This window comes from Lagenorhynchus albirostris, chromosome 7 (assembly GCF_949774975.1).
Source record: "Lagenorhynchus albirostris chromosome 7, mLagAlb1.1, whole genome shotgun sequence".
NCBI classification, from domain to species: Eukaryota; Metazoa; Chordata; class Mammalia; order Artiodactyla; family Delphinidae; genus Lagenorhynchus; species Lagenorhynchus albirostris.
In genome coordinates, this window is record NC_083101.1 from 80480886 (window position 1) to 80769243 (window position 288358).

Below are 288358 nucleotides of genomic sequence, written 5' to 3' on the forward strand. Positions count from 1 at the left end.
AGCACACAAAGTAGTCTGGGGTGGATGGAGCATCGTGAGGGAAGGTGTAGGGACCAGGGCCAGGTCCTGGAGGGCCTGACTGCAGGATGGAGGGATTTGAATGGTCGCTGGGTAGCGGTAGAAAGAGGCCCACTTTCAGCGGGGGTTTTCAGAAAGATCCCTCTGGTTGCTGTGTGGACTGATTGGGGCAAACTGGAGTCAGAGAGGCTGCTCAGCGGGCTGTGGCCAAGGTCTAGTTGAAGGTGATAGAGCCCAAACAGCTGCGAGGTGTAGAAGGCAATAACAGGTTCCCGGTCTGATTGGTCTCTTCCAACAACAGGGAGCTCACTATTTCTTGGGTAGCAGTCCTCTTCTTTGGGCAGCTCTGCCTGGGAGAAAGTTCTTCCCTAAGCCAGGCTTCAGCCTGCCTTCCTGGGGTAGTAGGTGGGTGCAGGGGTTGGGAAGATGTGATTCATTGTACTGGGGGATCCCAGGAAGATGGAAACTTGGGGGAGAGTGTGGGACTCTTGTGTTCAAGCTGAGCTGAAGGAGCTCTCTGACCTGTCTGTGTGACTGACCCCTGCCCCTAGGGCAGGTTTGAGTATTACCCTGAGGGTGCCCTGGCTATCTGTGGCCAAACTCACGGAAGCTCTTTTAGCTGGTGCCATGAAAACAGCAGAGCGAGCAGAGAGATATTTACACAATTGGCATATATTTTATTATTTTTTTATAAAAGGCAAAAGAGTACATGAGTTGAGGATTAAAGGAGTGAAGGAAAAAAAAAAAGGAATGAAGAGCCTATTAGAGTCTCCCAACCCCATCCCTAAAACTGTAATATTTTTACATACACACACACACACACACACACACAGACACACACACAAATATATATATATATATACTTTTTTTTTCTTTTTTTAAAGAGCAAACGTGAAACTTATGACCTGGACTTCACCCCACCCACCTCATGCCTCCATCGTGACAGAAACACATCACTCCGCTCTTACTTATGTATGAATAGCTAGAGCTCCTCATCTGGGCTGTGGTCCCCTCCTCCTAGCCCTACTCATATTCCCACCCTACCTCCCCCAAAGCCTATAGAAGCCCCCTGTGTAGAAAAACAGCAGACACACACATACTAAGAAACACAGGTACCTGGACCCTCCTCCACATGGAGCCCCTGAAACATGCAGATCCCTGGTGCTTTCCTCACTCATAGACAGACACAACACCCTCCCTCCCTCCGGGCCTCCCCCACACGCCCACAGATAGAATCCTTTCCACTTGGTCCTTTGTCCTGAATATCTGGAAAACCACACACACGCACACGCACACGCACACATCTGCTGCCCATTCTCTCTCTTTGAGAGACAAAGGACTAGATTGGCCCTACTCCCTGTGCCACCAGCTTACAGGCAGTGGCCAGCGGTCCTATTGGATCCTATTTCCTTCAGGATGGAAAATCCTGAAGGGGGCTTTCTAGAGGGGCGGTGGTAGACAAGGAGCTTCTTAGCCTGGGAGGGGTGTCGTGAAGAGGGCTTCTAGGAAGCAGCCCCTGCACAGTCAAAGGATGCTTATGAGAGGGGTTGAGGGGGAGGCCCCTGCCCATTCACATCTGCCCCTTGTGCTTCACGTGGGACAGCTTCACATTCTCCTCATCGGTGGAGGGTGGAGGTGGTTCCAGGTGCCAGCCGATCATGAGCTGATACACGAGGACACCCGCGATGGAACCCAGGAGTGGGGAGATGATGGGCACCCACCACCAGTGGCGGCCGGTCCTGGGGGCAGACAGATGTGGTCAGGGACGCGTGGGGCAGGGCAGAGGGGAGACGGGCTGGCGCACGCTGGCGGGGACTGCACTCACGTGAAGACTTCTGGGCCCCAGCCGGCAATGGCTGTGAAAAGGCGAGGGCCGAAGTCCCGGGCGGGGTTGACGGCGTAGCCAGAGTTGAAGCCCATGGACGTGCCGATGACCAGGACCACCAGGCCCACAGTGAAGGCCTCCAGGCCAGGCGGGACAGGGTTATTGTAGGGGTCCACAATGGCCAGCACACACACGATGAGGGAGGCTGTGCCAATGAACTGGGGAGTGGGGAGAACAGGGTGAGAAGAGCCCCCGTCCACCTTCCAGCCCCTCCTTCCACCTTCCAGCCTCCCTCCACTCTCAGAGTCTTGGCATCTCCCGTGCTCTGCTCTCCAGAGCAGTGGTACTAAGACTTTTGCTGGTTAACTTTGCAGATTCCTAGGAATCTGCTCTAGACGAGGAGTCCTGTCCCCCAGCCAGCCCATGAGCAACCCAAGGCAGCCTGGTCCTCCTCCCCGAGTTCCCCTCACTCACCCCCAGCCCGTACCTGGTCGAAGAAGCCATTGACCATGTCCAAATGTCCAGAGGGGTAGGTGGCAAAGATGCCGGCTGTGCCATTGGGGCCCGAAACTATAAGCTCGTTGTTGGCGAAGCCCCAGATTGCATCTGGTCACAGATTAGATATCAAGTGGGTGAGGGCAGAGGCCTGAGCCCCATCTCCCCTCTCAGGCTAGGCCCACCCTCCCAGGGGTCACAGGTGAGTGTGATCGCTGCTTTATTACCCTGGAGTCGGGGGTGGGAAGGTGGAGGGGTGGAGGGCCTGACTCCATTGTTACCCGACTCATTTCTTTCCCCTCATGACCCCCATCTGGGGCCTGTGCGTGAATGAGTCATAAGCCCGGGGCCTGGGCAGGCCCCAGCCATCTGTCATCGAAAGGCCTGGTGCCAGCAGGTCCCAAGCAGAGGGAGGGGGTAGTGGAGGAAGGCAGGGTAGGAAGCCTCACCATAATACAGCCCAAAAACGATCCCGGCACCCAGGAAGGCTCCCAGAGTCTGAGCCATGGCGTAGATGGGCAGCTTGATCCAGGGCTCACGCGCCAGCAAGCACATAGCAAAGGTCACGGCAGGGTTCATGTGGGCCCCTGGGCAGAGGGGAGATGGAACCTATTAGCCCCTGCCTGCCACAGTGGGGAGGCCAGGATTCCCCCGCCCCATACTCCCCGTCTCTGGCCTGGTGAGCAGGGACGCAGAGAAGGGTTTCTTGTACAGAATGGTGTGTTGGACTATGTCACAGACCAACTCGACTAATCTCTGATTCCAAGGTCAGAGTCAAAATTTCCAAGTATCAAGTTCCTTCACCACTCTTCTTTTCCAAGGACCCAAAGCTAAGCCCTGGCTATGCCCTGTTCTGAGATGACTTCCACTCCCACCCTATTCTCCAGCGGGACACCTTGTGGGAATGCTGTGGAGGGGTGATGGCTGAGGGTGGGGTAAGGTCTTACCAGAGACCTGGCCAGCGATAAGGATGCCTAGGGTGACGGCGAAGCCAAAGGCCAGGTTGATGGTGAGGAAACCACCGTGGGTGCCCCGGCTGAGCACGACCTGGGCCACAGAGCCACAGCCAAACAGCTGTGTCAGGAAACAGAACAAAGCAGGGAGGGTGAGGACCAGTGAGTCTCACTCCAGAGGGCAGGGATGAAGCCAACAACCTCCCCCTGCCTTCATGGGGAGGACGGGAGGGCGAGAAGCCCTTTCCTGGAATCGAATCCCTCCTCCTCCTGCTGCAGTTATAACCCGTAAAAGAAGCAGACATGGCCTCTTAGCCATGTCCCAATGTCTTACCCAATGTCTTACCCAATGTCCCAACTCTACTAATAACAGGGTCCTATGGAAGGGACTGGAAGCAAAGTTTGCAACCTTGAGCCCAGAAGATGGCTGAACCATCTCCACTGCTTTTTCTTGACTCTCAGTAGGAGTGGGTGGAAGGGGACACTCTCACCTGAGCAGTTCCTCCTCCAGCCCTTCAGGCCTGGCCCATAGGGGTGGGAAGGCTCTCACTCATCCCCTACCTGCAATTGCCTCCCTCTCTGCCTCAAAGAAGAGCTGAGGGGGAGAGGGCACAAAGAAAGGGAGGAAGCCAGAAGTGCTCCTGAATCTGGGGTGTCAGAGCTCCTGCCTCTCCCTGCTCTCCCTCTCAGGATCTTCAGCCTCCTTGACCTTTCCTGACCCAGAGCCTCCTCTCTCCACTTGCCCTGACCTCCCTGCCCTCAGAGGTCCAGGTTCCCCACTCAGATTTGGAGGTCCCAAAGACAGCGATCTGTCTAGTCTCACTAGCCATAGTCCAGGACCCCCAGAGCAGTGGAAGTGGGGAGATTAGTTCTAAGCTTTCTGCTGGAAATTGGGGGGGGGGGCGTATTCAAGAGGACTAAAATCCCTGATGTCCTGCAAGTACAGAATGTGCTATTTGTCCGTTCCCCCCTTGTTCAAATGTAAAAATGTTTCTGTACTAGCTCTTCTGTAAAGAGCCATTGCCCTGAGCCCCCAAAGTGTCCCCCGAAGCTGCTCCAGCCCTGCCCCAGCTCTCCTCTCCCACCTCTCCATAACTAAAGTCTTTATGCCTATCCAGCAGAAATTTTCCAAAACCTGTGCTAAGGGCCCTCGTCACTTCTAAAGGGTCAGTGTCCTGCTGTACTGGGTGGTTAAGCATTTTGATTATCATCCTTCACGAAGACCAAGAGATAGTGGGGAAGCCAGCAGCCATGATGCAGGGCAAAGGTGTGCAGGCAAGTGAGAGCAAAGGTCAGAGAGTGTAAGTATGTATGTGTGTTGGAACAGGCACGTGAGGGTCTGGGGCACCCTGCCCAGCTTGGCCGGCCCTGGCCTCAGCTCCTTGCCTGCCTGAGGCCCAAACCTGGCTCCATCCCAGGGGGCCTTGGAGGGAGAAGCTGTCAGAGCCAGTTCCACCACCTTGAGACTCTTCTTCCTCTTCCTCCGGGCTCACTCTCCCTCTCCTCACCTTACTAGGAGCCTCAGAGAAAGGGGCTTCCCTCGCCCGAAAGCCAGCCTTGCTTCTGCCACTGCAGGCTCTCGATCCCCAACCCACAGAGGTATGCAGGTAAGCCTTCACCGACCACTTGGGCGTCTCCCGGGCCTAGCCTCTCCTCTCCAGGCACTGACACAAAATGCCCCTCAGCCACCTGAGCCTGAACGCCTTCACAGACATAACACCGTCCTTCTGTGGTCAGGGAGAAGCCAAATGATCCTGGGGCTCAGCGGGAGGCCTGACTGCTCCTTTGGGGGAAGGCAAACTGAGACTAGGGAGGAGATAGGAAGACCCCTCTGTGAAGGGAAGACAACTTGCTCTGTGCTGGCTGCTCTCAAACAGGGGGCTGGACTAAAAATCAGACAGGGACGGGGGGACACACGGCTCGGGGGCAGGAGGAAAACAAGCGTCTGCCCCTATTCCCTTCTTGGCACTTGGCACTGGGAGAGAAGAGAGGCAGATGACTGGGAGGTCTACTAGTCTGCGGAGGGGGTATGGATAAAGTGCCCCACCTGGCTTCCCCCCTTCTTGTTCCTGGAAGCCAGAGGTGAGTCCAGCTTTCCTCTCCCTATAGAATCTGCTCCACCACCACCACCCATTTAGGGTGGGCCATCCAGCCCTACTTGCCCCTAGTTAATCTTGCTAGTTCACAGGGGGCCGCCTGGTCTACGTCACCTAGGGTTGGAAGTGGGACACGGAGTACCCCATCCCCTGCAACAGAGCAAATGAACCCAGACGTAACCCAGAGGGAAACAGGTGTAACCACAAGAGTGGCCGAAAATCTGCGAGTAACTGGGACAGGAAATGGAGCCCATAACTGGTGTGTCTGTCAGACCCAAAAGTGCAGAGTCACCCAGGAACAACCCAGACCCAAACTGGCATCACCAGGGCATAACTGGGACTGGGGAGTAACCCAGGCAGGGAAGCGTCCCCCTCAGAGAACCTGTACAGTAACTCAGGCCCCGGGAAGTAAGTCAGAGTGCTTCTGCATGGAAGCTGACAGCATCTGTCTGGGAGTTGCTCAGCACTAGGGGAGGAAGTTTAGTGACACCGCGTCCTTTGTGCCTGGGGCACAGCTGCCTTCCACAGACTCCTCTCTTCAGGATCCTCCCTCCTTCCCGCTTGCTGTTTGCTGTGTAGCCCCCGCCCTCTGCCCCCACCTGTGGCAAACTGTCCTTATGGCAGGGCAACTTTTGGACTTTCTTCTGAGGCTTAATTATTCATTAGGGGCCAGGCATCCAAGACCCAAATAACCCAAGAGGGACCCATTTGCCACTGCCTCCACTGCCTCCCAGGGCTGGGACTCTAGGAACCTGGGGAGCTGTGGAAGCCAGAAAGGGCTGGAGGTCCCAGACTGCAGAGGTGACTGCTGTCCCCAGCCTGTAGGCTGGGTCACTGGTGAGAGGGTAAAGGATCAGAGCTGTCACTGGGGCATAACAGCTGTCATCCTGGCAAGAGTCGAAACTGTCAGTCACTGAGGGGGTTAACGCTATGGGCGAAGAGTGCTCCGGAAGGGGTCAAGTTGGGGGCGAGGGATCAGAGCTGGGAGAGGGGTCAAGGCTGTCTTAAAAACACAGACCCTCCGGTGAACAGAGGGACTGGGGAGTGTGGGGCTGGAGAGAGGCTTCTCCTGCCACTCACCACGAGGATGAGGGTCCCCAGGCACTCAGCCAGCGCCTGGCGAAGCAGCTGGTAGCGGATGTGGAGCATCTCCCCGCAGCGGGACACCAGCTCCTTCTGTCGACCCATGGCTGGGGCAGGCGGCGGTGCTGTCGGGCGGGCGGCGGACGCAGCAGCAGTGGCCGTCAGCGCCGAGTGGCGCCTTTTATAGAAGCCAGAGGCAGCGCCCCGCCCGCCGGCACCGCCGCCTGCCGAGCCGGGTGCCGGTCTCAGGAGTGGGCGGCCACCCCGCACTGCTCGCCTAGGGAGGCTGGAGGGGACGCTGGGTTGGGGGGACGCTGATAAGGAAGGTAGGGGTGTGTGGTGTGAGGAGGCTTTAGGGCTGGTGTTGGCCCGGGGAGGAGGTGTGTGGGGGCTGAGACCAGACTGCGGGATTGTGGAGTCTGAGAGCCGATGGTGGGGTGTAGGCACGTGCAGGACGGGGGCTCACGGGGGAAAAGGAGCCGCCAAAAACACCTCCTTGGGCCACTCTCAGTGAGCCTCGCTGCCATCCTCACCACGGTGGAGGGGAGAGGAGACATGTCAGAAAGGAAAGGAACTCTGCTTAATTCACTGTGGTGTCCTACGTGGGAGGGAAACCCAAAAGGGAGGGGATATATGTATAAGTATGGCTGATTCATTTTGCTGTGCAGTAGAAGCTAATACAGCATTGTAAAGCAGCTGTACTCCAGTAAAAATCAGCTAATACAAAAAGAATTTTTTTTTTTTAAAAGAGAGAAAGGAAAGGAACTAGCCCCAGCTCTACACGATGGCTGGACCTGGCGTGTCCTCAGTCAGGGGCCTGGAGGGAGGAGGCTGTGGGCCCCAAGGGAGAAGAGACCCTCTCAGAGTCCAGACCCAGGTGGACTCAGGAACACAGGTGCTGAGTTCCAGCCAGAGTACACCGGCCTTTGCTTCTTGCACAGTTAGTACATGTCACATGTTGCATGTCTTGACCTGCTCCGTTCTCAGCTGTGTCCACACATGACATCTGTCCTATGTGCCTGATCACACTTTCTGGGCATTTTTTTTTTTTTTTTTTTTTTTTTTGGCGGTTCGTGGGCCTCTCACTGCTGTGGCCTCTCCCGCCGCAGAGCACAGGCTCCGGACGCGCAGGCCCAGCGGCCATGGCTCACGGGCCCAGCTGCTCCGCGGCATGTGGGATCCTCCCAGACCGGGGCACGAACCTGCGTCCCCTGCATCAGCAGGTGGACTCTCAACCACTGCGCCACCAGGGAAGCCCGCCTTTCTGGGCATTTTTCATGGCTTTGCTCATGCCTGTTGAACATGGCTGGGTTAACAGAGCTGTCACACGTGTACCTGCGTGCATCTTGCACATGGCTCCAGAGGCTGAGCTGCAGTTTTCCTGACATGCCATAGGCCACATGCTTGCCAGCAAGGTGAGTTCCAGCTGGTTTGTTTTTTGGTTTTTAATATTTATTTATTTGGCTGCACACTCAGATCTAGTTCCCTGACCAGGGATCAAACCCCGGTCCCCCTGCATTGGGAGGGCAGAGTCTTAACCCCTGGACCACCGGGGAAGTCCCGAGTTCCAGCTGCTTTTAACCCTCGCCTCTCCCACTCTGGCTGATCCCTGGCCAGGGGCAAGTCTGTCCCTTTAAGAGATTAAGCTGGCTGAACTGAGGGTGTGTCAGTCCCATCTCAGGGGAGGCATGGGGCAACCCTGTTCCCTATGCTGCATCTGATAATTGGGAAACGGAGGTCTGGTAGCCTGGGCCTTACTCCCACAGGACTGGGAGCAAATATGCCCTCACCCCAGTCTCTAAAGGCAGCTTTGCCAGGGAAGAGCACATTTTCCAAAGGGACTTAATCCAGGTGGGCTAAGGGCCCAGGGGACTTGTCCCTTGAGGAATGTCTGTCAAAAATGAGGGCTCCAGGGCTTCCCTGGTGGCACAGTGGTTGAGAGTCCGCCTGCCGATGCAGGGGACACGGGTTCATGCCCCGGTCTGGGAAGATCCCACATGCCGCGGAGCAGCTGGGCCCGTGAGCCATGGCCGCTGGGCCTGCGCGTCCGGAGCCTGTGCTCCGCAACCGGAGAGGCCACAACAGTGAGAGGCCCGTGTACCGCAAAAAAAAAAAAAAAAAAAAAAAATGAGGGCTCCAGAGGCGACTCATGCCCAAATAGATAGGGTTTGGCAACACACATAGATAGATTCACAGGTGCACGTGCAGGTGTGTAGCACACACACTACCCCCAAGGCTGGCAGCCATACTTGCCTATAGACCCTGAGCTTTGTTCACATGCTCCCAGGATCCCATTGCCCATGAGAGTCTAGCCATAGGCTCACATACATATGTAATCCCCACACAAGAGGTCCCCCATGACCCTTGGCCCAGGAAGAAGCACCGTACCCCCTGAACCCCACGGGCTGGGAGGGCCCAGAGTGAATCAGGGAGCCATTACTGAATGCCTGTCGGAGGCCCCACTGCCCATCTGTGACTCAGGACAAAACCCTAGACTCCTGGTGCCGGAGCCCAGACTGTGGGAAGGGGGGAAAGCTTGTCACAAGGCTTCACTCTCTTCTCCCCACTCCCTGGTATGCTTCTCAGCCCCTCACAGCCCCAGGTGGGGCTGCACAGGGCAGGAAGTGGCAAAGTGGTTCCTCAACACTGAAAGAAAGTAGGGAGCCCCAGCCCACAGAACCCCATCCTCACTCCTGCTGGTCCTGGGCCTGCCAGCAGCCGAGCCTGGCCTGGAAACCAGAGAAAAACAGGGGCAGCTCCACCATCAGCAGGCAGAGCACACACCTCCCCCCGGCCCCATATACACATGTGTTTGCACTCAGTTCACATAGGTGTTCACATGGGCTGCACCCTGAGGGAGCAGGTCACACACATAACTGTGGATCTGTGTATCTTGCGAGTAGCATCTATTTACACATGTGCACTTACATGTACTCACACATGTGCACATGCGTGTACATGCTCACCTATAATCCTGGGGCTGCAGCTCGCCATAGAGCATCTTTGCAACCTCCCACTTCCCAAGTGGATGCAGCGCCATGCCGAAGCACATGGCTTGGCAAGTGGAACGAGAGCCAGTTCCCAATGCCCCCTCACTCCAAATCAAGGTCCAACCTTCAAGACCATGACCCCATATACTCCCACCAAACTGGTTCTTTTCTGTAACTAGGGTGTACACACATGTTCATACATGTACACACCATGCATATTGGGATGGTTTAGGGTTGGAGCTGAGGAGGTATGGGTAGGGCTTCATGCTTCTTAGTGGGCCTGAGAGGACCCTGCCTGGAGGAGGGGGAAAGATGCAATGCTTTCCAAGGGTCCTTTATTCCTGTCAGCCCGCCTCGGGTCATCTGGGAATAAGAGGGGTCAGGGCCTGAGGATGCTTGTCCAGAAGCGCTGGGCTGGCTGGCCAGAGTCTGGGGGGCTGAAGCAGGACCTCATTGCACAACTGGATGCAGGTGTTGGGGTGAGGGGGCTCATTCTCATTGTAGTCAGTGTGAATGGCGCCCCCAGGAGCAAAAGATAGAAGGAAGCTCAGCTTCACAGGAAGAGCCTGAGCTTGGTGAGGCAGGCCCTGACCCTGAGTCACGCGGCTTACCCAGAGCCATCTGGGCTCCCTCCTGTGCTTAGGGAAGGAAAGCCTGAGTACGGGCTGGAAGCCAGCCTGCCTGCCTGGGAGCTCCAGGACGAGGCACATGTCGAGGCCCTATCTCCTCCCAACACATCTTGAGCAAGGTCTGTGTCTCACCTGTGCAGGAGGGCTGAGGGCAGGAGGGCTGTGCCCAGGAAGGCGACTGACAGTCGATCCACCCCATGGGACGCCGTGACTCCTTGAGGTCAGAAGCTGGGGGAGTGGGTTCCCAGGCAAGGGAAGGGCTGAAGACTCAAGTGCCAGCCTGTTGGACCAGAGGGACTGGCTGGGGCCCTGTAAGGGGTAGGGGTGACACACCCTTCATTTCCTGTCCCCCAAACTCTTTTTGCCTGTATGAGAGCAGCTTGAACCAGCATAGGAGGAGACATGGGCCTTGCTGTCAGCAAGTGGAGTGGAGAAGAGTGTAGACATAGAAAACAAGTCATACTACAGACCCCCGGCCTCGCTGAACCCCTAACCTCTTCCCGAGCATTGGAGTGGGATGGGGGAGGGGCTGACCAAAACAGACATACATACATTTTTCAAGTTTAGAAAGTACTTCCTGGGGCTTCCCTGGTGGCACAGTGGTTAAGAATCTGCCTGCCAATGCAGGGGACACGGGTTCGAGCCCTGGTCCGGGAAGATCCCACATGCCGCGGAGCAGCTAAGCCTGTGTGCCACAACTACTGAGCCTGCACTCTAGAGTTTGCAAGCCACAGCTACTGAGCCCGTGCTCCACAACTACTGAAGCCTGCGTGCCTAGAGCCTGTGCTCCGTAGCAAGAGAAGCCACCGCAATGAGAAGGAGCCTGCGCACCACAACAAAGAGTAGCCCCCGCTCGCTGCAAGTGGAAAAAGCCCATGCACAGCAACAAAGACCCAAGGCAGCCAAAAAAAAATAATAAATTTATACAAAAAAATAAGTAAATAAAATAAAAATAAATAAATTTATTTTTTTAAAAAGTACTTCCTCCCATTTGTGAAACAACCCCCAGAAGTGGGTGTATACTTTACCCTTTCACAAATGATAAAACTAACAGTTGGAGAGAAGTCACTTGCCGTTAAGTGCTTTTTTTTTTTAATAAATTTATTTATTTTAGTTATTTATTATTTTTGGCTGCATTGGGTCTTTGCTGCTGTGTGCGGGCCTTCTCTAGTTGCGGCGAGCGGGGCTACTCTTCCCTACAGTACGTGGGCTTCTCACTGCAGTGGCTTCTCTTTTTGTGGAGCACGGGCTCTAGGCGCGCAGATTTCCGTAGCTGTGGCGCACAGGCTTCAGTAGTTATGGTGCACGGGCTTAGCTGCTCCGTGGCATGTGGGATGTTCCCAGACCAGGGCTCAAACCCATGTCCCCTGCATTGGCAGGTGGATTCTTAACCACTGCACCACCAGGGAAGCCCCCCCATTAAGTGTTGAGCTGGATTCAAACGCCATGCGGATATGGAGGAGACGTGAAGAGGGCAGGGAGGCCAGGGAGCCACAGGTCCCTCCATGCTTCAGCACCCTGTCTAGAGGGTGCCCCACTCTTAGGCCACTGCTGGATGCTATTCCTATTTCTGGGCCTTGAGAGTCGGGGGCTGGCTCTGGACAGGAACGGGGAGTGGAGGGCAGAGATGAATCACCCTCTTATGAGCGTCCCCAGACTTGGGAGTGGGCAAGCAGTTCCTCCTGCTGCACCAACAGTCACCCACTGTCTCCAGGCAGACGAGATGGAGGAGAGCCTGTGAACACAAACCACACCCCGGGGCACCTCCGGCCAGATGTCCAGATGGAACTTGAGAAAATCTACCTTTTGACCCATATCCTGGGGACTCTGTGTTCACCTTCTGGTGTCACCCTGAGCTGCCCTCGGCACCCTTTGAGGACAGCAGAGGGTCACAGAGAGGAGGCAGAGGAATGGGACGGGAGGCCTAGGCCCTGTGCTGAGGAAGAGCCCAGAGCCACAGGGGCTGGGCTGATGGGGGCAGAGCCCTCCTGTAGACCCAGAAGCTCAGCTCCAAGCCTCACTTGGCCACTGACCAGTCAGGTGGCCGAGCCAGCTCCCTTTCCCGGCCCCTCAGTTTCAGTTTCCTCATCAGTCACCTGCAGGTTTCAGGTGGAGTTCCCCCCAACACACACACACCCAGGGCCACTGTAAGAATCAGACAAGATTATGGATGTTTCAGGCTTTGAAAACTGTATTACAGTCAACGTAGAAGGAAAGGTTCATTCCAGAAGCTGCCTCGTTAGAGTCACGTTTCCTCCTGTATGAATGTCGTGCGTATCCATGTGCATTCTTGGCTCTGTGTATGCGTGTACCCATGGAGGTCTGTGTGTACATGTGGGTGACCCTGGGGTTCTGTGTGCCTATCTGTGTGTATCCCTGTCTGGGCTTGGCTGTGGGTCTGGGTTCAGTGTTTATAAAAGCCAGAGATAGGAGGTGGGGAATCTGTTGAGGAGTCTGGAGACAAAGTGACCTGGTACAACATGATGAGAGGGTTTGGATTTGGGATTTAGGAGGCAGAATGGGCAGGGCAGGTCGGCAAGAAGCTGAGGTTGAAGGTAGGCAGAATTGCGTAGACAGGAACCTGAATCTGGGTGGGGCCCAGGACAACTGCTCTCTGAGAGGCCTGCGGTCTGAAGGTGGCCGTAGGAGGACAGGTGGTGGAAGGCTCTGCATCTGGTGTTCCAGAAAGGTGATGGGTATGTATGAGCCCCAGTATACTCTCCCCTCATCCAAGCCCAGTCTGGGTGCTAATTACAGGGCAGCCACCCACTGCTGGCCCCAAGGGAGAGAAGTCTCAGGGGAAGGATCAAGAGGAGAGGACAGCCCGCAGCAGGAGATTCTGCAGTCAGACTTCAGGAATGACTTCCTGAGCGTCTCTAGACCTTGGGGCAGTGGAGAGGGAGACTGGGGAAAGGCCAGGATATCATATCTATCTTTTTCATCCAAACCATTTGGTCATCAGGTGGAACAGGAGATGGGTCTCAATGCCCGTCAATGACCCCTCAGTCAGGGTCCAACCTTGGCCTTGGCAGTGTCTAGGAGACTGCAGCTCTGTTCTGTGGAGGTTTCTAGTCTGGGAGAACAGAGGAGAGCTCCCAGACAGGGAAACAGAGACATAGGTTTGCGGTAGACCAGAATGCTCATGCTCCCACCCGCTACCCCTATCCTTGACCTTGCTCCCCTGGGTCTAATAACAGCTTCATTCTGCTGCCTTGTGCAGAAGGGAAGGGGCAAGACTGGCAGTCAGCCCAGGACAGGGGAGGGGCCCGGCTTTTCACTCCTCCCCGCCTCACTGGAGAGATCCAGAGCTCCGGCCTCTCTACTCTTTTATTCCTCATCACCCAACCCCTTAGCCCCAGGAAAGCCCAGGCTCAGAAGCAAGGCCTGCAGCCAGGATACATAGATTCTCTGTAACTCCCTGTGTGACCCTAGACAAGTTCCAACACCTCTCTGGGCCTGTTGCAAACCAGAAAACTTATCCTCTCCATCCCTCTTCCAGAAACTGAAGTGGGAGAGGGAAGTGAGTCTCCCTCTGGGTTTGGAACACTCTTGTCCCCCTTAGTTCCCCAGGGCAGCCCAAGATGCCTCCTTCTCTCTGCAGCAGAGAGATGGGCAGGCTGGCCTTTCCTGAGGAAGGTGGGGGTGACTCACGTGCCCCAGACTTCTCCTCCCCTTTATCTTTATCGCTCACCTAGATTAATCTGTGACTCGCAAAGCGAGTACCAGATGTTGAGGGGGTTAGGTGCATATTTATTGGGGTGGAAGTGGTGGGCCTCAGACTAGCCCAATCTAACTTACTAGGTCAGGGATGCAGCAGCCCTCAGGATTTCACTGAATGTAACCTGCTGCAGGGACCCCTGGGCTTTGGGGTCTTGCTTTTTTTCTCCAAAGTAAGGAGCTGGGCAGAGGAAAACAGGGTCTTCAGCTAAAAGGATTCTGGTTTAGAGGAGGTTGTCAGATAGCACAGCCCGAAGAGAGGACCCTTTGAGAATTCACTGAATGTGACTACATAGAGAGGCTTGGGAGGTCTGACAGAACTGGGGAAACTGAAGCCCCAAGAAGGGGAAGCCTTTATTTACAGCCATTTAGATTTACAGGAAGGAATCCAGAGTTCCTGCCTCCTGAGAGCTTTTCCTCCTGACTTGCTCTTTAAAAACAGAGCAGATTTTGCCTTTTACAGCAACCCAGAGCTGGAGGCAAAAACCTGCACAAGCACACTAGTATATACAGATGTGCACACACCCGAGTCCAACACACACAGAGCAGACAGATCACACCATACGTCACACACAGCCTCCCGCCCCATCCAAGTCTACCTGCAAACGCAGAGGCCCACAGGGGCAGACGCACGTGTGGCGGCGCTGTAACACACATCCTCCTGCACACCCTCGCTCCAGCAGGAGTTCCTCCTAGGCTCCTGTCCTCTTCCCCTGAGGTTCCAGCTCCTCATGTCCCCTCTCCCCCAAGGTCATGTTAGACCACACCAGCCTCCTCACCTACTTCCCAGAGAAAATCCAAGGAAAACAGGTTGGAGCAAGCATTGAAATTGGAGCCTGGACTTCGTGCTCCCCTCACCCCGCACCCCAAGCTGGAGCAGGGAGTGCAGAAAGCATGGCGGATGTACCTCCTTGGGCTTCTGAGTCATCTGCCCTCTTCCCTTGCCACACTTGGCACCTGACAAAGCCATTATCATGGCTTCTTTCTTTTCTTTTCTTTTTTTTTTTTTTTTGGCCACACTGCATGGCTTGAGGGATCTTAGCTCCCTGACCAGGGATCAAACCCCCCATGCTCCTTGCAGTGGAAGCACAGAGTCCTAAGCACTGGACTGCCAAGGAAGTCCCTATCATGCCCATTTTAAAGATGAGGAGGTTGAGCCCAGCAAGGGAAAGTGACTTGCCCAGGACCACATGGGGAGGTAGCAGGGCCAAGGCTCATTTCCCCTCATTGGGACTGGTATCTGCACTTCTTGGAGCCACGAGCTTACCTGGAGGCAGATCCCATGCGTTGCCTGCACTGGAGTTGTGAAGGAAGCTACGAGCCTGAAGCTGACCCTGGGATGAAACGGGATGGTTTGAAACCAGCCTGTACCCCCTGCCCCTCCCCAGAGTCCACGGAGGGACTGCCACATGTGAGGGACTAAGAAAAAGGAAAGCTGAGAAGCCAGGGACGACCACAGGGCTGGGACTGCATCTCTTGTATCTCACTGAAAATACAGCCTGGCACACTGAGATCTGGAGTACATGAATGAATGGCACAGGGAGAGAGATGGACACAGACCTCAGTTCACACAGCCAATCAGTGTATTCCCTATACTAATTTCAACCCCAGGCCAAGCTGTCCCATGACAGTGACAGGCAGGGACTGGCATAGGTTCACAAAGACTAACAGAATTGGGACAAAATTGGAAACCAGAGTTCCCATGTGTGGCTAAGCATCTTGAGGATAAAGCCAGATAGCCAGACCTCCAAGTCCCTCTACAAACAAGCCCCCACCTGCAGCTGAACTTGACCTCATTCAGAAAATGATAATGAGGAAGAGCAGGTACTTCATAGGGCTGGTATATAATCAATTTCCTTATGTAAGATATGGAAAATAACAAAGGGTATCTTATTAGGCAGGCACTCAATAAACCTTTTTTTTTTTTTTGGCTGCATTGCATGGCTTGAGTGATTTTAGTTCCTCAACCAGGGGTTGAATCTGGGCCCTCAGCTGTGAGAGGGTGGAATCCTAACCATTGGACTGCCAAGCAATTCCCAACATCAACTTTTTAATTCTCAGGCCTTTCACCATCAAAACCCTACCCATTCTAGGCAGAGATCACAAATCATGATTCTCTTTTCCTTGAAGTCTTCTGGTGGCCTGCCCTGTCCTCCATCTGCCTGGGCCAGGTGCCCCTTCTGCACACACCTGTATCCTACTTGGGCAGAGCACTGTACTAGGTGCCATGAAATCTGTTCAAATATGTTTCCTGCCCTCAAAGAGCTGACACGTAGGAGACAAGGTCAAAACCACGCAGAAAAGGCAGACAAGCCAATAACATAGGGAAATTAGATGATTTAATTTTAAATCACAGTTTAAAACAAGGGAGTTCACGCCACTGTACGTGACTGCAAAGAGAAATTAACAGGCAGTAATTGCTCTAATGTTTCAGAGGAGAGAAAGCGCACCTTAGGCTGAGGGCAAGGAAGCGCTTAAGGAGGAGTCACTGTTTGAGCTGAGTCTGGAAAAAGCCAGGATTAGGGAGAGGCTGCTGCAAAGGGGGTGTGGACCAGACTGAAAGGAATCAGCACCCCCTCCCCCAGGGCACTGGGAGCTCCTGGAGAGCAGGTCTTGGGTCCCACTCACCTCTGCACCACCACTGCAGGAGCACAGAGCCTGAGGGGGTCAGACACCAGAGGCCAGGGCAGCAATCAGTGCTTTCTGCATCTCTCCTGGATGGGGGACCACCAGTCCCCCTCACCCCTTCACCCACCCAGCCCCTTCCTGTCCTCTGTGCTTTTCCATGTCCCCACCCCGGGATGCAGTGGAACCAACCCAGGAGGGCATTGTGCCCCTTCAATGCGGTGTATTCATCCCACGTAGCCCCCTCTCCACTGCTCAGTGCTGGTGCTCTGTGACTCTCAGGCAGTGCCACACCTTCTCTGAGCCCCATTTAAAAGGCCTGACGATGCACCGAAGGGCATACTGAGGTCGAGGCACACATCCTGGCAGAGGGGTGGGGACAGAGCCTCAGCCCTGGGCACACAGCCTCTTCTCCGGGCTTCTGGGAGCAGCCTGGGAAGGAAAAAATAAAAAAGGCCCAGGCCAGGCTGACAAGTAGATGGATCTCCTGGGTTCATTCAGGGGGCTCCACAGGACACCATGGCCCCTGCCCCAATGCTGGGGCATCAGACAGGAAACTGGGACAGGGCTTTGTTGGGGATGATTCAGCATGCTCGGGCCAGCAAGCCCTCCTTGGACGGTCCATACGCAGCAAGGGTGGTCACGGCATTGACATCTTGCTCCAGAGGTCTGCAGTCCTGTTGTCCATCTACAGCTTGCTCCTGGGCTGGAGGTCACACGGTCCACCTCTCACTTCGGGCCTCCACAGCCTGGACAAGGCCTTCGCCCAGGATGGCAAAGTCCTCCAGGATGGCTTCTACATTGGGCACCATCACCAGCTCCCCACCTTGAAACACCACCATGCGCCCCTTTGTGTTGGAGGCCTGAGAGCATCAGAGAAATGTAGATGGAGGTGTCACGAGAGGCACACGCAGAGACACCAAAACACGTTTCACACCCGCCACCGGGTCACTCGTGGAACCACACACAGACACACATGCCCATGTGGAACACATGTACACACTCAGGAACAGACAACTGTCCCCAGCCAGCTCACCTTTAACGGCTGGGGCTGGAAGCTGGTGGGCTTCCAGAGGACACCGATCACCTTTCCGCCATGCTGGTCATAGAAGAAAAGGGCCAGGTCCCCAAAGGCCTCCTAGGAAAAGGCAGGACAGAGACAAGATTACAGGTGGACACCTGAGAGCCACCCCCACGGCCCCAGCTCCACCTGGATGTCCCCTCCCCAGGGTCAGTCAGCCCTTGAGGACCTACCCTGAGCTGCGCCAGGTAGAGCTGAGGAGGATCGTAGCCCAGCACGGGCATCAAGGAGGAAGGCCCCGGCTCACTAAGCAGGCCCCGGCAGAAGGAGGCAGCTGGCGAGTCCACAGCCTGGCGGTGCCGGGGGATGTGGCGGGGAGACAGGTGGATCAGCACATCGTACATGTCCAACGGTGGCCGGAACACTGTCTGAGGAGGGGTAGTGCCCACTTGGGAGCTGGGAACTGGACCACAAACCCCTCCACATGCCCACTCTGGCTCCCCCCTTCCCTTTTGTCTGACCCGCCCACTATGGGCCAAAATGCTCATTTGAAGGCAGGAACAACAAGACCCAGTTGGTGGCAGCTTGGGTCCCCAGGAGGAGAGCAGGGTAGAAGTGTGAAGCCAGGGCCCCGATTCTCCTGCAGGCTCCCCCACTGCCAGGCGCCGTGGGCAGCTGCAACGCCTTCTCTGGATTCAGTCTCACCAGACAGGGGCCCCTAGAGCTCCAGACTTCCATGGTTCAAAGGCAGAGTCCCCAGAGCCCCTGGAGTCAGTCTGGGCCCGGGGCTTACCCTGATGTCCCCAGGACCCTGGGGATCCATTAGCTGCTTCTCTAGGACAGGCAAGGCCTCGGCTGCCAGGACCATGAGCTGGTGTAGGATCTGGGGGACACACATACATCAGAAAGGTCACACCTGACCACAGGTCTCTCATAGCTCAGGCTGGGCCTGCTTTTTCCTTGGGGGAGAAAACCACACATTTGGGAGCAGGAATGAAATTAAACCTGGGGCGAGGGTCCACCCTGTGTCCATACAGAGCTTTTGCGATCCTGGGGGGTAATGATGACCATGACGGGAAGTTTTGTCCGGGTTGCCAGGAAGACACTGCGGATCTCCACCTGCTCCTCCGCTGCAGAGGAGAGAGGGTCTTGGGTCAGCCTACTCCTCCCCCCAGACACCCTCTACTGCCCTGGGTCCTCCTACTGTACACTTAGCAGCTGCCCATCACAGGGACGTTCCAACATCCCCCAAATGGCAAAAGCGATGAAAGGGACACCGCATCTGCCTCAACTGGGCAGGGTGTTAAACTCCCAGCCTGGGACCAGAAGCAGAATTTTCCACTGCCTTGCACCCTAGTCTGCTTTCTGGGCCTGCACAAGCTGAGGCCTGCCCCTGGCCCCTTCCTACCCTGGGCTCCCACACACCTGGGGAATTAGAAAGCTGATACCTTCCTCTCTGCTGGGACCAGAAGCTCCTCATATTACAACCAGAAATCATCACTCACCACCCCCCCCGCCACCGATCCCGGACCCAAGAGGTCTGGGCATGTATTCTAGCCTGAACCGTTCCCTGCTCCCCACCGTAAGACTTCTCACCTGGTGTTCAGAGCCCCTCTTCCTCTCTCCTCTTCCCTTCACAGCCCCCCAGGTAGCCTGCTTACCATCCCCAGTCCGCTGTGTTTCTGATCATCACGTGGGCAAACCATATCTCTACAGTCTTGGAGCTCCCTAAAGGCTTGATTTGGTCCTCTTCCTCCTTAATAATTCCCTACCCCCAGGCAGTCAGGGTCAGGAGTGGATATCCGGGATAGGGGAGGCAGACAGAAAACCTAACAGACTGACAGGGAAAACCCTTGCCTGCCCTATTCTACAATCCACAAAGGGTAGTTCTTGCACTAGTCCGACCCTGATCCTACCACTTACCAGTGAGCTCATTATTGAGGTTGACAATTAGGGGGTTGTTCTTCCAATCAAAGGTTGATATCAGGAAAAGGAACCGAAGGAAGCCCACCTGGGGGGAGCTGAGAGGAAGGGGTAAGCAAAGCATCTGGGCCAGTCACACATGCCCAGACCCCCCGCGGCCCAGAGAGCCTAGGCCCCCCTGGTATGGATTGCAGGGGTTAGAACCCCTTCTGTCCCTTGGTTCAGCCACCTCTCCCATGTGGACTGAAGCACGGGGGATGAAAGCTGGCCCCAGTGGAACTTCCTGGCTAGGGGAAAGGTGGAGGGAATCACCTGGGAGGGGTGAAGGGCTCAGGGTGCAGGAAAAGGGCAGCAGCCACCAGGTCCAGGCTCTCATCCGTGAGCTCCTCACCTAGGAGCTGGGCGCGCACCCACCGCTTGGCCAGCCGAGCCACACCCGAGAAGGCTGGGTGCTGCTGCTGGAGTCTGCGGGGAGAGGAGGGTAGTGGCCATGACAGTGAGGCCCTCAGGGCCCAAGAACAGTGTTTCAGCCCCGCTGTTGCTACTTTCTCAACTTTACCCAACACTAGCTTCTGTGCTAATGCATTACACGTATCATCTCACATCTTTCTAATTAGTACCCCAAGAGGTTGGTCCTAGCATGATTCCCATTTTACAGGTGAGAAAGATAAGGTTGAGGGGAGGGGGAATCCTGCCCAAGGGACACAGCCAGTGAAGTGGCAGGGCCAGGGTTCTGGCACTTGCCTGACTCCAGAACTCATCTCTCCAACCGGCCTTCCAGCGAGACAGATGGCCAGGAGAGCAGAATGGGGCCAGGAAAGGGTCTACGGACATAAGAGCCTGTGGGGGTGGCCATACCCATGCAAGGTGCTGGTGAGCAGAGGCAACTGCCTAGTGTCCCTCTCAAGGCAGAGGGAGGCGGGAGTGTCCCTCAAGGAGATGATCCCCTCGGGGCTCCGCATCTCCCTCAGGATCTGGGGCTCCCGCTGATAGGCCACACGAATCCGGAACACAAACCCATCCTGTTGGAAGAGGGGATGGCATGGGAGGCAGGCCACCCTGACACCCCTGTCCCCTCCCTCCCTGGGTATCCCTGCCCTGCACCAGCCGAACCTTGAGGACATCGGTGTGCGTGGCTGTGGCGCGGCACTGCAGCCCATGCTGCTGCGTCAGCAGCTCTGCCAGGCGCAGCTGGAAGGCAGCCCGGACCCTCCGTATGGCCTCAGCATCCTGCGGCCACTGCCCACTGCCCTCCAGGTGACATACCACTGTGGAGAAGAGTGAGAGGCCTCAGCCTGCGGCCTGGGGTGAGAACAGTCCCTCTCACCCCCTCGCAAGAGCTCCCTCACCAGTCATGGGCTCCACGTAGGCTGGACAGGGCTTGTCAGGCCGGGGCAACAGTGAGGCCCGCTCTTGCAGCTGTTCATAGAAGGAGTAGGCTGGCCGGACTGCGGTTGGTGGGAACACCTATGGAAGAAGGGGGGCTGAGGAAGAGGCCTGGGACTGGGAGGGAGTGCCCAGAGTCAAGAAGCTGGAAGGGAGAATACCGGGTGAGTGGAGCAGAGGTGGGTGTCACGAAGCAGAAAGAGCTCCCTGCCCCTTGCGCCTCACCTCAGTGTAGCGCAGCACTGGGTGAGCTCCCTGCACGGCAGACACGGTCAGCGGCAGACCTTCCAGTCCCCACAGCAAGCGACTGAGGTCATCGTAGCAACGCACCGCAGCTGCCAGGGCTTCCTCACCTGTGCTGGAGGTCTGAGAGGGAAAAGAAAGACAGGAGGGCACGACCTTTCAGAAGAGCCCCACCACCTGGGATACAGCCATGGCTCAGGCTGCTGCTGCAGAGCCAGGGAGTCCCCTGCTGGACGCTCTGGGAAGTGCAGCCTGGCTAAGATGGGGCTCTCCACCCCCATCCCCACCCCCAAATCCAGCCACACAGGCTGCTTACTCTACAGTCCCTAGCCTTAACGCAAGCCCTAAATCAGGGCCCTTACCTCTTTCAGGCTTTGAATCAGTGCATCCAGGAGGCCCCCCGTATAGTGGACACAGGTATCTGGGATGTCAGCATGGCTGGAAAAGGGGCACAGGCACAGTGTGGGCACTGGGGGCCATGCCGAGAGCTACTGGATGTGGGCTGCTCACCCCAAAAGCTTGGGCCAGACCCTCCTAAAAGGCTCCCCAGCCCATGGCTGCCTCCTGGCATGCAGATGCTAACACTCACAGCGTTAAGAGATGAGTGACCACCTGGTGGGGAATAAGGCGCTTCTGGGCCATAGAGGCTGCCTCCCAGACCACAGCTTCCCGAATGGCTCCATCCTGGAAACGCCGAAGCTCGGAGCGAGATCCCCAGAACTGGCGGAAGTCAGCAGCCTGGGAAGAGGAAAGGGGTAGTGGTAGAGATCAACAAAGAAGGGCTCTGTCAGAAATCTCCCAACAGGGGACTTCCCTGGTGGTCCAGCGGTAAAGAATCCGCCGTACAAGGCAGGGGATGTGGGTTCAGTCCCTGGTCGGGGAAATAAGATGCCACATGCCGCGGAGCAACTAAGCCCGCGTGCCACAACTACAGAGCTCGCGTACCTCAACGAGACAGCCTGCGTGCCGCAAACTACAGAGCCCATGCGCCCTGGAGCCTGAACGCCACAGCTAGGGAGAAAAATCCCACACGCCACAACTAGAGAGAAGCCCGTGAAACACAATGGAAGATCCTGCATGCCTCAACAAAGATCCCGCGTGCCGCAACTAAGAACCAATGCGGCCAAAAATAAACTAACTAAATAGATAATAAATAAATCTTGCAAAAAAGAGAAAAAAGAAAGAAGTCTCCTGACAGGCCTCAATCCAGGTGGCATGAGGACAGTCCACTCCACTCCTTCCAATGCAAGACAGGACCAAATCACCCCTCAGACTCCAGGGCTCCTCACCTCAGGCTGGTCAGCCTCTGGACCCAGCTCAAGAACACTGGTCAGCCCCTCAGGCCGGAGGAGCAATCCCAGGGTCAGGACCCCGGAGTCTCTGTGTTTCGGTGGATCCTGGCTGATGTCCCACTGTAGGATGTAGAAAGGCTGAGCTCAATCCAAGCATCCCACAGCTTGGTCTGGAAACCCACTTTCTAATGAGAGGGATGGTGTGTCTTTTGTATCTCTTGGGACCCTGGGTCCAACCCCCTCGGTCCCACAAACTCCCCAACCAACACCATCTCACCTCTGAGACTGGGGGCCGAGAGTGGGCCAGCAGGTGCAGCCGGGACCCCAGGCCCTGCTCCAGAAGGGTGGTTAGTGGGCCCAAAGCAGCTGAGACATAGTCCCCACCATGATCCTGCAGCTCTGGCCACAGCTTTAGTCGGTGACACGCTGCCTGCAGGCGACTCAGTGGACGGAGACTGGGGGGGCAGAGAGGGACAATGAGGGGGAATCAGGTACTGCTGGTCCCAAGTATCACCACCCCCACCCCCAGGATGATCTATCTGAGCACTTGCCTGAGGACCTTTGCCCCATCACTAGCCCCAGGGACACAGGACTCACTGGCATATCCTGGCACCCCGAAACTTACTGCAGTATGTGGTCAAAAGCCCGGACCATAGGTTTGGGAGTCATCAACAGCAGCTGGAACCCATCGTCCGCTTTGCTGTCCAGCAACACCATAGACAGCCGTGCCTCGTGCTGCACCTGGGGCCACAGAGTAAGGAGGGAACTCCCGCGTGAGACCACCAGCACTGCACCCCTCCCCTTACGGAACACAGGGCCCAGACCCAGAGACGTGCCTGACCAAAGGTCTCTGGAGAGGAGTTTCTGGGGTTCTGGTGCTGGCAGAAGGGACAGGGTCTGGGCTGGGACATCTGGGGAGGCCAGGAGTGGGTGACACCTGTACCTGGTGGCAAGTGGAGGCAGTGACATCAGCACAGAGGTTGAGACGGCCTGAGGAGTCCAGGAAGACAACAGGGAAGGCCTGGTGGAAGTCAGCCAGGGCCGGCTGGGAGGGGGAGAGAGAAGCCAGTCAGGGCTGGGCCTTAACTTCAGGATGCCTTGCCCAGACTCAGCACTGCCCTACTCACCAGGAATGGATCTGAGCTGAAGCACAAACTGATCCCGTTGACCGTCAGATCTGTACTGGCTGAAATGAGCCAGAGAAGGTGGGTGTGTCAGAAGGTATCCCCCTCCCTAGGGACCCAGCCCTCGTGACACCCACCCTCCGGACAGGTGGCTGCAACTGCCTGCCTCTGGGATTCGGTTTGCTCCTCTGTCTGAGGACCAGAGACCGAATGATCCCTGATGGGTATCAGTGGGGCCCTTGGCCTTTCCGAGTCCAGCCGCCTCACCCAGAAACTGCAAGGTGCTTCTCAGGACCTGGTAGCCGCTCATGGTGGTATGGATCTTGTGTGTAGACACCAGGAAGGCAACCAGCATGGAGACAAGGAACCCACTGAATCCTCCCAGGCCCTGAGGGGGAGACGGAGGGAAAGGCCGGAGCTCAGAGCCAACCCACCACTCAGTGAGGCAGGGAAGCTGGGCCAGTCCCCACTCACCTTGTCCAGTTCCCGCTGCCGCAGCCAGACCTTCAGAAGTGCCACACCATCCTTCAGCCCCGAGGCTGAACCCAGCACGGTAGATAGCAGCTGCGCATGGGACTCAAGGGCTGTGTCCTGCAGGACCCATGTGTTATAGTGGGGGGTGGGGGGCTCTGGGCTACCTGTGGGAGGAAAGGGGAAGTCGTGAGAGGAGAAGTCCCCGCAAGACCCTTCCCTCCAACTCCACCTTGATACTCACCATCCCCTGAAGGACTCTGCCCTTGGTACCAGGCAGTCCGCACATTGTTCTTGGACGGCAGCAGGCGGCACGGGCGGAAGAAGTCAGGTGGAGGGCATGGATGCAGACGGACAGTGACCAGACGCTCATCCTTCCCTGGGGGTAGATGGCAGATGCTGAGACCCTGAGGCCCCCTGGAGCCGGAGGAGCCCCTGTACCACCCACACCGCCCCCACTCCCCATTTGAGGGCCTTACACCTTTCCCCTCCAACTTGAGGCCCAAGCTTCTCACCGTGGACTTGAGGCCCTAGTTCCTCCCCCACTGGATTTGTCAACCCATACGGTGCCCTCCACCCGGTATATGCATCCCACCATGCGGCCGCAGCAGCAGCGAGGGTTTCAGGTGGCAGCCATTGGTGTAGGAAAAGCGAACACTGCCAAAGAGTGGGTCTTGGGACAGGTGGTGAGCCAAGTGGGCCAGGTAGAGGGCACGCTTGCGGAAGTAGCGCTGGTTCAGCCCATCCTTGTCCTGTAGGATCTCCTGGAGGGGGTCAGGAGAAGAGAGAGATGGCCAGTCACTTAAGTCCTCGTTGTTGGAGAACTTGGGGGCCGAGATGAAGCCAAGGTCAAAGCTTGCCAACCCCATCTGCTGGCCAGGATGCTTAAGCCACGGCTAGCAATACCACAACTCAGATGAGGAAGACAAAGTTCCAAATGGCAAATCTAAGCTCCCTCAGGACAACTGCAGTGGTCTGTTCTTTGGATTTAGAATTCAGATTTCAATGCCCCGGCAAGCGAGAGGTGGGAAAAAGAGAGGGATCGAGGGATTTGTAGGTGGTGAAATGGCAGACCTCTCCATTCCCCAGACTCTGAACCTCACCCTGGGCATGGTCAATGCCACATCCACATTGATGTCTGGCCGGATGCAGGTGCCCAGAAGGTAACTGCCCACAACAGTGACCTGGGCTGGGGGCAGGAAGCGGAAACAGCCCTTCACAGTATAGGGCACTTGGTGGAGGGGGACTCGAACCCCATCCCGGAGCCATGCCTGGTTGGTCAGCTGTGGGGACAGAGACAGTGACACGTATTAATTTGACTGCCTTCCTAACATGTCCCCTTGATGTCTAGTAGACATCTCAAATTCAACATGTCAAAATGTTTGAAACCAAACTTCTGATCTTCCTATAAACATGTCTTCCCCATTAAGACAACTCCATACTAGCTGCTCAAGCTAAAAACATTTAAATCATCTTGACTCATCTCTGTTAAGAACACCCATTTCACTTTCAAAAGGTATCCAGACACTGACCACTTCTCTACTCTACCCTAGTCTGAGCCATTTTTCAGTGGATCATTGTACAATAGGTTTCTAACTAGTCTCCTTGATTTCACCTTTGTCCCCCTCCATTCTACTTTTTTTTTTTTTTTTTTGCGGTACGCGGGCCTCTCACTGTTGTGGCCTCTCCCGTTGCAGAGCACAGGCTCTGGACGCGCAGGCTCAGCGGCCGTGGCTCACGGCCCAGCCGCTCTGTGGCATGTGGGATCTTCCCAGACCGGCATGTGGGATCTTCCCGGACCGGGGCACGAACCTGTGTCCCCTGCATCGGCAGGCGGACTCTCAACCACTGCGCTACCAGGGAAGCCCCCTCCATTCTACTTTTAACGCAAAAACCTGGGTGAACTTTTTAATACTGAAGTTAGATCACAAACAAAATGCCTGCAGTTATTCCCCATCTTATCCAGGGCAACAGCCAAAGTCCTTGTTTTGGTGCACAAGGCCCTGCGTGATATGCCCCCTCCTCCATAACCTTTCTGAACTTACCTCCTTCTATCTTCCCCTCATTCTTTCCAAGGAATGTACCAGACCTATTCTTTTTTTTTAATTTTTTAGTTTAACTTTATTTTTTTATACAGCAGGTTCTTTTTAGTTATCCATCTTATGTATATTAGTGTATATATGTCAATCCCAATCTCCCAACTCATCATACCAGACCTATTCTTGCCTTTGAACCTTTGTGTTGGCTGTTTTCCCTTCCTGGAATCCCTTCCCTTCCCTTCCCTTCCTTAGATATCTATATACCTGACTCACTTCCTTCACACAAATGTCACTTCAATAAGGCCTACCTCAACCACGCTACTTAAAGTTGCCAAATACTCTCACCCTCTGATATTCCCATAATCCCCTTACCTTGTTCTTCTTCCTTTTTCCATAGTACTTACCACCATCTAACACTGCCATACAGTTTACTTGTCGTGTTCATTATCTATCGTCCATAAGTCTAATACTAGAACATAGGCTGCTTTGTTCACTGATGTACCCTAAGAACACAACTACTGCAAGGCACGTAAGTGTTTGCTAAATGAATGAACACATAATTGACTGCACTCCTAGCTGAGACTCCTGGCAGTGAGAATGAGCTCCCTAGCACCCCATCCCCTTCAGAGAATAACAAGGCCCCTAAGGACCTCTTCTGGGCTTTCCAGTTCCCTCCACTACCTGCCTTACCTCTGTCTCAGGGGTTGAGGGCACCCTCATGATCCGCTGGTTGACCTTCTGTAGGAAAGCATCAATCCGCTCTTTCTTCTTCTCTGACAGCCTCACTTCCTTCAGTAGCTCCTCTACCTGTAAGAAGCGGCAGGGGTGAGTAGTACTTCAGCCTCAGTGTCTCAGGCCCACCTCTCTAACCCAATTCCCAACCACCCAATGGTACCTGTAAACGAAGCAAGCTGGAATGGAACAGACTCTCAGTCTCCCGAAGGCGATTCAGCTCCTCATTGGTAGGCTCCTTGTACAGTTCTGCCCGGCTGAGCTTCACGGGCTGCAGGAGGCCCTCCACTGGAGAACCAGAACGCTTCTTTGAGGATTCCTTCTTCCTCTCCTTGCCTATGCCTTCCAGAGCTGACACCATCACCTGTGGCCAATGAGAGGGAGAACCCAGGGTGACATCACAGATATCTAGCGTCCACTGCCTGACGTGCCACCATGACAGGATGTGGGTAAAGGCTTTACCTGCTCCTGGGCTCTCTTGAATAGGAGTCAGACTGTGTAAAACTCAGAATAACTTTTACTTAAAAGAACATTACTGAGCTCTATGCTGAAATCTCCCTGAGTTGAGGGTTCCCCATCTACCTGATAGCACAAGTTGCTAGGGGTAGTAGCTGACTGGGCCATGCACCAAGCAATGCCTCAGGTCCTTGTAAGTACCAGGAGCTTCCTCTTCTGCTGGGTTAATCCTGGGACTTTGCAAATGCCATCTCCACTCTTGCTCTATCCAAATCCTGCCAGGTTACACACACACACACACACACCCTGCCCCAGCAAGCCCTGACTATAAACTATATAAGTACACATTAAGTGCTCAATGATGGAAGAGCCTACTGACTCTGAAGGACACACTCAGTGAAATCATCCAATCCTCACAATAATCCTAGCAGAAAACGGACACCCGAACGAAGCCCAGTGAGCTAGAGGTTCCAGTTGGTATGCCTAAACTGTGAGCAGGCTTCGAACCCTGGGCTGCAGGATCCCAAACCTTCTCCCCTACAGCCCTGGGCCCCGCCCCCCTCCACGATCCCACACCCTGGAGAGCCTTACTGTAGCGCTCCAGGAGCGCCACCACGTGGAGAGCACAAAACTAGACACAAGAGGAAAGAAGATCCCGTCCAACCTCCAGGAGGACTTCGTCAAGAAAAAGACCCAAGCCGCAGAAGGGGGTGGGTTTTTTTTCAGTTTCAAGGTGTAGAGCTAGCAAACAGAGAGAAGCTCAATTGTCTTTACTATTTCCATCCGGATAATGCCAAGTTCCATCTCCTTTAGCAAGCTCTGATTGTCTCGGTACCCTGGGCTGGAAGCATCAGGGGAAATGGGGCTCTTCCAGAAGGGACCGTTCTCGTGCCCTCGCTAGAGAACTGTTAGGTTCTGCCATCTCCGACACGTTGCGCATTCCTTCCTCCCAGATGGCTCACCCACCTCCGGCTCCCCGGCAGTTCCGCGATGCTGCGCTCCCTTATGTGCGGGGCCCATCCCTCCCGTACTGCTCCCGCACTCCGGGTTTAAAGTCCACTTGCTCTGCACAACTTCTTCCCACGTTGACAGAAATGCCCAAACCGCGTCAGATATGCAGCCCAGAGCGGCAGCTTTGCTGCGGAGAGCGGAAGCTAGCCTCGTGGCACAGGACTCCACCCAGTTCAAGAGCCATAGGGTGAGTGCCCGACGAGTCGCTTGTCATTGGTTTCTGTCACTCTCCGGGGCCGCCCATTATGGGGGAGGGGCCAAATAGGGTTTTCCGATTTACGGCCTCCTTGCGACGCCAGGCCTGAAGCATGCTCGTAACTTGGCGGTCGCTTCCTTTTCCTCACTTCCTCCGTTTGGGTCGAAAGGGGAAGGGCGGGGCTAGATTGGGCCCTCTGGGGAGGGTTTGCTTACTTAACGCCAGTGAGTCCTTTTCTTTTCTCATCTTATCAATTAACCAATCTCGTCAGTTCCACTTCCAAAGTATATCTTGAGTTTATTCACTGTACTCTGTATTTACTGCCGAGTTTGGTGCGCATCACATCATCTTGTGCCTAGAATAATGTAACAGCTTTTTTCCAGTTTATTACATTTTCCAAGTCTACTGAAGCGTTGCTATAATATTATGATGAACGCCCATATACCCTTCACCTACCCACCATAACTTAGTGTTGATGTTTTACCAAATTTGTTTCCTCTTTATGGTTTTTTTTAGACGCCTGAGATTTATTTGTTTAATATTTATTTATTTATTTGGCTGCATCGGGTCTTAGTTGTGGCAGGCGGGATCTTCCTTGCGGCATGTGGGATCTTTGTGGCGCGCAGGCTATCTAGTTGTGGCGTGCAGGCTCTAGAGCACACGGGCTCAGTAGCTGCGTGGCACGTGGGCTTAGTTGCCCCATGACATGTGGGATCTTAGTTCCCTGACCAGGGGTCGAACCCACGTCCCCTGTATTGGAAGGCAGATTCTTAACTACTGGACCACTGGGGAAGTCCCTGTGTATTTATGTTTTATTATTTATCATAACCATTTGAGAATCAATGGTTCTTAAAAACCATGCCTAAGTACTTTGGCCTGTGTCTACCAAGAATAAGGACTATCTCTTATGTAGTCATAATTCAATTATAAAATTCAGTAAATTTAACCTTGATTCAATGCCATTATATAAAGTCCATAGTCAAATTTTGCAATTATCCCAATAACCTTACATAGCAGCGTTTTATTTCGCAGTGCAAGATCAGGTATCTATTTAGTCATCATGTTTCTTTTCTCTCTCTTAATCTGGAACATTTTCTTAGCTCTCCCTTTTTTGTTTTTTGTGAGGTTTTTTTGTTGTTGTGGGTTTTTGTTTTTGTTTTTGTTGTTGTTTTTGTGGTACACGAGCCTCTCACTGTTGTGGCCTCTCCCGTTGCAGAGCACAGGCTCTGGACGCACAGGCTCATGGCTCATGGACCCAGCCGCTCCGCAGCATGTGGGATCTTCCCGGACCGGGGCACGAACCTGCATCCCCTGCATTGGCAGGCAGACTCTCAACCACTGCGCCACCAGGGAAGCCCTGTTGTTTTTTTGACAACAGTTTTGAGGAATATAGGACAGTTTCATTTAATAACTTTTTCTTTTAATCTTTTTTATTGAAGTACAATACACATATAGAAAAATTCACATATCTCAAGGATACAGCTTGGATATTCACAAACCAAACATACACATGTAATCAGCTTCCAGAAAAAAAAAAAAAAAGCAGAACATTTCCTGCACCTTGCCAATCTCCCTTCATTCTGCCGTCTAGTCACTGCCCCCCAACAGTAACCACTATCCCAACTTCTAATAGCATAGGATATTTTATGCAATGGCTTTTAAAGGAATTTTCACAAAAGTGGTCTTGTCCTTCTTCAATCCATTCCACACGGTTACCAGAATGAGTATTCTGCAACTAAAATCCTATCATGCCACTCTCCTTTTAAAAACTCATCAGTGGGGCTTTAAATGTCACAAATGGTAGGATTTCCTTCTTTATACCTGAAGAGTATTTTGATATTTAAGGAAGGTTTCCTGGAGGAGATGGGGCTGGTGCTAAGTCTTGAAGCATGATTTGACTTTGAATTGATTGAGAGGAGAAAGCACCACTGTGGCAGTCGGAGGAAGACCAAAGGGGCCAGAGATTGGTCAACCATTCATTCCACACTGGATGATACTTAAGAAATGTCAGCCCTGTGCTGTGTCAAGGATAAAGATAAATAAGACATGATGATTACAAGCCAGAAATCTGGAATAATGCTCTTGCCTTCACATTTCACAGGCTAGTCCCTGCTCTTACATTTAAAAGTAACCTCAGCGAGGTTTCTTCTGACCCTGCCTCCATTTATTTAATTTTTTAATTTTTAATTTTTAATTTTTTTGCGGTACGCGGGCCTCTCACTGTTGTGGCCTCTCCCGTTGCGGAGCACAGGCTCCAGACGCGCAGGCTCTGTGGCCACGGCTCACGGGCCCAGCCGCTCTGCGGCATGTGGGATCTTCCTGGACCAGGGCACGAACCCATGTCCCCTGCTTCAGCAGGCGGACTCTCAACCACTGCGCCACCAGGGAAGCCCCTGCCTCCACTTAACATTGCATCCACCCCAACAGTTTCCATCTTAGCCCCCCCAATCACCTTCATTAGTACTCACCAAAACTTGCAATGTTATTTGTCTACTAATTTCTTGTTTTTGTCTGTTTCTGTCTCAATCACTAGAATGTCAGCTCCATGAGGGCAGGACCCAGTCATTTGTGTCTCATTCACTACTGTATCCTTGGCATTTAGCACAGGGCCTGTCACATAGCAGGCCCTCAATAAATATTTGTTGAATGAATGAATGGCTCTTTCTTTTTTTTTTGCGGTATGCGGGCCTCTCCCTGTTGTGGCCTCTCCCATTGCGGAGCACAGGTTCCGGACGCGCAGACTCAGTGGCCATGGCTCACGGGCCCAGCCGCTCCGTGGCATGTGGGATCTTCCCGGACCGGGTGTCCCCTGCATCGGCAGGTGGACTCTCAACCACTGCGCCACCAGGGAAGCCCAAATGGCTCTTTCTTAAGAGCAACTCACAGGCTGGGAGAAAAATGTAAACAAATAGTTGCAGTAGAGCACGGGGGTGATATGATATGTACAGATTGCTGTGGGCACATTAGACTAGGAACATTACAGCATGGTGGTTAAAAGCAGTCACACTAACATTACAGCATGGTGGTTAAAAGCAGTCACACTAAAGTGGGATGGCCAAGGTTCAACTTCAGGTTCTGCCATTCACTCACTGGGTGACCTTGAGTAACTTTCTTAACCTCCCTAAGATTTAGATATTCTAGTAATGACCATGTCGAGGATTTTTGTGAGAATTAAATGAGGTTTACTGCATGTGCAGAGCCTGTCACATACTGATGCATAACAAATGTTAGCTGTTGTTATCAAAGGAAGACTGGGGCTCCTTAAGAGCACTATTCAAAACTTACATGTATTAACATATGCAGAATGAAAAACAAAAACAAAAACGGTGGACTCTTTTAAAAAAGTCATTCTAGGGAGTTCCCTGGAGCCCTAGTGGTTAGGATTCTGGGCTTTTACTGCATGGCCCGGGTTCAATCCCGGTTGGGGAACTGAGATCCTGCAAGCCGAGCAGCATGGCCAAAAAAAAAAAGTCATTCTATAAGGTCAGAATTAACCTTTATAAAGCAAATAACCCTCTCTCTCAGTTATTTCACCAAGATTTCCACATCTTTTCTTTTTGGAAGAAAGGTAATAGATTCTTTATAGGAGCCCTGGTTGGAGAATACTAGGTGATGCCGTACAGATTAGGGGGTGAAGGTCCTGTTTTCTTTGCCACTAGAGGGCACCAGTCAGTCAAGTCAATCTCTACCTGTCGTGAAACTATAAGAAAGCTCTAGGAAGCTATCTCTGCCATTCATTCTTTGTGTTGTAAGTACCCACTATGCACCAAACATTATAGTAGCTTGTATATGGTTATGAGAAAGATCTGTTGTCCTTCTGGAATTTATAACCTTGAGCATGTGTCTGAGAGACCCTATTAGACACGGGGGGAGGGGTGGAGGGTGGGGTTCAATTTGTGATTTGTTGTTGTTACTGATTATCTTCCTGCCCTTGGCCGTGAGCCCATGAGAACAATTACTTAGTGTTTATTTTGTGTCAGACAGTGTGCTGGTTGCTGAGGATCCAGGGATGAATAAGACACAGTTGTAACCTACAAATAAACAATGTCTTACCTGCTGAGATAAAAAGCCATGAGACAAGTTCCATGGAATTTGAGTTCCTCTGATGTGAGCATGGAGTCTTAAGTACGCAACTCATTAACACACTAGGCTGTGAGCTTCCTAGATAGGTATATGTTTATTAGTCACCCATCTTAGGGTCATGGCATTGTGAATATTTAGTATGAGTTTGTGAGTTGATCTGAGTCCAGAGACAGGCTTCTGGTCTGGGTGCCAGGTGTATGTTCCAGTGACTTAGGCTAGGGATCTGCCATCTTCTGGGTCAGGGTGGGGCTATGATGAGTCTATGTGGGTGAAATGCTTTGAAGATGAACTTTCTGCCTATTTGTCTACTCACAGCCTTGCTATTAAAAGAGTCAACATCATCTCCCACGTTTCCAGGTCAGCAATCTCCCTAAATTGAATGGTGGAAGAGGGGAAGTCAGAACCAGTCAAACACCATCCTTTGGGGAGGAGGGGCTGAATTGACTAAAATACGCTCTAATTCCAGTGGAGTTTAGTCTCAAAACTGAGGGAATAGAGTTGGGAGGCTAAGGAATGATTCTTTAAAATACTGAGGCCTCATCTCTGAGAAAAAATAACAACAACAAAATGAAGGGGCTCTTTCATTGTGGATTGTGCAGAGTGACTTCCTTCTAAAGAGTACAGTATAGAAAGGAGGTAAAAGGAGTAACTTTACAGTGGAGAAGAGTGGCTGACATATTCTGTCAGCCAGGTGACTGAGGTCAATATCAACACTACGTCGTGTTGATATTATGTGCTCTTGATATGATGTGATGAAAATATCATTTTACTCCTGTGATCTCCCCTTCAAAACCCCAAAACTCCAGTTTAATCATGAGAAAAACATCACAAATTCTAACTGAGGGACATTCTACAGTATCCTTGACTAGTACTCTTCAAAACTTTTAAGGTCATCAAAAACAAGGAAAGTCTGAGAAACTGTCACAGTCAAGAGGAGTCTAATAAAACATGAAAACTAAATATGGCATCTAGGATAGGATCCTGGAATAGAAAAGCGACTTTAGGTAAGAACTAAGGAAATGTGAGTAAAGACTTTAGTCATTAATAATATATCAGGGCTTCCCTGGTGGCACAGTGGTTAAGAATCCACCTGCCAATGCAGGGGACACGGGTTTGAGCCCTGGTCTGGGAAGATCCCACATGCCACGGACCAGCTAAGCCCGTGTGCCACAACTACTGAGCCTGAGCTCTAGAGCCCGCAAGCCACAACTACTGAGCCCGTGTGCCACAACTACTGAAACCCGTGCACCTAGAGCCCATGCTCTGCAACAAGAGAAGCCACCGCAACGAGAAGCCCGTGCACTGCAATGAAGAGTAGCCCCCCGCTCGCCGCAACTAGGGAGAAGTCCTCGTGCAGCAACGAAGACCCAATGCAGCCAAAAATAAATAAATTTATTTAAAAAATGATATATCAATATTGGTTCATTAATTGTAATAAATGTACTACACTAATGTAAGATGTTAATAAAAATTGGAAATTGGGTACCAGGTATATGGGAACTATCTGTACTATCTTCTCCATTTTTCTATAAATCTAAAACTGTTTAAAAAAAAAGTCTATTTAAAAAATGGAGGGGGTGGTATCCAGAAAATAACTTTGCCATAAATTTTTTTTTTTTCTTGCGGTACGCGGGCCTCTCACTGTTGTGGCCTCTCCCGTTGCGGAGCACAGGCTCCGGACGCGCAGGCTCAGCGGCCATGGCTCACGGGCCCAGCCGCTCCGCGGCATGTGGGATCTTCCCGGACCGGGGCACGAACCCGTGTCCCCTGCATCGGCAGGCGGACTCTCAACCACTGCGCCCCCAGGGAAGCCCTGCCTTAAATTTTTTTAAAAATAAAATTTCCTATTTATGGATCATTTACCATATGCCAGTGATAAACTCTGTACATGGATGATCTCATTTAAATATTTACAATTGTTTATTTATTAGGCACAATTAACCCTCTTTTACAGAAGCTGATGAAAAAGGAAGAGGTCTTATAATGTAAATGGTGGAGCAGGGGTTGGTACCAAGGATCTTTCTGATCCCCAAATTCTAAGTGTACGGAACTCTCACAGTATCCTGGCTTTTCTAGGAAACGTTCATGGAGTTATCATAGGACATGCCTTCCAAAGAGAAAGGGGTATTCTAAATCATGGGGATTGAAGACCTCTACATCTCACTTCTGCCAGGATTATCTTAAAAGTCCCCCAGGTCTAAGTTGGACTTTCAAGCCGGAAAAGATCTGTAGGGGGTCAAAGTTCAACCAAATACGCCATTTGACAAATGGGTAAACTGGGGGATAGCTAGAGCATTTGCCCCAAATCACACAGAAAAGGGCCAAGAACCCAGGTTCAGTCTGTATTATTATTTCTCTCATTTCCTACAACTTCCTCTTTGTAGTTAAGAAGGGAAGTATTAACTGACCTATCTGCCTTCCCCATTTCTCGGATGGGAAACTGCCCCCCAGCCCCCTAAGTTGGTGACACACTGCTCTCCAAGGACACAATGGCATGAGGACTGGACCTGCAGAAGAGATGTCAGGAAGCTTGTTTGCACCGACAAAACCCACATTGTCAGCAGATCCTTGTCAAGCACCTACTGAGTGCGGGGACGACGGACTGTGTGTCATGGCGCGGGGGGCGGGGGGTTAGGCCTGCAGAGGATCTGGGGCTCGTAGGATGACTGCGGGAGGCCAGTGGATACAAGTAGTGGGGAGGAGGGCGATGACAGCTCTAGGACAGAGGTCCCTTCCGGGGCGCGCGTTTGGAACCGCGGCGTCAAGCCGCACAGCCGTCATTTTGGGGCCAAGGGCATCCCCTGCGGCCACCCTCGACCCCCACTGCCACCCTCGACCCCCCCACTGCCGCTTGGCCCTAAGGGCGGGGGACACTCGCCAGGCGTCACAAAGCGCCGCCACTGCGCGGGGCGGTGGAGAGGAGGCAGGGAAGTGGGAGGAGTGGGAGGAGTGGGAGGGGGAGGGGGAGGAGGAGGGAGAGGAGGGCGGGGGAGGGAGGGGCGCGCGCACGCGCGTCGCGTCGGGCCGCCCGCCGCCGAGAGCCGCCCTCCCTCCCGACGTGCGCCCCTCCTCCCACTCTCCCTCCCTCCTTCTTCTCGGCTCCGTCGCTCCCGCGGCGCGAGGCGCTCTTGCTCTTCTCCTCCTCCGCCGCCGTCGCCCCTCCCCCCGCGCAGCCGCCGCCGCCGCCGCGAGACCCCCGCGTGCCGTGCTCCCCCCCCGCCCTTCGGCCCCGCGCGCCCTTCGGCCCCGGCGGCCCCGGAGGAAACGAGAGGGCGAGCGAGCGCGGCGCTCCCGGGCCGGCTCGGCCCCGTCCGCTCACCATCGCCGGCCCTCCGCCGCCTTCCTCCGCTTCCACCTCCTCTCCCCCCCCCCGCCAAGTTGAGGCCCCCTCCGGGGGGGGGAGGCCCGGGACCCGGAGCGAATTTCTCTAACTCTCTCCACCTTTCCCCCACCCGGCCCGAGTGTGAGGAGAAGGGCCCGGCCCGGCCCGCGTCGTGTGTGAGGAGGAACCGGGCCGGCCCACGGGCCGTCTGGGGCCTGGTCCGGGCCGCCGGGCGTGTGAAGACCGGGGCCCGGTGCGGGCCGCCCGAGGGCTAGCGGAGCGGAGGGGAGGGGCCTGGTCCGGCCCGGCCGGTGCGTGAGGACTGGGGCCCCGGCCCGGCGCCGCCGTCGCCGCGATGGCCCAGCAGCAGATGACCAGTTCGCAGAAGGCCCTGATGCTCGAGCTGAAATCCCTTCAGGAGGAGCCGGTGGAGGGCTTCCGGATCACCCTGGTGGATGAATCCGACCTCTACAACTGGGAGGTTGCCATCTTCGGACCCCCTAACACCCTCTACGAAGGCGGCTACTTCAAGGTACCTCCGACCCCATCTCAGACCAGGCTTCCCCAGGTGGAGGCTGCCGCTTTCGGTAGTTTTCCCGGCCGAGAGTGGGAGCGCGGGTGAGCGGAGGGGGCTGCTCACCTCGGCAGCTCCCTCCCCCCATCGGTGGAGGCAGGAAGGCCTCGCTCGCTCACCAAGTCCCTTTTCTTTGTCATGGGGGCGGGGGCGGGAGGCCAGACTGCACCGGGAAATAGAAAAGCCTCTTTGGCTAGGGTAGTGGCTACCGGAGGAGGAGGGCGGTCTTTGTTTTGTTTCACCAGCCGAGGGTGTACGGAAAGAGAGGTGGTCTGGCTTTCCCCTCTCGTCTTCCCATCTCTGCGCCGGCTGGAACTACCCCAGAGGGCAGAGTGACCTGCACTTACGGGATTGGACCTTTTTTGGGGTGGGGTGGGGGAGGGGTACCGGCCTGTCATTCCGGAGGCTGCCTAGTGGCCTGACATTTGGGGGGTTTGATGGGCTTCTTGCATACTGGTGGTTCCAGCTTCGCATTCCAGCGGGCGTTAATGGAGAATAGGAACCCTAGGGGTGCTAAACAAGGGTGCCTGCATTTTCTTGCCATTAGCCACTTGAGGGAACTGTAATTTAGCCCCCTTTGTGTCCTCGTTTTGTATTTACTTCAGTGGTGTTTCAAAATGCCCTTTGTCCTCACCCTGCCACCAACTTTACTGCCCCCGCTCCCCTCACCCCCCGCCTCCCATGTAGAAATATCCACAGAGGGCGGTACATGTTATGTAGAGAGAGAGTTTCCCACTTTAGGGACACAAAATTGAAACCTTTCGCTCAGATGGTTAACTCTAGCAAATGGGGGGGGGGTCTTACGGATGAAAAGTATTATCTGAGGTGGGATGGTTTCGCAGAGTAGGACCGCTCCTTAACAACCATAGACATTGTTTCTGTTGTTTTCCAGGATGTTAGAACAGTGGTTATTATCATTCCTGAATCCAGTAGTTTCTTTATTCCAAGACAGATAACTTGGAGATACTGAGGGGTTTTTCTTTTTGTTTTTGTTTTTATTTTACCATTTTTTAAGGGGCAAATCACAGGTTGAAGGTCGAATGCTTTAAATGATGGGGGAACAGAGAGAGGAAAAGAGTGCTTAGGAATTCATTTAATTTAATTTTTTGTTTCCAAAATTAAGTAAAATAGGGCTGTGAGTCAGTCTTGGTTTGTTTTGAAGGGAGGGGCTATCTTGGCAAAAGTTTTAAATGAGTATCTTAGTCATGTAGTTACGTGTATTTTTAAGGAGTACCCAATTACTTTAGTTTCTACTCCTCTAAAGGTAGAAGCCTCAGTTTCAGGCTTGAAATTGGGTCTATTTTGTAGAAAATGTCAGGAATTGATAGGGGAATGTTTAATATTCATGTCTCTGATAGTCACTAAATACCTAGTTAAAAACATGTATTCAGTGTTTAGAATATCGTGTATACCAACTGTATGCTTCATGTTTTGTGGTCACCATACGCTGTACTCAGATGCAGATACTTGCAAAATCTACTGGCTAACTTTAGTGAAATGAAGTTTAATTTCCAAAAAGTATCATTGTTTGGGACAATCAGTAGTCAAGATAAATGGATACTAGCTAGAATGATCTTATTCCTATGCAGTTTGTTAAAACAACAAAACAACAACAAACTGTACATGGAAGGAAATAATGGGTTAAAAATTGTAATATTTTTGCTTAAGTAATTGGGAAGGGAGTGTGGTGACCCCTCTCAGTTTGGAATAGGTAGTTTGGAAGGAGGATTCCCTGTAGTATACACTGATTTAAACTAACTGCTTTTTAATTTGTCTTATTTAAAAAGAATGGTTTGATCTCCAATTTTGTTGCGTTAGATATCTTAATCTTTTTTTTACCTTTAATTGTGACATGTAAAAAAATATATGAAAATTCTTAAACAGGTTTAATGTTTTAGTCTTGTGTAAGAATTTTGGTCAGTTTTGTTTCTTCTGCTTTTGGCAAAGGACTTTGGCTTTTTATACCAAAGTTCTTCGTTGGAAAAAGGCAAATTTATGGTCATGAGCAGTTGACACTGGTGATAAGTTTAAAACCATTGTTTTTTATTTCACTGCTTTTGTGAAACAAGGCTTTTAGTGTGTTTCACTACAGCTGCAGTTAAAAGTTGGCACAGACTTTTCTGTACTACTGTTCTCCCTTATCAAATGGGGGTCCTTGAACATTTAATATAATTTATCAATATTTTCAAGTTAAACTCTTTTTTCTATTTTGCATTACAGTTTCCGAAGGCAGTGGGCTGCCAGTCATTCTTTAAATTTTTCATAACGTAACTCCTTTACTTTTTACATATTAATAGGCTTCTAACTGATCTTTTTCATCATGAAATAGTTGGTTCCAGTCTGTTTTAACTGTGGCATCTGTTGTAGTAGAGATTTGTGAGACCTGTATTTCACAAATTTGTTTTTTCATCCTATTTTTCTTTTTTAAATATCTTGAATCTGTATGATTCTTAGCTTGGGTGGGCAGGGGGAATCTAGATATATGATGGGCAAAGGTAGTTTCTTGTGTCTGATTTTCTGCATGTTATAAACTCTTCTTTGGCTTCACTATCTTTTTGTCTAATTTCTTGATCTCATTATTCACCCAGTGAATTTCTTCGCTGCTTCGAATTTTTCCTCTGGGGTCAACCATTATAGAACATAAAGTAGGAGATGACTTAGAACACCCAGAACACGTCTGAACTTAATTTTGCGAATGTGGAGCAAGTTGGAATTTTATTATGTTACTGGAAGAATAACTTGTCGATCAAGTGAGCAGTTAGTGATGACTTTTAACACGTTCACCTCCGTTCCTTTAAAAAGAACTGTCTTTTCAAGTAAGTCCTGATAATGATCATAACTTAGTGTGGCTGCTTTAGTATAGAACCTCCTTGGAACGCCTGCATTATTTATCTAAATGCACAATAGCAGTGAGTCTAGATACCAGAAAATGAGAGTGACTCTTTCATGATAGGAATAACGTTGAAGTTTAAGTGATGCAGAATGTTTAAAGTATTGCAGTTTTTGTAGTTTTGGTTTTATTCAGTAATGTAAGGGAATGAAATATAGGCGTGTTTCTTTTTTGGATAACTCCCAACTAATAAAATTTAGGAAGTATTTGTGATATACTCAAAGTTTTCCTTAATAGGATCTTCTTCATCAGACTTACCGCTTTGTTTTGTATTAAAGAAACTCTTCAATAGTTGTTTTTTAAAATAAAGGACATGCATTATTTTCATTTGTTCTAGAGTAAATGAATGTATTCTTTGCATGCCACCCCCCCCAAAAAAAAAAAACACACCAAACTACCAAACTTAACCTCTGTGCCTGGCAATGGTCTTCAGATTATATATAGCACATTCTATTTTATGACTTTAAAATTCTTAACATACAGTTGAAACAATTTTTCTAAGCAACTGTTAGTCTTTTTGGTGTAGGGATCCTTTTGAGAACTTGATAAATTTTCTTCAAAAGACAATGAGGACACAGAAAGTAGTTTGTATGCATTTTCAGATGGTTAACTGACCTGTTAAGAATCCCTCTTTTGGGACTTCCCTGGTGGTCCAGTGGTTAAGACTCCGCCTTCCAATGCAGGGGACAAGGGTCTGGGAACTAAGACCCGACGCAGCCAAATAAATAAATAAATATTTTTTTAAAAAAACAACAAAAAAGAATCTCTGTTTTAAGGGATTGGATTGGCAACTTTAAAAACAAAATTAAACAAACACCTTTGACATTATAAAAGTATTGCTATTTTTTTAGAAAACAATTTTATGATGAATCAGTCAGTTAAAATTTTCTTAGTTTTAAGTTTTTCCTCAGTTGCTTTAAGAACACCTCTTGGGCTTTTAGCTGTTACCTTTTCTGGAAGCTGAACTTGTCTTGAGTGCTGGGTGAACTAAAGCAACATTGTAAATGGAAACGTGGTTAATGTCCAATGGTTTGGGGCACTAAATGCAATTTTAGTCCCCTATCCCCAGCCCCCACCTCTGGCAAATATAACACCTCAGTATTTCATAGAGTATGCTTTTACTGTATTAAGTTGATTCCAAGATGCATATTTTTCTAGTTTCACTTCTCAAATTTCGAATGAGTCCATGAAGTCTTAGAATTGCCATCAGCCAGCTGACACTAGTGACCTAGGTGTAAGAGACCCTTCCATTGAAATCTTCTGATAAAATTTTTTTAAATGCCAGCATCAGTGTCTTAAATTTGATAAAATAAGGATTATTTCTTTTTGAACCAAGGATTTGTGTCCTCAGTACTTTTTGCTGCTTATTGATTCCCCTTTTTCAGAGGTTTGTGTTCGTAAACAATATTTATCGAACACACATCAAAGGCAAGCACTGTAGGAAGTGTTACTACCTTTTAGTTAGTAAGGAAAAGAATTCGGACATTGATAACCTTAGAGCTTTTATGAATGATCTTCATAAAAATCTTTGTGCAGACTTTGAAATACAGAAATGTGAGGTGTAGGTGTTACTGACAGAATTGTAATGGTAATTAAAATCAGAGTTTTAAGGCCAGTTAGCACATTGGTCAACATAACCACAGTTTGTCATGATGAAATGTTCTGTTCCATCTTTGCAACTTAGTATTAGTGGTCCTAGTCTAAGGTTCCAGAAGAATCTGTTGGAGACAGGTGAAATAAAGGAGATCACCTAAGAAATTGGCCTACTTCTGCTAATCTAGTTATGGGAAAATAACAGGAAGAGTTACAAATTCAGGGTTTACGACTATAGAACTCCATCTTGCTGAAAGGTCCTATTTAAAAGTTTTAATTCTTTTATGTTCCTGAAATTCTTTTGGACTGTTTCGTGTACAGCTACATAGATATCCAAATAAGACTGAGCTGAGCCTCTTTGAAAGTGTTTTGTCAACACAGAATTAATTCATTTCAGCTTTATTCAGAGAGAAATTGTTATTCAGAGTTGTATGCTTAATGTTTCTTTAAACTAATTGATTCTGAAGTGAATGGAATGATAGATACTAAATTGAAGAGATAATTTTAGTTTGGATTGCCAAGGTTTGATTTTACATAAATATTCTTCCATATGAGAATTGGAATATTCAGATTTGGGAATATGTATTTAAGATAGAAAATGAATATCCACTTTAAGCACGTTTACTTGATTTGTTTTAATAACAAATATAAAAATGTTTTTGTTACAATCCAATAAATTAAATTTCTGTTGTAAACCTATTGGTAAGGTAAGTAGAATGAGCACTTAGAACATGCTAAAACTCTGAAGGTCATATCTAATTGCAGATACATGCTACTATCCTTATTACAGTAATATAGATATTAGTAGCTAACATTTATTGAGTGCTTACTGTGTGCCACATACTTTAAATAGAATATCTCATATAATCCTCCTGTGAGGTGTGGCTGCTATTATATATATATGGAAACAATCATAGAGTTTGTTTAACTTGCTCGGGGTCCTCAGCTAGAAAGTTGTAATACCAAGCTGGACTACCAGACTGCTTGACTCTAAAGCCTGTGTTATTCTCTTGGTGAGATCTTTTATCTCTCAGGATGTTGTTTGAAGGTATAAAAGTGGAGCTTTAAGAAAATAAAATTTATGGATGAGACTTCCCTGGTGGTCCAGTGGTTAAGACTCTGTGCTTCCACTGCAGGGGGCACAGGTTCGATCCCTAGTCGGGTGACTAAGATCCCATATGCTGCATGGTGCGGTTCAAAAAAAAAAAGGAAAAGAAACTTTATGGAGCATTTGAAAAGGAACTATTTTTATTTTAAATTTTATAAGTTTAAAGGTCACAAGGTAATTGTCCCTTCAAATTATGGGGAGAGATTGTTATGACTTCAGCTTATAACTGTTAAATTCACTGGAAAAATTGGATTTGTTGTTGTTCTTGGACTACTTGGATTAGAGAGTAACAAATCATATTGCAGAAGGATTTTTTTTATTGGCAAATTGATTCCTTTAATAGCAACTTTCTCATTACTTTAAGGGGAGAGTGGGAAGGTGCTAGAGTTGAGAAATATGTCTAAAAAAACTAATCTTGAGGTTAGAAATGATGATAAAACACCTCTGAAGTGATGGTGGGAGATCATAGCGGGAGTTAAATTTCTTAATACAATATTGGTTTATGCTTTTTTTTAATAGATCTTTATTGGAGTATATAATTGTTTCACAATACCGTGTTAGTTCCTGTTGCACAACAAAGCGAATCAGCCATATGCATACACATGTTACCATATCCCCTCCCTCTTGAGCCTCCCTCCCATCCTCCCTATCCCACCCCTCTAGGTCATTGCAGAGCACCAAGCCGATCTCCCTGTGCTATGCTGCTGCTTCCCACCAGCCAACTATTTTACATTCCGTAGTATATATATGTCGATGCTACTCTCCCTTTGCCCCAGCTTCGCCCTCACACCCCATGTCCTCAAGTCCATTCTCTGTGTCTACCTCTTTATTCCTGCCCTGAAACTAGGTTCATCAGTACCATTTTTTTTTTCTTTTTAGATTCCATATATATGCGTTAGCATACGGTATTTGTTTTTCTCTTTCTGACTTACTTCACTCTGTATGACAGACTCTAGGTCCATCCACCTCACTACAGGTAACTCAATTTCGTTTCTTTTTATGGCTGAGTAATATTCTATTGTATATATGTGCCACATCTTTATCCATTCATCTGTCAATGGACATTTATGCTTTTAAAATAATAGTCTTAATGCTTTTCCAAGTATATTTAAGCACCATAGGAAACTTAATCAGTGTAAGATTAAAACTTACTTTGTTGTTCTTTCAGTTGAGTCTGTTAACTGGTATTCCTTTTTTTTTTTTTTAAAGGGAACGCTGTTTATTTATTTATTTATTTTGGCTGTGTTGGGTCTTCGTTTCTGTGCGAGGGCTTTTCTCTAGTTGCGGCGAGCGGGGGCCACTCTTCATCGCGGTGTGCGGGCCTCTCACTATGGCGGCCTCCCTTGTTGCGGAGCACAAGCTCCAGACGCGCAGACTCAGTAGTTGTGGCTTACGGGCCTAGTTGCTCCGTGGCATGTGGGATCTTCCGAGACCAAGGCTCAAACCCGTGTCCCCTGCATTGGCAGGCAGATTCTCAACCACTGCGCCACCAGGGAAGCCCTGGTGTTCCTTATCTCTGTTGACAGCATCTTTATTTACTTTTGGAACTATTGATACATGTAATAATTTGGATGAGCATTACACTGAGTGAAAAAAAGTCAATCTCAAAAGGTTACATATTGTATGGTCCCATTTATATAACATTCTTTTTTTTTCTTTTTTAATAAATTTATTTTATTTATTTATTTTTGGCTGCGTTGGGTCCTCGCCGCTGTGTGCAGGCCCTCTCCAGTAGCGGCGAGCAGGGGCTACTCCTCACTGTGGTGCGCGGGCCTCTCATTGCGGTGGCCTCTCCCATTGCCGAGCATGGGCCCCAGGCGTGTGCGCTTCAGTAGTTGTGGCACATGGGCTTCAATAGTTGTGGCTTGTGGGCTCTAGGACGCAGGCTCAGCAGCTGTGGTGCACAGGCTCGGTTGCTCTGCGGCATGTGGGATCCTCCTGGACCAGGACTTGAATCTGTGTCCCCTACGCCGGCAGGCAGATTCCCAACCACTGTACCACCAGGGAAGCCCTATATAACATTCTTGAAATGTCAGAAGTATAAACAAAAACAAGTCAGTGGTTGCTAGGGGGTTAGAGATGTTGGGGTGGGGGGAAGGAGGTGGATGTGATTATGAAGGAGGAGCATAGGGGAGATCTTTGTGGATGGAGTAGTTCTGTAACTTAATTGTGTTGGTAGTTACACAGATCTACACAGACCATAAAATGACACAGAACTACACTCACATATTGTACCAGTGTCAAATTCCTAGTTCTAATATGAGACTATAATTATGTAAGATGCAACCATTGGGGGAAGTTTAGTGAAAGGTACAGATCTCTCATTACTATCTTTGCAAATATATGTTGTGAATCTATAACTATTCTAAAATAAGATGTTAAAAAATTTAATCATCAGAGGAAGCCATATATTCATGCGTTAATTACAGCATCTTAAGATCATTGCCATAGTTTCAGTCTGTTGTGTATTTGGATTTTCAAATTTCACAGTTATCTGCTTTTCTGTATTTGCTGCATGGGCAGCTGATGCTTAATTTGAGGGATAAATCCCTTGAAATAATTTGGATTATGTGGCTCATTTAGTAGCATACATAGAAATTCAGATTGTAAACATTGAATGTTTACTACCTCATTGAAAATAACCATGGTCCCATTTATAAGATAATATTAAGAATTGGCAAAGTCACAAAACCTTGGACAATATGTAGTAATTCTTTATAGAAACAGAGTGATTTAAAGCTTAGAAAACAGATTTTTAAGTTTACTTGAAACCATACCTGATATATATAAGGCAAAATAAAAAAGTGTCATTATTCAAAGGAATATTCTTATGATTTGAAACTTTACTTTTGAAATTGTTGGTAGAGGCACAGGTAAAATTAGTCTAATACTTCATGTTCACATTTCATTTTTGACTAAAATATACTATTACTCAGATTATTTCCCTCATTTACCAAGTTGAATCTGAATCACCTTTGGATGTTTTAAAAAAAAGTCCACACTGAAGAAGTAACGATTTGCCTCTAATAAGAACATTAAGAAGTGTGTAATAGGTTCTGAAGGCAGTTCTCAAAAAAAGAAGTCTTGAATTGTTTTGAGTAGTGGCAGTCTGGCATTGTTGGAGTGGGTGTATAGCCAGCCTTCTGAGGTGTTTGCTCTGAAGGGGGCAAAGCTCATTTGAGTTCTGGTAGTTGGGTTTAAAACAAACAAACAAAAAAACCTTATTACTTAAGAAGGCTCGTCTTGGTCTTGTCACATAACTGCTGTTTCTCCCATTGGCTAAATAGGGGTAGGAGTAATATATTTAAGCCATTAAGGGCTAACCCCTGTGGGAAAACTTCAGCCCTAAAGGTAAAAAAAGAAAAAAACCACAACAACAACAAGGTCCTACTGGATAACATAGGGAACTATAGCCAATATCCTGTGATAAACCATAATGGAAAAGAATATGAAAAAGAATATATATGTGTATAACTGCGTCCTTTGCTGTACAGCAGAAATTAACACAACATTATGAATCTACTGTACTTCAATAAAACTTAAAAAGAAAAAAATTATAGTAACTGTGTCCTCAGGGTTTCTACTCTGAGTTCTTTGGACTTTGTTAATCATATTTCAACATTTACTCTAAATAAGAATGAGGGAAAAATTACTAGACAAAAAAAGAGAAGTCTTACTGAAGATATGGAAATTCTGTAGAATTTAGATTAAGATCTAAGGAATCTAATATTGAAAGGGTTTTAAGGGGAGAGCACTTACTGAGTTTTGAATTGATGAGTTGCCCCTTTTCTTATATAACCATTTTTTTCTGAAGTTATTATTTTTTTTAATTGGTAAATTGTAGAATAAGTTATCTTTTGAGGGAGGTCACATCCTTTGAGAATGATAGTTGTGCCCCCGAATTCTGCATGCAGTTTCAAGAAATTACTGATACCTGAATTTCTTCCTTAGATCTTAGGTGATTCAGTCCCTCGTCTAGAACATAGTGGTAAGACTAGTGGCTCAATATTTGGATTGCTTAGTTCTTCTAGTTGTGCTTTCCCTTTCTGGAAGAAATTGGATTTTATTTGGGTTTTTCCATCAGTGACATTTTTCTATAGTTGCCAGGTTGCCTCAATTAAATCTAATGTTCTTGGTGACTGAAGGTTTAGCTAAAAATTAAGATTGAGTTCTTGGTTATATAGTAATATAGCAAATTAGGATCTCTGTAAAGGGCTTCTCTTATAATTTAAGTATTATAAAACATTTAGGAGAGGTTAAGAATTTTGGAGCAGTGATAATGAGAGGCATTAGCAAAACCTGCTAGATATAGCAACCTTGACTTCTGTAGTCCCATGAAGATCAAGATTGCTTAACCTCATTTTGGAAAATCTAATGAATAAAACAAAACAATTAAACCCAGTTTTGTTTTAGCCTTACTTTTTAGAATATCAGAAGACATTAGATCTTTTAAAAGCAGACTAGAAGTGCATTTCAGAAGTGCAGAATTTCTTATAAAGTGGAGGATTTTGAAATAAATTATGAATATTTTAATGGTTCTTGATACATTAAAGGAATCAGAATAATTAGAAAAGTATATTTTTATCACTGTACTTGTGCTTTGATAATACTCTGCATGCATGCAGTTTGTTAAAGAATAATTTTGGTGACTTTTAGCCAAATATATATATATATATTTTTTCTCCCCTCTGCAATATATATAAAGTTTCCTAAATATAAGATTAACTACATCTTGATCATTCTGTTTACATATACACCTTGAATGAAATAATTCTTAACAAGGTAGAGTAGAGAGGGAACTTTTAAAATAGGTTACATTTCTGTGGCTTGTGAACTGTAACAAACAAGCTCTCCTGGGTTATTGTTCCAGCTACCAGATATGTCCCGAAGACTTACATGTCTGCATCTCTAATTAGACCTCTCTTGAGTTTTTGCCTGCCTAGTACACATTTACACCAGTGTGTCCTACTTACACTAAACACTAAACTGAACTCTACCTTTCCCATAAGCCTCTTCTATATTAATTCTCCTGGATATTGGACATTGTCTACCTAGTCACACAAGCCTAGAAGCTGGAAATCAGTTCAGATGATTTCTGCTTCCTCTTTCCACATATCCAGTTATTTTTAGTATCTCATGTCTCTGGTATTTAGCCCCTAATCTTTATTCCTACTCTCACCATGTAAATTCCCATTCAGTTGTCACTCACTTGGACTTCGACAGCAGTGTTTTGTGCCCCTTCAGTCTATAATGCCACCAGAGTAACCTATCTAAAGCTCTAATCTGACCTGTCCCCACCAAAAAAACAAAAACAAAAACAACTTATCAGTCCATCTTCCACAAAATTAAATAAAAATTCCTTTGTGTGACATATAAGACCCTTCATGATCTGGTTGTTGCTTACTTTTCCAACTGTATTTTCTGTTCTTGCCCCATAGGTGGTCTTTGACAGTGCCATTGCCTAAGCCGTTACCTGTCTGGAATGCCTTTTTCATTTTTCAATGTTTCTCGCATCCTCTTTAGTCCGTGAACTCCAGCTTGTATCTTAAGACCCAGTTCACTGTGAATGACCTCTTGGATTCTCTCCTGTTAATCCCCACTCTCCCTAATTAGATTGTTTTAAAATAAACCCCAGATATCATATCCTTTCATCCCTAAATATTGGAGTCCGTAAAAGATAAAGAATCTTTCTAAAAACATAATTGTATTATCCTTACACTTATTAAATAAACAATTCCTTAATATTATCTAATATCCAGTCAGTGTTCAGATTTTCCCAATTGTCTCACAGACATAATTTTAAGTTAGTTTGAGTCAAAATCCACAGTAAGGTCCACGATTGCATTTGGTGATGTGCCTCTTAAGACTGTAATAGATTTCCCTTCTTCCTTTTAAAAAAAATAGCAGCTTTATTGAGATATAATTTACATACAATTCATCCATTTAAATGTACAATTCAGTGACTTTTAGTATATTCACAGAGTTGTACAACCATCACCACAATTTTAGAATATTTTCATCACTCCAAAAAGAAACCCCATACCCTTTAGCAGTCACTCCCCATTTCTCCCCATGCTCTAGGCAACCTGTCTGCTTCCTGGGACTATAGGTTTGCCTATTCTGTAAACATATAGATTTGTATTTCATGTAAATGTAATCATATAATATGTGGCCTTTCATTTAGCATATTGTTTACAAGATTCATATATGTTGTGGCATGTATCAATACTTCATTCCTTTTCATTGTTAAATAATGTTCCATTGTATGGACATTTTATTTATCCATTCATCAGTTCATGAACATTTGGGTTGTTTTCCACTGTTTGGCCATTATAAATAATGCTGATACAAACATTTGTGTACAAGTGTTTTCATTTCTCTTGAGTATTTACCTAGGAATAGAATTACTGGGTCATATGATAACTCTATGTGTAACTATTTGAGGAACTGCCAGACTGTTTTCCAATTTTACATTCCCACTGGTAGTATGGTGGTTCTAATTGCTCTACATCTTCAGCAACACTTGTTCTCTCTCTCTTTAAAAAAGAAAAATTGTTTGTTGGCAACTGAATATATTTAATTACTGAACTGCTGTCTTCAGTTTTAAGACATTAAAACTAGACTGAAGATAATTATATTTTATTCCAAACTGAAGATATTATTATAGTACCAAAAGTAAAGTTACAATGTTTCTAGCCCTGGAGGTCACCAGACATTTGTTACAAAGTAATTATGGTAAGTTTTGGCCCCAAATCTGGTTAGCTACCTATTTTTTCCACATTATTTCTTCTCTGCTTTAACTCAGACATCTTTGTGCAGGACTTAGTCTTATCTCAGCTTCAACATGGAGCCACTTAAATTTAGTTTAGTAGATTTGGTGGGGAAAAATACTAAGTTCATGATGGATTAATCTTATCATGTAGCTATTATATAGGAATATATTTTTTCCTAACAAAGATGTAATGAGGAACATTTATTAAGGGTGTTCATTTATTATTTTTCTTAAAATTAGTCTAGGAAAACAATTCAAGCAGTATGAAAGTCTTTCTCTCCCCCGAAAATCACTTAACTGTTTGAATGTAATCCTCCAGAAATATTCTATGTATCTACAAACATATCTATGCATTTTAAAACTATGAATGTGGTTATACTATAAGTATTTTTCTGCGTCTTGCTTTTTTTTTTTAAATTTATTTATTTACTTATTTTTGGCTGCATTGGGTCTGTGTTGCTGTGCGCGGGCTTTTCTCTAGTTGCTTCGAGCGGAGGCTACTCTTCGTTGTGATGCGCGGGCTTCTCATTGCAGTGGCTTCTCGTGGAGCACTGGCTCTAGGCGCACAGGCTTCAGTAGTTGTGGCACGCAGGCTCAGTAGTTGTGGCTCGCAGGCTGTAGAGCACAGGCTCAGTAGTTGTGGTGCATAGGCTTAGTTGCTCCGCGGCATGTGGAGTCTTCCTGGATCAGGGTTGGAACCTGTGTTCCCTTCATTAGCAGGCAGATTCTTAACCACTGCACCACCAGGGAAGTCCATGCATCTTGCTACTTAAAAAACAGTTTATTTTGGAGATCTTTCCATTATTAATATTTATGGGTTATCTCATCATTTGTAACTGTTGCACAATATTCAAGTCGTTAAGGAAGTACTTTATTTATTCCCCTATTCATGAAAAATTGTTTTCAGCTCTTTACTCTGACAAGCAAGGCTGAACAGGAAATTTTTACATACCTCTATACTTTTGTGAGTGGATTTGTTGGATTAAAGGGTATGTGTATTTAATTTTACTAGATAGTCAAATTACCCTTCAAAAATGTTAATATATATTCTGTGATGAAACATGAGTATTGTCAAAGTATAAAATTTGCAGTCCTGATAAATCAGCCTTTATGATGGTTGTTTCTTTTCTTTTTTATTTATTTGTTTATTTTTGGCTGTGTTGGGTCTTCGTTGCTGCGTGAGGGCTTTCTTTAGTTGCGGTGAGCAGGGGCTACTCTTCGTTGCGGTGCGTGGACTTTTCGTTGTGGTGGCTTCTCTTGTTGTGGAGCACAGCCTCTAGGCATGCAGGCTTCAGTAGTTGTGACTTGCGGGCTCTAGAGCACAGGCTCAGTAGTTGTGGCGCACGGGCTTAGTTGCTCCATGGGATGTGGGATCTTCCTGAACCAGGGATTGAACCCGTGTTTCAGCATTGGCAGGCAGATTCTTAATGACTGCACCACCAGGGAAGTCTGGTTGTTTGTTTGTTTGTTTCTTATTTATTTATGGCTGTGTTGGGTCTTAGTTGCTGCATGCGGGCTTTCTTTAGTTGCGCTGAGCAGGGGCTACTCTCGGTTGTGGTTTGTGGGCTTTTCATTGTGGTGTCTTCTCTTGTTGCGGAGCACGGGCTCTAGGCACGTGGGCTCAAGTAGTTGTGGCACAGGGGCTCTAGAGCGCAGGCTCGGCAGTTGTGGCTCACGGGCTTAGTTGCTCCTCAGCATGTGGGATCTTCCTGGACCAGGGCTCGAACCCGTGTCCCCTGCATTGGCAGGCGGATTCTTAACCACTCTGCCACCAGGGAAGCCCCAGTTGTTTCTTTTAATTGTGAATGAAATTTAGCTTACTTTCATGTCATTGGCCATTTGTAACATTTATGCAAGTTAACTATCCTTGTTCTTTGCCCATTTTTCTTTAGGTTTTTTTTTTTTAATAGAATAAAGGCTGCTTGCATAAAGGAAGTTAGTCATTGGTCAGATGTATTGCATGTTGCAAATATCTTTTCTTTGTGTGTCATTTATTAATGATGTAATTTAAAATATTGTGCCTAGAATTCTGTCCAATGTTAAACATGAAGACAAGTGTAAATTGTGTTGTAACTGTTGTAACAGCTGAGAAAAAGAATTTGTAGGGTTTAGAATAAGTTCTCTTAACATTGTCATGTGGGTTACTCATATCTTTTTTTTTTTTCTCATATCTTAATGAACAAGCTTGATACTAATAATGTACAAGCTGATACGGAGGTACCTGCATTTTTTTGTGTACGTGGCAGTAACACTTTTTTTTTTTTTAAACTCAAAATACGGGCTTCTCTGGTGGCGCAGTGGTTAAGAATCCACCTGCCAATGCAGGAGACACGGGTTCGAGCCCTGGTCCGGGAAGATCCCACATGCTGCGGAGCAACTAAGCCCGTGCGCCACAACTGCCGAGCCTGTGCTCTATAGCCCGCGAGCCACAACTACTGAGCCCGCGTGAGCCTAGAGCCTGTGCTCTGCAACAAGAGAAGCCACTGCAATGAGAAGCCCGTGCACTGCAAGGAAGAGTAGCCCCCGCTTGCTGCCACCAGAGAAAGCCCGCCCATAGCAACAAAGACCCAACGCAGCCAAAAATAAATTGAACATAAATAAATTTTTAAAAAACACCTCAAAATATTTATACCCAGTTATAAGTGAACACATGTTTATGGTAGAAAGTTTTTAAAGTTCTTGAAACTACGAAGAAAAAAGTCACTTGTGGGCTTCCCTGTTGGTGCAGTGGTTAAGAATCTGCCTGCCAATGCAGGGGACATGGGTTTGAGCCCTGGTCCGGGAAGATCCCACATGCCGCGGAGCAACTAAGCCCGTGTGCCACAACTACTGAGCCTGCATTTTAAAGCCCGTGAGCCACAACTACTGAAGCCCGCGTTCCTAGAGCCTGTGCTCCGCAGCAAGAGAAGCCACTGCAATGAGAAGCCCGCGCATCGCAATGAAGAGTACACACAACTACAGAAAGCTCACATGCAGCAATGAAGACCCAACAGAGCCAAAAATAAATAAATGAAATAAATTAATTTTAAAAAATCTTTTAAAAAGTCACTTGTAATGATGCTATCCAGAAATAATAAAGTATATTTCTTCTGAAATACACTGTATTTCATCTAAAAAGTTGGATACCGTGTATCCATTTTAAAAAAACTTAACATATTTTGAACATTTTCCCAACTAGTCATTATTTAACCTTTCCCCTTTTGTTGGATCTGGAGATTTATTTTGCTTTCTAAAGAATACTATGTTGAACACATTTTTATATCTATATTTGTGTTTTTCACATAAGTTTCTGGTACTGGATATATTGGGTCAAAAGTTATGAGTGCCTACATATTATCATATTTACAGAACATATTTTGAACTGGTTTTGACAAGATAAAATGCAACAGTAAAAATGACAGTTTTCTTGAGGTCAAGGAAACCACTAAAGAGAGATGACTATTATGGCTTTAGTTTCAAATCATTATGTATCGAAAAGTTAAAGGAACTAGAATAATCAAAACAATTTTGAAAAAGAACGAAGTTGGAAGACTCACAATGTCCAATTTTAAGATGTACTGTAAAGCTACACTAATCAAGACAGTGTGGTGTATTGGCCAAAGGCATGGCATAGGAGGCCCAGAAATAGACTTATTCAGATATAGTCAACCGATTTTTTGACAAAGGTGCAAACATACTTCAATGGAGAAAGGACAGTCTTTTCAAATATACGATGTTGGAAAACTGGGGATCCACATGTAAAGTGAGCCTCAACCTATGTAACATATATCTTATACACAAATTAACTCGAATCATAAACCTAAATGTAAAACATAAAGCAGTAAAACCTTTAGAAGAAAGCATTGGGAAAAGTCTTCTTGACCTAGGGTTTGGCAAAGAGCTCTTAGATACAGTACCAAAAGCATGATCTGTGAAAGAAAAAATTGGTGAAGTGAACTTCATCAGAATTTAAAACTTTTTCCTGGGCTTCCCTGGTGGCGCAGTGGTTGAGAGTCCACCTGCCGATGCAGGGGACATGGGTTCGTGCCCTGGTCCGGGAAGATCCCACATGCCGCGGAATGGCTGGGCCCGTGAGCCATGGCCGCTGAGCCTGTGCGTCCGGAGCCTGTGCTCTGCAACGGGAGAGGCCACAACAGTGAGAGGCCCGCGTACCGCAAAAAAAAACCAAAAACAAAACACTTTTTCCTGTGAAGGACAAAGAGAATGAAAAGATATGCCATGAATTGGGAGAATATATTTGCAAAGCACATATCTTAGAAAGGACTTATATCCAGAATTTATGAAGAGCTTTCAAAACTCAACATAGGGGGAAAAACCCCTAAAAAATCAACAACCCAGTTTCAAAAATGGGTGAAAGATTTGAACAGATATTTCAATAAAGATGTTTGGATGGCTTATAAGCACATGTAAAGATGCTCATCTTTAGTCATTAGGGAAATGCAAATTAAAACCACAATGAAGTGCCATTTACGTATCTTTTAGCATGGCTAAAATAAAATAATAAAATATTGCACTGACAGTACTGAGTATTGGTGAGGATGAGGATTAGCTGAAACTAATACTTCTGGTGAGAATGCAGACTCTGGAAAAGTCTGTCAGTTTATTACAAAGTATACAATTACCATCTGTCTCAACAAGCCCATTTCTAGGAATTTGTCTTAGGGCAATATAAACTTACTGTTTACACAAAAATGTGTATGTGAATGTTTGTAGCAGCACTATTCATAATTGCCCCAAACTGGAAACAACCCAAATGTCCTTCAGTGGGTGAATGGATAAGTAAACTGCTATATCTATATTATGGAATGCTATTCAGCAATAAAAAGGAATCAAGTATTGACATACTAGTAATATGGATAAGTATCAAAGCATTATGGCAGTCACATAAGATTACATTCTGAATGGGTCTAACATGATATTCTCGAAAAGACAAAACCGTAGGCACAGAGAACAACAGATCAGTGGTTGCCAGGGTTTGGGGGTGGAGGAAGGGTTTGCCTACAAAGGGATAGCGTGAGGGAATTCTTTGTGGATATTGGAATTGTTTTGTATTCTATTTATGGTGGTGCTTACAAGAATCTATGTACATGCTAAAACTTATAAAAGTGTATGCCGAGGAAGTGAATACTGCTAGATGTAAATTTAAAAAGTAAAAAACTTACAGATTTAATTATCTTATAATTTTATTTGTCGATTATACCTCAGTAAGGCTGAAAAAATAAGACACAGTAAAAATTTTAAAGAATAAAAGAAAATGTCCTTGTTTTAGAAAAAGATGCAGAAATGACTTTTTATAAATAACAGAGTACCACTGACTGAGTGGCTTATAAACAACAGAAATTTATTTCTCACAGTTCTGAAGGCTTGAAGTCTGAGATCAGGTTGCCATCATGGTCAGGTTCTAGTGAGGGCTCTCTTCCAGGTTGTAGACTTATTGTATCCTTACGTGGTAAGAAAGAGGGCAAGAGAGCTCTCTGGGTTCCCTTGTTTTAAGGGTGCTGATTCCATTAACGAGCATTCTACCCTTAAGACCTAATTGCAGCCCAAAGGTCCTTCTTCTAATATCACATTTGGGGTTAGGATTTCAGCATGAGTTTTGGGGGACATAAGTTTGGTCCATTGCAAACAACATCCAGCTTTGGCATAAAATATTACAATTTAGTTGTATCTTTAGGATAAATTCCTAGGAATAGATTTTATGGTTCAAATATGTTTACATCTAAAGACATTTGTTACAAATTTAATATGATTTTCATAAAAATTAGATTGAAGCAAGTTCCTGAAGGATATTTAGATTTTCATTTTCTTTCCTGAGTGATATCCAATGCCTGAGTAGTATTGGTATTGAATACTAACAACTTTTAAGTTTAATAACCAGTTACGTAGAAGCTAGAGGAGGAGAAAAAGTAAAGGAAGACAGATATCAATCCATTTCAACATAAGTAAGGATTCCCAAAATTTAGTGCTTTCCATTAGAATTAAAGTATTTTGGGAAGTAGTGAATTTTTTGTCCCTGGTGATAGTCAAATGCATGTTGGATGACACCTAGGGATAGTGTTTTAAGAGGATATTAATCATCTGCATGAGTGATTAAACTGCTTTAGAATTATGTTGGAAACTTTTAGAAATAAAAGATTCCTGGCTCTATTCTCACACACTATTTTATAGATTCACCCTTTTTTTGTTTGTTTGTTTGGTTGCGCCTTGTGGCATGTGGGATCTTAGTTCCCCGACCAGGAATCGAACCCATGCCCCATGTAGTAGAAGCACTGGGTCTTAACCACTGGACCTCCAGGGAAGTCTCTAGAATCAGAATCTTTTGAGACTCTGGTGGGTATCTCCAGGTGGTTCTGATGTAAAGCAAGGTTCCTATTGCTGAGATTCAGTATGATTCTATGTTTTGCTTTATTTTTTGGGTAGAGTGCATTTATGTTCCAAAGGTAATGTATCTATAAGTTCTTTATTAGCCAAAAAAGGATACTTTAAAATTCATTGTTATGTAGCTTCTCTCTACCACCAAATACTTATCTTCCCCTCCTACAGGTGAAACACACACCCGTGAAATTATAAACAAATTTTTTTAAGCTTTTGAATTGTTGTTAATAGCTTGCCTAATTTTATTCAAAGGATTTTTGTGCATGATTTTTAAAAATTGAAGTATAGTTAATTCACAGTGTTGTGTATGTATGATTTTTTTTTTTTTTTTTTTTTTTTTTGCGGTACGCGGGCCTCTCACTGTTGTGGCCTCTCCCGTTGCGGAGCACAGGCTCCGGACGCGCAGGCTAAGGGTTCACGTGCCACAACTGAGGAGCTGGCAAGCCGCAACTAAAGGAGCCCTGGAGCTGCAACTGAGGAGCCCACGTGCTGCAACTAAGACCTGGTGCAACCAAATAAATAAATAATTAAAAAAAAAAGAATATTGTTCTTTTTGCCCTCCTGGGTTAATCAAGTAGAAGGCAGTGAGTAAAAGTTGAATTGTTTTCTGTTGTAAAAAGGCTTGTGGTTAGATTTTTTTTTTTAAAGTGCTGTTTAGTTTTAACTAAGTTATTGGGCTTTTATGGGCTATGATTTGAGTCTATAAGCAGATTTAGAGATTATAGCCTCAAGGTTGTCACTTAAAACTATTGATGATATTTATTTCTCAGTGGAGTTGGAGAGTAGGCGTTAAGTATTTTAGTGATCCTTTGAATTTTACTGTGCTAAATCTTGTTCTCAATGTTAAAGAACAGAGAGGCAGTATAGTATAGTGGTTAAAAATATTAACTCTAGAGTTGGACAGCTAGGTTCCAGTTCAGGGTCTATAGCGGTGGTCTTGGGCAGATTATTTAACCTCTGTATGTCTTAATTTCTTTTGTAAAATGGGGGAAAGTATGGCATCTACTCTGTTAGGGATACTGTGAGAATTAAATACAGTATGTTAGTACATGTAGAAGTACTTAGAATGTGCCTGCTATAGAAAAAGCACTCGATTAGTGTTAGTTGCTACTAGTGTTAGCTATACTGTTGTTTTTTTTTTTGCGGTACGCGGGCCTCTCACTGTTGTGGCCTCTCCTGCTGCGGAGCACAGGCTCTGGACGCGCAGGCTCAGCGGTCACGGCTCACGGGCCCAGCCGCTCCGTGGCACGTGGGATCCTCCTGGACCGGGGCACGAACCCGTGTCCCCTGCATCGGCAGGCGGACTCTCAACCACTGCGCCACCAGGGAAGCCCAGCTATACTGTTTTGAATGGTACTTTTCACTTTATAAGTTAATACATGTGCAAGGTAAAAATAGTATAAAGTGATATTAGGTGATGAGTTTTATATGCATACTACATTAACACCCCTCCCCATATCCCTGGTCTTACCTCCTAGCGGTTTTTTTTTTTTTTTTTTCCACGGTGGAAATTTTATTTTATTTGTTTCTGCTTTTTGTGTTTTTAATTTTTGGCTGCGTTGCGTCTTCGTTGCGGTGCACAGGCTTCTCACTGCAGTGGCTTCTCTTGTTGTGGAGCATGGGCTCTAGGCGTGTGGGCTTCAGTAGTTGTGGCACATGGTCTCAGTAGTTGTGGCTCGTGGGCTCTAGAGCGCAGGCTCAGTAGTTGTGGCTCGCAGGCTTAGTTGCTCCGCGGCATGTGGGATCTTCCCAGACAAGGGCTCGGACCCGTGTCCCCTGCATTGGCAGGCAGATTCTCAACCACTTTTGGGAGGTCTGAGGTCTTCTGCCAGCGTTCAGTAGGTGCTCCGGAGGAGTTGTTCCACGCGTAGATGTATTTCTGGTGTATCTGTGGAGAGGAAGGTGATCTCCGCGTCTTACTCTTCCGCCATCTTCCCGGAAGTCTCTCCCTATTCCTAGCGGTTTTTTAATTTAAAAAATAATTTATTTAAAAAGTTGTGGTGAAGTGTACATAACATAAAAATTCCCATTTTTGACCTTTTAAAAGTGTGTATTCAGTACTTAATGCCATTGATTTTTAAATTTTATTTATTTATTTGGCCATGCTGCGCAGCCTGCAGGATCTTAGTTCACCGATCCAGTCTTTTGGCAGTGAAAATGTGGAGTCCTAAGTGCTGGACTGCCAGGGAATTCCCTGATTTTTGTATTTTAAAAGCTATCTAGTTTTTTTGCTATGGGAGAAAAACACATAATATATCATCTACTTCCCCTCTGTTGTATAGCCTCCCAATTTTGTAATAGTTTCTTAAAACTTTAAAATTTCTTGTTTTGAGTTAAAGCATTTTTAAAAAGTAGAAGTTATGAATGCCCCTAATTTAAAGAATCAAATGAGTTCGACAAAGTTATTACATAAAATAACTGTCCTCCAAACACCCCTCTTCCCCATTTCTACCACTCTACATGAAACAACTTCTAATTCTTTCAGCTTATTATTTTGGCATTTACCTACTTGTAAATAGTCTGCTTCTGTTGCTACTTTTTTTTTTTTTTGGCCACACCCTGCATGGCTTGAGGGATCTTATTCCCCCCAGCAGGGATCAAACCCCGGCCCTCAGCAGTGAAAGTGTGGAGTCTTAACCGCTGGACCTAAAGGGAAGTCCCACTACTTTTCGATTTCTAAATTTTATTCATCATATATGATAGCTCCCCACGGCAGATAAGGATTTCATTCTTTTCCCTCAACCTCCTCCTCTCTCCCTGCAGCATACATGTACATACATTCACACATACATGCACGTAGATTTCTCCAGTCTCCCAGTAAAGTTATATCATAATTATAGATCTTCACTGCTTACAATCTTAAGATGTAATTAAATATTTTTCATTTCCCACATATTTTGTTTTCCATGTAATTATCCTTTTTTCTTAGTTTTCTATATATTTACCAATAATTCTAAGAATTTTTACTAACAGCTTTGTTGCAGTATAATTCACATTATCATATAATTCACCAATTTAAAGTATATAATTCAGTGGTTTTAATATATTTTGAGTTGTGCAGCCATTATTATAATCATTTTTAGAAGATATTTTCATCACCCCCCAAGACAACCTTTTGTCCATTAGCAGTCACACCCCATTTCCCCTCATCCTCTTCAAACTTAGGCAACCACCAGTCTACTTTCTATCTGTATAGATGTGCCTATTCTGAACATTTCATATAAATGGAATTATACAATACATAATATGTGATCTTTTGTGACTGACTTCTTTTACTTAGCGTAATGGTTTCAAGATTCATCCATGTTTTAGCACGTATCAGTGCTTCATTCCTTTTTATTGCTGAATAATACTCCATTGTATGGACATACCACATTTTGTTTATCCATTCATCTGTTGATGGACATTTGGGTTATTTATACTTTTTTGCTGTTATGAATAATGCTTCTGTGACTATTTATGTACAAGTTTTGTGTGAACATACATTCATTTCTCTTGGATGTATACCTAGGAGTCAGATTGCTAGATCATGTGGTAACTGTGTTTATTAGCCTTTTGGGGAATTGCCAGACTGTCTTTCAAAGTGGCTGCATCATCTTACCTTCCCACTTGGTCTCCTGGAGTATTCTGAACTTCATTCTGTATGGTTGCTTTTTCTGTATCTAGTTCACAGCTGTTATCTGAGTTCACACCCTTCACCATAGTCCTGGGTATTTCATGAAAGCTCCTTCTACCTGTGTTGGAGTGGCTGTTTCCTATATCTTCTCTGTCCTCTTTGATTGATTCTTTTGTTTTGGTTTATCACATCCTTGAGTAGATTTTTGAGGAAGTATGCATAGCAGGTAAATTTTTTGAATTCTTCATCTAACTTTATACTTGAATTGCTTGGCAGGGTATAGAATTCTAGGTTGGGAATCACGCTTTAGAATTTTGAGGCTATTGCTTTTTGTCTTCTTGGTTCTAGAAGTGCTGTTTGAAATTCAAAGCCATTCTAAGTCCTGTCCGTTGTATGTGAACTGTTTTCTTCTGGAAGTTTGCAGGATCTTCTTTGTGTTCCCAGTGTTCTGAAATTTCACATTACTATAGGTACTTTCAGTCTGGAAACTCATGTTCTTCAACATTGGGAAATTTTCTTGAATTATTTAAATGATATTTTCTCCTATTCATTTTTGCTGTTTTCTTTTGGAAGCACCGATTATCAGGATATTGGATTGCCTAGATTAATCCTCTAATTTAAAAAGTCTTTTTCTCTGATCTGATTTTCAGTTTCTTTGTGTTTTTACTACTTTTTATCTCACCTTTATCTTCTGTCCTTTCAATGGAGCTTTTTGTTTGTGTTTTGTCTGGCGTTTTTTTTGGAGTATAATTTACATACAATAAAATGTGCCAGTTTCAAGTGTGTGATTTGATTAGTTTTGAGAAATGCATATACCCCATTTAGCCACCACCACAGTAAAATTATGGAACATTTCCATTATTCCAGAAAGTTCCCTCCCTTTCTAGTCATTTCTCCCACACCATTCTAGACAACCACTGTGGTTTTCTATCACCATAGCTCTTAGTTTTTCCTGTTCCAGGAAATCATACAGTATGTATTCTTGGGTTTAGCTTCTTTTGCTCAACACAGTGTTTTTGAGATTCACATATGTTACATGTATGGTAGTTTGTTCCTTTTGATGAGTAGTATTCCACTGTATCAGTATACCTTAATTTGTTTATCCATTTCTCTATTGATAGATACTTGAATTGCTTCCGATTTTTGGCTATTCTGAATAAAGCAATTATTATGAACATTCATGTTAAGGTCTTCTAGTGGGCATTTACTTATTTCTCTTGGGTAAATACCTAGGAGTGGAATTTGTTGTATGTTTATTTCTGCTGTTTTATTTAATTTCTAAGAGCTCTCTTTTGATATACGATTTTAAAAACTAACATTCTAAAATAAATTAAAAAAACAACATTCTGTTTTTGAGTCATGGTTGAAGTGTCTCCTCTTAATTCTCTGAACACACTATATATAAATACATACGTATAATGTAATGTATAATATGTATATTTTAAACGTTTACTTTCCCTTGTAGGCTGTTTCCTCTAGATTCTTATTTGTTTTTGATAGGTGTGTTTCATGTTAAATACTTTCCCCAGATGTCTTATAATCTTTGGTTATCTGCTTAATGGTTTTTAGTTGAGGTATAACAGATGTACAGGAAAGGGTATATATCTTAAGTGTACAGCTTAATGAACTTTTACTGTATACTCTCTCATATATTCACTGCCTAGAACAAGAGAGAGAACATTTTTAGTTCCCCAGAAGGCACCATTGTACCACTTCCAAGTCAGTACCTTCATTCTCCTATAACCATTAATTATTCTGATGATTTATATCACCACGATTTAGTCTTGCCTATTTTTCAACTTCATATAAGTGAAATTGTTCCATTTTTTTTTTCTTCTCTACTTGTTTGTTATACATTCTTTAATTGGTTTCAGTGGTTACCCTGGATCAGAGTTTTTCAACCTTAGCACTATTGACATTTGGGGCCAGATAGTTTTTTGTTTGGGGGTGGAAGGGGCTGTCCTGTGTGTTGTAGGATCTTTAACAGTATCCCTGGTCACTACCCACTAGATATCAGTAGCAACCCCCCATTTCCCAGTTTGACAACCAAAAATGTCTTCAGACATTACTGAATGTCCCCTCGGGGGCAGAATACCCCTTGGTTAAGAACCATTGCCCTAGATATTTCAGTATGCATTGTTAATTTATTACAGTTTAAGTTAATGCTTTTCAAAGACTGCAAGAACCGTACAACAGTTTAACTCCATCCCATCCCCCTTGCCCTTTGTGCTATCGATGTTGTATGTTTCAGTTCCACCTGTCTTATAAACCTCTAAGGCAATAGCATTGTAGTTTTATATAGTTATCATTTTTAATCTTTGTATTGTAAAATAAGCAGAAAATCTCACACACAAACTTTTTTTTTTTTTTTTTTTAAATAAATAAGGCAAACATCCTTGTAACCGCGCCACCTAGGTCAAGAAGTAGAACTTTTCAGCCATCCTGGAATCCCTCTACGTGTCCCATTTCAGTTATAAACCTGTGCCTCCCCCCTCCCATAACTACTGTTCTGACTTTTATAGTAATTCATTTCCTTATTCTTTTTGTTTTATCACCAAGTGTGCATTCTTAGACACTGTAGTTTAGTGTTATTGAGTTTTTTAAGTTTGGTATCTTTTAAAATATCTTTTAATCTACAGTTTACCTCTCGGTCCCTTTCTTTTACTTACAGTTTTTCTGTTGAAGAATGCTTGCCAAAATGTGAATTTTACTGATTGCACACTCATGTTGCAGTTCAGCATGTTCCTTCATCCTCTGTATTTGTTGCAAATTGGTAGTTGGATTCAGAGTCTTGGTCAGACTCTGGTTCAGTCTCTGATATTATTATAGGCAGTGTTGTGTTCTTTCATCAGGAGGCACATTACAGGCTTTCTCTCTTTTTATGATGACAGCAGTTGGGCTCAATGCCCAGATCTGTTAAATTATTTGTAGTTGCAGAATAGTGACCGTTCTGCTATTTCTTTTTCATTTATTAGTTGGAATACTTTTATTAAGAGATGCTTCTGCTTGTCTACTACAGTTGACCCTTGAATGACGTGGATTTGAACATAAAGACAAGGATTTGAACTGTGTGGGTTCACTTATATGTGGACTTTTTTCAATAAATATGTACTACAGTACTACACAATCTGCTGTTGGTTGAGTCCGTGGATGCAGAATCACATATATGGAGGACTAACTGTATAGTTATGTGCAGATTTTCAGCTGCATGGAGGGTCGGCACCCCTAACCCGTGTATTGTTCAAGGGTCAAGTGTATTTATATATTTATTTATAAAAATTTAATTAATTAATTAATTTGGCTGCATTGGGGCTTTGTTGCAGTGCACGGGCTTTCTCTAGTTGTGACGAGCGGGGCCTACTCTTTGTTGCAGTGCGTGCGCTTCTCATTGTGGTGGCTTCTCTTGTTGTGGAGCACAGGCTCTAGGCACGCAGGCTTCATTAGTTGTGGCTTGTGGGCTCTAGAGCACAGGCTCAGTAGTTGTGGCCCACGGGCCTAGTTGCTCCTCGGTGTGTGGGATTTTCCCGGAGCAGGGCTCGAACCTGTGTCCCCTGCACTGGCAGGCAGATTCTTAACCATTGCGCCACCAGGGAAGTCCCTCAACTGTATATAGTTATTCAGGAGTACAAGTTGTATAGGAAAGGTAGGATAGATGCTTGATTCTTTGCTTTTATCACTTTTCAAGATAGCAGGTTAGTTCCTTATTATCCCCTAAGAGAAACAGCTTTTTTTTTCCGCCATGCTGCGCAGCTTGTGGGATCTTAGTTACCTGACCAGGGATTGAACCCAGGCCCTTGGCAGTGAAAGGGTGGAGTCCTAACCACTGGACCACCAGGGAATTCCCAAGAAATAGCTATTTTTAAAAATACCATTGTGAATTCAGGGATTCAAACATATTTGCTGGTTTTTAATCAATGGCAGTTATTATTTACACTCAAATTGTCCTGTCTTTGACAAGTTGGAGCCTCCTCAAGTTGGCTGCTAGATAACTTGATCCACTCCAGGTAGTCTTTGTAGCATCCTTGTTATCTGGTATGACCAAGTGTTCCAGGCTTATCTTTTACATTTCCTGCTCCAGAGTTGTAACCAGCTGTTTTCTCCAATCTGGGCATTGAGGGTGCTCATTGCTGTGAGTTATTGTGTCTAGGACAGTTAAGGGTGATATATGTACATCTGTATATATCTGTATATCTATCTGTACATATACGCACACACATAAAGATTTTAAAAATTTACTCTCTAATATATTACATCTATACTTCCTTTTTTCTATACCAAAAATGCTGGTTCTCAAGGATACAGGGGATAATGAATTAGAATATCCTCATTATTAATTACTCATTTGTTTTATTCCACATTATACAATAGTCTCACAATAGCAATACTAGTATTACCATTTCCAATATGATTACTGAGAGCAGTTGCATAAAATGTCTTGCATATGTTATCCTCATTCCCTTCTCACTTTGTATCTGTACTATACTATATCATCAGATTATATTGCCATTACATATTATATAGTAGTCACCCCTTATCCGTGGGGGATACGTTCCAAGACCCTCAGTGGATGCTTGAAAATGCGGATAGTACTGAACCCTATATATACTATGTTTTTTCTGTATGCACATACATATGATAAAGTTTAATTTATAAATTAGGCACAGTAAGAGAACATCTGAATTGCCACTACTCTTGTGCTTTGGGGCCATTATTTAGTAAAATAAGGATTACTTGAATACAACCACTGCGGTACTGCGACAGTTGATCCCCATAACCCAGACAGCTACTAAGTGAGTAACAGGTGGGTAGCATGTACAGCATGGATACACTGGACAAAGGGATGATTCACATCCAGGGCAGGATGGAGAGGATGGTGCAAGATTTCATTGCTGTTCATTGAGTTGCTGTTCACTCAGAACAGCAACTCAATTTAAAAGTTATGAATTGCTTATTTCTGGAATTTTCCATATAATGTTTTTGGACCCCTTGCCTGCAGGAAGGTGAAAGTGTGGAAAGCAAATCTGTGGATAAGGGGGCAATACTGTACTCTTTTTTCTTTTTTAAAAAATAAATTTATTTATGGCTGCATTGGGTCTTTGTTGCTGTGTTCAGGCTTTCTCTAGTTGTGGTGAACGGGGACTACTCTTTGTTGCAGTGCGCAGGCTTCTCCTTGCGGTGGCTTCTGTTGCAGAGCACGGGCTCTAGGTGCATGAGCTTCAGTAGTTGTGGCTCGCAGGCTCTGGAGCGCAGCCTCAGTAGTTGTGGCACACGGGCTTAGTTGCTCCCTGGCGTAGATTTCTCCTCTTGATATTTGTCTTTTAGCACATCATTACAATGCAGATTAATCACTTCCAATTGAAGTTTAGGTGGAAGCTCTTCAACTGCACAAGTAGATTTAAGAATATGTAAATTTTTCTCATACTTTTGCTCAAAGTTTGGAAAACACTGCTGAAACTATCCTTTGAGCTCAGAAAATATATCTGTTGCAAATTTGTATGGGAATGGAGATCTCACTCCTTGTTTTAAATTTTGACTGAATAGGAAGTGAATAAAGCAGTTTAACATTACCTGTGATTCCAACAGGCTTTAGTTGTCATCAGAATATTTTAAGTTTTACTACAATATAAATTTTGCATATAAGCAGTATTTTGCCTTATAATTTTATTTAAAATTCATTAAGGAACATTATCAAGTTTGTAGCAAAAGCTGATTTCCGAAGCCATTTGGTGTTTTGTAATAATGGTTCAGGCTAGTTTTTTCCTTTAGAAAAAATTTGAGCTCATTCCTGATCAAAAAATCACAATAAAACATTAATCAAAAAATCACAATAAAACATTAATCAACTGCCAAGCCATTGATCTAGTGTGTGGTGGCAAGTCAGGATATTTGGCTTCTGTTTTGGAACGGAAGATGGCTAAATCCACGAAAGCAAATGAAATATATCTTTTGGCAATAAGACATGGTCAATAAGACATGATAGATTCAAATGTTTTCCACAAAGTACCTGCTGATGAATAACCATAGGTTTACAATACCATATACATTTTACATTCCCACAGGTTTTGTTAATTTGTCCAACTAAGCCTTTTTCTGTTACACACATAGTTTTGCCACCATCACTTGTAACATTCTTTAGCAGATTCCACTTCAGGTTGTACTGACTTCCTGTTTTCTCAAGTTTGAAAATACTGTTTCCTTTTGTAGTTTCACAGATACTCTTAGAGGTTAATTCCTTAGTCACTTCAAATTCTGTACTGACTGCTCAAATAAACAACTGAATAGTAATCAGTAACGTCTGTTGACTCCTCTAAAGCCAAGGAAACCCACTGGAAACCATTTGTCTTTTTTTTTTTTAAAATAAATTTATTTATTTTTGGCTGCGTTGGGTCTTTGTTGCTGTGCGCGGGCTTGCTCTGGTTGCGGCGAGCAGGGGCTACTCTTCGTTGCAGTGAGCGGGCTTCTCACTGCGGTGGCTTCTCTTTGTTGCCAAGCATGGGCTCTAGGCATGTGGGCTTCAGTAGTTGTGGCTCGCGGGCTCTAGAGTGCAGGCTCAGTAGTTGTGGTGCGAGGGCTTAGTTGCTCCGTGGCATGTGGGATCCTCCCAGACCAGGGCTCAAACCCGTGTCCCCTGCATTGGCATGCGGATTCTTAATCACTGCACCACCAGGGAAGCAAGCCCCCATTTGTCTTATTTTTTAACTGACTATTTTTTTTTAATTAAAAAAATTTTTTTTGGCCATGCCAAGAGGCATGTGGGATCTTAGTTCCCCGACCAGGGATCAAACCCATGCCCCCTGCATTGGAAGTGCAGAGTCTTAATCACTGGACCTCCAGGCTAGTCCCCTTAATTGACTATTGATCTTGCTACCATTATCCTCAACTTGCTTGAACAACAGTTCTCGCTGAAAAGCTGACAATCTCAAACAAGTTTATTTTCTCTGGACGCATTTCTTTGACTACTGTAATCAAACACGATTTAATTAACTTGCCAACAGTAAATGGCTTTCCTTGCTAGGCTGACAAATGACCACTCACGCACTGAGTTTATTTGCAGTTTCATTTTTTGTTTTATGAAAAAATTCTACAATATGATATTCAATTTAAAATTTTCTAATTTTTCTGACTATTGCTTTCCTGTGAGTTGGGGATTGTTGTGATGAGTGCAGTCTAGTAATGTCTAGGTATATTGTATTCTTTAGCATAGTTATAGTGTTATTGCATAATAAAGACAAGGCTTTGCCATTTAATTTGGTGACAAAACACACTCCACTGTGCCTTAATGTGTGGCATTTGAAGTGCACTTTTCTTGTTTTTACGTGATGGGTTATGCACTCGTAAATAAAATTAAAATGTCATGGTGCAGCAGCATGTGTGACACCCAAAATGCTGTTGGATATAACTATATCACTGCAGTTTTTAGTGTACCATGATGCAGGAGTTTGAAGCCATAAGCACTGCATATGGGCACCGCATATGGGCTCTATTGCAACTACTCATTTTGCCATTGCAGTGTCAAAGCAGCCACAGACAAGTCATAAATAAATGACCATGACTGTGTTCCAATAAAACTTTATTTTATAGATAGTGAAATTTGAATTTTATATATATATTTTCATGTGGCACAAATGTTCTTTTGTATTTATGTTCCCTTTCCAGTGTTTTTCATTACTTTCTGCAGTGGTATTTTTATCTAAGATACTTTCCTTCAGTCTACAGAACTTTTAATAAATTTTGTGTGCAAATCTGCTAGCAGCAACCTCTCTCAGATTTTGCCTGAAAGCATCTTTATTTTTTGTTTTGTTTTTTAATATTTATTTATTTTGGCTGCACCGGGTCTTAGTTGCAGCATGCAAGACTCGTAGTTGTGGCACGTGGACTTCTTAGTTGTGGCATGCATGGGGGATTTAGTTCCAAGACCAGGGATCAAACCTGGGCCTCCTGCATTGGGAGCACAGATTCTTACCGACTGGACCACCAAGGGAGTCCCAAGCATCTTTATTTTTTTGAAACCTTTTTTGACTGGGTGTAGATTTCTAAGTTGGCTTTTTCTTTTAAAATCATCTCCTTTCAGCACGTCTACGTTGTCATTTCAGTGTTTTCTGACTTCCTTAATTTCTCTTTTCTAGCTTTATTAAGCTATAATTGACATGCAACCTTGTGTAAGTTTAAGGTGTACAATATGATAATTTTGATATTTGTATTGCAAAAAGATAACCACAACAAAGTTAGTTAACACATCCTTCATCTCACATAATTACCATGTTGTGGTGGTGGTGGTAACATTTAAGATTTACTCTCTTCCCAGCTTTCAAGTATACAATACATTCTTGTTAACTGTAAATCACCATGCTGTACATTAGATCCCTAGAACTTATTCCTCTTATAACTGGAAGTTCATACCCTTTGACCAACATCTCCTCATGTCTCCCATCCCACCTCCCCTCACTGCCAGCCCCTGGCAACCACCAGTCTACTCTCTGTTTCTATGACTTTGGCTCTTTTAGATTACACACATAAGTGAGATCATACAGCATTTGTATTTCTCTAACTTATTTCGCTTAGCATAATGGTCTCAGTGTTCATCCATGTTGTCCCAAATGGTAGGATTCCCCCTTTTAATGGCTGAATAATATTCCACTGTGTGTGTGTGTGTGTGTGTGTGTGTGTGTGTGTGTGTGTACGCACACACACACTTATTTTCTTTTGACAAGTCAGCCATTAATACTGTTATTGCTACTTTAAGGTAATATCTTTTTCTTCTGGTTACTTTTAAGATTTTCTTTGTCTTTGTTTTCAACAGTTTATGGCTTGCCTGGACTTTTTATTTTTTAAATCCTGTTCTGATTCACTGAGCTTCTTAAATCTGTGTGTGGATATATTTCATCAGTTTTGGAAGAAGTTCTTGGCTATTATCTCTTCAGATATTCCTTCTTCCCTGTTCCTTCCTTCCTTCCCTCCCTCCCTCTCTTCCCCTCCCACCTCTATTTACATATGTATTGGACCTTTTATAACTAGGTTCCACCTACCTACTACACTCTGTTCTGTCCTGTCCTCCCCCTTTTTTATTTTTATTTCTATTTTATTTATTTATTTTTTTTGCGGTACGCGGGCCTCTTACTGTTGTGGCCTCTGCCGCTGAGAAGCACAGGCTCCGGACGCGCAGGCCCAGCAGTCATGGCTCACGGGCCCAGCCACTCCGCGGCATGTGGGTTCCTCCCGGACCGGGGCACGACCCGCGTCCCCTGCATCGGCAGGCAGACTCTCAACCGCTGTGCCACCAGAGGAGCCCTCTCCCCCTTTTTTTTTTAAAAAAAAACTTTATTTTCTTTTTTTGGCTGGGTCGGGTCTTAGTTGCGGCACTCAGGATCTTCAGTGCAGTGCGTGGGCTTCTCTTTAGTTGTGGTGTGCGGGTTTCCTCTCTCTACTTGTGGCGTGTGGGCTCTGTAGTTTTGTGGCCCACAAGCTCCGTAGTTGTGGCACGCGGGTTTAGTCGCCCTGCGGCATGTGGAATCTTAGTTCCTGACCAGGGATAGAACGTGCGTCCCTTGCATTATAAGGCAGATTCTTTACCACTGGACCACCAGGGAAGTCCTGAATTTTATTTTTTAAATTAAATCTTTTCCTCTATTTTCCTTTAACATACTAAATCATTGTTATTTATTGGTTTATTTATTTTAAAGATTTTTTTTTTTTTTTTTTGGCAGTACACGGGCCTCTCACCATTGTGGCCTCTCCCGTTGCAGAGCACAGGCTCCAGATGCACAGGCTCAGCGGCCATGGCTCATGGGCCCAGCTGCTCCGCGGCATGTGGGATCCTCCTGGACGGGGTCACGAACCCACGTCTCCTGCATTGGCAGGCGGACTCTCAACCACTGTGCCACCAGGGAAGCCCCGAATTTTTGTTTTTTTGATGTGGACCATTTTTAAAGTCTTTATTGAGGGATATCCCTGGTGGTGCAGTGGTTAAGAATCTGCCTGCCAGTGCAGGGGACATGGGTTCGATCCCTGGTCCGGGAAGATCCCACATTGCTGCAGAGCAAGTAAGCCTGAGAGCAGACCCAATGCAACCAAAAATAAATAAATTTATTAAAAAAATAAATTCTTTATTGAATTTGTTGCAATATTGCTTCTGTTTTATGTTTTGATTTTTTTGGCCCCGAGGCATGTGGGATCTAAGCTCCCTGATCAGGGATTGAACCTGCACCCCCTGCATTGGAAAGGGGGAGTCTTAACCATTGAGCGTCAGGGAAGTCCCTCATTTTTATTTAAAAGTCCTGTTTGCTAACTCGAATACCTGGGTCATCTTTGAATTTGTTTCTATACTTTTTTCTTCTCTTGATTATCAGTCGTTATTCTGCCTTTCTGCAGAACAGTTTGTTTGTTTGTTTGTTTGTTTTGCCGTACGCGGGCCTCTCACTGTTGTGGCCTTTCCTGTTGCGGAGCACAGGCTCCGGGCGCGCAGGCTTAGCGGCCATGGCTCACGGGCCTAGCCGATCCGCGGCATGTGGGATCTTCCCGGACCGGGTCACGAACCCGTGTCCCCTGCATCGGCAGGCGGACTCTCAACCACTGCGCCACCAGGGAAGCCCAGAACAGTTTTTTTTTTCCTTTTTTTTTTTTTCAGTCGTATGCCAGGGCTTCCCTGGTGGCACAGTGGGTAAGAATCCGCCTGCCAGTGCAAGGGACACAGGTACGATCCCTGGTCCAGGAAGATCCCACATACTGTGGAGCAACTAAGCCCGCGTGCCACAACTACAGAGCCTGCGCTCTAGAGCCTGCAAGCCACAACTGCTGAGCCCACGTGCCACAAATACTGAAGCCCGGGTGCCTAGAGCCCATGCTCCACAACAAGAGAAACAACGGCACTGAGAAGCCCGCGCGCTGCAACAAAGAGTAGCCCCCACTCGTTGCAACTAGAGAAAGCGGGCGCGCAGCAATGAAGACCCAGCGTAGCCATAAATAAACAAATAAATAGATAGATTGATTGATTGATTGTATGCCAGATGTTGCATATAAAAGAATAGAGAGGCTAAGATATTTTTCTCCAAAGATGCTTTCCCCTTGCTTCAGTTAGGTAAATAGGTTGTGGGGTTGTTCTCTTCAAACCAGTTCAAGGATTAATTTAGGTTGGAGCTTGGGTTACAGTTTTAGTAAGACTCAGTCTATCTCTGTCCTTGTGCTTCTGGTGTGCCACTATGGGCTTTTGATTGAGAGAGGTAAATCTTGGTTTCCTCAGCTTTGAATGACTGTAGGAGATTGAATTCTGGCCTTCGGAGGTTCTGAGTTTATCTTTTTACCCTCCAACACATTGCAGCTGTAAAATCTGAAAGGAGATTATGTTTTTCTGTCAGTGCCCTAACGCCATCAAAATCCTTTAGGCAGGACTTCCTGGTGGTCCAGTGGTGAAGACTCCACGCTTCCACTGCAGGGGCTATGGGTTCGAACCCTGGTTAGGGAACTAAAATCCCATATGCTGTGCGGCATGGCAAATAGATAGATAGATAGATAGATAGACAGACAGACCATCCCTCCCTCCCTCCCTCCCTTGGGGAAAATTGATCATGTGTTTTTATGCGCTTCCTGTCCTTCATTTCAGCTCTGTGTGACCACCAAAAATTGAGCTGATTTCTTTCTTTTAGTAGCGTCCTTCTGCCTGTGCCCAGTCTGGTTTTTTAGCCTACCTCCAAAATTGACAAATGCCCCCCAGAAAAAGAAAATGAAGAAAATGGCCAACAACTTCTGGCTCACCAAAAAAGGGCTCTCCCCTTCTGAAATTTTAGTTCCTACAGTTATTACTTTTGTAGGTTTACGAAATCTTTTTAAAAATACCATTTTTGCAAAACTACTCCCCCAGATTATTGCAGTGGGAGCATTGGAAGCAGAACTGTCTTTTTTAGTGTCTGAGTGAGTGACTGAAAGCTGACAGAGTTCTCAGTGCATGGATTGGGGGGACTGGCAACTTTTAACTTCTTTATAGAGTGATCTGGCTGGCCTTTTCCTAATGGAACCTCCCAATGTCACTATTGTTGGGCCTTTCTCTTGGGTCTGTGAGTTTTCCCAGTGAAGGCTCTTCCATTTTTCTGTTTCTGGAGGGTAAGGGACTAACTGCCATCATCCTGTGAGTCACCTGGGGAAGAGGACTAGGGTTGTCAACGTTTAGCATATTAACTTTTCCTTCATCCCCCCCTATTTGCAGCATGGGGCTCCTGCACCAATCTGAGCCTGATGTTGCCCAGCTCAAAGACCTTCCCCAGAGAATAAGGTGTCCATCTTCTGGCATGAGTACCCAGCTACATAAAGTAAGGGAGGGGATCTGAAAAATCTATATGCTTCATAAATAAACTTTCAGGCAGTCTTCCTTCTCTTAGCCTCTTCATACTCCCACTTCTAGAGTGATTTGATACTTCTAATTCTCAAGATTTTGGGGGATTGTTTGTGTAAATTATGTTGGTTTTCTACTTTTCCCACCACCAGTTTAAGATTTGGCTTTCTCTGGTCATTTGGAATAATTTCTTTCTTTTCCATCTGTTTTCTACTGTCCAAAATTTAATTGCTGTTGTCTCTTTGCCAATTGTGTTTGTCCTTGTGTGTGCTTTTTTTTTTTTAAATCCCTATATTTTAACTTTTAGTGGATTTTGAGAGTGGGCAAAAATAGAACTGTTGTCTGTTCAGTCTATAGTACTAAAAAAAGGTAATATGGTTTCAAATTCATAAGGTATAAAAGGAGACATACAGCAAAAAGTTAGTCTGAATAATCTATTTTTTCTCTATTGATTTGAAATGCTACCTTTTTCATAATCCAAATTCCCCTGTTTACTTGAGTCTATTTCTGTTATTTGTTAACATTAATCTCTACCTAGTTCTACTTATTTTGGCTTAGAATATATTTTTAATAATCTCTACCTAGTTCTACTTATTTTGGCTTAGAATATATTTTTAATGTCTGTTAGGGTTATTGCCCTCTCATTACTTTTGTTTTTCCCTGAGAAATTTCTTGGCTGTTCTTCCTTATTTTTTTTTGTATGAATCTTTGAATCAAATTAGCTAGCCGCCCCCCCCACCCCAATCCTTTGAGTGTATATGTTTTTTGTCGTTGCATTTTTTGTCGTTTACATTTATAAATTAGTTTGAAGAGAGTTGACATCTTGACATATTAAAATCTTTCTCTGACCTTCCATTTATTCAAAGCTTCTTTTTTGTTTCTTTCAGACTTTAGACATTTTAGGGGTGTGTGTGTCTGTGTGTGTGTGTGTGTGTGTGTGTGTGTGTGTGTGTGTGTGTGTGTTTTACTTGTATTTTTTTGGTAAATAAAGACTATTTTCTTAGAGCAGTTTTAGGTTTCCAGCAAAATTGAGAGGAAGGTACAGAGGTTTCCCATATATCCCCTGCCCTCATGCATGTATAGCTTTCCTCATTGTCAGCATCCCCCAGCAGGGAGGTACATTTGTTACAATTGATGAACCTACATTGACACATCACAGTCAGCTATAGGTTGTAGTTTACATTAAGGTTCACTCTTGGTCCTATACATTCACAAACGCAGGACAACATGTATCCATCATTATAGTATAATACAGAGTATTTTCACTGTCCTAAAAATCCTCTGTGCTCTGCCTGTTCACCCTGCCACTCCCCAACCACTGGCAACTACTGATCTTTTTTCTGTCATAGTTTTATCTTTTTCAGAATGTCCTATATTTGGAATCATATAGTATGTTGCCTTTTCAGATTGGCTTTTACTTAGAAATATGCATTGAGGATGTCCATGTCTTTTAGTAGCTTGATAGCTCGTTTCTTTTTTATCACTGAATAATATTCCATTGTCTGGATGCATCACGATTTGCTTATGTATTTACCTATTGAAGGACATCTTGGTTGCTTCCAGGTTTTGGCAATTATGAATAAGGCTGCTGTAAACATTCATGTACAGGTTTTTATGTAGACATAAGTTTTCAACTGATTCAGGTTTTAAATACCAAGGAGCACAATTGCTGGATTGTATGATAAGAGTATGTTTAATTTTGTAAGAGACTGCCAACTGTCTTTCAAAGTGGCTGTATCACTTTGTATTCCCACCAGCAATAAATGAGAGTTCTGTTAGTTCCTAATCCTCACCAGCATTTGGTGTTTGTCAGTGTTTTGGATTTTTATATGTATATATACAAATTAAATTAATTAATCAATCAATTTATTTATTTATGACTGCATTGGGTCTTTGTTGCTGCGTGCGGGCTTTCTCTAGTTGCGGTGAGCAGGAGCTACTCTTCGTTGCAGTGTGCGGGCTTCTTGTTGCGGTGGCTTCTCTTGTTGTGGAGCATGGGCTCTAACCACGCGGGCTTCAATATTTGTGGTGCGTGGGCTTCAGTTGTTGTGGCACACGGGCCCTAGAGCACAGACGCGGTAGTTGTGGCACACGGGCTTAGTTGCTCCGTGGCATGGGGGGGATCTTCCTGGACCAGGGCTCGAACCTGTGTCCCCTGCATTGGCAGGCGGATTCTTAACCACTGTGCCACTGGGGAAGCCCAGTGGTTTGAATTTTAACCAGTCTAATAGGTATGTAGTGGAATCTCATTGTTTTAACTTGCAATTCCTATGATGTGTAATGTTGAGAATATTTTCATATGCTTATTTGCCATCTGTATATCTTCCTTAGTGAGATATCTGTTCAAATATTTTGCCCATTTTTAAGTCAGGTTGTTCATTTTCCTACTGTTGAGCTTTAAGAGGTCTTTGTATATTTTGGATAAGTCTTTTATCAGATGTGTCTTATGCAAATATTTTCTCCTAGTGTGTGGCTTGTCTTTTCATTCTCTTGGCAGTGTCTTCCACAGAGCGTGTTTTTAATTTTAATGAAGTTCAACTGATCAATTCTTTTGTGCCTTTGGCATTATATCTGAAAAGTTATTACCAAATCCAAGGTCATTTAAAATTTTTTCCTATGTTACGTTCTAGGAGTTTTATGGTTTATGTTTTACTTTAGGTCTGTGATCCATTTTGAGTTAATTTTTGTGAAGGGTGTAAGGTCTGTGTCTAGATACCTATTTTTACACAAATCGCACACTTAATTTGCAGCACCCTTCTTTTTTTCCCTTAATATATACTTTCCGTATTAAAGAGTATCTTCATCCTTTTTCTTTAGTTATTAATTTTGCACATTTAAGTTTATTGCTAAGTAATTAATCTTTATTGTTGTTATTTCAAACAGGATATTTGCTTCTACTTTCTAAATAGATTTTTGTATGTGGGAGTACTGTTGAATTTATTGGTGTTAAATTTGTACCAGCACCCAAATGGATTCTGTTAACCGTTTGAAATAATTTTCCAGTTGATTCTTTTTAGATTTCTAAATAAATCATATAACTGAAAATCATGATAGTTTTCTTATTTTTGCACTTTTCTTTTTCCTGTTAATTACATTGACTGGTATATGCAGAATAATGTTAAAAACTATAATGATAAAGAATATCCTTATCTTCTTTCTGACTTGACTGAGAGTGCTTGGGGCACCTATCAAAGATTATATTGGGTTTTGGGTTAGACATATATGCTTTACTATGTTATTGAAGTATCTGGCTTTTTAAAAAAGAGTCAAGAATGGATGTTGAATTCTGTTGCATGAGTTTTCAGTATCTTTGGAGATGATCATCTGGTTTTTCACTCCCAATTCTATTAATCATTGAACCATTTGATAAATAAATAAACCTGGTGGTGTATGGTTATTATTTAGAACCAGTTAAGGAAGGTGGAGAAGGTCAAGACTTGCCCACTTGTTTGAAATAAGACTGCCTGGAACTGGACCAGCCTCACACATGTAGAAAAACGGTCCAGTCTAATGGGCTGGGCAATTTTCAGGCCAGGATGAGTCTAATCTGAGATGAGAATATTGTCTTAACAGAGATTTACAGAGTTAATAATAGGCACTGTTTATTTTTATTTGTTTTTTTGATGTGGACTATTTTTAAAGTCTTTATTGAATTTGTTACAATATTGCTTCTGTTTTATGTTTTTGGTTTTTTTGCCCACAAGGCACTTGGGATCTTAGCTCCTCAACCAGCGATCAAACCTGCACCCCCTGCATTGGAAGGCAAAGTCTTAACCACTGGACTGCCAGGGAAGTCCCAGGCACTGTTTGAGTGATTAACATGTGCCTTGCCCTGTGCTAAGGGGAATTAAAAAAATATATATAGATAGATAGATAGATAGATAGAGAGAGACAGACAGACAGACAGAGACAGAGACAGAGAGAAATATCCAGACTCCATTAGTTACTAGATGTGTGACCTTGTGCAAATTTCTAAAATTCTTTCTATTTATCTTCCTCTTTGTAATAAGCGTTTGATGATAATACCTACCTCATAGGTGGTTTTAAGAATTAAATGAGTTAAGGGAATTCCCTGGTAGTCCAGTGGTTAGGACTCCTTGCTTTCACTGCCAAAGGCCCGGGTTCAATCCCTGGTCAGGGAACAAAGATTCTGCAAGCCACATGGCACAGCCAAAAAAAATTAAATGAGTTAATATATGTAAAAAATGTAGAGCAGTGCCTGGCACATGTTGAATTCTGTGGCTCAGTAGTTGTGGCTCGCGGGCTCTAGAGCACAGGCTCAGTAGTTGTGGCACATGGGCTTAGGTGCTCCGCGGCATGTGGGATCCTCCCAGACCAGGGATCGAGTCCCCTGCACTGGCAGGCGGATTCCCAACCACTGCGCCACCAGGGAAGTCCTGGTTGACGGTTTTAAATAGTAAGTCAGAATTGTCCCTGGGAGTTAGAGATGTACTGATTCTGTGGATGTTGAATGTGGCGATAGGTACGATTATGGGAGAAACTGGGAAGAGTAAATCACCTGTATTTACTCTTCTTCTTATGATACTAGACCAGATGTTCCCCTGATAACAGCTGGACTCATGAGCTGCTGAACTCATGGTTTAGATGCCCTTTGCAATAACCTGCATCCTGATGGCTGATAACTGACCTGCCTATCTGGATTCCTGACTACCGGTTTACTCTTTTTCCTCCAAATCCTGCTAATTTAGATTCCTTACTGCCTTCCCATTACTGATTTGACACTTGCTTCTTTCTTTTAATTAAATTTATTTTTCATTTATAAAAACAATTCATATATATATAGTTTTAAAAGTCAAATATACTATAAAGTTTATAAGGAACAGTAGTTCCTTACCACTCCCCACTACTCAGAAAGCAACCTCTTCAGACAGGGAGGTTTGTCCCGAAGTTGTCTGGTAAGAGGACCAGATACCTCTTGTAGCTGTTTTAGAAATGGAGAGAAAGTGAGTCTTCGGTTACTCCTATGGTTATGTCTAGCATAAAGCCACACCTGAAGTGAGCCTTACCCCCAGACTCAGTCACATATATTTTTAAACCAGTTTTTTGTTATTGTTCCTAGGATTGAATTAATAATCATACTTATCAATTCATGGCTCTTTATCATTATTTTGCCTATACCAGACCTTTTCTTTTGTTGGTTGGTATGTATATATGTATTCATTTCTTTTTATTCCCATTCCATTTCTCCCCTTCTATCCCTTGGGCAACCATTCAAATTTATGAATATCCTTTGGTAGGTACTCTTTTTAAAATGATTTATCTATTTATTTATTTTTGGCTGATTGGGACTTCGTTGCTGCACATGGACTTTCTCTAGTTGTGGTGAGCGGGGGCTACTCTTATTTATTTATTTATTTATTTATGGCTGTGTTGGGTCTTCATTTCTGTGTGAGGGCTTTCTCTAGTTGCGGCAAGTGGGGGCCACTCTTCATTGCGGTGCGCGGGCCTCTCACCATCGCGGCCTCTCTTGTTGCGGAGCACAGGCTCCAGACGCACAGGCTCAGTAGTTGTGGCTCATGGGCCTAGTTGCTCCGCAGCATGTGGGATCTTCCGAGACCAGGGCTCGAACCCATGTCCCCTGCATTGGCAGGCAGATTCTCAACCACTGCACCACCAGGGAAGCTCGTGGGCTACTCTTCGTTGTGGTGCGTGGGCTTCTCATTGCAGTGGCTTCTCCTGTTGCGGAGCACCGGCTCTAGGGCGGGCGGGCTTCAGTATTTGTGGCTCACGGGCTCTAGAGCGCAGGCTCAGTAGTTGTGGCGCATGGGCTTAGTTGCTCCGAGGCATGTGGGATCTTCCAGGACCAGGGCTCCAACTCATGTCCCCTGCATTGGCCAGGAGGATCCTTAACCACTGTGCCGCCAGGGAAGTTTCAAGATTAATTTTTAACAGAGAAAAAGGCAAGTGGGTAGGTCATTTATGTAGAAACTGTTTTCCAGGACTGCAAAAAAATTTTCAAGTAGTACTTATTTAAGGCCTACCCTTAGGACTTGTTCTGGCTGTGTAAAAGAATTCTCTCTTCCAAAGCAAGTCTTAGTGTCTTTAACTTTTCTATTTTAATTCTATTATGTATTATCACCATTCTTGAATTATTTTCAAATTTTTGCTGATTATCCACCCACAACATTTTCTTTTTGGATCTTAGGTGCAGAGGGTTAAATTAATCATAATCCTCAGTTTGTAGCACATTATTGTGTTGTCATTGGTCTGTGCAAATTATACCTCTCATTATTTCCTTCCTTTTACGCCCAAACTCCACTTTCATTTCTCTCCTCCTGCCACAGGCAACCATTCTACTTTACTTGTTCTTGTTCCTATACAATGTGTTTTGTTCATGTACATGTACTTTATGTTATTTAGGTATTGTTTTTCTTATTTCTTTCTATTAAGTTTTTTCCTCCTAAGCAGTATATTTTAAAGATCCATCCATGTTGCTATGTATACACCTAATTGCTCCTGACTGTTACTTAATATTGTAGTATGAGTCCATCACAATTTAGCTGTTGATTTTCAATGATGACCACCCAGGTTGACTCCATCTTTACTTTGTGATTGTCTCTGCTATATATAGTGAACATCCAGGTATGGATCTTATTATGTACCTTTATGAGAATTTCTTTGGAATATAGAGCCAGGAGCAGAATTGCTGGATTATAGGGGATGCATACTTAATTTGACTGAAGAGTGTAGAATTGTTCTCTAGTATAGGGAATAGAATAGGGAAGAAATGAATCTGTACTCTTAACTAACAGTGCATGATATTTCTTTTATCTTTGTCAGCACTTAACAATATGCAACTTTCTTACTTTGGCCAATCTATAAATGTACGTACTGTCCTTCTTTGTCTGTTAAAGACATTTTTTGGTCTTGAATTGCATTTTATCAGATTGCTTCTCCAGCTTCTTTTAGCTTCTTTTTTCTTAGTACATTTTTCTATCCTTTTATTTTTTCCAAATTTTTTTAATCTTATAGATAACAAATTGTTGGGTTTTGGAACAGATGGATTGAGAACTAAAATAAGCATGGTATAGTATATTTAAGGAAATAAAGAATTGAAATGGTATTTGTTGTCTGGTTCTATCTGTCTCTTATTATAGTTGTATGTATCTTCAGTTGATTATTTTGGTTCATTAGCTGCTTTTTCCTGAGGTTTTCAGCTCCTGTGTTTGGTTTTCAGCTACTATTTTGGGGAAATAATTAAAGTCCAGGTTGAAATCTGTGCACATTTGTAGGGGAAGAATGAGCCCCAGACACCATAAAATCAGTGTCGGTCATTCCTGTGCTGCACCGTACAACAACACTGGCCAGGGTTTTACTTTGAAACTCATGGGAAAAAGTAGTGGAAGGAGGCCTTAGATTATAATCTATCTTCCCTGGGGATCTGGAGGAGGAAAGGAAGAAAGTCTTGGAAGAGTGAATGCCGAGGGTAAACTAATCACCTTGCACCCGTTTTCCTCAGTGCCTTACAGTAGCAAGGCTTTTTTTTTTTTTAACATCTTTATTGGAGTATAATTGCTTTACAATGGTGTGTTAGTTTCTGCTGTATAACAAAGTGAATCAGCTATATGTATACATATATCCCTATATCCTCTCCCTCTTGTGTCTCCCTCCCACCCTCCCTCTCCCACCCCTCTAGGTGGTCACAAAGCACCGAGCTCATCCCCCTGTAGTAGCAAGGCTTTTGCACTGTCCTGACTTTATACTGCAAAGTGTGATTAGACTGTTGATTTATTTGGAGAAAGGGACAGGCAGTCATTATCCCAAAGCATAAACAGGGGAGAACTAAGGACAAAATGTAAAAACTTCTCACCACCCTGTTCTTTCACCACCCTCCCCGCGGGCAGTCTTTATTTTGTTTTACTTTTATCAAAGTAATATGTGTATATAGTTGTGGGTTTTTTTGGGGTTTTGGGGGGTTGTTTTTTTTGGTAACTTTGTACCCTTTGAACATCAACTTCCTCATTTCCCCTCCCCCCCATTCCCTGGCAACCACCATTCTGTTCTCTGCTTCTGTGAGTTTGACTATACCTCATATAAGTGGAATCATGCAATATTTGTCCTTCTGTAACTGACTGACTTCACTTAGCACAGTGCCATCCATGTTATTGCAAATGGTGGGGTTTCCTTCTTTTTTAAGGATGAATTATATCCTGTTGTACGTATATACCACATTTCCTTTTGTCTGTTAGTCTGTTGATGGACATTTGAATTCTTGGGATATTTTGGCTATTGTGAATAATGTGTACATAGTTATTAAAAAATACTTCTAGATTTATGATGTTAAATAGAAGTACCCTGTTTTACCTATTCCCTCCTGTCTTTCCTCTTTTCAGTCTTCTTTTCTGATAACAGTTTTTACCTCCAGATTTCTAAATGGTATGCTGATATGTAAATGATTTTTCAATTTTTAACATTTTCTTTTGAATTGCTGTAATGGAACCTAACAATTTAGTCATCTTATACAAGTAATCTAGAGATAATTTAAAGTATATGGGAGGATGTGTGTAGGTTAATGCAAATACTGTGCTATTTTATATAAGGGACTTGGAGCATCCTCAGATTTTGGTATCCATGGGGGTCCTGAAACCATGGATACCGAGGGTCGACTATATATGTAAGTATTATGTTGACTCCGTCCCCAGCTGTACAGTGTGATTATATTTCCTTTCTTGGAAAATCTTTTATTTTTCCTGGAGTTAATAGTTGTCTTGTTTTCCCGTTTTCCTTGGTTTCCTTTGTCACTCTCATTTATGATTCTAAATTCTCTAATAGAATTGTAAAACCCCTTTGAATACTGTTTTCCATATGGTCAAATAGATTATTCTTGATTTTGTTTTAGGTCTTTTATCATTTATTATACTTACCTTACTTTGGAGGCTTCTCTTGAAACTCCAGTCCTTTAGTTCTGGGAAATTTTATTAAATTCTTTAATTCTCTTTCTGACATTTTCTTTTCTCTCTTTCTGGAACTCCTATTACTTAGATGATGAGTTAGATTGATTCTCTAATTTTCATGTTCTCTTGTATTTTCTACATTTTTGTCTTTTTGTTCTACTCAGTAATTTTCTCAACTTTTATATTCACAATCTTTTGAAATGTGTTTTAAAATTTTTGGTCATTTTGGGCTTCCCTGGTGGCACAGTGGTTGAGAGTCCACCTGCCGATGCAGGGGACACAGGTTCGTGCCCCGATCAGGGAGGATCCCACATGCTGCGGAGCAGCTGGGCCCGTGAGCCATGGCCACTGAGCCTGCGCGTCTGGAGCCTGTGCTCCGCAACGGGAGAGACGACAGTGAGAGGCCCATGTACTGAGAAAAAAAAAAAATTTTTGGTCATTTAAAAAACTTTATTACTGAAAATGTAAACATAAACAAAAGTGGGGAGAGAATCTTAAAATGAACTATGATCTACCTATCACCCAGTTTAGTGATTAACATTTTGCCAATGTTTCGTCTCTCTAGTTTCTGAGAGCAGGTTTAGACATCATGCCATTTTACCCATAAATAATTCAATATGCTTCTCTTACTATGGTTATCTTATTATTAACTGGAAGGCTTTCTTTTTCCACGTTTACCCTTTTCATAACTTAATGTTACTGTTTTGTGAAACAGAAATTACCAGAAGATATTAATTATAGTGTTGGTTTTCATTCTTTTCATTTGTCTCTGTCTGTGTGCTTTTTACTTTTTTTTTCTTCTAATTTTGCCTCTCATTCTGGAGGTTTTCCTAAAATTTCTAGTTTTCTTTAGCCCTTGATTTATATTTAAGAATGAATCACTAAGAAGCTGCAAGTGGGAAACTGTGTGAGTGCACATGTTGATTAGTGGGTCTCAACGAGTTTAGATTAGGGCATCAATCTTTTTATGGGAAACCCACGAGTATCAGTATCTATAGGCCTTTTCTCCTGAGTGAGTAGTTTCTCTGGATAGGAATCCTCTAATGTTCCACCTGAGAGAGAAAAGACTGGTGTCTGGATTGGTACATGAATGGGACAAGCCTGTGGTTTTAGCATTTAGTTACAGAATTTTATTTAATCTCCTTGTTTTTCAATAAATCTTACTTCTGCTCTCAGCTAGTGGTTCTCTTGTTTAACCTTCCCAGAGTACAAACCTTCTGCCATATGGGGTAGTCACCTGACTGAAGAGCCAGAGGAAGAGATTTATGTGTTTAACTGCTTATAACTTTATACACCTTTTATCCTTTTATTTTCAGCCCCGTCTCACACCTTGACTTACTTTAAAAAATATTTATTTATGGCTGTGTTGGGTCTTCGTTTCTATGCGAGGGCTTTCTCTAGTTGTGGCAAGCGGGGGCCACTATTCATCAAGGTGCGCGGGCCTCTCACTATCATGGCCTGTCTTGTTGCGGAGCAGAAGCTCCAGACGCGCAGGCTCAGTAATTGTGGCTTACGGGCCCAGTTGCTCCGCGGCATGTGGGATCTTCCCAGACCAGGGCTCAGAACCCGTGTCGCCTGCATTGGCAGGCAGATTCTCAACCACTGCGCCACCAGGGAAGCCCACACCTTGACTTTCAAACTGTTTCGATCCTAAGCCTTTTCAGGTTTATCTATACACAAGAGCTTGCTTCAACCCCTCATTCTCTCCCATTCTCTCCCCCCATCCTGTTAGGTTTCAGCCTTCTACCAGTCTGCTAAATTCATCTTTTTTCATATTGCAATATTCTCCCAATATCTGGTCCACTGTCCTCTTCTATTTTCTTTATCCTTTTGATTTTATATATATCTTTATTCTTCTTCTGGTCTTTTTGTTAGGGTTTCAGAAGAGAGTAGAAGTGAATACTTAAGTTTCTTCTTTTGTGTTCAAACCACAATTAGTATTGACTTTTAAATAATTTTAGGTTAGAAAGTGTTATTTCCTGTACTTGAAAGTCATATTAGGTATTATTTAATTTATAAGGCAGTATTTAGTCTTGTGTATGTGCGTGTGTGAGGGAAATAACTCAGCTAGCTGATTAGACTGGTGAGATTGTTAACCTTTTATGATTTAACTATGCAAAAAATTGACTAATTGTTGAAAGGCATGCAAGCTGTTTTGCTTATAGTAGTATACAGTGACTTAAGAATTTTTTGTCTTTCAGAGTTCCTTAATAAGGGCTAAATCGTTAGAGGGGTAGCTTTTTCCATATTTTTACATATAAGTTAGGAAGTCTTGGGTCATATTCTGTTTTATACTATTCTGAGGCTAAGACACTAACTTTTTTAGGCATTAATACTGCTCATTTAGAATTTTTTTTTTTTGGAACTCATGGAATAATCGCATATAGTAAAAGCTAACCTATTTATTCATTGCAGATAAAATACTTATGCACTTTCACATATCTACCTGTAGTACGTTACTGAGTGATGTAAATAACAGTTTTGATGTAGTATCCTGATGTATCTTCAGAATCCTCTCAGGAAGGCTAAGTTAGATTTAGAAAGATGGCTTTCCATTATTGTGAGGTAGTGCTCTTTATTCTCTTATAAAATGTCTTCTTACTGTTATATTCTAATCAGAGATTAAAGAAAATATGAAGACAATTACCAGAGGAACAGGTGAAGGCAATAATTATACTTCGTTAATCTTAGGTTTTTGGAAATTGATGATCTATAATAATACGGTATAAATGTTAAATTTCTAATTATAATTATTACTAAACTGTTGTATTCCACTCCAGGACTATGCCATGTAATAGTCTATTTTCTTTACGTTTCAGTTTATAGAAGAGTTCATTTTAATGCCTTTTAAAAATACACTATGAGTTATGGTTCCTGTATTTGGGAGCAGAAATGCAAATACTTTGAAAACCATTTAGCCTTTATAAATTCTTACTTTGAAAATGTTCATTATCTCATCAGTATATGTAATTGCTACTATAGTGTCGCTTTGTGTATTTTATCTCTTGGTAGATTAATACCTGCCCTAAGCTGACACACTTGGATCCTCATGAAAACAGCTGAACTAGGAAGGACAATTTATATTTAAATTTGTTTAGGCTCATTGCCCAAGTTTAGTTTAGAATTCCTGCCCTACCTTGACAGTTTTAGACCCTTGAGAATATCCCTGTTTTAACACGGAAGGTCATCATAAAATCTTAAGACTGGGATGGTCTTGTAGATACTGTTTTTCTTTTTATGTCTTTATTTTGGAAAACTTATTAGAACTAGGATTTTTCCCCCTATGTTTTTTTGTGACATAGAAGACCTTATTTAAGCTTTTTTTTGTTTTACAGAATGATTTTTGTATTCAATAAAACAAATTTGATTATTTAAAAATAAATTTAATGTTTAGCATATAATCCTTGTGGGTGTTCAAGCTATTTTATTTTAATATAATTGCATTTTAGGAATGCACATTTTCCAAGTAATTTTGCCAAAGGAAATTCTCTTAATTGGGAATAACACTTTCATGACATGCCAAATATTGATACATAAGCCTCTTTTTCTCCTGACATCTTAGCCTTTGGTATAAGTTTGTATTTTATTGCCTCTGATTCCTAATGGCTTTTCCCTAACATTTTTCTATCATTAGTTAGGTCTCAAACAGCAAGTACCATTTTGAGAGAGTGAGGATGCAACGTCTTGTTATGTTGGCATGGCATAATATTCCATAGCACTCTTTGGCTAAGTAAAAACATTGCTGCCAATACCTTTTCTAAATGAGTTCTTGTATGTCACATGTGTTCATTGTTGAATTCATATGTATTTGATATCAGAATTTTCACAGATCCGTGGTTGTATAACATCAGATACTCATTTTTTACTTGTTTGTCATGTTTGACACCTACTTTTTTTCTTTCTGGGGGTGGTGTGGTAAAAGAGAATATGAGTTAACTCAGTGTTAAGTTTTAACAAGCTATTCTTCAGTAATTAGATAATGCAAGATAAGATCTAACTTCCTCTGCAATTTTAGTGAGGATCTATTTTCTGTACTTGAGAAATTTTTGATTTTGAAAAAGTGACAAGTAATTATATTAAGCTTTATTATTATTTGACAGAGTAAAATATGGTTTAGTGAAGAAAGGGGTTTTAAATCTTTTCGTTCTGTTGTTTCTTCTCCAGATGATTGTCACTGGAGGTATCGTTTGTTGATCTGCTTTCATCTTTGGTAATAAAATGTTATTGCTTGTCATTTGATATGAGAAACAGAGCCAAGAGTTAGCGATTTGTTCCTTTTTCTCTTTTGCCATTGCCACTATCAAAATCTAGACTTTCCCCCCTTCATATCTGGTGAGTTAATTTAAACCCCTTCAGCGGTCATGCATACCCTTATCAAATACCTCCTTGCTCATTATGACAGTCTCCTGCTGGAGAAACTGTAGTGTCTTTCCCTGGTGTTTAGTTAGGTAGGAATGCAGAAGATAGTATATATAGGCAGAATACTATTAGATTCCTTTTCTTCTTTTGATAAACTTGATGCTTCGCGTATTTCTCTCTGCTTGGCTGAATTATATGCTGTATACTCTGATTTCCCACTGGTATATACAAAAAAATTCACAAATATTTATATTTGTAAAAGTTGCCGACTCATTTTGCATATATAGGAGTGGTTTTCTATCTAAATTTCTCAGAGTCCTGGAGAGTCCATGAAAAGGCTGCTAAGTAGTAGAATGTATTTCTCTGTTTTGGGCTTGTTTGCATCCTTTACCTGTTTTACTATAGACAGGTTTGTCTTTATGCTTTGATTTAGAAGCATTCTTTATGTAAATATATTAACCTTTTGTCAGAAGTTATATACATCTTTCCTAGTTTGTGGTTTTGCCTTTAACCATATTTATGGTGTATTTTGCTGTGTCATTGTTTAATTTTCATGTTATAAAATTCATCAATCATTTCCTTTAGGGTTTTTTTTTTTTTTTGCGGTACGCGGGCCTCTCACTGTTGTGGCCTCTCCCGTTGCAGAGCACAGGCTCCAGACGCGCAGGCTCAGCGGCCATGGCTCACGGGCCTAGCTGCTCCACGGCATGTGGGATCTTCCTGGACCGGGGCACGAACTCGTGTCCCCTGCATCGGCAGGCAGACTCTCAACCACTGTGCCACCAGGGAAGCCCCTCCTTTAGGGTTTTTAACCTTTGCTGTCATGCCTAAAGAAAGTGCATGATGGAATTAATAAAGTTTTTCATGAAAAATGTAGAGAGAAAATAATTCATCTTTTTTTTTTTTGGCTGTGCTTTATGGCTTGCGGGATTTATGTTCCCCTGACCAGGGATCGAACTCGGGCTCCGGCAGTGAGAGTACTGAGTTCTAACCACTGAACCACCAGGGAATTCCCTATAATTGATCTTTATTTTTTATCTTACTGTACCATTTTACAATTGCTTATGCATAATCATTTTTAACTTGTCTTAGGTACACTCTCCCAGTATAGCATCAAAACTGGTTAGTAATTTTATCTGCCATTGTTCCACATATGTGAACATATGAGGTGCTAAAGATGCCTTGTTAATAAAGGCAGAAGAGGCTGAGAGGAAAAATTCCTTAGCACTAGAATGCCTTTTCTTGTGACTGAAAGCATACTAGCTTTTTTTTTTTTTAAAATAAAATATGTATTTATTTAGGCTGCGCCTGGTCTTAGTTGCGGCATGTGGGCTTCTTAGTTGTGGCATGCAGACTTATTAGTTGTGGCATGTGGACTCTTTACTTGCAGCATGCATGCAGTATCTAGTTCCCCGACCAGGGAGCGAACCCAGGCCCTCTGCATTGAGAGCATGGAGACTACCCACTGGACCACCAGGGAAGTGTCCCACTTTTTAGCTTTGAGCTCATATGTTCAGAAGATCAGGAATCCAGGATGTCTTACCCTGGCTGCCAACGGTCTCATCATTCTTAGGTTATCCATAACAAATCATTCATGGATTACCTGTAACACAGTTATGTAGTAGTAGGAACTCTGTGAGAGGCCAAAATGCTACATAATTGTTAATAGCAATTAACTATATTTTTCAAAAGTTGTTGTCAAATTAATATATGTAAATGGTTTGAAGAGTCTGATAATCCTACGAGATTTATAATCACTTGCACTGTCCTCTTCCTACCCCTGAACACTTCTCCCCAAAGACAACTACTTTGAAACTTTTCAACCTTGTGTTCTGGTATTTGCCCCCATATTTCTAAATGTTTCCATTGCTGTTTCTAGATTTATTTTTTATTTTGTTATTAACTATTGAATTTTTACTATGGAAGATAAGGATTTTGTGCATTATGATAACACCCTAGCCCACAAACTCATTGGCCCTCCCATCCTTCCAGTTTAGTCATAATTTTGGTTTAGATTTATTTTCAGTGTTGTAATATGAAATAGTCCCAGTTGAATCATGTCATATACCATAATTACTTTTTCTTTTACATATGGTGTTTTGTTTTCTGGTGGAGTTGATTGACCTCCCCACCTCCTATTTACTTAGTTTTCTAATGTATTTATCAGTAAATACATTAGTATTTAGTAAATGAACTCTGCCAGAAGTGTAAGTCTCTCCTCAAAATGTTCAAATATACAAGGTTATTGTATTTTAACTCTAATGAAAATATTACATTTTAATTTTATCAAATTATATGAAGGCAGAAAAGTATATATGTCATAAGTATGTAGCTTAATGAATTTTCATAAACTGGGTCATCCATGTAGCCAGTACCCAGATCAAGAAAAAAAATATTACCAGGGCTTCCCTGGTGGCGCAGTGGTTGAGAGTCCGCCTGCCGATGCAGGGGACATGGGTTCCTGCCCCGGTCCGGGAAGATCCCACATGCCGCGGAGCAGCTGGGCCCGTGAGCCATGGCCGCTGATCCTGCGCGTCCGGAGCCTGTGCTCCGCAATGGGAGAGGCCACAGCAATGAGAGGCCCACGTACCGCAAAAAAAAAAAAAAAAAAATATATATATATATATATATATATATATATATATATATATATATATATATATTACCAGCACTCCAAGAGCCCTTTTTTGTGCTTCCTTACAGAACTGTCCTCCCACTACCTGGAATAATCCTAATTTCTAAAAGCATAAATTAGTCTTGCCTGTTCTTGAATTTTATTATGAATAGATTTATACAGTATCAGTCTATTTTGTGTCTGGCTTCTTTCTCTCAAAGTTACATTTCTGTGATTTAACCAAATCATTATTGTGTAGTTGTAGATCACTCCTTCTCATTGCTATATAGTATTCTATTACATGACTATTTCACTTTACCCATTCTCCGTTGATGGCCACTTGGGTAGTTTCAGATTTTTGTCTATATGAATATTCCTACTATGAACCTTCCAGTGCATGTATTTTGGTAAAAATATATATCTTTCTGTTGGGTATATATATTTAGGAATGGAATTTCTGAGTCATAGGGTATACATATGAACAGCTGTAGTAGATACCAACAATTTTCTAAAGTGGTTTATATTCCCACAAGGACTGTGTGAGAGTTATTGTTTTTCTGCATCATTGCCTTGCCAGTCTGTTTCATTTTAAGTATTGTGTTTTACATTTGCACTTCTCTAATGACTAATGGAGTTGAATATCTATCTTTATTTTTTATTTTACTCTTGGCATTTGGATATTCTCTTTTATGGTGTGCCTGTTTAAGTCTTTTGCCCATTTTTATTCTTTTGTCTTTTTCTTATTAATTTGCAGGAGTTCTTCATATACTCTGGGTACACACAGATCATTTGTTGGATATATGTATTGTGAATTATCTTCTTCTACTTGTGCTTGTTCCCTGTCTTAATGATGTCTTTTTGTTTTTTTTTGGTTTTTGTTTTTTGTTTGTTTGTTTGTGGTATGCGGGCCTCTCACTGTTGTGTCCTCTCCCATTGCGGAGCACAGGCTCCAAACATGCGCAGGCTCAGAGGCCATGGCTCATGTGGGATCTTCCCGGACTGGGGCACGAACCCGTGTCCCCTGCATTGGCAGGCGGACTCTCAACCACTGCGCCACCAGGGAAGCCCAATGATGTCTTTTGATGAACCAGAAGTTCTTAGTTTTAATGGAGTCAGATTTATCAATGTTTTCTTTTGTGGTTAGTGCCTTTTGTGTCTTATTTAAGAACATTTGTCTTCTGCAGTGTCATGAAGATATTCTCTGTGTGTGTGTGTGTGATAAAATATATCGAAGTGTACAGTTCAGTGGAATTGTAAGTACATTCATGTTGTTGTGTAACCATCACCACCATCCTTCTCCAGAACTTCTGACATCTTTTCAAACTGAACCATTAAATAATAACTCTTTACCCCCTGCCCCTCTTCCAGCTCTATGTCCTTTTATGACTGGCTTAACTTAGCATAATACCTTCCAGGGTTCTCCATGTTCGTAGCATGTGTCAGAATTTCCTTCCTTTTAGAGGCTAAATATTCCATTCTGTGTATATATCACATTTTGTTTATCCATTTTTCCATTGGTGGATTCCTGGGTTGCTTTCACCATTTGCTGTTATGAATAAGCTGCTATGACTATAGGTGTGCAAATATCTGTTTGAGACTCTGCTTTTGATTCTTTTGGGTGTATACCTAGAAGTGGAATTGCTGAATCATATGGTAATTCTATTTTTAATTTTTTAAGGAACCACCCTATTGTTTTCCATAGTGGCTGCACCATTTTACATTCCTACCAGCACTGCATGAAAAGTGTTTCCAGTTTCTCCACATCCTCACCAACATTTATTTTGTTTTGATTTGTTAATAGTCATCCTAATGGCTGTAAAGTGGTATCTCATTGTGGTTTTGTGGTTTAGTCATTATGTTTCCTTAATGACTGTTGCTGTTGAGCATCTTTTCGTGTGCTTATTGGCCATTTGTCAATTTTCTTTGGAGAAATGTCTACTTGTCTTTTGTCTGATTTTTAATCCTGTTGTTGTTGAGTTGTATGTAGTTCACTATATATATTTTGGATATTAATCCCTCATCAGATATATGATTTGCAGATATTTTCTCCTGTGGGTTGCCTTTTCACTCTGTTGATAGTGTCATTTGATGAAACATTTATTTATTTATTTATTTTTATTTGGCTGCGTTGGGTCTTAGTTGTGGCATGTGGGATCTTTGTTATGGCATGTGGGATCTTTCATGGCGCACAGGCTTTTCTCTAGTTGTGACGCGCAGGCTCAGTAGTTGCGGTGTGCGGGCTTAGTTGCCCTGTGGCATGTGGGATCTTATTTCCCCAACCAGGGATAGAACCCATGCCCCCTGTATTGGAAGGCGGGTTCTTAACCACTGGACCACCAGGAAAGTCCCTCGATAGTGTCATTTGATACATAAACATTTTTAATTTTGATATAGGCCAATTTACATTTTTTTCTTTTGTTGCTGTGCTTTTGATGTCATGTCCTAGAAATCATTGCCAAACTGAGTGTCATGAAGCTCTTCCCATTTTCTTCTAAGAGTTTTATAAATTTACGTGTTATATTTAGGTCTATGGTCCATTTTGAGTTAATATTCATATATGGTGTAAGGTAAGGGTCCAATTTCATTCTTTTCCATATAGATACCCAGTTTTTCTATCATTTGTTGAAAAGATTGTACCTTCCCCATTGAATGGTCTTGGCACCCTTGTAAAAAATTATTCGATCATATAAGTGAGAGTTTATTTTTGGGCTTTCTATTGTGTTCCATCAATGTATATGTCTTTATGCAAGTATCGCATTGTCTTGATTACTGTAGCTTTATATTAAGTTTTGATATCAGGAAGTATGAGACCTCCAAACTTTGTTCTTCTTTTGCAACATTGTTTTAGCTGTTTGGAGTCCCTTGAGGTTCCATATGAATTTTAGGATGACTTTTTCTATTTCTGCAAAAATCATAATTGGGATTTTGATAAGGATTGCATCGAATCTGTAGATCGCTTTCGGTAGTATTGACAGCTTAACAGTATTAAGTCTTCCAACCCCATGAACATGGGTTGTCTTTCCATTTGTTTGTGTCATCTTTAATTTCTTTCAACAGTGTTTTGTAGTTGTCAGTGTATAAGTCTTTCACCTTTGGTTAACGTAATGCCTAAGTATTTTATTCTCTTTTTTTATATAAATACTTTATTACAAAAATACATGTGAGAGGGGCTTCCCTGGTGGCGCAGTGGTTGAGAGTCTGCCTGCCGATGCAGGGGACACGGGTCCGTGCCCCGGTCTGGGAGGATCCCACATGCCGCGGAGTGGCTGGGCCCGTGAGCCATGGCCGCTGAGCCCGCGCGTCCACAACGGGAGAGGCTACAACAGTGAGAGGCCCGCGTACCGCAAAAAACAAACAGACAAACAAAAGACATGTGAGAATAGAGCATCGTACAGCATACATTTTATTTCTTCCTTTTATTTATTTATTTTTTTGGCTGTGCTGTGGGGCATACGCGATCTTAATTCCCCAAATGGGGATTGAACCCGTGCCCCCTTACAGTGGAAGCGCAGAGCCCTAATAACTATTGGACCGCCAGGGAATTCCCTATACCTAAATATTTTATTCTTGCTGATATTATTGTAAACAGAATTATTTGCTTAATTTCCTCTTTGAATTCATTGCTATTGTATACTTTTTTTTTTTTTTTTTTTTTTTTTTTTTGTGGTACGTGGGCCTCTCACTGTTGTGGCCTCTCCCATCGCGGAGCACAGGCTCCGGACGCGCAGGCTCAGCGGCCATGGCTTACGGGCCCAGCCGCTCTGCGGCATGTGGGATCTTCCCAGACTGGGGCACGAACTCATGTCCCCTGCATCGGCAGGCGGACTCTCAACCACTGCGCCACCAGGGAAGCCCTGTAATACTTTTTTTTTTGCATGTGATTTTTACATCTTGCAATATTGCTAAATTTGTTTATTAGTTGTAACGGTTTTTGTTTTGTGTGGAATCTTCAGGGTTTTCTATTTATAAGATCATGTCTGCAAACAGATAATTTTTTCTAATTTGGAAATTTGGGTGCCTTTTATTTCTTTTTTCTTGTCTAATTGCTCTGGTTAGGAATTCCAGCGTGAAGATATTCTTTTATGTTTTCATTTAGAAACCTTTATAGTTCTAGTTTTGCAGTTAGATCTGTGATCTATCTGTAAATGATGTGAGACAAGGGTCAAGGTTAATTTTTCTTTGTGGATATCCAGTTGCTGTAGTACCATTTATTGAAAACACTATCCTGTCACCCACTGAACTGTAGTGTTGTTTTCATTGTAAACTAGGTGACTCTATATATATCTGTTTTTGGATCCTCTTTTCTGTACCATTTGTCTGTTTGTCTAGCCTTGTACCAATAACAGTCAGTAACTATAGCGTATGGTATGTCTTGTAACCTAGTAGTGTATCTTGGGAACAAAAAGGCTTTACTTTCTAAGCTGAAAGAAACATTTTTATATTATTCTGTTAAAAAAATAGAGGACTATGAGTATTTATTAATACTGAGAGTTACTTCTCCTTAATTGTCAGAAGTTTACTTTTAAGAGTCCAGGGGACTTCCCTGGTGGTCCAGTGGTTAGGACTCCGTGCTTCCACTGCAGGGGACACCGATTTGAACCCTGGTCAGGGAACTAGGATCCCACATGCCCCGTGGTGCAGCCAAAAAAAAAGAGTCCAATAGGAGCATCAGGGATTTCCTGTTATTTATATTTCATCTTAACTTTAGAATAATTATATTAAGTATTATAGTAATTCTAAATTAACTTTTTATATTGAGATTTGTAATCCATAAAGACATAATTTCTTGACTTTAAAGCCTGTGGCACATATTATAGCATCACTAGGTATAGCTATTCAGTATATTAATTACATATTGTTAATGAACTATTTGAGTTTGTACTGGTGGTTGGCAGACTTTTGAAACTTGCAGCAAGTTAATAAGAAAACATGTTTTGATTGCTTTTGCTGTCATGTTGGAAACATATCCAATAGCAGATGTGAGCTGATGACATAGCAGAAAAACTCAGCAGTGGGAGTATCCTCATTTCACACTATCTTCAGGCACTAATCCAAATGCAACAGCAACTCTACATTTGTTGTCAGCTGACCTATTACCAAATATAGTTGTGTTTAGGACTGGGAAGCTTTTTCTTAACTTACTCATATTAATAATCAGGTAGCAGGAATAATTAGAATATATTTCTCTATTCATATTTGTTTTTTGTTATGTTATAGCTGAAATTCCATATGAAAATACTTAGTGGGATAACAAAATTACTTTAATGTTGCACACTGGGTTAGCAAAATTTTGTCCTAAGGTGATGTATACTTCATTTCCATATATTAATGTTATCTAAATTAGTTTTTGGTGTTATGCATTTTAGTGTTTCTTTTTCTTTGCCCAGAAGTTTTTGGTTTTTGTGATGTGTCACATCTGGGGAGAAGATTCTTCAAAGAAGAAAAGTATTCTTTAAAGAAACAGGGAAAAGTTATAATGAGAGCACATTAAGTTAAAAAGAAGATGAGAGGAGCTAAGGAGTATAAGAAAGAATGGACAGAAAAGCTAGAGCATGAGGAGACAGTGGAATTGGTGAAGCCCAGTAAATACATGGTTAGACAAAATGATAAACATTGCGGAGATGCTTCTTGGTAGTCAGCAATATGGACTGCAAGATAATCTGTTCCTAAGTTAAAAGTCATCTGCAATTTGTGGCTGTACATGCATCTCACCTTTTAATTTTACAACTGAGTGATGAAATGAAATGATGCATATGAAGCATTTAACCCAGTGCCTGCCATTTAGTACATACTTTGTTTTATTTATTTATTTATTTATTTATTTATTTATTTATTTATTTATTTATTTATTTATTTATTTATGGCTGCATTGTGTCTTCGTGCTGTGCGTGGGCTTCCTCTAGTTGTGGAGAGCGGGGGCTACTCTTTGTTGCGGTACGCGGACTTCTCATTGCTGCGGCTTCTCTTTGTTGCCCAACACGGCCTCTAGGCGCGAGGGCTTCAGTAGTTGTGGCTTGCGGGCTCAGTAGTTGTGGCTCGCGGGTTCAGTAGTTGTGGCTCGCAGGCTCTAGAGTGCAGGCTCAGTAGCGGCACACGGGCTTAGTTGCTCCACGGCAGGTGGGATTTTCCCGGACCAGGGCTCAAACCCATGTCCCCTGCATTGGCAGGTGGATTCTTAGCCACTGTGCCACCAGGGAAGTCCCAGTATCATTGGTTTTCAACAGTGATATGTTGAATGATTGAATAAATGAAAACATTAACATAAATGCTCAGTGTGTGAATAACTAAACATAGATGTCTGGTGAGTTCAGTGATTTCATTAAGGGTACACTTAGGAGTAAATAGAGCATTTTAGAGAAAGCATATGTGGTAATGGTACAGAAAATATTTTGGAGATACTTCTTAGGCATTTGCAGGTTAGTCAAGAAAGATATAAGGAGCTGCCTTAAAAAAGAGTCAGAGTCTAAATTACTTGTTAAACAATTTGTATGTTTTAAGGTGTGACTTTTCAGATTTATTTCCCATATTTCTTGGTACAGTCATATATGAAATTTAAAACTGTACTTCATGAATAAATTTGTAAAAGGTGTAAAAGACCACTCTTCAGTACTTAAACCAAAAATCACAAAGCTGAGTTTATTGCTTACTTAAGAGAGTTTTGCTGGTCAAATCACAGTCTCTACACATAGAGCAGACTGCTGATCTTATTATAGGGTTTTTGAGAAGTGTGAAGTTTAAGGATTGGTGGATTTTTCACAGTCTTTGTGGGGTTGGCATCAGCTGTGGAAGCATGGGTACTTGGCTGAGACCATTACTGATTGGTTGGTATTCAGAAGTGTGTTCATTGGCAGGAGTGTGTTCCCAGTTGGCTGGCTTTCAGAAACAAGGGACCGTTACTGATAGGTTGGCTTGCCAAAACATACTCACCAAAAAAGTTGTTTAAATGGGTTTAAAGTTGGTTCTTGTTCCATGCCTACAGAACTGTCAGGTATTGTTTAAGCAATTTAAAACTGATTCTGATTATATATAGAATGGATAAAAACAAGGTCCTACTGTATGTATAGCACAGGGAACTATATTCAGTGTCCTGTGATAAACCATAATGGAAAAGAATATAAAAAAAGAATGTATGTGTATATACATATATGTAACTGAATCACTTTGTTGTACAGCAGAAATTAACAAAACATTATAAATCAACTATACTTCATTTTAAAAAACTCATTCTGGTGGCTCTTTGTTACTGTGGCAACAGAACAATCTATCTTTTGCTACTAGCATATGAACTCCTTTTTACTCTTGGAGATCAGGGATTGTCCAGTTCTTCACCACTGTTGTTGATTCTTCTTGAAGATTAGGTTTGATCTTTTTCTCCTTGAAAGTAAAATCTGATTTTCTTTTCAAGTGTCTATAAGCATGTTTACCCCTTTATCCAAAGGAAGAGTCATTTCCCCCAACATTTGAATCTTTCTCTTACTTATTTGAAATGTTGCCTTTATTGTTTTCTGAATAACTTATTCTATATCATTGATCTGTGTGTAGTCTCCTCCTTTAATAGTATCTCTGTAGGATGTTTTTCTATCTGCTAGTGTGAACCCCTCCCTGTTACTGGTTTTTATCAAAAACAGTATTATTTTCAAGTATTTTCTCTTTCACATGAACTTTATTATCACCTTGCCAAGTTCCATCATGTTCACGTGGTTAATAGTGGCATCTGGGCTTCCCTGGTGGCGCAGTGGTTGAGAGTCCACCTGCCGATGCAGGGGACACGGGTTTGTGCCCCGGTCCGGGAGGATCCCACATGCCGCGGAGCGGCTGGGCCCGTGAGCCATGGCCGCTGAGCCTGCGTGTCCGGAGCCTGTGCTCCGCAACGGGAGAGGCCACAACAGTGAGATGCCCGCGTACCGCAAAAAAAAAAAAAATTAAAAAAAAATAATGGCATCTATTGCTATCATAATGGTATGATTATGCTAGTTATGCAAAGCACTGTAATGCTTTAAAAAATAATTGTATATTAGTCATCTCATTTCTTAAGCTTTTTGTATGTTTGAAATTTTCCATAATATGAAATTAGAAATAGGAGTACAGTAAACTCTTTGTGTACCCATCACTCAGCATCCATGATTAACTCATAGCAAATATGTTTAATCTATACCTTATCTACTCCTCTTCACATTATTTTGTAACTGATTTCAGACAACATATCATTTCACTTGTGAATATTTCAGAATGTATTTCTAAAATATAAGGGCCTCCTTTAAAAAAGTAACCACAATGCTATTATTACAGCTGAAAAAGTTAATTCCTTAATATCCAGTCAGTGTTCACATTTCCCTTGTTCCTTGTTATAAACTTATAAATAAGTTTATAGTTTGTTCAAATCACATCCTAAGATTTACTAGGATTGGAAATGGATAAGAGCAAGTTTTATACTTAATTAAACTTAAAAAATTTTCACCGATATGATTATGGGTGAACATAAATATGATATAATATGTTTAAATTATTAATAAGATTCTGAAAAAAAGTAATAGTGGTAAAACTGAATAATCTCAGGGAAGCACTGTAGCAGAATATTCCCCTTGATTTTAACTTCAGCTAAATTCTTTAGGATTGTAAATTCCATTGAAGGAGTTCTTATAACAATTTTAAGTAGCCTTACAGGGGTACACCACCCAATGTTACCTTTTTCAGTTGTAACATAAGCATAATTTAGGCATGGTACATCTTTTTTTTTTTTTCCCCCAGCTGCGCCACGTGGCTTAACTCCCCGACCAGGGATTGAACCTGGGCCACGGCAGTGAAAGCGCTGAGTCCTAACCATTGGACCGCCAGGGAACTCCCAGGCATGATACTTTTAAAAATCAAAAATAGTTTTTGACTTTATTCTGGAGATGCTACTTTTAAAAATTTTGTGGCGATAAGTAGGGTTCAAGGTACAGAGATACAGATAAAAGCTCAAAATATTATTAGATGCTTACAGAAAATATAGAAACCCAATTAACAATAGTAAGTAATTAATGTTTATTAATTATATTTAAGTAAAAAGTAATTAAGATTTGTAAAGCTCTTAGAAAACTGGTTCCGTAAGATTCAAGTTCTTAGGTTGGGAAGAATCTCTCTAGTTGTCTTTTCTAAAGCTGGTAGTGTTATAATCAAAAGGCAGGTAAGTAAAAGCAATAAAACAAAGCGAAAATGAGCAGTCTATAAAAGACGCTTTTTATTAAAGAAGGTTTTCTGACATAACCTCTGCCAGTTTAATTTGCAGTTTTTAAACAAAACTCTTACATATCTTTTATTATATGTTAAACACTGTTCTAATGCATTTTACACAAGCATTGACTCATTTAATTCTCATACCAAGCTGTTTAATAAGTACTATAAGCCTTATTTTACTGATGAGGAAACTGGAGACACAAATAACTTCAAAAAACAGCTAATGAATGGCAGAGCCAGGATTCAAACCCAGGCAGTCTAGCTTCTTGAGTGGATGTTCTTTTTTTTTTTTTTTTTTTTGCGGTATGCGGGCCTCTCGCTGTTGTGGCCTCTCCCGTTGCGGAGCACAGGCTCCGGACGCGCCGGCTCAGTGGCCACGGCTCACGGGCCCAGCTGCTCCGCGGCATGTGGGATCCTCCCAGACCGGGGCACGAACCCGTGTCCCCTGCATCGGCAGGCGGACTCTCAACCACTGCGCCACCAGGGAAGCCCGAGTGGATGTTCTTTTACTACTCTTTCATATTGGTGCATGTTCTTTATAAATTTTCGTGCAACCATTCCTAGTTACTCTGTAAAGATTTCTTTTAATATAGTTAGTAGTCTAGGAGGACGTTTTTGGGGACCTAAAGATTTGACTAACAATACTAAATTTTATTGATTATTTTTAGAAAGGATAATCTAATTTCCCATAGAAATATGTTAAAGGAGGTTACATTTTCAACGATCAGAGTTCCAATTTTGTATGGAAATTTTTACAATCCTGTTTTATTCAGATATGCATTATATAACTATGTCATCATTACTGAAGCTTTCTAAAGTATATGCATATTCTGGAGATGAGACTGATTAAATGAAAAAGATAGGAAACCACTCCTAACTTCTGTCTTTTATCCCATTCAATCCATCTTTTACAGTGCTGTCAGAGTCATTTATTCTAAAATAGACATCTTGCCTTTGATTTTCATTTCTTTTTTTTTTAAATTTATTTATTTATTTATGGTTGTGTAGGGTCTTCATTGCTGTGCGCGGGTTTTCTGCAGTCGTGGCAAGCAGGGACTACTCTTTCGGTTCACGCGCTTCTCATTGCGGTGGCTTCTCTTGTTGCGGAGCATGGACTCTAGGCGCACGGGCTCAGTAGTTGTGACCTACGGGCTTAGTTGCTCTGCGGCATGTGGGATCTTCCTGGACCAGGGCTTGAACCTGTGTCCCCTGAATTGGCAGGCGGATTCTTAACCACTGCGCCACCAGGGAAGTCCCTGATTTTCTGACTTTATGTAGTTTCCCACTAAAACACCTAAACAAGGCTTCAGCCTACCTTCATCCAGTCTTCTATCGCCTGTAGTTACCACCAGGCATCCCACTAGCCATACCTGACCACTCCACATTCTTTGCACCTGGTGCCTTGCTATTTCCTTTGCTTTTATCCACCCAGGGACCTACTCAGACAACACCTAACCATGGTACCAATACTTTGTAGGCTTTCAAAGTGTACAGTTCAGTGGTTTTTTAGTCATACAGCCATCACCACCATCTAACTCCAGTTTATTTCATCACCTCCAAAAGAAACCTCATATCTATTAGCAGTCATGCTCAGTTCTCCCCTACCACCCCTAATGTCCTTTTATTATTCCTGTATACAATTCAGAATACTGATTGCATTTAGTTGTGATGTCTCCTTAGTTTCCTTCAATATTTGATGGTTTCCCCATCTTTCTTTGTTTTTCATGACCTTCATAGTTTTGAAAAGAAGTGGTTGGGTATTGTGTAGAATGTCCCTCCATTTGGGTTTGTCTGATGTTTGTCTCATGATCAGACTGGGTTATGGGTTTTGGGGTAAGAGCACCACAGAGATGAGCTGCGTTTCTCAGCACATCTTATGAGGGAGGTCATGATTTCAGCGACTTAACACCACTGATGTTAACCTTGATCACTTGGTTAAGGTGTTGTCTGCCAGCTTTCTCTATTATAAAGTTAGTATGTCTTCCTTTCCATATTCTTAGGAAGTGAGTCATTCAGCCCTGCCCACACTTGTGGGGAGGGGAATTAAACTCCACCTCCTTAATGGGATATATCTACATATATTATCTGGAGGAAGATAATATATGCTGTGAGGAAGATTTGTCCCTTCCCCAGTATTTTTTCATTCAATAATTTATACCAAAATGCACTCATTTATATTTATTTTGTACCTTGGGTTATCATCCAGTACTATGAATTGCTTTACTTTTGGCCAGCAGGGGCTCTTTCAGGTTGGCTCCTATGGCTTTTTGTTGTTGTTTGCTTTTTTTTGTTTTTGACATGCCTCCATATTTTTTCTTTAGCATTTCCTTACTTTCAGGCACTATAAGATGCTCCATGCTCATCTTGTATTTTCCTTGCCCCACATGTAGAATCAAGTATTTCTCCAAAGAGCCTTGTTTCTTTTTATTAGAAAATGGTATTTTGAAACCAAGATCTGAGGAACTGAGTATTCTTGTTGCTATTGGGGTGTGACTGCTTTTGGACTCCAGTTTTTTGTTTGCTTTAATTTTTATTTATTTTTAAAGATTTATTTATTTTTGGCTGCATCGGGTCTTAGTTGCAGCATGTGGGCTCTTCGTTGCGGTGCAAAGGCTGCTCTCTAGTTGTGGCATGCAGGTTTTCTCTTCTCTAGTTGTGGCGCTTGGGCTTCTCTAGTTGTGGTGTGTGGGTTTTCTCTTCTCTAGTTGTGAGCAGGCTCCAGGGCACGTGGGCTCTGTAGTTTGCAGCGCACAGGCTCTCTAGTTGAGGCGCATGAGCTCAGTAGTTGTGGTTCACGGGCTTAGTTGCCCTGGGGCATATGGGATCTTAGTTCCCTGACCAGGGATGGAACCCACGTCCCCTGCGTTGTAAGCATTGTAAAGCGGATTGTTTACCACTGGACCACCAGGGAAGTCCAGTACTTCATTCCTTTTAACTGCCACATAATATTCTAGTGTATGGATATATACCACCTTTTGTTCATTTCCTCAGGTGATGGACATTTGGGGTGATTCTACATTTTGTCTGTTATGCTGCTGTGAACATTTCTGTACAAGTTCTCATGTGGATGTAATGTTTTCATTTCTCTTGGACATATACCTGGTAGTGGACTTGCGTGGTACATGGTTAACTATGTTTATTCTTTCAAGGAAATGCTAGACTGTTTTTCAAAGTGGCTATACCATTTTGATCCCTTCCAGCCATGTATAAAGCATTCTAATTTCATGACATCCTGGCCAAACATTTTGTTTGTTTGTTTAATTAATTTACTTTTGGCTCCGTTGGGTCTTCGTTGATGCGCTCAGGCTGTCTCTAGTTGAGGCAAGCGGGGGCTACTCTTTGTTGCAGTGTGCGGGCTTCTCACTGCTGTGGCTTCTCTTGTTGCAGAGCAAGGGCTCTAGGTGTGTGGGCTTCAGTAGTTGTGGCTTGTGGGCTCTAGAGCGCAGGCTCAGTAGTTGTGGCACACGGGCTTAGTTGCTCCGTGGCATGTGGGATCTTCCCGGAGCAGGGCTCGAACCCGTGTCCCCTGCATTGGCAGGCAGATTCTTAACCACTGCGCCAGCAGGGAAGCCCTGGGCTCATTTTTAAATTGAGTTATTTCTCTTTATTACTGAGTTATAAGCATTCTTTACGTATTCTGGGTACATGTCCCTTATCAGATAAATGATTTGCAAGTATTTTCTCCCATCCTGTGGGTTGTCTTTTCATTTTCGTTATGGTGTCTTTTATTCCTTCAGGTATTCCTATTACATGTATCTTACACTTCTTGTAGTTGTCCCACACTCCTTGGATATTCTGTTCTGTTTTTCCCCCCCAGTCTTTGTTCTCTTTGCTTTTCTGCTTTCGAGGATTCTATTGATAATATCCTCTAGTGCAGAGGTTTTTTCCCTCAGCTGTGTCAGTCTTACTCAGCCCATCAAAGGCATTCTTCAGTGTTTTTATCTCTAGCATTTGTCTTTGGTTCTTTCTTAAGATTTCCATCTCTCTGCTTACATTGCCTATCTCTTTTTGCATGCTGTTTACTTTGTCCACTATTAATTATCCTTCAATATTTGATGTCCACTATTAATTATTAATCATCATTGTTTTAAATTCCCAGTCTAATAATTCCAACATCTTTCCCATGTCTGGTTGTGATAATTGCTCTCTCTTCATTTGTGATTTTTCCTTTAGGTATGCCTTATCATTTTTTCATGTTAGTTAGCTGTGATGTACTGGGTAAAAGGAACTGCTATAAATGCCTTAGTAATATGGTGGTGAAGTGTGAGGGGAAGGGGAAGAGTTCTGTTCTCCTATGATTAGTTTTCAGTCTTTTTAATGAGGCTTTGACTCTGGACTGTGAACTTTTCAAGAGTTTCTGTTTTTCCTCACCCCCTATGTGGGATATTAGGGCTGGAGTATTTTCCGTAAGATGTTATGGAGAAACCCTAACGAACTTTCGGCTAGCCCAATATTTCTCTTTCCCTAGGTCAGTTAGGCTCTGACAATATCCTAGCAAGTTAGGCTGTAACTGGTTTCTCCTGAAGGCAGGCCTTGTTAAATACAGAGTCCTTTGGTGTATTTCAAAGGATTTGACTCCATTCTTTTGCATGTGAATATCCAGTTGTCTCAGCACAATTTGTTGAAAAGGCATTTCCCCCCATTGAATTGGCCTTATATTAGTACCAAACTGTCTTGATCACTATAGATTTGTAGTGTTTTGAAACTGGAAAGTGTGAGTTGTCTAACTTTGTTTTTATTTTTCAAGATTGTTTTGGCTATTCTGGGTCCCATGAGTACCAGCTTTTCCATTTCTGTAAAGAAGGCAACAGGGGTTTCCATACAGTGATGCTGAATCTGTAGATAAGCTTGAGGAGGATTACCATCTTAACAGTATTGAGTCTTGCAATCTATGAACATATAATATCATGGATATTTAACATTTATTTAAGTCTTTAATTTCTTTTAAAAATGTTTTGTACGTTTCTGAGCGTAAGTTTTGTATTTCTTTCATTATACTTATTCCTAAGTATTTTATTCTTTTTGATGCTATTATACAGGTTTTTGTTTTGTTTTGTTTTGTTTTTTGCGGTACGCGGGCCTCTCACTGTTGTGGCCTCTCCCGTTGCGGAGCACAGGCTCCGGACATGCAGGCTCAGCGGCCATGGCTCACGGGCCCAGCCGCTCCGCGGCATGTGGGATCTTCCCGGACCGGGGCACAAACCCGTGTCCCCTGCATCGGCAGGCGGACTCTCAACCACTGCGCCACCAGGGAAGCCCCTTGATGCTATTATAAATGGAATTTTCTTAATTTCATTTTCAGTTTGTTCAGTGCTGCAGTGTAGAAATATAATTGATGCTGGTATATTGATCTTTTATCTTTCAATTCTGCTGAATTTGTTATTCTAATATATTTAGTGGGTTCCTTTTGAAAATCTATATACAGGATTATCTAATTTGCAAATAGAAATAACTTTGCTTCTTACTTTCCAACCAAGATGCGTTTTATTTCATTTCCTTGCCAGCTGGCCTGACTATCATCTCCAGTATAGTGTTGAATAGAAGTGGTGAGAGTGGACATCCCTGTCTTATTTCTGAAATTACTTCACCACTAAGTATAATGTTAGTTATAGTTTTGTTTACTACATTCCCTTTTTCAAGTTGAGGAGTTTACCTTGTATTCCTAGTTTGTTGGATGTTTTCAGTCATGAAGGGGTATTGAATTTTTGAGTTATTTCTTAGTGGTTACCCTCGGGATTACAATCAACATCATATAACTGTATCTAAGTTCAGTTAATAACCATCTTAATTTCAGTGGTGTACAGAATCTTTGCTCTTATGTAACTCTGATCCCTCCCCTTTACTTTGTTTTTTATTGGTAAACAAATTCCTTCTTTGTGTATTTTTTGCCTTTCAATAGATTTATAATTATTATACTATGTAATTATCTTTTAAATTAGGAGGAAAAAAGTTATAAACAAAAAGTACATTTATTGTTTCTTTCATATTTATCCTATACTTATCCTATGTTTTGATTTGTGCTCTTTCTTCATGTTGTTTCATGTACTGGCTAGTGTCCTTTCATTTCAGCCTGAAGGACTCCTTTAGTGTTTCTTTTTGTTTTTTTTTTAATTTATTTATTTTTGGCTGGGTTGGGTCTTTGTTGTTGCACACGGGCTTTCTCTAGTTGCGGTGACCAGGGGCTACTCTTCATTGAGGTGCATGGGCTTCTCATCGCGGTGGCTTCTCGTTGCAGAGCACGGGCTCTAGGTGTGTGGGCTTCAGTAGTTGTGGCATGCAGGTTCAGTGGTTGTGGCTCACTGGCTCTAGAGCACAGGCTCAGTAGCTGTGGCGCATGGGCTTAGTTGCTCTGCAGCATGTGAGATCTTCCTGGACCAGGGCTCGAACCTGTGTCCCCTGCATCGGCAGGCGGATTCCCAAACATTTCCCGCGCCACCGGGGAAGTCCTGAAGACAGAATTTTTGAGGTTACTGACTCTGCCATTTTCACTGCTGTCCTTAGCTTATTTATTCTTACCTTGTTCTTTCATTCCCTTCTTCACTCCCTTTTACTAGTACTGTTAGATGAGAATTTGTCTGGATTTTTTCATATATGAAATGTGGGACACTGCCAAGAACATTCACTGTAGCAGTATTTACAATAGCAATAGAGTGAAAAACAACCCAGCTGTTCAAAATAAGGAAGTAGTTTTTTTTCTTTTAATGGTTCATCTATATATCTGTATGATGGAACATTATGCACATACTAACAATCATATATACAAAGGAAAATGTTTATGATATGATACAGATTGAAAAAACAGTATAAAATAAAATATATTCAAGTTTTCGAAAATAAGTTTTGAAAACTTGAAATACATTCAAGTTTTTGAAAATAAGTTTTGTAAAGAGATAAGCATATATTAGCATCAAAAACTCTTGGAGGAGCCATATCAAAATGGTAGCATTTGTTACTTCTGGTTGGTAAACGGTGTTAAGTAAAACAAATTATCTTTGTTCTGTATTATGTACCATAAGGTTGTATTAATTATTTTTTGTTATTAAAATAAAATATACCCATTAATGTGACACACATATTAAACTGTTTTTCATTCGTGTGTTCAATTATATAACTGTTGAACTTTGGCAATTTAACATTAATTTTTATAAATATTTAAAGAGATAGTTAGAACACATGCTAATAATAACCCTGGCATTGGGGCTAACAAAATATATATGAGCTATTTTAATCTCCATAGTCTACTGTGTAGAAAGGAGTTTTGTTGCGCTGGAGTATATCAGGGTGAATTGTTAGTTAGATGAATAACCTGTAATCTTACTAGCATTTCATTCTTTTTCTTTTCAGGCGCATATTAAATTTCCTATTGACTACCCATATTCACCACCTACCTTCAGATTCTTGACCAAAATGTGGCACCCCAACATTTATGAGGTAAGAGATGTCTATCATGAATTTCTCTGAAGATTTATTTAAGATAATATCCTTTAAAATAGCCTCCATAGCTCAGTATGCTGTGGTAGTTATGCTGTAGCCACAGAGAAGTATTCATGGTTTCCCATTTTTGGTTAGCAGTCTGTAGTTGAATTGCTCAAAAATTGGGGTTTTTTAATACCAGTGTATATTATGGTTAATTTAAGGTTGAGGCTTTAAACCTTTGCTGCTCATCGCTAAGATTATAATTCATATTTGTTAACATTTGCATTTTTTTAATTTAGTAGATAAAGTCATACAAATTTATTTGTGTACCTATCCTCTAGCTTCACAGCAAGGGTTTGTTTGTTGCTTTGATCAGAGATTCAGCTTTGGGACAGGAGCGGGTGGGAATTTATCCTACTATATTTGTACTGGTGTCCTTTAAGGAGTTGCTGCATACCAGTTGAGAGCCTCTTTTGGAATAAATCCAAGGTTAGGTTCTTCTACTAGACAAGTCCACATGCCTGGGAAAATAATTTGTAGCTTTTTTTATGAAATGTACTTAGCTTTGTGCTAATTTATAAGGATGCTGGAATAATGCATTATGTTTCTCAGGATATATGTCAAGGGCCACTAAAATATCCTTTGAGTCTACTCCTTTACCATTCTGTAATCTTTTTCATTGCAGTAGTGCTGTGAAGTTGTAGCTGAGGCCCAGGCATTAAAATTGTTTTTTAAAATTTGCAGCCTTAGTCATAGTTCTTTTTTTGGTCAGGTGGTTATTGGCAAGCACCTTTCCTCCAGAAACAGAGCTACAGAGCCTTTAAAATGCTTATAGGCAAGGGATGGAGAACTTACTCTATAGTCCTGAATTTGGATCTCAGTCTATAAATGAGCACACTGGGGTAGCTTTATTATTTTTCACAACCTGCTTTTTCTGTCAGTCATTTTCTTCATTTTTCTTTCCTTCTTAAAACAGGATAAACTAGTGCTCAAAAGGTGATGCATAGTAACATTTCCAGAAATAGGTTCCCAGAATATTGTTTTCTTTAGTATCTTTAGTATTTGACATAATCATAGTACAAATAAACAACAATGAATATGTTGTACTATTCTATATAACAAAGTTATCCTGTTGTAGGGAGAGACTATAGAAATAATTCACTGTTCATAAGTTCAAACTGGGTTTAATACACATAGAAATATTTTTCTGTCCCTGTCCATTTAATAATCAAAAATTCTTGCCTTCAGAACTATGTGGTATAAAAGCAACTATACTCCAATAAAAATTAATTTAAAAAATTTAAAAGGAACGTGAATTCAAGAAGAAAAACCCAACTATGTGGTATGTATAGATTTTTTAGATAGCAAAAGAGAAGTGAGAAGGCGCAAGCTTTTTTTGTCTTGCTACTGAGAACTAATTCACCTTAGAGCCATATATTCGCCTGTTTCCATCTCAGTTATCTAATTCTCAAACCCTTCTCAACAAAGAAGCAAAAAGGAAAAACAAAAAACAGAATAAAGGATTCAAAGCTCTTTCAGAAGAAGGTGTAGGTAGATACACTCCACTTTCCACTGCTTTTTCACCACTTAGGCTGTTTAGTTCTGTCTCTTAAGATTTAGCATTGGATCATTGTTTTTTAAAATAGGTTTCATATTCATAATAAAAATTTCAGCAGTAAAATAAAACATGCATATCTTATAAATATGCAGTTGTTTTCCATGCCATAAAAGTTCTGTTTTTAAAGAAGTGTTAAGTCCTAGTTAGAAATTAAATTTGATGTAATCAAATGAGTCACAAGAGACTCTTCTTACAAATTAATAATACGTTAATTTACTTTGCTACATTCTGGAAACAGTATCAGAATTGAACTTTTTGAGGGCCCAAGTCAGTATTTGTGATTTTAGCCATTAGGGCTCATGGTTCTTAGCCAAAGGGATATTCCAGGAAGTTGCTCTCTCCTCATCCATCTTATGTTGTCACCTAGAAACACAATGGACCTCAATGTCAAATTGCTCTGGTCACCAAATTGTTTACTGCAGAGTTATTTGTAATAGAACTGGAGATGAAATGGGGGAACAATGGCAACAATGTCAACAGCAACAAGACAAAAATGCAAAAGGAAATGTGTACTCAAATGCCAAAATATGTGAATTGATGAGTTTTTGTATATAATAACTTCATGAGTATTAAAAATATCATAAGGACTATTTTTGGTAGAAAATAGTTTATTTTATCAAGTTTTTAGTTTTGGTTACAGTTTTATTAAATATATTCACAGACACATTACTGCAGCCCCAAAAGTTATAAATACTGCTGTGTTATATGAATGAACTTAATTAATTTAACATTTCTAATATCATTGCCACATTTGTGAAATTTATCAATACCAAGGGGAAGCTCGGAGAACAAAAGAAATTTAATATGAGCTTGTCATCAATGATCATACTGCACAGTCTACTCCTTTTTGCTTCATAATATGTTGAGTGATCTCAATAATAGTTTCCTGGTTATGTTTGTTACTGTGTGCTCAGAAGTAGATAACCAATGAAGCCCATTTGCTTCACAAACCATGTATTAAAATGAGGTTTTTATACACTCTTCACTGTGAACTTCAGAGCTATGGCAACTCAGAATCTCACTGCTCTTAGTATGTATTTATTTAAATAATTTTTTATGTAATAGACTAATATTTAGAATAGTTTTAGTTTTGCCACAAAATTAAATGGAAATTATACAGAAGTATTTAGCATTTGATGATCCTTTTAGTACTAGTGAATTGTAGGACACAGTATGGCTCTTTCTTTTAAAAAATAATAAAGATGTTGGATGTTTTTTGAAGGAGTATACAGATCATTTTTCCTGTATAGTGTTTACAGGTGAATGTCACAGGTGTAGTCATGAAATAAATGTTACAGTAAGATGGTGTATTTTAGGATACTTGATAGCCAGTAGGAAAATATTTTACTGTTTTACGTAAGGTTCTAGCTCTGAAGAGTTATTTTTGATTCTAGGCTCAGATGATTCTCAAGACATTATACTAATCTCTGTAGCCACTGACACTGCAAGGATATACCAGTTTGGCTACTATTCCACTATCATTAGGGCATGGTATTTTTAAATGTTATTGTTCTAATAATGATTAAAAATAGATCCTACTGTTTTAATATAACTCCGGCTGCCATAAATACCATAGATGCGGTGGCTTACAACAACAGAAATTAACTTTCTCACAGTTTAGGAAACATAGTTTCTACTGAAGACTCCTCCTGGCTTATCTCTGTGTCTTCATGTGGCTTGAGAGGAGAGAGAGCACAAGCTTGCTCTCTGGTGTCTCTTACAAGGTTTTTTTTTTTTTAATTAATTTATTTATTAATTATTGGCTGCGTTGGGTCTTCGTTGCTGTGTGCGGGCTTTCTCTAGTTGTGGAGAGCGGGGTCTACTCTTCATTGCGGTGCACGGGCTTCTCATTGTGGTGGCTTCTCTTTGTTGCAGAGCATGGGCTCTAGGTGCACGGGCTTCAGTAGTTGTGGCACACAGCCTCAGTAGTTGTGGCACACAGCCTCAGTAGTTGTGGCACACAGGCTCAGTAGTTGTGGCACATGGGCTTAGTTGCTCCATGGCACATGGGATCTTCCTGGACCAGGGCTTGAGCCCATATCCCCTGCATTGGCAGGCGGATTCTTAACCACTGCGCCACCAGGGAAGTCCCTCTTAAAAGGTTTTTGCCAAGTCTGCAGAGCAATTGCTTTTGGAATAGTAAAATTTAGGCTCTGTAAGTGGAAAGTGGGTCTAATTACATATAGTTTATGATCTTTGTATTTATTTATATGGATTATAGCCCATTAGGAGCAAAGTGGATGAGACCCACAATCAGCGCTTCAAAAACTGAAAAGAACTCAGTGTATCAAGAGGTCCTTTACAATAAAGCTGTCATTATAAATTATATTTTGAAATTACACAGAAAAGATCAGGTAAAAGCAAAGATACTGTGTCAGTTGGGAGTATTCAGAGAAACAGAACCAATAGGATATATAGAGATATATGTAAGAGGAGGTTTATCATAGGAATCGGCTCACGTGGTTATGAAGACTGAGAGATCCCACAGTCTGCCTTCTGCAAGCTATAGAGCCGGGAAGTCTGGAATTATAATTCATTTTGAGGCCGTAGGACTGGGAGCTGTTGGTGTGAGTCCCGGAGTCCCAGGACCCAAGAACTAGGAGTTCAGATGTAGTAGCTCAAGAAGAGAGACAATTTGTCCTTCCTCTGCCTGTTTGTTCTGTTCAGGCCATCAAAGAATTCGATAATGCCTATCACATCATCATGATGAGGGCAAGTCTTTTTTACTCAATCTACTGATTCAAATACTAATCTTTTCCAGAAACACCCTCACAGATACACTCAGAAATAATATTCTACCAGCTATCTGAGCATCCCATAGCCCAGTCAAGTTGACACACAAAATTAACCATCACAGATAGCTCTCTTTTTCTACCATTCCCCCCTTGTCATCTACATTATGGTCCTTCTATACTCTGTGTACATCATTATGTTCTCAGGGGGTGTAATTTGACTGGCACTACACTTGAATCCTTGAAATAGCAAGTTGTTTATAGTAAGGGTTTATGCCCTTCTTATTTCATTACATATAGTAAAATTATATTTAGATAGAAAAACAATGGTAGCCTAGCTGGTTCTGCTTCATCTCCTCTGATCATTTAACACACATTTTTCTCTCTAATTAAATTATTATTCTTTTCTCTGTTTAGTGGAATTATCTCAGAGCTTCTGTGGTATTTCCGTAATTTCTTTGAGAATTTATTTTAATGGTTTTTCCACCGAAGAATCAAATAATGAACCCCGCAAAATACATTAGGATTGATTACAAAGTTGGAATATTACATTCTCTGATGATCTTTCAAGACTAGGACAAACTGCTTTATTAGTTCATTATTCTTGAACTCATTTCATATAAATTTTAAATACAAAGTTTCTAAATTATAAAAAATTTAGAATACGTTTTGTTAAAATGCTTTGATTTCAATATCTATGTTATAAACATACTAAAATATTAAGTTTAAACCCACTAATTTTTTAAATTTTGAAATAATTTTGGGCTTGAAGAGTTTCAAAACTAGCACAGAAAGTTCTCATATATGTACCTTTTACTCATATTCTTCTAATGTTAATATCTTTTACAACCATGATACATTTATCAAAACCAAGAAATTAACTTTGGTACAATACTATTAAGTAAACTAGACTTCATTTGGAATAAAGTATGGCATGGGGAACCTAAAACATGTATTACTTGTCCTTAGCTAGGTGAGACAAACTCTGTTTCTGTATTGTGTTATTAAACCATCAGAAACAACATGCTTGAACTCTGATCTTGATTCACATAAAGGTGCTGAGTGCTGTGTTATAAGATTTTGTTATATTATCAGAATTTATTGTGTTCATTTTTTAAAATATGCATTTGATGAACATTTTAAATTTACATAATTTTTACTCAGTTGTCTTTAAGAAGGGACCTGAATAAAACAAAAGATTCTTCAAATGAATGAATGCTTGCTTAATCAGCTAATCAGAAATGTGTTATGCAATATATTTTATTTGCTTTAGCTACTAGGATAAATTGACAGAAATAACTTCTCTTTGGTACCTGGTAAAATATCTTTGTTTTCTTTCAGTGGTTTTTATCATTAAAATAACTCATCATTAATTGACTTGTAAAATATTCTTTATTTCTAAAATATTAGAGAAAAGTTTAGTGGTAGAATGTTCCTATAAAACTTCTCAAGTCTACAATGTGAGTTTCATCTTGGTTTATACCAGATGAGTAAGGTAGAAAGTTAACAGAAACCAGAAGACTTTGATTTGGTGTTGAAAGTTTTCCTAGTAAATGTAATTTAGTATTACACATTATTAAAGGTTTGAACTCTATCTTGTGCTTGTTTAGATTTTGCTTCTTTTTCCTCGTATTTTTTTCTTTTAAAAAATGTAAATTAGGATGCCAGTTTGCTCTATGAAGATATATATACCTTAAGGATTTAACTATAGATACATTAACCACCATTTAGAACATGATGATATTTGGGCCACCAAATTTGTCCTTTTTAGAGCTGAGCTCTGGTTTGTAAATAATTTGTGACAAGCAGGATTTTATGTATTTTTATGTAATTATATTCATGGATTTGCAGATATTATGCATTCTCTCTAACTTTAAGGTATAGGGAATAGGTTTCTCTAGGCAGTGATGTTCCCAAATTTGGCAGCTTATCAGAATCTTGTGGAGCAGTTGTTAAAAATAAAGAATACTGGAGATTTTGGTTTGATTGGATTAGGTAGGGCCTAGGCTATATAGCCTTCATTTTACATCTTAGAACTGCCTTTCTGGAGGCTGAGAACTTCTCCCATTAAAAAAAAAAGGGTGAGGGGACTTCCCTGGTGGTGCAGTGGTTAAGAATCTGCCTGCCAATCCAGGGGACATGGTCCCTGGTCCAGAAGGTCCCACATGTCGCGGAGCAACTAAGCCCGTGCGCCACAACTACTGAGCCTGTGCTCTAGAGCCTGTGAGCCACAACTGCTGAGCCCGCATGCTACAACTACTGAAGCCCGCGTGCCTAGAGCCCGGGCTTTGCAATGAGAAGCCCACACACTGCAATGAAGACCTGACGCGGCCAAAAATAAATAAATTTATTTAAAAACCCAATAATTTATTGAGATAAAATTTCACATACATAAAATTAACCATTTAAAGTGAACACAATTCGGTGACATTTAGTACATTCCGAGCGTCGTACATCTAACACCTCTATTTGTAAGGCATTTCCATCACTCCAATGTAAAACATCTTACCCATGAAGTGATTCTTCTCCATTCCCATTTCTTCCTAGTCTCTGACAACCACCAGTCAGGTTTATGTCTCTATTTATCCATTCTGGGTATTTCATATAAATGGAATCATACAATATGTGACCTTTTTTGTGTGGCTTTCACTTAGCGTAATGTTTTGGAGGTTCATCCATGTTGTAGCATGTATTAGTACTTCATTCCTCTTCATGGCTGAATAATATTGCATTGGTTGGATATATCACAGTTTATCCATTTCTCTATTGATGGGCATTTGGTCTGTGTCCATCTTTTTTTTTTTTAATATCTTTATTGGAGTATAATTGCTTTAAAATGGTGTGTTAGTTTCTGCTTTATAACAAAGCGAATCAGCTATACATATATCCCCATATCTCCTCCCTCTTGCGTCTCCCTCCCATCCTCTTTATCCCACCCCTCTAGGTGGTCACAAAGCACCGAGCTGATCTCCCTGTGCTATGCAGCTGCTTCCCACTAGCTATCTGTTTTACATTTGGTAGTGTATATATGTCCATGCCACTCTCTCACTTCATCCCAGCTTACCTGTCCCCCTCCCTGTGTCCTCAAGTCCATTCTCTACGTCTGCGTCTTTATACCTGTCCTGCCCCTAGGTTCTTCAGAACCATTTTTTTTGTGTCCACCTTTTGTATATATAAATAGTGCTGCTATAACCATGTGTATACATGTACTTGTTTAAGTACTTTTTTCACTTCTTTTGGTTGTATACCTAGGAATGGAATTGCAGGGGTCAAATTGTGATCCTGTGTTTTGCTCTTTGAGGAACTGCCAAACTGTTCTATAGCAGATGAACCCCCTCACCAACCACCAGCAATTTATGAGGGTTCCAGTTTCTCTACATCCATCCTTATTTTGCATTTAAAAATTTTAATTATAGCTATCCTAAGGGGATATGATGTGATAACTCACTGTCATTTTGATTTGTATTTCCCTAATGACTAATGATATTGAGCATTCTTTCATGTGCTTATTGTCCGTTTATGTATCTTCTTTTGAGAAATGTCTGTTCAAGTCCTTTGTTCATTTTTTAATTGGCTAGTTTGTCTTTTTGTCATTGAGTCATAGAAGTTCCTTATATATTATGGACATTAAATTCTTATTAGATGTATGACTTGCAGATACTTCTGTATTTATAGGTTGTTTTTTTCACTTTCTTTGGTAATGTCCTTTGCACAAAATATTTTCATTTTAATGAGGTCTAGTTTATCTGTTTTTGTTTGCTTGTTTGTTGCTCATGCTTTTTGTGTCATACCTAAAATATCCATTGCCAAATCCAAGGTCATGAAAATTTTACACACACACACACACCCTTTTTAAGAGTTGATGATTTTAGCTCTTAGATCTTTGTTCCATCTTGAGTTAATTTTGTATATGGTATGAGGTAGGAGTTCAGTTTCCTTCTTTTGTTTTTGGAAATCCAGTCCCAGCATCATTTGCTGAAGAGACTGTTCTTTCCCCATTGAATGGACTTAACCATCTTGTCAAAAATCAATTGGCAATGTATGGGTCCGTTTATGGACTCTCAGTTCTATTGCCCTGGTCTATCATTATGCTAGTCCTAAACTCTCTTCTTGTCTGTAGCTTTATAGTAAGTTTTGAAATCAGGAAGTGTGAGTCCTTCGACTTTATTATTCCTCTCCAAGATTGTTTTGGCTATTGTGGGTCCCTTAAATTTCCGTATAAGTTTTAGGAACAGTGTGTCAGTTTCTACAGAAAGGGAAGCTAGGATTTTGATTGGGATTGCATTGAGTCAGTAGCTCAAACTGGGGAATATTGCCAACGTCAAGTCTTCCTACCCATGAATGCAGGCTGTTTTTCTATTTATTTAGGTCTTTAATTTCTTTGAGCAATGTTTTGTAGCTTTCTGTAGCTTTTTGTAGTCTTCTTTAATTTCTTTGAGCAATGTTTTGTGGCTTTCTGTGTACAGGACTTTCACCTCCCTGGTTAGATTTATTCCTAGATATTTTATTCTTTTAGAGGGCATTGTAAATGGAATTGTTTGCTTAATTTGTTTTTTTTTTTGGTTGTTGTTGTTGTTAATATTTATTTATTTATTTATTTGTGCTGGGTCTTAGTTGCAGCAGGTGGGCTCCTTAGTTGTGGCATAGGAACTCTTAGTTGTGGCACGCATGTGGGATCTAGTTCCCTCACCAGGGATTGAATCCCCCAGCCCCCTGCATTGGGAGCGCAGAGTCTTAACCACTGTACCACCAGGGAAGTCCTGCTTAATTTTTTTTTTAGGTTATTCATCACTGGTGTATAAAAATGAATTTTTTTTTGCCACGCTACACAGCTTGCAGGATCTTAGTTCCCTGACCAGGGATCAAACCCGGGCCCTTGGCAGTGAAAGTGCAGAGTCCTAACCACTGGACCGCCAGGGAATCCCAAAATAAAACTGATTTTTGAGTGTTGATCTTGTATCCTACAACTTTGCTGAATTGATTAGGTCTAGTAGCTTTCTTGTGAATTCTTTGGAATTTTCTTTGACATTTGCAATGGAAATAGATTTACTTCCTTTTCAATCTGTACACTTTAAAATTTTTCTTTTTCTTCTCTAATTGCTCTGGCTATAACTTCCAGGACAGTGTTAAATAGCAGTGGTGAAAATGGGTGCCCTTGTCTTATTTCTGATCGTAGGAGGAGAGTTTTCACCATTAATTAAGTATGCTGTTTATTAGCTGTGGGTTTTTTGTTTTTGTTTTTTTAAATAAATTCCCTTTACAATTTTAAGATAGCTAGAAGGTAACTATAGTTTTCTGAGTGTTTTTATTATGAGAAAGTGTTGGGTCTTGTCAAGTGCTTTGTCTGCATCAGTTGAGATGCCCATCTTTTAATATGTCATTTCTAAGTACAGATCTATTTTTGTCATTTCACTACTAAGAAATTTTACTTACACACATATTAAACTCTGAACAAAGTAACATACTCCTCTCGACTAATTTTTGTGCTCTGTTTTTCATTCAAGCTGTGTTCTTCACTCCTGTGGTAGGTAGAATAATGGTCCCTCAGATATGTCTACATTCTAATCCCTGGAACCTGTGTTATGTTAGATTACATGTTAAGAGGAATTAAGGTTGCTTATCAGATGACCTTAAACTAAGATTATTCTGGATTATCTAGGTGGGCCCAGTGTAATCACAAGGGTCCTTTAAAGTGGAAGAGGTAGGGTAGGCAGAAAATGAGAGTGAGGAGATGTGACTTTGGAAGAAAGGCTCAAAAATGCAACATTGCTTGCTTTGAGGATTAGAGGAAGGGGGCCAAGAACAAAGGAGTGTGGGTGGCCTTTAGAAGACAGAAAGGGCAAGGAAAGGGATTCTTCCTTAGAGCCTCCAGGAAGGAATGCATTGCTGCCCACACACTGACTTTAGCTCTGTGGAGAGCAGTGTCAGACTTAGACCTACAAAACTGTAAAATAATAAATTTGTGTTGTTTTAAGCCACTAAGTTTGTGGTATTGGTGTAATAATACAAAATAAATGTAACTGCCTGAACATATTTTATTTATGATGCTGGTTTCTTCAGGCAATCTCATGTCTGGATTTCCCTTAGGTTATTAAAATTGTAATCATTATTGAAAGCCCATCTCAAAGCTTCCTCAACGATTAAGCTTTTTGTTTTTCTTCCACACCATCTCCCAGGTGTCCTCTCCAAATACACCTAGTTTCTCTCTCCTTGTTTCTGTAGTGCTTTTTTACTTTCCTCATGTTACCTAACAATACAGAGTTTTGGAATATAGTATTCGGTATTGGCTTTATTAAAATTTTATTATCCTTTAAAAAACATTCTGTTATCTTGGTGTGTGTAAATTTGGGTTTATATGTAAGTTTTTTTCACTTTATATGGTTACACCTCTAATTTTTTAAACATTTGAATCTTTTGTTTCATTTTAGACTGAGAGATAGGCAACTGTATCGTTCTCGGTCTTGTCTTTTCTGTTAACAATCTGTATTGCATATGGTAGACAATCCATATATGTTTGACTTTCAATGTACTTGTAATTTAGGTCCTATAATTTACATTTATGAACCAGAATATTATAGTGGTGAATTCTTTCTATCCATATACTGAGGGAGTTATATATATAATTAAGTTGTTGTGGGGCATGTGTCAGTTTATATAAACCATATTTATTGAAACCAGTGATTAATATTAAAGGTGATTATAGCTTCTCTCCAGGCATATTTTAAGCAAGGTCAGATTTTTTTTTTGTTTCTTTTAATGTTAGATGTGTAAAAATAGAGAGATTTAGTTGCTTCTCAAGACTCTTGAATCATTGATTTATCATGTTTGTCTGTTTCTATTTTTAAATGATTTGTTTTAGAAGGATGGTGTTACAGATAATAGTGTTTCTTTTTTTAACTAAGAAATGTATTTTGGAGATTGGTCAAAATGAATATTTATAATATAAAAAAATGTTTAATTCTTCTTTATCATTGATTCCAAACAAGAAGAAAAAGCAGGCTTGTTTACTCCCCTAATGGTAAGAAAACAAGTCTTCTAGGAGTAAAAGAAATTTCAGCGGAATTGATATTTTTTCAATAACATACTTTTGAGTATTTACTGAATGTGATATTTGTGTCTCGTAGAATGGAGATGTATGCATTTCAATTCTTCATCCACCTGTAGATGACCCACAGAGTGGAGAACTGCCGTCTGAAAGGTGGAATCCTACTCAAAATGTCAGGTAAGGAATTACATAAGGAATAATCTGGTTTTTAGGTGGCTCTGAAGATTGGATATTATCTTTTAACAAGTACAAACGAATCCTTTCTATATTTGGTTGTTTTGTCTTCTACTGGAGCTTTAAGTAGCATGTATGCCTCATTTTGAAGAGTTGTAATTCTGGAGTAATAATGCATATGTTGTCACTCATTTCTCTGTGTTCACTTTGGAAGAATTTTTCTACTCTGAATTCTTCCTCTTACATTAAGTTCCATCCTGCAGCTTTGGATTTCATGAGTTCCATGTTTGGATTGGTTGCTTCTTTATTCTAGGATTCTTATTACTTTTTGCTGAAAAGTCTTAGTCTTTACACTTTGTTTATCCATTCACCAGTTGATGGACATTTGGGTTGTTTCTGCTTCTTGGCTATTATGAATAATGCTGCTGTGAACATTGTGTGACATTGAACATTGTGTGCAAGTTTTTATGTGTACATATGTTTTCATTTCCTTGGACATATACCTGGAAATGGAATTGGGGGTGCATAACTCAGTGTTTAACTTCTTGAGGAACTGCCGTATTTTCCAACATGGCTGCACTAAATTTTACAGCATTCCCACCAGCAGTGTGTGAATTCTAATTTCTCCACATCTTTGTTAACACTTGTTATTTTCCATGTCTTTTATTATAGCCATCCCAGATGGTGGACATGGTATTCTCATTGTAGTTTTGTCATCAGTGTGTTTCTTTTAAAATAACTGTCAAAATTTTAGAATGGTTTTAGATTTTTAGAAAAATTATGAGGAAAGTACAGATAATTCCCATATTCCCCACACCTGCAGATTTCTTTGTTATTAACATCTAACATTCATTTGGTTCATTTGTTACAGTTAGTGAACCTGTATTAGTACATTATTATTGACTAAAGTCCATACTCTTTCACGTTTCCTTAATTTTTACCTAATGTCATTTTTCTGCTCTGAGATCCCCATGCATGATAGATAGCACATTATATTTAATAGACAGTTCTCCTTAGACAACTGCAGCAGTTTCTTGGACTTTCCTTGGTTTTGATGACCTTAACAATTTTGAGGAATACTGATCAGGTATTTTGTAGAATGCCCCCCAAATGGGATTTTTTTTTTGATGTTTTTCTGCTTATTATACTGGAGTTATGAGTGTTGGGGAGGAAGACATGGAGGTAAAGTACATTTTCATCATGTCATAGCAGGGGTACATCCTGTCAGCCTGACTTACCACTCTTGATGTTAACATTCATCACCTGGCTGAGACTCTTGTTTTTAGGGTTTCTCCTCTGTAAAGTTCCTCCTGTCCCCCTTTCTGTTCTGTATAAGGGAAGTCCTAGGTGCAGCCCACACTAAGGAGGGGGGAGTTATACTCCCACAAGGCTGAGATACCTGTATAAGTTACTTCAATTCCTCTGCACAGGAGATTAATCTGCTCTCCCCCATTTACTCATTCATTCATTTTGTTAATCATTTTTAATGATCTGGAAGCTAGTAACTCAATTAGAATCTCCATTTTTGTCAAAAGCAAAGAACTTGAAGCTTCCTGATGCACACAAGGATTTCTTACCTGTCTCTTATCAAGTTATGTGTTTGCTTCCCACCTTCTGGGAAGAGTAGACCAAAAAGTCTATTCAAGACATATCAAATACTATTGATTATGCTGGTTACTCGTTTCTTTAGGTACTTTGTTCCATCCAGTATACTTAGAAAGGATTGGGAAAATAGATACATTTTAGATTTCAACACATCTTGCCAGTATATTTTTTTAATGAGAAAAAACTGACTTCCCTTTTTAATTTAAATAAATGTGTTGATACACCTCACCTTGACAAACATCATGCCTCTGAATAATTCTCAGATAGATCAGGCCTTGAGACTTGCCATAAGTTTATTATGTCTGTAAAATAAGGAATCATTGCATATTCCATATACTTTCTGCTTTACTTTAGTGGGACTCTCCCTCGGCGATGATGCATACGGGCCTCTCACTGTTGTGGCCTCGCCCGTTGTGGAGCACAGGCTCCGGACTCGCAGGCTCAGTGGCCATGGCTCACGGGCCCAGCCGCTCCACAGCATGTGGGATCTTCCCGGACCGGGGCACGAACCCGTCTCTCAACCACTGCGCCACCAGGGAAGCCCTGATGCATTTCTTAACAATAATCAGAGATGGAATTAATTTGTTTTAGTGAAAATATAATTCCAGCAGCCCCAATCTATACATATCTGAATTTATTATACTCCACTATATAGCAAAATACTTTTTTTTTTAACATCACTCTATGCTTTTAACAAAATTATTTATGAGAAGGGAAAAGCAGTCGGCTCTATTTGTAAATTTCTCTTTGTTTTGTACATCTTATGTTTCATCACTAGGCAATGCAGCATAGAAATATTTGGGATGTGTGGGAGGTATGCATTTCTTGTAAAGGGCAGTTGTGAAAAGGGAAGCTGGAAGGGAGAACTGATAGGATATTTCGTATGTCTCCAGGGGCATGTATATATTTTAAGACCATTGTTTTACACGGGATCTTTTATGATCATTAGTAAAATTAGTATATTTCTACTTCATCCCCTCATATCCGTATATCACACAGTTGTTAGCTGATTATTTAGACCTTTAACTTATACGTACTTATTACTTGATTTTTCAGCATCAGATGGTATACTGACACTTAGATATAAAAGAAAAGGAAACCTTCTACCTCCCCCTTCTAACTTTTAAATATTATTGTTTATTGTCAGGGTTATAAAATTTATAATCTGTACTCTGTAGCTTAATCCCAGTTTTAAAAATTCTTATTCCTGTTGTTAAATGAATTCATTGTTTGTTCCTCATTATTTTACTTCCTTTGGTCTATTAACTGGCTGAAATTGTCCATCAGTAATTTCTCAAGGGATTGCTCCTAGGAGCTGTATTACATTCCGAGTTGTTACGTGTTCAAAGTACTATGTGCTTGTGTATATGGGAGTATACGTGTGTGTTTGCCATTATACTTCAAATGACAGATTTTAACTAGATATAAGATTTCAGGATCATGCTTTCTTTCCTTGAGGATATTATGGGATTACTCTGTTGCCTTGGAGACATTTGGCTACCCTATTTCTCATCTCTTTCACACTATATAATTGTTTAAGAGGCTGGCATGCTTTCGAAAGAAGCACATTATTTTATCAGTAAAATTAAACTGACAATGTAGAGAAAAGGTTTTAAATATCTTGGAAGATTTGTTGAAAAATTGGACCAAAAATGCAGAGTTGTCTTTTTTTTTTTTTTTTTTTTTTTTTTTTGCGGTACGCGGGCCTCTCACTGTTGTGGCCTCTCCCGTTGCAGAGCACAGGCTCCGGACGCGCAGGCTCGGCGGCCATGGCTCACGGGCCCAGCCGCTCCGCGGCATGTGGGATCTTCCCGGACCGGGGCACAAACCCGTGTCCCCTGCATCGGCAGGTGGACTCTCAACCACTGCGCCACCAGGGAAGCCCCAGGGTTGTCCTTTAAGTATGATTTTGGTGCTTGTTTTTCAGGACTAGTAGTAACCCTAGAATAGAAGAAGTAGTAGCTCTAAGGTGTTAGTGATTCTTGCTTTTGGAGGTTGAATGTTGAATCAAATGCTTCACATACCGCCACCACACCCACCCTTTGAGAAAACAAGCCTCCTTTTTTTTTTTTTGGTGCGGCTTAAACAACAGAAATTTATTTTTTCACAGTTCTGGACTCTATAAGGTACCGGCAAGGTTGGTTTCTTCTGAGGCTTCTCTCCTCATCTTGTCTTCTCTCTTTGTCTTCACATGGTCTTCCCTCTGTTCATGTCTGTGTCCTAATTGCCTCTTCTTATAAGGACATTAGTTATACTGGATTAAGACCTGTTCTAAGGACCTCATTTTAACTTAATTACCTCTTGAAAGACTCTGTCTCCAAATATAGTCTGAGGTACTGGGGGTTAAAACTTCAGTATAGAATTTGAAGCCTCCCTGTTCTTTAGATGCAAAGCCCCAAACAAGATTTTTCTCATTGCATTCTCGTGCTGCTTGGATGGACAATCTATTACCATTACCCACAGGAATTCAAAATTTTTGCCTTTACTTCTATGTAAATACACACAGACTGTATTTGCCTTGTCTCAGCCTAAAATATTATAAACATTTTTTCTTTTTAAGAAAGGTCTGTTTGGGGAATTCCCTGGTGGTCCAGTGGTTAGGATTTAGTGCTTTCACTGCTGTGGCCCAGGTTCAATCCCTGGTCAGAGAACTAAGATCCCACAAACCATGTGGCATGGCCAAAAAAAAAAAGAAAGGCCTGTTTCTCATTTAATCCATTCCTTTCAGGGCCGGGAACTCCTTTCATATTAATCTGCCCTTTAAAACCACCTTAGCCACTTTGGGCACCAGCATCATTTTTTTTTCTCTCTGGGCCCTCAGGTCACCTGAGCCCTAATTTAGAAGCACCTGGACTTCACATGAGGGATTGCCTTCTCTGCATTTATGCTTTTTTTATTTAGAGGCTTCACAACCAGAACTTAGTTATCTTCAGATTGCCCCTTTGATCTTCATCCATGGCTCTAAAGGGTATTTGCATTGGAAATCGTTACCTTCTTGGACCTTTTTGTTTCTTTCTTACTTAGTTCCATATAATCATTGGATGGTTCTTCAATGTGTTTCTTGGGGTGGGAGAGTGAATGGAGAGTTTTGGTGTTTGTGGATTTCTAGGGGGGGACATAGAGTGTTTTGCATGCCTTGTGGAACATCATCTGGAACACCTGGTGATGTCCAGAACTCTGAAAAGTCAGGAAGGTACTACCTAATGTGGGACACTTTTCCCTTTCCCATTTGTTTCTGTGTTACTTGTTTTGAGACAAGGGAGCTCCTTAAGGTAGTAAACTGTACATATTTCTCACAGGTTATTTACGGCACTGAAATATCAAGAGGCAAGATATGAGATGCCAGGGATTTTCCTTTATATCCCTTTGCTACTAAATTATCCAGAGTAAGCACTGTCTAACTAAGGGTTCTAAGCTCCATATCCAGTTTATGGCTGTAGCCAAGACAGCAGTGGAGGTGGCAGAAGGTTCAGTTCAGCCTGTTGTAGGGTCTTGACTGCTGAATGGCACTGTTATCTGAAAGTGGTTCCATGTTCACACGTGTTTGGACTCCTCCATGACCACCTGCACTAGTCTTTCATTTAACACCTCAGTGAACATATTCAGAAAATAAAGTTGTACAGGCTTTTGTAACCTGAAGAAGAGGAAGGAATTCCTGTTACCTTTGAGAGCTGAAGTCGATTTATATAACAAGATCTAGTGAGTAGTGAGAGTTGGCTAAAGGGGAAACCAAGAAAAATGTACTATGCTACAACTGTAGGGATCCAGAGTGGCAGCCAGCTAGCTTCCACTAAAAGCTCAGTAGTTCTCCTCCTCTTAGAGGAAGCCAGCATACTTTCTGGAAGAAGAGATCCACAGTCCTATCCTCAGATGTCCAGGATTAAGTTTAGGGGGTGAGAGTTCCTTATGGAATTGGGAAGTTTTGAGGAGTAGGCATTAGTCAGCAAAGAAAAAAGTTGGGAGGATAGGGCCCCCCGATGCTGCTACATGTATGTGATTAGGAGTCCACAACACCATGCCTCTTCTTGGCGAAAGAAATAAAATGTGCCTTAATCCATGTTCTGTCCAGAACCAAGTGGGAGCTTCCAGGGGGTGGGTGAGGTGGGTGGGTAGGGGGTCTCTCAGACCTTGCAGTAGAATTCACAAGTGCTTTCTCTGAGGCACCAGCCCCAGAACTACCTGCCATACCTGCTGCAGGCTCTTGGATAGGAAAGTGGTCTTTGGTAGGGATTTGCTTTCCTTTGAAGGATAGATAACAGTGTTTTCTTTGCCACTGTGAAGATGTATCATGGGACCAGATTTATGGATCCACTCCAGAGGCCACACCTTCATGTAGAAGCGTCTCTCAGGAGTAGGGTAGGGTGTTGTTTTCCTATCTAGTATTCTCTATAATCCACTGAAAGGGCAGGGAGCTAGAGACTGCTGCAATGATTGGGTGGCAAAGTAGACAAGGTCATAGGAAATGGCTATGGCTGTGCTGTTCCTAGGGCTCCTGTAAACCCCATTCTGGGCCAGGACTATTTTATTTATTTGCTCCCTTGATGTTTGCATATTGGGTCCCACTGCACTCAGATTGCTAGTTTCATTCTGTGAAAATGATATGTATTTTGTGTATTTAAAATTTTTCCTTTTTAAACTAAAATGTGATTTGGTCATTTTGTGTATTTTAATCTGAGACCCTTATTCCTACCATGTGTTCTCAGGGGTATGTCAGTCAACGATAGCTCCAGGGACTGCACAGCAGGAACTGTTGTATTTGTTAGTTGCTTTATTATTTTTTTAAAAATACTTATTTATTTGGCTGCTCTGGGTCTTGGTTGTGGCACATGGGATCTTCGTTGTGGCATGCAGGATCTTTGGTTGTGGCATGCGAACTCTTAGTTACAGCATGTGGGATCTAGTTCCCTGACCAGGGAGCAAACCCAGGCCCCCTGCATTGGGAGCTGGTAGTCTTATCCACTGGACCACCAGGAAGTCCCTGTTAGGTGCTTTAGCAGCATAAAGAAAAACTGTTTGTAGTGTGTGGACTCATTAAGCTACCACGTTTTATCTTCCCAGTCATAACAGACTTCTTTACCATGATGTCCTCTTTAAATTTCTCTCCCATCTTGAAAGCATATAATGAGGATTGAGTTTTAATTGGGTGATCTTCTGGTGTTACTGGTCCATCTTTTGAAATAGTGTAAATGAGAGCTTAAAAGAGCCCTTCTAGGTCAACTAGAAGGGTCAGGCAGTGAGCTTTGCTTCTCTGTACGTCACTTTTTAACAAATTAAGGTCTGTAAAATCTAAGAATCTCAATCATTCAAACTCTCTTTCAGTATTTCTATGTATGTTTTAAGAGTCAAGTAAGTTGAAGTTTTAAAGAATGAACCCTTTCTACCTCACACGTTGCCTGGGAGGGTCTGTGTATGCACTGGATGAAAAATGCCCATCTTTAATCCTACAGAATTCCAAACTTTTGCTGCTTGGCTTCTGGGGAGACCCATAAGCCATGTCTTCTTTGTTGAGCTAAGGCCAGTTTCTGCCCTCCCTGCTAAAATTGTACTTGCGGTGACATAGTAGCTAACAGAGAAAGGGCAGACCCATCTCACTGATTACTGTCTGTATGTTGAAAAGGGACAAATACAGTATTACCCATTGGGTCATAGATGTTTAATTATGATCTCTTATCTCCCTTAAATACTTCTTTTTTCTTGTGAAAAAAATACAATAAATGAGAAAGGATTTTAAAATACTTACTGAAACTAACAACTGAAACTAACAACTGAAACTAACCAAATAATAGCAACAACAACAAAAAAAGGTAATTGTTGGAATAGCTTCAGGATTCAATTGTGTTTTGTATGTTCTACATACATTTCATTTTTCCACTCTATAAAAATAGGATTAATAATACTACCTTGCAGAGTTGTTTACCATGCTACAGATGTAACACCTGTGTTAAATTATTTTGGTATAAGTGCCAGACAGTTTAAACTATGTATGATATTGCTTCCCATCCTTTTCCAGTCACGTTACATAGAAAATATGAAATGATAGTATTCGTAGATCACAATGTAGTAAGCTGAAGATGCTCCTTTGGCCAGAAGTTATTGTTCCAGAGGCTCAAGTTGTCCCAGGTCCTACCTACCAATCTGCCTGAGGGAATCACATACAGTTTACCTGTAACCCACTCACAACATACTGGTTGGGAAATTTTGAATAGTATATTGCATATGAATTGCATCAGGAATCTTCATTAGTGTTGGAGTCCTTTGCCAGCACTTGGTGGTATGTCTACTGCTGTGGGTAGGTAGGTTTTTATGAAGGTGTAGCATGGTTGTTGTTTGAAGGTGTACTAGAGGGAGGAGATTAACCCCATCTGAATCAGTGGAATGGATTCCCTGTACAAAAAATGGCTCTACTCTCCAGACAAAGGGAGGAAGTGAAAACGTGCTGGGTTAATAACTATTATCACAGTCAACTACAGTTAGTGCCTGAGGCTTCTGAAAGCATCATGTATTTCAGTTTAGGGAGTGAGTACATGGTATTAGAAGTGAGTTTCTTATGATAGAACTAGATGATTCACCATTTTAAAAAATTGTACTTCCCAATATGGCATTTTAATAATAAACACAAGATATAAGAAAATCAACCTGGTGAAACCACTCCTGGGAAAAATTTCCTAATTCAGTTAATATAATTCATCTAGACCTGTGTTGTCCAGTATGATAGCCACTGACTACATGTGGCTATTTAAACTTAATTAAAATTAGTACTAAAAACCTCATTTCTTCAGTTGCATAATCTACTTTTCAAAGTGCTCAGTGGCCACATGTGGCTAGTGGTTACCATATTGGATAACACACAGATTATACATTTCCATCATCACAGAAAGTTGTAAAGAAATGCTGATCTGGACCATTAAACTGTACCACAGTTTGTCCTTATCCTGCTTATCTTTCTATCAGGTTTTGTATATGTTTTCTTCTGAAGCAATCCTTACGGAATTTTTCTTTCGCTTCTAGGATATTGTCAGTCCATTTTGCATTTTTGGCAATTGATGAGTTTCTTTAAATTTTCTTAGTGTAATTACTGAAGAAGTCCAGAAGGATGGAAGTGGGGGTACAGGGAGTTATTCTTACCCTAATAGAAAGGTGGGAAGTGTATATGTGGTAAATGAATTTGAACTAGATGGGAAAGTTTTCTTTGAAAGTGCCTTTGTCGTAATCTTGTATAATCACATAACAGAAACTCTCTACCCTTTTTAGGAAAAGGTTTCATCAAATCAAACATCTAATTGCCTGGTTCCCTCCCTTTATTTTTTGCTTGGGGCCAGGAGCAAAAGGCTATTTTGCAACAACAAAATCTATAACCTCGCACCAATGAGAAAAGGTAGAGAAATTTAATTTTTCCTCCCATGTTTCTCCTTACCTACATGCACATAGCTTTTAGGGGAGAAGAAAGCCTGGGAACTATTTCAAACATTTTTGGAGCTTATTGAGCTTATTTTATTTCACAGAAACTTTATTCCCTGTGATTAAGGTGTCTAGTTTTTATCTGTGGATGAAAATTTCCCACAAGATTTCTGAGCCCTGCGAGATCAGGGATGGCAACTAACTCTCTCACTATTGTACATCCAACATCTCACTAGATGCCTCTGGCACAATAGTAAGGGTTTAGTAAATATTTTTTGAATCAAGATTTCTGTTATTCAGAGACTAGTTCTTCCATGTCAAGGCTATTGCTTTTTCTCCATTCACCTGCTTAACTCTTATCTTGCTTCCCTTAGAAGTATGGAAAAGAAATACATTTGTATGTGATATTGGTTTTCAGATCTTCTAAGCAGCCATGGTATGAATTAGATACATGGAGTAGCATCATTTTTACCCTTTTCCACAAAAAGATTGCCTTCAAGCTAAATGTTTTTTGCTCCTGCTTTTTCCTATTGCACTTATTAACTTGTTAATTTTTTAAATGTTATTTGAAAAGCTTCCAGACCTCCAATTTTTGTAGATTGGAACATGTTGCCAGTAAGACAGTGCCTTCTACAGAGTTCATATTTTGCCCTGCAACCTAACGTTTATGCTAAACTCAGATTCCCTCTGCTTTGTCTCCCAGGTAGCAGCTTGTTCCTAGCCTAGCCAGATGAGTACTGAAAACAAAATTTTGATACTCTATTTCCATTTCCCTAAAGTCTCAAATATAGTCTTAAATTTAAAACAAAATACTATTGAATACTGTGAATATGAATATTCATAGCTGACCCTTTTTTCCTGTTTCTAGGACTATCCTGTTAAGTGTAATCTCATTGCTTAATGAGCCCAACACCTTCTCCCCAGCCAATGTGGATGCCTCGGTTATGTTCAGGAAATGGAGGGACAGTAAAGGAAAAGACAAAGAATATGCTGAAATCATTAGGTAAGGTGTTTTGTTTTGTCTTCTGTTTGATTACTTCAAGTCTTCATACAGAACCAAAGTATATCCTAGAACCAAGGGTTTAAATTGAACTTAAATATCCACTCCACTTCTGTCAGTTAGATTTATTGTTTGGGAAGAGGTTTCTGCCTGAGCCTAATGAGTTTGGCTTTTGAGACAGCAGATCTGATTTCCCAGGACACAGAACTTCCAGGTTCTAAACTAGTCACGTTTGCAAACTCTTCCTCCTGATCATTTTAGGGACACTGTTCTGGGTTTTGAACATGTCCTTTAAATGTATCAAACACCCAGTGTATTCCAGACATTCCAGGTATTTTTGTTTTAAAATTTTTTATTAATGAAACCTTATATGGCCTTTCTGACCATAGCAGCAAGTATCTTCTAGGAATCCCCATTATCAGCAACTCTAGTATATGGTCTAACAGAGCCCTAGAATAAGAATCAGGAGACTGAATAAGAATAAGGAGTAGATTCTTATTCTACTTCTAACAGAGTAGCTCTGCCACTGTCATGTGACCTTTTATCAGTTAACTTTTGGGGGTTTTTAATATTTCCATCTGTAAAAAAAAAAAAAGGTATTAGGCTCAACCATTCATCTCTCAAATTATATCCTACATAGGATATAAGATTTTCCTAACAGTACTTAGTGATTGGTAGAGCCCCAAGGACAGTTGCAGCACATTCTGTGACTTTTCAAAGTCCCTCTCTATAAATCTAGTTGGCATTATACCATGTGATATGAAAAAAAAATGCATGTCATCTGACAGCTGAATAAGTTTTCTGCCCACCGTAATCAGCTTCTTAGACCCTCTCCCTAATCCAGAGTCATTTAATGAAATTACAAGGATAGAATCTGGGCATCTGTATTTTGTTTTTACCAAGCCACTTAGGTGACTGGTATATACCAAAGATTGAAGATAACTAGTGTAAATAGTAAAGGTAGAAGTTTAGAGTGAGAGTGGACTGAGGATTGGAAAATGGGAATGCTTCATAAAATAGTCAGGACTGGAGCCTGATGTTCAAGGAAAGGGAGGGTGTAAGGCATAGTCTTTCTCCTTAGAGAGCTCATACTTTTGTTTGTAAACAAAGAAATGAACATGTAATATGATAAGTGCAACTGTAGAAGCATAAACAAAATACAGTGGAAGGAACATATAATATGGTTCCTAGGAGAGATAATGCTTCATAACCAAGAATTTTTCAGGGAGAGAGAAACATGCTTGCTAAAACACGGGTGTATAATAACAGCATGACACATCAAGAGAATTGTAAATTCTGATTTGAGAAGTAATGGGAAATTAAGAAATGCATCAGGTCTTAAAAGACACTGAAGTCATAGGGTGGGTTTGGTCCTTAATCTTAGAGGTGTTGGAGTGTCACTTAAAGATTTTGTGTGAAAGGATAATCCTATTTGAGTTCCAAAAGAACACAACTGACCAGGATACCGGCTGAGGTTTGAGGAGGCTGAGATGAAGACTAAACTGACGTAGTAACAATCAAGAATGAGAAAACAGATTTGAAAACATTTAAGACTTTGGAGTAGTAAGAGTTATAATTTTAGGAACTGAATACTCCATGGAGGTGGACAATGACAAATGCAGACTTCCGGAGTTAGGATTCCTATGGAACGTCAGGACGGAGACATCCAGTTGCTCATATAAGGGTATAGAGCTCAGAAGAAAAGTTTAGGCTGGACCCTGATGATTTGAGAGCTGTCAGCATGAAGGGTTAGAACCATGGGAATGGACAAGATGGTTCAAGGAGAAAGCTGTGAGAAGAGAGATTCAAGCCTGAAAGCCTCAGCAGCATCAGGATGTAAGGCAACAGGATCCACCAAGAGAGGTCTAATTAAAAGGGAGAATAGTGGTTGTGTTTTTGTTGGGCTTTTTAAAGTACTTTATTTATTTGGCTGCGCCGGGTCTTAGTTGCGGCATGTGGGTTTTTTTTTTTTAATTTTTTTAAGCTGCGGCATGTGGGATCTTTAGTTGCGGCATGCGAACTCTTAGTTGTGGCATGCGGGATCTAGTTCCCTGACCAGGGCTCGAACCCGGGCCCCCTGCATTGGGAGCACAGAGTCTTAGCCACTGGACCACCAGGGAAGTCCTGAGAATAGTGGTTTGATGTTTTTAAGTTCAGTTTTTCTAGGCCCCTTGAGGGGTCGAATTTTCATACTTGTTGAAGGAAACATTAACCTTCATGCGTTCATACAGTCAGTATTTGTTGCACAGCTGTATGTGCCCAGGCGGTGTTCTAAGCACTGGGGAAATAGAATTAACTAAGATAGACAAGGTCTCTGCCCACATTCAGGGGCGCAAGGAGAACAACGGAAAAATGAACAAATGAGGAAGATGAGTAGGATAAGATGAAGGAATTACAAGATGGCTGCTTTAAGTTGGATTGTCCGAATAGGCCTCCTCTAAGGTGACATATAAGTTCATATCTGAGTGACAAGAAGCAGTCAACCGTATGTAGGGCAGAAGAGCAACTGGTCCTCACAGAAAAATCAACTAGGTATGTTTGCAGGTACTAAAAAACCCCCCGAGTGGCCTGAATGTTTTGGAATTGGAGAAAGTAATGGGTGGCGAGAATGAAGCGATAGGCAGGTGGATCATGCAAGACTTTGGAATCCAACATAAGATATTTGGATTTTTCTCTAAGTAGGAGGACTATTGAGTTGATGGGACTGCATTCCGAGTTTAGTGCGGGAAGACAAGGCGGAAAACCTGAGGTGATTTCTGGCCAACCAGCATGTGGGGTGCATGGCTTTAAATGCCCTTCAGAAGGGTCTTTTTTTTTTTTTTTTTTTTTTGCGGTACGCGGGCCTCTCACTGTTGTGGCCTCTCCCGTTGCGGAGCACAGGCTCCGGACGCGCAGGCCCAGCGGCCATGGCTCGCGGGCCCAGCCGCTCCGCGGCATGTGGGATCTTCCCGGACCGGGGCACGAACCCGCGTCCCCTGCATCGGCAGGCGGACTCTCAACCACTGCGCCACCAGGGAAGCCCTCAGAAGGGTCATTTTTAAGTGTCCTTCAGAATGGTACCTGATGGGCTAGAACCTTTGGTGTAGTAGAGGGTATCTTATCAAAGATGCTTTCAGGTAGGTAGGTACTAAAGTTCAGAGACCAGTAAGGAATTTTGGATTGTTTAGGCCAATTATAAATCCATCTTCCAGAGACTTATATAAACTATCCTCCCTTCAGGAAACAGGTGTCAGCCACTAAAGCCGAAGCAGAAAAGGATGGAGTGAAGGTCCCCACGACCCTGGCGGAATACTGCATCAAAACTAAAGTGCCTTCCAATGACAACAGCTCAGATTTGCTTTATGACGACTTGTACGACGACGACATTGATGATGAAGATGAGGAGGAGGAAGATGCCGACTGTTATGACGATGATGATTCTGGGAATGAGGAGTCGTGACGTGCTCCTTCGAGGCCCCTGTACTGCCCTGCCGTCTCAGGCCAAAGGGAGGGGAGCAAGTGGGGACCTAGCAGTGGCCCCTCAGCAAAAACCTATCATGGGGGTGGGGAAAACAAACGGCTCCTGGTGACTCCCCTTATGGATCTCAGTTTGCTCCTTTTTATGGACCTCTTAACGGAGAGAAACTAATCCTCCACAGAATGTCTGAATTCTTGCATTCTTTACCCTTCCATCACTGTATTGATTCTTTTTTTTTTCTTTAAACTCAAACTCCCACCTCACTTCGTCTCTGCAAAGTGTTCACAGCAAAACACGTTTGGTCTGTTTTTAGATTCTTGAAGAACTAGTCTTTCATCAAGACGTTTAATGTGTTTAAAGCTGGGAACCCATCGGGAGTTCACAAGTGCTGCATATGCTGGGTAGCAAAAGAAAAAAAAAACGTAAAAGCCCCACAAAACATTTCTTAACAAAGCAAATTTGCCAAGTTTTAGCTGCTCATTTACCTTAGTGTGTGTGCATTCGTTCAGCCCCGTGGTGGTGAATTTTCTTTCCCTTCTTAAGGCTGGGGTACAGCAGGCGTCAGGGACTTTGTTCTGAACCTGTTGAAACGTGTTCCTAAGGGCACAGGGCCCTTCAGCCTAACACAGAGGCCTCAGCTACTCTGAGAGATCAGATTTTGTTTTTCGAAATCGATTGGGATCTAAAGCCTGAAATAAATATTCATACTTTACATAGAACTGATTGCTATTTATTTTGAAGGCAGAGTTATTTTTTTCCCCCAGGGAGTGGGGAGAGAGTGGGGATTAGTGTGTGTGTGTGTGTGTGTGTGTGTGTGTGTGGAGTCTTAGTGACGGGAACGAAGAGTTAAAATCACTATGCTGGTTTTGGTTGATGCTGCTGGGGGAAAAAGTCAAACTACTGGGGACCACTGTTGGGAGAGAAAACATCTGTTTTATATATTTAACATGGCCTTTCCCTGAAAGATACACTCTCACCATGAGGATTTTTTTTAAGTAGCGAGTTTTAATTACTTAGTATTAATACTAGGTGCATGTGTTAAGATTTTGGTTTTCATTGAGCTGCTTATACTGATAGTGGTAACTGTGGATATATGTGAGACATGCGTGACCGGTTCCCGCTTTTCTCACTGGATGTGACCTGGACTTTTCTCTCCTTTCAATGTGCTCGGGCTATGGAGTGCAAGCGGAAGTTGTGCATGGAGCTTTCCCCTGAGCTTCTTTGACTCTTCTGGCAGAGCCAAGGGAGTTGGCTGCAAGCAGTGTCTGGGCAACGCTAGATCTTCCTGCCACGCAATTGCTGCAGCCTTGATTTCCCCGGTGTCGATCGTGTGTTACTTCAATCAATACCGAGTTCCATCAGCCTTCACCAACCAGGGACTTCTTCAGTACTTGGCGATGATTTTTGTTTCTTATGGGGGCGGGTCAGTTCACAGGAGGGCAGTGTTCTTTCAGTGGGGAAAATACCGCTATGAACCTACTTCAGATCCCTGCGCGCTAGCGTTCAACTCCTTTTCTTCAGATCGTATAGCTCAGAAAGAACGAAAGGGTTGATGAGGGACAGAGGTAGGATGGACCCTAGGACACAGTCTGTGATACTTAGGTCCTTAGTTCCTCCTTCCTTTCTGATCTCAGGGTTTTCATTCGCTCTTCAAACTCTCCAAACATTTGCCAACTAATTCCCAGCAGCCTTCTCTGGAATCTAGTCTTAAAAAAGTGGGAATGTTGAACGTGCTAAGGTTCACATGGGACACTGTTGAGCCTGGTCCCAGAATCTGTCCAAACTCCATGGCCTACTTGCACCCCTGAGTCAAGCGACTCCAGTCAGATTCAGAGAACAGAGCAGCTCTCCTGTGACAAAACACCGAGTGCAAACTCTCATAGAAGGACGTTGAAACTAGTTTTTTGCCCCACACATACTCATAATGCTCTGATCACCCCCTATCAATCACTCCACACTCCCAAAACACACACGCGTGCGCCGCGTGCTTGGTCTTACGCTCTCTCGGAGCCCTAAAACTAAGCCTTTTCTCTTCCTGCCAAAGCGTCTCTCCCCCAGGGCAGGCCAGACTCCTTGGCACTGTGGGAGGTGCTGTGCTGCTCAGCCCTGTCGCACAGGCCCTGCTGGCCTCTGTTTTACGTTGACTCAGAGAGCCAGGTGGAGGTTGTACCTCTCAGCCTTTGGGGTGTTACTCTTCAGAGCTGGGTTTGCCTCTGATGAGAGCAGTCGTCAGTTCCAGAAAAGACTGGGGTGTGCTGATTTGCTAGGAGGTGGGACATTCTGATAGCTCAGACTGACTTGTAAAACCCAGGTGCTGGTTCCAGAGCTGTGTCCTGCGAACACATACTATGGCAAAAGAAAACTGAAGCACGTAACTTCTTTCGGGAGTGGAGATCTCAGGCTTAGGCCACAACCTTGTGAGTACAGTTGTGCTGATTATTTGGTGTAACATGAATTCAGGATCCATCCTGCATTTTTAGGTTCCTTTCGATTCTAGTGGAGGCCTCTGGACGCTCTTCAGGTCTGTGTATTTTGAGGCTGGGTGGAGAACGTACATTATGATTCTGTTGTTGCTTCTCGCAGTCTTCCCCTTTCATTTCACATCATTCCAGAGTTCTTTTTTCTATTAGCCAAGCTTTTTTGTAGTCCCTTCTTTCCTCTTCCCTGGTAATTATTTGCTTCTTTATTTGCTGGTTTCCTTATGTTTGGAAAATACATAGTAAGCGATTGAAGGGGAAAATGTGTAGTTCTCCACTGAAAATTAACTCTCTACCCTCCCATCCTGATTTTTAAAAAGGTTTACATTTACAAAGATTCAGATGCAATTTTCAACTATTCTGAAACCAGCAGGACACACCTGACTTTAATAGTTTTCTTAGCTGAAATTGTAGATGTTTTTCTTTAGTTTAACTTATGAGAAAAGATTATCTGATGCATTTTGTGTTCAATTTCCCCTTTAGTGGTTTATTTTTTGTCTTTTTCTGCCCATCTGTCTACTAATAAAATGTGAAATAAAATATACCTGTATTGCTACTTCCCCATGGGATGACCCTCTTCTTTTTTTGTGTATTAAAATTAAAAGGTGGTCTTAATACTTGCTCTGTTCCCTTGCAGATTATGCACAGGAGTCAGCTGAAAAACTAAAACAAAAACCAAATCTTGCTCACCTGCCTTTTGACAGTCTGCTCAACTCACCTCCTTGCAGAATAAATATCCCCAAATCCTTACCAGCTTTTAAGAAAGGTTATTAAAGACAAAGCCATTTGTTAACCTTAATTCTGAAATAGGGCGCAAGCTGCCAGTACAAGTAGGTCGGTGAAGTGATGGAGGAGTGCTCCACTGCCCTCCTTACGCAAGTTTTTTGTTTTCATTGTCACTTGTCAACTTCCCGCTGCTAAAAGAAGGGATCAGAAAGCAATAGATCACATAATTTAGTAAGTTTCAGTTGTGGACACTTTTTTTTTTTAAGCCAGCAGTGCTTGACCTATCTGATGAATGACCATTGATTGTGGAGGTCAAAAACAGACAAGGTAAAGACTGTACCCCCTGGGCTGGTTCTGGCACGCTGACTTGACGGGATGCTGTAATGCCTCGGGCAACACCTCAAGGCCTTGAGCCAGCTGCCAGGCTGGAATACAGCTGCGCCTCAGACAAGCACGGAGATCTGCCTCCTGGCGGAGACATGGATAGTTTTACGGCCCCAGTTCCTTCTGGACTGGTGGCCTGGAATCAGGAGGGAGGAGCTTAAGAGAAGTCAGAATCCTGGCCCCAGGTGAATGGTTCCTTGGGACTTTCTGGAGCAGATATTTAGCCCAGGACCCACTTACCTACTTCACACCACCCTGGCTCACTAGTCATCTGTCCCGCCACAGTCCTCGACGGTCAATCAAGATTGCATTTGGTTGATGAAGAGCAAAGGGCAGAGAGGTTTAGCTGTGCAAACTTAGGCCTGGAACTGTATTCTCAGAGTTCTTACCTTTGTTCCTTTGGAAAAGAAATTACCCTACCGTAATATCCTGTTGACAAGACCCTTTTAGAGACCGCCTTGTCCCCTAAGTCTGTTACAGAGTTGCAAGAAAAACAAAGGTAACCGTTGATAAGCACTGCCTGTCAGGAGGGTTAGCTACCTTGTCAGCTGCGTCCTTTACCTTTTCCCTCCCTGAATGCTGATTGTTTTGGGACAAGAGAAGGGCCCAGCAAAGCAAGGAATACCCACTGAAGCCCTAACACCCTGTTATCAGAAGCCTGTGACCACGGGAGCTCTACTTCAGCCCTGTGAAGTCCAGGGTCCCTGGAACCATAATGAAGATGGTCTCTGCCCTGAGCTCTCCCTGAGTCACACCACACAGAGAAAGTATGCTCTCAGAACTTTATTAGGTGGAGTTTGGGCAAAAGAGAAAACCTCTGAAACAGTCGCCCACCTGGTTCAGGACGACTGGAGACATGTTGTCACTGAGATGAAGGCATATTTTTGATTTTTTTTTTTTTAAAGGGGAGCTGACTGGCTGAGTATCTCTGAGCGCAAATTCAGATTATTTTAAAAATGGTCAGCCAGAGGAAGGCAAGTCTCAGATCAGAAGCCGAAGCCCCAGCTCTCTGTGGAGACAAACAGGTGCCACCTCTAAGGGGGGGGGGGGGCGGGGCAGGGCTATCTCTCTGCCATTCCCAGATCAAGGTTTGGAGGGAGGGGAACATGACAGATGACAAAAGGACCAGTTTCTCAAAAAGCAAGGGATAAAGTAATTACACAGGGACGAAAACTCAAAAGAATGGTTTACAAGGGAGGGAGAAGGGAGGGAGATGAGCCGTGATTCTTCATTGGTACCTGACCCCAGTCCCCAAACTGCCTCCAGCCAGCCCTTCCAGACGCTGCCCACCGGGGGGCTCTGTAGAAGGCCTGAAGGCAGAAGGGGGGAAGGGGGCTGCTGCTGCTACAGCAGGAAGGGGCTTGAGTGGGGAGAGGAGCAGCTGCTCCCCCCTCCCCCAAGCCTTCTACCACATTTACAAATACATACATAAATACATTACATACAACAGGGAGTCTGGGAGGCAGGCTCCCCACAGAGGCTCGGCTGACACGTCTCAGAAACTCTGGGGAGGGTGCCGGGCTTTGTGCGCTCTCCTGCCCGGGGTAGGCCCCGCCCTGGCCCCCCAGCTCTTCAGGGTTCAGTTTGTCCAGTATGGAGAGTTGCCGTAGGCAGGTTTGGAGGCTTGTGACTTGGGCTGCAGGGAGCTGGGCTGGCTGCGCTGACCCGCGCCGCTCTGAGGAGGAGGAGAGAAGGCTGTCAAGGCTGCAGCGGAGCCCCCAGCCCAGGGCAGGATGGCCGCCTGCTCCACCGGGCTCACCTGAGCGTCCTGCGGGAGGTGGTGGTGCAGCAGCTGTGAGTGAGGCTGCTGGTGGGCGGGCAGGACGTGCACGAGCGGTGAGGGCGCGTAACCGGGGCCCAGGGGCCCAGGGGAGCCCAAGGCCGAGGGCAGGCTGAACGGTGGTGGGGTCCCTGCGTGAAATCCCTGCCTGTCGAAAGTCTGCAGGGCAGAGAGACGACAGTGAGGCTCGCTTGGCAGCACTCTGCCAGCCCTCCCGCCAGTGCCGGCCCTCCCTCACCTGAGTCTTGCTGTAGACGGACCCAGTCACATCAGGGAGGCCGGGGCCGCTCGAAGACGCCGACACTCCTAGAAGGAAAAGCGGCTGTTCCCACATCAGCTGGCCCCAGCGCCAGCCTCCCCCCGCTCCAGGGGCCCTCTGGGGCAGCCTCGCCTGAGAAGGAGTCAGGGGAGGAGACGACTGCTCTGGGCCGCAATCCTGGAAAGGCCTACCTTTGCCAGGCCCAGAACCTGCAGACTTGCTCTGTGCCTGTGATGATCCACCATAGCCACCCTTGGTGTAGTCTCCCGCCGCCGCCCCCTGGCTCACGTCATCGTAACCTAGCACGGCAGGGGACAAGAGGCACGTGTGAGCTAGGTGAGCCTGTCCTTCCCGTGCCTCTCCGTGGCGGAAGCACCCCTCACCTGCGCTGTAGCTGTGCTGGCCATAGCCACTGGCCTGCTGGAAAGGGGTGGTGGGGCTGCTGAGGCTCACACCGTGCTGCTTGGCTGAGGCCGGGGGGACCTGGTGGCAGGCAAGCAGGAGAGGCATTAGTAGGGGGACAGAGCTGGGGGAGCAGGTCACCCCGGCTTAGCCTCAGGAAGTTCGTGGCACAACCACTAGGGAGGTGTCTTCAGTAGCGCAACACGCTAGATCTCAAAACAGATGGGAAAGGAACCTCGCCCCCAAGCCGGACTCATTCCTCAAGGCCAGGTGACACTCTGAGTGGGGACCTGTCCCTCCCTCCCTGCTTCCGTTCCCTGGAGCTGGAGTAACACCCCCCTGAATACTCACAAACACGGTGGGCCCATACTGGAAGGCACTGGGTACGCCTGTATAGTAGGGGAGGCCAGTGTAGCTGTAGCCAGGTGGCAGGGCAGGGTTCAGGAAGGGCTGCTGGGCTGTGTGGTGGGCCTGGGACTGGCTCTGCTGGGGCTGAGCCAGGGTGGTGGCAGGTGCAGGGGACGCAGAGTCTCCTCGGCCAAACTTTGTGACATCACCTGGGAGAAACGGGGCACTGAATCCAGTCACTGCCCCCTATCCAGCCAGGAAAAAGCCAGACTGGTCCCTGTGAACAGGAACAGGCCTGGCTGCCAGCACAACAACAGGAAGCCGGTAGGTCTCTGCAGCCCTTCTGCGTCTGTTTCCAGACTCCCGGGATGAGCCACAGGCCAGTCCGATGAGCACTCCGCCCCCATGCCTAACCCCCTGAACAAGACTAACCTGAATAGGGATTATTAGCAAGGCTCCCATCTCGACTGGCGAGGGCTGCGGGTGTAGCGAAAGGAATCCCATAGTAATCCTAGGAGAGACCAGAGAGGTTCAGTCAGCACAAGAGCCTCACCCCACTCCCAGGACAGCAGAACCTGCAGGCAGTACGGATGCTCCAGGCAATGCCACATTCCCCAGGCCGACCAGACCGCAGGGACGTCACAGGCACACCACCAGAGGGCAGCACTCACAGAGAATTCAAAACAAATGGTGCCGGTCAGAGCTGTGCAGTGTGGCGGGCACACAGCATGTAGACGCACTGACCGATCCCTCAGCCTTCCCCGGGCAGAGCCAGCGGAGGCCCAGTCACACACATCCATTCTACATCACAGATGGATGCTGGTGAATGTCATGGGCCAAACCAACTCTCCTGGCTTCTCCAGTGAGAGGGATTCTGAAGGGCAGCTAGGAAAGTTAACAGGACAAGGAGAAACCTGAGGAGGAGGAGGGGCCAAAAGGGTTTAACAGGGGTCAGGTCCTGAGCTAGGAGAGACCGCCCACTCTGCCCTGGCAACGCTGACATTGCACAGGAGTCAGGACAAGCGTGGATGCTGAGGCAAAACACAGTGGAGCTCTATGAAGAAGGGGAGGCCTGCCCTGACCCTCACCCACCGCCCAGGGCTCTGCCAGCCCTGGACATACTACACCCCGGTCCTCTGAGCCGAGGGAAAGCCCTCCTGCTTTCCTCGTGGGCAGCAGTGTCTAGGAAAGGCACCTACAGCCTCCTTTGGCCCCATCTCCCGGACACCTCCAGGACACCCACGGCACCCTCAGACCAGAACCACAACAGAAGGCAGGGCTAGAAAAGCACAGTTAGTAGAACACAAGCGGGGACAGGCCTGGAGGAAGCCCAGGAGGGGGAGCTCTTTGACACAAGAAAATCCAAAGGTGGAAATGAGGCACAAAAGTATCAGAATCTAAGAAATAACCAAAGGGGAAAATGAAAGAAATGCATCTCAAAAGGCAGGCTCAGAGGTGATTGCTTCTAAGGCACAAAAAGATTGAAGCAATATGCAGCAGCCCAGGATGATTCCCAGGGCTAGAATCCCACTGAGTCATTCCTAGGGGCCCAACCAGGCACCACCTTCAGACTCATTCAGGACCACCTCCTGCATTCCATCTCTGATGCCCTGGGGCTCCTGGCTGCAAGGTTTCCTGAGTGTCAGGGGGACTAGGGCCGCTTCTGGTTTCCCTGCAAAGCCCTAGGGCTTAAGGCATCCCCAGAAACCCTAAGTTCTGTTTTCCACTCTAGAAATCTGTCATCATGTCCTCAATATCCTTTCTGGGCCCTCCAGGGACATGGGCAGCAGCTGGAAAGTCCCGCAGGCCCCTTGAGCAGTAGTGTGATTGGCTGCTGGTTTGCACACTGGGGAAGAGCTGCCCAGCTACCAACCTATGGAAACATTCCAAGCAGATGAAAGGGTCTTCTGAGAGACACGAGCATCAGCCACTGGGGCCTGGGAGGTAGAGGTGGTGCCTGCAACTCCCTGAGCTCTCTGTGGCCAGCCCAAGAGGGGCTAACACCAGTGGAGAGGAGTCTGAGGAAGGACACCTCACCTTCACTTGGGGAAAAGGAAAGACCATACCCAGGAGAGTTGACATCGGGGTCCAAATAGCTATTTACTCCCAGACAATGTGACAGATGCCCTGGTCTGCTGCAAATGATCAGGAGTCTGGGAAACGCCAGACCAAGAAGGGGGTACAGGAGCCTGCAGGCTGTCCGGGCAGGGAGCGTGCCTCGTCCTGTACCTCTTCTGCACTGCAGTCCTGCTCACGTGGCCATCCCAGAGAAGGCCCAGTGCTTCATCCTGGTAGCAAGGGCCAGAATAAAGAGGCAATGCTGCCCTCAGAGTGAGACTGCAGCAACCAGAGAGATCCTGGGGCCAGCGTTCTTATACACGGGATGGCAGGCTAAACCCAGAAGGGCCCTTGAAGACTGCTGGCTCCAGCCACTCACTCAGAATAACAAAGCTGCCATCACGAGCATCACCAATGGCCACTTCAGAAGCCAAAAACACTAGATGGTACTTCGGAGAGCACTTTTTTAATAAAAAGTCTAGGGGCACGTAAGCAGCGCCACGTCCTGTTTGTTTGTTTGTTTTGGTGGGGGGAGGGGTGGAACTTGAGGGAAGAGAAGGACCCACGTTTGGTAGGGACACTGCCTACTGGGGCCCCAGGTCCCAATGATCTTCAAGATCCCCAGGCACGAGCGCAGGACGCTCGAGTGCCCAGGCTGTAGGTGCAGCAGGCACAACCACCAGATGGAAGCAGCTTTCTCAGCTGTGGTGCTGAGGGAAGTCCTCAGGCCGAGTGTCCTGAAGGCCAGAGAGGGTAGCAGTCACGGCCGCGCGGGTGAGATGCGCGAGACTCAAGAGTCTGAATCCCCCCGGCCACCAGCCCAAATCCCACTCACCATCGGCAGCCGTGACTGCAGCATCTGGAGCTCGTCATAGCCATAAACCTGTGTGAGGACCAACAAGGCTGTTAGATGCCCTGCCTTGACGGAGTCTAGCTGGAGAAACGCCCGGGATCCGAGCGGCAGAGGTGGGCTCAGGGAAGGAGCAGCAGCAACCCAAGGCCCCCAGGTCCTGCCGGGGGCCGGCCCAGAGCCCCACGTGCGCTCACCGGGTAGGCAGGAAGCAGTCCTCCGGGGCCCACGAGGTACTGGCTGTGCAGCAGGGGAGGCGCCCCCTGGGGCAGGCTGGGGGGCGCTTTGCCTGTGAAGGCAAACTCAAATGGAGTGAAGGGGCCACCACAAGGGCGAGATTCCTCACGTACTGTGGGCACGGCGGGTGTCGAGCCCACTGTCACGGTGCCGTCCCAGACGAGGCCACGGGCAAGAGGGGAGGGCAGCAGCCGAGAGAAACGGAAGCCATGCTAGGGGGCGGGGGAGACAGAGCACGTGCCACCACATCCAGGCTGTGTTACCAGAGGGTCCGCGCCCTGCGGCACAAAACACCGCCACCCTCTCCTGAAGTCCGCACTGCGCCGAGAGGGCCCGAGCAGCAGGAACCGCCTGCCCCTCAGAACAAAGCAGGCCGGGCAGCGCCAGGAGAGGCACAGCTGGGCCAAAGGCGGGCGAGCAGTCGCTACCAAACCCACAGTCTGCCCGGGTCTGGCTGCCAGGCAGTCACAGCAAGAGCAGAAGAGCCCACGAGAGCTGCTCCGTCATCTCAGCTCCAGGGATGAGCGAGGACAGAAAAGAATGGGGAGCTACGAGCACAAAGGCTGCCAGGGATCTGCCCAGGGGAGCGTGCCCCCAGACACTGATTTCAGAATCACCCAGAACCTGGCCCCCACATTAGCTCTAGAAGATCCGGCCTCAAGAGGTGAGTGGAACAAAGATGACAAGCAAGTGGCGGCACAGCCGGAGGGAGACTGTGAGCTTCCGATGCTCGTGGACCCCCCCAGGCCTGCCCGCCTCGGCCTCCTCCCGGGAAGCAGAACAGCACCTTCGAGGGGCGGGGGAGCTGGAAAGGCCCCGGGGGGCACACACCTGAGGTCACCAAGGGCGTGGCCCTGGCACTGCTGCTGGGGGCACTCACAGCAGTACCGCCCAGGCAGAGGCTGTTGACCGTGTTCATGCTGCTTGGCAGGCTGAGCCCTGAGGACGCGGCACTCGAGGCACAGGTTGCTGCCGTTGAGAAGGTGGCTGAGGACTGGAGGGAAGGGGCGCTCTCCACGCCGGCATGCTGGCAAGACAAAAGCCAGGACACATGGATCTGGGGGCAAAGCACAAGAGTGCACAAGAACCGGCCTGGCCTGTGTGCCCGCAGTCTCAGATGGACCAGTGTGCTCACCGTGGCCTCTCACACTGCAGCCACGGTAGGCCATTGGGACACAACTCATCAGCTGAGCTTTCAAGACCATTAAAATGGAGATTTACGACCAAAAAACCCTCCCAAAAAATCATTAAAGTTGCTCAGGCTTTGGTAAGTGAAACAAAGCACAGACACAGATGAGCACAGAGCATCTCAATATGAGGTGAAAAGCCACCTCACAGAAAAGCAAGGAGCCTCAGGAGAGTCGAGCCTGTGGCCACAAGCAGCCCAACCCAAGTCAGAGCCTTCCTGGCTCCTCTGACCTGAAGTCACAGGTGGCCAAGAGAGGCCTTTGCTCCAGGATCTGGTGACACTTTGTGGGTCACCAGGGACTACCAAGCAGGGCCCGGCCCGGCCCGGCCCTAGGCCTGCCCGACAAGAGCCACCGAGGAAAGAAGGGCAAAGCCTAGCAGAAAGCTGTGAGGAGCCTGAGTGCCAAGGGTCCTGCCCAGCTGCTAGTAAACGAGGCATCAGGAAGGGCTTCAGGGGCTGAGGGGTGGGTGGAAGAGATACACCTGGCTGGGCAAAGCAAGGGTCAAAGAGGGAGGAAAAGGCTCTGCAAGACTGAGACCAGCCTCCAAATCAGAACTTGTGCGCAACAAAGAAGCCGGGAAACTCCTGGAGGGGAAGCTGAAGAAGCGAAGGACCAGGAGAAAGGGGGCCCCCGTGTGCTCTGCTTTCCACGGCACAGACGGCGCTGTGCGGGTCCCAGCCCCGCGGGCCGCCCTGCCCACCCGAGCACTAGTATCCAGAATCGGCTCAGCAAGTGAAGACTGCTGAAATTATGGTCTTCTGGGGCTCCTCGGGACTCCTGCCCCTTCCGCCTAGATGGACAGACAGAACCAGGAAGACGAGAGCCCAGGGTAGGGCCAGGGCTGCCCAGCACCCATTCCACAGCCCCCTGCGTGGAGCCAAGGGCACCCGCCACAGGATCAGGAACGGCTCTGACCACCGCACTGTGATGGTGGCACTGGCCACACAACCTTTCAACCACAGGATTAAAAAAAGAAAAAAAAAGAAAAAGAACATTCCCAGACTGGGGAGTATGAGGAATCCACGGGAACTCCAGAGTCACTCAGCAAGCCTCTCCTACTTCAGTGGACCCTGGCGGCGTGTCTGTATCTGCCCCCTCACCTCTCAAATCTGTGAGGGAGACAAGCTGCTGGCTCGCTCGGACCATCCGACGGGGCTGCCACTCAGCCCCTCAGATGGGCCCAGAACAGCACAGCTGCACCAAACCTTCCACAGAACACAAAGGGCAGGAGAATACACTAGATTTCCTTTACAGACAAGGTAGGAAAGACCTGGCTGTGACAGACTATGATATATCCGACTATTCAAAAATCAATTCATAAAATGACAAACCTAGAAAAAATATTTGCACTTCCCATCACAAAGGGCTACCTACTACAGAAATAAAGACCACAGACCTGACAGGAAAATGAAAAATGTAAACAGCTCACCCAAAAAGAAATTAATGGCTTTCCAATATATAAAATAGATGTTCAAGCTCTTTCGATTAAACACTATACTGACAGGTCATTTTTCTATTAACACATTGGAAAAATACAAATATTTGGTAACATCATTTCAGGAGGACGTGGGGAAAGAGGACATTTCATTCTTTGCCAGTGAGATCTAAGTGGGTTAAAATCACTATGCAGAGCAATTTGTATAAAATGACAAATGCCTAGCAATTCCACCTCCAGGGTTTACACTCTAGACACAGCTGCACACGTGAAACACGTGCAGAAGGTTATCCACCGTTGTTTGTACAGGCACATCTCATGTTCTTGTGCTTCTCAGATACTGCGTTTCTTACAAAGTGAGGGTCTGAGGCAACCCTGGGTCAAGAAAGTCTATCAGCACCATTTTTCCAACAGCATTGGCTCACTTCCTCTCTCTGCGTCACATTTTGTTAATTCTCACAATATTTCAAGTCTTTTCATTATTATATTTGCTATAATGATCAGTGACCTCTGATGTTACAAATGCAAAAAGATTACAACTTGCTCAAGGCTCAAGTGATGGCTAGCATTTTTAGCTAATAATGTATTTTTAAATTAAGATATGTTGTTTTTGTAGACATGTTATTGCACACCTTAACAGACTACAGTATAGTGTAAACAAAACTTATATGCACTAAGAAATCAAAAGATATGACTCACTTTCCCACAATATTCCCACGGTGGTGGTCTATAACTGAACCCACAGTATTTCCAAGGTATCAAGACTGAAAATGGCCCTAAAGTTCCATCAGAGGAGGCCTGATTAAATAATGTAATGCAGCAGGGCTGTGAAAAAAGAACAAAGAACTCTGATTCAACACAGAAACCTCCTGAAGCTACACTGTTAAGTGAGGGAAAAAGATAAAGGACACTATGTAGAGAATACTCCCATTTATATTACAGGAAAAGAAAAAGGGCAGAAGGAAAACTGCTATGTATGCATTTTATGGGTTTATAAAATACAAACTAGAGGATCAAGAAAATAGGAGGAAAAGGCGTACAACCAAGTAGAAAAGAGACAAAAACTTTTCAGTATATATCTTTTTATGTCTTTCGTTATTGAATCTGTGACGATGTTAGCAATTGTACTAGGTGATTCTGGCTGTGGCCATTGGGACTGTAAGATTTGGGGTTTCCTGCTATGACACAGAGTGCAGCTAACCCATGAGAGCAAGAGCTCTGGGCTCCAACACACAGTGCCCGGAACAGGAGGCCAGCTCTGCAGGGCTCACAAAGGGAACATCTCAGGGCTCCCACTGGCCAAACAGGAGGCACTGGCTGGTGGGCAACTTACTCCAAGGGCAGAGATATTCACACCAATCTCTGCTATGAAGACAGTGATCTATGTGTTTTAAGACAAAGAATTATGTGTAAACTGATTTCACTTGGAAAGCTAGAGTATGAAAGCCATGATGTTAGCCAGGTCCTGATAAAGGATAGGACCTGAATCTTCCATTGCTTCATTCTACAGCGAAAGATTCGACTTCTTCTTCAGAGGAAACCAATTTCCCCCAGTTTCCCGACTCTCCCATTCATCTGCACCCAAAACTTCCTTCCCTACTTGAGGAACCATCTACTTCCACCTTGTGGAAGCCTGCTGTCTCCCAGGAGAGGGACACTGTGCTCTCTCCAGGCACCTTTCCTTCCACGTTCCAGCCTCCCCAGCTGCTAGCACAACACCCGCCTGCTGCCCTGCCTCCTTGCACGGCCCGGCTGCCAGCCCTCAGCCCACTCGGTCTAGACCGAGTCCTACCCAAGACCACGCTCCCAGCTCCACAGCTCAGAAGCCGCACCTCAGCAACCACCATCTAGGTCACTCTTCAGCGCACCAGGACACTCGCCCGCTTGTGCTTCCACTCTTGCCTCTCCATACCCACACTTCCTTCTTCAACAGCAGCCTTCCCAAAGCCTCTGCCTCTGAGCTGGGGAAGATGGCCTGAGACGGCAAGAGTGAAGTCTCCACGACCACCAGCAACCTGGAATGCAGTTACACTGACTGGGCTGTCAGTCTCAGAGACACGCGAGCTCTCCCTTTCCTTTCAAGCACTCTCCCTACAGTGGGCTTCACAAAGTAACAGAGCATTCCCCAGGAACACTGCTCTTGATTAAACTTGACTTTTAGTAGAGCCCATGCGGAAGTTAGCAACGAGTCTACTTTCCTCTACAAAACTTGCAAAGACCTCAACATAAGAAGCCCCAGCAAATAAAACCAACCCTGCCAGGTAGAAAGGTCTCCTATCATGAACAGGGAGCTCAGTGAGTTCTTGGGAACAAATTCACCACCTGACAGCCCTGCCAATCATCTATCAGGTATGGAGAACCAATTCTTCCACAGAGACATGGACTTAGGAAGCAAGATGTCCTCCATGTTGCCTAGGAAATCATCTGTTCAAACCATGTACCTAGATGGAGACATTACAGCCAAGCTATTAGAGTATTTCAGATATTTAAAATCCACAAACTAAAGCCCCACCTGCACATGACTAAGCTCCAAGCTGGCTAAGCAGGGTGCTGGGCGAAGGAGCAAGGAAAACACTTACCGTGTGTGACGTGCTGGTGGAGAGCACCGTGTGCGCAGAGGAGAGGCTGCTCTGGTGGCCGGAGAGAGAGCTGGAAGACAAGGCAGAGCCCCGCGTGTGCACCCCCCGGCACTCCACTCGAGGGACCCACGCGTCTAGGAGGGCTGCACACGAGCTTGCCCATCCCTTCACATCCTTCCTTCCATGTGGCCTTGGAACCCAGTCCAGGTGCTCTGTGGTCAGAAATGATCTAAAGGGTCACTCACCATGAGGATCTGGGACATCCTGCCCTAGGAAAGCTACAGAGCCAGCTCAGACAGCTCTAACCATTTGCTCTGCAGACTGTAAATGCTAAGAACAGGATTGCACTAAGAACACAGCCAGCCCCAGAGACCCCATTATATTTGTGTGTGAGGGAAGAAAGTTCCTATGTTCAACCCCACATGCCTGAGACAGAGCTTGAATTCCCATCAAATGCAGAACTCAAACCAAATGCTTTTGTTCCTGGCTACAGGAGGAAAGAGGAGAAGTCTACTCAGAAGACAGGGTAAGGACCAGACAAATCCCATTCTCCTGCACCCTGTTCTGATAACTTGATCTCTGACACCACGACAAGTGCGAGGCAGTGACCTGCTCAGAAAACCCCCAGCACTCTCACCCCACATCACAGCAACGGGGCCCAGAATGCGGAGGAGAGACAAGGTTCGGGGCACCCTCCTGAGGGCTGAAGAAGAGTAGCAGTGACCCCTTGGACCCACCTGATTCCCAGGGGACCCAGGGCTCTGTGACAGCAGGGGCATTACAGGACAGCAAGGCTTTCACACTCGGTGCCTGTGAGACCCTACCCAGCCACCTACGCTGCGGCCCTACTGCAAAAGGCCAGGACGTCATGCAGGGAGCAACAGTGGGTTCTGCTCATGGGAACAGCCATGTAGAAGGGCTCCAGGACTTCGCCCCCGTGTGCCTCGGACTCTGGGCCCGTATTTTCCACATACCTGCTAAGCTGAGAGAGGGGGCTGCTGGACAGGTCACCAGGCTGGGACAAGGAGGGCAGAGCGGCAGTGTGCTGGGGTACAGAGGGCAGAAGCGGAGTGCAGGAGGTGGTGCTGGGCAGGGAGCCCACGGATGGGAGGGCGGAGGGAGGGTCTGTTGTCTTTGGAGCTGGAACAGATGAAGGAGCTGTAAGAAACAGATCTGTTTAGCGCCAGAACCAACCGTTAAGTGTCAGAAATATGCTCAATGTTTTGTGACACGTCAGGCTCAGTTGAGACATATACAAAGTTACACCCCTGGGGAAAATGCACAAGCATGCCACAGGTAGGCCCTTCTCTGTCTGCTGCGACTATGGAGAGGACTGTCAGAACACAGGTCCCAGGCAAGGAGAGAAATGACATCTTTACCAGCATACACAGCCCCTCTGGGGTGAACATACTCCTCCCAACTAAAGGAACCCGACCCTGAGCCACACCCAGAAAGGGAAAGAGGCTCTAAGTTTGACAAATACAGTTACAACATGAGCACAGCAAGGGACAGTGAAAATCTGGTAGGCGAACCACCCAGGGGTTAGGTCTGCTTCTATCAAATCAGGCTGACTTTGTGAAAGGTCACAGACAGTTTAGGGCAGGAAGGGGTTGATAGCCCAGGGTACATATACTGTGGAGAGCTACACAGGCCTAAAATCTGCAGAAGACACCCCTGCTGTCCACACCTACTTTCAAAAGCGCAGTGAGCACTTCCTTCGCATGTGCTTGAACAGAACAGACCTCAGAGCACACAAACGCACGCGTTAGGCTTTCAGAAGAGCATGAATGCGATCAATCCTAGCTGCAGAAAAGACTCAGTTTTAGTGCCATCCACACATACAACTCAGATATGTGCTTGGGAATAAAGCATCATTGTCTTTTCCAGTTAGGAGGTGGCAGCACCTTTCCTTGGGAGGCCCTGGGAATCCAGGGGACACACACTAGTCTCTAAATGGAGGATAGCTCGAAAACCAGAACAGACAGCAACAGGTCAACACAGCACAGTCAGTTCTTAAGAGTGGTCTTCACAACCCTGAGCCTTGTTTTTTACTCACAGTCCTTCCCAAATGACACCTGGTCTTACAGAAACTAGATAAACACACCATAGATGTCCCTGGCCCCAAACTCACCTCCCTGAGTGTCGGATCACGTTAATGACAGGTTCACAGAAAGCCTCTCAAAGAACGTGTGTTTGTATGAATTTGAGTGTGTATGTGTGTGTGTGTGTGTGAGACAGAGAGAGACAGAGACAGAGAGAGAGAGAGAGAGAGAGAGAGAGAGAGAGAGAGAGAGAGAGAGAGAGAGAGAGAGAGAGAGAGACGGTTGGAGAAGAGAGCACAGGACATAAAAACCTATCTAAAACATGCACTATGTTTTACGGACATTTCACATCTCATTATCTCACTTAAAATCTCCAGTACACCTCTATGTGCTCTCGACCCCATGCCTGGACAAAAGAAACTTCCCACTACGGCTTGTGGAATTCATACTTCCTGTGACACCAGTGTTCTCAGAGCTACCCACGTTATCACATGTGTCATTTCAATTCCAACTGAGGCCCACTCCTGGTCTGGCAAAATCCCATGGCCACTCTCCAAAAATTCCTAAATAAAGAGGGTCTTTTTGACTTCCATACCGATAGTGGATACCCATTTGCTTTACTGAATGATGAATGAAAATCAGTTTCATTTTAGACTATGATCATAACCATAGATAAATTAGCTAAGAACAAAGGAAACAACTAACGGGGATTCACCTACACTATCTCCAGTGATCACTGAGCTGTGCTGGATGTGGAGGGCCCCCTCCTTTTCTCCCAAGTGTTTATAGTGAGCAACATTTTATCTCTCTTCCTCACAATGTCTTTCCTGAACTAGCATGCCAATTTCTGCTTGAAATGTCTTTCACATTATTGAAGTGAGAGCCCTCCGAGCATCCTGGAACCTGGGCCTCTGAGCCAAGCATCTTTTAAATCCAGCCTACACTCTACACTTGGGGGTGCAGTCTGACAAGGGCAGAATAATACAATACCTCCTTCTTGCTGTGGATATAACATTTCTAATAATACCATCAGCTCCAACCTGGTCACGGGGAATCTCTATCTAAACTCTAAACGCAAAGAAATGATGCCAACGATGGATCAGACACAGCTCTCAGAAAAAATGTAGAAGGACTATTTTTGCAGAATTAGCCATTGGCCAATTGTTTTCCCATCGCATTAGCTACGCTCTTTTTCTGTCTGTGGTTTCCACCAGCCACGACAAGAATAGTTAGCTCATATACTTACTGTCTACTGTCTGCTGACTTCGACTACCACCATGTCCATTCTGTAAGAAAGAGAAAAGAAAGTAAACCCGCAGAATCAAATGACAACCTAGATGACTTTCTACGGGATTTAGCCACAAACATATGAAGCATTATGAATTAAGCAAAGAATTATGGCCTATTTTGTTTTGTTTCTTAATAAAAGGAGAGGCAATACAACAAATTCTTAATAAATCTCAACAAGCTGACATTTTTTTTTAAAACAAACTGGGTATTTAAGGAAGTAACAAGGATAAAACATAAGACCAAAAGCACAGGAAGCAATGAAACAGTCCTAAAAATTATTAAGCCATAGGAAGGACTTAGGAATTCTCATTATATTGAAATCTCCACAAGCCTTCCTGTCTCAAGCACATTCTGTCTCCTGAGTACCCCCCATACAAGAAAGAAAATGTTTCCAAATTATAACAAAGATAACTTTCATACAAGGAATTATCATATTTTATATTATTAACAAAATGGTTCTCAGAGAAAGACGTTACTTTGAAACATGTTTTTTTCTGAACTGGGTGGGGAAAGAGTGAGTTAGGACTGTTTGGTAGTCAGTCCCAAAAAGAACAGAATCTGAAAACAACTGGTTTGAGTTAACCATAAAGCACTTCACTGGAACCTTCTCACAGAAGGAGGCATCCTCACAAGGAAAACTTTACTTCCACAGACTGGGTGGGGAGACCCGGCAAAGAGTGATTGACACTGGAACCTACTGGGCTCAGACACTGGTCCTGGATGGAAGAAGGAAACTGAGGAAATAACCTTCTCACAAATGTCAAAACTACTTAAAAAAAAAAGACAAACCTTATAGCTTTTGACTCTGCCTTAACCAAAATCCAGTACAATTTCTGCTCATAAAATCTTAATTTACAACACATTTTAGTCTTAAAACAATGAGATTATTTACAAGAAATGTAGACAATAAAACAGAACTGCTAGGAAAAAACAAAACGAGTTAAAAGACTGAAGTCAGAGAAAGGGAAACACCAATATACAAAGACAGGTGGAGAGCAATCAAAGTTCTACTCTTTTGCCTCCCTCTCAACAGGGGTTCACTATTCAGTAAATACATACACATGACATCAAGCATGTGCAGCCAAGACAGCACAAACCCTGACATACAAAGTCTTCTCAAAACTACACCAGAGGGCTTCCCTGGTGGCGCAGTGGTTGAGAGTCCGCCTGCCGATGCAGGGGACACGGGTTCGTGCCCCGGTCCGGGAAGATCCCACATGCCGTGGAGCGGCTGGGCCCGTGAGCCATGGCCGCTGAGCCTGCGCGTCCGGAGCCTGTGCTCCGCAACGGGAGAGGCCACAACAGTGAGAGGCCCACATACCGCAAAAACAAACAAACAAAAAACAAACCAAAAAAACTACACCAGACAAAAAAAAATAGAAAAGGGGAACGAAACAGCTGCCATCATAACTTAGGAACACTTCATCCCACCTAGAAAATCATTTTTTAAATTTATTTGGCTGTGCCTGTTCCCTGACCAGGGATTGAACCCGGAGCCCCTACACTGGCATCGTGGAGTCTTAGCCACTGGATCACCAGGGAAGTCCCTAGAAAATCATTTTTAAATACAAACAACGAAACAACAAGGTCCTACTGTATAGCACAAGGAACTATATTTAATATCTTGTAATAATCTATAATGGAAAAGAATCTAAAAAAGAATATATGTGTATAACTGAATCACTTTGCTGTATACCTGAAACTAACACAACATTGTAAATTAACTATACTTCTATTAAAAAATATTATAAACAAAACCAAAACACTCCACAAACAATGGACAAATTGACACAACAAAGGAGCCATATTATTTGGGATGGGGGAAATTCTAGGCAGAAGCATGGTGGGAACAAAAATAAAGTATCAGATGATCGGGAGAGATCAGAAATCTGGTTCAATGAGCTGAGCAAGAAACGAGGTGAACAGTGATACAGACAAGCAGAACAAGAGGTAAAGTCAGAGCTGGAACTGAGATGTCATGGAGATGACAGATTTAAGCACACAGTCTGATTTATGTTTTAGAAACTATAGACCAGCACGTTCCAAGGCAACGGAATATATTTTTTTAATTATTTATTTATTTTTGGCTGCATTGGGTCTTTGTTGCTGTGCGCTGACTGTCTCTAGTTGTGGTGAGCGGGGGCTACTCTTTGCTGCGGTGCGTGGGCTCCTCATAGCAGTGGCTTCTATTGTTGCGGAGCACGGGCTCTTGGCGCACGTGGGCTTCAGAAGCTGTGGCACGCAGGCTCAGTAGTTTTGGCTCGTGGGCTCTAGAGTGCAGGCTCAGTAGTTGTGGTGCACGGGCTTTGCTGCTCCGCAGCACGTGGGATCTTCCCGGACCAGGGCTTGAACCTGTGTCCCCTGCATTGGCAGGTGGATTCTTAACCACTGCGCCACCAGGGAAGCCCGGGAACAGAATATTCTGCAATAATGGAAATACTGTCTGTGTGTGCTTGGTCTTATATTGTAGTGACTAACCATATCTAGACAGTCAGCATTAAAATGTGGTATGTCTGAGAAACTAAACTTTTAATTGTGTATTTAATTTAAATAAACTACTACACGTGGCTAGTGGTTGCCATGTCGGAAATCACAAAAATAAACTTCTTAAAGAAGATATATGAAGAATACACGGCTTTTTAAAAACATGTAAACCAAGAAAGGCAAATACAGGTGGAAAATGAGAGCAACAAAATTTTGTACAGTAGAAAGCAGATTCCAGAGAGTAACTCTGACTTAGCTGACCAGGTAAAGCCAAATCATAAGCAACCAGTAGGGAAAACCAGAAAACCACTCAACTGACATCAAAGAACCACACCAAGCAACTCAGTACTTATATATATCACATAACTTTGGAAGTGGGTATGGAGGTAGGGCTAAACATAGGAGAAATGTTTTAAACTCTGTACAGCAGGGTGAATGCCCCCTTCCACCGTCTCCCACAGGCTCTAAACTTCATCAAGAGGGTAACACATGGCAAGGAGTACTATTAAAAAAACACAGATTAAGTCAATGCAGACAAAACAAATTATTCCAACGGCAGCCTTCTGTCTGCACTAGGCTCTTAAGACACTAACAGACAGGTATAGGCCCTACAGGGAAGAGACTAGAAGAACAGTCCCTGAAGAATCTAAACAAACTCAACAGAAAAGGCCCACAGGGGCTGATGAAGGAACTCCCCACCCCTAGAGAAATGGCCGCCCACACTGTCCCTCACGAAAGCCCACATCCAACAACCTACTGCCACAGGCAGTTAACCTTTCAGTGTCAAGTGGGCAGCCTGGAATCACCAGACATTTGAGGAAAACATCTAACATGAAAGATGGAAAAGGAAGGGAGGAAAAGTCTCTTAAGTTGATACGTATAAATATTTCCTCAGAATCTTAGAAGGAAACCTAAGAAAAGACAACATACCCAAATTTCTGCTATGCCAATTCAATTGTTTTCATTATTTTCATGTTCTCATCCACTCTTTAAAGTAGCTCTCTCTATAATGCTTGAATGTCTTTGCCTTACAGGAAAGTGAAATATTACAGACTATAGTCCCAGCCTACGCCATCCAAGCCGCTCTGAACAACTCAGGGTATATCCTTACACTATCCTTATACCAAGTGTCTGGGTCCATTCACACAATCCTTGTGCAAGGGTGCTTGAAACACAGGTTTCAAATGAGATGGCCACTAATGGCAAATCCAACGAACTATACGGATTCTACTTAAAAGGTTAGCCATTTCTAAAAGGAAATCTTAGCCAAAAAGCATGATTTCCCAACTACACACTGAACTCCAAATAGGATTTCCTATGAGGAGAAACCGGAAACACCACTAACCATGATGGTTCCTGGAGCTGACTCCGATGGACTCACAGAGCTTTGGTACGCGCTCCTGTCATGCACAGAACTCTGGTCGTAGGAGGAAGATGTTGTTACGGGACTAGTGGAGCTCAGCGATGAGCTGGTCAGACTGGAGGAGGTAATGACTGAAGTTGTGTGGGTGGAGTTCTGCACTGCACTGGTCACTGCTAGGGAGGTATTCAAAGAGTCACTACAAAGAATAAAAGACATGAGACATAAATTTGTGTCACTTTACAGGTTTTCATGGAGTGGTTTCATCTCTTTATTGTCATATTCTAAATTAAATAAACATACCTGTAACTACAAATTTACACTACTGCATTATTTATTTAGTTGTTAATTTTTCTCGTGCAGGATCCAATCCAGGATCATCTGCATTACTTTTTTTTTGTAACATCTTTATTTTAATTGCTTTACAATGGTGTTAGTTTCTGCTGTATAACAAAGTAAATCAGCTATACATATACACATATATCCCCACATCTCCTCCCGCTTGTGTTTCTCTCCCACCCTCCCTATCCCACCCCTCTAGGTGGTCACAAAGCACCGAGCTGATCGTCCTGTGCTATGCGGCTGCTTCCCACTAGCTATCTGTTTTACATTTGGTAGTATATATAAGTCCATGCCACTCTCTCACTTCGCCCCAGCTTCTTACCTGTCCCCCTCCCCGGGTCCTCAAGTCCATTCTCTACATCTGTGTCTTTATTCCTGTCCTGCCCCTAGGTTCTGAAGAACGTTTGTAGATTTTTTGATGATGGCCATTCTGATCGGTGTGAAGTGATACCTCATTGTGGTTTTGATTTGCATTTCTCTAATGATTAGTGATGTTGAGCATCCTTTCATGTGTTTGTTGGCAATCTGTGTATCTTCTTTGGAGAAATGTCTATTTAGGTCTTACACCCATTTTTGCATTGGGTTGTTGGCTCTTTTGACATTGAGCTGCATGAGCTGCTTGTATATTTTGGAAATTAATCCTTTGTCAGTTGCTTCGTTTGCGAATATTTTCTCCCATTCTGAGGGCTGTCTTTTCGTCTTGTTTATGGTTTCCCTTGTTGTGCAAAAGCTTTCAAGTTTCATTAGGTCCCATGTGTTTATTTTTGTTTTTATTTCCATTTCTCTAGGAGGTGGGTCAAATAGGATCTTGCTGTGATTTATGTCAGAGTGTTCTGCCTATGTTTTCCTCTGAGTTTTATAGTGTCCGGTCCTACATTTAGGTCTCTAATCCATTTTGAGTTTATTTTTGTATATGGTGTTAGGAAGTGTTCTAATTTCATTCCTTTTACATGTAGCTGTCCAGTTTTCCCAGCACCACTTACTGAAGAGGCTGTCTTTTCTCCATTGTATATTCTTGCTTCCTTTGTCATAAACTAGGTGACCATATGTGCGTGGGTTTATCTCTGGGCTTTCTACCCTGTTCCACTGATCCATTTCTGTTTTTGTGCCAGTACCATACTGTCTTGATTATTGTACATTTGTAGTATAGTCTAAAGTCAGGGAGCCTGATTCCTCCAGCTCCGTTTTTCCTTCTCAAGATTGCTTTGGGAGGCTTCCCTGTGGCACAGTGGTTGGGAATCCGCCTGTCAATGCAGGGGACACAGGTTAGAGCCCTGGTCTGGGAAGATCCCACATGCTGCAGAGCAACTAAGCCCGTGCACCAGAACTACTGAGCCTGCACTCTAGAGCCCACGAGCCACAACTACTGAGCTCACATGTCACAACTACTGAAGCCCGTACACCTGGAGCCTGTGCTCTGTGACAGGAGAGGCCGCCACAACGAGAAGCCTGTGCACTGCAATGAAGAGTGGCCCTCATTCATTGCAACTAGAGAAAGCCCGCATGCAGGAACAAAGACCCAATGCAGCCAAAAACAAATAAATTTATTTAAAAAAAAAAAAAAGATTGCTTTGGCTATTCGGGGTCTTTTGCATTTCCATAAACATTGTAAAATTTTTTGTTTCTATTTCTATGAAAAACACCATTGGTAGCTTGATAGGGATTGCACTGAATCTGTAGATTGCTTTGGGTAGTAGAGTCATTTTCACAATGTTGATTCTTCTAATCCAAGAACATGGCATCTCTCTCCATCTGTCTGTATCGTCTTTAATTTCTTTCATCATTGTCTTATAGTTTTCTGCATACAGGTCTTTTGTCTCCTCAGGAAGTTTATTCCTAGGTATTTTATTCTTTTTGTTGCAAAGGTAAATGGGGTTGTTTCCTTAATTTGTCTTTCAGATTTTTTGTCGTTAGTGTATAGGAACGCAAGAGATTTCTGTGCATTAATTTTGTATCCTGCTACTTTACCAAATTCATTGATTAGCTCTAGTAGTTTTCTGGTGGTATCTTTAGGATTCTCACGTGTAGTATCATGTCATCTGCAAACAGTGGCAGTTTTACTTCTTCTTTTCTGATTTGGAATCCTTTTATTTCTTTTTCTTCTTCTCTGACTGCTGTGACTAAAACTTCCAAAACTATGTTGAATAACAGCAGTGAGAGTGGGCAACCTTGTCTTGTTCCTGATCAGAGAGGATATGGTTTCAGTTTTTCACCACTGAGAACGATGTTGGCTGTGGATTTGTAATATATGGTCTTTATTATATTGAGGTAGGTTCCCTCTATGCCCATTTTCTGGACAGTTTTTATCATAAACGGGTGTTGAATTTTGTTGAAAGCTTTCTCTGCATCTATTGAGATGATCATATGGTTTTTCTCCTTCAGTTTGTTAATATGGTGTACCACGTTGACTGATTTGTGTATATTGAAGAATCCCTGCATTCCTGGGATAAACCCTACTTGATCATGGTGTATGATGCTTTTAATATGCTGTTGGATTCTGTTTGCTAGTATTTTGTTGAGGATTTTTGCGTCTATGTTCATCACTGATATTGGCCTATAGTTTTCTTTCTTTGTGACATCTTTGTCTGGTTTTGGTATCAGGGTGATGGTGGCCTCGCAGAATGAGTTTGGGAGTGTTCCTCCCCCTGCTATATTTTGGAAGAATTCGAGAAGGATAGGTGTTAGCTCTTCTCTAAATGTTTGATAGAATTCACCTGTGAAGCCATCTGGTCCTGGGCTTTTGTTGGAAGATTTTTAATCACAGTTACTACTGCATTATTTAAATGATGCAACTGAAGATTCAAAAGAACCACCCCTCCCCCCTTCCCAAATTAGACCCACCTAATTTAACTGACAGGCAGGGTGACATCTTTAAGCATCCTTAAGAATCTTTACGGAATCCAGATATTGTGAGTCCATCCTTAGAAAAGGGAACTCAAGCAATTATCAGATTTTGGCTCTAGAAAGTAAAAAATTTAATAAAATAGAATCTAAAATCTGGGATTCTCTATTTATAAAATATTCCACTGAAAGAAAATAAGTGTTGACGAAGATGTATAGAAACTGCATCCCTCATAAACTACTGGTAGGAATCTAAATGCTGCAGCCTCTGTGGGAAACGTTTGACAGTTCCTCAAGCGGTTAAATATGAGAGTTACCATATGATCCAGCAATTCCTAGGTATATATACAAAAGAAATTAAAGCACACAAAATTTTTAACTGAATTTTCACACAGCATGATTTATAATAGCCAAAAAGTGGATGCAACCAAATGTCCATAAACTAATGAATGAATAAACAAAATGTGATGTATCTGCAAAATGAAATATTATTTGGAAACAAAATGCATGCACACTATAACATGGATGACCCTTGAAAACACGATGATAAGTGAAAGAAGTCAGATACAAAAGGCCACTTACTGCATTTTTTTCTAGTTATGTGCAGTGTCCAAAACAGGCAAATTCAGAGACAGATTACTGCTTTCCAGGGGATGGGGGAGGGGGGAAATTGGGAGTGACTGCTAACAGGCACAGGATTTCTTTTTAGGGTGATGGAAGAAATGTTCTGTAATTAGATACTGGTGATGACAGCACAAACCCATCACTACAGGGTGTCTTTTCTCCACCAGGTGATTTCTTAGGCTCTATTTTGTTTTACTTTGCAAAGGACTTAACTCAGTCAAAACCGGAGAGAGAAGTAGGAAGTTGTATACCTTAAAGATTTCGAATACAAGCTAATGGGAATCTGGCTACTATTTTCACTGCTTGCAGCTGATCCAAATTCAGAGAGAGACGGTTCTGATCCAAATTCCAAGGCGCCAAACTGGACATTTAATCCTGTGACATCTGCTGAACCAGGCATTTCCACTGCAGAAGCTGGGATCTGAAAAAGCAAAACCATGATGTCAGCAACAGAGGTCAGAGATTCCAAGTCCCAAGGCCTACAAAGCTAACAAGCACTGGGTTCCCAGGGCATTGTGGGCAGGCCTGAGGAACAAGGAGTGAAAGGCTGAAAGGAAGGAAAAAGGAAGATGATTTTTTTTAAAGAAAGAGAAAGGAACAGAGCAAAGAAAAATTAAAAAGTTAACAGGACAAAAAAAAAAAAAGTTAACAGGACAATGGTCAGTGCCACCAACTGCTTCTTTGAGCAAAGAGAGGGGGGAGGATTGTGGTGAAGGATGACTGAAGAAGAGGGGCCTCTAATGAAAGCATTATCTGGTCAACGAACCACTCATCCTCTGTCTACAGAACACAGCTAAATACGTAAGAACAGCAGGTCCTGAGTTAAATACACAAGACCATCAGATTTCCTGAGCCAGACCTGTAATTTGAATGCACAGTCCCTGTCTCTTAGCACAAACCCATTCCCTCTATATTAGCCCAGATGCTCAGAAATGACTGAGTCCTCATAAAGCAGTAAACTATGTACTTGAAAATACCACAGGAACTAAGTGTTAAAATACGTCCATCTTTGGGACTGTGACTTCACGATGGAAGACCCACCTTAGAAGCTGGAGGTATTCGCCGTTTAGGGAGTTTGATGTGTTTAGGCTGTGGCTGGTGAGCAGACACGGCGATGTTTTCGACAGTCATGCTGGGAAGCTGCAGAAGTTTGTTCACAGTGGAGGTACTGCTGTCTCTGGGTGCTGACTCTCGGAGTTTCACCTGGGAAGGAAAGGACTCCAACCCAGGAGGAGGAACAGTGACTGCCTGAGTCTGCTGCTGCTGTCGTTGGCTCAGTTGGCTAAGAACAGGGGATGGCTCAGGCTGAGATTTGAAGTCTAAGAAGGTGGGGGGGTGGGGGGCAACAATCAATCATTTAGGCACATGAGCTCACAGCTCCCTCTTCCACCAGCACTGATGCTGAAGGGTTGCTGTCATCACTAGTTTCTCCCAACCGTCTTCTAGCTGAATCCCAAACGTGGTGTGTGCGTGTGTCTATAATGTTTAACAACTGGTATATGATAGATTGAAAAGAACACCTGAATGGGTTTGTAGCTAATGTCTTATGCAGAGAGGAGATTCAGTTTATGCTAAAGCATATGGGGTGGGGAATAGGTGTTTTATATTAACTTCTGAAAACTATTTTATTGATTTTTTTCAGTAAGTAACATATGTGATATTACAAAATCTAAAAGGTACAAAAATACACATGAATGTGATGTGAATACAAATCACCCTTCCACCCCATCCCCAAATTTGATCCACAGAAGCAGACACAGTACCCAGTTTCTTGAATATCTTCAGATATACTGTTTCAGTATATATATATAGAGACACACACACACACATATATCTTGCTTCCTCGCAAACCATTTAGTTTTCAGAGACTGTTCCACATTAACGTATAAAGAGCTACTTCATTTTTATGATTACAAAGTAATCCATCATACATAGGTATTGATTTTTAAAACCAGTACTGTATTAATAAACTTTTAGGTTTTCCAATCTCTTGCTATGAAAAACAATGCTGCAATGAATATATTTCTACGTAAGACATTTTGGTCAAGTGCAAGTATATCTGTAGGATCAATTGCTAAAATACAGTTGCTGGTTCATAGAGTGACTATATTTTAAATTTTGACAAACACTTCAAAATTCCTATCCATAGACAGAACACAAACTTTTTAACATACTGTAATACCACACTTTTATCCTTCTTAGTTTGATTGGTGGAAAAATGGCAGAAAAGACACAAATTAAAATGATATAAGTTTCAGGGCTTCCCTGGTGGCTCATTGGTTAAGAATCCGCCTGCCAATGCAGGGGACATGGGTTCGAGCCCTGGTCCGGGAAGAACCCACATGCCGCGGAGCAACTAAGCCCGTGCACCACAACTACTGAGCCCGTGCGCCTAGAGCCTGTGCTCCGCAACAAGAGAAGCCACCGCAATGAGAAGCCAGCGCACCACAACAAAGAGCAGCCCCCGCTTGCCACAACTAGAGAAAGTCCACGCGCAGCAATGAAGGCCCAACGCAGCCAAAAATAAATAAATTTTTTTAAAAAAATGATATGTTTGGCTAAAAATCATTGCATACACGTAAGTTTTCTTTGCCTATGAACTCTGTCCATACCCTCTCTTGACCATTTTTTTACTTCGTTGTTGGTCTCCTTGATTTTTAGTTAGTTTTTATATTAAGGAAGTTAGCCCTCTGCCTATGATACAAATTTTTTTTTCATAGGTTGTCTCCCTTTTCATTTGGTTATGGTGTTTCCTATCATATCTAGAAAGGTCTACCTCACACAGAGTATATCAAAATCTTCCCATGTTTTTCTCTATTATTGTTCTAGATTCATTATTTATGTTTGGGTATTTCACTCATTTGGCACTTTGCTGAAGAGTGGGAGTTAGGGATCCAACTTCATTTTCCAGCCAGTTACCAAACAGAAATAAACCATCTTTCCATCATTGAGTTGAAAAGCTACCTCTGTCATATAGGATAGAGGTTGGCAATCCTTTTCTGCAAAGGACAAGACAGTAAATATTTTAGGCTCTGAAGGCCTTCTGTTAGCAAATTCTCAACTCTGCCTTTGTAGATTGAAAGTAGTTATAGGAAAAACAGAAATGAATGGCTGTGGCTGTGTTCCTATAAAAGTGTACTTACAAACGGTGGCAAATCCAGTTGAAGGTTTGCCATCCCATGACTTAGTATATTTCCATCATAGATGAATCTACTTTTGGCTTGATATTAGAGGCATGTACAAAGAAGACAGGCTTTTAAAGAATATGGGAATAGCACGCTCAAATCTAAAAACTCACACCACTCATCTGTTAAGTGTGCAGAAAAAAGTTAACATACATAGGAGGCCTATAGCTGCCATCAGAAATGCCAGCTTGCAGATGGGCTCTCAGCTTCTGTCTGGGAACAGGGAATTTTGGTATGTTCTAGACAAAGGATGCCTACACTCTAACTGATAAAAGGGATTCTCTGCTCCTCAATTATTTGTACAATGTGGTTTATGTTGAATACTTGCTTTCCTTCTGGGATTCTACAATTTTGGTTTGTACTAGATGGAGGGTGCCCATGTAACCAAGTCCCCCAGTAAAAACCTTGGGCACTGAATCTTTAGTGAATTCCTTGGTAGACACGACTTCAAACCTAGAGTAGTCTCAGGTACTTCCGTAACAGTAAACCATTTCATTCAGCAGAGAAATGTGCTTCCATGTCTCTCAATACACCCTAAACATAAACCAGACAGCTGACCCTATGATTAAAGTAACCCCCTGCTATTGTGGCATGTGTGTGTTGGTGAGAAATGGTGGTTTAATGTCAAAAAGTCTATGGGAGTACAGCTTAGAAAACATCCAACTTACACATGATGCCTTTAAATTATAAACCACAGACATTAAGGCTGGACCAAATCATGGTGGATACATGCATGTGTTAGAATCAGAAAGCAACCAGAGGATGTGATTTAAAGTGGTGTCCACATTCCACCTTCTTATTCTAATAAAGCTCAAAAAATCTGTCTAGGCATTTATTCAAAGTGTTGTTTCCTTATATTTGCATGAATATTTCCATGTTTTTGCACATCTCTTCAAGGTATGTACTTACTACTACTACTAATATTAACAAATAAATGCAGGTATTTATACAATGCCAAGCTGACTGATTTAACTCAGCAACTCTGCAGAAGTTCTACTAAAAAAGAAATATGTCTGGTCAAATCCACATTAGTGTGCAAAAGTCAACCTGCTCTGCTAATGTTCGGCATGTCCTCACTAGGGGCAAACCACCACACTTACCAAAATACACTTACCAAAATGACTAAGGACTGAGGACTGGGATGCTGAGGCCTTGAGGTCCCAAGAAGAAGCGGTTGTGGGAGGACCTGTATTATTCTGCGGTGAACTTGGGGTGGTGGTAAACTGGCCCAAACTTGGAGCTTCCAACTGGTCCAAAATCTGGGAGCTGGTGATGTTTGCCATTTTGGAAGGTGCGAGCTCTCCAAATCCTGAACCAAGGACGGATGACTTTAAAGGGAAAGAAAAGCAAAAGTCCTCAGCGATACAGAATTTCTACAACAGGCTCTAAAACACACCATGTATTTTCACAAGGATTTAAAAAATTATAACCTAAAACATTCTGAATTAGTAAGAATCATCTGAGTAAATACTACATGAAAACATTACAAGATCTGACTACATAAATCCAACAGTCCTTCCTGATTCTGATACAAGAGGTTAGAGGGGGGCTTCCCTGGTGGTGCAGTGGTTAAGAATCCACCTGCCAATGCAGGGGACATGCGTTCGATCCCTGGTCCGGAAAGATCCCACACGCCGTGGAGCAACTAAGCCTGTGAGCCACAACTACTGAGCCCACGTGCCACAACTACTGAAGCCCGCGTACCTAGAGCCCATGCTCCACAACAAGAAAAGCCCGTGCATCGCAACGAAGAGTAGCCCCCGCTCGTGGCAACTAGAGAAAGCCCGTGCGCAGCAACGAAGACCCAACGCAGCCATAAATAAATAAATAAATAATTTTAAAAAAGAGGTTAGAGGGAAGGGGAATATTTGCCCTAGACTTTAATAAATTGATTTTTATTTAAAAAGTGATGTCACAAGTTCACAAACACAATACTACTCTTTTTAAAGTAAAGAGAAATACCATGAATAAAATGACAGAGACAAGCCTGAAAAACAAAATACAGTCTTTAACTTTTTAATGTTTTTAATAGGTTTAGTCACAGAGAGATCAGCCATCGGGTCACCCGGCAAGATCAGACGCAGGTCACAGTACTTACTTAAAAAGTTTGTATTCTAAAATCAGATATGAATTACACAGGTGGTATTTGTGTATTGAGCAGATTCCCTAGACACTACTGTGTTTATTTCAAGGTGTTTAGATGACTAACTACACCAAATACGCTCCCAATGCGAATGAAAGCCTATGACTAGACAACATACAGTTGAAGATCAACTGCATTTTTACTTATCACGATCATTCAGTTTCTGGAAAGGTTAAGTCCTTTGTCAAAAATAACTTTGCAGGGACTTCCCTGGCATTCCAGTGGTTAAGATTCTATGCTTCCACTACAGGGGGGCACAGGTTCGATCCCTGGTTGGGGAACTAAGATCCCACATGCCGTGTAGTGTGGTCAATAAATAAATAAGTAAACAAGCAAACATTAAAAAAATTTAAAAAAACCCTTTCCATAACCATCTTAAAGGTTAAAAATAGAAATGATTTGCATTTCATCAAGAGGTCAGATCTAGAGAGCAGAATTATTTCTGCCATCAATTCCCAAAGGCATGGACTATCTATCCCAGTTGTTCTAAAGATATCCAAATTCTCCAAAACTAGGCTGTCGGCAATTATTGCACATCAAACACAGAATCTGCTTCTATTAGAAAGTTGTGCTAACATTACTTATTGCTACTCCTGATCCTGTGCTCATGCTGCCCGCTACACTACTCTTATGTTGCTATAAATCCGCCAAAACCCAGCTCAAGCCTACTTGCTCAATAAAGGCTTCTTGGATGATGCTTCTATTCTTTCTCTGTTTTCTGACCTAATCTCTATCCTGTTTCAGCATTTAATCTTAACGCACTTTCTGTGTGTTTCACAACACGATGACATCACTGCATCAATGACTAGCACCTTGCTTTAGGTAACACTTAGCACAGGACTTTAATTCCACCTATGCATTTCAATCAATGGGGGCAGTTTACAAATGTGTCTATTGGTACACTTGTGCACATGCACTCACATATATATAAGCACACACAAGTGCCCAAGCCCAAAGATTCTGACTGGTCTTGTGTAGAATCTGGTATAATTTTATTATTATTATCATTATTAATGTTGCTATTAACTAAAGTTTTCCAATGATTATAAAAGTATAGTAGGGTTGGAACTTCCCTGGTAGTCCAGTCGTATAAGAATCCGCCTTCCAATGCAGGGGACACTTAATTCCTGGTTGCGGAACTAAGATCCCACATGCTGTGGGGCAACTAAGCCTGCGTGCTCTAGAGCCCACACGCCACAACTAGAGAAAAGCCCGTGCACTGCAATGAAAGATGCTGCATGCTGCAGTGAAGATCCCGTGTGCCGCAGCTAAGACCCAATGTAGCCAAATAAATATTTTTTTTTAAAAAAAAGTACAGTAGGGTTGAGAACCACTGCTCTAATATGCTAAACAAACAATTCTTACTCCAGTTTCTCAAGATGTTGTCCACAACAAAAAGCAACATACCTGGGGGATGCTGTAAAAAGCAGAAACAAAAACAAAAACTCAACTCACGTCTTATCTACGCTCTCAGTGGCCTGACTATGATTCCAGCAAGTCAGCAAGGACATCACATCAGTATACCAGTGGCAGATGGAGGAAAGAAATTGGATGGTTCAATCAAACTCAGGGGTATTACTGGGCCCTCTCAAAACAGAGACAGCACCCTGCCTTGGGCCTGTCCGACTTCAAGCACTGATACCCTCTCAAACACTATCAACAATGGCACTAAAAATGTCAAGTTCCCAAGCCAGTTATACTTGACATGATATGACTATGTAGAGTAGAAGACAGCAATGAAAAGTTTACATATTCAATTCTCCATTTTTTTAGGGAACAGCAAAGGATTTTGAGTCAAGTGGGAGACGGTGATTATCATATATCGTATTCATAAGAAATTCCATTTCAACTGTAGATTTCAGGTAAGACACAGCAAAGAATGAACCGAAGTAATTGTCACTAGGGAAAGCTGTGGATCTGTGTTTATAGTCCTTCCAACCTCCCCTCTGCCAACTCAGAACTACCCACACTTGGACAGGGACTTGAGTTCACCATTCTGCAGCTACATTCTTTCACGTTCTATGCTCTTTTATTCCCATCACCTATCTTCATATGCTTCACTAAAGGTTCCTGAACTTCTTTCTGATGGGAGTTTAATTCTTATGGGAGCCAGAGTCATATATGCAGCAACAGATGACACTGTTCCATTGAAAACACATTTAAATTTTTAAGGGCCTCTACTACATAATTTTTTGGAATAACAAATAAAAATGAAAAAAATATAAGAACCTAGGCAGACCTAGAAAAAACTATCCTTGCATATTAGCAAGCCAATACTCACAAACATTAGCATTTAAGTAAACTGGAAAACAAATGAAAATTTAACATCTTAAGTACAGAGACAGACTTTGAAACAAAATCCAAGAAAAAAAAATCATTAGTAAGAAGGATGCCTAACTAAATGATTATAACTAAACTAATTCATAATTCAATGAATCATAAAGAAGTATTTTTATCTTCATCCAGAAAACTCAGTAGTTGAATTCCACATGGCATCATCAGATATGTGCTTGGAAATTATCACATCATTGTTTTCTGGACTGAGATCTAGTGTAGAAACTTTTATATGTAAAAACCATAAGGCATGTGTCATTCTAGAATACATTTGCTCATGGGTACATTCCTTAAAATCCCATACTGAAATAAAAGTGAGTTACCAGACTCTGAGGTGGATAGGGATTGACAGCAGTGGAGCTGCCAGTCCCTTGTGCCATCTGACTGTTGTGCTGAGAATTTGTGAAGACAAGGGCTTGGCCAAAGCCCTGCTGTTGGGAAGTTTCAAAGGAGTTGACTTCTGAGGCTTGACTGTTGTGAGGAACAGGCTTCTGGAGCAAGGCTACCAGATCAACACTAAGCAGACAAAAAGCAAATGAAGAATGAGTCACAGGCAAATCTCACCAAAAAAACGAATTTGAGAAGGGAGTCAATATTAAGTAATAAGTTCACGCTAAAAATAATTCCAGTGACGAAAACCCTTGGAAACTGGAGTTTAAGGGAGCCAAAAGCAGGGAATCAATCATCCGCCACACACTCCTCCTCCCCAAAAAGGCATACCAAGCCAGAGAGTGAAACAGGGCTTTGCAGAGAAGAGAAACGAAAAGGTGCATTAAGATGTTTCCACAGAAATGGCACAATGACAACTGATTTGAAAACCTGGAGCAACTGAGTACACTTAAACAGTTCTCTCAAGTTTGGCTTGTTTCCTTTAGAACATTTGGCTCCCTTTATCACTTGAAACCAGTCTCTCTTAAACTTCCCTAAAGGAGAGTGAATCCATATTTTTGAGGAATGAGGACCAAAGCCGTACTAGACCACTGAAGCAGTCTGACATTTATCATAAATATTCCTATAAGTTCTGCATTCTATCCAATAATATATTTACATTTATATAAATCTCATATAATTTCTCTCTTAAATATTTAGGAAAAAATGTACAATGTATTAACAAATACTCTGTTAACTAGGATTCTTATAATGTCCCCAGAAAGACAGAGATCCAAATTTGAGAATCATGGTCTTAAAACCTGAAAGCATGAGGAAGAAGTGATCTTCCAAGTAATATACTACTTGACATGGGAATGAGCCACTAATTTCTCCACAGGATGACCTAACATGATAATTTGCTCCATTAAATCTTTTTAAAGGCCAGTTCCCAGGCAGTTCTCCTAACGGAAACTCTCACCATGCCAGTGAGGCAGATTCTGGAAGGTCAAATAATTCAAAACTCACTTGTGATATATAGCAAAGTTCCTAGGCCAAAGTTTCTCTCCTTATCCACTACCAACTCTCATGTTCCCATAACCGGATTGAAGTTATGGGATCTAGTATTTTGGACCCCAAGTTACTGTTCTAACTTATGACAGCCTAATTCTAGGGATACAAATCCATGGTGGTTATATTACATATGACCCATCTTAAAAGTTCCACTACTAAAAAAACCAGAACCAAGTTCGATTCCAAAAGATTGATAAGACATATGCATGAAAAACAGTCCAGCACTGTCTTCTGAAAAATAACCATTGAAAAGGTCCATTTCTTATTTTTTAAATGAAAATGATCCTATCAAATTCATTGAGTACTAAATACAATGCAGAAGTTATATCCGTTTAAGGAGAAATTCTGAGCAATTCACAAAATATATTGCAAGACATAACCTTTGATCGTTTTTATTTCCCTATAATGAAGTCTTATAACCATCACATTTAGCAAGAGATTGAGCATGTTGGGCTCAAAACTGTCTTCAATGCTCAGATGTCATATATATCAAGGCTCTCATCCTTCTAGATCACTGCATTTTGAAACCATAATCAAAGGTTTTTAGGATGCAAATAAATGCTTTTCAATAATTCAATTCTGCACACATTCTAACAATGTTTCTATTACCCCAAAAGCTCCTTCCTTTTCTGTAATCCATGAAATCAGTAGATTAAAACTAGTAGAACCCATATAAAATGAGCTGAGAAGATCTAAATAAATGGTATTATATGAAGAAACCAAAGGATAGTTCTGTTAAGTTTATTTGTCAAAAACAGTATGCTTACAAAAGTAAAAAAAGAACCATTAAATAGATTTAACATTATCTCTGTCACAAATTCTAACACAAACATAATCGCTATTTTAATTCATCACTGATCACAACAAATTAGGAAATGATGGAGGCTCTGTCAGCTCACCAAGTAAGTTAGGGATAAAATAAAAGTCTCACACAAAAAAGAGAAAAAAACAGAAAGAGAGTCAAGAAAAGGGTAAAAAACAGAAAGAGATCTGAGGAAGAAAACAACTCTCCTGAGACAAGAAATTTCAATTATGCTTTGACTAAAAAACAAAAGGTGGGGGAAAGCGTTTACCTTTGCCCAGGTGTGACAAGATGCTCTGCTGGAGCAGATGAGGAAGTGAAGACCTTTGTTTCAGAAAGCTGTTATGAAAGGATTAAAAGTATTTTAATCTTATTTTAATCAAAATGTATCAAATTCCTGACAATTTTTAGTCACTGGTACTCTTATTCTAGTTCACCCAAAAGGTGGTCAAAGGAAAAGAAATATACAAGTGATTATGGCACATAATTTTCTTATGGTGAAGATAAATTTAGACTGATAATCCCACAAAAGAATTCCACATCAGTGAAACAAGAAAGTGAAGTAGTAAAGCCAGACCCTTGTGCCATAGTTCAAGTCCCAGTTTCACTATTCTACTTCACATTATATAAAATGAGAACACCAATAAAAACCACCACTAATGTCACTATAAACTCCAAAAAGGAGTAGGAAAGTTTGAAAGGCAAAATAATTGATGTTCTTTCCCCAAACACAGATGGTTTTAGTATTTTGTTTATTAGTAATAGGTTTACTAGTCATAGATTTCCTTACTGTTTTTATCAAAATAATTTTATTGAGGTATAACACATACAATAAACTGCGAATATTCAAACCGAATAACTGAATGAGTTGTGTCATATGTATACGCCGTGACACCATCACCAAATCAAGACAATGAACGTATCTATTACCCTAAAAGTTTGCTCCTGTCCCTGTGTAATCAATTCCTCGAGCACTCACTTTCGTCCCCAGGAAACCACCGGTATGTTTTCTGTCACTACAGATTAGGCTGTATTTTCCAGAATTTTAAGTGGAATTTTTTTAAACATACAGTCTTTTTTGTCTGACTTTTTTGACTCAACATAATTGCGTTGAGATTCATGCATATTGTTTTAAGGCACACAGGATAAAATTTCTTGAAACCTCAATTGACATTGTTGAAAGGCAGACTCTTTTATGTTTTCAAAGTGAGGCATGGGCTTTTAAAGGCCGATTTTGTTGATCTAATGACATAACGTGAAAAATTAATGAAAATGCTATTCGAAGACTGCTGTAATTCTTAACAATGCTAAATGTCTCAGAACTCTGAAACCCAGCATAAAATCAGACTTCCTAAGACACTGATATTAAGGCAGGGGCAGAGCAGACAGTAGATGTTCATTCTCCATAAAAACAAAAGTGCTGAATTGATTATACTGTTTCAACAAGAAAGGCTTATGCTATGCTGCACCCTAATCCAAGGTAGTATCTTAAGAATTCTAAGGAATCCATTTTTGCCTTAAAGAATCTTACAAATTAAATTAAGACAAAGACAGAAGCAATTAAGGAGTAATTCTATTAAAAGTAACAATAGAGTAGATTTAAAGCCTTGAAAATATTAAGTTCAAGGAAAATGAGAACTACATTTATCACTGAAATCCTATCTAACCCGGTAGAGTACAGAAAATTGCAGTTTTCTTCTCCTAAGCTCTAGAAGGAATTTAGGATTTGCATTTTAAATTACTCACCTTTCAATCACCATTACTTTGTATATGTCACAAAACTTTGAAGTAATTTTGATATTTCCTGAGAAAAGAAGATGCCCAAATTCCCTACTGTAATTCTTTTCAGTAATTATATTGTGATTCAATATGGTCTATACAGCAGAATATTACTGCCTATATGTGTGTACATTTGAACTGCTTGTTAGCAGATTTACATCATAAGACCTCATCTGAAGCACAGAAAAATCCCATCAGTTAGGCATGACAGTTATTATGATGTTCATTTTGGGGATGAAAAATAGGAGGCTCAGAAAGGAAAGATGCCTCATCTGAGGTCAACAGGTCAACCCAGCTAGAATCTGAATACGGGTCATCTGCCCTCTGACAGCCTGTTGACTTTCTAACCTGCCTACTGACCCAGACAACAGGCAAGGAGATATAAAGCTTTTAGCTCTGGAAGCCTTTTTTTCTCCCAACAAACTCTTAGCAAAAATTCTAGTAACACAAAACATTTAAAAGTAGGACAGCTCTGTTTGAAATAAGGTATGGTGTCCACAGGCTGCTCACTCTCACTTCCTATCATCACTGGTACCATCCCTCCACTGATTCTAATAGCCACCCATCTAGCTCAGTCTCCTCAGATTACAGGTAACAGAGAGCCCGCTGACATCATACCCCAAGGACTTATGGTTAGTATGTAGCAGAAGAAAATAAAAAACCCTAAATTTCCCAAATTCCAATCAAATGAGCATCTTTCTTTTTCATGCCCTACCCAGCTCATTCCCTAACAAGTCAGATAAAATAGTGCTAAAAAGAAAGAAAGCACAAGTGCACTTTTGTTTCTTTTTAAAAAATGTTTGTGAGTACAAAATGGGGAGAGGGGGAATAATCTCAAAAAGAAAAATAAAATCTCAAAGTCTGGATCACTTTATGCAATTTTGAAGGTCAATACTTGTAAACCCTTTATTCTCTCCCTTCCAATGTCAGCTGTAACTCTCTAACATGTACATACTTTTGTTCTGGGCCTTAAGAGTGAAACAGAAAAATAGTTATGATATCTTATGCTGAACACAGAACCTAGAGACCAACACTACCCAGAAGCTAGTACAGTATATTCAAAAATGTCTGTGGAATAAATGAATACAAAAAGAGCCAGTCTAGTTGAAAAGGGAATTGGTTGGGCCTAGAACCAGAATGATTTATTCAGGTTAATTTCAACTATAAACCCCAAACATAGACTGTCTCCTTTAATAAAAAGGTTATAAAGAGTAAGTATCATTCACAGGCCAGGGTAATAGCATCAGCTAGTTATCAGGCCAAATAAAACAAAGATAGAGAAAAAAATGATGTCACTCCTACTTAACACCTGGTCTTTTTTTTTTTTTTGGGCCGCACCACGTGGCATGTGGGATCTTAGTTCCCTGACCAGGGATTGAACCTGTGCCCCCTGCACTGGAGGCACAGAGTCTTAATCGCTGGACCGCCAGGGAAGCCCCAACACCTGGTCATCTTTAAACGGTTGCTTTAAAACCAAGTTTCGCAAAAACCTGAAAACACCAACTTCCTTCTGAGAAGCATCTGCTAAAAAAAACATGGTAATCACAGAAGTCTGTGATTGTAAGTGTAAACACTTACATCTTCAGTCCAGTCTTCCGTTGTCCACTCGTCCACAGAATTCTTCCAGGCCCCTGTTGACAATCACAGTTTACACCACAAAGTCAAATAATGTCTGATTCCAAGTGGTTCTCTACTGTGTACGGCACAAGATATATCACATATACCATCAGCAATATAGTTTACAATCCAAGAAATATGAGGCTCTTAATCTATCTCAAGAAAATCAGTCATGTTTTCAAATGCAAGTTGGCTAAGTACTATCCACAAAAACTCAAAAGCAATGTCTCAGATTGCTTTTGGATGATATCCAAGCAATTCTGCCTTAAGAAAGAAAGTATGGCACAGCACAAACAAATATGTTTAACAAGGAGTTCCTTATGATATATATTATTTAAAAGAGAACACAATTCAGTATCAGGCAGCTCTGCTTTGGGCCCTCATTTCAGGTGGATTATCAAATTTAGAGAAGTATGCTTTTCTTTTTTTCTTGGCTGTATTGGGTCTTCGTTGCTGTGCGCAGGCTTTGTTGCGGTGAGCAGGGGCTACTCTTCTCATTGCAGTGGCCTCTCTTGTTGTGGAGCATGCGGGCTCTGTAGTTGCAGCATATGGGTCCTAGAGCGCCTGGGCTCAGTAGTTGTGGCTCACGGGCTCTAGAGCACAGGCTCAGAGCAGATTCTTAACCACCGTGCCATCAGGAAAGACCCGAGAAGTATGCTTTTTATATTAGTTCCACTGTATGGTTTCCTAATAGGTCTCTAGCAAAGCTAAACATTAGTCCTATTCATATAAAGTATGTGGCTATTAACTCCTGATAAGCAGGTACAGAAAATGTGCTCAAACAGTTCTTACAGAACAATCATTTATATATAAAACAATTAAATGCTTTAAAGAAAAGCATGAGTTCAGATATGCTGACACTAGTGCTTAGCGATTCTGTATAAGTATATTCCCATTATTTTATTTTTTATTTTTTTGTATTTTTTTGCGGTACGCAGGCCTCTCACTGCACAGGCTCCGGACGCACAGGCTCAGCGGCCATGGCTCACGGGCCCAGCTGCTCCGCGCCATGTGTGATCTTCCCAGACCGGGGCACGAACCCGCGTCCCCTGCATCGGCAGGCAGACTCTCAACCACTGAGCCACCAGGGAAGCCCTCCCATTATTTTAAAGCATACGTGCAAACACATACCCAGATAAAATGCTTTTAAAAGGAAGCACACCAAGATACTAACTATAACCAAAATCATGAAGTGGGACTGTGAATGTTTTCAGTTCCTTCAATGGGAAGAAATAAGTTAAGAATCTGACTTACAATGAGGTTTGTGTGTGGGAAAAGGAAGGGCATACCCCTGAAGGAAAAAGACAGATGAACAGATCTAATTTCCTTGGAATCATGTCAATAACCTAATAACTAAACTGATGGTGTCACCTAAGAAAAGAGTCCTTTTCTATGGAATGCTTTCAATAGGATGTCCCTAATTTGAGATTGATCATGGCAAACAAAAGTAGAATCTATGGATTTATGGAGCATGGCTCCTTGTAAAATACCACCCCAGATATGCTACTCTGTGATTATAAAACAGAGATGTTTCAAACCTGAAAACATTCTCTATTGTGTGAGAAACCTACACACACCACTTAGAGACTTCACCTATACTGTGGATCACAGGGCATATGCACTGCAGGGAAGAACTCCCTGCTCTTCTGTCCCTCTCAATTGCATGTATCCTTGAAATGACAGTAAAGCTTGATAGATAAAGGTTTCAATATTTTTTAAAATAAATTTATTTATTTACTTTTGGCTGCATTGGGTCTTCATTACTGTGCGTGGGCTTTCTCTAGTTGTGGCGAGCGGTGGCTACTCTTCATTGCAGTGCATGGGCTTCTCATTGCGGGGGCTTCTCTTGCTGCGGAGCACGGGCTCTAGGCGCACGGGCTTCAGTAGTTGTGGCACGCAGGCTCAGTAGTTGTGGCTCGCAGACTCTAGAGTGCAGGCTCAGTAGTTGTGGCGCACAGGCTTAGTTGCTCCGCGGCATGTGGGATCTTCCCGGACCAGGGCTTGAACCCATGTCCCCTGCATTGGCAGGCGGATTCTTAACCACTGTTCCAGCAGGGAAGTCCCAGGTTTCAATATCTGAACTGACAATCTGATCCTTTGTTTTGGCTAATTTATCATATCTTTAAATGGTTTCCATAATTTCTCCAGAAATGTCACAAAACAACTATCAATTTATGTGCCCCCAAAACATCTCTTTGAATTAAAGTATTTTCATAAACGAAAGCAGAAAAACGTAATAGTTTAAGTGAAGAAACACAAGGTGCAATTAGTCCCAGTCAGAAATCAGTACTGGAACCTGGATCTCCAGACCCCTGCACAGGCCTCTTAGCACACTGTACACAAAGATAAATGAATCCAACACAAGCCATCCAGCTATAATTCAATAACATCTTCCTTTCTTAAGTACTAACTAGTGCCTTTCTTAAGTACTTATACATAATCTCCAACCTTTTACTATATTTCCTTCCAGACTTTTGTCTAAGTACATGCGTAGTTTTAAAAGTTTACAAGTGGACTAATTTCAAAGATGGCCGGTACATAGTGGTCTTGGTGCCACCTCCATCCAACTTACCCTGTGTTCATGCTGTCAAATTCATCATAGGAGACAGTACTCTAAAGACTACAAATTCTATAAAAAGCTGAGGCTCATTCTAAGCAGATTTAGGAACACTCTAGTCAAGAAATAGAAAAAGCCTCAAAAGTCATTCATAAAACTTTCACGTTCAAAGCAACTAAGATTATAACAGGAAACAATTTATGATGAATTTTCCTTAGGAACCTTTCATCATCAATCATCAACCAACTAATCCTGGGTTAAAAGCCTACATGTAAAGAAAGCATGATGCTAGGTATCAAAGTCATATCTCACTGAAAAGACAAGTAAAAATTTAGGGAGTGATCAGGGTAGTATATTACTGAATGATATATAAATTACATGAATCTGATTAATACACTGGAAATTTACAGGATGAAAAAGTTATGGAAAGCTAAGAGAAACTTTATGGGGAAGATGAATCACAGCAAAAACCTTGAAGGCTGGAAAATACCTGAACAGATATTTAAGAAGGGATATTCGGGACTTCCCTAGTGGTTCAGTGGTTAGACTCTGCGCTCCCAATGCAGGAGGCCCAGGTTCGATTCCTGGTCAGAGAACTAGATCCCTCATGCCTCAGCTAAGAGTCCGAATGCCGCAACTAAGACCTGGTGCAGCCAAATAAATAAACGAATGAATTAATTTTTTTTTTTTTTTTTTTTTTTGCAGTACGCGGGCCTCTCACTGCTGTGGCCTCTCCCATTACGGAGCACAGGCCCCGGACGCGCAGGCCCAGCGGCCATGGCTCAAGGGCCCAGCCGCTCTGCGGCATGTGGGATCTTCCCGGACTGGGGCACTAACCCGCGTCCCCCGCATCGGCAGGCAGACTCCCAACCACTTGCGCCACCAGGGAAGCCCTAAATATTTTTTTAAAAAAAACAAAAAAAAGAAGGGATATTCCAGGGGAGAGAAACAATGATGAGGCATTACAAAAAATTATAAAATATTAAAATTAACCTAAAGTTCAGAACATCCTTTTTTTCCCCCAAAAATGTGTAAGTTGTGGCAAAATACTTATAAAATTTACTATGGTAATCATTTTTTAAGTGTACAATTCAGTGATACTAATTTAAAACACACATTCTTATACATCATATGTAAAGAGACTGGCCTACCACTTAGAGAGGAGTATTATGAAAATAATTAAAATGCAAACTTAGACATGTAGAAGAGGATGAGAAGCTGAGTACATTTACTTATTTTATTTCTACTTATTTCTGGCTGCATTGGGTCTTCATTACTGCGCGCAGGCTTTCTCTAGTTGCAGAAAGCCAGGGCTACTCTTCGTTGCAGTGTGCAGGCTTCTCATTGTGGTGGCTTCTCTTGTTGCAGCTCTAGGGAGCATGGGCTCAGTAGCTGTGGCGCACGGGCTCAGTTGCCCTGCGACGTGTGGGATCTTCCTGGACCAGGGCTCGAACCTGTGTCCCCTGCACCGACAGGTGGATTCTTAACCACTGCGCCAACAGGAAAGCCCCGAATACATTTAAAAGCAGGCAGAAGACAACGTATGAAATTGTAAGCAGAAGTCCAACATGGTATGGTGTTATGTCAAGCAACAGAGGGGAAGCCCCGTGTCAGCAGCCAAGGTCAAGCTGTTGCAGTGACCCACCCTAGATACACGGACTCGAAAAACTACATGACATTAGATACAGAAGAATAGAGAGTCAGGTCCTAAAATCTTATTTTGGAATATTAAAATTTTACAGGAAGACCTTGCTCCCCATTGTAGACCTACAGACCTTCACATCAAACATACGAGAAAAATTCAATGACATTAATTTATTTCTAGCTTAAAACAATAAATTTGAGATGTATGCTTTATGTTCAGTTTAACTTGATGTTAGCCCTCTATCAAAAGGACATATAAGGCAGCCTTACAGAAAAAAGGACAGCAGTGATGCAAAAATCTGTGTCACCTTGAAGGCCAATGTGAAAAACACTTCCATTATCAAAAGCTGATAATTACTTTATCAAGCAGTTGTAGAAATATAGTTTACAAACATTCATCTGATGAATTTTTATTAGCTAGCCTCGATAAAAATGGAAGATATTTTAAGCATTTTATCAGATTCTTAACTAAGAAATTTAAAAAAAATTCATACCTTTGAGTCCCAAAGAATTTTTGTTTGGCAGATTCTGAGCTACATTTTGAGCATTTGATGCCAGTTCTGTGGATCAATGTAAAATGGAAGGTTTTAACATATCACAACAATTAAGGTATTCATCAGAAGAGAAATTGGTCAGCAAATTAAACGAAGGAGGGAAAGCATCAAACTAAGTATATGCTGTGTGTCCAAGGAAAAAGAAACTTACTGCAATCCATGCTATGACAGACTGCTATGGTCCAACTATGAACCTTAACAGCCAGACAGATCTTGAACATTCAATTTACATCAATTATGCTTGTTCTCATTCCCATGTTCACCAAGTTCCCTTCCCACTTGTCAAAGAAAACATTCCAATCTGTTTAAAAGGTATGTTTTTAGTAAATTTATAAATTAGCATTTTGACTACCCTTCAGTCTTTCTATTTTGGGTAATGTTTGATTCTGACTCTAGGGAATGGATTTGATTATTATCCTGTCAAGTCAGGTTTCTGAGCCTATGAGGCTGTGGGCTAGACTCAGAACTCTGGGTTATCAACAAGACAATACCATTCTGTGAGGCTTCTAGAGAAATAGCCAGCACTCCATCAGATGACATCTTTTAACTGTATTTTGCATCGAACACACTCTGCTACTCTAAAATAAAATAAGAGGAATGAGAGGGAAGAGATAAAGACAAAAGGAGAAGGAAGAAGAGATGGAGGAATATGAAAAAAGAAAAATAGCAGTTAATGGACTAATTCAACATTCTGTTTCAAACATCTGATTTAAAAATCAGTGGCGGTTATAAATAAAGCCACTATAAACATCACATGCAGGCCTTTGTGTGGGTATTTTCATTCCTCTTCAGTAAAAACTTAGGGTTGGGATTGTAAGACTGTATAATATATGTATGCTTTCACACCAGGAACGTAGGAGTTCGAGTTACTCTGTCACCTTCACTAACACTTGGAACTGTCAGTTTTTTTAAAAAGCTATTTTAATGGATGAAAGGTGGTAGCCTACTGTGGTTTTAATTTGTATTTCCCCAATGACCAATGATGATTAGCACATTTTTGTGTGCTTATTGCCATCCATATATCTTCCTTTGTGAAGCATCTGTTCAAATCATTTGCTCATTTTTCATTAACTTTTTATTTTGAAATAATTATACATTCACAAGAAGTTATCCTTCACCCAGTCTCCCCCTATGATTACATCTCACATAATTCCAGTAAAATATTATAGCAAAAAAACTGACACAGATACAGAATGCGTATACCGTTCTATGTCAAGTTTGTATTGTGGTAAAATAATGTTTATGTGGTAAATAAAATTTACCATGCTAACCTTTTTTTTTTTTTTTTTTTGTGGTACGCGGGCCTCTCACTGTTGTGGCCTCTGCTGTTGCGGAGCAAAGGCTCTGGACGCGCAGGCTCAGCGGCCATGGCTCATGGGCCCAGCCACTCCGCAGCATGTGGGATCTTCCCGGACCAGGGCACGAACCCGTGTCCCCTGCATCAGCAGGCGGACTCTCAACCACTGCGCCACCAGGGAAGCCCGATGCTAACCTTTTTAAGTGTACAGTTCACTGGCATTGAGTAATTCACAATGTGATATAACCAGTATCACCATCCATTTCCACAACTTTTCATTTTTTGTTCATTTTTAATTGCTCATTTTACTAGGTTTGTTTTCTTCTCAACGAGTTGTGATAATTCTTCACCCATTCTGTATACAAGTCCCTTTTCAAATAGAGGTTTTAAATAAATATTTCCTCCTAAACTATGCCTTGCTCCTTCATTCTCTTTATTCTCTTCTGAAGAACCATGTTTTTCTTTTAGACTCATGTTTATTATGCCCTACGTAAGAAATTTTTGCTTAATCCAAGGTGGCTAAGATATGCCCTGTATTTTCTTTAGAAGTTGTGCTTTCAGGTTTCACATGTAGAGCTATTATCCAATTGTGGTTATTTTTTATATACAGTATACCATTGAATTGCCTTGGAACCTTTGTCCAAAACCAATGGTATCTGTGGGTTTATTTCTAGATTTGCTATTATATAATTGATCTGTCTCTGTGCTTTTGCCAATTCCACAGTCTTGACTATTGTACCTTTAGGGTAACTTCTTGAAATCAAGGAGTGTGAATCTTTGAACACGGTTAGTTTTCAAAACTGTTTGGGCTATGTTCAGACCTATACTTTTCCATAAAAATTTTAGAATCAAATTACTGACACACAAAAAATTTGTTAGGATTTTGAATGAACTTGTACTGAACCTGTATATCAATTTGGGGAGAAACAACATGTCAATAATATTGAATCTTCCAATGCATAAACACTGAGTATCTTGCTCCCTTTTTGGGTCATCTTTGATATTTATCATTGTGTTGCATAATTTTCAACATATAAATCTTGCACATATTTTGTCAGATTTATACCTAAGTGCTTCATGTTTTTGTACTACTATAAATGGTATATCCTTCTGTTTATTAATGTGTCTTCAAACACTCAATTTTACATTTTACTGTAAGATTTTATAATTTATATTTTCATTTAGAAGTCTTATCTTGCACATCATTAGACTTCTTCATAAGCATCTGATATTTTTTGAGGCCACTAATTTTTTTTCCATTTTCTCTTTGTTGATGGTTTATAGAAATATCACCTGTCAACTATCTGCACTGTTTAAAGCTTCCTAATTAATTTCATTAATTTATCTATAGATTCTTTTATATCATTGCCAGAAATGACAGGTTTTTTCCTCCCTTTCCAACCCTTCTTTTCTTTTTCAATCTTTGTTTCAGTGTTTATGACCTCTGGTACAGGGGTGAATAGAAATAATGAGAGTAATACTCCTGTTTCTCTTCAGTTCAACTAAATTTTTTGCCTTTATGTAAAAAAAAAAAAAGGTAAGAGGGTAAGAGTAGTGAGAGTAAGCCCCTTGATCTTGTTACAAAAGAAAAATATTCTACACATCACTATTAATTTTGAGGTCTGCTGTGACTTTTGTAGAAATCGGGAATGAATGTTGGGTTTTGTCAAATGCTTTTCCTTATTAAAATGATATGGAGTTTCTCCTTTATTCTGTTAAAGGGGCGAATAATCCTTTTTTTATTGAGATATAACTCATATAACATAAAATCCACACTTTTAAGGCAAAGAACTGATTGGTTTTCAGTATATTCACAAGGTGTACAACAATCACAACTACCTATTCCAGAATATTTTCATTGCTCCAAAAAAATCTGGCACCCGTTCCTAGCCACTCCCCATTTCTCCTAAACATTCCCAGCCCCCAACAGCCACCAGTCTACTTCTGTTTCTATGTATCTGACTAATCTGGATAATTCTTCTTACACATTCAGCCACTGAAGGACATTTGGCTTTTATGTGAACCTGTATCTTCCATTCTCTTGGGTATATATCTAGGAGTCGTCCGATTTTTTAAATGTTAAACTTGAATATCAAGTATAAACTTAACATGGCCATGATACATTAGCCTTTTTCTAGTCTACTGAATTGATTTCCAATATTGTGACTTAAAATTTTTACAGCTGTTTTGAAGAATGAGATTAATCTGTAACTGCAAATGTTAGCAAAAAATTTATTGACAAAGTATCTTCTGATGATTTTTAATAGCTATAATATTAATTATAATAGATTATAAAGATAATTAATATCAATATTCCTTTTCTTATTCCTGCAACGAATTATATGTTTCTTCTGTTTCCCTTGATAAGTCTCACAATAAACTTATCAATTCTATTGATACTAGTCTTTTCAAATTACCGTTTTTATAACTTTCGTTGGTCCTCTTGATAGTATATTTGATTTCTAGTTCGCTGTGCTTCTGTGATGGTGGCAACTGTCTTTTTTAGCTAATTATTGAGCTATACTTTTATATTTTGGGTTATAATTCACGAAGTGTCAAATTATGTTTTTATAAATATAATCACAAGTTAATATATATTATCAGGAAAAAATCTTCAAAAGAGCTTTATTAAATAAATAAGCCAATTAACAAGTATTTATCTGTGAATTTCAGTAAAGAAATAATCTTAAAACTGCAGGACACAGAAAAATCTGCAAAAGCAACTGTTGCCCTAAACCCATCTATCATCATTTACCTCTTTATCTGGCCAAATTTGTGTTCACCATTATGAATGGTAAATACTTTGTTTCAAGTCTTGCACTAAGAAATTCTATATATCCCTGACACTGAGATTTGAGTGTGGGTTTGTACTGCCTTACAGATTTATTACAGCCTCTTCTTCAGAGTGCAAAAGGGGTAAACCACATACTTTATCGTCAATGAGATTTATAAGTGAGAAACTTTGGAGTTAAGAATCAGCTAAGAGTAGTCTCAGAGGTAGGACAGCTGCCTGTTTTTCATTCTTCTCCACCAGCACACTTTGATGTCATCTTTGTACATTAAGAGCTCAAACAATTAAAATACATCTCTGGTGAGAAAAGACACTTACCAGTTCCCTCATCTGCACCATTCTGAGCAGCTTCCCAACCTACTGGTTTTGTCCCACACCCATCTATAGATGGAGAATCTGAATAGTCCGCAGGGTTAAATGTCCTTGGGTTTGAAATAAAGAATAAAGGCAAATCACAAAATTAACTGTACATCATCTTCCCCGAAACAAGCCCTGTCCCTTCTAAGAACCACTATAAGAAACTTCACCCTCCTTCTCCTATTTAATTATAGCCAACTCTTCTTGCCATCGGAATGCAGATCTTCTGAAAAGCAGAGGTTGCCTAGAACCTTCCATACACTCTTGTATGATGCTCCTACTTCCCTAAGTTGTCCTCTGCATCCTAAAGCAAGTGTGGAGACCTATAATAGTTCTAGGCAGGGTAATGGCTCTAATGAAAAACCCACCCACCCCCTCCCAACTAAGCCTAGACTTAAATAGGCAATAGGTCTTTTCTTCCGAAGTCAGAATCCAATTTTGGATTTGAACCTTTTACAGTAGAAGTATATGATTCTTTTTGTTTAGATGGATGTAAATAAAAAGAAAACGTTTTGTTCAGTGCCTCTTTTTAAATTAAAATCCTCAATACCCATGATTCAGATGTCTAACTAGAGCCAAATTAAATAGCACTGCTAAAATTTTCACAACAGAATTAAAAAAATTTTTTTCCAGCATTATTGGGGTGTCACTGACAAAAAGAACCACAAGAGTATTTTTTAAAGTAGACAGCAAAATCCACAAAATCGTTTAAAGCTACTGGGTTGGGCACATACGTTCATATGTTCCGGCCAGTTTGCTCCCTGTGTTTTCATCCTTCCTTTGTCCACAGGGAGCTCAGGCAGAAAACAGAGATGGCAGGAGTCACCACCTGAAGGCAGTGACCCCCAACAGTGCTGCCCTGGAGATATGGAGAAACAAAGGACTTTTCCTTTCTTGACTGTCATCTACTTATGGCCTCTATAAGAAGCTTAAAAACTTTTTATAAAGATCGGGGGCGGGGGGGAGAGCTAATGTTTTGGATAACAGCAAAAAGTGAGAGAACCAGAAATAATGAATAAATAACTGATTATACCATCTATTTAATAACAATATACTCATCCTTCACAATTTAAGATAAAAATGATTGCTTTTCATAAAAAACAAAACAAAAACATTTCATTTACTTACCATTCAAAGATAATTGCTGGATTTACCAACATAACTCTCTTAAGCAATGGTTTTCAACTGGGGTGGCTGTGCACCTCCCTCCCAGGGAACATTTGGCGATGTCTGGAGACATTTTTGACTGTCACAACTTGAGGAGGGGTGCTACTGGCATCTAGTAGGGAGAGGCCAGGGATGTTGCTAAACATCCTACAATGTAAAGGGAACCCCACCACCTCAACAAACTATTATCCAATCCAAAATGTCGATAAAGCCAAGGCTAGAAAACTGCTCTAAGGCCTACTGCAATACAATTTTATTTGTGTTATTTTGCTTTTTCAGTATTGTCTCTTTAAACTACAGAAGGTAATTACTTCAAAAATAGGATGGCTAAGACTTACCCCATGCCTTGTGTTGAGAATCTTCCTGCCCCTCTCCCTCTGCCACGTCCAAACGCTTTTAAAGAAAATATAGTGTAAAAATAATACTTATGTCCTACACAACTATAATTCTACCAACTTCATCCCTTACACACCTACCCAAACATTACTGTCATTGTTCCTAACAGCACCAACATTCCCAACCAGTGCACCCAATCTGCTGGTCCCTAATGACACAAATATCTACAGTTATTGATCTCAAAGGATAGAAAAGAATTTAATTCTGCTTGTACAACACCTGTCATATTTAGCAGCTTAACACGGGCAGGTTTTATATATATATATATATATATATATATATAAAATTTATTTTTGGCTGCATTGGGTCTACATTGCTGGCCGCAGGCTTTCTCTAGTTGCGGCGAGCAGGGGCTACTCTTCATTGCAGTGCGTGGGCTTCTCATCGCAGTGGCTTCTCTTGTTGTGGAGCATGGGCTCTTGGTGTGGGCTTCAGTAGTTGTGGCTCGCAGGCTCTAGAGCACAGGCTCAGTAGTTGTGGCGCATGGGCTTAGCTGCTCTGTGACATGTGGGATCTTCCCGGACCAGGGATCGAACCCACGTCCCCTGCATTGGCAGGCGGATTCTTAACCACTGCACCACTAGGGAAGCCCCTGATGGTGTTATTACATACCATTTTTAATACTAAGATTCTGACCAATGACCAAAAGGGCAGCAAACAAGAGAGCGAGCAAGCAAGAAGAAATAGTTCTATTCAGTGACTCTCCAGTTTTTCTTAATCGAATCCTAAATTGTGGATTAAAGACCTAAACACAAGAGCTAAAACTATATAGCCCTTAGAAGAAAATACAGAGCAAAAGCTTCATGACACTGAATTTGGTAATGATTTCTTGGATATGACACCAAAGACTCAGGCAAGAAAAGGAAAAAATTAGACTTTAAACTGGTGTATCAAAAGGCATGAACAGACTAAAAAGAAAACCCACAAAATATTTACACATTCTACGTTTGATAAGGGAGTAACACTGAGAATACATAACGAAATTCTACAACTCTCTAACAAAACAAACAACCAGATTAAAAAATGGGCAAGGGACTTGAATAGACATCTCTCCAAATATAATATAAAAATGGTCAATGAGCAGATGAAAATATTCTCAACATCACTAATCATTAGGGCAATGTGGCACCCATTACAATGGCTACGAGAGAGAAACAGAGAAAGAGAGAGAGAAAGAAGAGAAAGTAAGTGTTGGCAAAGATGTATAGAAACTGAAGCCTTTGTACACTGTTTCATGGGAATGTACAATAGTGTAGCCACTGTGGAAAACAGTTATGGCAATTTCCCCCAAAATTAAAAATAGAACTATATAATCCTTATAGCACAGAGAACTCTGCTCAATATTCTGTAATAACCTAAATGGGAAAGAATTTGAAAAGAATAGATACATGTATAGGTATAACTGAAGCACTTTGCTGTACACCTGAAACTAACACAACATTATAAATCAACTGTAGTCCAATATAAAATTTAAAAAAAAATTTTTAAGAAAAAAAAAAGAATTATATGATCCTGCAATTCCACTTGTGGGTATACGTATCCAAGAGAATTTGAAAATAGGGTCTTGAAGAGATACTTGTACACCCATGTTCACGTTCATAGCAGCCTTACTCATAATAGCCAAAAGGTAGAATCAACCTAAGTGTCCACTGATGAATGAATGTGGTATATACATACAATGTAATATTATTCAGCCTTAAAAAGGAAGGAAGGGGTTTCCCTGGTGGCGCAGTGGTTAAGAATCTGCCTGCCAATGCAGGGGACACGGGTTCGAGCCCTGGTCCGGGAAGATCCCACATGCTGCAGAGCAACTAAGCCCATGCGCCACAACTACTGAGCCTGCGAGCCACAGCTACTGAGTCCACATGCCACAACTACTGAAGTCCGTGCGCCTAGAGCCTGTGCTTCGCAATAAGAGAAGCCACCACAATGAAAAGCCCACACACCACAACAAAGAGTAGTCCCCGCTCGACACAACCAGAGAAAAGCCTGCACGCAGCAACGAAGACCCAATGCAGCCAAAAATAAAATAAATAAATTATAAAAAAAGGAAAAAACGGAAGGAAATTCTGACAAATGCTACAATGTGGATGAACCTTGAGGACATTTTGCTAAGTGAAACAAGCCAGTCACAAAAGGACAAATATTTCATGATTCCACTTATATGAAGTATGTAAGAGTACTCAAATTCAGAAAAAGGTGGTTGCCAAGGGATATGTTAGCCATGCTAGTATAACTAAATGTATATTTAATCATGTACAGTTAACTTATCCAGTAGTTCAAGTTAAACTATTAAAAGATATGGTCTTAACAAAAATCTACCCTATCCCCAGAGACAGGGGAATACAGGAAAATGTCCTAAAAAGTGGAAGAATTCTAATAATGCATATTAGTGGCTACTATCTATTTTAACACTGTCGAAAGGCAAAGGTAAGACTTCGGGTAAGTCTAAAAGAAGGTTGGAAACTTGGGTTTAAAAAAAAAACAAACTTAACTCTAAGAAGAAAGCTTTCAATGACCAAGTTTTGGCAAGACTCCTTACAGTTAAGAGAGGTGGTAGGGTGGGGGGAGGAGAGTCATCATGTAAGAAAACGAATTCACAGGACATAAAACACTTAACTGTAAAAAAAAAAAAAAAAAAGCAAACAAACTTTAGTATGTCCATACAATGGAATATTATTTGGCTATAAAAAGAAATGAAGTACTTATACATGCTACAACATTGTGCTGATATGTGGTAGAACATCAATGAATCTTTAAAACATTAAGCTAGGTCAAAGAAGCCAGTCACAAAAGAGCACATATTGATAGATTCCATTTACATATCATATGTCCAGAACAGGAGAATCTATAAACACAGGAAGTAGATTACCAGTTGTTTACTGCTGGGATGGCGAGGGGGGGGGAGGTGATGAAGGAATTGGAAATTGATACTTAAAGGATATGGGATATTCTTTTTGAGGTGATGAAAATGTTCTGAAATTGATTATGGTGATGGCTGCATAATTCTAAAAATATACTAAAAACCACTGAATTATGCAATGTAAATGGGTGAATTGTACAGTATGTAAATTACATCTCAAGAAATTTTAGAGGGCGATAATAAACACTGTTACCAGTGAAGAAAACAGAGAAACAACACAACTGCTCTTGATTAAGTGCATTCATGTGCACCCATTCAGTGGCAAACTGTGTGACAAAAGGAATATTTAACAGTGGTTAAGTATTAAGAAAATAGGGGCAATTTTTTAAAAAGGATTCTGCTAAAAAATCATTAAACAATTATCTAATACTTGAGCCAGAAAGCAAGATGTACATGAAAGAGAAGAAAGGAATTTATAAAAGAAAAACATATCCTCAGGCCAAAAATTCAAGAAATCCTGCAAGTCCCCTGGAAAAAGTCAGTATCAACTAAATATCTCCATGTCTCCAGAGAGCAGTAGCCGCACCCAAGTATGAAACACAAACAAGCCAATTATCTTAAGTAGATTTTAAAAAATCAAATCCATCTTCATGTACATTTTAGCAAGCTAACAAAATTGTTCTTTCCTATTCACCTGGCTAGTTACACTACCAGTAACATTGTTATCTGTGTATATACATTTTCCTATACTGTTATCTGGTACAAATAGCTGTTTTCACCTAACAGCTCGGAAGAGAGACCTGGGTTCTTATAATTGAGAAAAACAACATTAAAGTAAATTATCATAAAGAATAAACCAATGTTATGATAAATGCTAAACCTTTACTCATAGAGGTCTATCTAGTGACTCTGCACTACATCTATGTTGAATAATTGCTCAAGTTTTTAATTGTTTAATATTTATGTCTTACACTGAGAGCCAGAGTAGAAAAGTTGCCCATTTCCCTTGAGAAAAGCCAAAACACAGAGAACAGCTAACCACCTCTAGTGGAGAAGGCAAATCTAAAGAACAGATATCCCCCCTGGGGCTGAACATGTGCAACCTAAAGAAAAATAAGAAGATAGAAAGTAATCCCTTTCCTTCACCCCCAGGAGACTGTAAGCAGGGCTTTGATAACAGCCAAATGCACCAGAAACTGTGGGCTCTTGAATTTATCACTGCACACTCTGGGTCATGATCTTTAAGATACTGAGTAGTTCTAAAGTTTTTTGTACAGACAAAAGTTCCCAGATTTTCAGGGCTGGTTCGATGATCAAGATGGTTGCTGTGTTGACCACAAGCTGCCCACCTGCCCAGAGACCTGTTCAGCCCACAAAGAGAACAGGGCACTCTGGGGCTTGTGGCTCAGAGACTTAGGACTCAGGCAAGTTGTGCCTCTTTGTCCCTGGGTCAGGGTTTATCCACAGAGATAGGAATACGTCTTCCCCAATCGCAAAGTAGCGTAAATGAGTCAAATGACAACAGCAAATGCCGCAGGGACTCAGTGAGAAAGAGATCTTATTTCGAGTCTTATCCTCATATCTCATATATTAGCTTTTCCTTAGCAAATAAGTCTGATTATAAATGTGTCACAATAATTATTTCAGGAAAGAATTAATGGATTCTAATACCAGTGAATAAAAGTCTGATGGGAAAATGGTTATTTACACAGTCTCAGAGCACTCCCCCCCAAAAATATGTATTAATTACAAAGAATGAAGGAGTAACTTTACAAAGGAGAAACTTAGCAGAAACCACTTTCCTTAAGTAATCAAAGGTAACATCACTAGCAATGGGATAAATCTGCATCATGTACCCTCTAACATAAGGTACAGCTATATCATTCTGTGGCATTCCGGCCAAACACTGGTAACATGAATCTAATCATGAGGAAACTTCTCAGTTTGCTAATCAAGGACATTCTACAAAAGAGATACTTCCAAAGTGTCAAGGGCATGAAAGACAAAGAAAGACTATTCCAGATTGATAAACTATTCTAGATTGAAGGACACTACACAGACATGGGAACTAAATACTGTGTGTGATCCCAGACTGGATCCTGGACCAGAATATTTGCTTTTTGTTATAAAGAACATTAGGCAGGATAACTGGAAATTTTTGAATAAGGCCTATACATTGCATCGATGGTAATTTCGTGATTTTATCATTTTAAGGTAGCTCTTTAAGACAATATATTTTTTCATAAGAGTTACACACTAAAATATTAAGGGGTAAAATGGCATTATGTTTGAAATGAACACACAAGGGTTTCAGAAAAAAACAGTAATATGTACATACAGAGAGGAAATATAGCAAATGTAGCAAAATATTAAAGCTTGGGGACTCTGGGTAAACACTATGCAAAATTCTGCTGTACTTTTTTATTTCAAAGTAAAATGTTAAAACTGCACCCTAAGCACTTATATGTATATTTTATATTCCAGTGAATACATTTTATTCTGTGAAAAATCTAAGTTGTTCTTCATGTTTGCACTAGCTAAGCTGATCCTTCTACACAGAATGTTCCTACCCAGATTTTCACATGGCTTTCTTCCTCCTCACTTTAAATCCCATCTCCTCAGAGACCTCCCTAGGTCCATCTAAAGGAAACCCTATTGGCAGTTGATCACGTCACCAATCATTTTCTTAAGTAAGTCGAACAGTGCTTTTACTTGATTGTCTCTCCTCCTTCCCCACTAAGGATGTGAGGAACCATGTCTTATGCACAGCAGTATCTTCAACAATATAATAGGTACCTAAGTATCAGTTGTTGCGTTAAAGACTGATATGTAACCCCAATGTCATAAACATGGATTTTTTTTCATGGACTCATATTTAGAGGCATAATAATAATATTACTATTCAATTACAGGAAATAACCTAGTTGTTCAGCAACTTATTTTAGAGCATTGCATTTTGTAAAATACTTTTTGTACCATGACCCGAGAAGGCATTATAGAAAATTCAAGAATTAAAACTAGAATGTCAGCACCCAGTAGGTGCTCAACAATTAAACTTTCAGTTATATTATATAGACCATATTCATAAATTAGTTTCCCTGGTGGTGCAGTGGTTAAGAATCCACCTGCCAATGCAGAGGACACGGGTTTGAGCACTGGTCCAGGAAGATCCCACATGCCATGGAGCAACTAAGCCCATGTGCGCCAACTACTGAGCCTGTGCTCTAGAGCCTGTGAGCCACAACTACTGCACCTGTGTGCCACAACTATTGAAGCCTGCGCACCTAGAGCCCATGCTCCGCAACAAGAGAAGCCACCACAATGAGAAGCCCGTGCACCACAACGAAGAGTAGCCCCCATTTGCCGCAACTAGAGAAAGCCCACGTGCAGCAATGAAGACCCAACGCAGCCAAAAATAAAAATTAAAAAGAAAAAAAGTTAGCTGAGTGGCTTGATTATATTGTAACTTCTTACACAAAAGCCAAGTAGTTTCATCCTGGAACACAGAATTATATTATTTTTTTACTAACTAACATGGCACATGATGAAGAACTTTATCAAGAATACTCCCAATCTGAGTTTGAGATTAGCATGTACACACTACTATATTTAAAATAGATAACCAACAAGGATCTACTGTATAGCACAGGGAACTTTGCTCAATATGCAGTAATAACCTAAACGGGAAAACAATTTGAAAAAGGATAGATACATGGGCTTCCCTGGTGGCGCAGTGGTTGGGAGTCTGCCTGCCGATGCAGGGGACGCGGGTTTGGTGCCCCGGTCCGGGAGGATCCCACATGCCGCGGAAAGGCTGGGCCCGTGGGCCATGGCCGCTGAGCCTGCGCCTCTGGAGCCTGTGCTCCGCAGCGGGAGAGGCTGCGGTGGTGAGAGGCCCGCGTACCGCAAAAAAGAAAAAAAAAAAAAAAGAATACATACACGTATATGTATAACTGAATCACCTTGCTGTATACCTGAAACTAATACAACATTGTTAATAGACCATGCTCCAATAAAAAAAAAAAAAAGAATACTCCCAATCTCACAGATTATTAACATGGTCTTCAATCTAAACTCAGGATTAGATACTTTATAAATATCAATTAAATTCCACATTTTGTACACAAAACACAGTATTATTTGATGGCCAAGTATCTATGAATAGTCAACATTTATAAATTTCCGAAGGTTTTCACACCAACTACTAGGCTTACTTTCCAAAAAGCAAAGCCCAGAACACTAACGATAGCCTAGCACAGCTGTTATTCTCCTCTTCTGAAGAGGCTGTTTTCTCACAAAAACACACAACTCACAAGCTACCTTTCCACAAACTTTAAATGAATCATAGAAGAATGATCTGTTACAAGTGTCACACTGATTCTTGCTCCTCCCAATACAGAGAAAACATTCAGGGAAAGGTACAGAAAAACTAGGTGTATAAATGGAACTTAATTTTATTTCATTTGCTTTATACTTTCCATGAAATGGGAGTAAAATATACTCCCATTTTATATATATGATTTTTTATTTAATACAGAGATTACCAAATTCTTAACATAAATTACAAAAAAAATGTACATTAGCATATTAAATCCATGCTGTTTCATAATACTCTTTATGCTAACACTGTGTAGATAAGGCAAAAATTAAAGAGGAAAGGGGTGATTTATTAAAATTTTAGCAGCTTAACATTTTAGCTAATTTTATCATGAACACAGATTACTGTTCTGAGGGAGAGCCAACGTGAAGTCAGCAACAGCTGCCCACGAGTATGGTCAAAATTAAAGAATAAAGGCAATGGAGACCTCAAAGAATCATTTTTAAAGTACACACTTTAAACCCTGTACTTGTTTTTTAAGGATGCATTTTAAAATCTGCATACTACCCAACAGATCACAAATAACTGGAAAGGGATAGTACAATCAACAGTTTTAAGGTTAATTCAACACACCATGAGAGAGTAGATTAAGACATTAAATAACTTACAACCAAACTTCTGGAAAGGGACATATTAAACACATAAAACAAAGGACACATCTTTTAATTATGAAAGGGACAAATTATTTGTCTTGCACCACTATTCACTTATTATCAAACTGTACTTTACTAATATTCACCAAGCAAAGTAACTGTTTTTGTGCATACTGGGTACTGAATACTTTCTCTCTTCTTGCCCTGTGTTGAACTTGGGATAATGATTCTAAGAAATCCCTAGACACAGACCACTACTCTTGAACAGCTTGTTTAAACATGTTTAAATATCAGCTAATAATATAAAAATTACACCTCACTAGAGTTTACATATATGTGGAAGAGGGTGGACTGATTTTTTTTTAACATCTAACTGGGTTTATAAACAGTCAATCTGGGAATTCCCCGGCAGTCCAATGGTTAGGACTTGGCGCTTTCACTGCCAGGGCTTGGGGTTCAATCCCTAGTCCAGGAACTAAGATCCCACAAGTCACACAACACAGCCAAAAGTCAACCTGAGTCCCTTACCCACTACTTTACAACCTTCCTTAAAAGTAAACATAAGGGGGCTTCCCTGGTGGTGCAGTGGTTAAGAATCCGCCTGCCAATGCAGGGGACGTGGGTTCACGCCCTGGTCCAGGAAGATCCCACATGCCGCAGAGCAACTAAGCCCACACGCCACAACTACTAAGCCTGCGCTCTAGAGCCCGCAAGCCACAACTACTAAGCCTGCATGCCACAACAACTGAAGCCCGCACACCTAGAGCCCATGCTCCGCAACAAGAGAAGCCACCGCAATGAGAAGCCGCACACCGCAACAAAGAGTAGCCCCCGCTGGCCACAACTAGAGAAATGCCGCGCAAGCAGGAACAAAAACCCAATGCAGTCAAAAATAAATTAAAATAAATTGAAAAAAAAAAAGTAAACATAAGGGGACTTCCACTGAAGGTCCAGTGGCTAAGACTTCACCTTCCAATGCAGGGAGTGAGGGTTCAATCCCGGGTCAGGGAACTAAGACCCCACATACCTCACGGCCAAAAAACCAAAACATAAAACAGAAACAATAGTGTAACAAATTCAATAAAGACTTTAAAACTGGTTCACATCAAAAAATTCTTTAAAAAAAAAAAAAAAAAGTAGGGCTTCCATGGTGGCGCAGTGGTTGAGAGTCTACCTGCCGATGCAGAGGACACGGGTTTGTGCCCCGGTCTGGGAAGATCCCACACGCTGTGGAGCGGTGAGGCCCGTGAGCCATGGCCGCTGAGCCTGTGCGTCCAGAGCCTGTGCTCTGTAACGGGAGAGGCCACAACAGGGAGAGGCCTGTGTATCGCCAAAAAAAAACAAAACAAAAAAAAGGAAACATAAGGAGGTGGGGGGGGTACAATTAACATATATACACTACTATATATAAAGTGGATTTAAAAAAAAAAGGACCAAGACTGATTCAAGATGGTGGAGTGGAAGGACATGTGCTCACTCCCTCTTGCGAGAGCACTGGAATCCCAACTAACTGCTGAACAATCATCAACAGGAACACACTGCAACTCACCAAAAAAGATACCCCATATCCAAAGACAAAGGAGAAGCCGCAATGAGACAGTAGGAGGGGCGCAATCACAATAAAATCAAATCACATAATCACTAACTGGAGAACACTTATACCATAGAAGTCCACCCACTGGACTAAAGGTTCTGAGCCCCACGTCAGGCTTCCCAACCTGGGGGTCAGGCAATGGGAGGAGGAATTCCTAGAGAATCAGACTTTGAAGGCTAGCGGGATTTGATTGCAGGACTTTGACAGGACTGGGGTAAAAAGAGACTCCACTCTTGGAGGGCACACACGAAGTAGTGTGCACATCAGGACCCAGGGGAAGGAGCAGTGACCCCATAGGAGACTGAAGCAGACCTACCTGCTACTGTTGGAGGGTCTCTTGCAGAGGCAGGGGGTGGCTGTGGCTCACTGTGAGGACAAGGACACTGGCAGCAGAAGTTCTCAGAAATACTCCTTGGCATGAGCCCTCCCAGAGTCTCCAGTGCTGGGTCACCTCAGGCCAAACAACCAACAGGGAGGGAACTCAGCCCCACACATCAGCAGACAAATGGATTAAAATTTTACTGAGCTCTGTCCACCAGAGCAACACCCAGGTCTACCCAACACCAGTCCCTCCCATGAGGAAGCTTGCACAAGCCTCTTAGATAGCCTCATCCACCAGAGGCAAGAAGAACTACAATACTGCAACCTGTGGAACAAAAACCACATTCACAGAAAGACAGACAAAATGAAAAGGCACAGGACTTTGTTACCAGATGAAGGAACAAGATAAAACCCCAGAAAAACAACTAAATAAAGTGGAGATAGGCAACCTTCCAGAAAAAGATTTCAGAACAATGATAGTGAAGATGATCCAGGACCTTGGAAAAAGAATGGAGGGAAAGATCGAGAAGATGCAAGAAATGTTTAACAAAGACCTAGAAGAATTAAAGAACAAACACCTAGAAGAATCAACAAACAGAGACGAACAATACAATCACTGAAATGAAAAATACACTAGAAGGAAACAACAGAATAACTGAGGCAGAAGAACAGATACATGACCTCGGAGATAGAATAGTGGAATTCACTGCCGCAGAACAGAATAAAGAAAAAAGAATGAAAAAAATGAAGACAGCCTAAAAGACCTCTGGGACAACATTAAATGCACTAACATTTGCATTATAGGGGTCCCAGAAGGAGAAGAGAGAGAGACAGGACCCAAGAAAATATCTGAAGAGATGAGAGTAGAAAACTTCCTTAACATGGTAAAAAAAATAGCCAGCCACATCCAGGAAGCGCAGAGAGTCCCAAGCAGGATAAACCCGAGGAGAAACATGCCAAGACACACAGTAATTAAATTGACAAAAATTAAAGACAAAGAAAAATTATTAAAAGCAACAAGGGAAAAATAACATACAAGGGAACTCCCATTAAGGTTAACAGCTGATTTCTCAGCAGAAACTCTACAAGGCAGAAGGGAGTGTCACGATATATTTAAAGTGATGAAAGGGAAGAACCTACAACCAAGATTACTCTACCCGGCAAGCATCTCATTCAGATTCGACGGAGAAATCAAAAGCTTTACAGACAAGCAAAAGCTAAGAGAATTCAGCACCACCAAACCAACTCTACAACAAATGCTAAAAGAACTTCTCTAAGTGGAAAACACAAGAGAAGAAAAAGACCTACAAGAAACAAACCCAAAACAATTAAGAAAATGGTAATAGGAACATACATATCAATAATTACCATAAATGTGAATGGATTAAATGCTCCAACCAAAAGACACAGGCTCGCTGAATGGATACAAAAAGAAGGCCCATATAAATGCTCTCTACAAGAGACCCACTTCAGGCCAAGGGACACATACAGACTGAAAGTTAGGGGATGGAAAACGATATTCCATGCAAATGGAAAAAGAAAGCTAGAGTAGCAATACTAATTATCAGATAAAATAGACTTTAAAATAAAGAATGTTACAAGTGACAAGGAAAGAAACTACATAATGATCAAAGGATCAATCCAAGAAGAAGATATAACAATTATAAATATATATGAACCCAACATAGGAGCACCTCAATACATAAGGCAAATGCCAACAACCATAAAAGATGAAATCAACAGTAACACAATAATACTGGGGGACTTTAACACCCCACTTACACAAATGGGCAGATCATCCAGACAGAAAATTAATAAGGAAACACAAGCTTTAAATGACACAAAAAACCAGATAGATTTAATTGATATTTATAGGACATTCCATCTGAAAACAGCAGATTAACTTTCTTCTCAAGTGACCACAGCACATTTTCCAGGATAGATCACATGCTGGGTCACAAATCAAGCCCCGGTAAATTTAAGAAAATTGAAATCATAACAAGCATCTTTTCTGACCACAACGCTATGAGATTAGAAATAAATTACAGAGAAAAAAAAGTAAAAACCACAAACACATGGAGGCTAAACAATATGTTACTAAATAACCAATATATCACTGAAGAAATCAAAGAGGAAATAAAAAATTACCCAGAGACAAATGACAATGAAAACATGACGATCCAAAACCTATGGAATGCAGCAAAAGCAGTTCTAAGAGGGAAATTCATAGCAATACAATCCTACCTCAAGAAACAAGAAAAATCTCAAACAAACAATATAACTTTACAACTGAAGGAACTAGAGAAAGAAGAACAAACAAAACCCAAAGTTAGTAGAAGGAAAGAAACCATAAAGATCAGAGCAGAAATAAATGAAATAGAAACAAACAAAACAACAGCAAAGATCAATAAAACTAAAAGTTGGTTCTTTGAGAAGATAAACAAAATTGATAAACCTTTAGCCAGACTCATCAAGAAAAAGAGGGAGAGGACTCAAATCAATAAAATTAGAAAAGAAAAAGGAAAAGTTACAACAGACACCGCAGAAATACAAAGCATCCTAAGAGACTACTACAAGCAACTCTATGCCAATAAAATGGACAACCTGGAAGAAATGGACAAATTCTTAGAAAGTATGAACAAACCAATCACAAGCAATGAAATTGAAACTGTGAATAAAAATCTTCCAACAAAGAAAAGTCCAGGACCAGATGGCTTCACAGGTGAATTCTATCAAACATTTAGAGAAGCGCTAACACCCATCCTCTCAAACTCTTCCAAAAACTGCAGGGGGAGGAACATTCCCAAACTCATTCTACGAGGCCACCATCACCCTGATACCAAAACCAGACAAAAATACTACAAAAAAAGAAAATTTCAGACCAATATCACTGATGAATATAAATACAAAAATCCTCAACAAAATACTAGCAAACAGAATCCAACAACACATTAAAAAGATCATACACCATGATCAAGTGGGATTTTATCCCAGGGAAGCAAGGATTCTTCAATATATGCAAATCAATCAATGTGATACACCATATTAACAAATTGAAGAAGAAAAAACCATATGATCATCTCAATGGACACAGAAAAAGCTTTTGACAAAATCCAACACCCATATTTATGATAAAAACTCTCAAGCAAGTGGGCATAGAGAGTACCCACCTCAACATAATAAAGGCCATATAAGACAAACCCACAGCAAATATCATTCTCAATCGTAAAAAACTGAAAGCATTTCCTCTAAGATCAGGAACAAGACAAGGATGTCCACTCTCCACTATTATTCAAAATAGTTTTGGAAGTCCTAGCCACGGCAATCAGAGAAGAAAAAGAAATAAAAGAATACAAATCAGAAAAGAAAAAGTGAAACTGTCACTGTTTGCAGATGACATACTATATATAGATAATCCTAAAGATGCCACCAGAAAACTACTAGAGATAATCAATGAATTTGGTAAAGCTGCAGGATACAAAATTAATACACAGAAATGTCTTGCGTTCCTATACACTAATGACAAAAAATCTGAAAGAGAAATTAAGAAGACAATCCCATTTACCACTGCAACAAAAAGAATAAAATACCTAGGAATAAACCTACCTAAGGAGACAAAAGACCTGTATGCAGAAAACTATAAGACAAAGATGAAAGAAATTAAAGATGATACAAACAGAGAGATATACCATGTTCTTGGATTGGAAGAATCAACATTGTGAAAATGACTATACTACCCAAAGCAATCTACAGATTCAATACAATCCCTATCAAGCTACCAATGGCATTTTTCCACAGAACTAGAACGAACAATTTCACAATGTGTATGGAAACACAAAAGACTCCGAATAGCCAAAGCAATCTTGAGAAAGAAAAACGGAGATGGAGAATTCAGGCTCCCTGACTTCAGACTGTACTACAAAGCTACAGTAATCAAGACAGTATGGTACTGGCAGAAAAACGGAAATATAGATCAATGTAACAGGATAGAAAGCCCAGAGATAAACCCACGCACATGTGGTCACCTTATCTTTGACAAAGGAGGCAAGAATATACAATGGAGAAAAGACAGCCTCTTCAATAAGTGGTGCTGGGAAAACTGGACAGCTACATGTAAAAGAAATTAGAATGCTCCCTAACACCATACACAAAAATAAACTCAAAATGGATTAAAGACCTAAATGTAAGGCCAGACACTATAAAACTCTTAGAGGAAAACACAGGCAGAACACTCTATCACATAAATCACAGAAGATCCTTTTTGACGCACCTCCTAGAGAAATGGAAATAAAAACAAAAATAAACAAATGGGACTTAATGAAACTTAAGAGCTTTTGCATAGCAAAGGAAACCATAAACAAGAAGAAAAGACAACCCTCAGAATGGGAGAAAATATTTGCAAACAAAGCAGCTGACAGAGAATTAATCTCCAATATACAAGCAGCTCATGCAGCTCAATATCCAAAAAACAAACAACCCAATGAAAAAAGGGTGTAAGACCTAAATAGACATTTCTCCAAAGAAGATATACAGATTACCAACAAACACATGAAAGGATGCTCAACATCACTAATTATTAGAGAAATGCAAATCAAAACCACAATGAGGTATCAATTCACACCAGTCAGAACGGCCATCATCAAAAAATCTATGAACAGTAAATGCTGGAGAGGGTGTGGAGAAAAGGGAACCCTCTTGCACTGTGGGTGGGAATGTAAGTTGATACAGCACTATGGAGAACACTATGGAGGTTTCTTAAAAACCTAAAAATAGAACTACCATATGACCCAGCAATCCCACTACTGGGTGTACACCCTGAGAAACATAATTCAAAAAGAGTCATGTACCACAATGTTCACTGTAGCACTATTTATAATAGCCAGGGCATGGAAGCAACCTAAGTGTCCATCAGCAGATGAATGGATAAAGAAGATGTGGCACATATATACAATGGTATACTACTCAGCCATAAAAAGAAACGAAATTGTGTTATTTGTAGTGAGGTGGATGGACCTAGAGTCTGTCATACAGAGTGAAGTAAGTCAGAAAGAGCTACAACTACTGAGCCCGGGTGCCACAGCTACTGAAGCCCGCACTCCTAGAGCCCGTGCTCCGCAACAAGAGAAGCCACCCCAATAAGAAGGCCACGCACTGCAACGAAGAGTAGCCCCTCCTCACCGCAACTAGAGGAAGCCTGTGTGCAGCAACAAAGACCCAACGCAGCCAAAAATAAATAAAATTAAACCTTTTTAAAATAAATTTATTTTATTCTATTTTATTTATTTGCCTGCTGTGGGTCTTCGTTGCTGAACGCGGGCTTTCCCTAGTTGCGGCGAGCAGGGTCTACTCGTCGTTGCGGTGCTTGAGCTTCTCATTGCGCTGGCTTCTCTTGTTGCGGAGCACGGGCTCTAGGAGTGCGGGCTTCAGTAGCTGTGGCACCCGGGCTCAGCAGTTGTAGCTCGCAGGCTCTAGAGCGCAGGCTCAGTAGTTGGGGCGCATGGGCTTAGCTGCTCTGCGGCATGTGGGATCTTCCCGGACCAGGGCTTGAACCCGTGTCCGCTGCATTGGCAGGTGGATTTTTAACCACTGCACCACCAGGGAAGTCCCAAAATTAAACCTTAAAAAAAAAAAAAAAGCAGTTGTTGGTTACCAAGGATTTCCTTTAAAAAACAAAAAGAAGGGCTTCCCTGGTGGCACAGTGGTTGGGAGTCCGCCTGCCGATGCAGGGGACACGGGTTCGTGCCCCGGTCTGGGAAGATCCCACATGCTGCGGAGCGGCTGGGCCCGTGAGCCATGGCTGCTGAGCCTGCGCGTCCGGAGCCTGTGCTCCGCAACGGGAGGGGCCACAGCGGTGAGAGGCCCGCGTACCGCAAAAAAAAAAAAAAAAAAAAAGAAGTACAACTAGAGAGAAGCCCGCAAGCCACAACGAAAGATCCTACATGCCTGAACGAAGATCCCGTGTGCTGCAACTAAGACCCAATGCAGCCAAATAAATAAATACATAAATAAACATCAGAAACAAACAAAAAAGCATCATATGGTAAAACACTTTACTATGGGTAAAGTCCAACACAGGAGAATTAATAACTTTTTGGTCAGAGCTTCAAGTTTTAAATTATTCATAGAAAGGGCCTTTCTCAGCTCATTTGAAAACAACCAATAGGTTTCCTCAAAATTACATAATCCAAACACTTCATTCATTGGCATCAGTAAATGAATCAAAAGATTTCAGATCAACCATTCTTTCAGAGTACACTGTCATGGCTTAATGTACTGAGTATATGAACAGCCTGCCTCCTTCTCCCGATCACAAGCATCTCCGTCCGCCTTATTCTGTCTTACCTCTACCACGAGCTCTCTTGCCACGGTCTGAAGGCTTGTCCCCTTGATTGCAATCAATTCCATTCTCTTCACCTCTAACTAAGGAAGAAAAAGAGCACCCCTTATACATAATCAAACTAACAGCTATTACAGCTATTAAAGACAAGGACAAAAAGACTCCCTCCACCCCTCAACAAAAAAAGGCTTTTTAAAAAAAGGTTAAAATTTAACCAAAGGGTTTGGAAAACAAGAAAAACCAAACCAGCGTGGCTCAAAAAACTGAATGACAGCACAACCTGCTTAATTCATAGGTGAAAATTCAAAAAGAAATTAAAATGATGTACCACCTTTATTTTCTGTTTTGACGTGCCCTCCTGTAAAGTAAGTTTACTTCCAAAAAAAAAATACCTTTGTTATGTAACCATACACAACAAAATCTGCTCATTGGTTAAGTTCAAAGCCTGGAAAGGCATAGATTAGCAAACTGCAATACCAAGGAAACACTGAATTCTTGGGGAAATCATTGTTAGAGAGAGGTTTTTCCAGGTTACTGTCCAGATGATGCCAACACAGTCTTTTCTTCTCCTTATTTCTATATTGGCATTAATGACTGTATAATACAGAAATTTTATGAACAATATTGGCACAGCTTGCTCCCCTCATCTCTTCTATGGCTTAAGTATGTGAGTTGTCAGTGAGGCCTTCCTTGGTCACTGTCTTTAAATTTGTCAAACCCGTACCTATAATTCCCATCTCTCTGCCTTTGTTTTTCCCCAGAGCATAATTTTCTACATAATGCCATTAAAATATTACAATATCAATATGAAATGTTACCTCTCTTTTTTATTGTTACATCTCACTCTACCTCCCTTAAAAGATGTTTTAGAAGGGCAAAGATTTCTGTTTTCTTCATTGCTGTATGACTTGAAGACTATCCACTACACTGTAGATACTCAATAAACATCTGTGGTATAAATAAACTAGCAAAAGTCTATAAAGGAACATGTTAAATATTTATCATCATTTAGCCACTTTGGTACGTCTGCACAGGAGGTAGTGTTGTTTTGGGTGAATGATGCCAAAACCTGAGTCAAATGGAGAGAACTGAGAAAAGCTTTCCTATTCAACAACTTTCCTCTTAATCTAAACCTTGCATATATCATGAGTATCCGTAAGTGGGGAAGAATAAACAGCTTTAGCTACCAGCCAACAAAAAAACCTTCTTTAAAATTAGACGATGCACTTGATTCATAACAGAAGGCGGTCTTAAGACACAACACAAATACCTACAGCCCAGGTCAGTGCTAATATGAAATTGTATCAGTTAGGGTGCTAATAAACTACTCAGTTGTAGCTCATTACTAACTGTTAACTATACTAACAAATATTGCACTGAGAAAGTGGATTTATAGGCATTCATTGGATCATTCTATCAGCTTTTCAACATGCATGAAAATTTTAATAAAACCAAAGGTGAGGAGAAAGGTCTGTACTTACACTCTCTCCCACGATTGCCACCTCTTACTTTCCGGTTGTTGCTTCCGCGTCCACGGCTCACTTCTCTCTCACTTCTCTTCTCTCTATTCTCTTTGTTTTCTGAACTTTCTTTTCCAAAATTCTTCTTCTTCCCTCCTACAGTCTCCCATGAAGTCTATCGAAAATAAGAGCATTTATTCAGAGTTACCACTCAAAGTGTGGACAATCATCAAGAGTGTGTGCATTTATCTTTCAGACCTAATTACGCATGCCTTACAGCTTGCATGCCTACCATTTTAATTCTTCTCCATAAACGTACTGTAATCTCTGATGATAACGACAGCAAATCTCGTTAGGTTCCTGTTGCTACAGAGAGCACAAAAGATTACAGCAACTAGTTGAACTGATAACATACTATATGTTGTCCCACCACAGAGCCTTTTCCTATGCTGATAAGCATAAAGTAAATGTTATTTCCCCAAGCTCCCACTCTATGCCATCCCCACCTACCTCAGTAGTAGCCATGGCTACTGCAGACAACAACAAGGTAAGAAGGCAAACAGGATGAAAGAAAAGATGGACCATGGAGTAATCCTAAACAAACCAGGGTTTCAAAGGACTTCCCCTCTGCCTCTCCATTTTCCCTATAGCCTTCTCATCTCCAAACAGGCAAATGCCTTTTGTGTCTGTATTCAGGCCCTAATTTGCTAGTTTCTCACCTTTTAAGAAAACAACATGCCAGATCTAGCCCCAACTGTGTGACTTCTAGGTTCAAGAGGTAACCAAAGGGCTTCCCTGGTGGCACAGTGGTTAAGAATCTGCCTGCCAATGCAGGAGACACATGTTCCAGCCCTTGTCCTGGAAGATCCCACATGCCGCGGAGCAACTAAGCCCGTGTGCCACAACTACTGAGACTGTACTCTAGAGTCAGTAAGCCACAACTACTGAGCCTGCGTGCCACAACTACTGAAGTCCATGCTCCTAGAGCCCATGCTCTGCGACGAGAAGCCACCGCAATGAGAAGCCCGTGCACCGCAACGAAGAGTAGACCCTGCTCGCTGCTACTAGAGAAGAGTCCGCATACAGCAACAAAGACCCAATGCAGCCAAAAATAAATAAATAAATAAATTTTATTATTTTTTTTTAAAAAAAGAGGTAACCAAAGAGATCTTTATGTAACTTTCAGCCTAGAACCACCTCCTTTAGGTTCAGTCCCAAATGAGGAGAGGAAGTTGAAAGTCTTTATTGAGATAGAACTGGCTGATCATGTAAAACTTAAAAGATTCACCCAGCCACCAAAGAAAAGGAGTGATGAATCTGTGGGAGCTAAAGGAAAGGCAACAGGAAAACAGTATTCAAGCCTATCTCTACCATATAAAAGAAAATATGCCCTCCAATTAATGATTTGGAAATATTTCATTTATTCACAGTGATTTTTTTTTAATAAGAAAGCAGTTAAGCCCTTCAGTTCATTTTAAAAATAAGGGAGAACTATTCTACACTGCATCCATTAGCAATGAGGTGAACACCCCCCATAGTTTATAAAACCCAGCAAATACATGCCCAAGTGTCAGCAAACAAAAACTCTTCAAAATTTTATTTCCTCACTTAACATGATATATTTTCCCAACAAACTCACATATTTGGTAGTTCATCATGTTGGACCAGTGTAATCTTGCATAGAATTTTACGCACAAATACTGCTATACTCAAATAACGAAATATTTTCCCAATTATCATTAATTTTTATAATTACAAATTTTATTCTGCTTGTTTCCTATTAAATAAAAATATACTCATTTCAGTTTTGAGCTTGTCACAGTAGTTCATTTTAATACAGCCTGCGCCTAAAAAAGCCTACCCCTAAAAACGAGAACTCGATTAAACCTAAACAATGATAAGGAAGGCACTTTTTGATGTGGTCATCTTTATACCCCACTTAGGTGAATCATTATTTGTTTTAATCTGCTCTGAACTGGTTTCCTCAATGAAAAAATACGAATGAAATACTGTGTAATTTCCCTGTAGAAATCAAAAGATTAGGGCTGACACCTGCCTCTGGTGTGGCTTTAGCTGCATCCTTCCTAAAATAAAAGGGAGGAGCTTTAGTGTGCATGTGCATTCCTCAAACTTGATTAAGCTTAAAAAAATTTTTTTTCTTATTTTATGTATCTGTCAGATTGTCATGAAAATGTGTCTGTAGAATATTCACACGTAAGCAAATAGAGATACCAGCAAATCCTGGTTTTCTGTTAGTCTAGAGATATAAGGAGTGGTAAAAGGTGACAATTGAGATGAAGAAACATGAGCTGTGGAGCCAAGAGAAGTTTTTCAGGTGGTGAAAATGTCCACAGGCCCAGATAATTTTGGCAACTGTGTAAGGCTGGAGTAGATGACCAAGTTCTCTTTCAAGTCTTCAGATTCTACAACTTCATGAAGAAAACATACATAACAAAAACAGTCATTTCAGGTTAGTGTTCTTTCTGGACTTAAAACATATATGGAATGGCACCCATAATCCCCCTCTACCACCACCCCCGAATAAGGTGAAGTTGAAAATGTAATATGGAACTAGAGAGAAATCTTAGCATTGCAAATCAATTAATAATACTTACCGTGTCTGAATTCCCTTCCAGCAATATATTGATAGCTTTGTTGACATCTCCATTACAGTCATGCAAAGCCACTATGCATTCATCCTGATTTTTTCCTGTCACTTCCATAAGCTGTTGGAATTATAAGACAATGATTAGGGAAACAGAAGAATGGCACTTGATATTAATCCTAAGATTCTACTATATAAAGACAGAGATTATGCAATCCTTCCACATGAAGATGGCCTTTTCAAGATTCTGAGATTACAATCCAAGATCAGGTTTACCTGTTTTTGGGGCCTACTCCATGTCTTTTGACCAATACTGGTAAAGTCAAGCTATAAATCAACCCTCCTCCAAGCTGACAAAGTATCAATTCTTAATCGGCAGCACATACATACATACCAACATTCTCAGAATACTCAGGATGAGCTATGTGACTGCTCAAACTAGTTCAATGGCCTGGGACTCCCATATTTCTGAGCAACTCAAATATTAAGTGGAACTATATGTTTCCCAAAGACCAAGCATGAGTATGTGGCCACAATTAGCCGAACATCCAGTCCAACTGTTTGCACTGTCCAACAGTCCAGTTGACTCCATCAATGTTCCATACATGGGCTATCACTGCTTGGATTAGAACACTGCACATATAAAATAATTTTTAACACCCTAAAGTCTCACAATTAGAATTTGGCAAAGCAATCTACAGATTCAATGAAATCCCTATCAAATTACCAATGGCATTTTTTACAGAACTAGAACAAAAAATCTTAAAATTTGTATGGAGACACAAAAGACCCTGAACAGCCGAAGCAACCTTGAGAAAGAAAAACAGAGATAGAGGAATCAGGCTCCCTGACTTCAGACTATACTACAAAGCTACAGTAATCAAGACAGTATGGTAATGGCACAAAAACAAATATAGATCAATGGAACAGGATAGAAAGCCCAGAGATAAACCCAAGCACATATGGTCATCTTATCTTTGACAAAGGAGGCAAGCATATACAATGGAGAAAAGGTAGCCTCTTCAATAAGTGCTGCTGGGAAAACCAGACAGCTACATGTAAAAGAATGAAATTAGAACGCTTCCTAACATCATACACAAAAATAAACTCAAAATGGATTAAAGACCTAAATGTAAGACTGGACACTATAAAACTCTTAGAGGAAAACATAGGCAGAACACTCTTTGACATAAATCACAGCAAGATCTTTTTTGACCCACCTCCTAGAGAAATGGAAATAAAAACAAAAATAAACAATGGGACCTAATGAAACTTAAAAGATTTTGCACAGCAAAGGAAACCATAAACAAGACGAAAAGACAACCCTCAGAATGGGAGAAAATATTTGTAAAGGAATCAACGGACAAAGGATTAATCTCCAAAATATATAAACAGCTCATGCAGCTCAATATTGAAAAAACAAACAACCCAATCCAAAAATGGGCAGAAGACCTAAATAGACATTTCTCCAAAGAAGACATACAGATGGCCAAGAGGCACATGAAAAGCTGCTCAACATCACTAATTATTAGAGAAATGCAAGTCAAAACTACAATGAGGTATCACCTCAAACCAGTTAGAATGGGCATCTTGAGAAAATCTACAAACAACAAATGCTGGAGAGGGTGTGGAGAAAAGTGAACCCTCTTGCACTGTTGGTGGAAATGTAAATTGATACAGCCACTATGGAGAACAGTATGGAGGTTCCTTAAAGAACTAAAAATAGAATTACCATATGACCCAGCAATCCCACTACTGGCCACATACCCAGAGAAAACCATAATTCAAAAAGACATATGCACCCCAATGTTCACTGCATCACTATTTACAAGAGCCAGCTCATGGAAGCAACCTAAATGCTCATCGACAGACAAATGGATAAAAAAGATGTGGTACATATATACAATGGAATATTACTCAGCCATAAAGAAGAACGCAACTGGGTCATTTGCAGAGACATGGATGGACCTAGAGACTGTCATACAGAGTGAAGTAAGTCAGAAAGAGAAAAACAAATATCGTATATTAACGCATATATGTGGAATCTAGAAAAATGGTACAGATGAACTGGTTTGCAAGGCAGAAATAGTGACACAGATGTAGAGAACAAACATATGGACACCAAAGGGGGAAAGCGGGGCTAATAGTGGTGGGATGAACTGGGAGATTGGGATTGACATATATACACTAATATGTATAAAACAGGTAACTAATAAGAACCTGCTGTTTAAATAAATAAATAAGAAAAAAATTAGAATTTGGCAGCTATCACAAAACTCACTGCTGGACATACTATTTTCTCAAGTAGCCTCAACAGAGTGCTATGTTTGAAATCAAAGAAATCTCCTTGGTGCATTCCCTTTAACAAGGGATAATTAAGCTAGTTAATATTTTCAACACAAGGAACAATCACAGATTAGGCACAATATAGGTTTCTCAGTTATCAGTGAACAAATGTATGATTTAAATATCTGCTGTGTTTTAAGTATCTTTAACTATTTTAGTATGTATCAGCTGCAGTTCAAAACAGTTTGACCCCCAACATCTGAAGCGATTTCCCTGTGGTCACAAAACAATTAGCCTTTCAGGAAGCCAGGTCTCCTGGTCTCATAAATACAGCTCTTTACACCACATCATTCCATCTGATTTCCTCCCTGTGTTACCCAGCAAGGTTCTATACATTCTACAGCTTTCCCATGCTTCAGTCTTTGGATGTCTACTAATAAGGTCAGATTTTTATCAACGATCTATAGTAGGTCAATACCCGTCACATGTAGTTGTTAAGATGCACAGCAGGGACTTCCCTGGTGGCACAGTGGTTAAAAATCCACCTGCCAATGCAGGGGACACAGATTCGAGCCTTGGTCCTGGAAGATCCCACATGCCATGGAACAACTAAGCCCACAAGCCACAACTACTGAGCCTGCATGCCACAACTACTGAAGCTCACGCACCTAGAGCCTGTGCTCCGCAACGAGAAGCCACCGCAATGAGAAGACCAGGCATCACAACAAAGGATAGCCCCCACTCGCTGCAACTAGAGAAAGCCCATGCACAACAACCAAGACCCAGTGCAGCCAAATAAATTAATAAATAATATTTATTTAAAAAAAAAAGATTTATAGTAACCTTCAAAACTCCCCCAGTGATTGGATTAGTAAGAGAGAGAACCATTGTTAAAACTTAAAGCTCTGGGGCTTCCCTGGTGGTGCAGTGGTTGAGAGTCCACCTGCCGATGCAGGGGACGTGGGTTCGTGCCCTGGTCTGGGAAGATCCCACATGACGCGGAGCGGCTGGGCCCGTGAGCCATGGCCGCTGAGCCTGTGCGTCCGGAGCCTGTGCTCCGCAACGGGAGAGGCCACAACAGTGAGAGGCCCGCGTACCACATAAAAAAAAAAAAAAAAAAAAAAACTTAAAGCTCTGAACTCCTCTACCAGGGCTCTTTTTTGTGTATCTGCTATGCTACTCAGATAAAAGGTGATATAATATGTAGAAGTATGTCTCAAACAATTCATAAATCTCATTCCAGCGAATAAGTTCTATGATTTTTAATAAATAATTTTTGTGGCTTTCCAAAAATATCACCATTAAGTCTAATGACAGCAACTGTAAGTAAGAAGAAAGAGTATACATACTAAAGGGCTAAAATAAAGAGTTCACCAAGGGACTTTCACTCCAAGGAATTACTGGTAGACCTCTACCAAGGTAAAGGTTATTGCTTGGTTTCTAGAATCTTGAAGGGAAAAGAAGTCTTATCAGGAAAGAAGAATGTGAAATTAAAATAATATTATATCAGTGAAGTTCTAAGTGAAGACATCACCCTAAAATTTAATTTTATAACTTTTCCAATCTACGTTTGGGACCACCACAATATGTGAAAAGGCAGATCAGCTCTTCTGTAACACTGAACAAAATTTTCTGAGAACTTGCCATATACTAAATATACTTTCTATGCACAGGTATATACAATGCCATTGTACTTTCACAAATGCTCATTGTTCACATGTAACACTAGTAAATCAGAAAGGTTCTACTGCCAAAACTCCTTCGCTCTAGCCACCAATACAGGTATTTTGATTTTGAATCACAAGTTCAAAATCCAATTATTTACAACTAAGCAAGAAGCATAATTTAAAATAAGAATCTCTAGTGAAATTATCTTTTTAAGCACAGTAAGAATAGATTACAAAAATGACAGTATCCTTTGCCAGAAACATACCTGTTTAACTTTAGCTTCAAACTCTGAATCATTTTTATCAAAGATCACTTGAGCAAGACGCATCTGTTCAGCTGTTGCCTGGAAAAGCACATACAACTGTTCAAGACTGGAGCACCAAAAATACAAGTTAGATGCCAAAATCTGGTATAAACAGATAAAAACTATCACTGTGGTAACAGAAATACTGATTAACTAAAAAAAAGGACTCTGAATTTAGACCTCTTAAATGTATACAGTGTATTCCCAAAAAGTAAATAAGCATCAAATTAAATAGCATACAGGTCCCAGTCCTTTGACCAAAAGACCTGAAGTCCTGTTCATCTTCATTAGCCTTGTGACTCATTTGAATTTTCTTTTTTGAATTTTCTTTCCCCTGGGCAGATGAAGTTACAGCGTAACAGAAAGTGGAAGAACAGGAAGCAGTGGAAACAACCGCCAGGATACAGGCTTAGACACAACCTTGCTGTCAAAAAGCAAAAAACCTCTGCTATCAACTCAAAAAAGGTCAGTTCGGAAGGGAAAAGGCTGTATTTATCTAAATAAAAATTATTTTTTACGTTACATTTTTATTTTTAACCACAATTTTAAAATGGTTTTAATTTAACAGAATTTTAAGGAAGCAACTTTCAAACGCTTAGTCAACTATGTAGAAAACTCTTTTCCAGTTGTTTTTTTCACTCAAAATCCTTCTTAAAAAAAAATTCAAATTACCGAATTTTTGAGGTTTCCTTTTGTAGTATTTCTGGCAATTAAAAATTAGAAAGGTATTATTTATTTATTTATTTATTTATTTATGGCTGCGTTGGGTCTTTGCTGCTGTGCGCGGGCTTTTCTCTAGTTGCGGTGAGCGGGGACTACTCTTGTTGCGGTGTGCGGGCTTCTCATTGCGGTGGCTTCTCTTGTTGCGGAGCACAGGCTCTAGGTGTGCGGGCTTCAGTAGTTGTGGCTCGCGGGCTCTAGAGCACAGGCTCAGTAGTTGTGGCGCACAGGCTTAGTTGCTCCGTAGCATGTGGGATCTTCCCAGACCAGGGCTCGAACCCGTGTCCCCTGCATTGGCATGCAGATTCTTAACCACTGCACCACCAGGGAAGCCCAGAAAGATATTTTTTAAATGAGGAAACTTTGGGGAATTCCCTGGCAGTTCAGTGGTTACAACTCCGTGTTTTCACTGCCAAGGGTGTGGGTTCTGTCCCTGGTCAGGGAACTAAGATCCCACAAGCCATGTGGCACAGCCAAAGAAATAATAAAAAATAAGAAATTTGAAAAAGGTAACTCTTGTGCAATCAGTTAATAGTAACATACCAACCATTGCTAGCTAAAATCTTTACTAACTCCCAACATAAATATTTTTAAAGTTAAATCATTTAAATTACTGAATGAGCTTGGGGGGGAGGGGAGACCCACCAAGTGCTAATAATAAACAACTTTTAAAAAATATATTTATTTATGTATGTATGTATGTATGTATGTACGGCTGCATTGGGTCTTCATTGCTGTGTGTGGGCTTTCTCCAGTTGCGCAGAGCAGGGGCTATTCTTTGCAGTGTGCGTGCTTCTCACTGCGGTGGCTTCTCTTGTTGCGGAGCACAAGCTCTAGGCGTGTGGGCCTCAGTAGTTGTGGCACGCAAGCTCAGTAGTCGTGGCTTATGGGCTCTAGAGCGCAGGCTCAGTAGTTGTGGCGCACAGGTTTAGTTGCTCTGCAGCATGTGGGATCTTCCCGGACCAGGGCTGAAACCCGTGTCCCCTGCATTGGCAGGCTAATTCTTAACCACTGTGCCACCAAGGAAGTCCCAACAAACAACTTTTCACCTTTGTTTTTAATATAGATTCATAATAATCTCAATGGGGGTGGAGGGGGAGAGGTTGTTAGTGTTTTTTACAATGTAAAAACGCTTCTCACAAGAGCTTTCCAGTCCATGTTGTTGGTTGATAATACAAGCTCCAGCTACCTTTGGTGTGTTCCCTCCAATCCAATGGCCAATCCTTTCATCCCAACCTATGCCTGCTGTGACCTCAGTTGTAGTGTTACATTACACCCAGAAAGATGTGTGTACAGTTTCTACACACACGGCAAATTTTACCTCAATTCTAACCAGTATATATAAGGGCCTTCTTTACACACACCCTCAAGTGAGAAGTGCCAATGCAGCAGCCAAAAGGACCAAGGTATGAAATAACTGAATGAAGTAAAAAGGAAAACCAAAGGGGAAGGTGAGTTCTGGAAGACGGCACTTCCACGTTATACATTTGAGCTTTGGGTAGTGGCAACCTTTTATGAAAGTAAGCCACTGGGATAAAAAAAGAATATATATATATATATATATATATATATATATATATAAAAAACTGAATCACTCTGCTGTACAGCAGTAATTAACACAACATTGTAAATCAACTATACTTCAATAAAAATAAAAAATAATTTAAAAATTAAAAAATAATAAACTAAAAAAAAAAAGTAAACCAATGTGGCCCTTAGTGCTAAAACCCTGCATGATTAATTTTTGCCCGTTTTTCCTGATAGCAATCACTTCTACTCTGAATTTCAAATCTAGAAATTGTACCTCACACATATTCAATTGAGCCCTGCTGCAACCCAAGCAATATGAATGTTCATCACTTACCATTAAATTTCCTTAAATTACAAAATTTTCACAAAGCCCACAAGAAAATAACAGTGACCCATAAGGTAACTATCTAATACCAAAAACTATTTATTTGGTACTTACATATTTTTCTCTTATATCAAAAACAAAATACTAATCACACTACTTTGTAGGAATACATAATCAATTGTAAATACCTATATCATAATGCTTATTAGCTGCATACAAGTCTACTGGATAGGTCTTGCATTTTACTTACTCTGAATTCTTCATTACTACCCAAACACTACAGGGAGCCATTATTACACCTAATATGTCCAGGATAGCTTTCTTAGAATAAATACAAAGATGTGAAACTACTAGGTCAAAGAAGTATATAGAAAAATGTTAAAAGTAGTTTCATACCATCTGCTCAAAAATGCTCTTCACAAGGGCTGCAAAACTTTATACTCAATTAACAGTGTAAAAGAGCCTGCTTCCTCAAACTCCAGTCTAAAAAAAATGCAAATTTAACCAATTAAAAATGATCTCTATTTGGTTTGATTTTTACTTCTTAGATCATTAGAGTAATCTTTTAAAAATACACTTACTGGGACTTCCCTGGTGGCGCAGTGATTAAGAATCCGCCTGCCAACGCAGGGGACATGGGTTCAAGCCCTGGTCCAGGAAGATCCCACATGCCGCGGAGCAACTAAGCCCGTGCGCCACAACTACCAAGCCTGCACTCTAGAGCCCGCAAGCCACAACTACTGAGCCCACATGCCACAGCTACTGAAGCTGGTGCGCCTAGAGCCCATGCTCCCCAACAAGAGAAGCCACCGCGATGAGAAACCCACACACCACAACAAGAGTAGCCCCTGCTTGCTGCAACTAGAGAAAGCCCGTGCACAGCAACGAAGAACCAACACAGCCAAAAATAAATACATAAATAAATTTTTAAAAAATAAAAATACACTTACTAATATGGCAATGATAAAAAGACTATAAGAGGGAGCAGTAGAGCTGAAAACATCTTCATTTTGCAACCATCACAGTAAAACCTATTTCAAACAAGAATCATCAACGAATGCTGATTCTAAAGGGGAAAGCTTGATGAGGAAGAGGTTATTTACACATGGTCTCAAAGTGTCTCCACAAAGATTATTTTTTAGTTGCTGGCAGAAATCTAGTAAACAATAAATTAGGGGAAATGGGAAAACCTGGACTCAGTGATCAAAATTAACATCCTCAGGGAGGGGCAGAGAGACATCACGTGACTCTACATATGGTACTCAGAAATACTCAATGTCAGTTAAACAGCATTCCTGAGATCTATAACCTGAATCTCATCAGAAGGAAACATCAAAACACAAATTCAAATTGAATGTTTTTTACAGTAATTGGCCTTCTTCAAAATTGCTATTATTTCAGAAGACCAAGAAAGGTTAAGAACAGTTCCAGATTAATGAAGACTAAAAAAGCATGTCAAGCAAAGGGGATGTGATGATGCTATACTGGAAGAAGGAAACGTGCTATAAAGGATATTACTGGAGTAACTGACATTACTGGAATAAATGAAAGTTCCACATTGACAAAACTGGAATATTAACTGTAGAGAAAGAACACTGTAACAATGATACATTTAAGAAATTTGATAGTGGAATTATGTTTGTATAAAGAAACATCTTTGTTCTAACTTTATAGCAAACCTAAAATCCCGTGGACAACAACAACACAGGATAAAACTAGGTGACAAGGTATCCCTTACAAACCTCAAAATACAAACAGGAAAAGAAAAAACAACAGATACAAGATCTGCATGGTAATAATTGTGGCAGAGGCCAGCACTGGGGTGTTTGACTGGTCTAAGAACAGGAAAACCCCAAGTAGCCAAGAGGCATTTACTGGAAAGTAAGGTGGGCCAATTTGAGCACAGCACCTGGCACTATAGGGTTTTGACAACTCCAACAGCAAACTATGTGTGAGGATTGCAGAAAGGTTTAAATAGGCTGGGGTAGTTACCATCATAAACTACTGAAACTAACCAGCTAAGGTTCCCATCAAGAGAAAATACTGGGAGTAAAATCAAAACTGGGCCACATATATAGAAAAATCTAAAAAAGTCCACACTGGGGGAGGAGAACAAAGACAGGAAATCTCAGAAAGCAAGCCAACATAATTATACAGAAAAAGAGGAAACACTATGAAATCAGAAAAGCCACTTTGAACCATGGTGCCATGTTAAAGTCCAAGAAGACTCATTTCACATAAAAATGAGCAATAGAAAATTAAAGGTCAAATCCCATACAAAGTTACTATAAGAGAAAAAGAATATAAGCAGGATAACACCCCCCAAAACCAATGACAGTACACCAAAAAAGGTGCCTAGGAAAAAAGCAAAACTGCTATCTTCTGTTTCAAAATGCACTAAAAGACTGAGCATGAAGAAAACAATAAAGACGTAAAAGAATAACATTTTATATCTAAGTTTTTCTAATTCAGAAATGAAAATGAAGACTAAACTAGAAGGAACACAAAAATAAACTTAACAGTTAATGCTACAAGAGAAATAAAAGGTGAAAGAGGAAAAATACTTTAAGTAAAAAATTTAAAAAAGGAAAAAGAAAAGATAAAAGAATGGTAGAAAGAAAGTGTCAAATGTTGAATGTAGGCAAAAGACAACTCAACCTGAATCTGTGGAGAATACAAGTCTCTGAAGAAGACAAGGACAGAAAGGAAACAGTACAAATGTTTAAAGCTAAAATTCAAGAGAAATGTCTGGAAAGCAAATAGAATAATGTTCAAATTTGTGAAAGAAAACACACCATACTTAAGAACATCAACCCATAACAACCCATACTGAGAAATTTTCTAGTAAAATATCTGGACTCTAAAAAATATCCATCGTGCATGTAGGCAGAAATGACAAAAGACTTACAAGGGAAAGAAATCAGTGTGTCATTAAACTTGTCAAAAGCAGTGCTTTATGCAAAAAGAAAATTAAGTAACATTTTAAGATACTCAAGTACAGAAAATATGAGCCTAGCATTTATAGAGAGCAAAACTGACTTTATGCTCAAATAGAAAGGGCATAAATTGTTACCAGCACGGAAGAAAACAGGAAAAAGGCTTATTCTCATGAGCCTTTCCTGAGGAATCAATAACAGCATTGGCTTCAAACAACCAAAATGACTAGAGATACTGACCTAAGTATTAATGGTGACTGTTAAGCATATACTTATTGTAGAAGTAAAACTAAATGATGTCTCAAATGGAGAAAGTACAGTATACAATGGGCACATGAATAGGGTATGTAGATACAGTATAATATTTAAAGGGGGGTAGAGGGGGAATCTTACAAGTTTCAGATGGAGCTTATCGGCTGATTCAGGTGCAATGGGTACCAAAGGCTGTACCCTGGAGCAGTGGGTGCACCAATCTGTCCTTCAGGCTGGCATTAGCAGCCACATCATTTTTTCACTTGAGGACCCCCTCTATCAAGTAAAATATGCTTTGAAGGCTATTAATGGAGGCGGTCTTGTATTAAGGCTCTCACAGTGAAAAACCAAGTAGTAACCATCATAGAAGAAAGCAGATAACAAGTTACTAAATTCCAGCAGAGTGACTAACTTATTCTAGATAACCAAAAACGCTGTGTCATGAAATAATGGAATGACAGCTGACAATGGTTCCCAGGTACAGAGTCACATTATGAGACAGCAAACAGCAAAAAAAAGGATGGCTATGAGATCCGTTTGTGTCGAAGAATTGTAGACACTTACTTCCCAGGTCCATACACAGAGTGCCTCTTGGTTGTTGAATAATTTTCACCAATACTAATAAAGATCAAGGCCCTCAGATGTGCAAGTGTGATCATCCTGCAAGTTACTATCAGTTTAAAAGCTACTACAAAAGAAGCTGAAGCAAATAAACGAAGCAGTTTCCTTGAAATTTCAAGTCGGCAGAAATTATTCAGTTAGACATTTGTTCTATCAACTGACTTCAAGATAAAGTTTAAAATTCTAAATTCAGAACATTTTTACAGAATCAGAGACTGATACACACGTTGTTGCTCCAGCAAAGGATGTAAACATTTATATCAGGACTCCCCTGGTGGCGCAGTGGTTAAGAATCCGCCTGCCGGGCTTCCCTGGTGGTGCAGTGGTTGAGAGTCCGCCTGCCGATGCAGGGGACACGGGTTTGTGCCCCGGTCCGGGAAGATCCCACATGCGGCGGAGCGGCTGGGCCCGTGAGCCATGGCCGCTGAGCCTGCACGTCGGGAGGCTGTTGCTCCGCAACGGGAGAGGTCACAACAGTGAGAGGCCCGCGTACCGCAAAAAAACAAAAAAAAAAGAATCCGCCTGCCAATGCAGGGGACATGGGTTCGAGCCCTGGTCCGGGAAGATCCCACATGCCGCGGAGTAACTAAGCCCATGCGCCACAACTACTAAGCCTGTGCTCTAGAGCCTGCGAGCCACAACTACTGAGCCCACGTGCCTAGAGCCCATGCTCCGCAACAAGAGAAGCCACCGCAATGAGAAGCCCGCGCACCGCAACAGAGTAGCCCCCACTTACCCCAACTAGAGAAAGCCCGCACGCAGCAACGAAGACCCAACGCAGCCAAAAAACTTAAATTAAAAAAATATGTATATATATAATTATACCATCCCCTGGTTCTGAAGAAACTAGTATTCTCAGTGTAGAAGTGATCAAAATGTAATATAAAAGAAGTGAAAATCCTGTAGTCCTGAATTTGAACTATCAGCATTACTAACTCATAAGGCATTTTACTTTTAACTGTCCACTGGAGAGACCTATAAACAATGACAAGCCCAGTAACAATAAACATCAGTTACCAGATTGAGGTCTCTAAGTGCCATTTCCTACTAAAAGATGCCAGGATTCCTTAGAGCAATGTCTGATCTAGGTACACAGCAGGAATTATACAAAATAAGTCTGGAATAACTCATCATACCAGTTTATGAAGAAACCATCAAAGATTACTAGAAAGTCAAAAAGCCCTCAGGAGCCAATTTGAAGAGACCTGGCCAAAGATAGGATAATTTCAACTTCAAAAAGGGTAATAACTAGAAATAACTGAAACCCTTCAAATGTTTAAATTCATAGGTTCACAATAATATTTTTAATACTAATTATTCACCTTTGGAGGATGACAGGTAACCAAGTAATTACTTTAAAAACCTGTAAATAGGGGCTTCCCTGGTGGCACAGTTCAGAGTTCGCCTGCCAATGCAGGGGACACAGGTTCGTGCCCCGGTCCGGGAAGATCCCACATGCTGCGGAGCGGCTGGGCCCGTGAGCCATGGCCACTGAGCCTGCGCGTCCGGAGCCTATGCTCTGCAACAGGAGAGGCCACAGCAGTGAGAGGCCGTGTACGAAAAACAAAACAAAACAAAACCAACCTATAAATATACTCTTCAAATGTGCAATGGTCAGGAAAAACAAGGAAAGACTGAAAAACTGTTGCAGATCAGAAGAGACTAAGGAGACATGAAAACAAATCCTGGAACAGAAAAGAGAACTTGGGACTTCCTTGGTGGTCTAGTGGTTAAGAATCTGCCTTCCAATGCACAGGACGCAGGTTCGATCTCTGGTCATGGAACTAAGATCCCACATGCCATGGGGCAACTAAGCCTGTGCACTGCAACAAAAAGATCCCACATGCCACAAGGAAGATCCCGCGTGCCACAACTAAGACCTGACTCAGCCAAATAAATAAATAAATATTTAAAACAAGAAAGAAAAGAGACCTTAGTGGAAAAACTAGGGAAACCCAAATAAAGACTGTATTAATTTAATAATATTGTGCCAATGTTATTATCTTACTCTTGACAAATAATTATATAAGACAGAAGTTAGTAAACTATAGCCTAAGATCTGATTTTTGTATGGTGTGCCAGCTAAGAAAGGTTTTAAAATTTTTTAAATGTTGTAGGGACTTCCCTGGTGGTCCAGTGGTAAAGAATCTGCCTTCCAATGCAGGGGACACGGGTTCGATCCCTGGTTGGGGAACTAAGATCCCATATGCCATAGGACAACTAAGCCCATGCGCCACAACTACTGAGCTCAGGCATCTCAACTAGAGAGCCTGGGTGCCGCAAACTACAGAGCCCATGCACTCTGGTGCCTACACACCTCAACTAGAGAAAACCCGCAAGCCACAACTAGAGAGAAGCCCGCACGCCACATTGAAGAACCCGCATGCTGCAACAAAAGATCCCTCATGCCCCGCAAGCTACAACTAAGACCCAACACAACCAAACATAAATAAATTAAAAAAAAAAATGTTGTAATACAACAAAAACAAAGAAGGAACATGCAACAGAGATTGTGTGTGGCCTGCAGAGCATGAAATACTTGCCATCTGACCCTTTTTGGGAAAAGTTTTCCAACATTTGATATAAAATGTTAGCATTAAGGGAAGATTGGTACATGTTGTAGAGACCTCTGTATCATTTTCCAACTTTTCAGCAAATCTTCCAAAACACTCATTCCAAAAGAGTTTTTTAAAGAAAGAAAGAATAGAAACTACAGTAGAAATAAACGAAATAAACAAGAGAAAAACAACAAAATTGACAAACCTTTTAGCTAGAACAAGCAAGAAAAGAGAGAGAAGCCTCAAGTTCTTAAAATTAGGAATGAAATAGGGAACATCACTACAAACTTTAGAGGAATAAAAAGGATTATAAGAAAATAACCATGAACAAGTGTATGCCATCAAGCTGGATAACCTAGACAAAAATCAACAATTTTGTCTAAAAAGGCAAATTCCTAAAAAGACACAAACTACTGAAACTGACTCAAGAAGAACTGAAAATCTGTTAACAAGTGATTGAACTCGTCATCAAAGAAGTTCCCAGAAAGAAAAACCCAGGCCCAGATGGCTTCACTGGTAAATTCTACCGAACAATGAAAGAACATTAATCACCAATTTTTCACAAACTTTCCCGAAAAAATAGAGAAGGGAACATTTTCTATATCATTCTATGTGGCCAGTATTACCCTGATACCAAAAGCAAAGACAACTAGAGAAAAATATCCCCCCACAAAATCCTAGCAAACCTTACCATACCAGCAACTTACCAATATGTACAATGACCAAGTTAAGTTTACCCTAAGAACGCAAGGTTGTTTAACATTTTAACGTAATACACCATATTAATAGAATAACAGACAATACCCACATGATTATTTCAGTAGACATAGAAAAAGAATTTGATAAGATCCAATACCCTTTTAGGATAAACAAACAAAAAAACCCCAACAAATCAGAAATAGAAGGGAACTTCCTCAACCTAATAAAGTCAACTTAAAAAACCTACAATTTAACATTCTACTTAATGGTGAAAGACAACTGAAAGCTTTCCTCCTAAGATCAAGAACAAAATAAGGATGTCTGTTCCAGCCATTTGTACTGAAGAGTCTAATCAATGCAATTAGACAGGGAAAGTCCTTAGGCAATTAAGCAAGGCAAGTAGAATATATGCATGAACTAAATTCTTACAGCTTTAAAATATTAGTACACACAGACACACACTCTCTCAGAAAAATGCCAAAACTTGAGAAAAACACATTAAAAGTATTATACAGGATAGGGCCAACAGCAATTTGGTAAATAACCATCATGAAACTATTCATCCATGAAGCATTATCTTTCTATAAAATCAAAAAGTTTCTGTTATAAAAATTATTAAATCATAAAGTAGAGCTTCTGTTTTATCGCTAGAAAGATCTTAAGAGGTAGTAATACAGTTCAACTCCATACTATACCCCTAAGTAATTTACTCACGCTTTATGCTAGGTGTTACTGGCACAAACCTCCTAACTACCAGAGGTGTGTAGTATCCAGTATATCAATCATGCTGCCTCCCAACAAGGGAAGAAGCTATTTGAACAGTCTAAGAATGCAGTCATGACAGTCTAGGCTAGTGTGGCCACAAGAAGGAAGGAATGTAAAAGGAGATGTTTCTTCTGTCACTTTACATTTGAAGACTGAGAAAAGTGACTACAACATGCACAAGAACTGGGAGAACCCAGTCTGCATTAGTTATAGGAAATCTTCAAGAATCAAATGAAAAGAGGCACAGAGAAAGATGGAAATGAGAGTTCCAGGCAAGGTGGAAAGCAGTCAATGGTACATTAAGAAAATCACCAGAACTCTAAAGCAGGTGTCTGTACCAAGAAAATAAAATGAGGGACTTCCCCAGTGGTCCAGTAGGTAAGACTCTGCGCTCCCCATGTAGGGGGCCTGAGTTCGATCCCTGGTCAGGGAACTAGATCCTACATGCTGCAACTAAGAGTTCGCATGCCGCAACTAGAGCCGGCATGCCGTAACTAAAGATCACGCATGCTACAGCTCAGACCCAGCACACCCAAAATAAACAAATAATTAATAAATAAATAAATATAAAATAAAAATTATGTTTTTTTGAAAAATACAATGAGCAGAACTTTCTGGGATGAGGGTGATGTTCTGTATCTTGATAGGAGACTGGGTTACACAAGTATATGCATCCTACAAAAAATGATCTGATACACTTAAAATGTCTGTATGTAAATTTCACATATAAAAAAAGAGAAACCTAGATAAATATTAAACTCTAGTTAATGATATATAAGCTAAAGTGTTCAAGGGTAAAGTATGTCTTCACTTTGAAACGCATCAAAAAAAAATAAGATAGCATGATGGATAGCTAGTCAGATGTGGTAAAACAAATACAGCAAAAAAGGTAATTGTGAGTGTATGGGTGTTTGCTGTACAACTCTTTCAGCTTCTCATTATATTTGAACATTTTCATAATAAAATGTTAGGGGGGAAAAATTTCAGCAGATCAAAAAAAGAGGTCTGGAAAAAGGTCAAAAAGAAAGGGCAAGGGACTTCCCTGGTGGCGCAGTGCTTAAGAATCCGCCTGCCAATGCAGAGGACACGGGTTCGAGCCCTGGTCCAGGAAGATCCCACATGCCGTGGAGCAGCTAAGCCCATGCACCACAACTACTGAGCCTGCGCTCTAGAGCCCGCGAGCCACAACTACTGAGCCCATGTGCCACAACTACTGAAGCCCACACACGTAGAGCCTGTGCTCCGCAACAAGAGAAGCCACAGCCATAAGAAGCCCGCGCACAGCAACGAAGAGTAGCCCCCTCTCGCTGCAACTAGAGAAAGACCGCGTGCAGCAACGAAGACCCAACAAAGAAGGAAGGAAGGAAGGGAGGGAGGGAGGGAGGGACCGAGGGAGGGAGGGAGGGAGGGAGAAGCAAAGGAAAAGAAGGGGAAAACACAGATGTTAAACAGCAGCTAAAATAAAAAATATAAACGAAGACAGAGAAAGACAAGTATTATATGATATCACTTATATATGGAATCTAAAAAATAATACCGGACTTCCCTGGTGGTCCAGCTGTTAAGACTCCACACTTCCACTGCACGAGGTGTGGGTTCAATCCCTGATCAGGAAAGTTCCGCATGCCACGCAGTGCAGCAATCAATCAATAAATCAATCAACCAGTAAAATAAAAAATAATAGCAATGAATCGATATACAAAACAGAAATGGACTCACAGACATAGAAAACAAACTTATAGTTACCAAAGGGGAAAGAAAGCAGAGGAGGGATAAATTAGAGGAGTACGGGATTAACAGATACAAACTACTTTACAGAAAATAGTTAAGCAACAAGGATTTACTGCAAGAAAAAGGGAACTGTATTTGATATAATAACCTATAATGGACAATAATCTGAAAAAATATATATATATAAAAAACTGAATCACTCTGCTGTACACCTGAAACTAACAATGTGTAAATCAACTATACTTCAATTAAAACACACACACACACACACACACACACGCACACACATATATAATAAATGGGAAAAAATGCAAGAAAGTGAACTGCAAACCAGTTGTAGAAATTCACTCACTCACTGTATGATGTTTATTAGCAGAATGTGCCTGGTTCAAGACTCCTCACACAGAAAATATGGCATATAGAAATTTCACAGAGTATAAGATACACCAAAGCCAGGGACTCTGGCTGTAATATCTTTCTGAAAAGGGATGTAGGATCAATTAAAAGTAATAGGGCAAAGGAGAAGATAACTACAATAATAGCTCTAAAGGCAGGAATATTTAAACTTAAAAACTGCCAGAGAATTGCCTGTGCTTCCTAAATGTATACAAATTACAGAAACAAAGAAAGCTCCCCAATTCTATTATCTTATAAAATATTAATAAGAAAACACTCAAGTTGACAGACTTCCAGTAAAGATTATAAGCAGAATAGTTATTACCAACAGCATTTTGCTGTAGACAACAGTCTAGGGCTTCTACATATTTATTTTCATTTTATTTTTTTAACATCTTTATTGGAATATAATTGCTTTACAACAGTGTGTTAGTTTCTGCTTTATAACAAAGTGAATCAGCTATACATAAACATACATCCCCATATCTCCTCCCCCTTGTGTCTCCCTCCCACCCCCCCATCCCACCCCTCTAGGTGGTCACAAAGCACAGAGCTGATCTCCCTGTGCTATGCGGCTGCTTCTGTTGTGCCCACACATTTCTAACCCTGAAGTCACTATTCATTACCATATGTAAGGAAATACCAATTACTAATTTATTCAGACTTAGCTTTTTCAGCTTAAATACTGTGATTCTTTGCACTTCTCTTCAGTGATATCATCTGTTTTATTCCTAAGAGATTACAGACCACCTAGACATAACTTCTGAAAGCACAGCTGATGCACTTGACAGTGGTTTAACAAGTACAGTATTGCAATACTAGCATAGCACAGTGATGAAGTATAAAACGTTTTAAATCAGAATTTTAAATATTTTTTTCCTTTGCTGACTGACCTAGTCCAGAGAAAATCTTTAAATATTCCAAAACCAAAGCACCAAACAAATTAGAGTATGATAGGCAAGTTGTCAGGCTGAGCTCCAGAATGTGTCAAGAGATCTGTACAGTTTGTGAAATCAGAGGAAAAAGCAGAATAAAGGGGTAAGTTAACAAGGTTATACACCCTCCCCTACAACAAACATCAGTGACATTTACCATACAACGGTCAAGTGGAAAAAAACTCTTGCCAAGAAAAATAGCATTACTAACTCTCTTTCTCTGGATCTCTCTTTCATTCACTTGGCTCATAAGAAGCTAAAGCTACTTTCACAATGAAGAATGTGTTCATAGCTTTTCTAGTGGAGCCAAATGTTTTGTGCTGGATCTGTCACCCAGTAAATTTGGAAAATATAATGAAGTAGGATTTTTTGTTTTTAATCATCCTTATGCCCACCATCCAAAGATAAGCATTATTAATATAGCCTACTAGTCTTTTTTCTTAAATGTTTTAACAGTTGTGCTATAATATTGGGTCCTTTCAATAACCGGGCCTTTTCCATCAAAATTTCAAATATTATAATCACTTCATAACTTATGTGGAATATACAATAAAAGCTACCACTTCCTGAACACAACTTATGCAATTTCTAATTCCTTCCAACCATCCTGCAAAGTAAATATTGTGAGAATAATAACGGGAAACCTCGCTAAAATGGAATCAGGAGGCCAGAAGGGGAAGCTCTCATGCAGTACCACTAGAGGTCAATTACAGGAAAAACTATCATTGTAGGCCCCAATGGGAAAAGATGTACACTGCATCCCTACAAGAAATCAACTACTCCAGCAACTCAGCTAATGAGAAACCCTTATTACCCTGAACCTCACTTTTCTCTAATGGACTTGCTCCAAACAACCCCTCCCAACTTCCTCTTCCTCTATAAAATAAGGTTCCTCTGTTTCTGGGACTCGCCTATGGTTGTTTTTGTTTTGTTTTTTTAATTTCTTTGGCTGTGTCGGGTCTTACTTGTGGCACGCTGGATCTTCGTTGAGGCATGCGGGATCTTTCACTGCGGCGCGTGGGCTCTTCGTTGCAGTGCGCGGGCTTCTCTCTAGTTATGGCATGTGGGTTTTCTCTTCTCTGGTTGTGGCGCAGGCTCCAGAGCACGTGGGCTCTGTAGTTTGCGGCATGCGGGCTCAGTAGTTGTGGCGCGCAGCCTCAGTTGCCCCGCGGCATGTGGGATCTTAGTTCCCCGATCAGGGATCGAACCCACATCCCCTGCATAGGAAGGCAGATTTTCTACCACTGGACCACCAGGGAAGTCCCTTGCCTATGGTTTTTGCCATGGCTTGCTTGTTCTGAATTGCAATTCTCTGCTATTCCCAAATAAGCCCATTTTTGCTCATAAAATAACTTTTATTTTTAAGTTCAATATTACCATACTTCATTTTACATTTTTAAAAACCGGAGTTTTTTATCTCCCCACATGATACTATATAATCAAATGACAAAACTGATTACGAGTTTATAAGACAAACCTATGTCCTATACGTCATAATATGATGCATTAAGGACAGATCATCAGGACTTCCCTGGTGGCGCAGTGGTTAAGAATCCGCCTGCCAATGCAGGGGACATTGGTTCGAGCCCTGGTCTGGGAAGATCCCACATGCCACGGAGCAACTAAGCCCGTGCACCAAAACTACTGAGCCAGCACGCCCTACAGCCCGTGCTCCACAACAAGAGAAGCCACCACAATGACAAGCCCACGCACCACAACCAAGAGTAGCCCCCGCTCGCTGCAACTAGAGAAAAGTTCGCACACAGCAACAAAGACCCAACGCAGCCAAAATTAAATTAATTTAAAAAAAAGATCATCGTTTCTGTGGTATTTCTACCAAAAATGCATAACCCCCCTCTGCCCGTGCTCCGCAACAAGAGAAGCCACTGCAACAAAGCGTAGCCCCCGCTTGCTGCAACTAAAGAAAGCCCACGAAGTGTGGCCCCCACTCCCTGCAACTACAGTAAGCCCGCGCACAGCAACAAAGACCCAACACAGCCAAATAAATAAAATAAATATATAAATACATTTATTTTAAAAAAAAGAGACTAAAAAGAATTGACACCTGAATACAATGTATGATCAAGGACTTAATTAGCTAAAAACGACACTATTGGGACAATCCGGAAAATATGAATACAATGTACAGGTTATATTAGATGAGTTAACATCCTGATTTTTGATAACTGTACTGTGATTACATAAAATAAGATCCTCGTTTTTTAACAATATACACACTAAAGTATTTAGGGGTAAAGATGCACCATATCTGCAACTTATTCTCCAAAGGTTCAGGGGAAAAGCTGTGTGTAGTTTCTCCTTTGTAGAAGGAGAGAGAAAAGGATAAATTAGTAAACACGGTAAATATGTAAAATCTGGGGGGATATGGAAGAAGGATATTTGAGAATTATGTATACTACTCTTGAAACTTTTCTCTAACTCTCCAAGCATTTTTTTTTTTTAAACTGAGGTTCAAAGAGACTTAAGTAATACATCTAATTGGTAAAGTGGTAAACTTAGGTCCCAAACCCAGGTTTATTCAGATTCAAAAGAGCTCAGCGGTTTTTCTCTTACATCCTGCTACCTCCATAGGGTATCGCAGTACACCTCTACCATTACACATTTAGAATTGGGCGATAAGCATCTTGTGGAATGAAGCACACACACCCCACCCCCAATTTCAGGTTACTTCCTTAGGAAGTACTTCCCAGAATGGGGTTAATGGATAAATGAACATGGACAATTTTACTAATACTCCTTTGAGAAATTCTCACAAAACTTTTTTTTTTTTTTACAAGGAAAATCAGAAATCTAAGGGTCTAGGAATCCTTCTCAAAGCTCAGTGGGCAGCTTTTTTCTTCTAATTATATAAAATGAGCCATCCCCAAAGGGCCAATGGAAAAATGATTAGGGACAACACTTGGCAGGAAGGGAGCCCTCCTTCCTCCATTCCGGAGACTTTGATTCTCTGGAAATCATTCCAAGGATTTTATTTGGGTGGAAGATGGAGATAGTTTACATTCCCAACAATTCACTTTTAATATTTAATCTTTACTGATTTGATAAATAACAAAATAAAATATTTTAATTTATATTTGACTGTAGCAGGATTGTACCTATGATTACTCATAACTTGTATTTAGGCTATTCATGAAACAAACATTTTCTTAAGCATTCATGTATACAGAGAAGGCCTACTCCATACAGAAAGTCCAAATTTTTCCCACAATAGCCAGTCTTTCTCGGTCAGTTGTGAATAAATACCTACCAGGGTAAGGGTATTTAGGAGCAAACACTAAATAAAAGATGGTTGTTGATAGCAGCAAAATACAAGACTAACCTTATACTGGAAGATATGATGCAACCACTGAGTTGACTCCATCTCCTATGTCCCTTAACATCAACAGGGAACTTGTTTAAAAAAAGTACCTGTAGGGCTTCCCTGGTGGCGCAGTGTTGAGAGACCGCCTGCCGATGCAGGGGACACGGGTTCGTGCCCCGGTCCAGGAAGATCCCACATGCCGCGGAGCGGCTGGGCCCATGAGCCACAGCCGCTGGGCCTGCGCGTCCGGAGCCTGTGCTCCGCAACGGGATAGGCCACAACAGTGAGAGGCCCGCGTACCGCAAAAAAAAAAAGTACCTGTAATTAGCTATCAAAGTACAGTCAAATCATCAATCTGAAATTATGATAGACTGCATAAGGTTTATTTACTTACTTCCAAACTGTCTCTGAAAAAATGTTTGCCAATCTAATCAACAACATGTATAAAATGCTCAATTCTGTACCATGTACTGTGCTTAGCTAGCATTTTACTTGGATTATCTCACTTCATTTAAAATAATACAAATTGAGAAGGAGGGACTATTTAACATTAAATATTTTATACAAATGGATCTTGTTCATTAAAAGCCTTTCTAAGGGACTTCCCTGGTGGCGCAGTGGTTGCGAACCTGCTGCCAATGCAGGGGACACGGGTTCGAGCCCTGGTCCGGGAAGATCCCATATGCCGCGGAGCAACTAAGCCCATGCGCCACAACTACTGAGTCCGTGTGCTACAACTACTGAAACCCATGTGCCTATAGCCTGTGCTCCACGACAAGAGAAGCCGCCACAATGAGAAGCCCGCACACCACAAAGAAGAGTAGCCCCCACTCACCACAACTACAGAAAGCCCACGCACAGCAACGAAGACCCAACACAGCCAAAAATTAATTAATTAATTAAAAAAAAAAATCCTTGGGCTTCCCTGGTGGCGCAGTGGTTGAGAGTCCGCCTGCCGATGCAGGGGACACGGGTTCGTGCCCCGGTCCGGGAAGATCCCACATGCCGCGGAGCGGCTAGGCCCGTGAGCCATGGCCGCGGAGCCTGCGCGTCCGGAGCCTGTGCTCCGCAACGGGAGAGGCCACAACAGTGAGAGGCCCGCGTACCACAAAAAAAAAAAAAAAAAAAAAAAAATCCTTTCTAAGATTAAAGCACTCTTCCTAGGGGGCTTCCCTGGTGTCGCAGTGGTTGAGAGTCTGCCTGTCGATGCAGGGGACACGGGTTCGTGCCCCGGTCCGGGAAGATCCCACATGCCGCAGAGTGGCTGGGCCCTTGAGCCATAGCCGCTGAGCCTGTGCGTCCAGAGCCTCTGCTCCGCAACGGGAGAGGCCACAACAGTGAGAGGCCCGCGTACCACAAAAAAAAAAAAAAAGAAAAAAAAGCACTCTTCCTAGGTAATGATGCATGAAAGAAAAGGAAGGTTTTGTTTGTTTGTTGTTTTGGCCACACCATGCAGCATGTGGGATTTTAGTTCCCAGAACAGGTATCGAACCCGCACCCCCTGCAGTGGAAGTGCAGAGTCTTAACCACTAGACCACCAAGGAAGTCCCAGAAAAGGCAGCTTTTTAAAACTGTATAATTCAGGGACTTCCCAGGTGGTGCAGTGGTTAAGAATCCGCCTGCCAATTCAGGGGACATGGGTTCGAGCCCTGGTCAGGGAAGATCCCACATGCTGCAGAGCAACTAAGCCCGTGTGCCACAACTACTAAGCCTGTGCTCTAGAGCCTGCGAGCCACAATTACTGAGCCTGCAAGCTGCAACTACTAAAGCCCGCGTGCCTAGAGCCCTTGCTCTGCAACAGGAGAAGCCGCTGCAATGAGAAGCCCGTGCACCGCAACAAAGAGTAGCCCCCCCTCGCCACAACTAGAGAAAGCCCGCGCGCAGCAACGAAGACCAAACGCAGCCAAAAATAAATAAATATTTTTTAAAACTTGCATGATTCAGATATTTCTCTACTTCAGAGTATTACTTCTCCATATACTTGGGATTTTCGCATTACATTCCAGGGACACACCTAGATTAATAATAAAGTAAAGAAGGGACTTCTCTGGTGGTCCAGTGGTTAAGACTCCACACTCCCAATGCAGGGGGGCCTGGGTTCGACCTCTGGTCCGGAACTAGATCCTGCATGCCGCAACTAAGAGCCAGCTAGCCACAACTAAGACCAGGCGCAGCCAAATAAATAATTTTTTTTAATAATAATAAAGAAAAGGAGATGGCCTAGGTGCTAACAGGTAGGAGGAAAAAGTTCAGGATTAAATAGTTAAGAAACAACGTCCCACGTTACCTGAATCAGTATCTACTCTTTCCTATTATATACTACCTACCTTTTAAAAACAAGTTTCAAAATCCCAGGTTTCCTAAAAAAGAAAACATTAAAGTACATGTGCCCCCTTAATTTCTGTAATTTTAAACAAAGCAAACAAGAGTTCCACAAAAACTTACCTGTACCACTTGTTTCTGTAGTTGTGTTGCCTGTGTCGCTGAAATCTGTGGCTTTTCCCGAGCACCTCTGGACCGGTCACTGCTCACCGAAGTCATCATATACAGTATATACAAAATAATGTATGCACAAAATAGAAAATCTGAAAGAAAGCAGACACAGTAAGCAAAACTTCCAGATTATAGAAAACGACACGGATAAAATTCAGGGATAAGGAAGAAATGTGAGATAAAACATAAAGGTTCTCTAGAATGCAAATTCTCAAGAAACAAACCATTAGGATTTTAGATTTTCCTGGTAGCTCTTAAGGCAATTTACTAAAGCAGTCTAAATGCCTATGGTTTATGATTATACCAATTTTAAACAAAAATATCAAATATCACCAATTTTAACCAGCAATTATTTTACCACTATATAACCAGCCCTCTGCATCCACAGATTCAACCAACCACGCAAAATATTAGAAAAAATTTTTTTCAGAAAGTTTCAAAAAGCAAAACTTTGAGTCTGCCACACTATCGCAATTATTTACATAGCATTTACATTATATTAGGTATTATAAGTAATCTAGAGATGATTTCCCATTCTTTAAATTTATTTATTTATTTATTTATTTTTGGCTGCATTGGGTCTTCGTTGCTTTCCCTAGTTGTGGTGCACGGGCTTCTCACCACAGTGGCTTCTCTTGTTGTGGAGCAGGGGCTCTGGGTGCGCAGGCTTCAGTAGTTGTGGCACACAGGCTCAGTAGTTGTGGCTCGTGGGCTCTAGAGCGCAGGCTCAGTAGTTGTGGCACATGAGCTTAGCTGCTCCGCAGCATGTGGAATCTTCCCGAAGAGGGATCAAACCTGTGACCCCTGCATTGGCAGGCGGATTCTTAACTACTGCCACCGGGGAAGTCCTAGAGATGATCTAAAGTATACAGGAGGATGTGTATAGGTTATATTCAAGAAATATCATGCCATTTCTTTTTTTTTTGGCCACGCCATGTGGCATGCGGAATCTTCGTTCCCCAACCAGAGATAGAACCCGTGTCCCATGCAATGGAAGCACAGAGTCTTAACCACTGGACCACCAAGGATGTCCCTATTATGCCATTTCTATAAGGGACATGAGCATCCACAAATTTTGGTATCTGAGGGAGGTCCTAGAATCAATCCTGTGCAGATACCAAGGGACAAGTGTATGTAGTTACTATTACATCAGCGGTCCCCAACCTTTTTGGCACCAGGGACCGTTTTCCTGGAAGACAATTTTTCCACGGATGGTGGCTGGTGGGCGGGTGTGTTGATGGGATGGTTTTGGGATGATTCAAGCGCATTACATTTATTGGGCACTTTATTTCTACTATTATTACACTGTAATATATAATGAAATAACTACACAACTCACCATAATGCAGAATCAGTGGGAGCCCTGAGCTTGTTTTCACTTGCCACTCCCACATAGGGTTTTGAGAGGAGTCTGCAGGCAATTGATTTATTATGGTCTCTGCAGTCAAACCTCTGCTGATGATAATCTGTATTTGCAGCTGCTCCCCAGTGCTAGCATCACCGCCTCAGCTCAACCTCAGATCATCAGGCATTAGATTCTCATAAGGAGCACGCAACCTAGATCCCTCGCATGCACAGTGCACAGTAGGGTTTGAGCTCCTTTGAGAATCTAATGCTGCCGCTGATCTGACAGGAGGCAGAGCTCAAGCGGTAATGCAAGTGATGGGGAACGGTTGTAAATACAGATGAAGCTTCGCTCACTTACTCGCTGCTCACCTCTTGCTGTGCAACCCAGTTCCTAACAGGCCACGGACCAGTACCAGTCTGTGGCCTGGGGGTTGGGGAACCCCGTACTACATGTAGTTTTATCTGCCTCTTCCCATTTGCAGTTAGTATTTGAACCCAAAGGTGACGTTATGTCCAGCCTGGATTTTACCGGCAATAATGTAATTCAAAATGTGATGTCTAGGGGACTTCTCTGGTGGCCCAGTGGTTAAGAATCCACCTTCCAATGCAGGGGACGCAGGTTCGATCTCTGGTCAGGGAACTGAGATCCCACAGGCTGTGGGGCAACTAAGCCTGCGTGCCGCAACGAAAGATCCCATGTGCCTCAAATAAGACCCAATGCAGCCAAAAATAAATAAATTTTTTTTTTAAAGAATGTGATGTCTAGGAGCAAGTTATACCTTAAGGCAAAAACCACTTATAAACAAGAAACCTTCCAAACAGACAAAAATGACTGTAATTTTCCTTTATTTACTCAACACTTATTGAAGAGCTACTAAGTGCCAAGCATACAACTAAATATAATATGCCATGAAAACACGATTATAACAACAAAACACACTTCACACCCAGTAGGATAGCTATTATGATTAAAAATAGAAAATACGTTTTGGAGAAGATGCAGAGAAATTGGAATCCTTGAATACCACTGGTAGGAATGTAAAATGGTGCAGCCACTACGGAAAACCAGTATGGCAGGTCCTCAAGAAAAAAAAAAATCAAAAGTAGAATTACCGTCGATTCAGTAATTCCACTTCTGGATATACACCAAAAAAAAATTAAAAGTAGGGTCTCAAAGAGATAGTTGTACACCCATGTTCATAGCAGTATTAATCACAGTAGCTAAAAAATAGAAGCAACCCAAGTTTCTATCTATAGATAAAAGGATAAGCATATATGGTGTATACACATACAATGGAATGTTATTTAGTCTTAAAAAGGGAGGAATTTCTGATGCATGCAACAAACATGGATGAACCTTGAGGACATTATACTAAATAAAATAAGCCAGGCACAAAAGGACAAATACCCTATGACTCTACTTATATGAGTTACTTGGAATAGTCAATTTCACAGGCAAAGTTGAGTAGTGGTTACCAGAGGCTGGGAGCATGCGGAAATGGAGAGTTACTGTTTACTGGGTATGGAGTTTCCATTGAGGAAGAAACATAAAAACTTCTGAAGATGGATGGTCACAAAACCAAGTGAATGTACGTAATGCCACAAAAAAGTACACTTTAAAAATGGTTAGGGACTTCCCTGGTGGTTAAGAATCCACCTGCCAATGCAGGGGACAAGGGTTCAAGCCCTGGTCCGGGAAGATCCCACATGCCGCGGAGCAACTAAGCCCGTGTGCCACAACTACTGAGACTGCGCTCTAGAGTCCACAAGCCACAACTACTGAGCCCACGCGCCCTAGAGCCCGTGCTCTGCAACAAGAGAAGCCACCGCAACGAGAAGCCTGTGCACCACAATGAAGAGTAGCTCCCCACTTTGCTGCAACTAGAGGAAGCCCGCATGCAGCAACAAAGACCCAATGCAGCCAAAAATAAAAATAAAAATGGTTAAAGTGATAATTTTTGTTATGTATGTTTTACCCCAATTTAAAAAACAGTGCAGCAATGCCTTAAGAGTTTAACTTCCAACCTAGAATTCTATACTCAGCAAAAATTCCAATCAATGTGAACACAGAAACAAGTTGAGTTCACACATACAATACCTCATAAACTCAGGAAGCTCCTGGAATAAACAAAACCTCTAAAACAGCAAAACAAGAAGGGGCCGTTTGCAACTGACACCACAAATTACCTACCAAAATCCATTTACAACGTATTTTTCCCTTGCAGTTCTCTTGCAAAGAGGGTGAAAAGCTAAATACTTTCTCAGCCTCCCTTGTAGCTTGGGATAGCCATAGGCAACTTTTCTCGAAAATAATCTGAATAGTCATAGCGCCTTTATTTACAGTCTCCCAAAACTGTAAATACACCAACTGTCCTTCGAAGAGTGAGTAAATGTAGCATAACCATACAGTTGAATATTACTCACGAATGAAAAGGAATCAACTATTGAACAACACGAATCTCAAATGCATTACGCTAAATGAAAGAAGCCAGACTTAAAAGGCTGCATACTGTATGATGCAATTTTTATGACATTCTGGAAAAGACAAAACTAGAAAAATAAAGCAGATCAGAGATTGCCAAGAACTGGGGGATGACAAGGGGGTCTAACACAGGAGACAGGAGGCTCCCCCAAATGACAGTCAAAAAAGATCAAGATGACATCTTGACTGCTGACAGCTGACAGGAGGCCTATAGAGCAACCAAATCTAATCAGAGCAGGAAAATAGTGGGATACCAAAGAGATGCCTCCAAGAAAATGTTCTTGACCATCTAAAGAAGTTAATTTGCACATATGAAAAAGTATAGGGACTTCCCTGGTGGCACAGTGGTTAAGAATCCACCTGCCAATGCAGGGGACACGGGTTTGAGCCCTAGTCCGGGAAGATCCCACATGCTGCGGAGCAACTAAGCCCGTGCGCCACAACTACTGAGCCTGTGCTCTAGAGCCTGCGAGCCACAACTACTGAAGCCCATGCGCCTAGGGCCCATGCTCCGCAATGAAGAGGAGCCCCCGCTTGCCGCAACTAGAAAAAGCCCACGCTCAGCAATGAAGACACAATGCAAACAAAATTTAAATAAATTAATTTATTTTTTAAAAAAAGAAGAAAAAGCATAGAGTTTAATCAGTGGTGGGTACATAGAAACCTAAGCAACTGTGGGAAAAAAAAAACAAAACAATTATTTTTCCCCATAAAAGGCAACACGGCTCAACTGTAATGCCTATATGATCACAGCGACTTTTTATTTAAATTTACTATGTGCTGAGCACCAAGGTGAATGTTTTACATAAATTTCTCCCTGTAATCCTCAACACTCCATAGAATTTGGCATAATCCCCATTTTAAGGATGGGAAATAAAACTTGAAAAGGTTCTACACAGGCCAATGAGATGTAATATAGTTAAGTCCCAATCGCTTATTTCCTAGGGTACAGAGCCTACAAACCAAACCAGGTACTAAATTACAAAATAACTGTTGCCGTCATAATCCTAAACTAGCAGAACAGTAGCAAGAGGCCAGGAAGGAGGAGACAAAACTCTTAATTATGAAAACAAGCCACACAACATCCAGCTGTAGACACTGCAGTCTCCAAAACACAAGACTTATGGCTAGAGACACCATAATTTGTAGCCTATCTTTAGCACGCCTTACCATCTCCCTAACTTTTCCTGACAGTCATATACACTCAGAAAAATAGCAATGTTGAACAACATGAACATTTAAAATAACATCAAAGTAAACCCTTTTATATTTTCAAGAATTTTAAATCACTGCTTGAATCGAAGGTCCATTGGAACTTCACAACTAGGAGGTCACTGGTTATCACTGCCAATACAGCTTTGAAACAGTGGTGTGGAAAAAGCCAAGGTGAGTGAGGGCGAGTGGCAGTAAACTAATCATACTTGCAAGAGGTGGTAGCTAGAAAGAGATACAGAGCATCAAAGCAGAATTTTTTCAGGATGAGGTACATTGAGCAATTCTAATACACTGTAAGCCCCATGAGGACAGTGATTACATCTGTCCTGTCGCTTTTGTTCTTCCAGGGCCTAACACAGGGTGTGCGCTTAATTAGTTAATATATATTTACTGAACAAAAGAGGCCTATCTATAAGCTGAAGAGGAGATAATTGAGAGGCATTAAATTGAGATAGCAATAAAGAAAAATGATTCACTTGGACAGGAAGAGAGTGCCCCCTCCTCAGGCCAACAGAATGAAGGGCAGGTATGGCAGCAGCTAAATTTTTAGGAGATTAGGAGACAGACAATGGAGTCGGTTGTACTTGTCTTTACTTTTTTAGTAAAAGAGAAAAAACACCTGCAGAGAATGCATACTAGACGAGTGGGGGTGGAGGAATGTAAGAAAATGGCAAAGGTTTTAACTGCTACTAAGCTGAATATGAGAGGAAGCTAAAAGAAGTAAAAAGAACAGAAAAGTGATATGGAGGATCCCAACTGAAAGCAGAAATCTTGACCTGCTAGTGGCACTAATCCACATATTACCATGAAATCAACTAGACTGTCAAAAATTCAGGATCACAACTTAAATGAATAATCAAGGTAGAAGTGGGTTAAGATGAACAGATCCTTTGCTGAAATATCCCACAAAATAAAAAGAACTTGAATTTCAAACTAGAAAGAGTCCACTTACTCAAGTCACGGATGATGTCGCCAGGTGAAGAGCTGCTCATATCTACCTCTAACACTGGGGCCTTTCTCATAAGCTTTAAGCTTCAATACATATTTGAAAACATCCCTTCCTAAAGAATGTTCTCTCTCCAGTTTATTACAACCCTGGATGCCAGATTCGCAACCCCATTAAAGGTAAAAATAACACTTTAAAGTAATGTTTTGCATTAAACATGTGTTTCATTCTAATATAATATGGTGACTCAATCTTTTGGGCCATTAAGTACTTAGACAATTTGAAGAAAACTATGGACCCCCCCACCTCAGAAAAAGGCATATCCACAGAAATTTCTGCCTGAAATTTCAGGAGAATTATATCTCATCTCTCCCCTGCCTTCCCCCAAAACCCATCCATGAACAGCCCACTCCACCTCCTCAATGCCCATGGATGGATACCCAGGCCAAAAACCCTGCTCTAAGAATTTAGTAGAGCTCTAAACTGTACTTAAAGCTTAAGGGTATCCCAGGATCAAGCAAAATTTAAAACTATAACTGCTAATTTGGTCATTAAACAACATCATATAATTCACACTTTTTTAATGGGCTCTATTCTCCCTTAAAAACAAAAGGCACCTGCTTTGTTCCCAAAGGAACAATTAGGGGAAAACTCTGACCCTCAATAAACTTACACTTAGTATTTAATCAACATACTACCTATGTCCTTTCTGACGAAACTGTTATCAAGATCTGCTGAGATGGTACAAACCCAATCAACTAATTGTAATGTTAAAAGAGTCTGCTGTTTTAGGTGAATATAATTAGCAGGAAAACGTATACATCCTCCCCTCTGAACCACACTTAAGAGCATGAATTGTAAACAGACTAACCATCTATGCCCTACAAATATCTGCTTGAATCAACTGGCCTAAATGTGGCACATAAAAAATTATGTACTTCAATGGAATATTACTCAGCCATGAAAAATGAAATATTGCCATTTGTAGCAACATGGATGCACCTTACAGATTATCATACTGAGTGAAGTAAGCCAAATATATGATATAACCTATATGCAGAATCTAAAAAATAATACAAATGAACTTACAAAACAGAAACAGACACACAGACACAGAAAACAAACTTATGGTTACCAAAGGATTAGGGGGAAGATATCAATAAATTAGGAATATGGAATTAACAGATACACACCACTATACATAAAATAGTTAAGCAACAAGGATTTACTGTATAGCACAGGGAACTATATTAAATACCTTGTAATAACCTATAATGGAAAATAATCAGAAAAAAATATATGTATAACTCAATCACTTTGCTGTACACCTGAAACTAACACAATATTTTAAACCAACTATACTTCAATTTAAAAAAATAAAAATACTCCCTGGGGAAGTACAAAATAATAATAACAACGTATTTCACATCAAAAAATTTTAAATGTTGAGCCTACTAGATTGAAAATTAAATTTGGGATTTAACACTGTCTGCCACTTAAAAGATGATTCAATGGATGAGATGTCCAAGACAAAGGTATACTACAACGCCCTAACTGATCCAACCTATCCCCTCTAGACTGTATCATATCCAACTAGGGAAGCCTAGAAACCCGTTATCAGCCTTCTCAAGGCCCTCTTTTTAAAAAGCCAGATTTCTCTCTCTGCTGCCAAGGCCTAAAATGGGGAAAGCATTATGTAAAAAACCAGCACTTTTCAAAGCAGAATCAAACCTACTAAGTTTTTGGTTTGGCTCTGTTACTGCTCCAAGAGCTACTACAAGGCATTTGAAATTGCCGGAACCCTGCCTCCAGAAACAGAGGGTTCAAAAAAGAAGGGCAGGAGAGGAATTGGAAAACAGAAACACAAAACCAATTCCAGTGGCTAAATATAAAATGTTATATCAAGTTAAATAAAAAGCTGAAAATGGAGCGTGGCAATATATATGGCAAAATGAAAACTTTAATGTAGAACGGCCATAATATTTCATGCTTAGGGAACATGTTAAAAGTTTTAAGAATCCATTTTAGTAACAAATCATTTTTACAAAAGGGTAGCAGTAAAACAAGAATATCCACTCGGAAACAATTTCCTTAATATTCTTTTGGTCATATTTCGTAAGAAGTCTCCACTGCCCCTTAAAGTGGCCTATCTATTGACTTATTTATTTATAATAAGCAAGCAAACACACACATCTGTATCTATGCTCATCTCTACCCAGATTATAACCATCAGGGCCCCAAATTCTTATTTCCCTTAGCCTTGCACTCCACCGCCATCCCCAGAGTATCTTTGCATCCACAGCTGCTGACAAAGGTTAGAGGTTCTGGGTCTACCATGAGGTAACTGCCAACAAAAAAATACAAATGATAACACCCTGGATTGAAACCAGAAATAATGGAGTCACCTATAAGGGGTTAGTGAGACAGTTTTGAAAGGACCCTGCTTTTCAAGTGTACGATTCAGAGGAATGAGGAACATTAGTTAAAAAATAAAAGGTCAGTGCTCGTTTCAGCAGCACATATACTAAAACTGGAACGATACAGAGAAGATTAGCATGGCCCCTGCACAAGGATGACAAGCAAATTCGTGAAGCATTCCACTTTTTTTTAACACAACGTTGTAAAGCAACCATACTCCAATAAAAATTAATTAAAAAGGGCTTCCCTGGTGGCGCAGTGGTTGAGAGTCCGCCTGCCGATGCAGGGGACACGGGTTCGTGCCCCGGTCCGGGAAGATCCCACATGCCGCGGAGCGGCTGGGCCTGTGAGCCATGGCCGCTAAGCCTGCGCGTCCGGAGCCTGTGCTCCGCAACGGGAGAGGCCACAACAGTGAGAGGCCCACATACCGCAAAAAAAAAAAAAATTAATTAAAAAAAATAAAAGGCCAAAAAATAAATAAGTAAATAAAAGACAATATTACCATACCTCATTGTCACTCACCACTCTGAGAGGAATGATGGGTAGAAGGGGCTGAGTCAGCCACAGAAAAATGACAAAATATCTACCCCCAGCATGGAATAACCTACTTGGCAGGTGATGGGCTATCAGAAAGGCCTGACTGGGTAATTCCCTGGCAGTCCAATGGATAGGATTCTGTGCTTTCACTGCCACAGGCCCGGGTTCAATCCCTGGTCAGGGAACTAAAATCCCATAATCCACACAGAGAGGCCAAAAAACAAACAAACAAAGAAGGCTTGACTGGAACACTGTAGATATAGGGGGAAAGCCTCTTAAGAAAAAGAGAAGTTCCATGCAGACTCAATTCTACACTATAATATTAAGGAAAGCAAAAAAGACTGAAGATAGGAGGTAAATCCACAATTGTGAATGAGGAGACTAGAGGACCACAATCCTGGAAATCAACAAGACTTCTGCTGTAAAGAACATGTACTAATCATAGTTTTTTTTTAAAAAAAAAAGTGGCTCCTGAAATCAATCCTGGATAAATCTGAGAAACTGAGCAGAAAAAGACAAGAAATATAAGTTCAAAAGCTTGTACTGGGGGGCTTCCCTCGTGGCGCAGTGGTTAAGAATCCGCCTGCCAATGCAGGAGACATGAGTTCGAGCCCTGGTCCAGGAAGATCCCACATGCCACGGAGCAACTAGGCCCGTGTGCCACAACTACTGAGCCTGCGCTCTAGAGCCCGCGAGCCACGACTACTGAGCCTGCGTGCCACAACTGCTGAAGCTGTGAGCCTAGAGGACATGCTCCACAACAAGAGAAGCCACCGCAATGAGAAGCCCGCACACCACAACCAAGAGCAGCCCCCGCTCGCCACAACTAGAGAAAGCCCGCATGCAGCAACGAAGACCAAATGCAGCCAAAAAAAAAAGCTTGTACTGGACTAAAGCTGTGGTCAAGAAATATTTATGAGGAATTCCCTGGCGGTCCAGTGGTTAGGACTCTGCACTTCCACTGCTGGGGGCCCAGGTTCGATCCCTGGTCAGGGAACGAAGATCCTGGAGGCCACGCAGTGTGGCCAAAAAAAAAAAAAAGTATTACAAAAAGAACTGAGGTCAAGCAGCATTACAAACATCCTAATTTGTAGAACAGAGGCATTCCTAGCAAAGCTAAGTACACTTTTTAATATTTAGAGCTGCAAATTTATTATAATAGTAGCAACTGCCATCGTATTATCGACACTCCAGGAACCACTTTACCTCCAAATTATCACATTATCTGTGCAAGGTGGGTATTACGATATCTGTTTTATAGGTGAATATATAACCTATCACATAGACCTAGGCCAAGTAATAAGGGAGTTGGGATGTACAGGTCTGTCTTGATGCCAAAGTTTGGACTCTTTCCACTACTTCACACATTCTAGCTCCTTAATAAGTTCTCTTCAGAAAACTGTGGACCCAAGGCATTCAAAAATTAATGCACCCCTATGGCTGTACAACAATATGAATGTACTTATGTCACTGAACTGTACACCTTAAAATGGTTAAAAAGGTAAATTTTATGTTACACATATTTTATCACAATTTAAAAAATCAATTCACCCAACAATTTTGCCCACAATTACTATCACATAATTAAAGAACAAGTCATTCTAATTATATTAAAGAGGCAAGACATGAAAATGAAAATATGAGGATGAAATTAGCCTTGATACTAGAACCTGATAAGGACAGTAGAAGAAACAATAATTATAAGTCAATCTCACTGACAGATGTAGCCATAAAAATTCTAAATTGAATCCAGCATTGTATAAAAAAGAAAATACACCATAACCATGTCTAGGATGTCCCAGGAATAAAGTTGGTTTAAGAAATGAAAAATCCTCACAGACTTAGAAACCAAACTTATGGTTACCAAAGGGGAAATAAAGGTGGGAGGGAGGGATAAACTGGGAGTCTGGGATTGATGTATACACACTACTACCTTTAAAATATATATATTTTATTATATATAATATATATATACCAAAAAGGACCTACTGTATAGCATAGGGAACTCTGCTCCATATTCTGTAACAACCTAAATGGGAAAAGAATTTGAAAAAGAACAGATACATGTATATGTGTAACTGAATCACTTTGCTGTACACCTGAAACTAACACAACATTGTTAATCAACTATACTCCAATATAAAATTTTTAAATAAAAATAAAATTCTGAAGAAATGAAAAATCATTTAATAAAATCACGTTCACAGAATAAAATTTAAAAATTTATGATCGGGCTTCCCTGGTGGCGCAGTGGTTGAGAGTCTGCCTGCCGATGCAGTGAACACAGGTTCGTGCCCCGGTCCGGGAAGATCCCACATGCCGTGGAGCGGCTAGGCCTGTGAGCCATGGCTGCTGAGCCTACGCGTCCGGAGCCTGTGCTCCGCAACAGGAGAGGCCACAACAGTGAGAGGCCCGTGTACCGCAAAAAAAAAAAAAAATTTATGATCATATAAGCATTTCAATAAAGACATTAGTGAAATTCACTCAAAATAAAAATTCTTAGAAAACAAGAATACTTCTTTGACTTGATAAAAGGTTATCTATATAAACCTGCAGCAAAAACCACACTGAATTAAAAGCATTCCTTTAAGATTACAAAAATAAACAATAAAATACAGGCATCACTGCCGTGATCACTTCCATTTAAACACTGATTTGGAGGTCCTAGCCAGCTCACTGTGGCAATTAAAAGACACACTCAAAAGATTAGAAAATAATATTTTAAAAGATCCCACTTCCCTAATAATTGTACAAACAAGTGTAAACACCTGAAACTAACACAACATTGTAAATCACCTATACTTCAACAAAAGAAGTGTAAAGAATCTTCAGCTATATTATTATAATTGGTTAAGTTTAGCAAAACTTCTAGATACAAAATAAAAATAAATGTACAAAAATTAATTACACCTATATACCAGCTAACAAAAAAAATTCTATGTCTATGGCTGCTTTTGCACTACAGTGGCAGTACTGAATAGTTATAACACAGGCAAAGCAGAAAATATTTCCTGTCTGGCCCTTGAAAAACGTGCTCCAATACCTATTCACTCAATAAAAGTTATTCTTCCTCAACTAGATTCGACAAATTCCCAACGAAAGTCTAACAAGGGTTCGTCTCAAACCTGACAAGGTGATTCTAAAATTACACAGGGGAGCAAATAGTCAACAGCTAAGACGCTCCTTAAAACAAAAACAACAAGGCCCAAGGCTGATCGTCCAGGTAGCAAGGATTATAATGCCACAGTAATTACAACACTACAAGACTGGTACAGGGAGAGACAACCCATGCAATGGATCAGAAGAGAAAGCCCAGAAATATGATTTCCAAAAAGATGGCAATGCATGTGGTCAGGAAAGAACAACTTTCAAAGAGGTTGAAAGAACTGGTTGACTATAGTTTAAAAAACGTTTTTTACTAGGCCATACGTAAAAAAAGTTGTTTAACAGGTATTTTAAGAATATACAAAAGTCAAAATTACTGATTTCAGAAGAAAATAAGGTTAATTTTTTCACCCTGTATAAAGGAATTTTTATCTCATAATAGTAATTGTTTTCTTAAGAGAAGCCCGCGCACCGCAACCAAGAGCAGCCCCCGCTCTACTCACTACTCTACAGCCCCCTTCACTACTAAATAGGTGTCAATATAAGAACTGCTAAAATTGCAAAGATTAATACCTTTTTTTTTTTGGCCACACAAGCGGCATGCGGGATTTTAGTTCCCCAACCAGGGATTGAACCCAGGCCCCCTGCAGTGGAAGAGCAGAGTCCTAACCACTGGACCTCCAGGGAAGTCCCAAAGATTAATAACTTTAAAATTAAAAACTTCTGTTCATAAAAAAGCAGCTGGCCCTGTGAAGATACAAGCCATAAACTGGGAAATTTTTATCAACATACATGTGACAAGAATTAGTATTTGGATTTTATCAATATTAAGAAATACTGGGGACTTCCCTGGTGGTCCAGTAGTTAACATTTCGCCTTCCAATGCAAGGGGGTGCGGGTTCAATCCCTGGTCAGGAAGCTAAGCTCCCACGTGCCTCAGGGCCAAAAAACCAAAACATAAAACAGAAGGAATATTGTAACAAATTTAATAAAGACTTTAAAAATGGTCCACATCGGGCTTCCCTGGTGGCGCAGTGGTTGACAGTCCGCCTGCCGATGCAGGGGACACGGGTTCGTGCCCTGGTCCGGGAAGATCCCACATGCTGCGGAGCGGCTGGGCCCGTGAGCCATGGCCGTTGAGCCTGCGCGTCTGGAGCCTGTGCTCTGCAACAGGAGAGGCCACCAACAGTGAGAGGCCCACATATCAGCAAAAAAAAAAAAAAAAAGGTCCACATCAAAGAAATCTTAAAAAAAAAAAATACTCTGATGGATAAACAAGGTCCTGTTGTATAGCACAGGGAACTACATTCAATATCCTGTAATAAACCATAATGGAAAAGAATATGAAAAATATATATGTAAAACTGAATCACTTTGCTGTATACCAGAAACTAACATTGTAAATCAACTATACTTCAATTAAAACACAAAGAAAGAAAGAAATACGATGGGGAATTCCCTGGCAGTCCAGTGGTTAAGACTGCTTTCACTGCTGAGGGCCCGCGTCCAATACCCGGTCATCAGGGAACTAAGATCCCATAAGCCGCTCTGTGCAGCCAAAAAAAAAAAGAAAAAAAACAAAGAGAAATACCATGAAACACAAAGCAACAGAAAATTATCCAATAGGAAAACCAGCAAGAGTGTCAGAACTTCATAGTAGATAACCAAAATAGCCCTTAAGTTTCCATCAAAGTCCATTTAAAATATCCCAAAACAGCCTACAGACTTCTAGGATTATATTTCCTAATACTTTTTATATATTAACTTTCCTTTGAATTCTACAGTACATACATGCAATTCATATTTTAGCTTATCAATCCTGTTTCTTCTATATCTAACTTGTCTTCCTAACCTTAAATCATAAACAAGTTAAGACCAGAAATTCATTTTATTTTGTTTTTTCCCTTCACTACTAAATAGGTGTCAATATAAGAGACATTTGATAAATATGTTGAAATGACATGTGATAGAAGCTGGTAACTTATAAAAATTAAGAATGACGTAAGAAAGACCAAATCATAACAGAGCCAATGATTCCAAAAAAGAACAATACATGAACTGAATTCTGTTTTCTAAAACAATCAGTTACAGACACCTCAAAGCAAGCACTCCCATGATGTGAAACAATGTTCCCGTATTTATAAATCTTACACATCTCAGGTTAATGAAATGACATTATACAAGTATTTCTAGTTATCTTTTTGACCTGTGTATCTTAAATTTAGAGAAGAGACGAACCATAATTCAGGATACCATTTCAGGCATCACAAGGAAAATTATGTCCCTGAAACCTATTTTAGCTAGAAAAGGTTTCACAAGCTTTTCATTGAATCAGCTATTCTAATATTATTTACTAATTTTCTTAATAGGTCCTCTGTCAACTGGAATGCTAAAGGCCACAGGCATATTACTGCACTGCCTTATACATACACTGTAAATAGCAAATAACCAATTAACCAGAATATCTCACATGCCTAATATGCCGGTTTAAAACTTTTTACTCTATTTGAATCCGTCTCTCACTGTCAGTATGAATACACACTTTGCATACTTTTTTGAGTTAAAGATTTTGAGATTTTATTGGTTTGGGTTTACTGTTTTGGTTGTATTATATAAACAAGGTTAATTGTTTTGTCACGATTATTTTAAGAGCTTTCTTTGAGTTTAGTGTTCTCAGATATGAATACAAACATATGAAACTGTCAAGCATCATACAAATGTGAAAATAGTATTTCTGAAATAAAGGGATTACTTGATTCTTTCTAAAATCACTGAGCACTAATACTCTACAATTCTATGCTAAATATCTAAAAGTTAAGCATCCAACCAAAACCTGCCTGGCTGAGTGGTATTCCCAGGGTAAAACCTTTTTTTAAAAAAGTCATTTTTAGTTTACCCACAGATTTCAAAACAGTTCTTTTTTTAATTGAATTATGTGATCCTTTTCTCACTCATCATTAACTGTTTAATCCTCAGTGTCCCCATTTATGAAAATAAACTAGGTACATTAAATATAACAAAATGAGAATTTCTTCTTACAGCAGTGCCATCTGGTGATGAAAATCTGCATGTACAGAAATAAGCTAAATTGAATGGATGCTTAGATCGAGTTTTTTGATTTACAGAAGACTTTTAGTCTTAATAGTCTTGCTATTAAAACCAAACACTTTGATGTAATGTATCTGAATCTCACTTGTCAATCAGAAAAACCATAAACTCCTTATATTTCAAACTATAAAAAATTTACTAATTCACTGCCTCAATATAAACATTAAGACTTTATATCTCTAGGGAATTCCTTGGTGGCACAGTGGTTAAGAATCTGCCTGCCAAGGCAGGGGACACGGGTTCAAGCTCTGGTCCAGGAAGATCCCACATGCCACAGAGCAGCTAAGCTCGTGCGCCACAACTACTGACGCTGAGCTCTAGAGCCCGCAAGCCACAACTACTGAGCCTGAGTGCTGCAACTACTGAAGCCCGCACGCCTAGAGCACATGCTCTAAAGATAAACGTGCAAGTTTATAAAGTAAGCAGAGAGGGAAAAAAGTGTTACTAAAATCCTCTGGGAAAAAACAGAGCTCAGAAAACAAAGTCAACAGGATGTATGATTCAACAAATTTTCTTGTTTTACATAAAGCCTCTGGAGACAATGAATTCATAAAACAAGGTAAAAAGCATAAGTTACCAAAATCATTATCGACATCCTTAAAAATTACCACCAGTGAATTGTGAAAATGAGTAAGTCACGGAAATTAGACTATAAAAATCAACACCTTGGGACTTCCCTGGTGGCGCAGTGGTTAAGAATCCGCCTGCCAATGCAGGGGACACGGGTTCGACCCTGGTCCGGGAAGATCCCACAGGCCGCGGAGCAACTAAGCCCGTGGGCCACAACTACCGAGCCTGCGCTCTAGAGCCCACAAGCCACAACTACTGAGCCCGTGTGCCACAACTACTGAAAGCCAAGCACCTAGAGCCCGTGCTCCACAACAAGAGAAGCCACGGCAATGAGAAGCCTGCACACTGCAAAAAAGAGAAGCTCCCGCTCGCTGCAACTAGAGAAAAGCCCGTGCGCAGCAACGAGGACCCAATGCAGCCAAAAATATAATTAATTAATTAATTTTTAAAAAACTCAACACCTTTAGCATACTGCCATATGGGGAAATTCTCTGTTCCCTTTTCTGGGAAAAAAAGCTCTGTGTAGTAAATGAGAGTGCTTCTCCAATAAGCAACCGAGTTGCCAGGCCACAGGAATTCAGTTTACTCTTGTGTTCCATCCTATCACTCTCCACCCCCAAGAACTACTATCCTGGAACAGGTTCCAAGAGAATTCTTAGAATAGAAACAGACAAGAGCAAGAGATTCTAAAAATAATCCAGTAGAAACTCAAACATACATATCTCAAGTTCTTGAGTGGCAGGAAGCACCAGATTATTCAATCTATACAACCAAATTTTAACACCGATTTTAACCTCACCTCATTCAAAGTAAATTAAAGATGTGATAGATTTTAACAGGGGTAAGAAATGCTACTACATTTTTAACCTCTTTAAAAACAAAATCAGCAAAATACCATATAAAGCTTCCTAGATTATCTAAAGTGCAAGAATGGTCTAAAATTACTTGTAATAGAAGGAAAGTAAACCAGCAGAATAAACCAATTTGATTAAACTACAAAGACTGTCTCTGTAAAGGGACACTTTTAGAAAATGTTTTATTAACTGTTATTTTTTTCAAGGACTTTTTGTAGATAAGATACCTCAGTGAAAGAGCTGCATTTTCAAGTGTTCCAGAATTTCAGAATGAACTGGACATGGTTAACAGCCACCTGCACTTCTATTAAAGTTTACATAAGCAAATACCACAAACTCATAAGAGAACCCTACCTAACGTTAGACATTAAAAAGGCATAAAAAAAAATATTGTTGGGGGACTTCCCTGGCAGTCCAGTGGTTAAGACTGCGCTTCCAATCTGGGGGTGCGGGTTCTATCTCTGGCTGGGGAACTAGGATCCCACATGCCACGCAGAGCAGCCAAAAAAAAAAAAATTGTTGGGTAAAAATTTATCTACAAACCACGTAAACCCTAACAGAAAAACAAGGATACATTTGGTCATCCTGAGATGTTACAGAACACTTGTTGATAACATGCTGAGAACTGTGAAGACTTTGGTGAAAGCACCAAGGGCTTTATTTAAGATAGTAAGTATCACAAAGTGTCAGCATTGGAAGGTACCTCTGAAACCAGGAGGTTCACAGAGTATTTCATCCACTGCATCAAGAAAAAATTATATTCCAGAAACAGCAAAATAAATGTCTTTTTTTTTCAAACAGAATATAATTAACCCACACAACATGAATTACTTAATCAGCTAAGAGCTCAACTACTAAGAACAGAAACTAGTCTGCATCAAGAATGCTCACAGAGGGGACTTCCCTGGCGGTCCAGTGGTTTAGACTCCGTGCTTCCACTGCAGGGGGCACGGGTTCGATCCCTGGTCAGGGAACTAAGATCTCACATGCTGCATGGCGCAGCTCAAAAAAAAAAAAAAAAAAAAAAAAAAAAAAAAAAAAAAAAAAAAAAAAAAGAATGCTCACAGAGATGCTGTTCACTCGGTCCTTAGGCCAATGGGGCCAGGTCTGTCTTAGTTAGACTGGCAAGGATGGGTAGGGGGTCCTTCATCTGTATCAAAGACTCATTCACTCATTCTCAATAGCCTGAAACCATTAAGTAATGACAATATAGCAACCAATGCATACTGTTTACCAAGTGCCAGACACCACTGAAGTGCTTTACGCATACAGAATTAAGTCATTAACTTACCGACAACACTCTGAAATACAACCTAATACTACTCCTATTTTACAGACAGGAAATTAAGACACACAAAGATTCACAGCTAGTTAAGTGGTAAGGTCAAGATTCAAACCCAGGCCATCTGGCTCCACAGTCTGTGTTCTCACCCGCTATGCTATGCTGCAAGCATATATATCAATTACAGATATACAACAGACTCCAACTCAGCTTCCTCTTCTTTAAGACGGCATAACTACTGTTGGCGTCACCCTCATAACTCATACCTGATGCAAAAGGTCTGGTTCTGGGTCAGAATCTCACCTAGCTTCCCAGCCTTTCAGATACCCACAGGTGCTCCCTCGGTTGTCTATTGTAATGTTTTTTGGGTTTTGGGTTTTTTTAATACATTTATTTTATTTATTTATTGCTTGGCTGCGTTGGGTCTTCGTTGCTGTGCGCGGGCTTTCTCTAGTTGTGGCGAGCAAGGGCTACTCTTCGTTGCGGTTCACAGGCTTCTCATTGCAGTGGCTTCTCATTGCAGTGGCTTCTCTTGTTGCGGGGCACGGGCTCTAGGCGCGTGGGCTTCAGTAGTTGTGGCACGCAGGCTCAGTAGCTGTGGCTTGCGGGCTCTAGAGCGCAGGCTCAGTGGTTGTGGCCCATGGGCTTAGTTGCTCCACGGCATGTGGGATCTTCCCGGCCCAGGGCTCGAACCCGTGTCCCCTGCATTAGCAGGCGGATTCCTAACCACTGCACCACCAGGGAAGCCCTGTTCTTGCTTTTTCTATTAAGAAAATACCCATTATTCTCAACCTTTTTCTGCAGAGGAAATTCATTTTTTCATTCCTGCAGAGAACACTGATTTGTATTAAGAACCTCAACAAATTTGGGAAGCCCAAAGCAGCCAACAAGAGGAAGTCTACATCCCCAACTCAGGAGAGAGTAAGGCAGCTACAGTGCCAAGGAGTGCCAAGGAACTCTAGTATGAGACCCAATTACACTCAACTAAACTTCTTGTGCCCTGCGTGCCAGGAGCTGACCAAGCTGATACTTTTATTCTCCACAGCTGCTGAGGGCAAGGTCAGGCCTCTAGCAGTTGGTGGACAAGGTTAACTCCCCTACGCCCAGGCTTGGCTGACAATGTTATCTGCTATTCTGTACATATAATCTGCCCACAGAAAACATGAGTGCTGATGAACCCTTGAACATTATAGGACATCAAAAATTATTTGGTATAGTCATATTTCTCTTTTAGGTTACCTAAGGTCAGGGGAGAAAAAGGATTTAACTGCCTATGGCTGCTTCCTTACATCTGTCCCAGTCCTACACTGCTATTTCTTGGCTCTAAACCCTATCTTTAACCAAGACCCTAGTTCAGTAGCTATCTTATGATTCTTTGCCCTCCTATCCCTTAGAAGCCCCTCGTTGTTCATGACCAGTCTTAATCCCTTCTTCTAACAGCCCTTTCTCTCAAAAAAGGTGGGGAAGGGGGTTTCAGACTTCCAGTGGTTATGACTCCACGCTTCCAATGCAGGGGGAGTGAGTTTGATCCTTGGTCGGGGAACTAGGATCCCACATGCCTTGCAGCATGGCCAAAAAAAATCTTAAAAAAAAAAAAGAAATTTTTTTTAAGAAAGGGAGGGGGCTTGGAGGGGGTACCTATACTATACGGCATTTCAGAAGACCTACAAGTTGTAATACTGTACTTTTTATTTAGATTGCAATCAAACAAGCACTCTCCAAATAATACCAAGATGTTACATTCATTAGAGGGTTACTACACCACAGACAAAGACTAGTAAAGGGTCTAGTTTTTTTAATTTAAAAAAAAAAAAAACTTACACTGGAACTAGATTAAAATAGAATTTCTATAAATCATCCACTTACCAGAATATATTAATGGCTTTCTTATAAATCCAGTAATAATTCTTGCTAAACACACTCACACACACTTTTTTTTCTTGCTCTACGTATCGTATATCAGATTCTGTTTACCTTCCTGTGTGTTATTCTCTGGTCTTGCTCCCCCAGAATTAGTACCCACCCACATATACAGTGACACATCCAGAGTTTGCTTTCTGCTTTCAGCCTCCATTTCTGAAACATTCTAAGTTCCTCACAGGCTCTGGCAACAAGGAATTACTATATACCCATTATCTTTAATACCCTCTAATAAAATATAACCTGCAAAAATACTGAATCACTGTGCTGAAATTAACACAATATTGTAAAGCTACTATACTTCAATTTAAAAAAAAAAAGAAAAGTAATTACTAGATAACTATGCTATTATCTCCTGCCATGTTCTGATCCTGTGGTTGCACAGTGGGCCTAAGGAACCAACAGAATGGTGAAACAAGTAAAGAAGGAGCCCAGAAAAACTGCTGCTCCATGAAAACACCAGAATGTCAACCCAGGTTTGTCAGCTTACTTATTAGCTAAAAGTGCCTTTCTACCCATGTCCGGTTCTTAACAGTGATGATATCTCCAGAAGCATCGGGAATTTCCTATCATCAAATAAACAAAGTTTAAGACTCTGGAATAGTGGATCAGCATCCATCACCACCCCTCATTGCATAGTACAATCACTTGAGCAACTTCTAAAAAATGAAACCAGGTCCTATTAAAATCAGGCTGCTCAGAATAGGTAAAACCCAAACATCAGTATTCTTTTTTAAAAGTTCTCCAAGCAGTTTCTAAAAAGTTAAACAAAGACTTACCATATGACCAAGCAATTCCAATCCTAGGTACATACCCAAGAGAACTGAAAACATATATTCACCCAGAAATGTGCACATGGAATGTTCATAAGCAGTATTAGTCATAACAGCCAGAAAGTAGAAACAACCCAATGATGAATGGATAAACAAAATGTGACATAACCACACAATGAAGTATTATCCATATTATTCAAGTACTGAAAGGAATAAAATTTCTGATAAAAACTACAACATGGATGAAACTTGAAAATGTTATGCTAAGTGAAAGAAGCCAGTCACAAAAGATCACATATGTATACTGTATTATTCCATTTATATGTAATTTCCAGAAGAGGCAAATCCATAGAGCCAGAAAGTCGATTAGTAGATGGGATCAGGAGAGAATGGATAGATGCTAATGGGAATGGGGGGCTTCTTTTTGGGGTGATGAAAATGTTCTAGAAATAGTGATGTTTGCACAACCTTGTGAATATACTAAAAACCACTGAATTGCATACTTTAAAAGGATGAATTTTATGGTATATAAATTATATATCTATTTTTAAAAGACAAAGCTCTCCACTTAAAAGCTTTTGCACAGCAAAGGAAACCATAAGACGAAAAGACAACCCTCAGAATGGGAGAAAATATTTGCAAACGAATCAACAAAGGATTAATCTCCAAAATATACAAGAGCAGCTCATACAGCTCAATATCAAAAAAACAAACAACCCAATCCAAAAATGGGCAGAAGACCTAAATAGACATTTCTCCAAAGAAGACACACAGATGGCCAAGAAACACATGAAAAGATGCTCAACATCACTAATTATTAGAGAAATGCAAATCAAAACTACAATGAGGTATCACCTCACAACGGTCAGAATGGCCATCATCAAAAAATCTACAAACAAATGCTGGAGAGGGTGTGGAGAAAAGGGAACCCTCATACACTGTTGGTGGGAATGTAAATTGATACGACCACTATGGAAAACAGTATGGAGGCTCCTTAAAAAACTAAAAACAGAACATATGACCCAACAATCCCGCTACTGGGCATATACCCAGAGAAAAAAAACACACGCACCCCAGATGTTCAGAGCAGCACTATTTACAACAGCCAGGACATGGAAGCAACCTAAATGTCCATCAACAGAGGAATGGATAAAGAAGATGTAGTACATATATACAATGGAATATTACTCAGTCATAGAAAGGAACGAAACTGGGTCATTTGTAGAGACCTGGATGGACCTAGAGAGTGTCATACAGAGAGTGTCATACAGAGTAAAGTAAGTCAGAAAGAGAAAAGCAAATATCGTATAATAACGCATGTATGTGGAATCTAGAAAAATGGTACAGATGAACCTGTTTGCAAAGCAGAAACAGAGACACAGACAAAGAGAACAAATGTATGGGGAACAAATGTATGGATACCAAGGGGGAAAGGGGTGGGGAGGGAGGAATTGGGAGACGGGGATTGACACATATACATTACAGATACTATGTATAAAATAGACATCTAATGGGAACATACTGTATAGCACAGGGAACTCTACCTAATATCCTGTGGTAACCTAAATGGGAGGGAAGTCCAAAAGGGAGGGGATATCTGTATGTGTATGGCTGATTCATTCTGTTGTGCAGTGGAGGCTAACACAACATTGTCAAGCAACCATACTCCAATAAAAATTAATTAAAAAACAAAAACAAAAAAACCCCCACAAGCTCTCCGTATTTCTAATGTGCAGCCAGGATGTCAAGCCACCACTCTGCAAGAGCGGCTCTCAAAGTGTGGTGTCTGGACCAGCAGCATCAGCATCACCGGAGAACTTGTCACAAATGCAAATTCCAAGGTCATCCCAGACCTAGTGAATCAGAAATGTTTAAACAAGGCTTGATGAACAATAAAATTTGAGAATTGCTGCCCTCAAAGAAACTTAGATGAAAACTTTGATCCAACTGTTTCAAATGGAAAGGTGAGAAAGCTGCAAAAAGCATAATTTTGCTTTATTATTTTACTGTATGACTGTGTAACAGTCATACAAAGTTCCAAAAAACACTGAAAAGTGGGAAAAAATAAAACCACCACCTACAGTTCCACCACCCCAAAATAACTACTGTTAATAGTTTAGTGAATAGCCTTCCAGTGTTTTCACTTGTTTTGCATCATTGTAATCCACAAGAAATGACTATATTGTACTTTTATCACAGAACATTAACATATAAACTATTATGGAAAAGCAAGGTAGCATAATAATTAGCACCTCAATTACACTATTCAGCTGAGAAGTTGGGTATATTATGGGAATATGAAAGAAAATTCTTTAGGGGCCAAAATGTTTTTGGCTCCAAGCTTTTTTGATATAATTGCTTTCTAAAATGCAATACTTCTCTTCCTTGGCAAATACAGTACAATAAACATGATTTAACTGTTTCTGATTCTACATCAGTTATTTTAGCCACATGATGGGTAATGGGAGGAATTAGTATGAACTATTCTAACTCCAGGACATACCTAGGAACTTACTTTCCTAAATAAATTCATTGTATCATCATCCTTCTTGTCCTTGGCCTCTTTCTCAAAAGTGGCAGCATTGACATATCTGCATGGCTTCTGGGCAGCATAGTATGGCCACATTCCAAAAATAATTTCTGAACCCAATGACAATAGAATCTTTCAGGCTGTTTCCTTGTCATTTGTTTTAAAATCATCTGCATTGTTTTTAATCACTGATTTGCTGTCTTTGCGGAGGGGCGGGGGGCCGGGGGGCAAGACGACTTTCCACCCAAGCCTTACACAGAGTAAACCCTCAGTGTTTCTTGATTTTCCCCAGGTTGTTCTATGGTAGCTTGAATGATTAAGAGACAACCACTGATTCACTGATGTTAGCATGCATTATATCAAGCACCAAAAAAAAAAAAAAAAACAGAAAAGAAAAAAGAGGGACTTCCCTGGTGGTCTAGTGGGTAAAACTCCATGCTCCCAATGCAGGGGGCCCGGGTTCAATCCCTGGTCAGGGAACTAGATCCTGCATGCATGCCACAACTAAGAGTAATAAATCGCCAACTGAATGTTCCCATCTCAAATTCTCCTATCCCTAACTTTAGTTTGACTTGGCTCTTCCACAACCATGTTCAGCTGCATTTATCCCCACCTATCCTCTCGCGAGAATCAAGTGAAGTCTCAGAGTCACTAGAACAGGATAGACGTAATGCCAATAGTCTTAGTCTGTGATGAAGACTGAGACATATTTTTGTAAATTTTTTGCCTTCACACCCTCACGCCCATTCTGCCACCACCCTCCAGCTCCACATCCATCAGAGCAAGATTAACTTCTTGCTAGTTGCTCCGTCCCAAGGCCTTCATAGGGAAGGGGATAAGCAAGGAAGTCGCCTTCTCCCTTTGGGTTATTTATTTCCTCTTCCTGAGATCCAGTCAGAAGGGGAAGGTGGGGCTTCCCTGGTGGCGCAGTGGTTGAGAATCCACCTGCCAATGCAGGGGACACGGGTCCAAGCCCTGGTCCAGGAAGATCCCACACGCTGCGGAACAACTAAGCCTGTGCTCCCCAACTACTGAGCCTGCGCTCTAGAGCCCATGATCCACAACTACTGAAGCCTGCATGCCTAGAGACTGTGCTCCGCAATGAGAAGCCACAGCAATGAGAAGCCCGCGCACTGCAACCAAGAGTAGCCCCCGCTAGCCGCAACTAGAGAAAGCCCATGTGCAGCAGTGAAGACCCAACACAGCCAAAAATAAATAAATTTATTTTTAAAAAAAAGAAAGAAAGAAAGGGGAAGGTGTCGAGCTATAGGCTAATCTATCTTACCAATCTTGGGGATACAAGTTCAATAAGCCAAGTCTTTCTTTTAGTGAAGTCATATTGACCAGAACCAGTTACAAAGATCAAGAATCAAAGATTTTCAGGATTTCCCTGGTGGTCCAGTGATTAAGAATCCGCCTTCCAATGCAGGGGACATGGGTTTGATCCCTGGTCGGGGAACTAAGATCCCACATGCTGCGGGGCAACTAAGCCTGCACCACAACTACTGAGCCCAGGCGTGCCTCAATTGCAGAGCCCACGCACTCTGGAACCCACACACCACAACTACAGCGTCCACGCGCCGCAACGAAAGACCCCGCGTGCTGCAACGAAGACCCGACACAGCCAAAAATAAAATTTTAAAAAAATTAAAGAATCAAAGATTTTTGATTCTTGATACTCTAAGCTAAAACATTATCTTAAACTGTAATATCAGTTTAACTCTTGCTTCTTATTTTCAAGCACAGAAAAGCCATAACAATACTCAACACAGGAAAATCTCCAAACTCCCCAAGATGTGAAAAGAACTTCAGGAAATAGCCCTATTCAACAACACTCAAAATGTTACCTAGTTCAACTCCTAATCACTTAAAAGTTTTAATCCATTATCTCACATTAATTTATTGTTTTGGTTTTGGGGCAAAGCGGCATCTCTGCTAACCCCTCTCACATAGTAAGCACTTTTACTGCCAAAAGTGATTAAATCCCAACTATACTTTCACAACAGACAAAACTTTACAAATCTTCAATTCTTTTTATTTTTTTAATTGAAGCTTAGTTGATTTACAATATTACATCACAAATCTTCAATTCTTACTGAAGACAGATAAAATATTTCAAGTACTCTCATTTTTCACATCTCTGCACAAATCATTTAAACATTTGGCACTCAATTGTTACAAATACACAAGTATTTCACAATTGATGTAAAAGGTTCAGTATATCCATTATTAAGCTATTTGAAAACAGCTATATCATAAGCCAAAAATATAAACACTGATTTTTTAAGTACTTCACACCCACAGCTTTTCATTACAGTTCTTCAGCTTTCCTCATATATTCAAGATATAAAGTCTTGAATTGCTTGGCTTTTTTTTTTTTTTACAGCATATTTGTTTTATTCTAATGGCATCCTTATTATTGTTTCACTCATGCCAAAAGCCAACTTTTTAAAAAATGTCAGTTACCTGAAGAATGTATCCATCAAAACATAGTCACACAATCCATTTAAATGTTACCACACCTGTCACTTATGCACCAGGCTCAGTTTTCATTCAAACCAAATACAAAATTCCTTAATAAGGAACTCTCCTACGACTACATTGAGAAAATATTCCATACCCTTTTCCTTCTCACAAGGATGTGCATCAAAACCTGTTCAACTATTCTATACATCCAGATTAATTTCAAAAACAATGGCTTAGAAAAATTACCTTCCATGTACTCTTGGAAACTGCATGTAACTGTAAGCAATGACTACATAAGCTATATTTCTCAAAAAGAATACACTCACTGCCTCCATTTCCTCACTAAACAACTCCTTAACTTTCAGTCTGCTTTCCACCACCCTACCACTGCAACAGAAGGAAAGATACTATTTCCCCAGGTCACCACTGACCTCCACATAATTGTCGAATCTTTCTTGTTCTCATTCTTTCACCTGTCTCTGGCATACAACACATTGTATAACTTTTTCCCTTGGCTTTTAAGACACTACACCATCTTAGTTCTTTTGTTCTCAAATCCTAAGCGGCATCCCATCTTTCTCCCACCCCTGACACAACAAAATTGTTCAATTCTTAAGCACCTACTCTCTTCTCACAGAAATTTTATGCCCTACTGGCATCAATAATTACCTCCAACTTCAAAGCAAAAGCTAAAGACTATGTCTCTCCAGAGATTCAGCCTCCAGGTAACTGCCTATTAGATAACTACACCTATAATGGAATTCATCCAAAAATGCCTCATTTGAAGATTTCCAAAATTTTCCAAGTAACCAACAGCATTTTTCAAGTGTTCCAGAGCTCAAAACCTTTAAGCCATTCTTTTACTGCACCATTTCTTCCTATACCCATATTCAAGTAATAAAGGATTTAAGGCCTTAAATCTATGCCTTCCTTTACATTCTCTCTGCCATCAACTTTCTACAGGTACCTGAATTAAGGGTCACTGTACTTAAAGCCTCAAAGGTTCTAAGAATTTCTAAGGTATCTGTATCAACCAGAATATCAATAATTGCCTCTTCTCTACTTCACTGAAATGTCACACCCTTATTTATCTGTCTGAACTATCTTAATTATGAAACTGATGTCAAAGTGGAATGTTTAATCTTTTAGAATACTGCTTACTGCTAACTGTTAAACTCCATCAACTTCTGTTCACAAACCACCAACCATCACAAATAAATACAAGGTCTTTATTCCTTTCTGATCCCTACACTTGTCATTCTCCCAAATTGCACCTGTTTTTTTGTTTTGTTTTGTTTTTTGCCTCCAACCTCCACAGACATGTTTTCTCAACAGCATACTGAACATAACACCCATTTTCTCATTTTCTGTCCTTCAATGTAAACAGCAATTACTCTTTATTTGACATCCATAATAACTCCATGGTGTTTTAGGGTCACTTAACGATATACTAAACAGCCCTACTTAATAGCAGCTTGAGTTCTTAAGTGTAATTTTATAGGCTTCCTGTCACTCTTCTTAGGGTGTGCTGGTGTGCTATCAATTGCCACTTCTCAGTGTTGTGTGCCTGACCTTCCTCATAGGATGCACCTAAATTGGCAGAGGGCTTAGAGGCCAGCTCACCACGCTGATTAGAACAGCGAGTAAAATCAGAATGAAAAACTAAAGCAAAGGGAGGTGTGCTGTTTTTGTTTCTTAAACCACAGAAATCAAGTCCAACCAAACCAGTGACTAAACCCTAACATATAAAACAGATAAAAATGAAACTAAGTCCAGTGGAACCAGGCACAGGAGTTCAACGGCCCCACTTGCATATCCATCCCTCATTCCCCATCCAGTACAAAACCCCAGCCTTATGTACCACAAATGTGGACACTATTTGACTTACCAGCTAGCACTTGTCTGTATTCACAATAGCAGTACTTCACATAAGTAAAGTAGTACAGTATTGTGATTAGGAGCACAGGCTTGGAAGTCGCAAAAATTACTAGATTAAGCAACCTTGACCACTTTACTCTTTCTCAAGTCTGTGAGGAGCACCAAAAAAGATAATGTACCTCAGATGCTTAGCCTAGATCCTAATCGCTACCATAAATGGTAGCAACTATCGGATTAATGTACACTGACCACTTTCTTTTCTGTTGATTCTATTTCAAAATACTGTCAATTTATTCAAACAATTCAAATAACTTTACTGTGGTATAATGAGTAGTTCACCCTTCTTAAGTGTACAATTCAATGATTTTTAGAATTTACGAAGCTGTACAACTATCACCACGGCCAACTCTCACTCCAACACCCATTTTCTCATTTTCTGTCCTTCAATGTAAACAGCAATTACTCTTTACTTGACATCCATAATAACTCCATGGTGTTTTAGGGTCACTTAACGATATACTAAACAGCCCTACTTAATAGCAGCTTGAGTTCTTAGTGTAATTTTATAGGCTTCCTGGTCATTTCTTTGTCCCACAGATGGCTAGACCGTCAGAATATATAAATTGGTTCATGGTAAGCTAGCTACATCCCATTACTGCTAGGATCTTTTGATAAAGTGAGATAAGCATTAGAACAATTAAACAGCTCAAACTGCCTTTAAAAAAATGAAAGTTCTTCTGTGATAATAAAATAGTAAATGGTCTACTTTAGCTAACAAGGATTTTATTCCTGTTACCAACACCTGGATTGTTCTGTAATATACAGGGGTATTTTTCCCACCATTACCTTAGCACACCCAGTCACAAGGAATTAAAAAGGTACTAAATAGGGACTTCCCTGGTGGCGCAGTGGTTAGGAATCTGCCTGCCAATGCAGGGAACGTGGGTTCGAGCCCTGGTCCGGGAAGATCCCACATGTCGCAGAACAACTAAGCCCATGTGCCACAACTACTGAGCCTGCGCTTCAGAGCCCGCGAGCCGCAACTACTGAAGCCTACACACCTAGAGCCCCGTGCTCTACAACGAGAAGCCACTGCAATGAGAAGCCTGTGCACCACAACGAAGAGTAGCCCCAGCTCGCCACAACTAGAGAAAGCCCGCGTGCAGCAACGAAGACCCAACGCAGCCAAAAATAAATATATAAATTTATTTTTTTAAAAAAAGGTACTAAATAAGCTAAGAATTTTTTTAAGAAGCCATCTGATCTTCAGCAATTCAAAGAAGTATTTCACCAAGTAACTGATATTATACCAGGAAATTTCTCATCAAAATAAAATGAGATCTTGATTGGCGGGGAAAAATTGAGACATTCATTAAGTTACAATAAAAAACTGCCCCAAAGAAAATGTTTAATGTGACTAAATTACATTAAGAATAACTTTGTTTCTCTTTTACTAGTTGCTACAAATAAACTACCAAGTCAAGGCCAAACAAAAGATAACAATAATATGGTAATCCAAATAACAGCAAATTCCAATAAAACTTAATTTTGAACGTTCAAAATGTTTTAACATTCCAAGTGTTTTAACAAAAGAAACAATTATAACTTCAGGAATATGCCCATAATTGATCCTACAGGAATAACCCAGGAAAAGTAAGGCTCAGACTCCCAATACCTCAAGGAAGACTTGCCCAGTACCTGGAATCAACTGGCAGTGCTTTCCTCTGTCACTCCCAACAGCATCCTCATTCCCAACTGCACTGTCTTCCCACTAGAATTAAGCACCTAGAGAACAGGGACAGTGCATTATTCATCTGTATCCCTAGCACCTAACAGTTGCTAACAAGTAGCAACAATAAATCTTTGTTCAAGTAAACACCTGTATAGTAGCATATATCATTAACAACAACAAAACACTGTCATTCAGGCCTAATTTGGATTAACTTACATTCTGAGCATTTCAGAGAAATAAAATATCATGAGAATATACTATCTAAAAAAGTTTTTATAAATGTAATAGCTTAGCTTCATTCCCACATCAAAAAGGAACTTTCATCAGTGTTTCAAAACTTGGGGTGGGCAAAGGAGTAATAGGACACTTTCAGTCTTCCAATGGCCCAAGAAAATTACACTTATCCTACAATAAACTGCAATTTACTTAATATTTGCAAGAATTATCTTAACTAAGTAACAGCAGTAGTTACCTCTTGCTTATCAGATCATCTGACTGGCAGTTACATCTGATAAATAATTGAGAAAATAATCAGTTAAGAAATGGATTATCAGGACTTCCCTGGTGGTCCAGTGGGTAAGACTCTGTGCTCCCAATACAGGGGGCCTGGGTTCAATCCCTGGTCAGGGAACTAGATCCCGCATGCATGCTGCAACGAAGATCCCGCAGCTAAGACCTGGTGCAGCCAAAATAAATAAGTACTAAAAATACTAGCCTAAGCTTTAAAAAAAAAAAAGAAAGAAATGGATTATCATTCAGTAGTGTACTTCAGTGACAATACCTAAATAGGGTAAATCAGAAACCCTGATTGAACAGGGAGTTATAAAAGACATTTTCTGAACAACTGGGAAAATCTGAATGTGGATTTATATCAGATTTTTACTGACATTATACATTATATTTTAAATAATTATTCACTTTCCTAGGTGTAATAATGTTATTGTGGCTGTTTGTAAGAGAAGCTTTTTGTTGTAAAGAGACACTTGCTAAGGAAATATTTAGGCATAAATGTCAAGATGTCTGCATTTTACTTTCAAATCATTTAGCCACAGAAGATAATGTGTGGAGTATATACAGAAAAAAGTCAGTGTAGGGTTTCCCTGGTGGCGCAGTGGCTGAGAGTCCGCCTGCCGATGCAGGGGACACAGGTTCGTGCCCCGGTCCGGGAAGATCCCACATGCCGCGGAGCAGCTGGGCCTGTGAGCCACAGCCGCTGAGCCCGCGCGTCCGGAGCCTGTGCTCCGCAACGAGAGAGACCACAACAGTGAGAGGCCTGCGTACAGCCAAAAAAAAAAAAAAAAGTCAATGTGGCAAAATATTAAGTAGTAACTCTACTGAAAAGGTACACATTATACTCTTTCAGATTTTATAGATTTGAAAAAACTTTTTAATTGGAGGAAAGCAAACAGAAAAAAGAATTAAAACTGCAAAAGGACAGAGAAACAATAAACACCAGGCAAGCATAAGACCGTATGGCAGGACTTCCCTGGTGGCGCGGTGGTTAAGAATCCACCTGCCAGTGCAGGGGACACAGGTTCAATCCCTGCTCCAGGAAGATCCCACATGCTGGGCAGCAACTAAGCCCCTGTGCCACAACTACTGAGCCTGTGCTCTAGAGACCGTGAACCACAACTACGGAGCCCACGTGCCACAATTACTGAAGCCCACACACCTAGAGCCTGTGCTCCGCAACAAGAGAAACAACCGCAATGAGAAGCCCGCACACTGCAATGAGGAGTAACCCCTAGCTCACCGCAACTAGAGAAAGCCCGCATGCAGCAACAAAGACCCAATGCAGCCAAAAATAACTAATTTTTTTTAAAAAAGGTATGGCAGAAATATATCCAAAACATCCATAATTACCATAAACATGAATGGTCTCCATGCTCCAGTTAAAAGAGCAGTTGGCAGCCTGTATTAAAAAGCAAAATCCAGCCGTGCGGTGTTCATAAAAGATCTACCTAAAACATCCCACTAGAATTGGCTAAAACTAAAAATTAAATCACTACCAAATGTTAGCAAGGATGTGGAGCTCTTACCCATTCGGTCTTGAGAATTAAGTTCTAATGTCTATAGTATCCATTGTATGTACGAATTAAATTCTTCTGTAGGTGTCTAGAATGATACTAGCTATGGAACATCCTCAAGAGAATTGAGAAAATAGTCACTCAACTTTCTGTGTTCTGTGGTTCAAATGTGGTGCCTAATTAAGAACGACTGTACAATACTATGGAAAATAGTTTGGGATTACCTAGTGAAGTTACACACACCCCACACACAACCCAAAAATTCCACTCTCAGTTATACACAGTCTCAGCAAATTAGTTTACTGTACTTGTTTTGAGGTGGGGTGCAAATGTTCACAAGGGGAACGAGTATAATTTGTAATTGCAAAAAACTGGAAATGAAACGAACATCCATCACAATAGAATAAGATGTGGCATATCCTTACAATGGAATACCACACTACTGAAAATGATGCAGAGTTGTAAGAATCAATGTGGATGAATCTAAAACATATAAAAGAAGTATCAGAAAATCATACAATCCCATTTAGATCAAGATTGAAAACGGGAAATACTAAACTATATATTGTTTATGGATACATACCAAGTAAACATTATTTTAAAAAATAATAAGGTCAAAATATAGGGTAATGATAACCCCTGGGAAAGAGAAAAAGTAACACCTAGGAGATGGGGATTTTAGGTAGCATTAATGTTCCATTTCTTGGTTGGTCATTTAACTAGTTTTTGAAAACTCTACACGTGTTTTTCTACCTCATATACCTCCTTTGGTGTGTATTCTATATTTTTCAATAAAAAATCAGTAAGTATGCAAAGTACAATCTCATTTTTTAAAAGGTATATACTTCACGTAGGGAAAAAAAGGATTTATACTAAAATGTTAAAACCATTTTAAGTCTCCTTTTTTTTTCAAATTTTCTAAAATGTACTTTCTTATGTAAAATAGTGCCAGCCAGCCTGACTCAAAAACCAACTTTAAAATGGAAATTTGGAAATTAACTTGAAAAAAGAGAGGGAGAGGAACTGGTTTGGTATAGAAACAACTTAAAGTGAGGCTTGTCAATCAATCCTAAAGCCAGTCACTTGTTTCCCAGACCCTATTTCAGTTAAACTTGTATTTTTTAAGCCCACTTATTCCCTTGCTTATGATCTGACAATGACAAACATTATATTATTATCAAATGAAAAATCCCACCCTTCAAAGAGCACACATTCCAGCTGCATAGACATGCACAATACAGGTAGCACTATACACCTTCCCCAAGCCCATGAGATTGCAAAGATATTTCAGGTTTTCATCTGCTCGCTTGGGAAGCAGCATGTTATGGTGGCAAAGAAAGTCAGAAGGAATACACCACTTGAGACTTGAGTGTTTTTGTAGGGGGGTGAAGGAACAGAAGAAGGCAACAAAAAAAAAGAGAGAGAGAGAGAAAGAGAAAACAAGGGAAAGAGAGGAATAAGAGGAAAACAGAAAGGAGGATGGGAATGGAAAGAATTAAAGAAGGCACAGAGAGAAAGACATTAATAAAGAGAAGCAACTCTGAGCTTCCAAAAGTCTTCATAGGTATATCTAGGACTGATTTGATGAGAAGATTAAGACAGGTAAAAATTTTTGAGTAAATATTAAAGCACTGAAGTATTTTGGGGGGAATTCCCTGGCAGTCCAGTGGTTAGGATTTCACACTTCCACTGCAGAAGGCACGTGTTCGATCCCCGATCGGGGAACTAAGATCCCACAGGCTGTGACACGGCCAAATAAAGTATTACTGGCTTGTGTATGTACAACATAACTTTAAATGAGTAAGTTCCTATGTGACATCTTACTTAAAAAGTTAATTATAACACAAGAAACAAAGTTACAGCAACAGGTCTAAATCCAAATGAAATTCTCTAGTCTACAAATCCTTGAAAATATTCTCATAATGAAATTTCTGACCTAATCAAATATACGTTCTTTTATTTTTAGAGTTCCAAACGAAGAAAAACAAGCAATACATTCCTAACAATCTTTAAAAGTAGACCATTGCCTAGTCTAAAATGAAACACCTATTCCTTAGTCCAAGCCCTGTTTCATAAATTAATTCCAAATAGTTAACTGGGTTCCAATTTAATTAAGCTCATAACTCCAGTATGAAAATGAGTTTTCTGAAAATTGAAACTCACTGTAGTACACATGCCATGTCAGCCAGAAATTCACGAACCTGTTCTTCAATACCTAGGCCAAGAATTTTCACAACTAAAATAATGGGACTTCCCTGGTGGTGCAGTGGTTAAGAATCCGCCTGCCAATGCAGGGGACACAGGTTCGAGCCCTGGTCCGGGAAGATCCCACATGCCGCGAAGCAACTAAGCCTGTGTGCCACAACTACTGAGCCTGCACTCTAGAGCCCGCGAGCCACAACTACTGAGCCCACTCGCCTAGAGCCCGTGCTCCGCAACAAGAGAAGCCACCACAATAAGAAGCCTGCTCACCGCAACAAAGAGTAGCCCCTGCTCACCACAACTAGAGAAAGCCCGCTGCAGCAACGAAGACCCAACGCAGACAAAAATAAATATTTTTTTAAAAAAAACTAAAATAACTTTCTTTAAAAAGCACAGGAGGCACATCTTTGAAAGAAACACTGTCAAGAAAACAAACAAACAAACAAAAGGTAGGAGGGGGACTTCCCTGGCGGTCCAGTGGTTAAGACTCTGCGCTTCCACTGCAGGGGGCGCAGGTTTGATCCCTGGTGTGGGAACTAAGATCCCACATGCTGCGCGACATGGCCAAAAAATAAAATAAATTTAAAAAAAAAAGAATAGGAAATTTCAGCATACAAAGTTTGCATTATAATTGTCAAAACAAACCCAACTAATTTGGTCTTTGGACTTAAAAAAGAAAAAGGACTCCATCCCTAAACACTTATTTGATAGTTGGATCAAAAATATTTCAAAACCTACCACAGGCTTCCAAGTGATATTTCCTGTCTTTGCCTTACTTCAAGTTATATCTCCACTCTCCTTTTGGGGGAAAAAAAGAGAAAACAGCTGCTTCTAAGCTCTATCAGAGATCCACCATCTCACCAGTCAACACCACCAGTGCCACACTATTTAGCTTTTAAAGGACACTCTATATACTCAAATTAACAACTAAGAGCTAACTGATAATTACTGGCTTACCGGTTGCCTCACAAGATAGATTTGTTTAAAAGCAAAGGAACTTCACAGTCTGTGAATTCATGCAGACCATTTCTTTTGAGCAGGCATTAATCCTTTATAATACACTTACCCCCCCCCCAAAAAAAAGTGTCTTATAACAACAACAACAAAATCTTAACAGTTAAGTTGTCATTAAAAAAAAAAAAGGACTGAGGAATCAACACTTCAAAAGTAAAGGCTTCACTTCAGACCAGTTCAAACCTTCAAGACTGATTTATACTCTCTATGTGTAGTTTATACTCAAGAGAGTAGAGAGAGCAACCAGTTCCCATCAAAACACAGATACTGAAATAACCCCATTCTCCTCCATGTTCTCCTACCATTTCTCACCAAACAATAAAAGTCACTCAGGCTAATACCAAGAGACACTCCTAGTGAGCACTGCACAGGCTGCACCAGTTAACGAGGAAAGGGAAGCAGAGGTGTTAACTGTTGTTTCAGCCTGGTTCTAAAGGCAGCTCCATGTGACTACTGCTGGTCCCTCCCACATTTAAAGAGAGAGGCCAGAGGAAACCAGAGCAGCAGGAAATAGGCAGGAGGGGCAACTACCACAACCCTTTCCCATGGCCTCATTCCCATGGCACCACTTCCAGTCATATTTCAATCACAACAAAAACCTGCCTTCTCTCAATCGTTTTAATTATCTAAGGTCAGAAACAACAAGGAAGCAGGTGGAGAAAATCAGAGCTGTGGGAAGCAAGAGGACAGGGGCGGGGGAAAAATCTCACCACACATGTGAACTAGCCTTAAGGAGGAAAAACCAGGAGGAACACATTGCAAGCGAGCAGAAACGTAGTGTGGGGAGAACTAATCACTTCTGCCTAATGATAAGTGAAGGCTCCACAGCAAAGGGAGGATAGCCCTAACCAAGGGGCTCTGCAGGTAGGTAAGAGACGCTGGTGCACTGGAAGACCCTACCATCTCCGGAGAGTGGAATTTATTCCATTTCCTGAGACAGACACCACCCGAGTCACCCAATCCCCAGGCTATAGGAGAGCTTAGGTATTATGTTCACCTTCCTTCCACTTTTGTTAGACAAACTGACACTAAAAATTACGAATGTACAATTCATGGTGAAAAGTGAGGAACACACTAACTACTGACATACCCCTTGGTTTAAAAAATTACTATCATAATCGAAGAGAAAATATAAAATAACTGGGTTCACCCACAAAGTGAATTATATGCCCTTCAAATAAAAGATGATCTTTGGATATCTTATGGAGACCTCAGCTCTCAATTGTTAGGGCACAGAAGAGCAGAAGAAAGTAAGCCTAAATACTGGTGGAGACACCTCGGATACAAGTAGAAACAATCTCCAACAGAGGTGGAAGTAAACTACAGGGCTATGTCAAACAGGAAATAACAGGAATAATGATGGAATCAACTCCTAGAGAGAACAAGGATAAACGAAGACCAGAGTGGTGAGTTTAGTGATGGCACCTGAAATGCCTGGACAACTAATTAGATTGAAAATCCAGGGGAAAAGGTGGGAAAGCAGAGTGGGAAAGCGATTCCACGGCAAAGAAAACTGAGATGCAATGCACCAATTAAAAAATAACATTTGGAATAATGTTATAAAAGAGAGCGCTTTAATTACAAAGCCCCTCTCAAACCTACGCTAAAGAACAACTGTGACACAGCCAGACTACAGAAACTAGGACTAAGGAGGAAAACTGAGTCCCAAGTGTCCGACACCAAAGCCTTCCAGAATGAGGAGAAACAGAACTGAACTTTGCCTCCGGGTAGCCGGGAAAGGCTAGAGAGTGTAGAAGTTGGGCTCTGAGATGTCCAGTCCCAGGACTAGAGACAGGCGTGAAAGCGGAAAGGTGGTCAGCGACAGCGTGGCGCGGGAGCGCGAGCGGACAGGCAGGGAGGGACAACGGTGGGAGAGAAAACCACACCCTCCAGGGCAGAAACCCGACGGGGGGGAGGGGTAGGCGCCCCCTGGGGCTGGGTGGAGCCGGGCCGCCAAGGATCCGGGTAGGCAGGAAGGAGCACAGGACAACCCGCGGGGGAGAGGAAGGACAGCACCCAGGCCTGGGCAAACTGAGGACGCACGAAGCCGGCGAGGGAAGCTCGGCCAGACCTCACGGTGGGCGCTGGGGCAGTATGAAGGAGTCTGGAGGAAAGAAGAGCTGAACCCAGGACTATGAAGCGCAAGCTGCAGCGCTCAGCGACCTGGAACGGGAAAGGAGAGAAAGAGAGGGTGGCAATTACCGCAGCTGCTCTCGCTGAACTCGGGACCCACTGCCGCCGCCGCCGCCGTTCGTTACCTGCCAATGTGCCTCTTACAAAGCGGCGGCGGCGGCAGAGGCGGTCCGACCTGTCACGTGACCTCCACGTCACGCGCGAAGGAGGGGCCGCTGCACTTAGCTCGCTGCGGCGGCTCATCAGCCCGCCCACAGAGCGCGTCGCTTCCTTTAGCCGCCCCCGACGCCCACCAGGCGAGGCCAACAGCTCCGTGGTGGGGCGGGGAGGTACGCGGATGGAGCCAACAAGGGAGATTTAACGGAGTTTCTCATACTCGGAGTTATCAGGGACGTACTACCCACAGCATCCAGGATGCCCACAAGAGCAGCGTTGTCGCTCTGTGATGACCTCTCAAGGCACCGCAGGTCACTCCCCTGCGGCCGCTTTCCCCCCGTCACGTGATATAGTTCAACCACTCAAGACGACCCTAGCCTCCCAAACGTTGTGCGAGGGGGCCACGACTCCCAACCTGCTGCACAGCAAAGGCACCCACCACCACATCCTTTCCCTCCCGTGTTCGTAGATGGTGCGCCTGTGACTTCGGACCGACGGAAGGCCGAGACGGAAAGTGGACAGGGTTAGCATCTGAGACTAATAATCGTGGACACCGCCAGGTGGCTGAGCGTGGTTCCTACTGGGAGATGTAGTCCCGGCGGGGGCGTGGGGTTCCGCTACCACGTTGCCGGGCCCACGCTCCGCCCCGCCCTCCTGCGCGGGAAAATGCCAACGGCCCGCGAAGGTTGCCGCGGCACCCACCTGGCTTCAAGCAGCACCTCCACTGGGCGGGAGGAGCCTCGCAGCGTCGGCCCTGTTGAATGTGGGCTCGAATTCTGCACCCCCAAGCCCCTTATGCCTGAAAACACATTTATTGAAAGCCCACTCGTTGTCGGTCGTTTATACAACCACTGTTATTAAATCACAGAATCAACTCTTTGAGGAAGGGATTGTCCCGGTTTTAAGCGTAGGGAAATCATTCGGTTTGCTAGCTGAAGAGACCCAAACCAGGTTTTCTATCTCCAAACAATGAATAACCCGCCTTGCAAAATGACCTCACCTGTTTTAACTCCAGGAATTAGGCATAAAAAGAAGATAATGGTTTATAATTGTAGCATAGTATTTTAGAGTTTAAAGTATTTTCTCATTTACTGGCCTATTTGATCCTCAAAGGCAGTATCTGAGACTGGTTAGACACACGAACTTTGGAGTCCACCAGGCCATACCTCAATTCGAGCTTTTCTTTGTGATAACACCACTTCACCTGCTTGTGAAATTAAATGAGATTACGTGAACTACCACTTTGGCACAGAATAAACCTTCAGTAAGTATTAGTAATTATTTTCACACCCTGTATGCATCCTTTGGGCACAACATGTCTAAGTAAAGGTGAGAAGGGAGTTAGCATATAGTGAGTGATCTTTGTGTAGGGCACCATGCTAATTACTAACTTGCTAGTTTCAATAATAGACTAGTTACAGATTAAATTACTTGATGAAAAACACTTGAAACCTTAATGTCCTGCTCAGTTCAGGGGAAGCCTTTGTTATTCATCTGCATTGATCAAAGAATGCTCAGGCTGTGCCTTTAACAAACAACTTATTATCATGACCATTCATGTGTAGATGTATCTTATCTCTCTTTTGACAGTAAGCTAGGATTTTGTCTGGTCAATTCAGTCTTTCTCCTTTTTGTATTCCTGCCCTACCGAAAGGTGTGGGAGAGTCTAAGATGAAAATTACCCTTGAGAAGCAAAGACTTGATGAAAAGACCATAAGAAAACACTTCCAAAAGGATGTATACAAACCTGATAACAGCTGTATCTGAGAAGTGGGAAAGAGGGTTGTGATTGAGGGTGCTAGTCAAATCTATAATGTTTTAATTTTCTACACGGAGTAGTACTGGTGTTTTAATTAAAGATTAACTTTTAAGAAAAGAGAGACCAGGGACTTCCCTGGTGGCACAGTGGTTAAGAATCCACCTGCCAATGCAGGGGACACAGGTTCAATCCCTGGTTCAGGAAGATCCCACGTGCCGCGGAGCAACTAAACCCGTGCACCACAACTACTGAGCCTGCACTCTAGAGCCCACGAGCCACAACTACCGAGCACAAGTGCCACAACTACTGAAACCCGCATGCCTAGAGCCCGTGCTCCGCAACAAAAGAAGTCACGCAATGAGAAGCACATTCACCCCAAGGAAGAGTAGGCCCCTCTCACCACAGCTAGAGAAAGCCTGCACGCAACAATGAAGACCCAATGCAGCCAAAAATAAATAAATTTATATTTTAAAAAAAAGAGAGACCAGAGACCATGTGTTAGCTTGTACATGCTATGTTACCTCTCCAGACCTCAATTTCCTCTCGTTAATATATTTTAAAACATCTGTCTGGCTTCCCTGGTGGGGCAGTGGTTAAGAATCTGCCTGCCAATGCAGGGGACACGGGTTCAATCCGTGGTCCAAGAAGATCCCACATGCCGCAGAGCAACTAAGCCTGTGTGCCACAACTACTGATGCCACAACTACTGAAGCCCACGCACCTAGAGCCCATGCTCTGCAACAAGAGAAGCCACCGCAAATGAGAAGCCCGTGCACCCCAACAAAGAGTAGCCTCTGCTCACCGCATCTAGAGAAAGCCCACGCACAGCAACGAAAACCCAACACAGACCTAAATAAATAAATAAATATTTTTTTAATCTGTCTTTCTATTCCAGGCTTACTGCACTGGGTGCTTTCACTAAATTATCATTCATCAAGGAGGAAGTCCTACCTAAGACCTAGGATCAGTGGGAAAAATAAGGGTGTCAAAGTCCTAAAACCTCACTGAATAAAGTTATTACCACCTGGATGCAGTAGAACTATCCTCTCAAAATAATCTCTCCTAAGGGATATTACTACCACCCTTTTCTACCCAGCCTGACTGAGACATCGACTCTGAAACTAATTTCACATCCTGTAACTGCAAAGAACATCACCATCCCTTTCACTAGTTTTTGTTTAACTGCTCTTGGCTGGACTGAAGTGAGAGCATTTTAATGTGATGGAAAATACACTGGAGAAATTCTCAGAAGCCTGGGTTTTTTATTTTCAAGTCTGTACCTAAGGTAGGTGAGTGAAATCAGTCATTTTTAAATGAGGCCCATTTCAGAAAAAATCAGTAATAGGTGGCTGACATTTAGGAAGGTAGAATCAAAGTGTATAAATTCCAAAGAATTTTCACAACCTAGATAAAGCTAATCACAATTCAAACCTAATCTACTCACTTACAGTAAAATAAATGGTCATAATCAAATTCTTCTGCATGAAGAATGTGATAACTCGGAAAGAATGGTCTATATAGAATCTTTAAAAAAAAAAAAACAAAAAAACCTTAAGCAAAAATGTATACCATGCAGGGAAAAGGGTGACCTGACCAGCACATGGAATATTTTGGTCCCTTTGGCAGATCTCTGCATTCGGCAGATAGAAATGGGGGCTCCGTGCCTATTAGTCATAAAGATACCCTGAAATTTCCATGTCACCAACAACCTTCTGATTAAAATTTGGCCTCTCATGAAGATTTTTCCACCAGAGATGTGAATGTGTTATTAACCAGAGGACCATATGCTGTTTGTTTGGCTGAAAATTAGTACAGTGACAATGACAATTTACAATATACCGTCAGTTTCTGAGGTATGTTTATGCCCAGAGCCAGCTAAGCTGTGTGGGCATGCTGACCTTTGAAAGTAGTAAACAAACAGTTAATGTGTGAATGAGTCTGTGTGAGACCTGTGTGGAATAGCCAAAAAGACTCCCTGGTAACACTGTTGTGCCTCGTTTCTTTAAATCCAGTTCCTGGGCTTCCCTGGTGGCGCAGTGGTTGAGAATCTGCCTGCCAATTAAGAGGACACGGGTTCCAGCCCTGGTCTGGGAAGGTCCCACATGCCGCGGAGCAACTAGGCCCGTGAGCCACACTACTGAGCCTGTGCGTCTGGAGTTTGTGCTCTGCGACAAGAGAGGCCGCGACAGTGAGAGGCCTGCGCACCGCGATGAAGAGTGGCCCCGGCTCTCCGCGGCTAGAGAAAGCCCTCGCACAGAAACGAAGACCCAACACAGCCAAAAATAAATAAATAAATAAATAAAATTAAAAGTCCAGTTCCTTCCTAACTCTACTAATTAATAACTTGTCCTTTCTAAACTTGTTTCTTCATCTATATAAAGGAGCTAAATTCTGCTTACCTTATAAGGCATTGTCAGGTTCATACAAGACACTGCCTATGAAAGTCCTCAGAAAATAATTGGACCATAAGAATTGTAAGGAACGGACTTCCCTGGTGGCACAGTGGTTAAGAATCCGCCTGCCAATGAAGGGAACACGGGTTCGAGCCCTGGTCCGGGAAGATCCCACATGCCGCAGAGCAACTAAGCCCGTGTGCCACAACTACTGAGCCTGTGCTCTAGAGCCCGTAAACCACGACTACTGAGCCTGCGTGCCACAACTACTGAAGCCTGCATGCCACAACTACTGAAGCCTACGTGCCACAACTACTGAAGCCTGCGCGCGTAGAGCCCATGCTCTGCAACAAGAGAAGCCACCGTAATGAGAAACCCGTGCACCTCAATTAAGAGTAGCCCCCGTTCACTGCAACTAGAGAAAGCCCACGCGCAGCAATGAAGACCCAATGCGGCCAAAACTAAATAAATAAATAAAAAGAAAAAAAAGTAAGTAGTGAGATGGGACTTCCCTTGTGGTCCAGTGGGTAAGACTCCGAGCTCCAGTGCAGGGGGCCTGTGTTCGATCCCTGGTTGGGGAACTAGATCCTGCATTCATGCCACAACTAAGTCTGCATACCACAACTAAAAAAAAAAAAGGATCCCCCATGCGGCAACGAAGATCCTGCCTGGGGCAACTGAGACCCGGCGCAGCCAAATAAATAAATAAATATTAAAAAAAAAAGTAAGTAGTGAGACAATTTATTACCAATCTGGGGGAAAGATTTAGAGCTACACTGCACTCTGTACCAAAATGGTTTAAAGATAAGGCGGTAAATATTTATTGTCTTCAGGCACAGTGCTATATATATGTCCATCTTATTTTTATCCCAATTACAAATATTCAAGGTAGATATTCAGATTTTACAGAACAGAGAGGAGAGGACACCTTAAATAGCAGACCCAGTATTCTAAACTATGACTTCAAAGCCTGCTCTTTCCACTAAACCAGGCCGACACTCAGCTTGGTTTAGTCAAAAAAAACAGCCTGATTTAGTGAACAAGAATTGTCATACTTTTAAAATAGCAAACATTGGGACTTCCCTGGTGGTCCAGTGGTTGAGCATCCACCTTCCAATGCAGGGTACATGGGTTTGATCCCTGGTTAGGGAACTAAAATCCCACATGCCGTGGGGCAACTAAGCCCACACGCCACAACTAGACAGCCTGCACACTGCAACTAGAGAAGCCCACACACCGCAATGAAGACCCAGTGTAGCCAAAATAAAATAAATAAATTTTAAAATTTTAATTTAAATAAATAAAATAGAAACACTTGAAGGAAACAGAAATAAATATTCAAGCCATGGAGAAGCAGAAAGGAAGCAATCAACAGATAAAACAACTCTTAAATAGAAAACTTCTTTATGTAACATTAAAAAAAAAGATAATAGATGGAGGAAACAAATTTTTGAATGTCTAATATTTTTACCATTAAAAAACCTCGTACACGGGCTTCCCTGGTGGCACAGTAGTTGAGAGTCCGCCTGCCGATGCAGGGGACACAGGTTTGTGCCCCGGTCCAGGAAGATCCCACATGCCGTGGAGCGGCTAGGCCCGTGAGCCATGGCCGCTGAGCCTGCGCGTCCGGAGCCTGTGCTCTGCAACGGGAAAGGCCACAACAGTGAGAGGCCCGCGTACCGCAAACAAACAAACAAACAAACAACCAAAAAAAACTCGTACAGGGACTTCCCTGGTGGCGCAGTGGATAAGACTCTGCACTCCCAATGCAGGGGGGGGCCTGGGTTCAATCCCTGGTCAGGGAACTAGATCCCACATGCATGCTGCAACTAAGAGTTCACATGCCACAACTAAGGAGCCCACCTGCCGCAACTAAGGAGCCCTGGAGCCGTGACTAAGGCACCTGCCTGCCGCAACTAAGACCCAGTGCAACCAAATAAACAGGTAAATATATTTTTTTAAAAAAAGCTCATACAAATTGAGAACCTGAAATTTCTGTAGATAATAGGAGAAAGCATACCAACAATTCCTAAGAGGGAATAGAGCCCATCAACAAACATATGGGAAGACGTTTGACTCACAATTCTTTAAGTTGAAAGTTATAACAATAATATGCATTTTGCCTACCAAATTAATAAAGAGTGAAAATAATGGTGTTACTTAATGCTAATCAGTGTTTCATAAAAGAGGCACTCTCTTATTTGCCTAATAGAAATATATGTTGGCATAAACCCTTTGGAAAGCAAAAAGTTATAATATATTAAAACTCCTTCATCCAAAGCAATTCTGGTACTCTGCCCTAAGGAAATAATTTTAAATATGGAAAAATTGTTATGCGGAAAAAAACGTTTCTCAGAGCTTTATTTATAACAGCAAAAAATTGGAAGCATCTTCCACATCTGACTGTAGAGGAATGGTTAAGTAAATTATGGCATTCTTACTAGATCCCACACTATGCAGCCTTTATAAATAACATTTACAAAGAACATGCCAGGACATGGGGAAATGCTGGCTATATACTGCTAGGTATAAAAAGCCAGAACCAAATCTGCTGAGTGAATGTAACTATGTAAGAACACTGTGCATAGGAAAAGCTATAAAAATACATCAAAAGAATATTAATATGGACCATGTTTAGATAATGGGATTGTAGGTAATATTTTCTCATTTTCACTTCTGTATTTTCAAATTACCTTTAATACTCAAGTCTTTTATGATTTAAAAAATGTTTAAACAGGGACTTCCCTGGCAATCCAGTGTTTAAGACTCCACGGTTCCACTGCAAGGGGTGCGGGTTCAATCCCTGGTCAGGGAACTAAGAAAACTAAGGCCTAAGATCCCTCATGCCCCGCAGCGCAGCCAAAAAAAAAAAAAAAGTTTGAACAAAGCATTTAGAGCTGGGATATTGAAAGCTGTATGCTTTAAGAGAGGAATCCAAGATATATAAATATGAATATAATAACTTACAAGAGAAGGCTGAATTTCTAGGGTGGTGTTACAGGCTGAATTATGTCTCCTTCAAATTCATATGCTGAAGTCCTAACCACTAGTAGTATTACCGAATGTGACTGTATTTGGAGACAGGTTCTTTAAAGAGGTAATTAAGGTTAAATGAGGTCACTGGGGTGAGCAGCAATCCAATATGACTTAGGTCCTTATAAGAACATTAGTGAGAGAGGAAAGACCATGTGAAGATAAAGGGAGAAGATAGCCATCTGTAAGCCAAGGAGAGAAGTCTCAGGAAAAAAAACAAAAAACAATGCTGCCAACACCTTGATCTTGGACTTCTCCTGAACTGTGAGAGTTCTGTTGTTTAAATCACCCAGTCTATGGTACTGTCCTAGAGCAGTCCTAACAAACTAGTACACATGGGATGTTAGAGCACTACTAAGCAGGAAGAATATGGACTGGCAAAGAATTGCCTTCCTTCCCCTTGGAAGAGATTTGTTTTCATTCTGGTAATTGCATAGTTGGGGAAGTAGAAAGACCTAGGACCATTACTGTCTGATGAAGAACAGGACACCCTGTTTGAATAAAAAATAAAAAAAAAAGAATAGGACACCCCACACACACCTTGTACCCAACCTTCATTGGTCCTCAAGGTCAGAGACCTCACTTAATGCATAAATATCTCCTTCAAAGACAATTGTATATCCATCCTTTATAGATTAAGTACGTTTTACATGTATAGAGAAATTATATTTTTAAAACACACCACTCCTCTGTTCAAAAATCAACACGGTACTTTGAAAATAAGCATAAAATAACTCTGACTTTTTCTCAAAGCCCTGCACAGTCCAGTTCGTACTACCTGCTCCACTTTATTTATCTCTCCTACCCATTGGAGCCCCTCCACTCCTGCATCGCAAGACCTTCATGACTCCCTACCTTCACTATCCGCCCAATACCTACACTTCCACAACGTAGCTCTTACCTCTTCTCCAGGCCCACCTCTCCAGGGAATCCCAGCCCTCCTTAATCCAGTCTCACAGTATTATTAACTCTTCATATGTGTGGATCTTGCTACTCTAACAGACTATAAATTAGCAGAAAATCACAGCTGGTACTTGTTCTAAATTCCTTCATGGTCTAGCCCTCATGAGACTCAGAGGAGTGACTGCGTAAATACTTGTGGTTTAAAGAGAAAAGAAGGAAAACGAATATTTATTGAGCCCATGTGAAGTGCCCAGTGCAAGATGTTTTATAGAAATTACTTTACTTTTCCACAGCAACTCTGAAGTACCATCATCATCATCATCATCACCCCTCAGAAAGAGTTAATTCAAAACATACTGCTAACAAGTTGCAGAGTCAGGATTAAAACCCAGGTCTCCCTAACTCCAAACATAGTGCTTTATTTTCTCCAAAATCATTAGTGTTTTTGCCTGCCCCTCCCCATGGGACTGTAAGCTTCTAGAGACAAGGGGAGCATGTCTTTTCATGTCTGAATTTCTAGCTCATAGCAAGCATACTCAATATTTTTTAAATGAAGAGTGATATTTTCAATGGTTATCTTTTAAAATTCTGTTTTTCACTTTTTTTTATAGATTTTATTTATTTATTTATTGGCTGTGTTGGGTCTTCATTGCTGTGTGCGGGCTTTCTCTAGTTGCACCAAGCGGGGGCTACTCTTCGTTGCGGTCCAAGGGCTTCTCATTGCGGTGGCTTCTCTTGTTGCAGAGCACGGGCTCTAGGCGCGCAGGCTTCAGTAGTTGTGGCACACAGGCTTCAGTAGTTGTGGCTTGCAGGCTCTAGAGCACAGGCTCAGTAGTTGTGGCGCACAGGCTTAGTTGCTCCATGGCATGTGGGATCTTCCCGGACCAGGGCTCAAACCCGTGTCCCCTGCATTGGCAGGCGGAATCTTAACCATTGTGCCACAAGGGGAGCCCTTCACTTCTATGTTTTGCTTACAAGGGAGATGCAGAAACCAATACATACCCACCTGCATGTCCAAATTATAACTCAGCAAATTCTAGAGATGGAAAGAATACAAGGCAAGTTTGACCTTGGGTTTATTGTTTGCCCGCTATGTGCCTAGCTTTGCTCTGGGCTCTGTGAACAATTAAAAACAAAAAATCTGACACAGTGCTTCACTGTAGTAGGTGATAAATAAATGTCTACTGAGGAAAGGAAGAGAGGGACTTCCCTGGTAGTCCAGTGGTAAAGAATCTGCCTTCCAATACAGGGGACACGGGTTCAATCCCTGGTGCGGGAACTAAGATCCCACATGCAGTGGGGCAATGGAGCCCGTGCGCCACAACTACTGAGCTTGCGCACTTCAATGAGAGAGCCCACGTGCTGCAAACTACAGAGCCCATGCACTCTGGAGCCCACTCGCCACAACTAGAGAGAGAAAACCAGCACGCCACAACTAGAGAGAAGCCTGTGAGCCGCAACGAAAGATCCCGCATGCCTCAACTAAGACCTGACGCAGCCATTAAAAAAAGAAGAAGAAAGAAAAAGAAAAGGAAGAGAGACAGACTAGGGGAAGGTGGGTTGCCGAATATTCCAGGCAGGGGAAATTGTGTGAACAGCAGGCAGAGGGGGAAATAAACGCAAGGTAGGCTCAAAGAATAGTTTGGCTAAAGGGAGTGTTCTTTGGGGATCAGTGTAGTGGATGATAAAATTATAGAGGTCAGTAGCATCTGATTGTGTAGTATCTTGATGCTAAGCTAAGGAATTCATTTCTTCCTATTACTAATCCCAGCTAAAATGCACTTTCCAGGGGAATTGGAATGTCAATTGGGTTTCTAGAAGCAGAAAAGCCTCCTTAGAGACGCTGAGGAATTAAGATCTAATGGTGGAATGACAGGTGGAGGGGTGGATATTTTAGATGAGGAGGCCACCCCCTCAGATCCTCTGCTGATATGGTGCCAGTTCTGCCAACTTGAGGGTGGGCAGCTGTGCTCGCTAAAGAAAGAATATTTTCACTCAGCACTCACTTGCCTGTCAATTTTCAGTTCCTGAGTAAACTTAAGCAAAACTTTCCTATTGGGCTTCCAAGAACATGCACATGGTAGTCGCCAGGAGAAATCTGCTCTGACAAGGATGAGGAAAATTCCCAGCCTGGCTGTGGAAGAAAGTGCACCTCCCATAGCACACTGGTAGGGGAAGGCGGGGGCTTAATAACCTGTTCAGCCCAGACCTTCCCTGACATTCCGCCAGCCAAACACTAATCTCCCAGCAGCCTGGGCCTTGTTCCGGGCCAAAGATAGCTCAGTATGGCCTTTTGCAGGGACAGAATGGCTACACCTGTTGGCTTCTTAAAGTAAGATCAAATGTCTTTGGGGTGAAGGACAAAACCACAGTGCTTCTCAACATTTCTGATACCGGGCTCTGCTCTAGGGGAAATTGTGAAGTTAGGTCATGGATCTGGGAAATGACTTGTGAGCTCATCTCCTTCAGCTTCCTGGCAGGCAAGGAAACATTATCCTTATTGTAAAAAGGAGGATCTGAGGCCCAGAGAGATTAGCTGTTATGCTTTCCTCTCCCTAGGCTGCCCCTTTGATGAACAATTATTGTTGCCTACTAAATAAATGCCTGAGACTAAATTGGACAATGGGAGACAATGAATCAGATTCTGTCCTCAAGGCTTTCATAATCTATTAGGGAAACAAATATGTCAATTCTTTTTTTCTCCAGCTTTGATGAGATATAACTGACATATAATATTGTATAAATTTAAGATATACAATGTGATGATTTGATACACATATATGTTGCTGAATGTTTACACAATAGGGTTAGATAACAAGTCCTTCACCTTACATTATTACCATTTTGTGGGGGTTTTGTTTGTTTGTTTGTTTTGGTGGTACTGTGTGGCATGCAGGAGGGATCTTTGTTCCCCGACCAGGGATCAAACCTGTGCCCTGCAGTGGAAGCGCAGAGTCCTAACCACTGGCCTGCCAGGGAATTCCCTCTTTTGTGGTGTTGTTATGGTGAGAACATGAAAGCTCTACTCTCATAGCAGCTTTAAATATACAAGACAGTATTGTTAACTGTAATCACCATACTGTACATTAGATCTTCAGAACTTATTGTCTTATAACTGAAAGTTTGTATCCTTGACCAACATCTCCTCCATGTAAATCCTTCCAGTGTAGGAAAATACTAGAGAATTAATTATGCCAGAGGGGATGGGGATGGGGTACCAGCTAAGACCTCAGAGAGGAGAAACTACGCAAGCAGGATGTGAAAAAATGGAGATGTCTCTGGGTTAGAAAGGAGTAGGGGGGCATTCCTGGTAGGGAAGGGACTCCAGCATGGTCAAACATCTGAAGACAAGACAGTGCAGAGCAAGTTCAGGGGAAGGTAAATGGCCCCATGAGGCTGGATATAGGGGTATAGAATGCAGTAATAGTGATTAAGCTGGAAACATGAAGGACCTAGATAAAATTTAGAATTTTATCTTGAAGGCTGGAAGATATGGCAGGGATTTCAGCAGAAATGTGTTGTGTTTTTGTTTGTTTGTTTGTTTGTTTGTTTTGCGGTACGCGGGCCTCTCACCGTTGTGGCCTCTCCCGTTGCGGAGCACAGGCTCCGGACGCACAGGCTCAGCGGCCATGGCTCACGGGCCCAGCCGCTCCACGGCATGTGAGATCCTCCCGGACCGGGGCACGAACCCGTGTCCCCTGCATCGGCAGGCGGACTCTCAACCACTGCGCCACCAGGGAAGCCCAGAAATGTGTTTCTTAAAAATAATAAGTTATGGCGGCATTGTGGAGGATGACTGAACTGATAATGTTATGGACATTCCCACTCTTCATCCTCAGTCTGGAGATTTCAGGCCTCCCTGACCAATTTACCCCTTTATCTAACCAGCTCCCAGATTTCTTCAGAAAAGGCATGAGAGTCTGACAACAGCTCAAATAGTGCCCACCTCTTACTTCCCTCCCAAATTAATTTAATCAGGTTCTTTAGGTGGCAAGGAACTAAATAACACTAAAATTACTTTCCTTCATTTATGCCAGAAGAATTTATTGAGTACATATTATGTGCCAGGTATTATTTTCATGGAGCTTACAATCTAGTAAGGAAACCAGGGTGTGCTGGAGCTGGCTCCTGTGGGCTCATGAGAGTCAATTGCTAAATTTTCAGAAATTTTGCAAGTCCTCAAAAATTAAATTACATAAACTTAAAGTTAAATAAGTTATATAAAAATAAAGATAATAAATATTCCAATTCATTGCCTTCTAATAATTTTACTATTATCTATGCTAATGTATCTGTGTGGTGGAAAAACTACATAATGGTGTGCTACTATGCATTTCTTCCTAACTCATGTTCAGTGACATCATTGTTGGCAGCTTGAGATAGGCTATGGTGGGAGTATTTACCCACAGAAATCAGCAAATGCTACAAATCAGGGCTAGTTTCGGTCATTGTCTAGACTTAAGAAAGTGATGGAGAAAATATGAATAATACATATTAAAAGTGTCTGTAGCTGTTACATTGTGGATACCACAAAAATTAAATAAATATTTTTCCACCATTCAAAAGTTATTATTCAGGGACTTCCCCAGTGGTCCAGTGGTTAAAAATCCGCCTTCCAATGCAGAGGAAGCGGGTTCGATCCCTGGCTGGGGAACTAAGATCCCACATGCCGCAGGGCAACTAAAACTGCACGCCCCAACTAGAGAGCCCGCACTCTGCAACTACTGAGCCCGCGCACTCTGGAGCCCACACTCCACAAGTAGAGAGAAGCCCTTGCACCACAACAAAGATCCCACGTGCCGGCAACTAAAACAAACAAATAAATAAAAAGCTATTGTTCAATTCAGCAAGTAAGTTGCTCACGTCTCTGATGAATGAGAGATGTTCCTACACTTTCCTCTTACTTACTGTGTGATAAGAAGTATACACGTTGGGAATTCCTGGGTGGTCCAGTGGTTAGGACTCTGTGCTTCCACTGCACGGGGCACGGGTTTGATTCCTAGTCAGGGAACTAAGATCTCACATGCCAGGTGTCGTGGCCAAAAAAAAAAAAAGTATACACATGTAACCCAGCAATTCTGCTCCTGGGTATATGTTAGAAAAAAACAAAAACACTAATTCAAAAATATACATGCACCCCAATGTTCATAGTAACACTATTTACAATTGCCAAGATATGGAAGCAATCTAAGTGTACATTAACAGATGAAAGGATAAAGAAGATGTGGTGTATATATACAATGGAATACTACTCAGCCATATAAAAGAATGAAATTTGGGGGCTTCCCTGGTGGCGCAGTGGTTGAGATTCCGCCTGCCGATGCAGGGGACACGGGTTCGTGCCCCGGTCTGGGAAGATCCCACATGCCGCGGAGCGGCTAGGCCCGTGAGCCATGGCCGCTGAGCCTGCGCGTCCGGAGCCTGTGCTCCGCAAAGGGAGAGGCCACAACAGTGAGAGGCCCGCGTACCACAAACAAAACAAAACAAAACAAACTATTATGTATAAAATAAGCTACAGGGGCTTCCCTGGTGGCGCAGTGGTTAAGAATCCGCCTGCCAGTGCAGGCGACACAGGTTTGAGCCCTGGTCTGGGAAGATTCCACATGCCGAGGAGCAACTAAGCTCGTGCACCATGACTACTGAGCCTGCACTCTAGAGTCCACAAGCCACAACTACCGAGCCCTCATGCCACAAGTACTGAAGTCCGTGCACTCTAGGGCCCATGCTCCTCAACAGGAGAAGCCACCACAATGAGAAGCCCACGCACTGCAACAAAGAGTAGCCCCTACTCGCTGCAACTAGAGACAGCCCACACGTAGCAATGAAGACCCAAAGCAGCCCAATAAATAAATAAATTAAAATTATGAATAAATAAATAAAATAAGCTACAGGGGAATTCCCTGGTAGTCCAATGGTTAAGACCTGGGGTTTTCACTGCCCGGGTTCAGTCCCTTTACAGGAAACTAAGATCCTGCAAGCCAAAAGTGGCATGGCCAAAAAAAAAAGCTACAAGGATGGATTGTACAACACAGGGAATATAGCCAATATTTTATAATAACTATGAATGGAGTATCATCTTTAAAAATTATGAATCACTATATTGTACAACTGTAACTCACATAATATTGTACATCAACTATACTTCAATAAAATTTAGAAACAAAAATTTTAAGGAGGGCTTCCCTGGTGGCGCAGTGGTTGAGAGTCTGCCTGCCGATGCAGGGGACACGGGTTCGTGCCCCGGTCCGGGAGGATCCCACGTGCCGCGGAGCGGCTGGGCCCGTGGGCCATGGCCGCTGGGCCTGCGCGTCCGGAGCCTGTGCTCCGCAGCGGGAGAGGCCACAGCAGTGAGAGGCCCGTGTACCGCAAAAAAAAAAAAAAAAAAAAAATTTTAAGAAAATATACAGTTGTCCCTTGGTATTGTTGATGAAAAAATTAATCAATAGTCAATCTAAAAAAAGTGGAAAATTTTACTAGAGCCAACCTGAGGATTATAACCTGGGAGACAGTTTTTCAGAAAGCTTTGAGGGCTGTTCTGTCCCTTGGAGGTCAAAGTACAATTATAGAAGTTCTTGAGACAAAGGGTTTACATCAAATGACATATTATTGATAGTTTACACAATCCAGATCTACAGGTACAAAGCAGTGGCTCCTGGGTCACGTTGGCCCCTTGCAAGATTAAGAAGGAAGGTTATCTCCTAATGAGTTGTGACTCTTGATGAGATTAAAAAGGAATGTTATCGCCTAAGGAGGTCTGGTTAATGCAGATGCACAATACACAGTAAAGGGGAGGGAGGGGGCCCAAAGGGGCAAAGAAAAAATTTATGTTTAAATATTTTTGTCTTGCCATTAATTATGAATTTTATTTCATTAGCATCCAGAGGGATTGGTTCCAGGATCCCACCCCACCCCCGAGAGGATGAATCCACAGATGTTCAAGTATATTACATAAAATGGCATAGTATTTGCATTTAACCTAGCTATACACGTGTCCTCCCGTATACTGTTTTTTTTTTTTTTTGGCAGTGCCAGGGGCTTGCAAGATCTTAGTTCCCCGACCAGGGGTTGAACCCACACCCTAGACAATGAAAGCTCGGAGTCCTAACCACTGGACTGCCAGGGAATTCCCCCTCCCGTATACTTTAAATTAGCTAGATTACTTATAATACCTAATACAATGTAAATGCTATGTAAAGAGTTTCTGGTGCACAAGAAATTCAAGTTTTGCTTTTTGGAACTTTGTGGAACTTTTTAAAAAATATTTTCCAACCTCCCTTGGTTGAATCTGTGGATGTGAACCCACAGATACAGAGGGCTGGAAGACAAACTGTATTTGGCCCCTGGTTCCTGGCACAAAGCTCCTAAAATCTTTGTAATTATCTCAGTGGGAGGATTGTCTGTCTTTTGTTATTCATAATAAGCCCTTTCTCTCCCACCTGAGTTATCCTAATGGATGACCTGGAGGAGTTCCCTACACAGCCTCAGGATAGAGCTGGTTATCAGGAAGACCCAGTGATTAGAGAGTTGGAACTTTCAGTCCCGCCCACGGAACTCAGGGAAGATTTGATGAGCTTCTGGACTGGATGGTGGTACACCCCAATTCCACTCTTGCTCTCAAGATCCTTCTGGACCTTGACCTGTGTACCTCTTTATCTGGCTGCTCATCTGTATCCTTTATAATATCCTTTACAATAAACTGGTAAACATAAGTAAATATTTCCCTGAGATTTGTGACCTGTTTTAACAAATGAAGAACCCAAGGAGTGGGTCATGGGAACCTCTAGTTTACAGCCGGTTGGTCAGAAGTCCAGGTGCAACGTGCGCTTGCAGTTGGCATCTAAATTGAGGGCAGTCCTGTAGGACTGAGTCCCTAACCTGTGAGATCTGACACATAGTGTCAGAACTGAGTTACAATGGAGGGTACCCAGTCTGTGTCCACCTGAGAACTGGAGAATTACTTGGTGGTGTTGGACAACACTCTATAAACAAAAATATCAGCCAATTTTTATGCTGGAACTACACTTGTTAGCTGCAAAGATAGACTGGCTATGGATACAAGAGTTTGTCAAATAGCAACAAAAGCATTCTGTGAGAATATGGAATTTACAGTAAGAGCATTTATATTTTGTTATATGTAAATTGTGTTTTACACATCCTTTGCATCACTAAACTTATAAATAAAATTAGGTATGTAGGGCTTCCCTGGGGCACAGTGGTTAAGAATCTGCCTGCTAAGGCAGGGGACATGGGTTCAAGCCCTGATCCGGGAAGATCCCGCATGCCGCGGGGCAGCTAAGCCCGTGCACCACAACTACTGAGCCTGCACTCTAGAGCCCGTGAGCCACAACTACTGAAGCCCACACACCTAGAGCCCATGCTCCGCAACAAGAGAAGCCACTGCGATGAGAAGCCCGCGTACCGCAACAAAGAGTGGCACCCCGCTTCCCCCCCCGCCGCAACCAGAGAAAAGCCCACGTGCAGCAACTAAGACCCAATGCAGCCAAAAATGAAATAAATTTTAAAAAAAGTAGGTATGTATATATATACGTTTGAAACTGAGAAGGGCTCTGTGGGGCCCTCCAGGATACAAAAGCCTTTCTGTGTCCCCTATTTCTTGTTTGTAGGAAAAAGGCTTCATTAAGCTTCCTTGACCTTCCCTAAGTTTAAAAGGGCAGATTCAGAAAGTTGCTAATCAGGGAAGGGAGGGGTTGCAGAAACAAGGGAGGAACAGTCAAGAAACATTAGTGCAGCCTTGGGGTAGGGTCCTGTTTCCTCCTCAAGGAATATACAAAATAGGGACCTCCACTGCAAGGGGCATGGGTTCGATCCCTGGTTGGGGAACTAGGATTCCACATGCCTCGCAGTGTGGCCAAAAATAAAGGGGGGGGAATATACAAAACAATATCTTTGAGTTATTCTGTGAGAACTAAGGTCCCTGAGCACAAGATTCCTGGAGCTCTGCCCTGTTACCTCACCACCAACCAACTGGAAGAAAGTCACACACCCTGCAGCCCTCACCCCAAATTTTGCCTATAAAAACCTTTCCCCAAAAACCATTAGGGAGTATAGCTGATTCACTTTGTTATAAAGCAGAAACTAACACACCATTGTAAAGCAATTATACTCTAATAAAGGTGTTAAAAAATTAAAAAAAAAAACCACTGGAGAGTTTGAGCGTGGCCCTGCAATAAACCTTTCTCTGCTCCAAACTCTGATGTTTGAGTATGTTTGCCCTCACTGTCCGTCAGGCACATGAACTGTGTTCTGTAACACATTCATACCGTTACCAAAAGCTTGGCCTTTCTGTACACTGGTGACAAATCAAATCTCAGAGACAGAGTTTTGGGTGAAGTAGAGAAGGATAGCTTTATTACTTTGCCAGGCAAAAGGGGGCACAGTGGGCTCCTGCCTCGGAAAAACTATGTGTCTCAACCCAGGAGGATTTGATGAGGGTTTATAACAATAGTTCAAAGGTGGGGTCTCTGACAAGATTAGAGTGCGAGCAAGGCCTGCCCTCCTTAATCTCGTCTTGGTCTCTTAATCTTGATGAGCTTCTCTGATCCCTTTAATCTTGCTTGCGTGGTTTTTTGCCTACTCCTCCCTTGATGAGCAACCATTTGAATCTGCCCTTTGGAACTCAGGGAAGGTCATGGAGGCAGGTGTCTTGGTCACAAGAAGTGGGGGACAAAAAGGCCTCCACGCCTGGAAGCCCCACCGGGCCCCCCTCGGTTTCAATAGTTTTCAGAGAGCTAGTTGTTAAACATTTTACCAGCATACCCGTTCGGAGAAAAAGACAGTAAATAGACATAATATAACGTGAGGTTTTGGGACTTCCCTGGTGGCGCAGTGGTTAAGAATCTGCCTGCCAATGCAGGGGACACAGGTTCGAGCCCTGGTCCTTGAAGATCCCACATGCCACGGAGCAACTAAGCCTGTGTGCCACACTACTGAGCCTGTGCTCTAGAGCCCGTGAGCCGCAACTACTGAGCCCATGTATCACAACCACTGAAGCCCACGCGCCTAGAGCCCATGCTCTGCAACAAAGAAAAGCCACCACAATGAATAGCCCACGCACCACAACAAAGAGTAGCCCCCGTTCGCCACAACTGGAGAAAGCCCGCACGCAGCAATGAAGACCCAACACAGCCAAAAATAAATAAATAAATTAATTAATTAATTGAAAAACAAAACGTGAGGTCTTAAGGACTAGGAGAAATAATAAACAGAGACTGGGGTCAGAGTGTCAAAGAATGTGCTATTTTGGATGGGCAGTCAGGGAAGGTCTCTATAATAAGATAACAGCTGAACAGAGACCTGAATGAACTGAGGGAGTGAGCCACGTGAAGAGTGTCTCAAGTAGAGAAACTGAAACTGTGTAACTCAGATTGGGACTTGAACCCATGGGTTGGGACTTGAACCCAGCAAAAACCCAGACTGGGACTTGAACTCATGGTTTTTTAATGGAGATCACACACCTTGTCTCAGTTTCTTAAGGTCTCATTACAAAAAGAATTCAAAGACAAAGTGATAGGTAAGAAGTGTATTTATTTAGAGAGAAACACACTCCACAGAAAGAATGTGGACCATCTCAGGAGAGAGCAGCACCAGGGTATGGGTTTGTCAGTTTTTATAGAGGTGGGTAATTTCATAGGCTAATGAGTGGGAGGAGTATGCCAGCTATTTTGGGAAAGGGGTGGGGATTTTTCACCTTTATGGTAGGCCTTGGAACTGTCATGGCACCTGTGGGTGTGTCATTTAGTGTGCTCAGGGTCTGGCGGAAGTCAATCATCAGCCAACTTGGACCTATTGGTTCTAACCAGTTTATGTCATGTCCTCGGACTATGTGATTCTTTTTTTTGAATTTTATTTTATTTATTTTTTTATATAGCAGATTCTTATCAGTTATCTATTTTATACATATTAGTGTATAATATGTATAAACCTGCAAACCAGTTCATCTGTACCATTTTTCTAGATTCCACATATATGCATTAATATACCATATTTGTTTTTCTCTTTCTGACTTACTTTACTCTGTATGACAGTCTCTAGATTCATCCACGTCTCTACAAATGACCCAATTTCGTTCCTTTTTATGGCTGAGTAATATTCCATTGTATATATGTACCACATCTTCTTTATCCATTCGTCTGTCGATGGGCATTTAGGTTGCTTCCATGACCTGGCTATTGTAAATAGTGCTGCAATGAATATTGGGGTGCATGTGTCTTTTTGAATTATGGTTTTCTCTAGGTATATGTCCAGTAGTGGGATTGCTGGGTCATATGGTAGTTCTATTTTTCGTTTTTTAAGGAACCTCCATACTGTTCTCCATAGTGGCTGTATCAATTTACATTCCCACCAACAGTGCAAGAGGGTTCCCTTTTCTCCACACCATCTCCAGCTTTTGTTGTTTGCAGATTTTCTGATGATGCCCATTCTAACTGGTGTGAGGTGATACCTCATTGTAGTTTTGATTTGCATTTCTCTAATAATTAGTGATGTTGAGCAGCTTTTCATGTGCTTCTTGGCCATCTGTATGTCTTCTTTGGAGAAATGTCTATTTAGGTCTTCTGCCCATTTTTGGATTGGGTTGCTTGTTTTTTAATATTGAGCTGCATGAGCTATTTATATATTTTGGAGATTAATCCTTTGTCTGTTGATTCATTTGCAAATATTTTCTCCCATTCTGAGAGTTGTGTTTTTGTCTTGTTTGTAGTTTTCTTTGCTTTGCAAAAGCTTTTAAGTTTCATTAGGTCCCATTTGTATATCTTTGTTTTTATTTCCATTACTCTAGGAGGTGGATCAAAAAAGATCTTGCTGGCTTCCCTGGTGGCGCAGTGGTTGAGAGTCCACCTGCTGATGCAGGGGACACGGGTTTGTGCCCCGGTCCGGAAAGGTCCCACATGCCACGGAGCGGCTGGGCCCGTGAGCCATGGCCGCTGAGCCTGCGTGTCTGGAGTCTGTGCTACGCAACGGGAGAGGCCACAACAGTGAGAGACCCGTGTACCACAAAAAAAAAAAAAGATTTTGCTGTGATTTATGTCAAAGAGTGTTCTTCCTATATTTTCCTCTAAGAGTTTTATAGGGCCCGGTCTTACATTTAGGTCTCTAATCCATTTTGAGTTTATTTTTATGTATGACGGGAGTGTTCTAATTTCATTCTTTTACATGTAGCTGTCCAGATTTCCCAGCACCACTTATTGAAGAGACTCTCTTTTCTCCATTGTATATCCTTGCCTCCTTTGTCATAGATTAGTTGACCATAGGTGCATGGGTTTATCTCTGGGCTTTCTATCCTGTTCCATTGATCTATATTTCTGTTTTTGTGCCAGTACCATATTGTCTTGATTACTGAAGCTTTGTAGTATAGTCTGAAGTCAGGGAGTCTGATTCCTCCAGCTCCGTTTTTTTCCCTCAAGACTGCTTTGGCTATTTGGGGTCTTTTGTGTCTCCATACAAATTTTAAGATTTTTTGTTCTAGCTCTGTAAAAAATGCCACTTGTAATTTGATAGGGATTCCATTGAATCTGTAGATTGCTTTGGGTAGTATAGTCATTTTCACAGTATTGATTCTTCCAATCCAAGAACGTGGTATATCTCTCCATCTGTTTGTGTCATATTTGATTTCTTTCATCAGTGTCTTATAGTTTTCTGAGTCCAGGTCTCTTACCTCCTTAGGTAGGTTTATTCCTAGGTATTTTATTCTTTTTGTTGCAATGGTGAATGGGATTGTTTCCTTAATTTCTCTTTCTAATCTTTCGTTGTTAGTGTATAGGAATGCAAGAGATTTCTATACATTAATTTTGTATCTTGCAACTTTGCCAAATTCATTGATTAGCTCTAGTAGTTTTCTGGTGGCATCTTTAGGATTCTCCACGTATAACATCATGTCATCTACAAACAGTGATAATTTTACTTCTTGTTTTCCAATTTGTGTTCCTTTTATTTCTTTTTCTTCTCTGATAGCCGTGGCTAGGACTTCTAAAACTATGTTGAATAATAGTGGCAAGTGTGGACATTCTTGTCTTGTTCCTGGTCTTAGAGGAAATGCTTCCAGTTTTTTACAATTGAGAATGTTTGCTGTGGGTTTGTCGTATATGGCCTTAATTATGTTGAGGTAGGTTCCCTCTATGCCCACTTTCTGGAGAGTTTTTATCATAAATGGGTGTTGAATTTTGTCAAAATCTTTTTCTGCATGTATTGAAATGATCATATGGTTTTTATTCTTCAGTTTGTTAATATGGTGTATCACATTGATTGATTTGCATATATTGAAGAATCCTTGCATCCCTGGGATAAATCCCACTTGATCATGGTGTATAATCCTTTTAATGTGTTGTTGGATTCTGTCTGCTAGTATTTTGTTGAGGATTTTTGCATCTATATTCTTCAGTGATACTGGTCTGTAATTTTCTTTTTTTGTAGTATCTTTTTCTGGTTTTGGTATCAGTGTGATGGTGGCATCACAGAATGAGTTTGGGAGTGTTCCTTCCTCTGCCATTTTTTGGAAGAGTTTGAGAAGGATGGGTGTTAGCTCTTCTCTAAATGTTTGATAGAATTCACCTGTGAAGCCATCTGGCCCTGGACTTTTCTTTGTTGGAAGATTTTAAATCACAGTTTCAATTTCACTGCTTGTCATTGGTCTGTTCATATTTTCTGTTTCTTCCTGGTTCAGTCTTGGAAGCTTATACCTTTCTAAGAATTTGTCCATTTCTTTCAGGTTGTCCATTTTCTTGGCATAGAGTTGCTTGTAGTAGTCTCTTAGGATGCTTTGTTTTTCTGCAGTGTCTGTTGTAACTTCTCCTTTTTCATTTCTAATTTTATTGATTTGAGTCCTCTCCCTCTTTTTCTTGATGAGTCTAGCTAAAGGTTTATCAATTTTGTTTATCTTCTCGAAGAACCATCTTTTAGTTTTATTGATCTTTGCTACTGTTTTCTTTGTTTCTATTTCATTTATTTCTGCTCTGATCTTTATGATTTATTTCCTTCTACTAACTTTGGGTTTTGTTTGTCTTTCTTCCTCTAGTTGCTTTAGGTGTAAGGTTAGATTGTTTATTTGAGATTTTTGTTGTTTCTTGAGGTGAGCTTGTATGGTTATAAACTTCCCTCTTAGAACTGCTTGTGCTGCATCCCATAGGTTTTGGATAGTCATGTTTTCATTGTCATTTGCCTTGAGGTATTTTTTGATTTCCTCTTTGATTTCTTCAGTGATCTCTTGGTTATTTAGTAACATATTGTTTAGCCTCCATGTGTTTGTGTTTTTTACGTTTTTTCTCTATACTTCTAATCTCATAGCATTGTGGTCAGAAAAGATGCTTGATATGATTTCAATTTTCTTAAATTTACAGAGGCTTGATTCGTGACCCAAGATATGATCTATCCTGGAGAATGTTCCATGTGCACTTGAGAAGAAAGTGTAATCTGCTGTTTTCAGATGGAATGTCCTATAAATATCAATTAAATCTATCTGGTCTATGTGTCATTTAAAGCTTGTGTTTCCTTATTAATTTTCTGTCTCGATCATCTGTCCATTGGTGTAAGTGAGGTGTTAAAGTCCCCCAGTATTATTGTGTTACTGTTGATTTCCTCTTTTATAGCTGGTAGCATTTCCCTTATGTATTGAGGTGCTCCTATGTTGGGTGCATATGTATTTATAATTGTTATATCTTCTTCTTGGATTGATCCCTTGATCATTATGTAGTATCCTTCCTTGTCTCTTGTAACATTCTTTATTTTAAAGTCTATTTTATCGATATGAGTATTGCTACTCTATCTTTCTTTTGATTTCCATTTGCATGGAATATCTTTTTCTATCCCTTCACAGTCTGTATGTGTTCCTAGGTCTGAAGTGGGTCTCTTGGAGACAGCATATATATGGGTCTTGTTTTTGTATCCATTCAGCAAGCCTGTGTCTTTTGGTTGGAGCATTTAATCCATTCACGTTTTAGGTAATTATCAGTATGTATGTTCCTATGACCATTTTCTTAATTGTTATGGATTTGTTTTTGTAGGTCCTTTTCTTCTCTTGTGTTTCCCACTTAGAGAAGTCCTTTTAGCATTTGTTGTAGAGCTGGTTTGGTGATGCTGCATTCTCTTAGCTTTTGCTTGTCTGTAAAGCTTTTTTGGTTTTTTTATTCCTATCAAATCCAATATAATCAACTGAAAAATTTATAAAATAATTATTTAACATATAAAATGTCACTAGGAATAAAATAATCAGTTTTGGCTTTTCATCTGTTCTCTTTTTTTAAATTTTTAAATTTTATTTTATTTATTTTTTATACAGCAGGTTCTTATTAATCATCAATTTTATACACATCAGTGTATACCTGTCAATCCCAATCACCCAATTCATCACACCACCACCCCACCTCCCTGCGTTGTCTGTAAAGCTTTTGATTTCTCCATCAAATCTGAATGAGATCCTTGCCAGGTAGAGTAATCTTGGTTGTAGGTTCTTCCCTTTCATCACTTTAAATATATTGTGCCAGTCCCTTCTGGCTTGTGGAGTTTCTGATGAGAAATCAGCTGTTAACCTTATGGGAGTTCCCTTGTATGTTATTTGTCGTTTTTCCCTTGTTGCTTTCAATAATTTTTCTTTGTCTTTATTTTTTGTCCGTTTGATTACTATGTGTCTCGGCGTGTTTCTTCTTGGGTTTATCCTGCCTTGGACTCTCTGTGCTTTCTGGACTTGGGTGGCTATTTCCTTTCCCACGTTAGGGAAGTTTTCGACTATAATCTCTTCAAATATTTTCTCGGGTCCTTTCTCTCTTCTCCTTCTGGGACCCTTATAATGTGAATGTTGTTGTGTTTAATATTGTCCCAAAAGTCTCTTAGGCTGTCTTCATTTCTTTACATTCCTTTTTCTTTTCATTTTATTTTTAGACAACCTACATGACATGTTTTTTTATTTTCCTCAAAAAGAGTGCCTCCGCTCCAAACAAATCAACATCAAAACGAAGAGCTCAAGTTGACATCAGTCCCATTTGTCTAAGTCCTGGTTTTATGTGGATGAAAAGCAGCAGCCAGCCAGTTATGATGAGCAGGTGATAGATCCAAACAGCCAAATTTGTTAACATTTTTCAATTTCTAGACCATCCTTAAAGAAAATCATATTTGGTATCACACAATCCTCACAGTAGTCCAGCAGAGCAACCATGCCATCTGGATTCATGTTTTCACCAATAAAGAACTGATAGTTTTTGAAATTAGCAAGGATGTGCTTGATTTGTTCTGCAGTCCCTGTCATAAAAGGTTTTACTCTTTCTGGTCTCTGTTCTTCAAGCTTCCCTTTGATTGACTTCATGTAATCCTTGATGTAGTTCTTGTAGGCTTCTTTTGTGAAACTGGTTTCTTGCACGTGATTGTTCATGACAGTATCCACACCAGTGATTACTGTGCTTTCAGTACCTTTGCCCTCAGGGCCTTCAGAGGAGGCATTTCCACCAATGAGTGAGTCATCCATGTTACCCTCTCTCCTACTGACCATCTTCCCCTCCACCTCCAGACACAGCCTATCCGCAATCTCCCGGATCTTGTACATGTCAGGGAACATCTCATCATGGTTGATGAGGCCCCGGTAGATGATCATGATGGCGACTGGAGGGAGACAACGGTGGCACTAGCTTAGTAGGAGCCCAGAGCTCAGAGAGAGCACAGTGCAGCAGAAGCGGCACTTGCAGGGAGGGGGGAGTGGGCGGAAAAGCCATTCTTTTTTCTTTATTCTGTTCCAAGGCAGTGAATTCCACCATTGAGTCTTCCAGGTCACTTATCTGTTCTTCTGCCTCAGTTATTCTGCTATTGATTCCTTCTAGTGTATTTTTCATTTCATTGATCGTATTGTTCATCTTTGTTTGTTAATTCTTCTAGGTGTTTGTTCTTTAATTCTTCTAGGTCTTTGTTATATATTTCTTTCATCTTCTCAATCTTTGCCTCCATTCTTTTTCCGAGGTCCTGGATCATCTTCATATCATTATTCTGAACTCTTTTTCTGGAAGATTTCCTATCTCCACTTCATTTAGTTGTATTTCTGGGGTTTTATCTTGTTCCTTCATCTGGTACAAAGTCCTCTGCCTTTTCATTTTGTCTATTCTTCTGTGAGTGTGGTTTTCCTTCCACAGGCTGCAGAAGTTCTTCTTGCTTCTGCTGTCTGCCCTCTGGTGGATAAGGCTCTATGTCATTCTTTTAAAGGTTGTGCCCTGCCCCTTCTCTCCTGTTTCAAAACCAGCAAGGACAGGGACTTCCCTGGTGGCGCAGTGGTTAAGACTCTGTGCTCCCAATGCAGGAGGCCTGGGTTTGACCCCTGGTCTGGGAGCTAGATCCCACAAGCATGCAGCAACTAAGAGTTAGCATGCCACAACTAAGGAGCTGGTGAGCTGCAGCTAAGACCCAATGCAAGCAAATAAATAAATAAAACACACACACACACACACACACACACACACACACACACACACACACACACGAGCTGATTTAAAAAAAAGAACCAGAAAGGACAAAGTCTGTGAGGGGGGAATGTGCTTGTGTGTTCTGGGAATAGCAAAGAGGCTGGTTTGGCTTGAGCCTGGTAAGCCAGCAGGGAGCCGTAGATTGAGATCCAAAAATTGGAGACGACCTTACAACGGTAGAGACCTTGAGGTTGATTCTGCTCTGAGAGATGGTAAGCATTGGAGCATTTTACAGAGCAGTGTCATGATCTGAATTTACATTTTTAAAAGATTGTTCAGGCAGCTGTGTGAACAGACTGTATGAGGAGTGGAGGAGCTTGGGAAGGTAAGGAAGCTGGAGACCGGTCAGAAGGTGAGAGATGATGTGGCTTGGACCAAGGAGGCGGCAGTGGAGTTGATGAGAAGCAGTTAGATTTTAGATATATTTTGAAAATCTACCTGACAGGAAACACTGTGGATGTCGGGTGTGAGAGAAAGAGATGAGTCAAGGATGACTCTAAGGTTTTTGGCCTGAGCAACTGGAAGACTGAAATACCATATACATGAAAGAAATCAGAAAATGGCTGGGGGAGGGCAGGTTGGAAGCCATGGTGGAAATTTTACTGGTTAGAGGCTTGAACGAACTTTCTGGAATGATGGGGATGTTCTCTCATTTAGAGTGGTGGTTGCCTGGGGGTAAACACTGTAAAAACTCAGTGAACTGAATTTTTAGTATCTCTGCATTTTATTTTATATAAATTATACCTAAACACACACACACATACACACACACTTTTATTGATAACGGGGAAGACTTAAGAAAAAAGGAGTTTGTTTTAAAGGTTACACATGAGAGAGAGTGGGATCCATATTGGAAACTCGTTGAAATTGATCCTCCCATCTCTCTCATGGGGGTCCCTGCATCTCCCCGTGCTTCGGCATCTTCATCACTTTCTCTTTTTTTGTTAATAATTTTATTTCATTTATTTATTTTTATTTTATTTTACTTTTTTTGTCTGCCTTGGGTCTTCATTGCTGCGTGTGGGCTTTCTCTAGTTGTGGCGAGTGGGGGCTACTCTTGTGGCTACTCTTTCATTGTGCTGCGCGGGCTTCTCATTGTGGTGGCTTCTCTTGTTGTGGAGCATGGGCTGTAGGCATGCAGGTTTCAGTAGTCGCAGCACGCGGGCTCAGGAGTTGTGGCTCATGGGCTTAGTTGCTCTGTGGCATGTGGGATCTTCCCGGACCGGGGATCAAACCCATGTCCCCTGCATTGGCAGGTGGATTTTTAACCACTGCATCACCAGGGAAGTCCTTCATCACTTTCTTAAACTGTGACAATCAACAAAACAAGCTGATTTGTAGTATTTGCTGATTTCTGTGACATGAATATTCCCACCATATTTCAAGCCACAGGCTACATCAAGCTACAACATCATCCTTGGAGGCGGTAGATTGAAGTAGTGGAGAACACAGACTTCAGTGCAGGCAAGTTCTTTACCTCTCTGGGACTGTTTCCTCATCTGTAAAATGAGAAGGTGCTACTAATGCTGTCTCCATAGGGTTGTTATGAGGATTAAAGGAGTTAATATGTGGCATCTTGTACCTTTTAACTGTTAATAGCTCTGCTGTTACTTTACTGTGTGTCCTTGGGCAACACCCTTCCTCTCTCTGCATCTTAGTTCCTGTATTTGTAAAACATAGAGGTTTTGTTATAAATAATCTTTGAAGTCCTTCCAGCTCTAGAAATCTTAGGGCCTTCTATGACTCCAGTTACAGAGAAATCTCACCCTCCCTCTCTGGGTTTTAAGCTCTATTCCTGAAATCACAGGTACAAGGCACCTGAGTGGTGTGAGAAACAGCCAGGTAGATTCCAAAGTGGATTCAGTCTGAAGTGGAAAGTTAAAATTGTCAGGCTTGATCTCAGCCTGGGAAAACTCCTCCTGAGCCAAAAATTTCCAGCATTTGCGACTCTTTAACTGGCAGCTCCAGGTGCTGGTCAGTTTGAACTGCTTCATTTGGATGCCTGCCAGGAGCCTTTGTTTAGGAACTTTCTGATTTTCCCCTGCTAAGTAGGTACTGAAGGGAATACCTTTTTTTTCTTTTCTTTTCTTTGTTGTTTGGGTTTTTTTAAAAATTTTATTTATTTACTTATTTATTTTTGGCTGTGTTGGGTCTTCGTTGCTGCACGCAGGCTTTCTCTACTTGCAGCGAGCGGGGGCTACTCTTCGTTGCGGTGCACGGGCTTCTCATTGCGGTGGCTTCTCTTGTTGCGGAGCACGGGCTCTAGGCGTGAGGGCTTCAGCAGTTGCGGCACGTGAGCTCAGTAGTTGTGGCTTGCAGGCTCTAGAGTGTAGGCTCACTAGTTGTGGCACATAGGCTTAGTTGCTTTGCGGCATGTGGGATCTTCCTGGACCAGTGCTCGAACCCCTGTCCCCTGCATTGGCAGGTGGATTCCTAACCACTGTGCCACCAGGGAAGTCCCTCTTTTCTTTGTTTTAATGGAGAGAAACAGTAATAAAAAGAAAACAAATACAGAGAGAGACTAGGTTAATAGAAATAGATTAATAGAAGTAGAGAAAAAAACACCAAGAGAAAGAGATTTTTCCTACATTTTCTAACAAAAGAAGACAAATACAAACAGAGCTGAAGACAAAATAAGAGCTGATTCCTACCACAAGTCTGGAGAATTTCTTGGAAAGGATCATGTTTAAAATAAATACACATGCAGCACAGGTGGAGGTATTTCTTGCCTTTTCCTCTACCAACTCTTAAGTCTGAGGTAACTCCTGTAACCCCTACTCCCAAATGCCCAATGGAATAATTTTACACATTTTTCCATTCAGACCCATATTCTCCTGGTTAAATTCTGTAGGACCTACACTTATCACCTTAGAACCAAAGATTCTAAACTGAAAAGTGACCTCAGAGCATACCTCCTCTCCCTGCAGTATTTTACATATGAAGAAACCAAGGCTCAGAGAGGTTGAGTAACTTGTCAAGGTCCCACAGACATGTGACAGAGCTAGGTTAGGTGGTAATTCATATATCTCAGTGGCACTTGTCCTATCTATGAGGGTCCCAGAAATAAACAGATGGATAATTGAGAGTTTAATAAAGGAAAAGCAACAAGAAATGATGCAGTATCCCAGGGCCAATGACAGTGGGAAACTTGATCACTATGGGACCTGAGGGGACAAAGGGAGGAAGCAGAGAGCTTATGAAAGGTGTCTGCAGAGACCCTGCTTTTAGGAAGGTGGGGTGTATGATGGGGAATAAACAATCTCACATCCCTCTTTTTCCCACTTTTAGCCTCCATTGGCTGAACCTAACTAGAAGCCAGAGGACAAGGAAGTCTGTTGATAAAAGACCAAACTGAGGCACTGAACAGGGAGGGTGGAAAGCAGATCTGGAGGCTACAAGGAAGCAACCTATCACCATTCTATTCACTGAAATTTCAAACAATGCTGTTCATGCCCCATAATTTGGCCTTAAAGTGTGCAACACAGCAAGTTGTCAGGAACATAAGATACAACAGGAGTCAAGAAAGCTCCAAGTTAGGACACTGAGCTGTCATATAGTGCTGGAAGCAGAAGACTAGCTGGGTGGATGGAAGTTTCCAGGGGCTGCTCTGCTCCTCAGCCCAGTGCCGAACCCACACAGACTTGGCGGAGAGCCTTTCAACAGCCCTGCCCTCAAGGAATCCAAGTCTAGTCTGCAAAGGGTGAGGCCTGACCGTAGATGACTCCTCCTGGAGACCTGCATGATGCTGATGGGCAGGGAAGACTTCTCCACCAGGGCGACTTCCTGGAGAATCAAAAGTGATGCCAGCTAGGGCTTCCCTGGTGGCACAGTGGTTGAGAGTCCGCCTGCCGATGCAGGGGACACGGGTTCGTGCCCCCGTCCGGGAAGATCCCACATGCCGCGGAGCGGCTGGGCCTGTGAGCCATGGCCGCTGAGCCTGCGCGTCTGGAGCCTGTGCTCCACAACGGGAGAGGCCACAGCAGTGAGAGGCCCGCGTACCGCAAAAAAAAAAAAAAGTTAAAAAAAAAAAAAGTGATGCCAACTATAGGAGAGAGGGGCTGGCGTCTCTGTCCTGGGACGTGTGAAGAGATAGTTTGGTGGAAGCTCAGGGAGACCTAGGGAACCTTCTCCTT

At 42.0% G+C, this 288358-nt stretch overlaps 5 protein-coding genes and 3 non-coding genes across 18 annotated transcripts; 2 read left to right on the top strand and 6 right to left on the bottom strand.

Annotated features, from left to right (window-relative positions):
- Window positions 1-674: 674 nt before the first annotated feature.
- AQP3 (aquaporin 3 (Gill blood group)) lies at window positions 675-6604 on the bottom strand. The gene is made up of 6 exons (XM_060155234.1): window positions 6468-6604; window positions 3286-3412; window positions 2788-2925; window positions 2331-2449; window positions 1844-2061; window positions 675-1757 (listed from the first exon to the last, which is right to left on the bottom strand). The coding sequence occupies exons 1-6, from the start codon at window positions 6573-6575 to the stop codon at window positions 1589-1591; spliced, it is 879 nt and encodes a 292-aa protein (XP_060011217.1). The 5' UTR covers window positions 6576-6604; the 3' UTR covers window positions 675-1588.
- A 9524-nt stretch (window positions 6605-16128) lies between these two features.
- Window positions 16129-28284, bottom strand: NOL6 (nucleolar protein 6). Of its 5 annotated transcripts, none has more exons than XM_060155235.1 (26): window positions 28085-28284; window positions 26826-27026; window positions 26621-26737; window positions 24995-25174; window positions 24487-24655; window positions 24136-24270; window positions 23895-24058; window positions 23688-23808; window positions 23424-23482; window positions 23240-23341; window positions 22922-23037; window positions 22574-22751; window positions 22294-22416; window positions 21594-21742; window positions 21367-21442; window positions 20987-21127; window positions 20725-20842; window positions 20489-20643; window positions 20234-20397; window positions 19688-19840; window positions 19376-19473; window positions 18458-18582; window positions 18246-18335; window positions 17686-17880; window positions 17468-17569; window positions 16129-17294 (listed from the first exon to the last, which is right to left on the bottom strand). In XM_060155235.1, exons 1-26 carry the CDS (start codon window positions 28136-28138, stop codon window positions 17145-17147), a joined length of 3435 nt encoding a protein of 1144 aa, XP_060011218.1. In that variant the 5' UTR covers window positions 28139-28284; the 3' UTR covers window positions 16129-17144. The 5 variants fall into 5 exon arrangements, with proteins under 5 accessions (XP_060011218.1, XP_060011219.1, XP_060011220.1 ...); XM_060155236.1 differs by lacking the exon at window positions 28085-28284 and adding an exon at window positions 27893-28074; XM_060155237.1 differs by lacking the exon at window positions 28085-28284 and adding an exon at window positions 27783-27884.
- Window positions 28285-35611: 7327 nt separating this feature from the next.
- On the top strand, window positions 35612-129248 carry UBE2R2 (ubiquitin conjugating enzyme E2 R2). Its single transcript, XM_060155248.1, has 5 exons — window positions 35612-36262; window positions 103429-103515; window positions 114975-115072; window positions 124941-125075; window positions 128292-129248. The coding sequence occupies exons 1-5, from the start codon at window positions 36086-36088 to the stop codon at window positions 128509-128511; spliced, it is 717 nt and encodes a 238-aa protein (XP_060011231.1). The 5' UTR covers window positions 35612-36085; the 3' UTR covers window positions 128512-129248.
- Window positions 129249-133583: 4335 nt separating this feature from the next.
- Window positions 133584-232945, bottom strand: UBAP2 (ubiquitin associated protein 2). 7 transcript variants are annotated; one of them, XM_060155240.1, is made up of 30 exons: window positions 232927-232945; window positions 221945-222084; window positions 202671-202766; window positions 198462-198572; window positions 195868-196021; window positions 194392-194469; window positions 178243-178297; window positions 176699-176802; window positions 172233-172298; window positions 167499-167551; window positions 164413-164480; window positions 162223-162415; window positions 158537-158750; window positions 155279-155556; window positions 154489-154658; window positions 150416-150629; window positions 146543-146582; window positions 144229-144412; window positions 143255-143324; window positions 141375-141500; window positions 138882-139077; window positions 138011-138102; window positions 137799-137846; window positions 135338-135416; window positions 134909-135114; window positions 134539-134638; window positions 134347-134454; window positions 134135-134202; window positions 133876-134055; window positions 133584-133791 (listed from the first exon to the last, which is right to left on the bottom strand). In XM_060155240.1, exons 1-30 carry the CDS (start codon window positions 232934-232936, stop codon window positions 133696-133698), a joined length of 3597 nt encoding a protein of 1198 aa, XP_060011223.1. In that variant the 5' UTR covers window positions 232937-232945; the 3' UTR covers window positions 133584-133695. The 7 variants fall into 7 exon arrangements, with proteins under 7 accessions (XP_060011223.1, XP_060011228.1, XP_060011225.1 ...); XM_060155245.1 differs by lacking the exon at window positions 141375-141500 and having other exon boundaries at window positions 144229-144394; window positions 202671-202748; XM_060155242.1 differs by lacking the exon at window positions 141375-141500 and having other exon boundaries at window positions 202671-202748.
- Window positions 145060-145141, bottom strand: LOC132523969 (small nucleolar RNA SNORD121A). Its single transcript, XR_009541734.1, has one exon. It is a non-coding gene; the product is annotated as a small nucleolar RNA SNORD121A (small nucleolar RNA).
- On the bottom strand, window positions 162026-162106 carry LOC132523968 (small nucleolar RNA SNORD121A). Its single transcript, XR_009541733.1, has one exon. It is a non-coding gene; the product is annotated as a small nucleolar RNA SNORD121A (small nucleolar RNA).
- LOC132523976 (U6 spliceosomal RNA) lies at window positions 230483-230589 on the top strand. The gene has a single exon (XR_009541740.1). It is a non-coding gene; the product is annotated as a U6 spliceosomal RNA (small nuclear RNA).
- A 49731-nt stretch (window positions 232946-282676) lies between the features above and the next one.
- On the bottom strand, window positions 282677-283400 carry LOC132522962 (translationally-controlled tumor protein-like). The gene has a single exon (XM_060153529.1). The coding sequence runs from the start codon at window positions 283367-283369 to the stop codon at window positions 282851-282853; it is 519 nt and encodes a 172-aa protein (XP_060009512.1). The 5' UTR covers window positions 283370-283400; the 3' UTR covers window positions 282677-282850.
- Window positions 283401-288358: the final 4958 nt, after the last annotated feature.

Coding starts and splice junctions, on each gene's coding strand:
- UBE2R2 (XM_060155248.1), top strand. CDS start 36,086: ATGGCCCAGCAGCAGATGACCAGTTCGCAGAAGGCCCTGATGCTCGAG. Junction 36,263..103,428: donor ACGAAGGCGGCTACTTCAAG/GTACCTCCGACC, acceptor TTTTCTTTTCAG/GCGCATATTAAATTTCCTAT. Junction 115,073..124,940: donor AATCCTACTCAAAATGTCAG/GTAAGGAATTAC, acceptor TCCTGTTTCTAG/GACTATCCTGTTAAGTGTAA.
- LOC132522962 (XM_060153529.1), bottom strand. CDS start 283,369: ATGATCATCTACCGGGGCCTCATCAACCATGATGAGATGTTCCCTGAC.
- NOL6 (XM_060155235.1), bottom strand. CDS start 28,138: ATGGGCCCCGCACATAAGGGAGCGCAGCATCGCGGAACTGCCGGGGAG. Junction 22,752..22,921: donor GCTTTTGACCACATACTGCA/GTAAGTTTCGGG, acceptor CTGCCCCCCCAG/TCTCCGTCCACTGAGTCGCC. Junction 17,570..17,685: donor TCTACCTGGCGCAGCTCAGG/GTAGGTCCTCAA, acceptor GCCTTTTCCTAG/GAGGCCTTTGGGGACCTGGC.
- UBAP2 (XM_060155240.1), bottom strand. Junction 176,803..178,242: donor TTCTCAACACAAGGCATGGG/GTAAGTCTTAGC, acceptor TTCAAACCCAAG/GACATTTAACCCTGCGGACT. Junction 141,501..143,254: donor CCACCAGCACGTCACACACG/GTAAGTGTTTTC, acceptor CTTTTTTCACAG/CCCTGCTGCATTACATTATT.
- AQP3 (XM_060155234.1), bottom strand. CDS start 6,575: ATGGGTCGACAGAAGGAGCTGGTGTCCCGCTGCGGGGAGATGCTCCAC. Junction 2,062..2,330: donor TCAATGGCTTCTTCGACCAG/GTACGGGCTGGG, acceptor CCCACTCCCCAG/TTCATTGGCACAGCCTCCCT. Junction 1,758..1,843: donor TGGGGCCCAGAAGTCTTCAC/GTGAGTGCAGTC, acceptor GTCTGCCCCCAG/GACCGGCCGCCACTGGTGGT.